The sequence below is a fragment of the Emydura macquarii genome, unplaced genomic scaffold (assembly GCF_026122565.2).
Source record: "Emydura macquarii macquarii isolate MOO-44397 ecotype Brisbane River unplaced genomic scaffold, CSIRO-AGI_Emac_v2 contig_1119, whole genome shotgun sequence".
Lineage (NCBI taxonomy): Eukaryota > Metazoa > Chordata > Testudines > Chelidae > Emydura > Emydura macquarii.
Window position 1 is genome coordinate 19,753,718 of NW_027131256.1, and position 246,283 is coordinate 20,000,000.

The 246,283-nt window shown below is 40.8% G+C and overlaps 4 protein-coding genes across 12 annotated transcripts in view; 1 reads left to right on the plus strand and 3 right to left on the minus strand.

The window, feature by feature from the left end:
• Positions 1–271: 271 nt before the first annotated feature.
• On the plus strand, positions 272–122,503 carry CRYBG3 (crystallin beta-gamma domain containing 3). 5 transcript variants are annotated; one of them, XM_067546259.1, is made up of 22 exons: positions 272–1,066; positions 23,711–23,789; positions 35,848–36,281; positions 44,759–49,985; positions 51,379–51,426; positions 51,776–51,891; positions 52,981–53,128; positions 61,918–62,054; positions 63,413–63,527; positions 65,131–65,166; positions 66,801–66,934; positions 69,356–69,482; positions 78,643–78,785; positions 81,363–81,489; positions 82,532–82,564; positions 92,844–92,953; positions 93,473–93,599; positions 104,911–105,050; positions 109,424–109,547; positions 113,446–113,604; positions 116,544–116,703; positions 119,973–122,503. In XM_067546259.1, the coding sequence occupies exons 1-22, from the start codon at positions 924–926 to the stop codon at positions 120,059–120,061; spliced, it is 7,956 nt and encodes a 2,651-aa protein (XP_067402360.1). In that variant the 5' UTR covers positions 272–923; the 3' UTR covers positions 120,062–122,503. The 5 variants fall into 5 exon arrangements, with proteins under 5 accessions (XP_067402360.1, XP_067402359.1, XP_067402361.1 ...); XM_067546258.1 differs by lacking the exon at positions 119,973–122,503 and having other exon boundaries at positions 116,544–117,789; XM_067546260.1 differs by lacking the exons at positions 92,844–92,953; positions 93,473–93,599; positions 104,911–105,050; ... (2 more) ...; positions 116,544–116,703; positions 119,973–122,503 and adding exons at positions 83,112–83,147; positions 83,616–84,676.
• Positions 122,504–123,266: 763 nt separating this feature from the next.
• On the minus strand, positions 123,267–156,570 carry RIOX2 (ribosomal oxygenase 2). 2 transcript variants are annotated; one of them, XM_067546263.1, is made up of 10 exons: positions 156,139–156,561; positions 145,994–146,429; positions 144,171–144,290; positions 142,901–143,029; positions 138,900–139,003; positions 135,050–135,152; positions 134,274–134,439; positions 133,261–133,349; positions 131,738–131,848; positions 123,267–124,673 (listed from the first exon to the last, which is right to left on the minus strand). In XM_067546263.1, exons 2-10 carry the CDS (start codon positions 146,423–146,425, stop codon positions 124,515–124,517), a joined length of 1,413 nt encoding a protein of 470 aa, XP_067402364.1. In that variant the 5' UTR covers positions 146,426–146,429; positions 156,139–156,561; the 3' UTR covers positions 123,267–124,514. The 2 variants fall into 2 exon arrangements, with proteins under 2 accessions (XP_067402364.1, XP_067402365.1); XM_067546264.1 differs by lacking the exon at positions 123,267–124,673 and adding an exon at positions 124,917–125,804 and having other exon boundaries at positions 156,139–156,570.
• Positions 156,571–163,064: 6,494 nt separating this feature from the next.
• GABRR3 (gamma-aminobutyric acid type A receptor subunit rho3) lies at positions 163,065–197,868 on the minus strand. The gene is made up of 9 exons (XM_067546413.1): positions 197,729–197,868; positions 192,613–192,725; positions 180,635–180,702; positions 178,168–178,391; positions 175,189–175,271; positions 171,927–172,067; positions 165,872–166,024; positions 164,397–164,593; positions 163,065–163,383 (listed from the first exon to the last, which is right to left on the minus strand). Exons 1-9 carry the CDS (start codon positions 197,866–197,868, stop codon positions 163,081–163,083), a joined length of 1,422 nt encoding a protein of 473 aa, XP_067402514.1. The 3' UTR covers positions 163,065–163,080.
• Positions 197,869–234,601: 36,733 nt separating this feature from the next.
• DCAF6 (DDB1 and CUL4 associated factor 6) overlaps positions 234,602–246,283 on the minus strand; it is a 162,523-nt gene continuing 150,841 nt past the window's right edge. For all 4 annotated transcript variants that reach the window (XM_067546273.1, XM_067546272.1, XM_067546271.1 and 1 more), the window contains 4 exons: positions 240,727–240,883; positions 238,931–239,019; positions 235,889–235,994; positions 234,602–235,041 (listed from right to left, as the gene is read on the minus strand). In XM_067546273.1, coding sequence (XP_067402374.1) covers positions 234,977–235,041; positions 235,889–235,994; positions 238,931–239,019; positions 240,727–240,883 — 417 coding nt within the window. In that variant the 3' untranslated portion in view covers positions 234,602–234,976. The remainder of the gene's footprint in view (positions 235,042–235,888; positions 235,995–238,930; positions 239,020–240,726; positions 240,884–246,283) is intronic.

The window sequence follows — 246,283 nt, forward strand, 5'->3', positions numbered from 1 at the left end:
AAATACTTATTTCTTTTTACCAGTCTGTATTTTTAATAGCCTGTGTCCTTCCTGTGCTTCACAGCTGAACCTTTTATTTCTCATCTTTTACTTTAGATCTAATTTAGAGTGTTGTCTCCTAGAGGCAAGGATTCATATTTGCCTCTGCTATGGATTGTCAAGATTTACCAATGCCTGGAGCATGTGCAATACACACAATTAAAAACAGAGTCTGCCCCAAAGCGTCGGCCTATCTCATAGGACTGTGCCAGTAGCAGACCCCACGGAAGGATTTTAAAACACGGCTTTTAGTCTGACTTCTATGATTTAAGCAGGGCATGTTTAAACTGGGGCCCGACTAGCTCCGGCGGAGCAGTGAGGCAAGTTGCTCCACTTTTATGTGCTGCTGACAAACGCTGCGTTTAGTGGAGCTTATTAATACGGTCGTCGGGGGAAGGTAAGAGTCGCAACCTGAAGAAGTTCCTGGCTAAGGAGGAGCCGGCAGCAGGGGCAGGATTCAGAGGAAGCGGCCCAGCCAGCCGTGCCCGAGGAGGAGGAATGGGTGGAGCTGCAGCGTCCCGGGCTGCTGATGGGCTGGGGGGAGAGGGCGGGCCCGGGCAGCCAGGCTGTCGCGGCTCGCTTTGCAGTCGGGGCCTGGCGAGGGACGGGGAGCCGTGCAGCCGCTCCTATGCTGCGAGCCTGTGACTCGGGAGGGGACGGGGCGGCTCCGCGTGGTGTCGGTGTGGGGCCGCCTGGGCTCTTCCCTGCCGCAGCTCCCCGCGTCTCCTCCCCGGCCCCGCTGAGCTGAGGGACTTGGGAGAGGACGGGCGCAGGGGCTTTGCCTGCTGCCGCCGGGAGGCGGAGGCGGCGAAGCGATCCCGTCCAGCCGCTGCCCCGAGCCAGCCGAGTGATCGACGCCGCTTTCCCTTCTCACTCTGCCGGAGATGTCCGGCGGGGGCAGCCGGAGGAGAACCGGCTCCTCCTGGCACAGCAGCTTCTCCCGGCTCTTCTTCAGGAGCCCTCCCCGGGCCGAGCAGGAGGAAGGGGACAAGGCGCACCTCCAGGAGCCGGCCACGGCCACGCACAGGTAGGCGAGCACGCAGTCGCATCAGAGAGATGTCGGGGGTTTGCCTGCCTGGCTTTCTTCATTGCATTTTGCTTCCTCTTTCTGTAATCTGGAGGAATAAGATGAAGGTCTCTACACCCCCCCCCCCCCCCAACTCGCCCCACCTTCTGAGACTCAGGTCCCCACTGAATCCACTTTCTTCCGGTCTCCCTCCAGCCCTGCACAGTGTAATGGGAAACAGTTGCTAACCAAACTCTTGGAACAGGTTGAGAAGCAGAAGTCGGTGGCTACGTGCCAATTGCCAAGGGCAGCTGGGGCGCTTCCAGATATTACAACACGGCGAAGGAGAGGAGACTGTTGTTGTTTGTTACTTTGTGTGAGGGGGTTTGAAATTTAAATCCAGCGGGAGTCATAAGAGAGAAGTTCTTGGGACCCCTCCCTCGGTTGATCCTCACCCCAGCAGCCTCGCAAAGAGCAGCTAGTGTCAGGGCGTGGCACTGTGAGCCTCACTTTACCAAACGCTCCATAAAACTGTAGGATGCTTTAAAAATGGCCTTGAAGTCCATGTCAAATGAGTAAATTTCAGTTCACCTAAGCTTGGCCACTCTGACAAAGAGAATTGAGGATGGTAGTAGGATGGGCTGATGGAAACTATGTTAAACACTGGGACAAATTAGTGCATGAAGAAACAAAGCCACTTCTAAATGTCTCACTGGGGAATAAAGCAATGTAGAGTTGCAGATTCATTCATTGTCAGCCAGAATGCTATCCTTAAAGTGAAGTCACAAATGTATCTGCCTAGTCAGTCTCAAGTGTTTCTCCCCTCTCCAAAGTTATTTTCAGGAATGAATTGGGGAAGGAAAACACACTTGACAGGAAGACTCTCGCTGAGCAACAGCTTGGCTTTTTTAAACAAGTGATGATTTTTTAAATTTGGTGGTGGACTAGCTGAGATATTATGTGCATTTTTATTATTTCTGAGATGAGCCTGCGCCACAAGCTTTAGACCTGGATAAGAACTTCGCTGGTGTTCAGGTGGTGGCTGGATCCAGAGTTTTGCTTTTGGCTCTCTCTGTTTCTGTACAAATGAAGCTGTGTCCTATCAAAATTGTTTCTGACAATCAGTGTCTCTGTTTTTTGGTAATTTTGTTCCATGTGGTTACAACCCCTTTCCTGGAAACTGAGAAGATGGCATATAAGGATAGGGCTGGTTTTTGTTTTTTTTAAAATGTTTTACAACTATAGCTTTCTCTTTCTGTGTTATAAATCAAATGCTGCTGCAATACAAATATTGATTGTGTGTTCAGATGTTAATATGAAATATGTAACCTACAGTAACAGTTCTAAGCAGTATCAAATATACAGAAGTCCAGGTACCTAAGTTCAGTGGTGCAGCATAATGGACCAACTTACAAGGAGAATAGGAAAGGCATGGACTAAATGGAGAGAAGTGAGTGGAGTGATCTGCCTTAGGAGAGTGCCTATCAAACTGAAAAGTAAGATCTAAAAGACAGTAATTAGGCCTGCACTTTTGTATGGCCCTGAATGCTAGGCACTAAGGAAAAGATAGGAGGAGATCTTGAATACAGGGAAAATGACAATGTTAAGATGAATGCTTTGAGTTACGAGGATGGACCATGTTCAGAATTAATGAATTAGGGGAAGTATGAAGGCTGTACCAATTATAGAAAAGCAGAAGGAGTCCAGGCTTAATTGGGTTTGGGCGCGTGAAAAGAAGATTGGAAGAATATATAAAACACAGGGTGTTAAACTTAGAAGTGGGGAGTAAGAGAAGGGTTAGAAAACCCAAAACTAGATGGATAGATGTCATAGAAAAGGATTTGATTAGCTGTGGAGTTTCTGAGTAACTGCTTTAAAACAGACTGGAATGGAGAAGAAGGACTTGAAGAGCCAACCACATATGAATGGGACTAAGGCTATAAGAAGTAGTAGTATTAGCAGAAGTAAGCAGATTATTAATGTGTGACATTGATTGTGAGGAGAGCTTACAAAATGAAGTAAGATCCAAGACTTCGATTTAGTTTCCGATTTCTGGCTACTGATCTCAGGAGGGAGAAAAGAAAACTGTAGTTTTCTTATGTCAAGATATGTGGAGTATCATGATTGACACTGCTCAATTGGGGTCTCTTGTGGTGGAAACTTGTCAGATGATCAGCTTTTTTTCTATATGTATCAGACTTTTTTTAATATGTTGGTTTTAAACTTGGCGTTTCAGGAATAATATTGATATTCATTTAAATAGAAAGAGAAAATGCTGATCAATCCAATGGTCTGGTGGATATCTAAGTAATTATTCCTGTGAAAGATGTGGGTTTTGATACCTCAGAACTCTTGTTTCTCCAGATTTTTGGGAGTGTAATGGATGAGATGATATTCCAATGAAAAGTGCAATCTGCATTACTGTCTTGCATTAGGTCATCTTAAAGTTCCTCTAGATGCATAGTGATTAAAGAGGTTCTTAAATGTCACTACAAAATGTGTAGTATTTGATGCCTCACTATATTGAATATTTTGACTAGGCATGGCCCCATTGGCCTTTCATTAATTTGGCCTGGTCTTGAATTCCTGGCAAAAATGAAGAACAATACTAGACTCAAAAGCATCTTTCTGGTTGCACGGGAATGCAGTTATATCTGCCAGGAGAGATTAAATATAGAGGGAAGAGGAACAGAGTTGGAATGTGAAAAGGCAACCAAAAGAGGTCTAGTCAACCTCCTTTTTGTCAGTGCTTTGGAGTAGTGATCACATTCCTAAGAACATACTCCTTGTTATGGTGAACAGGGAACAGAAGTATCCTCATTTGGATTCCTTCAGGCTGTGCCACCATAAACAGAAATATGCCTATGATGGTGGGGAGAGGTCAGTTTCAATGATTTGGGAGTTTTAAAAAAGAGATGTGTAGACTTAATTGGATGGTAGACCTCCTCTAACTGATTGCAGGGTTGGGAGTCTGGGAACTTTATTTATTGAACTGTGATTTCAGTTCATGTATTCAAGAGCTTTTTGTTGATTAGGCAGTCCATATTGATGTATTTTTTTGTATGAGGCTTTTTGGCCTTGCTATCCAATTCTTTGTGTAGTAACTTGAGAGTCAACTCTTGACTTCTGTTGAAAGTGGAAGTGAAAAGTGTTGGTTAAGTTATGAAGAGTCCCATTTGGTTTGCTTTTTGTCTTGCTTGATTGCAGAGTATGTTCTTGGAATGCTGAAGTTCTTGTATTGGATTCCACTTATGGCTTTCTTAATAAATTAACATGATTGTGTACATTAAAAACAGTTGAGCTGGGAAGAGTGCCAAAGGTTTCTCTGCCATTTTTATGTAGTGTACTTCATAGTGTACAAAAGTATATAATTCAGTAACATATGGGAAAAAAAACCTAAGACTGCTTTATATGCCTGTTTTTTCATGGACTACATAAAGTAAATTGCGGAATGCTTCTTTCATGAAGTATTAGGAAAATTTATAAAGCCAAATACTGTACTAAAGCCAAGCTAGTTAATTTTGTACCAAAAGCATCATTTCAAAATAAAATGGAACCAAATTTAAAATGGAACCAAATTTAAAACATATAGAAAGAAATCTTGATATTGAGAGAATTTAACTAGCACTGGATTTAAGAAAGGGGAAGTGGTCCAACTAAGAACAGGAATAAATAAAACAGTATGACATGCCAAATTCATCCCTGGTGTAACTCCATTGACTGCTTATGTGTTACTTTAGGAAGGAATCTGGCCAGTTGCATTACTGTGATTTCCTTAACTTTGAAAGCATACAGAAAAAGAACTTGAGTGTATCCAAAAGCAAAGATCTGATTGTTCGCAAAGCTCAGGCGACAGCACTTCTATAACTGAGCTGCTGATTTTCCTTCCCCTCGCTCTCCACACCATGCACAAATGATGCTGAGGTTTCCTTAGGCTGCCAAGTGTCTTAAAGTGAGTGAGTTTTGGATTTTCCTTTTAAAGATTGGGTGGGTATTTTATCCACTTACAGCCTGTGGGTTTTTCTGCTTAACTCCACAGCTCCTTTATCTCTGAGCTTTTTTTTTTTTTTTCCTTGGACCATGCCCTCCCCCACACCCAGTGTGGTGATGCAAACCCTGTCCCCTACTGTCTTGGAAGCCTTTTTTTAGATCAAGTATTCTTTAAAATTTTCCCACTGTTGCCATGATTTTTTTAAAGTGGTAATCACCATCTTGTAATGTCATGAGAACTTCATTTGATTAATAGTTTTTGTTAATAACTTATGCTTGACAGAAATTTTTAGATGTGATAAACATGAGACATGCTTGAGGCTTGCTATAACACATGCAGACTAGCAATTTTCTAAAAGTTATGTGATGGAAAAAAGGTGGAGCCATATTTTTTATGGAGCTACTATACTTTTAAATCAAATTCTAACAAATGGGAAATATCTTTCATCTAATTTGTACCTGTGTAAATGTTTCTCAGAACTATTGCCTTTGGCACATTGGTCAGGCTTCAAATACGGTGAACATTTTCTTTGCATTTCAGCATCAGTTTCCATCGAACTTGGTCATTATGCTCTGCTAATTGTTACCACTCTAATTATTGTCCAATTTGCTATATTCCAGGTAGAATCTGGTTTAAATTCAACACATTTCTCTAGCCCTTCTAGTTGCAGATACAGTTCTGATAATGTAAATCAGTGCACAGCTGATTCAGTAAGAAATATCTGGCTTCTCCAAAAAATAAATGAATAAATAAATCTGGCCCAAAAGAAGCTTCCCAGGAGGTGTGAAACTTGTCCCACCTAGTCATTCATCTTAACAGGGAGATATAACTAAAGCCTTCTTCAAAATACTTGCATGCTATTAGTTATCTTTTGTATCATTCAGCAAGTTATACACAGGAAGTTTTCTTTTTCAGTGCATCATCATCATTCATTTGAATAGCTACCAGAAGAAGTGAACTATTTGGGGCTGTTTTGGGTTTTGATTTTGAGGGTTTTTGTACAAAGTTCTCATTGAACTGGAGTAAAAATAACCCAGTCAATTATAACCTTTATTTGGGTTTCAGGGATCTTTTTCCTTAAGTTATTGTGCAGTTCTAACAAAGAACTTTTACAAATGATAGAATTTTACTTATTCTACCTAAGAAGAGACCAGAGATTTTTTTTTTCTTTTCTTTGGACTGCCAGTTGTGTTGATACATTGTATAGTCAATTGCTTGACCACACTTTTGATTCATTATTTTGTTATGAAATATACTCCAGTTGACCAAATAATCAGGTTTATTAATATGGTACAGGAAAAAGGTTTTATATGATACTAGTCTCTGAAGAGCAGACTCAGTGATGTTATGTTCACCTAACAGATAAATGTACTCCCCAAAGTTACACCTATAAAGCCATCCTTTTATACCCTACTTTTTTACCAGAAAAAGGTACAGTATACATCTTTTGAAACTGGATTTAATTAATCCACTTTCTACCTTGTTTATTTCTGGTACTATGGTTTACCCCTTTATCTTTTGTTCTGAAACCATATATGTCAGGTCATGATGCACCTGCATGTCAGGTACTAAGGGGCATGAAAGCACTTCCTAGGTTTGTGTGGGTAACTCCTCCTGTTGCCATTAAAAATAATCATCTCTCCTGAGACTGACAGTTTCCTATCTACTCAAGGCAAGGCTTACTTCAGATAACGCAAGATGTTATGGGATACTTAGTATAACTGTAGAGGATTATATCAAAGGTGCAAGCCAATCTGGGCTATATAACTACTATACTAATGCTTAATAATATGCATACTTACATCCTTAAAATATATATTGCAGGTAGTATTATCAGCATAATAAATATGTATGCTAGCCATCGTATATTAGTCAACAATTGTCACGGTTTATAAAGCACATTTATTTGAGTAGTTGTTAGAACTCTCTATATCTGAACTGCCAGGAATTGGAATGAGGTGCGGTACATTTAATTAGAAATTATTTCCTTTAAGTTGCTACCTTCTGGCTATCTTTGGCCCATATGCCAATTCAGACCCCTTTTAGAAAGTTTTTGAACACATTCACCATCAGCCAGAGAAGTCTTTCTCTTCTCTAATAAAGAGATTCCCCTCCCACCCCCAAAAGACTGAATATGATTTTTGAAATTGTCTTATTTGTATTCAACAAAGGAGATGATGAGCATGTGGAATCAGTAATGAGGAAGCACCAGTCATTTGGAATGTTTAAAATTAGACTTAACAAAGCAAAATGTATTGTAGGGAACGTCTATTAATTTATTTTTATCTTTTTTCTGCTAAATTGGTTCCTAGATTCTCCATCTTGTGACTCTTTCTGGATTATAAGGGGGAAAGTACAATTTATATCTGGCAGTAGTAATAGTAGTCCTGATTCAACAAGATGCTAGAAAGTGCAACAAGAATAGACATTGATTCACTGCTTTCAAACTTTAACAGCCAGTAATGTAAGACATTTCCTAGGGAAAATGTTATTGGCGCACTGTTCACAAGGGTGGTATTTTTATATGAAATAAAACAATTTACTCTTTTACTGTTGTGAAAATTAGCATAATTATTATTTTCCCTGTGATAGAATTAAATGCCAGAATCAATATAAAATAGTTTCTAAAACATGCATGTAATCAGGGCTTCCAGGCTTTAAGTAACAGTCTTAGCATGATAAAAACTAAACAAATTCTTTTTATCCAATGAAAGAAATGAGGTGTAGATTAAAAATCAAGATTTTTTTTGAAGTCCTTAACAGCGTTGCTAATAATATTTAAGATTCTTAAAGCTGTAAAATGTCTGAAAATCTAACACTCTCTTCTTTATACTCTGTATACTTCTTGCACTTCAACAGCTTGGACATTAACATTAGTGTACACTGTTGTACTTTCAGGTTTTCATACAATAGTAATATGCTGCAGTGGTTAGATTACAGACACTGAAGGAGAATGTTTAAACTCTGTTTTCACTGACATTTCCTTTATAATATATTTTAATTTGTTAGGTTTTGTAAAATTGTTTTTATAGAATCGAAAGTGTGGGCCTAGCTTCACTTGTATTATGGAAACTTTAAAATTAGAACCACTCAGGATCAAGGTTATTCAGGGTCCTGTTATAAGCACCTGCTTAGGTGCTTTGCTGATGGGGGGTCCTAAATGTATTTAGTGCTAAACTTTATGTATATGCAGTACAGTGATGAAGTCTGTTCAACTTGAAAGAAACAGAACTTAGTGACAGGAAGGTGTTTATAGGACAGTTACTTGGTGTATCTCTTTTATGATTGTTGAGGAATTAGAGAATACACTAAAAGTTGTCTTGTATTGAACTCGCAGCCCTGTGTGCTTTTACCACTGGGGTGGGGGGAACCACCTAAATGAGATATTCATTACTTTTACTTCTAGTTTATTGTACTGCTCAAATAGCTGGGACCAATATTTTTCTTCTGTTCCATTATTATTTTTAGAAAGGCATAGTCTGTTTAACAGTGTTATGTTTCTTCTAAAATAATAATAATAATTTGGTTACTATCTTCCATATTGTTTCTATTTTACCAGGTTCCCTGTATAAATTCTTTTTGTGAGTATTTTACAGTTTGCAAATACCGCTATTGAGCCACAGTCGTACAAACTGTATTTAGCCCCATGTAAGTTAAGCATACATGTAAATGTTTACAGGATCAGGACCTTAGTTTCTCATTTTTAAAATACTTGTATAATGAGTTCTGACTGCCGGTTTCATTCTGTTGTTAAATTATTTATAATCTTGCCTAATTTAAATAACCCAAACTCTGCTACGGATCTTACATCATGAGTATGTACCAACAAATAAAAGCATTCTTATTTGAGTAACACGGCAGACTTCACCTAGTTTATTAGATGAGAATGGATGGAGAGAATTCTATATTAATGTTTGTTGCCATGCTTGACAGATGCCAGAAGAAAAACCTTGATGTAATCTGCTATAATCCCAGTGCACAATATTGAGCTAGTCTCTGCACCAAAATGATTTTTTTCTCTGTTCTCCAGCCTTTGTACTGATGTTTAGTTCCCTTGCATGTAATGCAGATTAAGCTATTCAGTGAGCTGATCTTGGGCCATCATATTTATTTCACTTAGTGCTAGAATTGAAATTTAAGGGTTATTGTTGGTCCTGTTCTGAAGTGTTTTTTGTTTTTTAAAAGAAGTTCCATAAAACGGGATGTAGCAATGATTGTCTTGTGTGTTTAAAAAAAAAATCAACCTGCTGTGAAAGCGTGGCTTGCTCTCAGTGTGTGGATTTAAAATACTTCTGTGTATCTTGCATTGTGCATGAAAAACAGTGATGCATATACAGAAAATGAAATTGACCTGTTTGATTTCCTTATCCTGACAGAATGAAAAGCAAAACCTAAACAAGCAGAATCAACTGATCAAGAAGAAATTAGACTTTGTTAAAACTGAAAGCATTTTAAATCTAAATTGCTTAACAGTCTGGTAAGGAAAACAAGTTCTAAATGGAATTGTTAATTTGAGTGCAGCTAAGGTGTACAACACACTGACAAAAAAGATTGAGGAGGACGAGGGCGTTGAAGTTGTTACCCTGCTCTCTTTATCTTAATCTAGGAATTCTTGATTGCCCATTTGCTACACTTTTCTCCCTGAAGGTTCATGACTATTTGTTCCTTTGACTTGATTTTCTCTTATATTTTCTCCTTATCTCTTTATCTGCGCTCTGTCCCTTTCCCTCTTTACCTTCCAATCTTCCTCCTCCTTCCTATTTGCTTCAAATATTGTAGCTGTCTGGTTTCCTTTGTCTTTCAAAATACAAAACTCGCCTTATTTTTATATTCTCCACATATCTTCTTTATTTCTTGCTGTTCCTTTTTGGCACTTCTTCAGAGGTAAAGTGACCTGAACACACAATTAGGAGCCAGGACTTTCCATGTTCAAATCCCAGTGTGAATACTGGCTCTGGCCTGGTCTACACCACAGAGTTAGTTCGATGTAAGGCAGCTCACGTCAACCTAACCCTGTAAGCATCTACACTACAATGTTGCTCTTGCCAATGTAAGTACACCAACTAACACCATCTCTGCGAGAGCTGTAGTGCTTAGGTCGATGTAGTTAGGTTGACACAATATCAGTGTAGACACTGCATTGCTTATGTCAGACTGTTTAGGCTGTCAGCCTGGCCCTGCAGGGCTCCAGCTGTCAGTGCCCCACACTGAGAGTTAAATCAGTGCAAGCACTCCTGGTGAAGGATGCGCACTGCCATCAGGAGGAGCTAGTGTGGACATACAAAACCAATTCAATTACTGGAGTGGCTGTATGTTCATGTTTAAATCGACTTAATTTTGTAGTATAGACTTGCCCCTCTCTCATTACCAAGAGCAAAGCATTTAGGCCTTGCCTGTAATATGGAAATTTGAAAAAGTTGCCACCATTGTTAGCATTGTTTTCTTTGTAACAATGTTAGTCACACTGAACTTGCCATTATTTCTCCATCTGTATTTAACGTGATAACTTTTGAATGCTGTTTCCAGTCTAATTCCAAAATTTCAGTTCATCGGTGGTCAGAACGCTATTGATTTTGGGCAAAATCAGAAAAACAAGGGACATATGGGCCCCTTTTCTCTGTTTAGCAGAACCACAGCTTCAAGATCCTCTGTAGTTGTCTACGGATCAAAGAACCAGTTGATAGTACCCATTAATGCCTTCCAGTATAACAGTACTCCTATCTCATTTCTGCTTATTCTCCCAATAAAGTTCAGTACATTGAACACTCTGAATGAATTATCTCCCACACTGAAAAAAGGGAGTAATAATGGTAGGGGGAAATGGGGTGCACTCGAAACCCCTGGCAGTGGGAAGGATGGAGTGGTGGGGGGCACCCAGAGCCTTTAGCATTCTGGCACGGGGGGAGAGGCATGAGGGGAGGCAGTGCGGGGAGTTGCAGGGAGTCCCTGTAATAGAGGCGGCTGACACAGAGGGAGCTTGTGGGAGGACTGGAGGAATGCCAAGAGCTGCTGGTGCGTGCAGTGAGCTCAGCGTTCACAAGCTTCGAAGTGTACAAATATGGCCTTTTTTCAAAACTGAAGAATTTTCACAAAAAACTTGTTTTATTTTTTGAAATATTCCTGTCTTGGTGGTTTGGGGTTTTTTAATAAAAAATTGCAAACATTCAATATTTTAACATTTTGGCCTTTTGTTTTTTCATCTTTTTTTTTCCCTTTTTCTTTTTCTGCCATTTGCATGTAACAGAATTGTAACAGGATGGCTTGCCTGTGGGGGGAGACAGAGGAAGGAAGTCTGAGCCAAAAGGCTACGCTGCCACTGAGCAAAATAAGGTCTCTGTGAATGACGGGGGCATTGGAGATGGGTATGAACTATGGGCTACTATAATGGACCGTGCATTTGGGACACTGAAGATTATTTTGAATTACTTTGGACTGCTGACCCAGTTTCAGAAGAGGGCTGGTGATAGCTCTGAGAGAGACTATATGCTGCTCCCAAGGGCCCTGCGGAAACATCTCTGGTGAACGGTGATCCCAGGAATGCATGACGTCCCGGGTGTTTGTGTATTTTGTTTTTTTCTTTTGTCTTTTTTTTTTTTTTCACGTTTGGAGAAGTTGGAGAATGGCAAAAGTAAAAATGAAACTCAAACTTTTCCTAAATGTAGGTTGTTTAGAAAAGTTAGTGACAGAGTTAATTTTTGTTTTCCTTTTGCCACTCTTCAAAGTTTGAAGAAGTTTTTAAAAGTTAAAGTGGCAGAATAAAAAAATTAAAAAGTGTCTGTGGTATGTGTGAAAGAAAAACCCTTTTATTATATCTGTTTTATTGTACTTAGTGGGAGAAGGGGGGTATTTTAAAATTCATTTTTGGGGGAAAATATTTAATACACAAAATTAGAAAAATGAATTTGTTCAGTTTTGAATCCTGCCAAATGGAAACAACTTGGAAATTTCAATATTTTTCATTATTTCCCCTTTACAGACTAGTTGTAGCCACTGGCTTCTGACACACTTTACAGTACTGTGCAGTCTGGAGCCTTGATCCAACCTGCAAACACTTACGCACATGCTTTAACTTTAGTACTATGAGTTTGGGGCCTAATTATCCTCAGAATAGGTCTAAACAACCACTAACAAATGGCAGTCTTTGAGTCCTAATGTTTGTTTTTGCACAATAGAGGAAGAAAAGGTCATTCTATTTCAGGTGGCAGAAAACTAGTTCAGAAGTTTATAAATGGTGCCATACGGCTTTTTTATTTTATTTTTTAAAACCTATGTCAGCTACTTTCTCAGTGTCCTGAGAGAGTGCTTTCAATCACCTTCCTTTCAGTGCTGGGCAAGGGGTTGAATAATCATGATACGTAGGGCAATTTTTAATAGAGCAGCAAGACATAGTTGTCCTGCAGTCCATTGCCAGATTTTGTAATCCTCAATACATGGTAAGGAATTTGTTTAAAATGCATGGAGAAAAATAGAGGAAAATTGATCAGCTACTATTGGACATTGCTTGATGTACACTTCAAAAACTGCCTCTCCTTCCCTTTCAATGTGAGAATGAACACTGATTGAACAGGAAGTTTTCTGCAACAAATTACAGATAAAGTAGAACCTCTTCTAATCTAGCCATGTAGGATTCTCAATCCTGTCTAGTTGTCTCTCTGAGCCACCATTCATAATCTTGATGTTTTGTTTTCATTTATGGTTTTGTGACTCATTTCAAAGAAACTGGGTCTTACAATATTGCTTTTCATTTGAGTTGCTTAATTTTCCTAGCAAGTTAAAATATTAGTCTTGAAATCTTTCCCCTTGACTAGACAGGTCTCTTCATAAAGCACAATAAGACAGTTCCCTGCTTTCAAGTGTGTGTTATGGCATTTTTAGTCATTCATTTAGAACACCTATTAAAACTCTTACACTTTTAACTAAGTACCCTACACTAATGTCTCTGGTAACTGACAGGGGCGGGGGGCAGAAGGGGGAGTGTGTGAGAGAGAGTGCACTGATGTTGTGCCAGTATTTAAAAAGGATAAATGGAATGAACTGGGTAACTAGTTAATTTGATGTTGATCCCGGGCAAAAACATGGAAAGGTTGATACAGGAAGACATCGGTAAAGAATTAAAGGATGTCAGCAAAATTAATGCCAATCAACATGTTTTTGTGGAAGACAGGAATTATCTAACATACTTAGATTGCTGTAGATTAGAAGGTATTTCATGTAGAATCACGATTAAAAAATTAGAACTATATAATATCAGTGCAGTACATGCTAAATAGATTATAAATTAACTGATCAATCTCAAAGTGTTTGTAAATGGTGAATCATCATCCAACTGCAGTGTTCAAAGTGGAGTCTCTGACTTGGAGTCCCATTGGCAGTTCACTGCTCTGTCTCAGCAAATCTTGTCAGGCCTAACATACTCATTACACCTAACACACTATTGTTTTAATCTGTATCTAGAAGGTGTCATGTAATATGTCATTGGAAAACTGATATTTCACTGATCATTAATATTCTGGTGTAATGTATCTACAGTCAACCCACACAGGATGAACTGTGATAGAATTATAATTAAAATGTGTTTAAGCCAGGCATGACAGAGGGAAATGATAAACAGGTTTTCTCCAGACAAAGGAAAGAGGCCAACACCTCAAACCAAGTGGGCTGTTCATTTGTATCAGAGGTTCCAGGAAGAGATCATTTGCATTGTAAAAATCACCAGTGGGGAGAAGATAGCATAGACACCCAACTGAGAAAAGGAACTTTATGTGGGAGATACGTTTCAGAAGAAAACATTTTTCAAAGGTTTACTGGACTATAAAGAAAGAGGGAGTGAACCCTGAAGTTATCCTTCACCTTCAGAGACAAGGCAAACCAGTGCCTTGGACTCTGTGTGGACCCTGGCTAAGAACTAATCAGCCTATGCTGGAAAAGGAAGATTAGTGAGGAAATCACCTTGAACAAAGATTGTAACTTGTTAGGTTAGGTTTTAGTCATAAAGCACTATATTTTTACTTTGGCTTGTTTGTAATGCTTTCTGTCTTTATCCTTTATACTTGAATTCACTTAAAACGTTCTCTTTTTAATTAAGTAAACTTTTTACTTTTAATAGAAATGAGCTCAGTGCTGTGATTGAAATAAGAGAGTTTGTCAAACCCCGATTAAATTAGTGAGCTGCAGTGTATTGACTTTTTAAAGAAACAGTGAACTTCTGTGAATGTTCTAGGAGAGGGCTGGACATCACAGGTCAGACAGTTTTGGGGAAATTTGGGACTGGGCCGGTGTTAGGATCACTATGCAAAAAGTAAGTGGTCAGTGAAAGCCAGGGTGTGACATGCATGCTTGTAGGCTGGCTGTTGGTTTCAGGACTGTGAGCAACAGCAGCATAATGTGTCAGGCACCCAGAATTGCAGGGCAGGCAGTGACACAACCCCTTACTGGTCTGGTTTGAATCCCAAAATGTCAGTCACCCAGGAATCTCTTCGTGCTTCAGTACTATTCAATATCTTTATCAATGATCTGGAAGGAAGCAAAATAGTTGCAGGTAAAATTTGCAGATGAAATGAAAAATTGGTGGCATGGTAAATGATGAGGGCAGATCAGTTCTACAGAGTGATTAAGATCACATGATAAGCAGGGCTTATTTGAACATTACTTAATATAATTAAATGCAAGATCATACATCTAGGAACCAAGAATGTAGATGTCACTTACAGTGGGGACAAACAGTGGCTCAGAAAAGGACTTAGATGACGGTGGAAAACCAATAAGTTCCCAGTGCAAACGGGTGGCTAAAACAGCAAACATAATCCTAATATCTAGTTCTGATGTCCACACTTTAAAAAGAATGCTGATAAATTGGAAAGGGTTCCGAGAAGAAAGAGTTTCAAGAATGATTTGAGGTCTGGTAATCTTGCCTTGTGATGCAAGACTTTAAGAAGTTCAGTCTTATTCAGTTTATCCAAGAGAAGGCTAAGAGGTGACTTGATCATGGTCTATCAGTACCTAAATGAGGAAAAGCTTTGTGATAGAGGACTGTTGAATCTAAACAACAAAGGCATAACAAAATCAGGGGAAAGAAGCTGCAACTAGACAAATTCAGAAATAAGACACGGCTCTTTAAGAGTGCATGTAATTGTCAGAGCAACTTACCTAGGAATGTGGTGGACCATCTCTTGATGTGTTTAAATCAAGACTGGATATCTTTCTAAAAGATCTGCTGTGTTTCAACCAAATGTTGCAGGGTTGCTGTAGAAATCACCTGATGAAATTCTCTGGTCTGTGTTATACAGAAGGCCAGATTAGATGATCATAATGGTCTGTGTAGCAATTATAACAGCTTCTTATATGAAAAAATAATATTAGCAGTCTGTATTTTAGCTGTTTTTTAAAACACAGTTTGGCTGCTGAAACAAAGGAGAAACGGTATCATATGACTTACCAGCAGCGTATGACCATCCAGTTCTTTGCAGACCAGTAGCAAAATTTTCATAAACCACGGTTGGACCTCAGAGCATAGTTTCAGAATCCCTGTCATGTACTGTAGAGTTAGGAGACTTCATGGCCTTGTGCATCTATATTTGGTAGAATTGTTAAGTTCCTCTCATTCATGTCCTCTAGGGAGGCACCCCTACCTATGATGATCGTACCTTTGGTAGTTAACCTTCGTCCCTCTGGGTTTGGAATATTCTTCCAAAGGCTGCTGTCTTGGCACTGCACAAAAACGGAAAACCATAATAAAAGTAAAGTGAGACTTAATGTCCCAGAGAGGAGCAATCACTTTGCACCCCCAAAGCAAAAGAACTAGTGAAAAATGGAGGACAAAAATAGCGTTACACCAAATCTTGAATATGCTAAAGGAAGATTCTCTTGGAGGGGGAGTTCTGTGAAGTGAGATCTCTGAACCAAGAATACCTTTAGCAAAGTGGAGATGAAAACATGGGATGAAGAACAAGAAAATTGCCACTGATCTCAACAGCACTATAGGGATGTATCAGAAGTGTCAGGAATCAGGGCCTGCAGCAGAGCCAGTCTCTGGGCAATCTAACAAGTGTGGCTGGCCTGTAGAAGGTTGCCTGATTGGCTGCACTACCTGAGGCTATATCTTCATTACATCATAATGCTTCTGGTGAAGACACTCCATGCTGATGGGAGAACTCTCTCCTGTCGGCTTAATAACCCCTACCTCTGCAAGAGGCGCTAGCTGTGTTGGCAGGAGAAACTCTCCCACCGACATAGCGCTGTCTACATTGGTGTTATTCACTCGATTATTCACTCTCCTGAGTGACGTAAGTTACACCGTAGTAATCTGTAGTGTAAATATAGCCTCAGTGATTGGAAGAGTCAGTCCACCAGCACTTAAGTCCAGCAGAAGCAGCAGCCCAGTGGCTGCTTAAAGTTTTTGCCCACGGCTGTGATAGCTGCCGTTCCTGCCTTGGACCCAGTCCTGTACCTGCCTCGCCTCACTCCAGGAAACCCATTTCTGACCCTTCGCTCCAATTCCTGACCTCTGACTCCAGCTCTGACCCTTGGCTCTGGCCTCTGACTCCAGTTCTGACCTTGGGCTCCAATTTCCAGCTACTGACTCGTTCTCTGACCACCAGGCACAACCGCCCACATCCCAGTCTCTGACAGGTAGGGATGGTTACACAAATGCCTTAGTTTAATGGCAGATGTGTATACCATCAGCAAGGTCAAAAATAGAATCTGTGGGCTAACTGGCAACTAGTGAGCTCACCCAGGTCAGGCATTACTGAAATCCTCACCCTTACAATCACAGTCCAGATTGCAGGGAAGCCCAGTTAGAATGCCATCACAGTAGTCTAGTCTGCTATTGATGTTTGACTCACTATGGAGACTTCTGCCTTAAAAAGAGAGAGGTGGAAAGCCCTGAGATGATGATAGCCCTCCTGGTCTCAGGCAATATGAACTTCTCTATTGTGAGGACAACTCATAGTTAAATTCTGAACTTCTCATTAGCAGTGGCCTTGCCCCTGAACTGCTCTGGTAAATCACTCCTCCTCCCTTCCCCCACATTCTTCAAAACATTTCCTTATGTTCAGGTGTACTACTGTAATTATATTTGAGTTGAGTTTAAGCCAACAACTGTCATTCAAATCAGGTGGTCAGACCTGGGAGAGAATCCACAACATGGTGATCATATAAGAGTTAAGTATCCTGTTGGTCAATTTCAGGTTTGGTATCTTCTCCCCCCCTCCCCCCAAATATCTGTTGGCAAAACCCTCATGTTCCTGTTCTCATTGCTCATATTGTTAGATAAAAAGCAATACATTCCGAGCAGTCACAAGTAACAACACATTAACCAGCATGTGTGTACATAAAATGGGTGGGGAAGATTAGTAAGGGAAGAGAGGGGATGGGTCTTTAATTTTCAAGTGCCAAGAGATTGTTATAAAGAACAAAGATGGGGGAAACAGATACATAACACTATACAAAAAATGCTTTCAGTGGCCTTTGAAGGTTTAATTGTTTATAATCGGGTCTGTTCTTTTTTTACAGAGAAAGTTGGAAAATATCTCGCAAATTATGCAATCCAACTTGCTCATTTATGTGGGATAATGATTGAGGAAAAACCTACATGGTTTTTACTCAAATCCAGACTAGATAAGTACATTTTATCTAGTTCTAGTTGTATAGGGTTTTTATCTCTGTACGAATAATGCTATATAGGATAAACTCTCTCCAGTAATATTATTATCTATCCGTCTTTGTACAAGTACGTTGATTGAAAAATGCTGCATCTGATTCAGACACCACATGTGTCCCTGTATTCCAGATAGATCAAAACTGATCTTTCAACAATAGAGGAATGGAAAATATGAGAAAATTACATAAACAAAGACTTACAGCAGACTCCCTTGTGCATCTTCTGCTGTAATGGAAGTTTACTGTTGTTTATTTAAATAGCAAGGTTGGTGGTGATCAGGATACATATATACTGGCAAAAAAAGTAGAAAAGAACAGGGTAAAGTGTGGAGACAGCAAACTCTGCCTCGTTTTAGCTGATGTTTAGTCTCTCTATTTCAGGAGCACCATATATACCAAAAAACTAAAGGCGTGTAAGAAAAAAGGTGATGTATTGAAAATAATAATACAGAGACAGCGGTGTAGTTATTTATGTACATGACTCATGAACCCTGGCTCAGGAACCTAAGACACAGCTTGGGGATACAAAGGTGGCTCCCTTAATCTTGGGACTGCATTTTGCTGGGCCATTCACCAAGTGCAAACAAGAGTAGACTCAAAGCTGTTCTAATTTGCTTTGGTTGCCTGTGACCTTATATGGCTGTATGGCAGCTGGGTGTCACCTACCTATAGTGTTGCATCAGACATGTCATGGCCCCTGGGACGAAGTGGGAATTTTCTGTAATATTTGTATGAATCCTTGGCATGCCTCAGTTTCCTTCAGTACGTGGCATTGCTAACCAGTGGGTGCACAAGGGTTAACACTGCTCCTGGAATAGCGCAGGAGGAGTGGATCACTTTGCTGTCTGAGGGGAACCGCTAGGATCATTGGAGAACTGGCTGAAACTGCCCAAATTAACAGAGGGTCCAGCAAGACAAAGAAATGCTCAACCACTGAATAATTAACACCTAACAGCAGCAAACCCCAGCAGATGGGACTTGTGAACTGAGCTAGAGAACAAGGTGCCAGGTGATTGGCAGGAGGGTTTTTTTTTTTTTTATAAGGACTCAGGAGTTGGCCCAGGGTGGTGTGGTAGAGAGCTAGAGATGGAGTGCAGCATTGCTTGGCTGGCCCATCAGGGCGCTGGTTTGACCAGGGTGAACTATGGCTCAACATCTTCCTCTCTGTGCTAACGTAAGGACTGTGAGGTTCTGTATGCCAGGTGACTAATATAAATCATTACCTTGTTTTGCAAAGGCTATCTGTGTCATTATGAATACTCACTGAAAACACTGCGCCCTGAAGAGACACAGTACACACCTCCCACAGGAGTCAGGCTTGGCTGGATTTGCTGCAGGGAGCCCCAGAGAGAGACAGGGAACACTGGTACTGACAGCCCAGTCTTGGAGGCCACAGGCCTGCCCCTGTGGAACTGTGTGGATCCTTGGGGTCTGGCACACTAAAGTAGTCACTCCCAGGAGATTAGTGACAGGCTGGTGCCTAGACCAGACCCTGTGACTCCATGACACCCCTTATGCTAGTCATAGGCATGGGTGGTGACTTAGTAACTGTAATGGCGATTCTGTGTCTCCGAATGATCTCTCTTTATTGGAGTGATCCTTTTCTGATCAGCCAAACCAACTTCAGGGCAAGTTTGCACTTGTGGAGTGGCACAAAGCTAGTTTTAATGCACTAGATCTGCTTATAGCTACATTGTATGGATGCACCAATCGGCACCATTTACACCTCCTGATACCTTTTAGATATCCTGATCCAGGGTACTATAGCCACTTGAGAACTGTGGCTTGGCAATAGGCAGATTGTTTGAATCAGTTATTTCTCTTTTGTCTGTTAAGTGGAAGTGTTGAAACCAGTCTGAGTGCTCACTGTGCAATGTGCATTGCGAAGCACTTTAAACATGTGAGTAGTCCCGTTTTGCCTTCAATGGGAATACTCCTGTGCTTAAAGATATGCACATGTTTAAGTGTTTTGACGGACTGGGGCCAGAGGGGTCATTGTCTTGCAGAATTGATTGTTATGTGAACAAAATATCTCAGGAAGAACTAAGTATGGGCATGGGTGCAACAGCATCTGTACTGAGAGAAACTTTCAGTGTGCGTGACCTAGTCAGACTGAAAGAAAGACCTGAAGAAGAGCTCTGTGTAACCTCAAAAGCTCATCTCTCTCAGCAACAGATGTCGGTCCAATAAAAGGTATTATCTTACCCACTTTGTCTCTGATATCCCGGGACCAATATGGCTACAACAGCACTGCATATGTGAAAAAAAATGTAAAACATTGTGAATTTACACTTCACTGATGCCCTTGATGAACCCCCACACACCCATCAGTCATCTGTTCTCATTTTGTAGCAAGGATAGGATAGTTGAGTGATCTGTTTGAGTGAGATAGTATCATACTACTGAGGTTTCATTGTTTTTTTTCAAAATATCTTACAGAATATTCACTGCTATTAAGTATTATAAATAAGACTGAGAGTCTGTCGTGGAAGTTGCGGGAGTCATGGATTCTGTGACTCCATGACTTCCGCAGCAGTAGTGGCTGATGCAGCTGATCTTAGGGCTGCCTGAGCAGCTGGCCACTGCTGGAAAGGCCCCGAGGCCAGCTGCTGTGGGGGACAGCCGGGGCATCAGTGGTCCCAGGGGCAGCCAGAGCAGCAGCCTCAGAGGCCTTTGGAGAGTGGTCCTTCAGGTCCTCAGAGCAGCAAGTGGCCAGAGAAAGTCAGCCCCCACCACCGGAGCAGGGACCAGCCATTGGGTTCGGGCCCCCCCAGAACAGCAGCATCCCGGACGCAGCTAAGATTTAGTCAGGAGTATTTATAGTAAAAATCTTGGACAGATCATGGCCAAAAAACAAAAATTCATGGCCCGTAATCTGTCCATGACTTTTACTATAGATACCTCTGACTAAATCTTAGCCTTAATTATAAACAATGAAACCTAGAATATATTTGGTCAGAATTATATTTATCCACGTAGTGAAAAGTCATTATAGTGTTGCTTGAAAAACGGAATTTGTTAACTTGCTGAGATTTGACAGTTAGAATTGAAGTAGATTGATATAATTTTGGGGCATCTTCATTCAAAACATATATACAAATTTCCTGAGAATGTTGTTATAAACTTCATAGTTTTACTTACATTCAAGGGATATGAAGAATAAAGTATGCCTATTGTTGTATGTAAGCAGGTAGTATGTTTTTTCAGCTGTGGAGGGGGTTGTTCTATTGCAACAGATGGGAATGGCACAGTTACATTAGCTCACGTGTTTTGAACTCAGTAGAGAAGAGCTTTGTGTAATTTTCCTCCAAAAATACAACTAATGCTAAATACCTATTTTTCTGCTTGGAAAGTAATGTAGCGTGTTCCACTATTTACAGATGCTTCAATTGCATAACATTAAATGTGATAAAAACACTGAATTCAAGCTCTCTGTTTTAGTAATATAAGAATGCTAGTATAGGTCATCAAGAGCCTCCTCAGTAATAACTGGACTATTCTCCAGTCCTAAATATAATATTTGGCACCAGCTGACACACACTTATTGTTCTGTTCTGGAAGGTAGTCTCAACTTTTAGGGGAAAACAAAACAATGTAGTTTTATTCTAAACAATCCAAGAGCCATGTTTTCTGCAGAGAGAACTTTTATGCTTAAATTTTTTATGCATTTATTTACACTGTGACTCATCTAGTGTGTACCAAGGGCTCTGTAAAAACCATGTTGTTTACTGACTAAAGCAGAAGGTTTAGAATATTGAAACACATGGAAGATTTAAAAAAGACTAATTTAATACGGTAATGTTCAGGTTCAGTTTTGGGGGTGGAGGGATTGTTTTTGTTTTGTTTTTAATGTGACATTTGTCTCAAAACTAAATACAAGTTTAACTCTTTGTTCACTGCACATATTGCAGGATTCTACAGTAACATGATGTGTCCAAGCAAGGCTGGTGCTAGGACAAAATAAATCTGGTGTATGTCAATATTATAGTTCAAAGATGTTGTCTTTTGTCTGTAAAAAAAACCAAAAATGATAAAACGTTTTAGAAAACATGGCTTATGAAGGAACGGGTAAAGATTAGAGGGAAAATGGTGATAGGGTAGCATTCTAATGGTCTATAAATACATGTGATAATTAAGACAGGTTGAGATATATTAATAGACCAGTCTTATAAGAAGTAATGCCCTAAAAGCTAAGGGGAAAATCCTCCTCTTGTGGTGGATATCAACCCCATTATTCAACTTTTCCTACATGCAGAAAGCTCCTATTGACATCAAGTATCTCCTCATCAAGATAAGCCATGAAGATCTCAGAGTAGGATTTTGCCCTAAGAGAGAGAAAACTAGGTTAAACACAGTAAAGTACTTTTATTATGGTGCGATGACCTGCCTAAAGGAGGTTATGAAATCTTCATGGAACACGTTCAAAGCAGGACAAGGAATTAATAGGGATATAGTATTAATCCATAAAAACTGTCTCACAGAGATACAGCAGGGTGGACTAGATCTTTAATTTTATTCTTTTCCCATTTATATATCTGCTTAAAAAGTGCCTATTGAATGCTCTAAGCATTTCTGGACAAGTGTTTAAAAATACTGTCCATGGTGATCCTAGTTGTTTTTTGAGTTTAAACATGACCTGTAAAAGAGAGAGAAGAAATGGCTCTTTCTGTCTCTGCAATAAAAGGCTTAATGGCTTAATACTGCTCTTAATGTTAGAAATAGCTTCTTTATTTTCTTTCTAAGGGGGAGGACTTTTGAAATCTGAGCAATTGAGAAAGGAAGGGATTTTTAGTCAGCCAGTTGACAATTTCTTTGTGTATATTAACACATTTAACTCAAAGTCCTAACAAACACGTGGGAGTAAAACTCTCTTTTTGAAAGAGTCAGACACACCCGTGGCCATGGTTAACACCAGTTAATGAGAGCTTTTTTAATTCTCCAGTGAAACCAGAGAAGACACTTTGCTGTTCCTGTTGGTTATAAAAGAAGAATGTGTAGAGTTTTTCCTTATTTTCAAAAAGCCAACAACTTTCAAATCCTCTTTTACATACCATAAAGAAACATACAATAGTATGGATCTAAGTAAACTGAGAAGGTTTTATTGAATAAGAGAGAGACTGGGTGATGTTGCTCTTATTATGGCAGAGTGTTTCATAAATACAGGGTACCTTGGTATAACACTGTCTTCACAAATTGTTGAGAAGCCACCAAATGAACTTTTTTCTTCACTATTTTTGCGTGCAGAGGGGTGAAGATAAGAGTGAGGTTGGTTTGGATGTGTTGGCATATTAAAGGCAGCAACGACTATAATTAAGGTTGTCTGACACTTCCCATTATGGGACCCTGTTTTCAGTTACTTATAAGTTATAACTTAAACTGTTTGACTGAAATTTTTCATGCCAATTACCTGCCTAAAGTCTGTTGGGAAAGTTTCAGCAAAACGGTCTGCCATTGCCAAGAAAGAGAATGGGCAGGGGGGGAAGTACATTGGTTTTGCTCCTTTTAAAAAAAACTGGTTGTAAGAATTTTTTGAGAAGCTCTAGCATATCCCTACCTTGGAGCAGGAACTTAAAATTTAGCAGAGTGGTCATCTTGGTGTCAGTGTTGTGCCTTTTGCTGTCCCCATGAAAATTCACTCACATTTGGCCACGTTATAAGCTTTTGTTTAGAAAAAATCTTGGTTTGGACAAGAGGTTTGTTAGCTTGGCAGCTGAAGTCAATGTAGATGAAATCTTCAAAGAGCATGCTCCTTCTCCTCACAGCTCCATTGCGCCAGTCAGACTGTGCATGCAGCATCCCCATAAAGCAATTGAGCATGCTCCATCCAAGAACTGCAGGCAGGTTTTTGTATATATTTTTAAAGAGTAAATATGTGCAACATGCTCTCTTTTTAACCAAAAAAAAAAAAAAAAAAAATCGCTTCAGCTTTGCTTTTAAATTGCATGATATAATATCTCTTGTAGCTCTGCCTAGTACAGGTCTTTAAAATAGTTAAATGTATTTTTGTTTTTCAGCTTTACAAGTAAGGAAAATGAACCTATCAATGTGAAAAGTGATCAAAAGGAAATAACACTTCTCCCTGAGCTGTTAAAGGTATGATTTTATTTATTTATTTTTCACTGAGCCAGTGTTTATTGCCTTTCACCTACCCCCTTTTTAAGTATTATTATTAGTATTATTGTTTAATATTTTTACTGTGGTGGTGCCTAGAGGCCACAGTCAGAAATTGAGTCTCCATTGTGATGCGCGCACACACACACACACACACACACACACACACACACACACACACACACACACACACACACACACACACACACACACACACACACACACACACACACACACACACACACAAAACAAAAAGACAGTGCCTGCTCTAAACCCCTGAAAGAAAGTTTACTTGGTCCTGCCTCAGTGCCAGGAGGCTGGACTTGACAACCTCTCGAGATCCCGTCCATTCCAATGTTTCTGTGATTCTGACGTCCCTACCCTTGCTTACAATTGAAACAAATGCTCATTTAGTGCTAATGAAACACGCAGGATTGACAATCCTGGAGAAGAGTCATAATTTTATCCAAGGAACAGGTATTTTGTCAAATGTCTCTCTAATGCTTCGTCCACGTGAACTATAAGCCCCAGTCTTCCCTATGCAGCGATGGCATCATTTTAAAACAAACTTGAGGGACCTCCAATCACACAAGTTACCAACCAAAACAACTGTATAATTTTTCTGCTGTAACCCTTGTCCTCCTTTTCTCCCTTATTCACCAGAGTTAAACATAAGAATGACCATACTGGGTCAGAACAGTGGTCCCTATAACCCAATATCCTGTCTTCTGACAGTGCCCAACATCATATACTTCAGAGGGAATGAACAGAACAGGGCAATTATTGAGTGGTTCATCCCGTATTATCCAGTCTCAGTATCTCAGAGGCATAGGATCATCCAGAGCAGTGGCTTTCAACCTTTCCACATTACTGTACCCTTTCAGGAGTCTGAATTGTCTTGTGTACCCCAAGTTTCACATCACTTTAAAACTACTTGCTTACAAAATCAGACATAAAAATACAAAAGTGTCACAGCACGCTGTTACTGAAACATTGCTTATTTTCTAATTTTTATCATATTATAAAATATATCAATTGGAATATAAGTATTGTTCTTAAATTTAACTGTATAGTATATAGAGCAGTATAAACAAGTCATTGTCTGTATGGAATTTTAGTTTGTACTGACTTTGCTAGTGCTTTTTATGTAGCCTGTTGTGAACCTAGGCAAATATCTGGAAGTGTTGATGTGTCCTCTGAAAGACCTCTGCATACCCCAGTGATACATGTACTCCTGGATGAGAACCACTGCTCCGGAGCATGGGGTTATGTCCCTGACCATCTTGGCTAATAGAAATTGATGCTCCTATCCTCTCTGACCTTAACTGATTCTTTTTTTTTTTTTAACCCTTTTATAGTTTTGGCCTTCACAACCTCCCCTGACAATGAGTTCCACAGGTTGACTGTGTGTTGTGTGAAGAAATACTTCCTTTTGTTTGTTTTATACCTGCTGCCTATTAATTTCATTGGGTGACCCCTTGTTCTGGTGTTATGTGAATGGGTAAATAACGCTTCCTTATTTACTTTCTCCACACCATGCATGATTTTATAGTCCTCTATCATATCTTCCCATACTCTCTCTCTTCCAAGCAGTCCCAGTCTTTTTAATCTCTCCATGTATGGAAGCAGTTCTATACCCTTAATCATTTTTCTTGCCCTTTTCTGTAATTTTTCTGATTCTAATATATCTTTCTTGATATGAGGCAACCCTTCATCTCACTGTGTCTTAATTTATGCTCCAATCCTACAAAATGACCTTTAGTCTTCTGTGATCAGGGCCTTCTATTGTAAGAGGTTCGGGGCAGGAACACTGTTTTGCCTGCAGAGTGCCATTCCTGTTTATTTCACAATATATATAATTACATACAGCGCAGCTACTGTCTGTGCAACTTTCCTCAAGATTATCTCCTCCTCTTTGTGCCTCAACCCTGACCAGGTGGGATGACAGGGGTGAGAAGGTAGTTCATTCTCTAGACATTCAATCATTGGTGTCTCTGCTCAGGCCGCGTGAGAGTACAAGTTAGTGCAAACTGTGGTGTGGTTATCTGTCATTTCAGATAGGCCACTGCACAGATGATGACTTTCAGATGCTATTGATCTGGGCTGAGTTTATTTTTGAGTGCTGAAAATATACAGGGAAAAAAATGATCCTTCCCCAAAAGATTTACCATCTGTATATGATTGTAGAGGCACAAAACATGCTAGTGAACTAGGTGAGATACAATCTCAAAACAGTGGGTCTTTTTCTCCCTTTTTAAAAACAAGCGCGCGCACATGCTGTCTTTCTACAGTGGGTCACTGGTGAAAAGCTTTACAGGAGAAGTTGGTTTTGAGGAAGGATTATGAAAAGAGAGGTCATTTGGTGTGTCTGAATATAGAATATACTGTTGGACGTATAAGGGGTATATAGGATGAGATGGTTTCTAAGGGAAAATATAAGGAGGATGTAGGATGAGAAGGGAAAGAATGAGCAGGTTGTGTGGGTGGAGCAAAGGGACCATCAGCAGTTTGAACCAGCGACCTAGTGGTTTCTTTTTTTTTTTTTTTAACTGATCATTATGTTATCATGGTTTAAAACAAAACCCCACCAAACCTCATTTATTTTTTACTTTGCAAAGAATAATACTAATTCAGCAATTACCATTTTGGTTATAAGTCTGTTATAATTACAGCAAATAATGAAATTCTCTATGCAGAGTCCGCTTCAGCCATCTTTTCTGCAATGTTATACTAAAGATAGGTGTGAAAGGAAATTCTGCAAGAGGGTTTTGGCTGCAGGGAATCTAAACTTAAATACTCTCCGTCTCGTTGGTAGAATTCTTTGTTTAATAATATTGCCTGTGATTTGTGTTTTGTCTTCTTGTGGTTTTATAATATGCATTACATTATTTCTTGTGGTAATTAATTCATTGTGCCTGTCTCTGAGAGTTGGCTTTGTAAAGAAGGTGCAATGTTCATATTATTAAAACACTGGCCATTTGTTGAGTATCTCAAGGATGCCTGTGAAGTTAAAGTTAAACTGCTCTTCCTCTTCCTTAGTGCCTTTACGTCACTTACCTGGTGGATTCCTAGAATATCCTTCCATGTTTCTTTCTATAATGTGGCTGAAAATAATTTTTAATGTATTTTAGAAGTGTGTAAATAGACTATTTTCTATATATGCAGTTTAGTAAAATTACAGATGGTTGGTCAATGTGAGATGGCGGGAAAAAGATTTCGCCTAAGGTTTAAAGTTAATTGTAATAGGGCCTCATTGTACCATATTTGATGTCAGCCAAGTTGATCTTGTGTAAAGATCCTTAATAGATGAAGTATTGCTACACAGTTCAAATAAATTGTTGAAAGACTCTGTGGTTCAGCAGTTTGAGTAATGGATAAAGTTTGGTGTTGGAAGATAGACATTGCACTTTTATTGGATTAAATCATTAGATTTTTTAAAAATTCTTCAGAATAGTCCTTTTACAGTTGCCCTTTCACAATACATTAATGTGGACATCTTCTGAAATTCTAAAATTGTTCTTTTAGCTATTTACTTGGGGGAATATGTTAGTCAGCCTTTGTTTGATCAATATCCAGGAAATGTTTTTGAAATATTATTTGTTATATGCATTGACCTCACCCTTTAATTCACTACCAGAAAGTACATTGTGAATTGACATTTGCAGATTGTGTTTCACTTCCGTTTCTGTGAGCCAGGGCTGTAAACATGGTTCTTTCTGAATAAATGTTCCATTTAGAAAGTCAGCTTTTCAATGCCATAATTATTAATAAACATATAGCTACATAGGGTATACAATGCTTGAGTATTTTTAGTCTCTGTGTTGCAGGAATACAAAATCAGTGTCCCAAAGCTATTAATTTTATTATTGTTTATTATTACTTAAAATGGGCCACTTCTTCCTTTCCTGGAACAGATAGTAACATTTTTTTGTTTCATCTTAAAATGTGTGTGGGATTTTTTTTATTTTATTTTTTTTTACAGTTTTTCTATAAACCTCTTAAAACAGTGATTTATAGTTGAAATGCAGAACTACTTAACTTGAACTCTGCTATCAGCTGCTGCACAAATACTTGTAGTGCGATGAGCTCTAGGCCTGAAAATGACTTGCTGGTACAGTTTTGATGGAGAAATTGCAATGAACACTTTTAGAAAGGTTTGTATCCCTACTTTTCAGTATTAAATATTATATCATTTAAAGGTAACACAAATATGGCCCTATTTATGCCCTTCCATAATGCTAGGACTCGATGTCAAAGAGCAAGACCGTACAACTTTTAAATTCTGGCTTAATTAATATATGTTATGAAGACATCTGTGCGTTTTTGTTAACTTCACAGCTTATCTACACCTAGTGGGCCTGTATCTCGTCTCATTTTCACCTGTATAAATGCCACCCTTGTAAAACTTGTTACATCAGGATTGGAACCAATATCTTTCCAAGCTTACTAAATGCTTTTCTAAAGTAAAGTCTATTTTATGTTGGCTTTGAATATGTTAACACAAAGTACAATTTCTCAGCTGGAGTGTGGACTCTTGCTGGATACTTGTTACAGGACTTAATTAGCAAAGTCCCAGAGAGGAACTGCTTCACTTTTGGGAGATCAGGGCATTAAAGCAGTATTGTCAAATGTGAGTGCTCAAAAATCATGAGACTGCCTTAAAAATCTTTGGATTTAAAAAAAAATCTGGCAGGCTTTTATTTGCCCCCCACCTTTTTTTTTTTTTTTTTTTTGAGCTTTTTAGGGTTCATGTTTTCAATGTTTTCAGGCCTGAGGTCTAGAAACTTTTCCTTAATGCGGAGATTTTCACATAATCACGTGACTACAGAAGCTAGGGCTTTAAGGTAAATATCAAATATTATGAGATTTTCAATAAAATCATGAGAGTTGGCAGGATCTTTCCTAAAATCTATAATTCTGTAATGGTGACATTCACCCAGATGCAGAGGGCATGTGTGATGAACCCCTTCAGGAGGGGGAAACTTGGGCAGCCAGCTCTCTCAGCAGGGGTGGTATGAGAAAGATTGGGCAGAACTTTGAACAGGCTGGTACCAGAAGACCTAATTGAATGCGGATTATAATTGGAAACACAATATCTGCGCTTACGTAGTCTGCTGGTAGGATGTGCATGTGGGTGAACATCAGCCCTTCCTACCCCACGTATTTCCCCATATGCAGTCTGTGATTGCTCAGTCTTTTTGCAAGGAAAAGGTGAATTTCATCTTTACTGAAAATTATTTTTAAAAAGTCAAAGGAAGAATCAATTATATGGTAATGGGCTACCCAAAAATTCACCTCTAAACACATTCATTTAAAAAAAAGAAACAGAACAGTGATATTAACAGGATTTAGAGATGAGAGAGAATAAACAAGCGAGACAATTAATTCATGTCTTTACAGTAGATCCATCTGTAAAAGTGAGACTTTTTCACGTATTGAGAAATGAGTACCAACTCTTGATATTTAATCAGAGAACTTTACTGGGGAAAAATCAGGAGTGAGAAACTTGAAATAACCATCCAAATGTTAGTGGAACTTTATTTTAAAAGTTCAGTTTATCTTTCTAGAAGCTTGCCTTGCTTTCAGGTTTTCTCTTAAAGAACTTTTGTTTTGAACGGGGTCTTTTTCGCTGTTTTTTTATTTAAAAAACAAAAAACACACACTTTTTTCCCTGCTTATTTTCTAACCTCAGTAGCATCAAGTCTGGTCTTCCTTAATTTTGATAGGATACCTTCTGAGTGTGTCAGAACCTGCTTATTGTGAACTCATAGCACCTTAATCAAAAAGGCATGGGTGTTTGAATCTTTAACAAAGACCATCTTGTGTCCAAAATGTTGACTAGCCATTAAAATTAACTATTGTTAAAAGCAAATGGAAAAATTAATTTCTAACTAAAAATCCCTTCGCGTTGCTGAACTTTCATTTTAACTAAAGAATTAGTTTTCCAGTCATCATAGTCTTCCTTGGCAGATAAGACCAGAATTGTTAATATAATAAAGAACAGAAAAATGTTTTTGTTTTTTGGATATTTTTAAACATCAAGCCTTATCAAGTCTTTATGCAGCATAAAAAGGCCTGGGCCTAAAAGGTGTATAAGCCAGTTATTGTCTTTCACAAAATATCTTTAAAAGATTAATTTCTTTCTGAAAATACTGGATTCTCCTTCTTTGTTTGGCTTTTAATGCATTTTTTCTGTAGTGTTTAGATTATCTTGTGTGTTTGATTATTTTAAAAGTAATTTTTCAATTATGGAAAAATAGATTTTAGAGACTGGTATTACCTCCTCCAGCCTCCTTCTAACTACCACCCCCAAACACTACAAGAGCTTCTCTATCTGATTCCTAAGTGTTAAATCCAGCTTTGTCTAGAATATAATTAGTGAGTTGCAGCACTTCCTTAGATAACACTTATTTATTGTCTAATAACTTTTACTGTTAGGAAAAGTTAAAACAGAATAACTAAAAAAAAAAGTATTTCTAATCTTATGCCTTTCCTCCTCTTGTTGTTCCAGCTCCTCCTGGTTTGTCCGGGGAAATATAGGGACTGCAATAGTTAATTATATCAGTTGCTCAAGGATACCTAATTTTTTCTTTCACACTGTATGGTAAACAGAAGCCTGCTTCTTGTGTGAGATCCATGTGTTGCAGCACAAAGCAAGTGGAAGACCGTATCAAAAGGGGCAAGACTCTTTTCCTTTGCAGATGAGAGAAAATATACTGGCTGTAGTTTTGCAGTAGCTACTCTCTGTGGGAATATACAGGTCTGCCAACTACTCTGACTGTTTCTTGGTGGATTTTGTTTCATGTACAATGTTTGAACAACTGTAGCCCATAAAATTAACTAAGCTAAAATTGGATACTCATTAAAAGCTAGTCAAATCAAGTGAAATTAGTTAAAGCCTTAACTCTGATCTGTCTGTCTTGGCATGGCATCTCACAAGGTCACACTAGTTGGGGCAATAGTCCATAATGGTACTACTTTGTAGATTCGTGGTGCCTTTCATACAAGAATCTCAAAGCACTTTACATATACTAATGAATAAAGTTTTAGAGGTTGGTAAGAATGCTGTGCATTTTGCATAGGTAAACTGAGGCATTGCAAAGTTAAGTGACTTGTCAAAAATCATGAGATGAGTCAATGAGAACCTAAAAGTCTTGACGCCAAGTCCTCTTCTCTTAACACTAAATCACACTATATAGTAGAAACTCAGAGTTACGAAGACCTCGGGAGTGGAGGTTGGTTGTAATTCTGAACTGTTTGTAACTCTGAACAAAACGTTATGATTGTTCTTTCAGAAGTTTAGAATTGAACATTAACTTAATACAACTTTGCAACCCTACTCTGCAGAAGAAAAATGCTGCTTTTGCTTTATTTTTTTAGTAGTATAAGTTTAACACAGTACTGTACTGTATTTGCTTCTCTCTCTCTCTCTCTCTCTCTCTCTCTCTCTCTCTGTGGCTGCTTGATTGCGTACTTCCGGTTCCAAATGAGGTGTGCAGTTGACTGGTCAGTTCGTAACTCTGGTGTTCATAACTCTATGAGGTTCTACTGTATCTCAGCAACAAGATAGCATATTTAAAGTGGTCGTTTGCTGAGGTATAATGGTAATAAAATTAAAATGTATGAATATGCTTACAAAGTGTGCTCCCTCCACAAAGTCCAGTACAGTAAAACAAATAGTTAGCGAGGGACTGTCATGGTGCTGTCTAGAATTTCTGCTTCATAATTGGTATTCATTTACAGGGGAGTTAGAGTCTAGTCTGAAATGTCTCACTTTTATGGCTGGAAGCTATGTCTTTTGTTCATGGAAATCTGTGTTCTAATGCTATTAGTATTTTCATTTCATTCATTTGTTGGGATAGTAGAAGCGATTGTACTCTTGGCAGATTGACACAGATCTGTCCCTGCTAAATTAGCGCCTCTAGCAACTTGAATTGCTGCCGACTCGGTTACTGAGAGAAATCAACCATCAGCGATCACAAATAGCTGTTCTTTATATTTAATAAGTAAACCTTATGGCCAAACAGCCTGTCTTTAGGTTATTATTGTATCCTTGGGAGTTTATCCAGCACTTCAGTGGCACTGTTTATGGTAGCAGTGAACACTGTATCCAGTTGTGTGTTTTGGATCATTCATCCCCATGGCCATTAATGTTATGTTCTTAATCTTGGGGGGAGTCAAGTTATTTATCTTAGATTATATTATTGGATTACCTTTCCCCACTAGCTTGGTTGCAGACAAAATGAGTTTAGAGGCAGGAGGAATGGAGAGTGAAAGTCTTTTGGGGTGTGGTACTGCCTGTATTCTGCTCTCTGGGAGATGGGCAGTTGTGCATGAGAGTTTCAGGGGCAATAAAGTCTTACTAGATGTGAAGACAGTGCAGTCTCGCCTCATTAATTTGCTTCCCCCAGTGCCACGTTATATAACTATACAAGACAGAACAGGAGTAGTGTTGCTTGTACAATGCCTAGCACAGTGAGGTCATGATGCAGATTGAAGGCGCTAGGGGCTACCATGTTACAAAAGATAAAGAAAATAATTAACAAAAAATCATCTTAGTGCACTAACAAAAGTGAGGCAAAGGGGAGAATATATGAAATATGGTGAGGAGGTTTGATATATACTGTATGTGTGTGTTGAGAAACGATAGCTTTGCATAGCTTCTGTAGTCAGACTTCAAATGTGCATTAAAACAACATACATTGACTTGATGCAAATGTTTCTCAGGAGTTTTGCTGTACCCGCATAGGCATGCTTGCCTGCCTGCAGCACTCCTTATTGTCAAATACTTGGAAGCGCCCTTTTACATGGAACGCTCACTCGCCCTCCCCCCAATTATCCTGAATTGTGTAAGTGATTTAGCAGTGTTCATGCAAGCAGAGACTACCAAACAGCTTTTCAATTCATGAGACATGAATCATGATTAAAACTAAGGAGCACAATCTTAAGGCTTTTGGTGCTCAGAGCTGCCATAGGAGGAGCTTCATGTGCGGAGAGTATGCAGGACTGAGCTCCTAGTCCCCAGGAGCAAGCTGAATTCACTTACTTAACCCACTGTGGTGCCTGTCTCCTGAGAACAAATCTTCCCCTTAAAGTAAATGTTTTTATAAAAATTGAAAATAGAGGAAAGAATATGATGTTGTATTACTCTCTTTTTAGTATTTAATGCATTTCACTGTCATGGGCACAGAAATTCTATAAATTAATGCAAAATGTTTAAAGTTTCAAAGTTACGATACAGAGAAACAATGAAATCCCTATACACTTTCTTTTGAGGAATTTTTATTAAATATTTTTTAATCCTATACATAAGGAGTTTATTTTTCTTATGTTCCCTGGTTTATACTTCTAATATCTCCCTCTTTACCTCTTCCTCCCCCCCCCACACACAATTTAATCAGATACTGAACACTGATGCAGCACAATATGCAGTGAAGTAGAAGTGAACTATGGCACAACTTCCCTAATTTGACTAGTGACCAAGAAGTCTGTTTTGAATTAATAAATTTTGTCGATTAGGAAGTAAACCAAACAAAAAAAGTCTCTCACAAAATACAGTGCTTAGTTTCTCCTAGATGGGACTTTTGTAATGTGCTCTCCCTTGGGCTTCATCCGCATGCTACTTGAACACTTCGACTAGTGCTGAATATAGCAGCCTGCTTGCTTGGAAGTGCCATGTGCAGAGAGAACTTCACTACCACTTTCAGAGGGCAACACTGCTTTCTAGTTCACTTCCAGGGACACTACTAGTGTGTGGTGTTGACTTGTACAGCAAAAAATGGTATGCTGACTAAAAGAGACACCATCACATTCCCTTGTGATACCTCAGCAGTTGATCAGAAAAAGGTCTGGGAAGCAGGTGGGAATCAGGAAGGAATCTTCAACTGTGCTGCTTTCTATTTTCCCTTCTTGATCTGAGAGAGCCAGAAATGACACACTGCAAGGCCTTTCTTTTACCAGGCTTTTGCAAAAGGATTGATCTCAGTGAGTTGAAAGTAGGTGCAGGGAGGGGTGACCGTGGAAGGGGATTGATGTATTTCTGGATGGGAGGGTAGCTGATGAGACTATGGTGATGGGTGTGGCATAAAAACCTTGAATACAACAGAAAAATTCTGTTTATAGATGGTTCTCATTGGTTAACTGAGTAAGGATTATAGTTTCATTTTTTATGATTTATAATTGTTGTTCTGCATGTGCCTAGATCAGTGGTTTGGCACGCTAATAAAAGTCTAAATAATTGATAAGTGTAATTTTAATTAAGATGCCAGAACCTGGCACACTGATAAATATTTTGAGAAAACATTTTGTAAAAAACAAAATATCTTCCTTTTTAGCACTGACTGTGCCGTTAATCTCTGCAGAAGACTGAGGAGAAAAGGCCTTTTTTGTATGCATGGCATGGGCATTATTGAAGTGTAAATTAGTAAGGTTCTACTTTTATGTTCATATGCAGTGTTCCTCTTTTTTCAACACCATACCTTGAGAAGGGGAAACACACCACAAAACGAAACATGTTAATAATTGGTCTTATGAAATAGCAGAGCAAACATACTCCATTCTTTGAAGGGAAAAAAACGGTAAAATATTTAGTTGGAGGTTAAAGATCAATGTATTCAATTGCCTCTCATTAAGGAATTTATCACTGGTCCCCAAGTCTAAAAGAAGGTACTTTATTAAAATGTTTCCTTTCAACACCCAGACTTGTCAACCATTGGGTAGTCCTTCTACTGAGCAAAACTCTTATTCTATCTACTTCAAATAACTATCATAGCATTCAGTATGCCCATCTCAATTATCTAAAAGGGATGTGTCCTCAAATAAAAACAGCGCAAGGAAGTTAATGAAAATACTGACCTACTGCATGGGTAGGATAAGTGAGTGTTAGCTGATACACGATAGAGATGCTTACTTTTATCCGAAGGTATTGCTGATATAAAGATGCTACATATATTTGTTTATTCAGATTCTCCCTTCCCTGTCCTACTGATCACAATAAGTTCTTATGAATTATAGCTAAGCAAGGTTTAGATCTTTTCATATCTTAACAAGTTAGTTTGAGAGAGAGAGAGCCTACATTTTCCCATAGAAATAAATGTGAAAAAGCATTCTTACTTGGAAGTAGTCATGGACACTTGTTCTCTGAGGTACTTTTTTTGGCAGAAATAGATCTCTGGTTTTGAGCTGATGAAGGACAAGAGTCTAATTCTGTGTCTCTCAGTTGGCGGAATTCCCTCTCCTTGCCCAAAACAGTGTGTGGTCAGAGATCCACCTTTATAAAAATGAGAGAGAGCTATTTCTGAAATAAGTGACTAATAGAAAGAGTCAGTAGCCTCAGGTAAAGGCTGTGAATCGATCTGCCCATTTAAAAGGCAAATATGTATGCTTTCCTTATGTAATGTTTGTTCCATAAGTAATTCATTGTTTTTTAATAAAGTCCATCTTTAAGGCCTGATCCTGCAACCTTTCCCTCATGTGAATAGTCCCACTGATTGCACTAGGATTACTTGCACGTGAGTAAATTCATATCACGTACACGAAAGAGTGAAAAGACTGGGCCCTGTGTCCCAAACAGCTTCACAGCCTCAACTAATAAGTCTTTTCTTCTTGCTTGCAATATCATTCTATGAAAAACTGCTCCATGCTTATTCTTCTCCTTTTTGCCAGTTCAGATTATTTATGTTTTGCTTCCACCATACAGTGCTTTACCTCCACAGACATTGTTCTGCGAGCCTCAAAGCCCAGGGCTGTTTTTCAAAGAAGTATCCTGTCAAAATATTTGTTAAAAACAAAAATACTTTTTATAATTGTAAGTCCTCAATAAAGGGGCCAATTTCTGTCTCAGAAAGAAGTAGCGATATCTTAAATAAGAGAACAGAGTAAAGTAGATTGGACAAAGTTCTTAAAAATGTTCTCGTAAACAGCAGAGCAGCCAAAAGTAATGCAATGCTTGGAGGCAGTTTTAAGCTTTTTGGAATAGAGTCTGGAAAATCTATGTATTGTTTCTGTTTCAACATTATTATTCATGATTTTTTTTTTAAAGATTTCTCAAAATGATGATAAGAACCACTCCATGGAAGACCTAACCAGCTGCACAACCACAGAGGAATTAAAAAAGGCAAATAGTCTTCCTAGTTTGGCTCCTGGCATCAAAAGAGCACGTAACAGACAAGCCAGAGAAGGTTTTTTTCAGTTCCTTGGAAGCTTATTTAATATTGGATCAAAATCTTCTTTGGGAGAAGCTAAACAGCCTACCATCCAAGATGGACACAACAGATCTGGAAAGGATTTGCAGAACCCAACTGCCCTTCAGCAAGATGGCATCTCAAAGCATCAGAAAACTGAAGTATTTGTCATTTCTGTTGCTGAAACAAAAGAGATAGCAGTGAATAAAGAAGAGCCTACCTTGGCTAATATCGGGGAGGTTGGTTCACAGGATTTACAAAGAGGACAGGAACAATCTGCTGATGCAGTAACGTAAGTTCTGAAATTTTAATATTTAATGTTAACATTAAGAAACGTCTAATGGCTGCAGTGACCAGTTCTGCCATATGATTAGTAGATTCTCCGTATCTGCAGATCTTTTGTGACATTCTGGGGTGCAATCCGAACCAATGAGGGGCTGTGTCACCGCCTCCCATCTGGGCTGCTCACAAACAGCATGCAGGTCACAGCCTGATTGTCTGTGTATAGCTGCAGCCTCCCAGCTGCATCACACTGGCTTCCAGCAGCCTTTGTTATTACTATCGGGGTGACCCCAACACACTCCCAGTCCCAGATTTTCCCACAAAAACATGTGTTCTGTACTGTCCAGCCCTCTTCTGGGCAGTCCAGATACATTAGGTAAGTTGCTCCTCTAAGGGGATCAAAATACAACAGTCTGCTACCTTAAATGGAGTTACCCAAACAATTCACAACACTGGATTAGTTGTAATTAAAGAATAAAACAAGTTTATTTAATTACAAAGAGAGATTTTAAGTGAGTATAAGTATAAGGCATAAAAATCAGAAATAGTTACAAGAGACATAAAGATAAAACACATTCTAAACGTAACAAATTGGATTTGGTCAAGGTGAAGTTCTTACCACAGGTTCCCAGTAACACTCAGGCCAGGATCTGCTCCCAAAGTCCAAAGGTTGTTTCTTTTGTTTTCTTAGGTGAAAAAAGAGAGAGAGATGGCTAGCGAGAAAGAACTTGAGGTGTTTTGTCCCTCACTTTTATAGTTGTTACTCTTTGAAATGCATTTTCCTGAAGGTTATCACTTAGATAAAGTTCATTCCTGCGGTGATGAGAGACAAGGAGTCTGGTGAAGAAAAAGGTTGCACGCTGTTGAATATGTTCACCTCATGGTATATGATTAGCCCTTGAACAAATGTATCAAATACTCTATATTCCCTACATTCCGTTTAACAGGCCTACTTACTACATCACTCTCTTGCTGCAGCTGCTATTTTTTATTTTCTAATTATTTACCACTTGTATTGTGGTAGTCCCTTAAGGCCGCAAGCAAGTTGTACCCCATAGTGCCAGGTGCTGTACAAATATAATGAATTCCAATCCCTGCCCCAAAGCGCTTAGTCAAAAAAGATAATGGGAATAGCAGGTCCGCTCCCTGCTTGACTCCATTTGACTTTTTCTCTTCTATAATAGATTTTGTGTATCTTTTCCTGCATTTTCTTCAGTGTTTCCTATTTTTTGTTCTATTCCCCTCAGCCACTCTACCATTGCCTCTTTTGATTTCCCAACAGTGTGTCCTCAGCCTCCTCACCTTTCCCTCCCTCCCCCATTTATTCTTCCAAAAGCCTCTATGCATATTCTGCTCTACTTCTGTTTTGTAATTTACCTCACTCCCTCCTGCCCACTAACCCCTGCCCTCTCACATGTGAATCTTGGAAATGTAACCAGACACTTAATACCAGTGGAAAAAAAGTACAGGCCACAGACAATGATACATTTCCACTCCTCTACACCACTTCCAGCTTCCTGGGTACTGACAGGCTTAGCTTCTGATTTGCTAGGTCTTGCTGCACTAGTGAATAACTGTAGTGCCCACCCCAGCTGCTGCTTTTAGCTTTCCAAGCAGCAGAGTGAATTGTACTTGATTTTGTCTGACTCTCTGATGCCCACATGGTTATAAAAAAACAAAGGTGAAAAATGACCAAACACTGGTTACTTTTCACTCTGCAGCAGTTTGTGCAAACTCTGAGCAGCAGTAGTTGAGGAGCTGGAGCAATCTCTCCGCAGACTTAAGAAGACAGCACTGCATCAGCCTACACTTTAGGGTATGTCTACACTGAAGCTGGAAGGAGAAAATTCCAGCTCGAGAAGACATACCTATGCTAGCTCTGAGAGAGCATGCTAAAAATAGAAATGTAGCCACAGTGGCATGGGCTGGGAGCCCTGAATGTGTACCTATGATCTTGGACAGAACCTTACTTGGGACAGCTAGCCACTGCTCCGCTTTCATTTTTGTGTGCTAGTGCTAATGTAGACACATGCCTCGTTCATATTTGGAGGGTTTTCTTCACAACTAATGAAGGCTTTCAATGGAAGCTTAGATACTGCAGAAGTTGATGGCACTTACTTATGGAAGCTTCCTGCTCCCCATAGTTGAGTGGGTTCTTAAGCCCTGTAGGTGATGGTGAAATCAAATTTGCAGGGAGTATTAGACACAATCTTACTAAAGTGCAATCTAACTAAAACCAAATCAAAATGCATTTTATTCTAGATAACTTAATAGATTTTTATTTTACTTTATTTTACTTGGCTGTGACCAGGCTAGCAAGGAGAGTGTGTTTTTTAATCTTAAATTTTAAATATTTGATTCTGGAGATAGCAGCAGCTATATCTCTGTAAAATATGGGTTTTTATTGGAAACTTAATTTTTTTTTTTTTTTTTTTTTGAATGGAAGACTTTTTTTGTGTTTGGCTGTAGTAAATTTGAGTAAACATTAAAACACTGATTTTTATTTTATTTTTAGCCTACTTCTTTAAAATACAATACCTTTGTCCTAACCCACACGATCTTGCTGAGTATCAGAGGACTGCAGTGCAATTCTGTTTTGTATACATTTTTCTGGATGAGATCATATTTTGAAAACTAGTTTGCTGTCTGGTGTGTGATGTATGATTTACACACCATGTTGATTTTAATTTAGGCCTTGTCTGCATTTAAAAGTTGCAATGTTTTTACTAAAGATGTGATTTTTTTTTTAAATTAGCTTAATTAAAGTTCTGCAAAGTTAATTAGGAATCAGTATAAGCTAAACCAAATAAGTGGCACAGAGATTTGCACGGATTTAACTAAATCACTATCAAAACAGATTTAAGTTAAACTAGTTCAACTTTCTCTTGTAGCCAATGCCTTATTTAGGAATAGCATAGCTACTTCCTGCTCTATTGTATAATTAAGGAAGATTACTACAAGTTTAAAATAATTTCTCCCACTCACCACAATACTAGCTTCCTCCCTAAGTATTAACCAATGGAACTGACTCTCGCTAAATGTCATTAGATCATAAAAGTGCTTCTGATTGCAGGTTTCCTGTCAAAATGGTTTTGTAGACTGTAGTGAGTGGAGTAATTAGAAGGCATTTGGGAGCTAAAAACACAACATGAAAGGGGAAAAGAAATGGAAAAGGACAGTGAAGAGAAAAATGACTGGAAAAACAAAGAGGTTTGGGGGAAGGGATGGTGGGAACATGCCTGTTTGCTTTCCTGCTGCCAGGTGGGATTTGAGCAAATAGGGGTTTGACACCATTGGTATTTACATCCAAGTGTATTTGAGGTAGGTCCACTCATAATACTGTTTTAAGTTGTGACTATAACTTCGAACCAAGACATGACAGAAATCATAGAACAAGTCAAGAGTTTAATGGAAACCGGCCAATGTAAATGTGCATTACTGTGCTTCCTTTCCCATGAGAAACACTTGGCATGAATTTCTAAACTACTGCTAAAGATTAATTTTGGATTATCTGTCATTGTAAAGGAGAATGTGATGATAAGCAATGGCAAGAGAATTACTAGAGTTCATAATCCTCCTCAGAATACTTGCTCAGTTTTTATTTTCACGACTGGATACCCCCAGAATGGTCCTTGGTCCATCTACCCATCTTTTAAAGGTGCAGTTTTATTAACCATCTCTTTCTTGAAGCAATGTTTTGCAAAACACTAGGAAAGCAAAGCACGCTGCCCTATAGTCTCAGGTTAATTTTGCACTCAGTGGGAGACCTGACTTTTGAAAAAGACTTAAGTTTCCAGGCCTTGAGCCAAAGAAAGTGGAATTCATGAGCTTAGTAGTGCGTATATGATGTAGACCATGTTATTCTTCCAGCACTGCAGCGGGCTGATTCACAGAAGTAATTATAGTTGATAGTGGATTTCTGGTCCTCTTGTCCAGATAGGAGTGAGTAGGAAAGGGGAAGGCAAGAGGAAAAAATAGTGATATGGGGCAAGGTAATGAGGCAGTATTAAAACAAGGTTTTATAGTTGAGAAAACTGTACAAGAGCTACAGCATGGAAGGTAAGTGAGGATGGTGAGCTGGCAACAGTCTCAGGTTAAGGTACCATTTGATTTTTTCCATGTGTTTGAAATTGTTGAAGATTTCATTGCCATTAAGAGCAAAAAGTCTAGTTTGAAGATTGCGCTGTCAAATGCAGATTTGAGCGTGGAAAAGGTAGTGTTATGGGCAAAATACTACTACTAGTAGCACTACATTTAACTGCAAAAGAAAGAATGTAAAATAGGTTAATGGTTGTTAAGCTTAACAAAAATCTCATATTATAAAAAAGGATGGCTGTTTGGTTTGGTATAATCTCTGTTGGTTTGGGACTGATATAAAGGTGAGAAACTCAGATTTAGGTTTAACTTTGCATTTCTCCTCAGTTATGTTAAAACATAGTTGTTATGCTGCGAACCTACTGTGTTCCTAGATCAACAGAGTAGGAGCAAAAAAATCTGAAAAAGTAGCTTTTCTTTTATCCTGTGTGTATGTTCTTGTCACAATCTTGCCTTTTAAGTTACTGCAAAGGAAACGGGGTGGGAGAGTTCATAAAATAGGGCCTCAAATATTAAACACATACACTATTACTACATAAAATGCTCCTCTTCCATTACATGGAATTCTTTCACTGACTTTCCAGTGTATATCACATTTTACAGACACATTATGGTTTGGTCTTAATTTCATACATTTAAGGCAGGTCTGCTCTTAAAACGCTGCAACCGTGGTGCCGTACCGCTGTAATGCTTCAGTGAAGACGCTATTATAAAGACGGGAAAAGCTCTCCCATCGACATAGCGCTGTCTATGCCAGGGGGTAGGTAGTATGATCGCATCACTCAGGGAGTGTGGATTTTTCACACCCCTGAGCAACGTAGTTATATCAATATAAGTTTATAGTGTAGTCCTGGCCTTAAGGTCCTGATCTTTCAAAACACTCTTGGGTGTGATTCCTACTATCAAGAGTACCCCAGCTGAATTTTCAACAACACTTTTCAAGATCGTAAGCATTGTCCTCTGTAGTGTCTCTACTATTCATTTTGCTCTTTGTCCTTTTCTGAAAGATGTTGTTTTGCACTGTATTTTTCCACATTCAGGAATTATGCATTTTGTTTGTTAGGTGTTAAATGTATATGTATTTTGTTAGACTGAACAATATTATTTTTGAACAGAACTAATGACCCAGAGGTTTATTATTGTCTGCTTGACCTATATCTACCTTCTAGTAAGCTTTTGTATTGTTCAGTAACAATAAGTGAGTGTAGTGTATAATAAAATGTTCAACAATAGTATTTTCAAAAGTGCACGATTTACTTTTGGATTTCGGTGAAAAGCCTTGTTACACGGATTGCTTATTGACAAGATGAAAGCCAAAGTTTCATGCCAATTTAAATACATTTTGAAAACACTAATAGTTTCGGTTATGAAAAATCTGAAGAGTTGGTAAAATACACTGTCATCTTGGTTATTTGGATTGTCCATGGACACTGGATGTTGTTATTGTTTGTAATTTTTCTTAATACCAAAAGATTTTGTATAGTTTGGATTGAACATGTGTCTCTTCCTTAGGGTATTTGAATTTATTATAATTTAATAGCTCGATTTAATATAACAATTCCATTGTTAATAAATAGGAAGGTGATGATTTGTATTGCAACACAATTTGTGTGTTGCAAAACAAACCTAGGTTATATTTAGAAACACCTCACATTTTATAGGCTGCTGATTATATAACATGCTCATCACATAATACCACATATGAACATTTAAAAATTCAGTGCATATTTAGGCCCTGATCCTATGAACATTCATGCATATGAGTAACTTCATCCTGATGAGTAGCTCCCATGGAGTTCAGTGAGACTACTCGCATGCCCAAATGTTTGCACAATTGGGGGCTTAATACCATATAAACAATGTGGAAATGGGAGTTTATGCTGCTAAAGCCCATAAAGAATGGAACTCTGACTTTTAAAATGACAAATTTGTACCTTTTTCATTGTATTGTTTGGGATATATACAGTCGTTGTGTACACTCATTGATCCTCAAGAAATAAAATCCTTTATCTTTCTAGCCAATTTCATTAGTTATGGTTCCTTTCTCTAAAAACAAAAGAAATACACTGCTTCTCACTTGGATTATTTGTAGAGCTGTCAAATGATTTAAAAAAAAAATTGCAATTAATCACGAGAGAAAAAAAATAGCTGTGATTAATTGCAGTTTTAATCACATTGTTAAACAATAATAGAATGCCATTTATTTCAATATTTTGGATTTTTGCCGGAGCCCACGGCCATCCCGCAGCCCTCTGGCCAAACACAGATGCCATTTCAGATCTTGGTTTGACAGGTGTGTTTGTGTTTTGGGGGAGCGCTGTCTCTTTAAGCAGAGCACTCAGGAGTCTGAATGCTTTTTCAATCAGCAGCAGCTGCTGTCAGCAGCTAACTCCTGAGGTGGCAACAGCAGACTGACACCCCTTGCTCCCCGACCCCAGCTCAGCAGCGACCAGGTACACGGGCAGGGGAAGGGGACACCCCAACATCAACCCTCCCTCCTGCCCCTCTCTGCACAGCAGACAGGCTCCCGGTCTGGAGCATCTTGACCTTGGTGACTTCATGGGGAGGGCAGGTGGGACAGGGTGGTGGGAAGAAGGGCACCCCTCTCCAGAGGTATGCAGTGATGCTCCCCTGACTATAGCATCCTGGAGGCCCACTTTGCCCACCCCTAAGGCAGGCCCTGTCCAGCAGGAGAGGATGGTACCGCAGCCGGTGCCCATCACCCTTCCTGCACAGCCACCGCTGAGTCTCACTCCCTTCTCCAGAGGTGTGCGATTAATTCTCATTTTAAAGTTAATCGCATGTGATAACTGCGATTAATTAGCAGCCCTAATTATTGGCATCAAAATCCCATAACTATAGTAAAATCCTCCCAGTGAGGGTGGATTAAATGTGAACTACAAGAGCATGCTGTAGCTAGGAGCGTACTGCCCAGCCAGAGTAGACTGATGTGTTAGCTGTGCTCAAGCTAACATGCTAAAAATAGCAGTATGGATGTTGTGGTGAGGGAATCTGCACAGACTAGCTGCCTTGACTAAAAATCCACCCAATCTCCGGGGTCCAAGCTCGGGTGGTTACCCCAAGCCACCACCTGTGTCACAACATCCACACAGCTATCTTTAGCGCACTAGCTTGAGCAGAGCTAGCATGTCTATCTACAAGGGCCGGGAGGTACGCTTTCGCTCTTGTGTAAAGACTGCCTTGGGTTTTTTGTCTGTATTTTTACATACTAGTTAGTCTTACGTTAGAAATCACCTGTTTTTGTTGGAGGTTTCTCCGGAGCATTGGAGAACAACAGCGGGAGAGGGACATCACACTTATCTGCAAATGTGAGCTGCAAGTTTCCCAGCCTTCAGCCAAGATGGGAGAAGAAACTGAATCAACAGTTTTAAAAGTTGTAGGAGGGAGAGTTGTTTTTTGTTTAGATAGCGTTAAAACAAAAGAGCTTTTTAAACAGTCTGACTCAACAGCCCTTTTCCCCTCAGTTGCAGGCTGAAAAGCTGCAGGTCAGATTCAGCTGTGCGTGATCTCATTCGCTCATCCTAGTTCTCCAGGGCCCCAAGAGTCCACCAGTAAAAACAGGGAAGGCAAATTTGCGATTCCCATTATTTTCTTATGTAAAAAATAGAATTGTTTGGAAGGTTTGGGTGATGAGGAAAAGTTTTGAGGTCCCCCTTATTACATCATGAAAGAGTAGTAAAAGATAAGTAACATTTTTTTCTTTGAAGTTAAATATAAGACTAATTAGTGCTTGGATCCACCAAAAATATTTTCCATGTTTCAGAGCCCTTTAGTTAGATATTTCCTCCAGCACCCAACAGACTTTCTTCATTCCTGTTCTTCTTAATTCAGTGCCTTTCTCTCAGTCCCTACTCCGACGCCCTCCCTTTCCTGTACCTTTGGTCCAGAAAGCATCAAATAACTTTACTTTCCCCACAAACTTTTTTTTTGTCTCTTACTGTTCTGTTGCTCTGTCTTTTTACCTTCTTGTTCAGGGATGCGTTACCAAGTCCAAATTCAAAAGCAAACCAATTTCTGTAGCCATTTTCAGTTTTAGTGATCCTAGATTTTACTGTTAACATTAGCAGGGTAAAACATTTTCAGACAAGTGTGATTTATTTTTTTAAGTTGAAGATATATCCTTAGTAGGTCTCTTTGATGGCATTACTTTCTGATAAAACTTTTCTGTTTGCAAGGGTACCCATATGCAGTGACTCTATTATCCTAGTATAGAGAAAACTCTTGATGTGTTTATAGCAGCAATAGAAGTTGTTTTTTTCTGCAATTAAAATTGTATGATTTGTTCTCCAAATCAGCAAGCTAACTGTAGGTCAATGATAATGAAGACTGTTTCAATATTCTACTGCATTAAAATGATGTTTCTTGTTATAGGCAAATAGAATGTAAGCCAGAGGCACCAGCAGTTACTTATGCAACATATCGGGGTTCTTTACGGATTCAGCAGCTACTAAAGAAACAAGCAGAGGTGGCACTAAGAGAAGAAAATACTGAAGGCAAACATATTTTCACTGTGCCTGAAAGTGGAGAAGTCCAAAGTGGCATCCTTCCAAACTCAACATCTAATGTAAGAAAAGAAATTACAGGACACTTGTTAAAAGAGAATCAAAAGGATGATACTAAAGACAGCAAGGAAGATGATAAAGCAAACCTCTCAGTGGTTAAAATGGAATTGAAAAAAACTGTTGTTGCTAAGGATATCTTGGATAGCCATGAACATGGAACACTTGCAAACACTTCTGCCTCATCCACTGAAACAGACTCCAACAGAAATCACATTGGAGAATTAGACTTGTTCGTTTCCTTAAATCATGCACCAGTTTCAGATACACCAGAAATTAATAGAACTCACTTTCTAGACTCAGTATTGTCAGCTAGAGACAACAATGAGATCCCAGCTAGTTCCAATTACCAGTTTATGGATTCTGTTAAAACAAATTCTGGAAACAATAGATTGGCTGAAAAGGGGGAAAGAACATTAGAAGGAACAGAAGCTCAGTCTCAATCAGACAATAATGCCACTTTTAGCTTTGATAAAAGAATAAATTCTTGTGTTCAAGTATCTAATGAAGATTCTAAGGAGACAGTGCAAAATGAATGTGTGTGTTCATCCAAAACAAAGAGAGAGGCAGTTGATAAAGAACTACTATTGATAGATGGTGAATATGCCAGTAATAATCAGACTGGTAGTCAGTTGGAGGTAAAATTGAATGCCCAGATGTCTCATTCTAGTAGCACTGCATTTCAACATCAGGCAGGTAAGTGTACAGAAAATGCAAATAAAGATAGTGGTCCAAGGATGGATGATTCACAAAAAAATATGGTGGCTGAAGAAAGGGAACAAGAAACACAAACCTTTCTAGCTAGTGTTCATTTGCCTTTAAATCAAGAAAGAGCTACTGAAAAGTTATCGCAGGCTGTGCATGACATACAATGTTATGCAGTCAATAAATTGATGGTAACAGACAGTCTACCTACTTCAGTGCTCTCTGCCAAAACTCTTCAAGATACTGGCATGGACACAGTAAACAGCCCCAGTATTAAAGAGTTCAGTGAGTCAGGGAAACTAATGCATGTCCAAAATGATCCCTCAGTAACTCTTGAGGGTGAGTCTAAGGATATTATCACAGAGCAAACTGCTGTACCTTCCCTTGAATCTGAAGATGCTGAAACAACTAAGGTTTCATCTGAGTCTGCAGAAGTAAATATTGCCAACACATGTCCATCAGCCCTTGACTGTGGAAGTGTGAAGTCCCATATGCTGCCTCCTATCTTCGAATCTGAAAATGCCACCCCTGGCAAAGCTATAGTACCTGTCCGTATTACCAAGATTTCTCCTCCAGTCCTTGAAGCTGAAGATGACAGCTTGGCTAATATTCATCCTCTGACCCACGGATCTGAAGATGAAACCATGACTAAAACAGCAACCATTGTACAAGATGTTAAAAAACCCAACATTTCTCTCCCTGACTGTGAGTATGAAAATAGCAAGCCCCTTAAATCTGAGATGAGCCTCCCCAACTACATAGTCCCTGCCAAGGTGGCCAACCTTACTACTCCTTCCCTTAAAACTGGTGAAGTTTTTATAGCCAAAACATCAATTTTATCCATAGAAGGTAACATGACAACAGTTGCTCCTCAGACCCATGAAACCAGAGATAATAGGGTAGATGAGATTGTTCCTGCTACTCCTAAAACTGTGAATGCCAATGTGACCAATATTTCTCCTCCTCCCTCTCAATCTAAAGAAATCTGCTTCTCTAAGTTTTCCTCCCCTGCTCTTAAATTGGAAGTGAATAGCTTTTTTGAGGTTCCTCATTCTGCCCTGGGGTCTGGAAAGAGTGCCTTGACAATCCATTCTTCTTCTGCCTTTGAAAAAGGTGTTGGTTTGGAGATTATTTCAGCAGCTAGACCTAATTCTGAAGATAGTAGTCTGGTGAAGGAAAACGGTAATAAATCTAAGACTGCACCTGCCATGCTTAATTCTACAGATGTCAGCCAGTGCAAAATACCTTCTCCTGCTTCTAAATCTGAAAATGTCCAAATTGCCAAATTATCGGTTACATCGGAGGAGGTCAGTGAACCCAAGTGTGCTTTTCTTGCCACTAAACCTGGAGATGATACACCGAAGATGATGGCTTCTTTCTTGGAAAATGGAGATGTTAGTGCACCTACAGTTGTTTCTCATGTTCTTGAAAATGCAGCAGTCAGTATAACTCAGATTTCACCTTGCTTTGAAGATATCAATGCTCAGTGTACATCTTTTCCCCTAGAATCTGATGCCATTTTAGCTGAAAGTGACTGTCCTACTCCTAACTTAGAAGATGTTTGCATTCCCAAGCTTGCTTCTCCTACTCTGAGGTCTAAAGAAATCTCCAAGATTTCTCCTTCTGCCCTTGAAACAGCAGAAGTCTTGGACAAGATTAATTTCTCTATTGTTAAGTATGAAGATGTTAAAAAAGGCAAAATTTCCTCCAAACTTAGAGATAGTGATGAGGCTGATGTACCTCCTGCTCAAAAGTTTGAAGATGCCTGTTTAGCCAACTCCATAATATCAACTCCCTGTCCTTTGGAACTTGTGGAATTGATTTCTAGTGTAAACTATAGTAATAATGTGCACAACATTCCTACTGAGCAAGTAAACCTTTGCAACCATATTTCTGCAGGGAACAAAAAAAAGAAAGATCAAACTGCTTCATTTACAAAATCAAGCAACTTCTGTTCTCAGAAAACATGGAAAGATATGGAAACAGGAAAGCAAGTGCATGTGGAATCCCAAGACACTGTTGTTCTGTTTAAAAAAGCTGAAGAAATCGTTGATTCAGTTTTACACTTGGCCATAGAAGAAATAAGATCAAAACAAGCAGCTGGTGTCCACCAGCCTTATGGCAACAAGGACAATTTAATAAAGTTGGACATCCTAAATGAACAGAAAACTGGAAAGGTACAGTTGAAAGCAGAGATAGTACAGTTGGCTAAGCAGTCACTAAAACATTTTAATGAGAGCTGTGCAGAGAGCTCCTCTGAAGTTAAAGGAAAGGAAACAGTTGCTACAAATACTCAAGATGAAAACATACCATTTAACATCACTCATAAAACTGACCTACATAGCTCAGTAGCACTAAAAGCAAAAGAAATAATTGATGAAGTTTTTAACTCAGCCAAACAAAAACTGATGTTTAATCAGCTTGAAAACAATGAGAGTAGGGACCTTTCTAAAAATGTTATGCTTAAACGTAAGACTGGATTCGCAAAGGCTGTAAACACCGATGTTACATTAGCCGCCAAAACACAAGAAATAATCAAAGAACACTTGGGTTTAAACCAAATAGGTCAGGGATTGACCCAAAATGTAGCTAGGGACTGCGAAAAAGCAGGCTGTTCAGTTCCTTTACTTCTAAATAGTGTAGAAGGTGGCACAGATTCAACCATAGGAGGAGAAACAATACCAAATAATGTATTTTCACATCAAAGAAATGGACTTCTACATTCTGATGATTTAGCAAGTCTGGAATCTGACGTTGCCTTGATAGCAAAGGACAAACACCCTAAAAATGTCTATGATAGTACAGAAATGGGTGATAAAACTAGTATTTGGACAGCTAGCAATAAATCTGAGGAGACTTTACATGTATTAAATGGAGATACCTTTATGATTGAAGAGAGAATGCCAGCATTACAGTTAAAAGATGTATGCAATAATGCAAATGTGCCAGAACATATATCAGTGCCAACTTTGATTATTAATTCATCCTCTTTCCTGCATGGTGAAGAATATAGCTGCATACCTAGCAAATCTAAAAATGAAAGTAGTCCTTCAGGTTTAGACGAAAGTAGTGCAGGTAAATGTCTGCCAGAACATTGTGGCAAGAAAGAGGAGACTTCTGTGTTGGTACAGGAAAAAGCAAACCCAAAAGATTCAAAAGCTGACAGTGAAGAAGGCAGTGAAAAAATAGAGGAAGTAAGTGAGATACCACAGGATAAAGACCAATTAAACACACACTGCACTGTGTCTGAATCATCTGTAATTGTTAAGGACATTGAAGGGAAAATTTGTATCAACTCAGATTTTGCCCATAAAGAAGAGAGACTGAAATCAGCGTTGATGATGGATCAAGATCTACAGAGAGATAATGCACTTGGAGAAAAGAATCTGGACTATAATAATGACACAGTGGAACTGACAAATCTCTTAGCCTATTCTCCACAAGATGAACAGTGGAAAAACAATTCTTTCATTACCATATTGGATGAAGGTTCTCCTCAAGATGAGAACCAGTGCATTTCAACTGACAAAAAACAAGCTCACTCTGTCTCTCCTCCTGACCTTTCTCTGGATAACATTCAACATCTTTTGATGTGTGAAACAGCAAAGAGCAAATCTGAGCCTGTTGATGCTTATGAGAAGGACAACAAATTAAATGAAACTTTAGATAACTGCAGCTCAGAGTCATTTATGACAGTGGAGGCTAAGCGGTATAAAATTTACCCATTCTCTTTGTCTCCTATATACGAAGATGACAGCCCACAAGAAGACCAGCTGTCTAGTGATGTCTCACCAGGAGGCCATTCTAGTGAAAAATCAAAAGACAATGCCAACTGCTCCTCATCCGTGTTGTCACTTCTTCAGTCAGTTTCTGAACGTTTGAAATTCAGTAACCAGTTCAATGAGGAGGAGGAGGAGGAGGAGGAATCCTATGAAGAGAACATGGTGGATGGTCAGAAAGAAGACTATATTACCAGCCAGTGGGCAGATAGCTCAAACATGGTGCTTCTAGAAAATGACCAAGAAAGGGCTCCACTTCCCAAACAGTCGCTCATTCTTTCAGAAGAACTGCTTAGCTCTCAACAGCAATCAGAACCATTTCCAGAAGAAGCATCTCTTTTTCCTAATCCAACACATTATACTCAGTTTCAACAGAAAGCTGATGCGGCCATGAAGCCGCTCTCTAGGAGTGTGTATTACCAATATTTTCAGACGGCCAGGAATTATTCATGTGAGAAGGGAATCAGATTTGGAAGCATCCTTGAGGAAGGATTATTGCCAAGGGGTCATAAACCTCAAGACCACAATTCGCCAAAATCCGGAGCTTTTCCAGTGGTAAGTCGTCATGTTGTTATAAGTAATAGCTGAAATGATGATGAACCCAGTTGCAATTTACCATCTTTTTTTTTCTTTTTCTTTTTTTTTTTCCCCAAACATCTTAACTGTCTTATCTAAATGCATTCTATTGTAGGGTACAGGGTAAGCCTCTAATTGCAGACAAATAGATTTTCTATTTTATAAATAAAATGCACCCAGTTATTGGGGCCAGATCATAAACAGTAGAGAAGATCCTACAGCTTCTGAAAGTAAAACAGCAAGTAAAAAGCAAATACTCTCAATAAAGCAACATAAAGCCCTGTCCTTTAAATGGCTTTTTAAATATGAAGATGACTGAGATAAGGCACAGAGGGAGTTTGAGGAGGGGAAGAGAATTGTCTTTATACGAAAAACTGCTCTTTTCCATTTACTCCACTTTTGATATTATTGATCCTTTGTTCCCTAAGAATATGGTTCAGTGTTTGGTGTATCCTTCAGTTCTTCTGTAGGCTCCAACTCATGCTATGGCTACACTTACAGTGGCATGTGGAATATGCGCCCTACCCCTAACATGGGTATAAAATAGCAGTGTAGATGGGAGGCACTGCTTAGGTGAGTAGAGTACAGACACACCAGAATCTTAGATAGCCAAGCAGTGCCTGCCAGGTCTACCCTGCTATTTTTAGAAGTGTAGTGTTCTGTGGCCTCCTGCCTGCTGGAGCCTTTCCCCACCACAGTGAAAGACTCCAACAGCAGGGAAATGCTGTGGCAGCTGGGGAGCAGGGAAAGGCTTCAGCATCTCCCCACTCAGCCTTTCTTCGCTGCCTCCCCACTGTCCGAGCCTTTCACTGCTGCATGTAGCTACGTACGACAGTGTGCATGCAGCCTGCTTTTCACTGTGGTATGTAGCTACATGTACCATACTCTGCCCCGAGTGTGGACAAGGCCTCAGCTGCAGCCAAATAATTTAGCTCTTTCTACAGATTAGCTCTCCTGTTTCAGTTTATTTAAAGCGAGCTCATGTGAGAGGAGGGAAGTAGTATTTGTGATGATTTGGGGAAATGGAAGAGAATGCTTAGAAGTAACAGTGTCATAGCTTGAAGAAGCAAGCTCTTGTGTAGTACAGCATCTTTCTTTTCTAGTTTGTGGGGGTGGTGGATGAGAGGAAGTAATTCTACATGGTTCTGACTTCCATTAAAACATTCCTCATCTAACATTTGTGTTTTTTAAGGATTGGTTATTTGACCCACTGCATTAAACTGCCTAGGCCAATCTGCATAACAATGAGCGAGGCTCAGTTGTTGTCATTAATTATAGTAATATGTATTAAAGGAATGCTGGGCTTAAACAATTTTGTGTGCACTGTGTCCTACTATTTTAACAGTTATTTTCCACATCATTTTAATTTCAGACTCTTATTGACAGGAAAAGCCTCAAATGCAACCCAAGACCAGGAAAAGTAAGTGTGATCTTGTCACTGTGTAGGTTAATAAGGACTAAATCACCATTAATGTTTCAAGCAGTAGCAAAATTTTGAATGAAAATATGTTATGTCATATTTAAGTGCTTGTAATTCTGCGCAGGCTAATAATGAGATTAATTGCAAAAAAAAAAAAAAAAATCGGCCTGTGGGATACCTACTTAATTTGTCTGGTTATTTAGCTCAGTAATCTACAATTGAAGAAAATATGCACAGTGCTGGTAGAGCATTTAGAAAATCAGAATCTGTTTGTTTAATAAAAAGCAAAAATTGGAAACCTAATCCAGGTGTTGAAGTGCCCTTTGTTCACATATGTCTGTTGTTTCAGATGATTATTTATGACATTCATGAGGACAAAAGTAAACGAGAAATATACCATGATCTGCCAGATGCCACATCCTGGACCTTTCCAATAGGAGCATTGCTTAGAGTTATTAGAGGATGGTAAGAAATCCATGCCTTATTTAAATGGCATCTTTTCAGAAGATAAATGTGTGTATATTTCTTGTCCCTCTGCCTTTGTTATTTATGGCACAAACCTGATATGTAGGAGCATCTTTTCCTGATTTATAATTGCAGTGACATTTTACAAGAAAAACAGTATGGTAAGTATTCCCTAGCTTAAAGCAGAAGGAAGTTTGTTTTGAAGCTAAATTTTCACAGTTTAATTTCATTAACCAAGGGATGTTGCAAAATGAGCTGTAAGACATATGTGCTCACCTGCTGTTTGAAACATGGCATTAAAAAGGAGTATAGAAGTAGTGGGATACAGAAGAATATCTAGGATAGACTATATGAATCTTTCTAAATCCACTTGCAAAGCTTTAATGCACAATGAGGTAATAGATGCTTTGGAAAGTTAAGACTGGGAATGCATCAGTCATACATGTGTGCCTACAGTTATGTTATGGAGCATCGACTTTAATAGAGCATAGACTTCTTGAAGGAAGTCCATCATACCACTCATCTTCCCCACACCATAATAAAGTTTCATGGTAACATTAATATAATATGAGACTCGTGCAATTATTTCTTGTGGTGTTTTATGCTTGTTTAGAAATCACCGGGTGCCATAGTTGTAGTTGCATGTTTTGCTATTATCTTGGATCCAGGACCTGGCTTGGTTAATTTGTCGAACTAGGAAAGTAGGATGTCTAACTTGATGAGTTTTTTCAGTTACTGGTTAGATTTCAGTAAATAAGGCTTTTAATCATGGTGGTTAGTTATAACCTTGTGCTCTCTAGTGGGTGCAACTGAAAATATATGTTTGGGACACAGCTATAGAGTCTAGGACAGAAATGCCTATTTATATTTATTTATTTATTTTATTTATTTATTTTTTGGTACAGAAATGAAGCAAAACTCACGTTTAACAAGAGGAATATGAATAGAGAGGGACAATGCATGAAGGGACTGTGATAACTAGCTTAGTGAGAAGAGCTCTTTACTGAACTTCCTTAGTGTGAGTGTTGTATAGCCATGGTTCTAGTCTGCATAATAGTTAGAATTCTTTTAATGATTTCATTATTACAGCTGGATTTTGTATGAGAAACCAAAATTCCAAGGTGAGAAATATGTGCTAGAAGAAGGAGAAATGGTCCTGGATCATCTTTGGGATCTTCAGGACATGAAAAGCCATCCAAGAAACCTTGCAGTTGGTTCTATCAAACATGTAACAAAGGTATGGACTTTGCTGATAATTGTAGGACATAAAATGCAAATGTTAACATCAATAGTAGCCGGGTCCTTGTAAGAACGGACAATGTGTGTCTGCTGTATGTTTCATATCTCGTTGTCTTCAGACTAGTGGCCAGTGGACCTTCCGACCAATCACACAAGTCCCAGAGTTTTGGCTGCTTCGCTGAACCTTTTGAAGCGTTTTGATCCCTACCTCACTGTCCAATCGTTCAACTTTCTTCTTCCCAACCCAAGACTTTAATCTTCACTTTCTACTTAAGTGCTTGAGTCTACTCATCTTCCTCTGAATGTAATAAATAGATAGTCTGTATGCCCTTGCCCCTCAACAACCCTCAGCCTGACCCATTGGTGCCCCTTCTTTATCACAGACATTTGATTACCCAGTTAATTTAATTAATAGGAATTAATTCTGAGTCTTTGTTAAAAACATTTCTCTCTTAGGCTGTTGCAGACAGTCCAATGTTTATCTGCTTCTCTTTTTGGGGACTATTGGTTGCTAATTATTATCTGTACGAAATATCTCCTAAAAATTATGCCCCACCATTTTCCCATATAGCTTTTTTCATAGTTACTGCAATATTCTTGCAGATAATGTAGTGATAGGAGTATTAGACTTAAGGTGAGTAGATAAGACACAGTTCAGAAACATGATTGACTGTGGTGTTCAGTTAAGTGAGTCCGTTTTGAGTAGGTATAAGCAAGATTTCATATGTGGAAGTCAAATATGGGACTTGAAAAACACCACGTAATTCAAACAATAAAAACAAAACATGAACCTCAGCCTACCCTTTCACCCCAGACTTGGCTGTTCCTAGGGTCTCTCTCTAAAACCTGCTCTATTCCAGCCCTAGTTCCCTCTGCCACAAAGAAATGCTTCAGAGAAATGTCTTATATCTTAATTAGATTTAAAATCCACCTGCCAATGTGAGTCAGCAGCCATTACTCTTAATCTTTTTACAGACCTGATTTTAGGATGGCTTCCCAGAAGAGCATTATATAACGCATCATTTTGGGAACTGTCCTTGTTACAGTGTCCTTTGTCAGTAAAACGGGGAAGTAATAGGTCTAAACACCATGATGTTCACTGGCTATTCTAGTAGTTATCAAGTTTTTTGTTGCATGTGGTTTGTCAGGTGTATACTAACTTGCTGTCATGATACTTCAGTTTCTAATATGCATAATTCCAAGTCTGTAGTTAGAATTCACTATCAAATCCAGTATGCCTAAAGGGAAGAGATCTGCTTTTCTTAGTATATAATTTGGGCTGAAATCTTATTACATATAATATATGTGCATGTATCCATGTGACATATATACCCAGCATCACAATACTAGTCAAAGATTCAGTTGGGATTCATAAGGGTTAATGGAACACCTGCAAAATCTGATTGTATTTGCATCCAGAAATTAAAAAGCTACTTTGTTTAAAAAATAAAAATCAAGAGCATAAAACTAAACATAATACATCTGTTATTGTTCATTGAAAGAGCAATATATTTACCAGACCTTGTGATTAAAAAGATTTGACCTCATTTTGTTTAGCACAGCATTCTAAAAGCTCATATGGTGAGAGCCCTTTATTGTGAATGAATTCTTACTTGTATTAAAATGTGAAAGTGTCTTATTAAAATTGGTATTTCTGCATTTTTGCTGGTCTACTAATCATTTAAAAATGTATAGTATTTGTGTTACCAGTAAGACATGGGCATAATGTCAAGCCCCTGATTGTAAACAAATTTCATTTCCCTTAAAAATTTAAGGGGGGGTAGGGGGTGGGGGCAGAGAGAGAAATTCAAAGTAGGTCAATTGAGGACATAACTTACGAGAACAGGGAACTTAATTTGTCTAGTGCAAAAAAGCTGATGCTAAGAGGAAACATTACAGGACAGACTATGAATTATGAATATTGAAAGAGAAGCAAAGAATTAATGAAATTCAACACCAGAAGTAAAATAAGGAACTATGAGCTAAGGTTAAAGAAGGATGAACGTATCTTGGATGTTAGCGAAAACCTTTGGATGGTAAGGACACTAATAGTAATCGTTTCACAATCACTAGACATTTTAAAAGAAGAGTTAAAAAGATTTTGATCAACCAGGAAGTCCCTTTTCCAATCTCCCACAGTATGGTTCATTTTTGTGGACCACAGCTAGTAGTGTTGTGCATTGCAATACAAGGTTGAGCATTTTATGACAAGTCCCCAAATATTTGCACAGTCACCTTTTGTCTAGCAGCTGTGATAGGCTGAGACTGCTCTGCTGTCAGTCTCTAGGTTCATGCAGAACTGTGCTGTGTGCAGTAATTCCTTAGCTGAAGATCTTTCCGGGAATCAGGGCCTAAGGGAAATATGCTTTTTCAGGAAGTGCTTTCCTAAACGAGTGCCTTACGGAACCCCTTTTTAGGGGGAGGTTTACCATGAGCTATATATTTTAATTGATTAATCCTTGACCTCTTGAGGCCACATCTCTTGGAGCTGATATGTGTATGTGGTATGGGAAGGTTTGCAGTGTTTGTTGTTGTAGCTATGTTGGAAGGTTTGACTATCATCCTTTTTCTTGATGGGGAGGTTTGCCTGATGACTATTGGGTTTACTTTTCTGCCTGATCAATTTGATGATACTTACTGTGTGTCTGGGCTGGTTGGTTTTTCTTTTCATTTTTTACATGTTTTTTTTATGGTGATTTTTGTATATCCATTGGATGCCCTCAAATAGCATATTTATAAGTTGGTTAAATAATTGGAGATAGGGTAGTGGACTGGCAGGAGGAAGACAAACATTTATGGAGGAAGCTGTGGTAGTGCATTTAATATTTTATTTGTACAGGGAAAATGTTCGTGTATTGAGAAACAACCCTGCGGTAGCTCGGTGTTCTGATTTGGGTGGAAGCCTCCACATGAAGCAGAGATTCTGTTAACTTTCTGGTAGGCTGTTGCTCAGCTCGTTGTGGATTCAAATTGGATGTACTGTGTGTTTTAATTTGCAAGAACTAAAACAGAATCCCAAAGAAATGGATTGTGCAAATAGAGAAACTCAAACCCACTTGAAAAAAGGGTGAGATTTGGTTCTATCCAGATACATGAACATCAGCCCAAGCCAGCAAAATCTCAGAGGACAGGTTGATTGGCTGAGTGGGCTGAGCTAGGGGAACATCAGTCATCTCAAACCCACAGATCCCATTTTCTTGTAGATCTCCTCAGAGGTTCAGAGTTGTATATTTCTTGTCCTGGGCTCAGGTGGCTCTTTTCACAGGTCTCTGGAAATTGAAAGGAGTTGCAGAGCTCACCCCACAGACCCTCAGTTGCCTACAGAAAGGGGCCATTACCTTATCCATCCTGAAGAGGTTTTTGGTGTAAGTGGCCTATGTATGCCCTCATGCTGGTTAGCCAAGAAACAGTCCTTCTGTCAAGAACCTTGTAACTGAGCAGCAGCGGGTAGCAGCTCAGTGCCTTTACATTGGAGAGGTATAGCATAATCATGAGCTCCCTGGCCTAGGAGAGACACTTCAGAATCCCTAGAGCAAAGCTGATAGGGAACCCTCTGCTATTTAATGTAGGAATGCCTGTAACGTTTTATGAAGATTATATGTTCCACCTCTTTTTTGTATTGTCATTGTGTGGTTTACTGGATGAGAATAAACGTTTAATTCAAGCAGCATATACTTGCATGTATCCAGGAGAGGGGAAGAATAGCTTTAGATAGCTGCACTTACCAGTATCTAATGGACAATGCTCATGTCATTCGTTTTTGAAATTTCCCCTCCAACCATGCTCAGCTCTGCAGTCTGGTTTGTAACTATAGGAGGGATGGGGATCCAAAATGGAAAAATAAATACAAAGAACCTGGGATGGATAAAAAGACTACTAGTCACAACTCCCGGAAGGGAAGACTTGTAGATACCCGAACCCAGCTGGACCTGCTGAGTAATCATAGTTGTCACACAGGGCCTGATCCAGGAGTTGGGAGAATGATGCCAGGGCCAGGATGTGATCCAGGAATGGGGGAATGGAGGGATTCCACGCTGAGAGAGGTGAAGGAACAGGCCTGGCACCTGTGCAGTGCACTCCAAGAGACTAGCAGGATCAAAGGTGTAGCCAGCCCTGAACTGTGACATTTAACGCTAAGGATTTGGACACACTAGTTACCCCTTTAGCCCCTGCTTTGTAAGAAAACTGCTATTAGTGGGAATAGGACTGTTTTTGGAAGTCTCTGCTCCTGAGGGTTGGTTTGTGTATTCCCTGCTCCCAAAATCACTTTCTAGACTCAAGAAAGGAGTTGACTTTTCTGGTGGTCCCTAAAGGAGGGAAGCAGCAGTGTGTTGCTCCTGTGGGTCCATGGAAGAAGCAATCTAGCCCCAGAATGATGATGATGGGGAGGAGAAGAGAAGAGAAACAGTCTTGGCACCCTTAAAATGTTTAATGTTAAAGGCAGAGGGGGATATTGGCTGGTGCTTACTGAAGGTTTGTGCTCTAAATAGGCACTTAGACGGCACTTTCTATATAAGATTAACTCTTTATTTTTTTTCTGTGCCGTAGTACCATGAACCCACCTGTGTCTTTATATTTGGAAATAATTGAATTTGCAAATCTCAATTTATTAGGTAGCAAACTAACATTTTCTAGAAATAAACATGATTTTTACAGTAACAAAGTGGAATATCCTTGGAGATTTTTTTGGACCTATCAGATTTATATTAAAAGAAATTAGAGACGAGTCAAAGAGGTGTGGTGGCCAGACCTAGATTTGATTTAGACTGGTTCAGCTTCAAACTTGTCATAATAGTTAGATTTTTTTGGTGTAATATGGTTGAAATATTAAAAGGTTTTTGAGATAGCCCCTAATGATAAAAATTTCAGAAGATGAGCTGTTCACGTAAGGTTTCTACTATTCTGACCTAACATCTCAGTAAAATGCTGATTCTCACATGATTTTGGTTCCATATGACCATAAATTGTGAAACAAACTTTTTTTTTTGTTTTCTATCTGGCCTGAAACCAAGTGAGGTGATGGATTTGTATCCAGGTATCTGAAATGTGAAGGCATTCAGATAGGAGGTACTGGTTCTTACCTTCTAAATTACCACACTTGTGGGATTTTTGTTTTTTAAAGACTATGGTTTCAATAAAAGTCTTAATGAAGTTTCAGTAAGTAATGCTGCTCGCTAAATAAGTTTGTTCAGGCAGATCTGCTCATCCCAGGACAAATATTTACCAATCTAAGGTCCACATATTTAAAATATATAAATTTATGATACAGGATGGGTGTGTATTTGCAAAGATGTATCTTGTACAATAACCCCTCAAGCTAAATGTTACCTTCCTCTGAGGTCAGTGGGCTAGCTTCATCCCCCAGATAAGCCGATGAAGCTTGGTTTGGCTTCTATAGGACCAGCTTACTGCAGAGCAGAATTTGATCCAGTGAGGATAAATCGGAGCATAATTTGTAACCTAGGACCAGATTTTTAAAGGTTATTTAGGCATTGCTGAGCTCAGCGTTGCAAAGCCTAACTGATTAGGAGCCTAAATCTCATTTTCCTAGTGATTTGGCTCTTATGGGCCTAAATCCCCTTGACTGTTAGTGGGATATAGGCTGCTAAGTGCCTACATCCCTTTTGAAAGTGATGTAGGCTCCTAAATCAGTTAGGCATTGCAACGCTGAGCTCAGCAACGCCTAAATACCTTTAAAAATCTGGTCCCTTTCTTTTTTAAAAATATGTATAGTTTTGTAATGTTTGCCCAAACATTTTATTACCTTTAAACGGATGCTTTAATTGTTTTTGGCTATGACCATGACCACAAGTTACTATGAAACACTGTGTGAAAGGAGTTGGTAGATTCAGTCCAGTTCACAAAAACACCATCACATTTAAGTAGACAGGTCAAGTTTATAGGCCTCCAAGTGAGGCTGGAGGCACACTAAGGCAAAATTAAGGAGCTGGCCTGCCCTTGCTTGTGCTTCATCTACTTTGTGAAGAATTATATTATTCCAGTCTTTAGTTCTGTCAATTGGGCCCTTTTCCTGAGTACTAAAACTAACTTAAAATAAAAACAAATCTGGCAGCATTTCTAAAGGAACAATAAGAGGCATAGAGATTTATTCCAAGCATCAAATTTAGAATTATGCTCCTTAGGTAAACTGAAACAAAATGAATACTGATTCGTGAGATACAGTTAAAAATACAGTCTGCAGTTAAAAATACATTATTTCGTCACCTTTCTAGCCATGTAGTCACTGCATTATGTTTGCCTAAAATGATTATTGGCATAATTCTCTTTAGAAATCTTATGGTAGAAGGTTCTAATTTTCCTAACAAAAATTGAATGGCTGGATTCCAGTATTTGGGTTCATGTTGTGAAGGCTAAAGTCATAAATGTATAAAATAGTATGTGACATATATGTGAGGAGGAAAGAGAGGCAAAGAGAGAGATGTTTTCTTGTATCTTAAGCAGTTATTGCCTAATTTATTAGGAAAACTGCAAACAAACAAGCTTTGGAAGTACTGGATTAGATTGGTTTACAAATTATACAGATTATAGCAGAAAACACGAGCCTCAGAAAATATCTCTTCATTGTGGATGGAGCATTTGCACATACTTACGTGAACTACAAATTGGACTTTTTTACCTGCTCAGCAGTGTTTTTTGAGACAGAGGCGTGAGTGGCATTCCTTTATAATTTGCTATGATGTAGTATTGTACTGGCAATTTTCTACCATATCTTTCTGGCTTTGATCTTCTGATACAAAAGCACTGGTGTTGCAATTTTTTGTTGCTTAAAACAAATACTGTGCATTGTTTGCTAGGAACAATACAAAGGAAATGTGATTGTGTGCAGGAGCATTGCTAATGTAGTATGTTACTGTATTGTGAGTCTCTTGGGGAAGGTGACATAACATTTCTCTGAAGTAATTTTGCCAGAATTGCTACTTTATTGCTGATAGTTGAATAAATATCAAAATAACTTTGTGCATCAGTAAGAGAGACTTGTGTTTATTTTTGGAGAATTTGTTACTGCCTCAGTGGAACCTGTTCAAAGCCTTCCAATTCTGGAGGAGGTTCTGTGCTGTACAGCTGAGATACATTCTGATCCTGGGCCTCTGCAGAGGCTGACACAGTCTCTAACATAATTTAGACAACCCTGGGGGGCTATCCAGGTTACATCAGCCTCTCCTTGCCCTAAGGGTCGCAAAGATGCCTGGAATCTGTCTAGTGTTGTTTCCACCCCTCTTGCCTCCAATGCTTGTGAGATAATCCTCAGAACAGCATTACTTTTGTTGCCACTGTGCCAGGGGAATTCTCCCAGCTCTGATCCAGGGTTTTTAGGGCCTTTTATGCCACTTCAGCCCTTTTACTTGGATTAAAGGGCCAGAGCAGGGGAGAGGATTTCATCCTTGATGTTCTAGGCTGAGCAAAGCATTTAAGCACACACCAAACTTTAAAGCACATAGTTAACTCCCTTTCATTTCAGTGGGATCTAAGCATGTGCTTAAGTGTTTTGCTGAATCAGGGCCTTAAAAGAAACCTTACATTGAGTTGTAGTGTGTCAAAAGCTGTTTTTAAAAAAAATAAATACACCACTGGTGCTACATTTTACATGTGTGTTAAAATTACCATAGTTAAAGACATTCTTTGCACATTTCTTGGGAAGAACTGAAAGGCTTGGTAAGATCCTATCCAGAAATGATAGGTTAGTGGATAGGAGCTCTGGTGATAAAATCCTAGAGCCCACACCTTAAAAAAAAAGGCACTAAGTAGCTACCTGGCACTGGAAACATTTGTTTTGGCTTTCACTTTATTTGCCTTTCTCTGGAATGCTGCCCTTGTATTTAAAGTGACATAAAATTGAATTTACACAGTTGGAGGTCATAAGTCATATGCATTGCAAAATTTAATTATTGTCAGTACCAAATATATTTCTGAAGTACTTATAATTGGGGCTTCATTCCATCCTTATTCAGGAAGGGTAAGCACATCCTTTAATTCCAGTGAAATCCAAGAGTTACTCATGGCTGAAGTTTCACGTGCCCCTCCTGAAATAAAGATGGACTTAAGTGTGTGCTTAAATTCTTTCCTGAATTGGGATCTAGGTTTTTAATATAAAGTCTGGAATCTTTTTTCCTTTATTGATTTAAATTATTATACAGTAAGCATTAAATTGCTCATCAATGAGTGTGCCCAATTGTAAGCTGTGTTGTTAACGTTGTAATTTTTTGGTCATATTTAATGTAACTCTTGTTGTGTGCATGCACACAGTCAAGATTGCCTGATTGATTATGATATTGAAAAGGAGCCGTGTATGTGTGTGTGTACTCTATTCTTAAAAGAATACTTACTATACAAAATTAGAAAGCACCACTGATTCCAAATGTAATAAGAAGATAATAGTGTAATATCACAACCAGTTGACCTCAATGTTTTCATCATAAAGTTGTTAAAGAACCAAGAAGTCAGAAACACAATATAAATAATAGCTTCTTCTGTTGGTAAATACAATTTAAAGTTTTTATTAAAAGCTTATTTATGCTGAAATTTTCAAAGGAGCCCGTGAGAGTTAGGTGCTAAACTCCCATGAAAAGTCAATGAAAGTTGGAGGCCTAAACCCTTAAGATTCGAAAACTCCAGTCCTGATTTTTAAAAAGTTGTACTGTACTGCAGAACCCAAAGCAGCTGCTGTTAAGAAAAAAATTGAAGTAAATATAGCTTTAAAAGGTTTCTAGGAATATTGGCAAACTTTCCAAATGAAGATAACTTTTACAGTCTGATTTGTTTTTGCAGGATTGCAGCATTCCAGAGATAGAGTTTTGCCCGCAAGTTGTCTCAGAGGGGTTTCCTATCTGCATACAGAGTGCAGTTGCCAATTTAGAAGAACTGGATGTTAAAAGTACCTTTTACGTAACTGTCAAGTCAGGAGTGTGAGTATTGGAGTTCCTTACTTATGGAATGATATAGCAGGAAAAAACGCCTGCAGCTAACAAGGGTTTTTGCTGAAGGGATAACATTTATAACATGGGTGTGGAGCCTGACTCTCTCAAAGGCATTCTTCATCTGTTTCCCAATCAACCAGTCTTGTAGGCTTGTCCTTGAGCACCTGTATAAGTTGAGGAGGGAGCTCAGCTAGAGTTAACTAACTGCTCACTGAAGACCTGTCGTGTCCTTTTACCCAACCAAACTGCTAAAACTATGTAATGGTGTGGTAGAATCCCAGTAAACGAATATTGTCTTACCTAAGCTGCAACTGTACCCTGACTTTCTGTGCAACTAATCAGAAGGGCGATGCAGTATGATCCAGATCCCCTCACCAGTCCAGAACTTTGGGTGTTCAGCAGAGGGATAGGTCAGATAGGTGCACAGAACTTCCAGGTCCTGTCGTTGAAGAATGATATGTTTTCCTCTTTTCCAGAATCATGGAGTGGTTAGGGTTGAAACTAGCTTCCCATTATAAATCCAGCTTCTCTGAAACTTCACATTCCATTTATGATCCTCAGGTCAAAATTTTTTGTGAGGTTTGGGGGGAAAAAATAGAAAATGAGTTTTAAAGCTGTGAGAAAAGGAAAGAAAAAGTGTATTACCTACAATAATTTTTAATTGCTTACAATTTTCTAGATACCAAGTTTTAAGTACTTGATATTCCATGTGCATATAAGCCCCCCACCTCCATTCTTCATCACTGTCCACTAGTCTCATATCTCACCCACCGTAACCTGCCACATCTTTCCCCACCTCACCCTACACACATACTTCCTTTTGACATGACAGTCTGAAGGAGGGAGCCACGCTTCAAAGAACTTAATATCAAAATAAGAGCGCCTACTTTTTAGTGAATGAACATAATCTAATAAACCTGATACAAAGCCCAGAGGAGTCAGTGGAAAGATTCCTATCTTACTTTGAATCATCAATTCATGATAAATTTCAAGGCAGATGTGGGTCTCCAGATATTTTTAGTCATCAGTAGTAATCTTTATATTTTGCTTATTCACAGTGTAACAAGGTGACCTTTTATGATAAGTGACAAATGTTTTCTAGGCTTGTTTCTTCTATGTTAGACATTGAAGAAATCTTAAATGAATTTTCTAGGGTTGTAGTAATGCATTCAAAATTCTAATGTTTAAGTATATTTTGTATTTAAGATACTTGTATATGTATCTGGTGCGTATTGTCCAGCCCTGATCGATACAAACAAGAAAAGAATTTCATATAAATAACAGCGTACACCCTTAACATATTTAATTGGATTAACAGGTCATTTTTTTTCTCCTCATTGTTCTAGATGGCTTGCCTATGCAGACCTTAACTACAAGGGAGAGATGATAGTTTTGGAAGAAGGCGACTCACCATTTGAAATTTCTGCAGCAGATATGAAATCTCTGCGTCCCTTAAAAATGGTGAGGAAGTTGTGATTTTCTGAATGATGCACCTTTCCCCTTTTTAATGATTTGGCCTAAAGATAATTTTGAGTTGAATATACTCTTTAGAGTTTTTTTGAGATTTTTGCATGTGTAACTTACATGTTATGCAGTAATGTATTACATGGTTGCCATTACTCCTAAAAGTTGCCAAGCTCCCACATCTGCATGTTTAGAGCTCCCAAATAAGTCTGGGAAGGATGTATTATTTTGCAATGGGATAAGAGATAGATGCATATTTGCAGCTCATACCTCTCTCAAGTGGGCCAAATCAGAACAGTCCAAGATTTGGGAAGTTAAAATAGGGATTTCAAATGCCCCATGTTTAGGAATTTTTGGATGTAAACTGTAGGTGTGGCCCATTATAGAAACAAAATTTGGATCCAGTTCTGGGTTTTTGGTCTATCTGCAGCCTGGACATGGTGATGAAGGGCATCATGAAGGGTGATGACATTGCAACACAGTGACTTGACAGTGCAGATTCTTAACAGTTTTGTGACAGCAAATTTCTGTAGAGGTATAATATTCTTTCTAGTTCTCTTTTCAATGCAAGCCTCCTGAGTTTTGGAAATATTCAGTCAGAGAGGAGCACGTGATTAATGCAGTAGGACATCTTAGTAAGAGATCTGCTTAAGTCAAGAGGATGTGAATTAAGAGCCTCTTTAGATAAAACCAAAAGTTGTGCCTTTAAAGTTGTGACATTTTTGTTGCAACCAATAATAACCGGTTATAAAAGGTTCTTCAGAAAACCTTTGCATACTAATACAGCTAGAATCTGCTGCGGGTGCCAGGTGAGAAGAAGAAATAACTGATGCAAACTGCCTTTCTAGTCTTCCTGACGGTGCACTGCATAGCAATCTTGATACAGAGGCAGCCTAATACTCCTTTGATGGACTGCTTGTGGATATAAATATGGAAAGTGATGGATATGGATACAATGCTTTAATGTGTACACAAAGGTTCCAGAGGGAGATTTTCAAAGCTACAAGAGGCAGTTAGGTGCCCAGCTCCCATTGAAAGACAACGTGAGTTGTGCGCCTGCCTTCCATTTGTGCCTTTGAAAATCTCTCCCATCCTCCAAACATGTTGAAGGATTACAACATTGCTTGACTACTGTTTCCAGTGTTGGAACATTTGTTATTCATATGTCATGTTGTTCCTCCCTCCACAGAGAGCTTACTGTGTTCTCACTCCTAGAGATTTACCCATCAGCCTATGTTCTGTTGAAATAAGTTTTGATGTTTAATTTTTTTAAAAAACTGGTCAGTGGTATAAGTGGATGACAAAAAGCAGTAAATACTTTGGGCCATAGTGCAAGTAAAACAAATGTATAAAGTGTTATTGTATTGGGCTCTTTTAACCCAGAGGTTCGTAAAAGCGTTCTGTGTTCGCAGATTATTTTTATAGGTGTTCCTTGGTTTTGTAAATTATCAGTATATTTAAATCACAATTAGATTTAATACAGATTGGAATCATCTAGTAGAGCTGCAAGAACTGCATACTGCTCTGGGATTGTAAAATGTACACATATGGAAATATAATTTCAAATTTTATGTATTTATTTATTTACTTTATATCTTAGGGTGGACTAAAGGTGCAAATGCCTATGAATGTTAAGGTAAGTACCAAGCATGCTGACAGTGAAAGATTATATCACAGAGAGACCTTGATTTAAGACTACTTCCTTTTCTTTGTGAGGGTAATACCTCTTCTCTATTGTCTATGGAATATTAGATTAGGTATTCTGCATCTGCCCACTGCCAAAGAGCAAGTTCTGTGACACTGCACAGCCCAGGACACATATCTGCTTTGCGAGACCTAAAAGCAGAGGCAGGATTTTTTCCAAGATAACTGAGTGTCAGTCATCTGGAGAAAATGTTAAAGAAACTACAGTCTGAAGTGGGTTTCTCCTAGCTGACCCGTTCACAGGCATCAGTGAACAAAGGACCCTGTAGGTCAAATGTCTACTTCACCACATACAAAAAACAAGAGGAAGGAAGTACGCTTCCTCCAGCCCACTGCAAGAGTCAAATCATGATTGGGAAGGCCCATCTTCTGGAGCACATTGGGGGGCATGATTGGGAAGGCCCTTTAGAGGGTCGGGAGGGAGGGCAGAAATGTTTTTCTTTGCTTTCCCTCCCCTCCAACCCTCCCCCTCTTCCCAGTTCCCCACAGAAACATATATGGGCCCAGGTTACTTGTTCGTTTGTTTGTTTTTTAAAAAAAATCTGTAGCCTGGCCAATTGCATACCAGAACCATACCCACAGAAGGGAGTTACACCAGCATACAGTGCATGTGACACTGGTGAAGGGTGAACAGGTGAATCCAGAATGAGGAACTATGCCATGCAAGAGATAAGGAACCCACAGAATTGTCCTGCATCCAGGCAGCTCTTCAAATCCCAGCAAATTTTGATGGGTTTTGTACTATACTTCCAATGCAAACTGTCCTTTTCCTCTATTCATGCCTGCCTAGTGTGGATCCATCAGCCACAGGTTGCTTGGCTGAGAAGGCCTTGGATATTTTCTGCTGGATCAGGCTTATGGCATCTTATTACCACTCATCTCAAATGAAGCTGTATGAATAGAGCATCTTTTATGGATTTTAAACATATGGGGTGAGATTCTTACCCCTGCTTGTTTCTTTACACTGAATGAAAAGGGCTGGAGCAGCATAAAAGAGCTCTAAGAGCCCCAGATCCAGCTTTGGGAGAATTCCCCCGGCACATGATTTGAGGAACACAGTCAAAGATTGCTCTCTGAGAACACTCTTGCAAGCCTTAGTATAGGCAGCATGTGAGGGGTGGGAGGGGCATGCTGGGGCTGGCAACAGGGCATAGCACTGCCTTTACTTAGGGCTTTTCTACACAGGGAAAATTTTATCAGTATAACTGTACTGCTTTAGTTATACTGGTATAACTCCCTGTGTGGCCACTCTCTTGTTCAGGTATAGGTGTCCACACAGACAGTTCTAGTGGTATAATTATATTGGTATAATTATGCTGGTAAATTTTCATGTGTAGACAAGCCCTTAGATTGCCTGCTAAAGCTGTCAAAATCATACCAGGGCTGCTCCAGACCCTGGAGCAACCCACAGTCAGGAGGGCTCCGGAGGCACAGCATAGAATTTCCACCCTAATGGCTGCTGAGAAAAAAAATTGCATTCCTGGACAATGTGGCGCTACATGTGTCCGATTTAAGATTACTGAAAGTTAAAGTACTAAATACATTGTTTAAAATTACATTCTCCAGATAGTAATATATGAGAGAAAAAACTTTGGAGGATGGGCCAAAGAGCTTTCTGAAAACATTGAAGCTGTCCCAGCACTCTTTAGAAATGATGAGGATTTCCAGGGAATTGGATCGATACGTGTCATTGGTGGAATGTGAGTATATTTCATTTTAGTATTTAGTGTTCTCTGTAAATAAATAAATAGCAAAATACACTGTTTAAGTAATTTAGTTACAAGCAAGGTTTCCAAAAATAGTCCTAGGATAAACCCACAACCTCAAACATTTGTGTCTTGGAACAAAAGTTTGTGGAGTAGACAGTAAATTTTGTGGGGAGGGAATGGAATGGATTGCCCTCTTTTAATTTTATTTTAAATCTTAGGCTTTGTCTTCACTAAGAAAAAAGGTGTGTTCTTAACTTGTGGTAGGTAATACGTCTTAACTGACACAAAGTAAAATCCTAGTGCAGACCAAGTCAGTTTGTGGTTTTCATGTGAGGTAACAGGTCGAAGTAAATCCTAGACTCCATTATTTTCCATTTGATCTACTAACACGTGTAAAAGCTGTAAGTTGCCTCGTCTTCACTAGGATTTTACCTTGTGTCAGTTACCATGCATCTGCTAAAATGAGTTAAAAACACCTTTTTTCCTAGTGAAGATGCACCTGGGATTGATTCTGCATTGCTCTGTCTATTGTACAGTTATTTACAGTTGTACAAAGTGGGTGTAAAAAACTACTATTCTGATTTGGCAGCATTTTAGCCTCACTTTCCATGGATATAAATTATTATATAACACCTAGAGACTGAAGGTATGTCTACACTAGAAACGCTACTGTGGCACACAGCTGCAGTGTTGGAGTGCAGACATTTAGTATGGTGACAGAAGGGGCTGTCCTGTCATTATAGTAAATCCATCTCTTCAAAACGTGGTAGCTAATTCGACAGAATTCTTCTGTCAGCCTAGTAGTTTCTGCACCGGGGCTTAGGTTGGCTTAATTACATAGCACAAGGGCATGACATTTTTAACAGTCCTGAGCGATGTAGTTATGCCAACCTAACTCTGTAGTGTAGACCAGCCCTGAGAGAACCAGGCCCTTGGTGCATGTCCCAGCAACTCTTTGTAACAGCTAACCAATCCACTGTTCCTTCAACCCCACCCAAGATCTGCCACTTTATCTAACAATGCATGGAAAGCCTATAAAGTGAAGGTTTCTGCTATACAGATTAGTAGTGAAATAGCTAGCAATGACATTAAAATGGGCCTCAAGCTTTCCGAGTTAACTCCACAGTAAAATGACTGGGATAGTATGTTCCTTATACAGCTATTGTTTCATGTTGTTTGTAGGATTTCACAAGCACTAAATTTATAGGACACTTAAATGTCAATACCTAAAGACATTACTCAAAGATATTATGGGCCCACTCTCTAGAAAACTTCATATTTTAAAAGTTATCCTTCTTTCTAATGTGTGGGGGGTTTTGTTTTTTAAGGGTTTTTTTTACAGTAAGTTTAACAGTTGAACTATAATCTAAACCACATGTCATCAAAACTAAATCCATTCTTTTCTGCCAAACTTCAGCCCTGGCAAAATTTGTACAGTAGTTGTAAATCCTCACAGGAAAGTTTTAATGAAAGAAATACTCAGACCCTTTGCCAATGTGGAATGAGTTGGTGTTTCAGTAATGTGCCTCTTGCAAATTTGGTCTTGAAATAGCAAAGCTTGACTTGATTGTACATTCTTATTTTTAAAATATCCTGGAAGTTTGATTAGTCTATTTTGAATCAGAACTTCTAACTCCACATCACTTTATATCACAACTTTTGGAAGCCTTACAAAGCTTCTTGTGCCATTGTGCACTTTTTCAAAGTAAAATCCATTGAGGACACTCAAAATTGATGCAGAACATTTTTTTAATCAGCACTTATCTGTCAAAATATTTTAAAATGGCGCAATTCCCCGCTTTGCAATGCATTTACATATATATATATATATATATATATATATATATATATATATATATATATATATATATCACACACACACACACACATATATATTTTTATATATGTTCTATTTGATTGAATTTAGTATCTCTCTTAGTTAGAGTGGGGGACACTAACCCCATGGAAGTCAATGGGAGTTTTGGCATTGACTTCAACAGGGCCAGGATTCCACCCTGAGTGGCAACATTCCCAGTACTGGATGCCGGTTTTGCCACTGATAACTCTCTGCATGACCCTTAAGGTTCTGGCCATTACATTTACAAAAATGTGTTGAAATGCAGTATCAGGCTATGATAGAAACATTTATCAAGAGTGTTGGTGCATCTGTAACCATTACACAAGAGAAACTATTGTTGGCGAAACCATCACATGATTAAATGGAATATTGATCCACAAAGAATGCTTCATAGGTCTTTGTTGTAATCTCAAATAACAAGCTTTGCTTTGTTCCTTAACCAAGGTTGTGATATTTATCTTAGGCATTTATGATGTTCTTCTCCCCTTTCATTGTTGATAAGATGCTGTTGTACTTTTTCTTATCATTGTTTTCCTTCCTTGTGGTTACTGTAGATGGGTTGCCTATGAAAAGGAACGGTATAAAGGCCGTCAGTACCTGCTGGAGGAGGGAGATTATGAAGATGTTCACTCATGTGGGGGAATTAGTGGTGCTCTGTTGTCTTTTCGGTTTCTACAGGCTGTAAGTACCATTCCTGATTTTCTAATCTATTTATTGCTTCACTCATTTTTCCATTTTATTCAAGTTGAACATGGATTCACAGCTAAAAAGAGAGATTCTTTTTTCATGCATTTTTGTGATGTCACCTCATGTTTGGTTATTTTCCTCTCCTCCTTTCCCCCTACCCAACCACATGCTTGCAGAAAAATGTCTTTTTTCCTTTTTGTCTGCACTCCCATCTGCACAGTGAAAATTACAGTGTTTTGTGGACAATGATACAAGTTCTAGGAGGTCCTTCTCTCAAGAAAACAATGTATAATACTGCAAAATTCCTTGCCCTGCTGCAGAATTTTTCAAACCCCTCTATGTAGGAAATGTCACTTCTTAAGAGTGAGACAATGTATCTTTGTCCTTGTTTGCCCCATCATGGTGGTATCTGAACGTCTTTTGTATGCTGCCTTAGCCACTTTGTTTTTAGAAAGTATAGTGCTTCTGAACATGTGCTGTGTTGCACTATCTTGCTTTTATTTATAGTTGCTGACTTTCCAGGCAATGGTGTAAAACTACGTAGAGCACAAGTTGCTGTTTCAGCTCTTTTGACTCTAAAATAAATACAAAAGTGTAACTTACCTATGTGCATGTGTAATAAGCCTTTATTAACATAAAATAGCTCCTCGATTATAACAAGTGTTTGCAAGCCTTACCATGGTATTACAACTCTTTGTGATTTTGTGCCACAGGATTTTGGTCAGAAAAATTATCATAGTAAGAAAATCCCTGTAACTAAGATGCTGATGAGATCTGATGTTGGATGCAATCTTGGTCTCTTCATTGATTAGAGGGACATGGGATTAGATAGTGGTTCCCAGCCTTTTTGAGTGAAACCCCACTAGTTAACACTAGGTAAAACACACGTCCCCCTCACCCTACCCGCCCGGCCCCCTCACCAGCCATAAACACATACAACCCCTATAAACACGTTTAATGATAATAACAACACTAAATTACATAATAATAATAATAAATTACTCTTACTTGAGTAAGAAGCTAAGCCTTCCCTGGCTTAGCCGCCACCGCACACCATGTGTAGCTCAGCCTCGTCCCATCCCTCATGGGCTGAGGGTAATGAAGGCAGGCTCTGGCAGGTTGGCCGGGGCTGCTCCAGGCCCCACCAGCACAGGGCTGCTCCTCTCTAGCCAGGCATGGAGCCAGTGCGGGGCTGTGGGGGGATAGCTCCTCCACTCCAGCCGGTGCGGAGCTTGAGGCTGCTGCGCCCAACACGGGAGCTCGGAGGGCTAAATGACCTCAATATTATTGAAGCCTCATAGGCCCCCTGGAATCTTTGGCACCCCCCCGCCCCAAGTAGGGTCTCGTCCTCCCCCTCCCTCCTCCCTCTCCTCCCCCCCCTCTCCCCCCGGCATGATTGGGAACTGTTGGATTAGAACATCTTTATCACTTCCTTTGTTCAAGAATCCTTCTGCTTAATTTAAAAAGAAACTTTGTAAGCTTTAAAAGCAGCTGTAAAGACTGTCTCCTTCTGAGAATTGAAAAGGGTAGCCACTGAGAGTCTACACAGTCCTGTTTGCACTGCAGTATCCATGAGCCAGCAACATTTGTTAAAATGATGGCACAACTCAACATGTCTGTCATATAGAAAGTGTAGTGATTACTGTACAGGTAATGAAAAATATGACCCTTTTTTTAGCGCAATGACATCCCCTACAAAGAAGCGTCTGCTAGTTTTGCTGGGATTGATAGAACCTGCATTATAGTATATTTTCTGCAGCTTTCTGAAAAGAAATCCCCAAAAACACCAGAGGAAAAATATATTTTTGATAGTCGCCACTGAAGTTCTAGGAATTTTATATTTTAGACATAGGCATGAAGCATTGTTGTCTGTGCCCACTTCAGGCCCTACCCATGGACACCTAGCACGTATTTGGACACTTAAAAAGGTAAGACATTTATAAGAAAAAAGTGCAACTGTTACCATAGTCTAAGATACAATATTATTGATTTAAACATAATTATGTGCCAAACCTTTGCTGTGTGAAAAACTTCAAGCATCCATGAATCATTTACTATTTGAAAATATATCCTTCTGCCAGGGTACTTGCTGTTTTAACTCCTCTTTATCATTACTCTTGTGTGCGTTTTGTTCCTTCTTGTGAAATGGAGATTTACCTAGCAATTCTCTCATTGCACATATAAAGATTTAAAATATACATGGAATGTTGTAAGTATATTACACACTTGGACAGATCCTTAGATTGTTGATGTTACTGTATGTACAGTAAGAGCTGAAGTTGCTGTAAAGAGTATTTGATTTTTCCTAGGCCTTTGTGACAGGGGAAGCCTCTCCACACTCCTGACATGCAGGAAGGAGAAACTTCTGCAGGGTTGAATTTAAGAAATTCTCAGGAAGGAACAAAGAGAACATATCTCAGGGGCTCAGTTTGAAGTAGAGAATTGGGACTTTGTTGAGGCTGTGTCTTCGTTTAAAGGTCTCTGAAGGTGGAGTTTCCATGAGTAGGTTGGCCCCACTTCCTTTTCTTACTGTAGCATGAAGTATTTGGGCAGGACCTTTTTTTTTTTTTTTTTTTTTTTTTAAAAGACATTTTTGAATGCTGCATCTGAGAGGAATCTATCTACAGGAGAGGGGTGTGCAGATACAAAGACTGCTGAGACAGACAGCACTCTGGAAGGTTAGGTGAGGATGGTTGCAGATGGTGGACATGTGGAGGCAGAGTCACCTGTTTTCCACACAGACTCTGGAGCAGTGGTTTTGCCTCTTGAATCCCACTGCATGTGTGCAAAACCCCTTTGATTCTCAGGGTTTATTTGTGGACTTCTTAGTGGTTTATTAGAATATTTTTGTTTTTTAAATATTTTTGCAATATCCTGGATTTAGGCTATATTTATCAAAAAGAAAGACTCTGATAATCTCCCAGCCTACATTTATTACATTCTCTTTTTAAAAAAATTAATCCAATCTTAGGCAAGAAATGTCAATCCTAAAGATACTTTTTCTGGAAAGTTACGGTTTATTGGATATAGGGTCTTAGAGTGAACTTGCTGCTGTAATCATAATTATAACAAAAATTAAAATGTACTCAGGTAAGAATAAACAAAAATTGCAAAGCCTATAGAGGGAATTTAGAAAAAGAACCTAGAAGAGTGAATAGCTGAAAGATTATTCCTTATAATTTGTGATGAATTAATTTGATCAAAACAACAAAAAATGGGGTCTCCTACACCTTTATGTGATGGGGTTTCTTATTGAACTAGAAAAAAATACCTTTCTCATGATCATTAATGATTTATGTTGAGGCTTGTAAGAAACAACGTGGTGGATAGAATAGGTGCATTTTCTTAAGGTTTTAATTCAGCAAAGCACTTAAGCACACACTTAAGTCCCATTGTTCATTCTTAAAGTGAAGCATATATTTAAGTGCTTGGCTGAATAGGAATGGACTTACGCATACGCTCATGTATTTTGTTTGAATGAAGCCTAAAACATCCAGCATGTGCAGGTCAGTAAAACTGATCTCTTGAGTGCATCTAGTTACTGTATCATGGAGCTCTAAATTAATAATGTATTTTACATATATTTTTCCCAAAATGTTTTGCGGCTAAGGAAAGGAAGCCAGTGCTATCTGTAAAAATTATATGATCAGAATAAAATGATTAATGCCACTGATGCCTTGCAATTTGATTTAACCAAAGTTTGGGTCACCAGCCTGGGATTTGAGAGACCCAGGTTCAATTCTTTGCCCTGCCACAGACTTCCTTTATGACCTTGGACCAGTCACCCTGTCTCTCTGGGCCTCCTTTCCCCATCTGATCAATGGGAAAAATAGCACTGCCCTGCTTCACAGGAGTGTTGTGAAGATAATTATGGTAAAGATTATGAGCCATTCGGACACTACAGTAATTGGGGGACCATATAGGTACCATAGAAAAATTTTGCCAAGGAAAAATAAAGATGTTCTGTCTGAGAACAGTTTCTTGAGTTCATTTGACTCCAGCAATTGCTATAGGAGATGCAGTCTGCTTCTAATAAAGATATTTAATCTCTTCATTAATAATTCTTGGAAGATCTGGTTTTAAACTATTGTCTATTAAAAAGCAATCAACAATGTTAGCCCTATAATTAAAGGATTTATTATTTGTTTTGTTTAAAATATGGGCAACATCTGTTATACAGACTAACTGGACTCCTTCTGGATTGTGTTATTTTTAATACTATTATACTATTTTTGCCTTCAAATTCATGGAAAAATAAATACTGACATGCTTTTCAATCACAATACCCTCTAAAACTCAGGAAGGAATTTCATGTAGAGAGGTCTAGAATCTGCGCAGTCTGGGAGGAGTCTGGAGAGAGTACATAAAACGTGCCATTCAGAGAGGTTTTTTTGGTACTAGCAGGTATCTTAAATGTTTCTAATCCTAAAAGAGAGAGAGTGTCATTGGGGAGTATTTAAATAGTGTAATTTATTGGTCAGAATTTAACAGGACTCTAAGTAACAAAATATGGATATCTTTATTTTTATTAGTAGCTAAAAATATTTTCTCGGATAAAAGGCTGATAAGTCATTAACACTAATCGGTTGGGGCAACAATTTGCTTCCACTCCATCATATGAAAGGGATTAATGTCACATACCAGGGTGCAATCCAGACCAGTGAGGCGTTATGTCACCACCTGCCCTGCAACCTGGGATGCCTCACAACGTTTTGCTGCTATAGCTCCCAACCTGGGCCCCTCACAAACAGCATGCAGGTCACACTCTGAGTATCTGTGTATAGCTGCAGTCCTGGTCCAGCAACTCTGCAGCCTGTCAGTAATACACCAGTCATACTCTGGCTTCCAGCAGCCTTAGTTACTACTTGCAGGGTGACCCCAACACACTCCCAGTCCTAGATTTTCCTCAAAAACATGTGTTCTGTACTGTCCAGTCCTCTCCTCGTGCAGTTTGCTACTTTAATTGGAGTTACCAAACAGTTCAGTTTAAACAAGACACTGGATTAGTTTTGATTAAAGACTAAAACAAGTTTATTTAACTACAAAGATACAGGTTTTAAGTGAGTAGAAGTATAAGTCATTAAAGTAAAAAATGGTTACAAAAGAAAGAAAAACACTTTCTAGTAACTAAACTTAAAAAACTAGACTTGGTTCAAGGTGAAATAACTTACCACAGGTTCCCCACAACATTGCTGACTAAATTATCAAGTCAGGGTCTGTCCTCAAAGTCCAAAGAGCTGATTCCTTTGTCATCTTTAGTGAAAGAGCGAGAGAGAGAGAAAGAAAGACTACCTGTGGCATTTTTGCCCCTCACTTTCATAGTCCAGTCAGCCTTCAAAATGCATTTTTCTGAAAGTTACCCTAGAAAAAGTTCATTCCCACTGTGAGTCTGGAAACATAGTCTCATGGTGAAAAAAGTTCCATGTTGTTGTTTGCTAAAATGTAAATCAATCTGTTCCTGCCTCCCTTCCTTGCCAAAGAACGGCCATTTGACAGGTGATTGCTAATTAACTTTGATGACACCTGTCTAGATGCATCAGCTTGTCCTTATTTTTGAGGAACAGGTTTACTCACTCCCCTGAATTGTCTGGTAAACATATTTCAGTTATAATTTCAATTTTTGTTCATAACTTTACATATAATGTTGCTACACACATTTCACCATGATATTATTGACCAGCAAGTTATTAGTTTTCAAATGATACTTTACAAGGTATATTTTGTACAAAGATTATTACAGTAGTGCCTAGGGTGTGAATACAAGGGTGCATTCGGTCACAATTATGTATAAACTATAAAGCCAAATCCTTCGCACAAAACATAAGTAAAAAGCAACTGGTCTTCACACAGGAGACCTAGACAGAGGTTGAAGTGACTGACTCCTTCCCTAGTCAGGAGCCAGGGCACAAGAACACCACACAGGTTACTTCTGAAGCCTCTGGTTTTGGCCACTGAATGTGTGTAATTTGCAGACAAACTGACCATGCCTTCTTTAAAGACTGGCAAACCCATCCTCTGTATTTGTGTGGCGAGGACCACTGTGAGTAGTGTCCTGTGGCATGCAAAAGATGTTCAAGTCTCCCCCCTTGCTCTCTAACAAAAACAGACTGCAACTCTTCAGGGTCCTTTTTTTTATATATATAACCTTGATTAGCATTACTCTGAAAGCCTGTTTTGTTTTCTTTTTAGCTAAAGAAAAAGTGTCCTGTTGCTCCTTTCCAGCTTGTTATATGTCCTTGCCTCACTGCTAATCTGCACCTTGTAAAATCCTTGTGAAATAATCATTTTGTGCTAGACTCTTTTTTTGTTTTGTTTTGGTAATTCATCTAATATATGTATCTTAAATTCTCTGTTTAGTAAAAATAGTCCATCTGCATTAGAAACTCTGAAAACTAATTGTTAATTAAAAGTGAAAAAAATCCAAAGAGCATTTGCAAGATGTGCTAAGAAAACCCGTAAAGAGTTACTGTACCATTCCCATTGAGTATATTTTGGTTGAGGTTTGAATATATTCACTCAGATCAGAAAGTTCCTTCAGCACCTACTGAGGATACTGTTGAAGTACCCCTGCTGACAAAGATCAAAGATGTTAATGGACATGAACATACACTATAAGAGTAGTTCAGCTTTTATGTCTGTTAGAAATATCTATTACTACATAACATGAACTGTCACCAGATCTTAGGTGGAATGTATGAGTGTTGTGACAGACACAGAAAGGTCTTGTTGTAGAATTACATTTTCAAACATACTGGCAGCTGCATTATTAGCGTCCACATTTGATACGCTAGCATCAAACACCGGACATCATCTTGAGGGAAAACGGTGATTTGTGCCATGTGGTGCTTTTGGGAACAAATGGGGCTTGCTGATTTTTCATGTACAGTATGAAAAGAGATTTAGTTAAACTGGTGTTTGTGAGGGACTGTGATAGGGATGGAATGAACAACGATACAGAAACAATTTATTAAAAGAGAGAAGAACATTGTGATTTCATGGTTCCTTCAATAACATTTTCTTCATGTGTAGAATATTTAGCTTTTTCTCTGCCTTGTAATATTTTTTTTAACTACTTCTCAATTTCATATTGCCTCTTATTTGGTCTTGCAGCCATCATAGCAGATTTTTAGGTGGAAGTTACATGTAAAATGCAATTGCTAGTGTATTACCAATATTTTGGGAACTGGACAGTCTTTAAAAAAAAAAAAAAAAAAAAAAAAAAAGAAAGGAAAGAAAATCTTTAATGAAAGCTTCAGAAAAAAATACTTCATGCAACTCCAACAGAAATACATAGTTTTGATTATATTAAAAGGATACTTCAATATATTAAAAAGGAATTAAAAGACAGTAGTTCAGGTGCAAAATTTGACCAACTTTAACTGATTACAGTTCAATGGGGAATATTTGATGCAGTCTAAATAACTGCTTTTTTTTCAGAAGCTTGGCTAAAATATTTCTGTTCCAGGACAGTTAATCCAGTTGCTTTTCACAAGCACTAAATTCACTGAACGAAACATTTAATTTTTTTTATAAGTAATCTTAAAACAAAACACGGTTGGATTTACAGGGTCAAACTTTCAAAAATACATATGCAAATTTAATAAGTAATTTACACCTTCAATAGCTGCAACTGTTACAAAAAATTAAGACTGTTAAACTAGTGGGAAAAACAGTCATACTCCAGTATTTACTTTGTCACTTGGAAGTTTGCTATAATCAGTGTAGCCATGTTTAGCTACGTTATGCCCTGATCCTGCAATAGGTCCATGTCATGAATGACACGTACTGGAGGCAGTGAGGCTCCTGAGCTGTGCAAGGGTCTGTCCACCCAAACCTGACAGCACCTCCAGCAACTGATCCTGATCCATGGCCTCTGAGTGCTACCATAATATAAATATTTAATAATAAGCATTTCAGTGGTAGTGTACCCCTGCATCTGAGATCTCCACCACCACTCAAGTTGCTTGATCTCCTTATAACTGGAACGAGGTCTCTTCACTATAACACAAGCGAATATTAAAGAAACACTGTAAAGTAAGTTAGGTCCAGAATTTCATTTGTGTTTAAAAATGAGGAGGGGAAATTTTTTTTAAACAAAGTCTAATCTTAACAGATGTGATTTAAATTTATTTTTAAAAGACTGTACATTAGTTTTTTGTTAGAATGTAAACAAACATTAAAAAGTGAAATTAGCTGGTAATTTTTCACTGTCCACCTGAAGAGTGGATTACAAAATAGTGAACTGACTAACTGGTTAAAAATAAAGACATTTAAAACTGAGTTGCATTAAATAATCTAAAACTGTGTTGTTAACATGGCAAAGGAAATATATTAATTTTAAAAATGTAGGGCTGTATCTTTCAGCCCTATAAAAAAATGAAATTGGGTGAGCAATGGAAGAGGAGTCGTTAACAAGATTCCCGTAGCCAAATCTTTTCCCCAGATTATTGTTACATCAGAGTGGATCACTTGTGTTGCTGTTGGAAGGACAGTGTTGCATCCCAGTCCCTCCTCTGTCCCACGCATGCAGCTTAGAACCAAAGAGTCCTCCACTTAAAGGAAGGGCAGTGCTATGGAGGTATCTGACTCTTCCTTTCTGTGTGAGCAGGGAGAAGATCTTTGAGTTCCTAAGCACCTAAATCCCTTTTGAAAAGGGGCTTCACTTTGAATTCCTAAGGCCTGGTCTACAGCTAAAACTTAGGTTGATCTAGCTACATTGTTCAGGACTGTGAAAAATCTACATCCCTGAGAGACTTAGGCAGATGTAGGCCCCACATCCATTGACCTATCTACCGCCTCTTGAGTGGGCGGATTTACTATCATGACAGAAAAACCCCTTCTATCAGTGTAGCAAGTGTCAACACTATGGCGCTACAGTGGCACAGCTTGGTTGAATGTCTTGTCATCACATAAAATGTTATTCCTAGTCTACAGTTCTTCCCCCTAATGTGGTTATAGAATCACCTTCCCATATCCATACTAGCATTACAAAGCATGGTTAAACATGAAAGCCTTTATCTGTGGCAGGCCTCTGCTTGCGCATAGTTATACTTGCATTATGAATAGTCCCAGGGTCTCCTTTGCTAAGTTGAATGTAACAAACTGCCACTAAACTGCTAAGGTATTAATCCTAACTTTCAGTGTTGCATTTTAGGATTTCATTGAGTCGTCAGTCTTGCTTTTTGAGTCAGAGGTAGAAGATGGGAAGGTGCTGGACATTGTTAATCAAGAAATTCCTGATTTGGAGCAGGCTGAGTTTGGCGTGGCAACAAGATCAATTCACGTGAAAAGTGGAGTGTAAGTCTACTGCAAACCTGTATGAGATGCTTTTAGAATGCGAGGATTAAATTATTTGCCTGCGCACAGTGTTTTCGAATAGCTCATTTGTCATGATATACGTCAAATGATTGAAGAAGATAAACAATTTCCGGGGGGTGGCAATCTTTGTGTTTGCTTAGATGATAGAAAATGTCTAAATGTTTCCTTTGTATCTTGTTCTTCTGCTTTGTATTGTTTGTTTAGAGTTGTTATTTTTGGCTTGTGGATCCTATTCATCAGGGATCTCTTGGAACCTCACCACTTTGGAGGCTCCATATTACTAACTCAGTACTACCATAAGAATCTGGACAAGTCTGATAGTTCACATGGGTTCAATTTCTGCTCCTGGTCCTTTTGTTCCCAGGCCAGCTAGAGCCACAGTCCTGCAGTTGGATCCACGTAGGCATACCCCTGCATCTGCATGGAGCCCTATTGACTTTAGTGGCGGTTAGCATAGTTACAGGGATCTGTCTGCATGGATCTCATTGTAGAATTGGGACCTAGAGCAGGATGATCTGCAGAGATAATGTATTTAGAAAAGAAGCATGCTTCACACCACTCAACAGCCACTCACCCAAGTGGACTGTTAGTCTGTATTGTTGGATTCCAAATGTTGTTAAAGTACTCTCGGTCCTCCTCAGCATTGCAGTTGATAGTGTTAGTAACACTATCACATGACAGCATCTCACGGAGGTAGGGCCTGATTCTGCAACCCTTACTGGTGTTACTTCATTGCGACTAACTTGTATCACTGAGAATTGCAGAATTGCTAAGAACCACCACAAATCTCACCAAGTAAGGGTGGCAGGTTGCTAAAACACATTGAAAGCCTTGCCACCTTCCACACCAAATTAGGGATGTAAATATTGGTTACAAAAGGTAACCGTTTAAACTATTAAAATTATATTGGTTAACCATTTAATATAATTTTGTGTCCCTGTCCCACACCCCGCCCCTTCTCCATAGATGCTGGGTAGGGCCCCCAACCCGGCTCTGCGGGGGACCCCTGTCTCAGACCCATGGTCCTTGGTGTTCCGCAGGAGGGCGTTCCGTAGCATCTGTGCTAGGGCCTTGGCCTCCCTGGGCAGCAGCAACAGCATGTCCACCAGGGCCTGACGCCATCGTCATGGAGACCAAGAGCCTGCGCTGCTGGTTAGCCTGTGCCACCAGTTAACTCCCATGCTGTCGGTTAACCAGTAAGTATTGGTCTTAATGGTAAGACTAATACTTACTGGTTAACAGTTTAACCATTTAGTATTTTACATCCCTACTCCAAATGCAACTTGCATTTCTTTGACCTTGCTTTTGGTAAGATGAATTCATAGAATGGTGTATATTATATTATAATATATTATGTATATTATATTCAATTGAATTTGAAAAACCACCACTCAGTTTCTCCCTGGGCAGAAGGAATAAAGGACAAAGAACCATGTGTCACAGATGTTAGCTGAGCTGCTTAATGCACTGCTGTGGAAGACACTTGGATGCTATGGTGATCGGGTCTATATAAAAATCTGACTAGAACAGAGTAGATTGAGCCCACAGTTTGTATCCTGTTTGTTTACAGATTCTTTGGAAATGATTTTCTTGATCTGTTATTCATAAGTTATATTTTGTTGATCACTGTGCCTCCCTGCCTATCATAGGTTAAGGCTTCTCCCATTTTCCCCTTTATTTCTTCTCTTTTTTTGAGTCCCATGTTGTAATTACTCTTTCTTCAGCAGATGAGGCTTCCTCTGAGGTTCATCAGTCATTTGTATGGCTCCAGCCATTTCATGGCAGCTTGAAACTCATTTAGTTCTGTTTGAAGTGTTTTATCTTGTTCATTTTCAGCTTACTCATTTGCTGCATTGTGCCAGTAGCTTTCAGCTTTTTAAATAGGATTTTTATAAAAAACTGAAGTGTCATGAAAAAAACCACACATAATGTGAAGAATTACATAGACTCTGTAAAAGTGGACATGGTCAAATATGTGTTTGTGTTCTCTGTTTGTGTTCACTATAAAGATGTTCTGTTTGCCTTGGACTTTGCAATCAAATGCCAGGGGAATAAATAAAAATGAATTACCAAGAGCTCTTTATCTCTTCCTGTCAAGGCTTCCTCACTTTCTTCCCTTCTTTCCTTAGAATAATCCAACAGGAAGAGTTGAGGGAAGCCCTGTCTGGGAGCTAGGTGAGCCCATAAAGGTTGAGGGAGCAGAGAAGGACTCAAGTATTTGACAGTTGACTATCTATCATCTTGGTCTCCAAGCAGTCTGATTTCATGCTTAGAAATTATCTGAGGGGCAGGGGGAAAAAGATCCAGTGCTGCAAGGATTTGTCAAGAATATTTGTGTTGACAAATAAAAAACAGAAAATCAGGAGTGTGCCAGGTTTGTGTCTCATGTGCCTGTTACCACAAGATGTATTTTACATGTCATGTGATCAGGTAAAGCATTTAAAAATCTTCTGGAAAGTTTTCTATTTAACGTTAACTTATTGATAACTTTTTGTAGTGCTATATTGAAAAATAGGATTGTATATCACAGTTTGTTTCTTGTGTGTCACTCCATAGATGGGTTGCATATCAGCAGAAATATTTCTGTGGAGAACAGTATGTACTGGAAAAAGGAAAATATAAATGCTTTTTTGACTGGGGAGGATCCAGTGAAACCATCATGTCAATTCGTCCCATTAAGTTGGTGAGTTACGGTAATTCATTTAAAAAAAAAAATGTCAGAAGGAAACAAGACGTTCAAAACTCTGGTGATGCAGTGATTTTATTGTGCAGGCTAGGTGCTGAAACTAACTTGTCGATTCAATTGATGAAAGGTTAGAAGAAAAGATCCACACAGAATTCAAGGAAATTGCTAATTCTAGGGACTGAATCTCCTGTTTGTTCTGCATTGCAAATTCTGCATCTCCCCAGCCCCCAACAAGAAAATGTTAGGGAAACTCCACGGGGAGAACTTCAGTTTCCAGTCCCCTTAGCAGATTATGTCCATAAAGGGAAGGTTCTGGCCCTAAAAATCTAATTTACCACAAGACATGGCTATTTCCTTATTGATAACTTGCCATGTATTTTAATCCTCTGTCTTTCCTGTATTACTGTCTATTATGACTAAACTATAGCTTATTGTTTTCTTCTTTTCTTTCCTATTTCAATCCAGAAAAATAAAAAGGCTACTTGCCCAAATAGATTAATTCCAGGACAGCTAAAGCTCTACTGTAAAACAAACACCAACCCAACCACCAATAGAGTAGATGACACTGCAGCCATAACTCAGAAAACTAGAAAAGAAACTGAACTTGTTATTGAATGGAAATGGCAGATGCATTGCAGGGTAGTGCAGTGTGTGAGAGAGAGAAGGCCCTGCCTTCCATTCTCTCAAATTCCCTCTTGGGAAGGAGTTGGTGTAAACCAAACAATTTTAAAACAATTTGAGTGTCCACACAAAGAGGTTGCACTTACTCTGTAAATAGGTTTCTAAACCAAGTTAGTTACATTGGTGCAAGTTTAATATGTGGACAAAGCCTATGCTGACAGAGAGGCAATCATGAGCCAATATGCCCCCAACTTTGTAGCGATTTGGGAGGGAAATGTGCTGTGAGTACAATACACATTAATGAATTTCAACCCCCGAGTTCCTAATTTTTTTTAAAAAAACAAGATTCTTTAAGGGACTTGATCGACTGTTAAGAAATAATTGTAATGTTTATTATTTGTATTTTTTTAATTTGCAGGAACCACTTGGAAAGAACGAGCCTCCACATTTGGTATGTTCACATCCTATAATGCCATTTCTAGCAGTTAATTGCACATTATTAAGCATACATACTTTATGTTGAATTTCCCCCCAGCTGTCTCAGATAAAATCTTCAATACCATTGTCTATTGTACAGTGACAAAGCCACCTCTTACTTGAGGAAACCAGTAGACAAATAGAGGCTAAGTTGGCCAAGAATCTCATTCATTGTGTTCACGTTCACACCCATTTTTCTTCTGTCCCCATAATGCCATCAGCTCAATACACTTGTGATCACTTTGGATCTTTACCACCTTTCTTTTTATGGACTTTCTTTCTGTCCCTCTCTGCCTCTTTGGAAATTCACTATCACTCATTTACCTTTCTTTGTAGGATATTGTCTTTGCATTGTAATTAATCTGTCCCACTTTGTTACTGTAGCTTCTTAATATCTGAAGTGCAGAATTATGAAACTTGTACTACAGAAAACTGTATTCATACACACCCAATTAGTTACCTGCCATTTGTTTTCCTGCAGTGCTGTTTTAAAAATACCTTTTATTTTGGCAATTCTGCAGTTTGTATCTACACTTCCTGTGCGATGGTGTAATGAGGTTAGTTTCACTCCTTGCAAAAGTACATGACCTTTGCTGTAGCTGCAGTTCCCAGCTTGCTATGAGCTTTTCTCCCCCGCATCCTAGCACACTAAGCCTGACTGAGCGTACACTAGTGATTTAATAATATACAGGGGAGCGAGCCTTTTATAGAAAATCCTAATATAAAGTTAAATACAATTTTTAGTGAAATTATATGACAATATTGCTTCATTGTAAGAGGATTTCATTGTAGCATGTTTTTATTTTCAGAATGGCTTAGTTTGGGTTTCCCTGTTTTTATCATAATTTTTATAAGGTTATGTTAAATCCATAATAACATACTTGTATGTAATCTTTCTAAATTTAGAAACCTCTTTGCATGTACATGTTCAGCCAGAATCCTGAATTCTGAAACGTTCTCTTCTAACAGTATACATCTCAATTTATTTATATTTAGTTTGACTTCTCTCCTTCTTCTTTCATTAGGCCTTCTCTGTTAACGCTGTACCTTGGGGAAGAAGGGTCCAGTGCAATATGAACAATAGAGTTTGTGTTTTCTCTCTCTCTCTCTCTCTCTCTGTTACTTTTAATAAAGAGAAATTTAGAAAACCCCATGTAAAGATACATGTTTTAATAAACAGCCCTAAAAACTGGAAAATCTAGTTTGATATCTTAAGTATTTTGTCATCTAGATAGGATTTTCAGTATCCTTATTGCTTATACTTGTGTATTATACGCACATTACATTATATTACACAGGACAGCCTGACTGCATCCTTTCTTCACTCCAAGTATGTTCAGGTTCTAAAAATTTTATGATTTACTCAGGCCTGCAGGAAATGTTTCCTGTCTAAAGACCTAATTGGTGTTTTACTTTAGTTTTAAACACTGATTTCCTGCCAGACCTATTCATGTGGCTGTTTGCAGTCAAGTACAAAGAATCCCAAACACTTTCACACAGAAGGCTTGGTAAACCATTGCAGATAAAATAACTGACTGAAAAATTAAATTTGCACCAACCCAAACTCGTTTCAGAGGTTTCAGATAGTTTTAATAATTTTTTCTCTCCTTCCTCAACTCCATTCTTCTTCAGAATATGTCAAATGCTGTTCCTGTGAGTGTCTTAGGTCAGTTTTGCAGACCCATGAGATTCAAACAGTTAACTTAAGCATCCAAACATGTGGGACTTTCTCCAAACCTTTGAAGCTTCTCACCAATCATCAGCACTGAGACTATTTGCAACTGATCAACCTTACAATTCCACTTCTTCCTAACTTACATCCACTGGTACGTCAGAACATTATTTAAAAAAAAATAACTTCTTCGAGTAGTGTCCCTGTGGGTGCTCCACTTTAGGTATCGGTGTGTCCTCACGTCGTCGATCGGAGATTTGACCGTAGTGGTCTCACGACGCCGTTGGCGTGCATGACCCAGCCCCCCTCAGTTCCTTCTCAACTGTCCGTGGTCAAAGACGGAGCTTCTAGCAGGTCCTCACAACTTGTCCAAAATATTTTTATATTTGTTGTTTTGTAGCCATTTAATCAGTTTTTCCCTCAGTTTTAACCTAGTTTACCCTAGTTACCTTTAAAAAAAAAAAAAAAAAAAAAAAAGTTATACTTACCTTTAGGTTAGTTAGTTTTTCCCTCACCAATTCAGGCACCATGCCAGGGTCTCCCGGTTTCAAACGCTGCTCTTCAGGGACGCAATGCCAGCATCTGATGGACATGCTGAATGCATCAGATGCCTGGGAGAGGGACAGATATCACAGAAGTGTTCCCACTGTAAAAATTTAAAGTCTACAGCCAGGCGCGACAGAAACCTCCAATTGAAACTAATTCTAATGGAGAGATCTCTTAGACCTGCCTCTGACCCTGGACAGGAAAAACTGGTCTGACAACACAAGACCACCAGGAAAAAGAATTTAACCCCACTTGGTACTGAGCAGAAGAAAAGAAAATCACCGCCAGCGGCTAAGCGACCGAGTACCAAAGAGGCTACTGGTTCTTTGGGTACATTACGAGCACAGTGCCTAAAGAGCTCTCTCATTCCAGCACGGAACAAAAGGATAAATCATGGCACCTCCACCCGGACACAGCACTGCTGTAGCCAACAGTCCACAAAACCTCGAAAACGGGACCGACATTGGCACCATGAGAAATCCCGGTGCTAACCAGAGGCTCAGCACCAGCAACTGCTGAATTGCACATCCCAGCACCGCCGGCACCTGCTGAACTGACCGCCGCCGTGGAGATGACACCAGCACTGGCACTGAGGAAGCATACAGAAAAGCGCAGACACCAGGAGCAGGAGGAGGAATTTCTAACATCCTCCCCTATATCTCCACTGTATGACACAGATCCATCTCCTGCGCATTTTTTCTCAGGATGAACCCATCTCCCCCATATCTTTTTTACAAGTGATCAGAATTATGACAGGGAACAGCAACATTCTCCCCCACCTGTCCTCTCCTTAGAGGCAGGTTGTCAAATGACACCCACACTCCAAAGTGCCACCACCCCATGGTTTGGACCCCCATGGTTTGCTCCACCTGCACCATACCAAATGCAGTGGCCGAGATGGGACACGTGGTCCTCTTATTCTGCTTTCTGCAGCAGATTATTCACCTCTCATAGGCATAGATCCAGATCACCACCCAAGTCTGCCCTAACAGCAACTGAGCCTGAGCCATCATAGGTTATGCAGGGGAGCATACAGGAGGAAACAACATCACCCCCCTCACAATTCATCCTCTTCCCCAGATGAGGCCATAATCCCTCCACCACCACTGATGACTTTCAACAATTTCAGCGCTTATTCAAAGAGTGTCTGACAACTTAGAGAATCCACTCCAAGAAGTAGTGGTGTCACAACATAAGCTCCTAAAAAGTTTTCAAACTTCAGCCTCTTCGAAAATCACCCCCCTCCCCCCTCCATGGAGGATGCCCTGATGGAGCCTGCCAATAACATCTGGCAAATGCCAGCTACCATCACTCCCACCTGTAAAAGAGCCGACAAAAAATATTATGTCCCCGCCAAGGACACAAAATATCTGTTCACTCACTCACCACCGAAATCCCTGGTTGTATAAGCTGCCAACCAGAGGAATAAGCAGCAATACCACAAGTCCACACCTCAAGACAAAGAGGACAAGAGACTTGACCTACTTGGGAGAAAGATATATACTTCTGCAAACCTGCAATTGAGAGTTGCAAATTATGTGGCGCTGCTAGTGAATTACAACCACAACTATGGGAAATTATGGGAATTTATTGAACATATCCCGGAGAACAAGAGGGAACAATTTCAGTCTATGATAAAGGAGGGACAGTTAGTTGTAAGGATGGCTCTACAAGCCTCCCTCAATGTGGCTGATACAGCTGCTAGGACAGTGGCAACAGTGGTGGTCATGTGTAGAGCCTCGTGGCTACATTCAGTGGCTCTGCCCAGGCAACTTCAGACCACCATCGAGGACTTTCCTTTCGATAAGAAAAATTTGTTTACGGAGAAGACCGATGACGATGCACACCATGAAGGACTCTCGTGCCAGCTCCATACCTTGGGCATCTACACACCTGCCATAAGAAGAAAGGCTTTTAGATATCAGCCATACAATTCCAGGTGCCAATACCATCCACAACAAAGAAGATACAACGCGTCACGTGACAGACAATGAACCCAACAATGTAGACAATCGAATCAGCAGCCATCAACACCCCAGGCTGCCTTCTCCAAACCTCAGTTTTGAGGTTTTGTTCAAGAGTCTGCCTGACCTCCCCCAGCTGCTAAAACCACAGACAAAAACCATCAACTATGCTCTTTCTATCTATCTTGGGTGAACATCACAACAGACAAATGGGTCTTGGAGATTGTCCAATCTGGATACACTATCCCTTTCATCTCCACACGTTCTACCCACCTCCCTTTCCCGTCCCTCTTCAGGGACCCATCTTACGAGCACCTATTGAGACAAGAAGTCGAACATCTGGTACAAATAGGTGCTATAGAATACGTACGTTCCCTCCCAACACAGGTGCAGAGATTTCTGCTCCTGGTATTTCCTGACCCAGAAGAAGACTGGAGGTTGGAGACCAATCTTAGATCTCAGAAAGCTGAACAAATGCATAAAGGTACAAAGATTCAGGATGGTCACTTTATCTCCCATAATCCCGGTGCTGGAACAGGGGGACTGGTTCACAGCCCTTGACCTCCAAGATGTTGCTAATCATCCCACTCACAAAAGATTCCTCAGGTTCATTGTAGGAACCAATCATTATCAATACACGGTGCTACCCATTGGCCTTTCCACTGCCCCAAGGGTTTTTTCCAAGATACTTGCGGTCATTGCTGCACATCTATGCAGGAAAGGTGTCATCACATTCCCCTACCTGGGATTGCCTGATTAAAGGCACGAAGCCATCTTAAGGCCAGGCAGGCGATACAAATTACAATCTCATTTTTTCAAAAGCTTGGGTTGATGATAAACATCAAGAAATCCACCCTAAAACCTGTTCAACAAACAGAATTTATAGGAGCACTCCTGGACTCCCTTACAGCCAGAGCATCCCTACCAAGACACAGATTCGATGCTAAAGCGAGCCTGGAAGCTGCAATACAGAATAGCCCGACCATAATGGTTCACGCCTGCCTTCAAATGTTAGGATATATGGCAGCAACCACCTTTGTAGTACAACACGCACGGCTTCATATGCAGGCCCTACAACTATGGCTCTCAACAGTGTACAAACCTTACAGACATTCACTACACATGACAGTAGCAAGGCCGGACAAAATCAAACAATCGCTGACTTGGTGGACACAACCCAACTTGGAGGACTACAGTCTAACATCAGGCGTTCCATTCACACAGGAATCACCCTTGATTATGATAACCATGGATGTATCCGTAATAGGTTGGGAAGCACACTTACAGGAACACACAGTTTAGGGGAAATGGTACACACATGAAATTACACTACATATAAATCTATTGGAGTTATGTGCAGTTCGCAATGCTTCCTTCCATTTCCTACCCATGATATGGAACAAATCCATAAAAATAATGAGACAACATTTCATGCATGTTTTACATCAATTAATAGGGAGGAGCGAGATCCAACTTCCTTTGCATGGAAGTAATAAAATTATAAAATTGGTATATACACCATAATATCAATATTTCAGCGACTTACTTACCTGGAATCCACAACACCACCACAGGTCTCCTTAGCAGGAGATTCCCCACCGATCACAAGTGGGAGCTGCACAGCAAAATCGTGGAAGACATTTTTCAACCACGGGGTCATGCCACAATAGATCTGTTCACCACAACTCACAACCGCAAATGCTCCCACTTCTGCTTGAGAGCAGTGCTAAGAAAAGGGTCGAGAGAGGACTCATTCCTCCGCAGTTGGAGCAGGGCGTTCCTTTATGCATTTCCATCCATCCCTCTAATACACAAGACCCTATGCAAAATAAGACCGGACAAAGCAAGGGTAATAATGATAGCCCCAGCGTGGCCCAGACAATTATGGTTCACTTACCTGACGCAGATGTCAGCCCACACTCCAATCTCTCTCTCTTTCCTCAAGGACCTTCTATTCCAGGACAAGGGACACATCCTTTACCCAGATCTGAGGAAGTTGTATCTAACAGCCTGGTTCCTAACTGGTTCCATCAAAAGGAACTAGAATGTTCAGAACCCGTTCAATACGTATTACTAAACAGTAGAAAACCCTCTACCAGAAAGACCTACCTCCAAAAATGGTGCAGGTTTGCATCCTGGTATCAACAGAGGCACATCCTGGCCCTATCTACTTGAAGAAGAAAAGAGGGTTACTCACCTTGTGCAGTAACTGAGGTTCTTCGAGATGTGTCCATGTGTGTGCGCCACTACCCACCTTCCTCCCCTCTACTTTGGAGTCAAACATTTAGGCTTCACGGTAGAGAAGGAACAGAGGGGTGCTGGGTCGTGCGTGCCGAAAAGGGTGCCAACGGCATCTCATGACCACTGCGGCGCATGCGCAACCCGGACGAGCACTGCTAGCAAAAATCTCTGATCGATGACGTGAGGACGTGCCGACACCTAAAGTGGAGCACCCACTGGACACACATCTTGAAGAACCTCAGTTACTACACAAGGTGAGTAACCCTTCCTTGCTGTGTGCAAATATGCATGCAATGCCATGCTACCCTGATGCCATTTTTGCCACAGGAAAAAGTGCTGAAAGGGTTAAAATGTGATCACAATCTTGAGTTGTTACAGGACCTCTGTGGTGAAGCTAAGGAAAGAGGAGAGCATGTCGCTGCTGTGTTCATGTTGTCATAGTTATCTTAGAGGAAAAACATGCTTTATTATGACTAAGGTGTGTTTGGAACTTCTTAAGATCACTTATTGAGTCAGAGTAAATAAAAGACAGTGTATGAGAAAATAAATGCATCCTTTCCCCTTCTAGTTTTAAGATATTATAATTTTCATGTTTGCAATAGTTACTAAATTCGGATATTCAGGGAGTGGCTCACCAAAGCAGAGAATCTTTAACACAGCTGGATGCTAAACCTTACAAGTCTGAATCCCCATTTCTGGGCAGTGTGGCAATGTAGTTCTCCACATATTTTCCTATCTATAATAGGCATAGATACTAAAATGAGGAAATCCTAGTCTCTTCTTTTAATAGAAAAACCTTTTCACTTGCTGTTGCTTTCAGCTGGTCCTAAATGTTATATTTTGAAATTTTGCAATAATTGGTTTTGGTCTTTCATCATTACCAGGCTCCTTCATAAACTAAATGCATGTTCCAAGTAAGACTAGAGTCTCCAGGTTTAAAATACAATACCTGTATTCATTAAAAATAAAACAATATTTTTTACTTCACTCTTCCAAGGAAAACATAAGCTCCTTTCATTAGGCTACTTATAACAGTTGGCTAGCTCAAATACTTCAGCAGATCCCTATAATTACTTATGGTAACTTTGCACTGTATATCTTTCCACTTACTGCCTGTTGAGTTTTTAGGAAATGGAGTTTCATGGAGTTAAAGGGTTCTTTAAATCTGTCACATCAGATTTAATATATTTTAAGTTATAACTAGCTGCCCTGGTGGTCAAACTGTACAAATGCAGTGATATGTCTAATGGATCAGTTTCTTCTCTAATTATTCTGAAGTAAGGACCATCAAATCTCTCTACTCAACTACTTTCTCTTTATAATTTTGAGAAAAGAACATTTTTCTCAGTTTATTATTTAAAATATACAGTGTATAACCTTCACTGTCATAGTCTTTCTAAAGCTATCTCATAGCCTGGGGCATGTACCGTAGGGAGGAAGTGTCGGGCACCAAACTAGGAGTCTGGACACCTGAGTTCTGCTCCTCCTGACTCTCTCACTGAGCTGCTGTTTTACCATGGGCAAATTGCTTCAGTTTTCTGCTGTGGTAAAAATGGAGAAATATACCTTCTTCTGTAGAGTGTTTTGAGATCTATGGATGAAAATCACAATGTAAGTGTAGCCTAAATATCAATGTTCTGGCTCAGTAATGCGATTCCAAGTGCAGGAGAATCAGCAGCAGTGTATTCATCCCATGTAGCTGGCTCGTCTTTTTCAATTCACAGTTGTGTATCACAGAAGGGCAAGATTAAGCCCTTCTTGTTCTTTGTAACAGGAAATATTAGTTTCTTTTTTAAAAAAAGACTCTGCTTTTCCATAAAACCATTTTCTAATATGTGGTTTTCGCTTTTTCTCAGTCTCTGTAGATTGGATTTCTTTTCTTTGGCAGGGAGAGGAGCTACTTTGTGGCATGAGGGAGGGAGGAGCACTGGCAAAACATTTTTCTTCTCTGTTTCAGAGCCCTGACTCAGGTTTTAGTGTGAAATTCATCTCGGTACAGAGAGGCCATGCAGGGACTTCTGCCCCGCATAGCCCTTGGAGGGTGAAGTGGTATAGAGGCCCAGACCCTGTGCACTGAAGTGAAATTCTCCTTTATAGCGGAAACTAAACAAGCGGTTTTGTGACACCGGAAGTCAGTTATAAAATAAGAAATCAATGGAAGCAGCTTCCATCAGTCTTCAAAATACCATGCAACTTTCATAACACCTGATAAAAATTGGTAATGTCACCTGATAGTGTGTACCATGCATTGCACCCAGTCTTAACTAAAGCACTCTAAAGGCAATCTACAAAACAACTTGGTTATATCTGAAGACTTCTGGAGTATGTGATTCAAATGTATTATGAAATGGCACTAGCACTCTAGAAACAAGTGATATTTTTAGATTAGCAATCAGATTTCACACGTGTATGATGGGCTGCATTAAAATCAGTGGTCAGTGTTTATCATAAGATTCCCTAATCTTAAAATGGGAAATACTATGGTAAATTCAACTAATTCAGATGGTAAATGTCCAATTTTGAATGGCACTGAACAACAAATAATCCACCATTTGCTATATTTGTATGTATTCAATCCATTCAATAGCAGTAAGGCACTCCATGCAGTACTTTTCTAATGGATTATTGGGTCCCTAACAAATTCTCTCTTTGGTCCCATATTTTAGAACCTACAGTAGTGGCTGGAAAAGTATACTACCTGGATCCTACTAGCTGCCCTCAGGTCCCACTGATTGCAGTGGTACTTGAGAATGTTTGGAACCTTACAAGTGGTGTTCAGCACATCGTGCAGTTCCGGTTATAATTGCAGATGTTATTGTGTTGTGCATTTACAAGGAGATTAGGCATAGCATTAAAAAATCCATTATAGGGCGCAATCCTGCAGTGGTTAAGGGAATAAAGTATGTGGCTAAATGACATTTGTACCCTCTTGTCAAAAATCACTGGTAGAAATGCAAACCAGACTTCTTCCTTTTTCCTTCATTTTTCATTGTATTGCTCTTGCTCAATAGATTTCAGCACAACAATGGCCACCTAAGATGACCCATTATCTTAACAAATAATTCCTGAGTGGTGCAGAATTCTTAGCCTCTTCCCCACACTGTAGACCTTGGGCTGTAGATTGTTTTTAATATCTTTTAATACAGCACTCCCTCTTGATGGAGAGCTCCACACACTGCTCATGGGCAGGATGTAGTTCCAAATATCTGTAAAACTCTTTGCTAAGGATATCAGTGTGAGCAAACTTGTTGGGCTGGACTTCTTGGCACGCATGACACAGCAAGTCCTATCAGAAATTCTTGTGCAAGCTTCTTAAATAAGATGATATCTCTACTCAGTTTGGGCACAGAAGATTCCAGGGCACTTTTTCTTAATGTTCTGCCTTGGTATCTTTTCACAAGTATTTCCTTTCCCCTTCTTCTGCTCCAATTGGTTGTTGACCTCTATCCAAGATCAGGCTGCATCTCTGGTGTGCTGTATGTATAAGGCCAGATTTTTCAGTCCCATCATTATGCTTTCTCTGGCAATGCTCCTGTTGCCTTAAAATGAATATATACTTGCTACCACTGCCATTGATATCAGTTGGAGATCTCCCTCAATTAAGGACTGCAGACTCTGGCCCATAGTTCATAAAACACTTTGGGATCTTTCAAGAGGAAAGGTGCTATAGAAATTTAAGACATTTCTTCTCTTGAAAGTCCATTAGATTTGCATCAGTACTTCTATAAATTGCATTGATATTTCCCTGTGACTGCAGCTTGCTCTGCTTATAGTGATGATAAGTACATTTCTTTCTAGTCATCGTATTTTTATTGTTGTTGTTCTTGTAGCTCAAAGCTTTCAGTAACACACATTTCCAAGGAGCATGTGTAGATTTCACAGCAGAAGTTTCTGATTTTACATCATTCATACCATGTTCTTTTAAGGTTCTTCGGGGATGGTAAGTGTGTTGTTTTACCCACCACCATTTTAAGTAGCTAGAGAGCATTTTTAACCTACATTAAATTTCAAATAGTCAAATGTATCAAGTGCATTATCATCATGCTCCATCTTGTCACATGCCTACTGTCTTGCAACCTGCTTTGATAACTCTCTTCTTTTTGATGGAAGGGGACTTAATGCTTTTTGTGGTCCTATGGAAAAATCATGCAATTACTGTGATTTGAATTGCCTTTATGACTTCTTCCAAATTTCAGGGATTCAACAGAGTAAATCTAGCTGCATTCCATTAATGCCCTTTAACATCAGGGTTGAGAATTGTATATCATATGGTAAAGCAGCAGAAGTAGAAAATCAAATCAGTCTTTGGTTACACTGTTTTTTTTATAGTACCACTTCAAAAAAAAAAATCCAAACCCTTGTTTAATTTCTAATTCCCCTAGAAAATATTTGATCTTGAGAAAACTTGTTAATAACTGGCTGCATCAGTTAAACCTTTTTGTTACATTTATTCTTTCAGTTGGCTCCTGTTTTACCAAGGGGAAACTGCTGATAATCATTGTGTGCTGGAAGAAGGCCTCTACACTGACCTCACTTCCTGTGGTTGCCCAACAGCTACACTCAAATCCCTCAAGCCTGTGGAATATGTAAGAGCTTTACAGAAAGAATTATGTTCTAGAACTCTTTCTCTGTCCGGTCATATACAGCAGTGATGGTATTAAAGAACAGAGCCAGATGCTCAGGGAAAATATTAAAGTTGGGTTTTAGGATTGTGGATTTGCAGTATTAGATCAACCCAGGCCACACACACACAACATATATTCTGGGCAGAATTTAACTCTGTTTTTGTATGAGCTGAATTCATGTTTGCTTTTTCAGTAGGCCTTATAGAGCAGCCCAGGGGGATAATAAAGAGCAGGTTAGTACAAGTGGAATATCATACTTTATACTTCTGTCTCATTATGGGGTTTCCTTTACAGTCCCTTCCCCAGCACAAGTTCAGACCTTAACAAAAATACTAAGAACATAAGAACCTGAAAGCTACATTAAAATGTATTTAGCTGCTAGGATGTTGTTTAATTTGCTAGCCATAATCTTAGGGGAATATTTTGCAGAAGTGTAAGACTTGCCTTTTCTAAATGGGCATCAAATTATGTGTCATTTGTTAATAAAACTATGTTATACCGTCCAGAATAAAGGTTTATAATTCTGCTGCAGATGCAGTACACAGTTTTAAAACATCTTGAAAGATAAAACCTTTGAAAACCACATTTTAAAGATTACCGAGTTAGTGATATTTATTAAAAATGTCAATATCCTTTTTCTAGCCATGAACAAATCAAGAAAATTTGATGGGGGTGGGGGTTAAGGGAGTGGGAAGCATTTTTGAATGAGTGAAGACTTGATCCAGATCCTTAGCTGGTGTAAATGAGCATGGCTGCAATGACTTAAATGGAGCGATGCTAGTTTCCACCAGCTTCGTCCCTAATCCTTTTAGGATTCTTTGATGAGAGGATGGGCAAACTAAGTGAGAGCAGGGGTATAAAAAAGCCCACTCCTAAGCAACCAGAGGAGCTGGCAGAACAGGAGTTTTGTGGGGGAGTGTGAGAGCCATTCCTTAACATTCTCTAAACTTAGGCCAATAACGGTCCCCCAGAGAAAACACACATGTACGCGCGTGCACACACACAACAAACAAAACCCTGCAAGAGTAAATGATGTAGGCAGCAGTCCAGCAGCAGAGTGGGGGTTATCCAGTTTATTGCACTGAACAAAGCATATACTGTGAGCACATGGTGTACGTGTGTAGTCGGTGCAAATAACTCAGGGCCCTCAGAGACCAGGTACCTGCTCTTGAGACCGAAGTGGCTGAACTGGAGGAGCTCAGGGAGACAGAGAGATACATAGATGAGATTTTTCCAGGACAAAGTAGAGCAGACCCACCCCCAGTCTGACAGCCTCTGTGCTGTTGAAGAGCATGAAGGCCTTTAGGGAAAGAGAATATTAAGTTGGAGCAGAGGAAAACAATCCCGTAGTTGGGTCCCTCTTTCCAGATGATGTCATGATGTTCTCTTGCACTGAGGATACCTCTCTGGGGGAGGGGACCCTGGTTATTAGAAAGAGACAGGTAATAATAATGGGAGATTTGATTGTTAGAAATATATATTGTTGAGTTTGTGATGACTGTGAGAGCCAAGGGTGCGAAGGTTGCAGACCTCTTAAGACATCTGTATAGACTTATGTGCAGTGCTGGGTCATTTACAGCTGCATAATTGCTAGCTTGCGCATCTGACATTCAGAGTTCTGTATCTCTCACTTCATTCCTGGTATACTTCCATCTTGTTCTAGTGCACAACTCCAAGTGAAGAAGTAGCTAGAGTGAGTTGGAAATGAGCATCTTGCTAAGCGCATATTCGGATTTAACAATCCCCACCTATAATTTGTGACAGAGTTGTGTTGCTACTTGTCACAAAATTTCCAGGATTATCCTGACCTTTTGGTGGTAAGCCTGAAACATGCAGGAGGTCCCAAAATATGATATAGGCGTGCAATTTTGAGATGTGGCAATAATCACGCTGTCATGATATGAGTTAATCTCAAGGAGCAGCTTGGAAATGCATCATCTGTAAGACTGACTTGGTTGAGTACAATGTGGTGGGAGTCTGACAGAAGGAATGATTTGTTGATATCAATAGGCTACTGAACTGGGAGAGAAGAACAGGCTTTGATTCAGGAATGCTGTGAATTCCTTTACAGTACTTTACATCTATTGACTTTTGTTCTAACTTGTGAGCTGTTCAGGGGTTCTGCCAGGTATATTTGGGTGTGTATTAGAAGCTTGAAAATAATTTCTCTGCCTCATTTTCCTGATTTAAGTCTAGCAAATCTATTTTTCTGTGTTTCTGATGGAATTTAAGTGAACTTGGCTCCTCTTCATTTGGTTCCTGTTTCTGTTCTAGCATCTGTGAGCTAATCTTTCAGAACAAAGTTCGCTATTATGGTGATGATAATTGATGATGATTGGCTGGGAAAATTTATTGTAAGTTCTCACACACAGACACAGTTGGGTGGGGGGAGGGGAATATTTGCTTTTTCCAAGCAATGGGTGTACTGGCCCAAGCACTTTGCCTCCATGATGAGTTTTGTGTGCAAAAAGGAGTCCTGACATGATTCCCAAACCTTGATATCATTTGTGGTAGTGTCACCAACTCAAACTGCAAGCAAGTGCCCTACTAATTTTTTGTAATGTCCTGTTTTGAGGTGGAGAAGGATATCAGTGTAAATATGTCATTCCATCAAAATAAAGTATTTCTTAGAAATCCAGCACCCTAGTATCCTAGAAGCTGTGACTGTCCCACCACAGCTGCTATTAAAAAGCTCTGCCTCTGGGAGGTTGCAATTGGAGCGTTCGGAGACTCATGCAAGGATCAAAAAGAAATTTACAAATGTTTATTAATTAAATATGTTCTGGTAGGCATTTAGACCCATAATCCAGATAGGTAAAACCAAGACACAGAGAGGATAAGTTTCTGAGTCAGGAATAGACCCCAACAGCCCTAACTCTGTCACTGGCTCTAACCAATAGACAGTCTACAGCAATAGCTCACTTTGTACAGTGCCACGAACTAATAAAAATGATAGAAAGTACAAGTTGAGTTTCCATGTGAGTGAGTGAGTAGGTAAAAGGGCATGTTCTCTAGAATCAGTGTGACTGGCCGGTGTTTGTGGATGGAACACAGGTATGATCACTAACCTTAGGGGATGATGATGTTTACAGGATGTTTGTTATATGTCCAGGCCTGTTGTTTTGTGGAATTATAAATAATAATTGGTGTATTTATTATACAGATAATAAGACTATCCAGGAGTTTATCATAACAAATTACATATTTTGGAAAGGATATAAAATGTCATGCTTCAGGCTTTAAGCCAATCTCTTACTGTTAGCAATCACGATCAGACCTAACGTGGGGGACAGATCCATACCTGCCTACTGTGTGATTCTTGCACCTTTCTCTAAAGCATCTGTTACTGGTACTGTCAAAGACACTGTACTGAATTAGATTGACCTCAGGTGTTATCCAGTATAATTTTGTGTTCTTATATTACTTTATATCTTCAAAGTTGAGTACAAAACATTAACTAATCCTCACAACATTCCTGAGAGGGAGGTAATCAGACACAAAAGTTACTTGATTTGCCTGAGGCCATACAATGAGCCATTTGGCAGAACTAGGATTGTAGCTAGGGAGTTTGTCTGCCAGTCCCATGCTCAATTCAGTAAACCATGGTACCATCCCACACTTAAGGGAGTAGCCCTTAAATCAGCTGATTGAGAGCAACTTCAGTAAGTGACTTTATAATGGCCAAGGGTGAGCTGCAGAGCTTTTCCATGCATGCGGTACTATAAACATTTAACATCCACTTAATCCTGATGTATGGCATTTATACAGCAGATAATTCAGTACAAACAAGAAGTAGGGAAAAACCTACCACAAGTTTTTGTAACTGGGAAGGCAATTATGCCAAGTCCAAAGTCCATTGAACTTGATGGAAATCCTTCTGTTGAAGGATTGGGATTTGGATTGGACTCTTTATTCTGAAAATCTATGTAACTTTCATTTTGGAGGTTTCAGAGAAGTGAGAGAAGAAAACATTTTTGGTGACACCTTCTCAGATCAATTTTATTAATAACATTTTCATAAAATTTGCCATGAAAGATTATCTGTAGTTCCAAAGCGACCGTGTATTTATGTTTTTTTAGAACAATGTGTTTGTGTGTATGGTGGCTTGCAGCTATTTTATGTAGCAACTTTACTTAACTTCTGTGGGTCGTCTCTTTATGTTGAGGTGGGATGGTTTTGGTTTTTTCATGGAATGGGCACTTAAAAGTGAAAATGGAAACAAAAGCAGTTTGAAGGAAGCTGATCTTGTTTAGTCTTTTTTTTTTTTTTTTTTTTTTTTTTTAGTATGAGAGATTTTTGCATTGATTTGTTTGTGGTTTCTGCATTGGTAAAATATAAAATTCCATTCTGAATTCTGGAACATTTGATAGAGTGATTTTAGACCTGTTAAATCAGTGTTTCTTAACCTGGAGTTTTAGAGGGGTCGCAAGTGCAGAGCTGGTATTGGGGGTGGCAAGAAAGGTAATTGCCTGGAGCCACAGGGGCGCCATGAAACTAAGTTACATGCCTCAGCCCCGTGGGGGTGGGACTCAGGCTTCAGGGGTACAGTAGTTTGGAAAGGTTAAGAACCACTGTGTTAAATGAAGGTGAGATAGTTTGTGAAAAGGGCTCAATGAGCTGAGAGAAACTGTGTGAGAAGTTAACTATGTGGAAGTTGAAGGTAATACATGTGTGGCTTAATCCAGCAATTGAAATGCTACTGTGGAGAGAGAAACAAGTTTGGCAGCATCCCCGCATCATGTGATTTATTAATACCAGAGTATCTGCACCTGTTAACCTAAAGTGCTAAATGCAAAGATATTCTGTACTTATGGACATTCCTTCCTGAAATACTATGTAGAAGTACCCTCCTCCCTTTGTCCCCGGATGTTGCTATAGATCATATAACACTCCCCATGTTCTTTCCAATTCCTTGCATCATAAATGAGTATTATGTATTAATTTTGTTTGAGCAAGGTGGTTTCCTTAACATACAAAGGTCACTTTAAAAGAATTCTTCAGTACTTCATCATGCTTATAACAGGCAAGTTTTTTTTTACAAAGGATACAAGTATGCATAGATACCAACGTTTCAAAATATTTTCCTGAGAGAACTTTGAGAGCTGCCGTGAGCTGGGCTGGGGAAGTTATTTGCATGTCCTGGAGAATTGTAGGTGACTTTAATTTGGATATCTCGACTTAAAATTCTCAAGGGATTCGGGATTCAGCTAAGCATCCATAACCGCTGGAGACCCTGTCCAAAAACAGTCACCCTCCTCTCCTTCAGCTCTCCCCCTTTCTCCCACATACACATTCTTGAGAGGAGCCAGTGAGGGTCCAGTATTTTCTCCAGCAAGTTATGGAGGCTGAGGTTTTCCTCTGTGTGTTCCCCCTTCCCACATTGTCCCTCCTCTCACTCCCCAAACTCACCATTTATTTGGTGTAAGAACTGGCCTGTTACAGGAAGGAATCCTGAGCAGCCAGTGTGCCTGCCCTGCAACCAAATTTCCTCTTGGCCTCAGCACTCCACCATCGCTATTCTTCATCAGTGGCCTCTGTGAAATGAGTCGCCAGTATCAGTCCATTTGAAAAAAAAATCACCATCATAATCAGCACCCTTGTTGGCCGTCTCACCAGAGGCCAAGGCTCAACGGAGACTGCATCATTCTGATGCCTCTGGCTCAGGGGTGAGGCACATGGGCAAGGGTCTGTGAAGAAGCTTGCCCTGATGCTGCTCATGCTATTCCTTTTCAGTGGATAAAGAAAGGACTTCCCTTTCCTGGACTGTCAACCTAGCAACATAAAAATGTACCGGGAGTGAAATCCTGGCCCCGTTGAAGTCAGTGGCCACAGACTTCAACAGGACCAGGATTTCTCTCCTTATTTTTAGAATTATAAATAAGCATTTATGTCCAATTGGGAGGCCCATCTGCACACACCAGTTCTAAAGGAATGTGAAACAGCTATCTAGGTACCCCTCTTAAAGCTAGCATGAGAAGCAGTAAGAGGCATAGTTTCATGTGTATTAGCCTATTCCAGGAACTTTTCATTCAGGGCCCAGTTCTGTTATCCTGTTGCATGTTGGAAAGTACCTCACTGTAGAAGCAGAATCATAGAATTGCGGGACTGGAAGGGACCTCAAAAGGTCATCTAGTCCAGTCCCCTGCACTTATGGAAGGACTGTTTTATCTCTAGGACTCCCCCCCACCCCCCAAAGGTGTTTGTCTAACCTGCTCTTAAAAATCTCCAATGATGGAGATTCCACAATCTCCCTAGGCAGTTTATTCCAGTACTTAACTACACTGACAGTTAGAAGTTTTTCCTAGTGTTCAACCTAAACCGCCCTTGCTACAGTTTAAGCCCATTGCTTCTTGTCTTATCCTCAGAGGTTAGGAACTATTTTTCTCCCTTCTCCTTGTAATAGCCTTTTATTTACTTGAAAACTATTACCTTGTCCCCTCTCAGTCTTCTCTTCTCCAGACTAAAGAATCCCATTTTTTAATCTTCCCTCATAGGTCATGTTTTCTAGACCTTTAATCATTTTTGTTGCTCTTCTTTGGACTTTCTCCAATTTGTCCACATCTTTCCTGAAATGTGGTGCCCAGAACTGGACACAATACTCCAATTGAGTTCTAATCAGCATGGAGTAGAGCAGAAGAATTACTTCTCGTGTCTTGCTTACAACACTCGTGCAAGTAGTAGTGTCATTGAACTCACACAGGGGATAGTGTGGTTCAGTGGACTGTGAGTTAGGAAACCTGGGGTCTCTCTTCCCTGCTATGCTGCCGATCTTGTTTTACAATGAATGAGTCACTTTGCTTCTTGGTTTCCCAATTTGTAAACCCAGGGTAATGATATTTAACTTCCTTTGTAAAGCACTTTGAGATCTACAGATGAAGACACAATAAAAAAAGTTGGGTATTACTGAGTAAATAAGGTATTACTCAGCATGAGTGAAGCTGACAGGAGTAGGGCCTTAGCTATGTAAATGCATCTCAGCATTTCACAAAGGTGGGCGGTACACTGGATTTTTTTTTCGTTATTATGGTAGCTTAACCTCAAGACCTAGCTACTTCTGTTAGTAGTTTCCATGGGAGCTGTGAAAACAAAATCTGAGAAAAAAGCCAGGCTAGATTGCTGCTGCCAGCTCTTGGTATGAAATTGTATAATGCATGTAATCAACTTATTGTTCTTTATATGGTTGTAGAATATTAAGCCACATTGTTTAAGACAGCAACTTTTTCCTCTTTGCTCTTTATTTTTGTAACCAAATCAATTGATTCTATGTTAGAGTTTCACTAGAAAGGTATTGATTCTTGCTTTCTCCTACGGCTCTCCATCTAATAAATGCTAATAAATACATTAAATGACTGCACTGGGTAAACTTGCAGATTGGGACTGTGAAATATCCAGCAAGCTTTCTTAGGGCAGCCACATTTGAATAACTTTTTTGAGATGCCTGAGGATTGGAGACCTTTTGGCTCCTAACAACTGTCAAACAGTTTCCTGCCCTGACTTTTAACATAGAAATGGCCATGCTGAATCAGACCAGTGGTCCATCTAGTCCAGTGTCCTGGCTCTGATTGACTGGTACCAGATACTTAGAGGAAAGTGCAAGGAAAACCCTGATCTGGGGAGTTGTGGAATAACTTGCCCACAGGACAAGTTTCTTCCCAGTCCCCATTAGTTAGAGGTTGACTTATGCCCTGAAGCATGAGTTCATATCCCTCCTATAAATTTAGTAGTTTTTCTTAATATTGTAACTTTGAATATCCTTGTTATCCATATAAATGTACAGCCGCATTTAAATCTTGCTAAACTTTTGGCCTCAGTATTGTCTTGTGGCAATGAGCTCCACAGGCTAGTTGTGCATTCTGTGAACCTCTGAACTGTAATTACACAGTGATGTAGGTTTGGAAGCACTCCATAGGCCTCTGACACAATAAAATATTTTTTCAAATTTGAGGCACAGCCAGGAATATAGCAAAAATATTTTAAAAATTGTATTAGCTGGTCATGTTGTAGGCCAAACCACCATGAGCTAACATGATTTTAAGTGTTAAACTGTGTCTACACTTGGTGCTAAGTGGTGTTTAAGAATATGTTAACTCCTTTTTAAAAAGCACCTTTTTTCTTATCAGTTCCTCATCTAGACAGACTCACAGTTCAACATGATTGTGAGTCTCAACTCTCTCTTCAGATAAAGCAGGGGTGTCAAACATACGGGCTGCATGTGGCCCGCAAACCGTTTTTTTGTGGCCCGCAGCCCCTGGAAACACCGCCGAAGAGGGGAGGACGCGACGAGTTTTGACGGCGGCAGCTCCGATTCCATGACCTGCCGCCGCAAAGAGTCGCCACCTCCTCCCCTTTTCTGCGACAGGAAAGGGGAGGAGGTGGGGAGTTTTTTCGGTGGCGTGGATAGCACCGGGAGTTGCCGCTGAAAAGGGGCTGCTGCCACGCCGCCGAAAAAGGGAAGATGCCCCGAAATATTTGGCGGAGGGTATTGCTCCTAGGTATGGCCCAGCTCAGGTACAATTTATTGAAATGTGGCCCGCCATCATCAGCGATTTTGACACCCCTGAGATAAAGACTTAAATTGAGAGAGTAGAATTGTTGCAGACTTTGTGGCTAGATGTGCGCTGTCTATTGCTGAGTCTCACCTTCACTAACCCTAAAATTAACTATTGAAATAAAGAACATTCTCCACCCCATCCACCCCCACGTTTTCCTGCCTCTTATCAGAGGAGTGGTAGGTGGCATAGGAAGATGAATGACATTTCATAATAAGGACATTACATCTTTAAATCTCATTTGGGATTTGGAAACTTCAAGCTGAAAAACCTTTCAAAGCTCTCTCAGGATTGGTAACGTAGATTCTCCTCATTTTGAGATGCTTGGCAAACTTTTCTCTCATCACGTGCAATACCTCTAAAAGTGCTACACAGTACTAGTTAGCAGACGGAAGCAGTTCCCTGAGGTGCAGGTTGAACAGTCAAATACCAAGTGTGGTGAGTCAGTGCCCATGAATTCATAAGGCCTGAATCACAATTGAGGTCTTGCGAAATATATGTCACTAGCAGTTCTTAATAAATGTACCTCCTTGGTTCATGATGTTTATATCCTCTTAATAACAGGATGGACGTAAATGTTAATGTTAGATGTTTGTGTCTGGTTTGTGCATCTTCCAACTCTTAGGCCATGTCTTCACTGCGGGGAAAAAAGGGTGTGTTTTTTGCATCAAGAAAACAATCTCTATGTATATCCTGGTGAAGACAAGACACAGATGATTTTTACCTGGATGTAGCTAATTGAGATCAATTCTATACCCTGCCCTAGAGTTTCCTTGACTAAATACATCGAAGTAAAAACTCTAACATCCTTGGTCTCCACTAGGCTTTTGCATTGAGCTATCTAATATGATGCAAAAACATGTCGTTGTTGCAGTGAAAATACAGCTTTCTTATTTGTGAAGTAGTACTATTTATGTTCTTCAGATTTCATCCCTATACCTCATTTCAAATAACTGTTTTGATCTGATCTGGAGTCAGTAGTGCCAAGAGCTTACGAAAAGAAATTAAAAATGTTAGCTGAAAGGTTTTGAATTGAAGTGATTCCTGATTACTTGAATTTTTCTGGACCTTTTGAAGGAAAAAATTCAAATTCTTGATTAAAAAAAAATCCACAGTTCTGCAGCATATTTCTTTGTTCAGCATTTAGGACCAGATTTTCAACAGTATTTAGGGACAGAAGAACAAGTAGATATCTAGAGGAATTTTCAGCACCTATCATGCTTAGGCACCTTACTTTCTATTTGAAATCAATGGAGGTTACATGCTTAACCTGCTTAAGTGCTTTTGAAATTCCCACTAGGTGCCTATCTGCATTTTTAGGAGCCAAAATACCTTAAAAAATTCGGGTATTAGCATCCAGACCAACAGCTGCTGATGTCAATGGCAAAGTTAATAGATCCCAGATGTTCTCCGTGACAGGGTCTGCAGGGGGCAACCTGGACTGTGGGATCACTGAGCCCTCTCAAACACACTAACCCGGGTTGCCTCTCACATGTGATGCTGATATCAAGCTACAAACCTTTGGCAGGTATTGTACTTACACAGACATCCACAGGCAGCGACACATCCAACTGAGTTACATGAATGACCTCCCAGCCACTCATGACCAACAATAGAAAGGCTTCAGCCAATTCCCCCAGCTCCCCAGCCATTGTACCGTCTTGCACTGGTTAGAAGCCGTTAAGTAGTTCATCACTCCCTCAGGATGAAGGTGGACACACACGAACCTTTGTAAACTGAGCTGAGATTTCCCAAGCACTTCAACCAAAAAAACACTGTTTTAGGTAAAATATTAAACAGATTTATTAACTACAGAAAAACTGATTTTAAGTGATTATAAGTAGCAGGCACAGAGATCAAAGTTGATTACTTAAGAAACAAAAGTAAATTCGCAGTCTAAGTTTTGCAAACTAAGTGGGATTTGAATCAAGTGGTGTCTCATGCTGACAGATGGTACAAACTGGTTTCTGTTCCTCAATATACAGACTTTTCCAGCCTTGGACCATCTTTCCCCAATTCAAAGTCTGTTTCTTCCAGACCTTCTTCCAGGTGTCGAGATAGGATTGGGTGAGAGAGGCCAAATGATGATGTCACTTCCCCTCTTTTATAATTTCTTCCAGCATGTTGGAAAGATCTTTGCTGAGATGTGGGGGTCAGGCAGCCCCCATTGGACAGGTAGTTTCCACTGCCTATGTGCTCTCTCTCCGAAGTCTCCAGGGGATAGTGGATTGGATGTTGATGAACCATTAATCGCCTATCTGGCTATTGATGACTTCGTTATAACTGAAAGGATGGTTATGGGTGTTCCCCACCTCACAATGTATTTCAGTAACACATATGGCAATATTTCATAACTTCACATACAATGATAGTACGTACAATCCAACAGATATTAATGTTCAGTAGAACACAACTTTTAAAATGATACCTCAAAAGGCATGCTTTGTACAAAACACACCATAATCCTATCACAGTGGTGCATATGGGAGTTGAGGGTGCTACTTTGAGGTACAGAGTGTCACGTGCTTCTTTGACAAATATAAACTCCTTGGAAAGTTTATGATCCAAATAAAAAAGCTAAATTGCTGATAAATGTTCACACTAAAATAAGACCAGAACCACAGAGAGGTTAAAAGCTAAAATAAATAAATGAGGATCCAGAGTAGCAAGCCAACAAGGTGCAATTAGGCTGTCTTAAGTAACTATAACTACCTCTTTCCTAGGTTTTTGCTGAACCTTCCATCAGTCTGTTTGCCCTGGAATGTTGCGAGGGTAGAGAGTTGTACTTCCAAGAAGCTGTCAATTCTGTTCTGAACAAGGACCTTCACTTTTACACCCAGTCTGTATGGGTGAGAAGCGGATTGTGAGTATGGTAGAAATATTACAGAAGCAGCATTTGTATTGTCCTTCCAATTGCCTTCCTATGTAATGAGTTTGCTATGTTTTCTTTTGGTTGTGTGTGACAAAATCTGGACTATCCTAAAAATTTGGGGGAAATGAATACTGGAACTCATTTGTTCCTGGATCTGAACGGGATACAAATGGGATCTGGTCAGTAAGGTGCTACAAGAACCTGCCTTTTTATCTGCTTAAAAAATCAAACAGTAAACAATAAGGTGTTGAGCAGGACCAACCCAGGAGCAAAAAGTAAACCATTTTTAGACTCCCACGAGAAGCATCTTACTTCCATGAAGTGACCCTTTCTCCAGTGTCCCCAGCTTCTCCTTGCCATCAGAAAACTCCAAATACCCTCTATCCTGGCTATGCTTTGGGGCTTGGATTCAAAAACCTCCACCAGTCCCCTTTTTTGCACAGCATCCCGCGTAGCTACTGAGCTGTGCTGGAGATTGGTGGCTAAGAATCGTATCCAGCGTTGGGCATGCAACAGATATCTTCCTTTTTTATTTTTTAAGTTAATCTTCAGCTCATCTTCCTGCATTCTCTTCATATTCATATGAGCAGGTTGTCCTCTGAGCTGCCTTTGTACAGTTTGACGTCACTGTTAGAGACCCCTAAAGCTAATTCCAAAGAATGAATTTAGACCTCCATTTTTCTTTCATTACCATGTGTAATGTACACGTATGTGTTTTAATGCAGTATTTTAAAAATAACACTGTTCTGATCCCATAAGTTCAATCACCAGAGAGAATTGTCACTTTTAGGGAGTAACGGTATAGGTGGGACCCCTACCAGTGCTGAGCATCTCTCAACTTTTTATTCTGTATCTGTACACCTAAGACTATGGGATTCTAATCCACCACTAGACTGCATGGTTATACGATGAATAAATAGTTATGACAGAAATCGATGGTGTTGTAAGGCTGCTCCTGCCCTTCTGTTGGCTCTGCTGTGTGGGGTAGGCTTAGAGCTTAGTCAGTGCTAAGTTGGCCATTGGTATAAAGTTGTTCCCCACTTCAAACAAAATGACATTAATGTGCTTTTTACAGGAAAATTAAGGTAAAGTGTCTCTGATTTGATGAGTAAAATCCTCACTCTCTGTAATCCCTCCTGTGATCCAGCCATTACCCCGTCCTTAACCCTCAAAGAGAATTCAGAGGATCATCTTCATATGGCCTGAAGCTCTTACAGTACTATGAAAGGACTGGGAGTGGCATTGGATTGCCCTCATTGAAATGCACAGCCTTATTTTTCACATAACCAGTTTTTGCAAAGTTGGTTAATGATTGAACTTGCTTTCTGAGAGATTTAAGTGGGTGTTACCAGTGGCTGTAGATCTGTGGTGAGTATAAACTGCCTCAAACAGCTTTGCCATTGGGTTTACTTCTGGTCTTCAACATCACTGCCATTCCAGTCCTCAGCCCTTAGAAAATAGGGATCATTTGCTGCTGTTGTGAGGTAGTTTAGATGCCAGGGACAAACAGCAGCAAGGTTTGAGATTGAGAATAACAAATGAATTTTACTTGTGACCTAAGCCAGTTTTAGCCTGAGGCCATTGGAGAAGAAAGCCTAGTATTGCGTGCATTTGCCACCTAGCTGCTAACATTTCATTTTAAATGTGAACGTACACATATTCCTACATCTCTGAAGTTATCATGATTTGCCATGGACCAGCATAAAGGAGTGTCCTTTCCCTTACGGATCTGCTCACAGGGGATAGTTTGTGGGCTTCCTCTGCCTCACGTTTGGGAGGGGGAGGGGGAATATTAAATCTTCCACCTCGTGAGGATTGGCTGGGATGGGAGGCCAAGGCCCATACAAGGGAGCAACAGGGTGGGTAAGGAGCACTAACCTTCCCTCTCACTCCTTACTGTTGCGGCGGTATTAGCAGACTCTCTACATCTGGGAAGAGTCAGGGCAGATAGCCCTGGGTGAGTCTCCCCAGGGCTAGGTCAGGGTTGGAAAGGAATTCCTTCTCCTCCCCACCCCCAGCAGTTTTGACTGAGCTGCTGGAGGTTTTTCACCTTTTTCTGAACATCTTGCAGTATCTCTGGGTCAAGGGGCATAATCACCCCCAGGAAATGGAGCAGTCACTAAGAATTGAGGGGATAGGCATTGGACAATTTATAGGGCTTTCATTAGGATTCCTTCTGGCTTGTTTGTCTCAAGAGTCTATGCAGCAAGTGTTAGGCTTTTCTTATCCTGTTGTCCCAAAGTGGTTTAAAAACTCAGTAAAACTGCAGCAGAGGCCTTTGAACCATAAAAGTGACGAGAGATTTATTTTATTGGCAACACCCACAGTTGACGCTGACATTGTCATCACATTCAGTTTTGATCAGCTGTTAGAACTCTTTCAGGTGTGCCAGGTCACAGAAGGTCATCCTAGCTCTTTGTGCTAACAAAATGCTCAGGGCAGGTCTACGCTACAAATTTGCATCGACACCACTGTGCTGCTGAAACACTTCTGGTGAAGACGCTCTAAGCCGACAGGAGAAAGCTCTCCTGTCATCTTAATAAATCCATCTCCGCAAGAGGCAGTAGCTATGTCAATGGCGGAAGAAGCTCTCCCACCAACATAGCGCTGTCTAACCCAGCACTTAGATGGATATAACTACATCACTCAGTGACGTGCATTATTCACACCCTAAGCGATGTAGTTATACAAAAGTAATTATATAGTGTAGACTAGCGATGCAATCTAAGCGACAGTTTATGTCCAAGAGCAAGACACAGATACGTCTCTGCAGCTGTGTGAGGCAAATATGTATGTCCATTGCACGAGAATGGATTGAAAAAGAAGCTTAAGTCTGTGTTCTCTTAATCCTACTTGAATGTGCACCTTTGTTTGTGAATTCCTTTGGCTGAGGTCTGCGTCATCTGAGCGTCAGGATTAATCGCTTTGCACTGATTTCCTCATGAGCACAGAACTGTAGCCTCATGTGCTCTATTGAATACCAAAGGTAAGCGCTGTGGCTTACAATTCACATTCTCTTGTTTATTGCACACAGGAGCAGGTCCCCTTTAGTCATGTTGTTATTACAAAAAAAATCTTCTTTCCCTCGCTCCTGGCTTTTATGCACTAAAACGATGTTTTGATAATAGACACTGCATTTAAATTGAGACTGTTATGGACTGCTAAGAGTGTGCAGTGATTCTGCCTGAATGCATTGCAAAAAAAAAAAAAATTGTCAGCGATATGTAAAAATGAAAAGGAACAACTATTGTAACTGTTGTCAGTCTTATTTGAATAGCTGTTAGTTGGGTCTTATGGGGGCTTTGAGCCCTTTGAGGCTTATACACAAACGTGTATACTTTCTCCAAAGTATGTACAGTAAGAAAGGCAAATTATGGACACTAGAACTCTGTGCAGACTTGCTGTCTCCTATTCGTAACAGAGCAAAATAAAAAATTTTCATCACACTTCAAGCAGCTGACCTGTAAAATAGAAAATGTGGTAAAAATAGTGCATGCTTTATGTTCAGATTAGCTCCCTAGAAGAACTTGGAGGACTCACATTAAAGGTTCATAGGCCACAAAAGAACATCCCTTATAGATCCCAGATGTGAATAAATGTGATACTTGAAGATACAGATTGCATGCAACACTGTAATGTGTGTAGATTGGATGGTGTAGAGTGGTGGAGCAACTTGTGTGTTGCTCTTGGTATATTTTGAAGATGGTATTCCAGTACAGGTATAAATGGTAGCAGTGATGTGCTATGCTTCTATACTTAGTAATACTATGGTTGAAAATATGTTTTCACTGTATCAGATCCTATTGCAGCAGTTTGTAACTTTCTGAAAGTTAGTTAGGATTAAATTTCTCATGCTGTTCTTATTCCAGTGGTGCAGTTTAGTATAACCTTGTTTGGCTCTTTGTAGTTTGTTTCACATCTTGACATAGTTGGTGTAAAATCCTGTTTTGCCCTCTGATAACTAAATTTGTGGCTGTGAGATGTGGTGCAAAGCTGTTCTCAATGCTCCCGGGGGGTAACTTGTGTAATGCAGCCGTCCCATGCACATGCCCGTTAAACCTGAATACACCATCCATGTCTACAGATGGATTTTTTTAATCTTTATGTGACCAGGTCAAAAGTTTAAAATAGTTTCCAGGTTTCATATTAATATTAGGGAATACAAAAGAGAGCTTGATACAGAAGACAGCTCTTAACCCACTTTAGGAACTCTGTGTATTTGGCACAGTAATATAAATACAGTGTAATACTATTAGGGAAAGCTTTTGGGTTTTAAAATATAGTATTAGGTATCATTTATGTAGCTTTGTTTTGCCATATTTAGTGTCTAGCATGTAAGGGTTTTGTTTTCTATCTTTATTCAGGTGGATTGCATATGAAGGAGGAAATTTCTCAGGTAAACAAATTCTGCTAGAACCCAGCAAGATTTCAAACTGGACTGAATTCAGTGGCTGGAAAGTAATTGGCTCCCTTCGTCCTATGAAGCAGGTACTGTAGGAAAAAGTGTTTTGGGAATAAGCCCTTTTTCACTCCTTTTAAAAAAAAAATTAATACATAAGTATCAACTGAGAAATCTGACCAAAGCCTGATCCTGTTGAAGCTAATGAGAGTTCTGCCACTGATTTCAATGGGATCAGCATTTGACCCTTGAAATTGGGTCATGGTGTGGACTAATAGGCCCTATCAAAAATCATTCAAGACAAAGGGAACCATTCCATTGACTGCAGTAAACTCTGGATTGGACCTATAGAGAGGAGTAGACTTAGACTCATTTAAAGACTTCAAGTTACAGAGAATCCACCATTTGCACTAGTTTAAACCAGCAAGTAACCCATGCTCTTTTCTACTGAGAGAAATTTTTAGTTGACTTAATAAAAACTGAAGGTTTGTTAAAGCTTCTAACTTAATGTCTCCTTTAGGTTCTGTACTGTTTCCAGTTTTCATTGTATAGTTTGATTGATTGGCATCCTTTTGTCTGTGAGAGAGGGTGGAAATTGCAGCCTATGATGTAGATCGTTTGCAATGTCTCATGTGACTTAAATAGTCCAATCCGAGATTTGCATAATCTTTCACAGTTATATGTGTGTCGTGGTTGGCAGCTGCTTACTTCCTACAAGCTCTTTTCTCTTCAAGCTGTAAGAGCCACATTCTATCATGGACTTTGATGCCCTGATGGAGATGATGGCGCCACTTTTTACGATAACTTGCCAGGGTTTCTCATCGATCAGAATCAATTCCAAATTCCTTTATATCTCGCTTGCATATGTCTTTATAGTGAAGCTTGGGATGTCCTGTTGTTCTTTTTCCCTCTGATAGCTCCCCATATAGTATGTCCTTAGGCAGGCATCCATTCTCCAACCTGCAGATGGCCCAGCCAGCAGTCGTCTTTGCTTAAGCAGGGCTGTTACACATGGTACATTTGCCCTTTGAAGAACCTCTGTATTGGTAAGTTTATCTTGCCATTTGATGTTGAGGATACAGCATAAAGAATGTATATGGAAGCTGTTTAACCTTTTCTCCTGATGAGCGTAAGTTGTCAGTGTTTCCCCACCATACATGAGAGTGCTGAGGACGCAAACTTGGTATAGTAGCATTTTGCTCTTGATGGTAAGCTGTGAGTTGTTCTATGCTTTCTTAGTTAGTCTACCAAATGTGGTGGTAGGCTTTCCAATGCGAACATTTAATTCTTCATTCAGTGAGAGGTTGGTCACTGCAGAACCTAAATAGCTGAACTTTTGAACTGCTTCTAGCTGGTTTGCATTTAAGGTGATTAAAGGATCTTGTGGAACCCCCTGTCCTAATACAACCATTTTCTTAATGCTGATGGTGAGAGCAAATGTCTTACAAGCATTTGAAAGATAGTCCATGAGTTCTTGTAGTAGATCTTCATCACGGGCTATAAGGGTGGCAGCAGCAGCAAATAGAAGTTCCCTGATTAGCACCTTTTTTACTTTAGTCTTTGCCTTAAGTCATGAGAGATTGAAGAGTTTCCTGTCTGATCTTTCACTCCATCTTTCACATCCTTAAATGCACAGTTCAAAGGTACCAAGAAAAAGATTCCAAAAAGTGTAGAGGCAAGAACACATCCTTGCTTCGCTCTGCTTTTCATCACAAAGCTGTCTGAAGTAGACCCATCAAACTGGACATTTGCTCTCATGTTGTCATGAGATGAACATAAAGACTTAACAAGGTTGATGGACATCCTATCTTTTCTAGTATTGCTAGTAGACCTGCTCTGCTGACTATGTCAAATGTTTTGGTTAGGTCCACAAAGGCAATGTACAATGGTCAGTTGTGCTCTCTGCACTTTTCTTGAAGTAGACACAGAGAAAATATCATATCTATAGTTGGTCTTCCAGCCCTGAATCCGCACTGTGATTCAGGATAGACACGATTCATGAGCTGTTGTAGGCACACTAAGATGACTATTGTGAAAGCTTTTTCTGCTACACTTAGTAGCAATATACCCCTGTAGTTGTTACAGTCGCCCTTTTCGCCTTTGTTTTTATAGTGATGATGTTTGCATCAAGCATCTCTTGTGGCACCTCACCCTCATTTAGGTAGCAACTGATTGAGATATGGTGATAGTAGGCTTTCTTTCCTGCTCTTAAAAATTTCCATTGGGATGCTATCTTTTCCAGGAGCCTTGCCACTTGATAGCAAATCAGTGGCCTTGCTTAGTTCTTCTAGAGTGGGCTCCACATCTAGCTCTGGTATGATCTGTAGAGTTGGTATATGATCCAGTGATTCTCTGGTGATCGATCGATCTATCTTGTGCATGTAGTTCTGAATAATGTCAACCCAGCAAGACAGCCGCTTACTTTTATCTGTAATATTTTCACCACTTTGCGATTTAAGAGGGGCAAACTAATTGACAGTGGGGCCTAGAGCTTTCTTCAGGCCATCATATATGACTTTGAGATTTCCTGTATCTGAAGCGCTGTGAAGACACCACAGTACGTTAATGTAAGTACGTCGACAGGAGATACGTAAGCTACAAGCTATACAACGTAGCTTGCGTATCTCCCGTCAACCACTGTTGCCAGTGTAGACCAGCCCTGTCTCTTCTTGGGCGGGAGGATAGGTCTTTTGAGAATACCTCCATTTTCTACCCCACAATCTTTAGAGTGCTAACACCCATCTCTAGCCAAGGAGAGCTGAACACTGTATAGGCTGTTGGTGTTTATCAAGAGCACTGGTCAAAAGGGTTTGTTTGAGAGCGGTGTGAGCCACTCCCTTCCCCTAGGCACCGGGCTTGCTTGCCCCATAGACCTGCTGTTGGATAGTTGATCCGGACTCATACTGTTTGTTAAACTTACAGCCTTTCACTTGAGAAATATCATATTCTACTTTCATATCACTTGCATTTCAGCATTTGCAGAGCTGCCAAGTCAATTCTGTTGCCATCACAGCGGCTCCAAGCAATGTCACAAGATGCTATTTTTTTTAATGCTGTCTTTTTATGTATGCATGTGAATCTGCATGGGTAGCTAAAGGGTGTGCATATTTGTCTAGCTGCCTGTGTCTTTGGTCTAGGATATGATCTGGTCCCAAAAGAGAGTGGGACAATATTGCAAAAAAAAAAACCTGTGGCTTGTTTGCTTATATTTTTCTGCCTTTTCATTGATTTGAAACAGAGCAAAATCACTCCAAGTTTTCAACTTAATAATTAGTAAAAAGATAGTGAAACGTGTCTGAAGTGACTATTACTTAATGGATGGACAAAAATTATTTGCTTACAGGCTTTATAATGAAGATTCTCTCTAATGGTGGGGCATAATTGTGTACGTATTTGCAGATACTTTAGGGTGGACTCTTTAAGGCAGGAATTTAATGTGTGATGTCTTGTTTAGATTTCAGTTTTTATAAAAATCCCAGGAGGAATTTTTTGAGCAGCTTTGAATTTCCTTATAATCCACAATGCACTGTACTGGCTCTGTTTCATTGGCCCTGAGGTAGGCCATGGAGGAACTGTTTCTTAAGCTAAAATCTTTCAATAATGGCTCTGCAGACTTCCCCTATAATTTTTTTTAATGAGCTAAGCGGTGATACCAGTTCAGTGCCCTATTTATTTTGTGTATGTGTGTGTTCATGAGCAAAAAAGGATGTGAACACACAAATTAGATGTCCGCATCATTGTTGCTTGTGGCTATCCATCTCCCATACCTCGTCTCGTTCAACTCTTTTTATAGCATGTTCTTTTGTACCCCACACCAACTTCCCAATCTGTCTGAAACTGAATATGTACAAGACATTTTGAAATGGAAAATAAGTTGAAGGGAAACTGCTGTAAGAATGCTAGTTATGGGGGAGCTGGTGGGAAGATTTGCTCACACCTGGTTATACAACATGTACAGTATAATGGTGCATTTCTAACTCTTGTCAGCCGGCAGTTTACTTCAGAATAAAGAACCAAGCCCAGGATAAATACTTGACAGTCACTGGAAACCTACTAGATGCAAGAACTACTTCAGTGTGTGTTTCTCCATACAATGGCAAGAATACCCAAATTTGGCACTACTGGCATGGACTCTTCAAATCCAAGGTGAGTTATTGAATGTTGGAAGTGCCGTGTATAAACCCACCTTCTTTGTCTTGACTTTGAGCCATTTTTCATGGTCCCCTTCCACATCCCTAGAATAGCCTTCCTCTCCTCTTGCACATTTCTTCCATCAGAAAGTCGCTTAAAACCCACTTCCTTCTATCACTGATTCCGTTCACTCTGTCTGCTCCCACGCCTGAACCTTACACTTTACTTCTTTGTATTGTCTGTGTCTAAATTAGACAGAAATTCCTCAGAGCAGGAAGCAAGTCATCTTTATAAAGCACAGTGCAAGCGCCTTGGTTGCTACATAAATTTTAAAAAGTTGTTTTAAAAAAATCCCCCCAAAGACTTTTAACCCTGTGCAGTTTTTTAAACAAACTTCTTTACCTGAAAACATGCTGGAAAGTTAAAGGTGCACTTGCTCTGAGTATGTGATATAGTCACTTCTTGTGTAAATGTCTGTGCATTGAGATGAAAATGTACCCCTAGAAATGTTAGAAAGCAAAACACAATGGGGAAACAGACGGTGTTGTATCGGTTAGGTGTGTTTTATGTCCCCCATTATCTGAGCGCCTCATAATCTTTAATGTGTTTATCCTCAGAACACCTCCCTTAGGTAGGGAAATGCTGTTATCCCCATTTCATAGATGGGGATCTGAAGCACAACAAAACAAAGTAACTTGCCCAGAGTCAGACAGGAAGTCTATGGTGGAGGAGTGGGTCTTGGACCTGGGTTTCCAGAGCCTTAACCAATGGGCACCTCCTTCCTCATTTTGCTTTGCTTGTGTAATAGTCACATGATGACAGTATTATCTCAATAAAAACTGTATAAATTGTATTAATCCATACAATGAAAATTATATAAATTGAATGGAAGGAGGAAAAACTACAGTCTTGGTGCTTAGGTGTGCTGTTTAGACACAACTCTGAGTGGGGCCCGATGCAGAGTTGCAGGTCCCCAGAAAGTGCTTCTAATGAATTCTGGCTTGGGGAGACCAGATCCCTTGCACATGGGTTGCTCCAAGAGGAGAGTGCTGCTCCTGTGCTGAATAAAAATAAATTATTTTTAAAAATTTAAATAGGATTTTTGGTTTAAATTAAATACTGGTCTGTTTTTTAAAACTATCCACCTATTTAAGCTCTGAACTTATTGTGATCTCTTAAAATAATTTAAATAAAATATGCAGTGATATTAAGCAATAGATATTTGCTGACTAGTTTACATAAGTCAAATACTAAACTGGTGGAAGTCACTGACTCAGCATTTGGAACCAGAGTTTACTGAAGTGCTAAACCAGCTTTTGACAGCAGTAGCCTCTTATGCAGGTGCAGAGAGAATATTTTCTTCTTAGTGGTTTATTCAGATAGTTCAGGTCAGTGACTGGTTCATTCAAAGTTAAACCAATTGGAAATTCAAAAAACAGGAACGCTTGTGTTCCTCTTCCAATCTATGAATAAAAACTAGGTGTGAGAGGATGAGCTCTACTAGTTCTAAAATCTTGAAGGACATGGTGACTCAAAACAATCTGTTTAGTTCACTCGCTACAGATAATACGTCCTTTGTTTAATAAATCAGTTTGTTTTAAATTCAAAACATGTTTTGATAATCTTTCTTTTTCCATATGTATCCAACACATTTAAGATAGTTTTATTTTGTTTTTAAAAATGCTGTCTTTTATACACTTCTGATTTTAATTTAAATTTGCATTCTAATAGCTCTTGACACAAATCACTACTAAAAAAAAAAAAGCAATAATATAATAACTATAAATATATCAAACAATAAAAAACACAAAAATTAAGAATCTGAGTTACATGCAAGTTAACATATATAATTGTTTAATAGATGTGTAAAGGAATAGTGCATCCTCCTGGTTAGCAAAAAGAATCACCAAAGTTAGCATAAAGGCTCTATTTAACTTCAAATCAACATGTTTTAATTGTTATCAACCCAATGAGAATGAATTTTTGTTTAGGAAAATAAATAAAGTATAAATCAAAACAAGATTAAAATAGATAATGTAAAACAAGGTTTCCTGTTCGCTAGTTTAAATCATGATTAAAATTGATGATTTAAATCAATCCACCCTGGCAGCGTCCTTTTGGGAAATGCAGTGTGTTGGGCTCACTACGTGAGCCATTCTAGGTTGGTGATGGACCCACCTCTCCTTTGCATTCTTAGGTGATGCACACTTCTGAGAGGAACGCTTGCACTCCTTTGAAGATAGGAACTGATTATGATAGGCACTTGTGCAGCATGCACATTGTGAAGGCCTTCTTGCACTCTCTCCAGTCCACGTAAGAGCCAGTCAATGGGTATATCTACACAGGCCGCAGCAGTGAGCCTCCCAGCCTGGACTGACAGACTGGGATAGCAGGGCTCATACTAGAGCTCTAAAAATAACTGTGTAGACAGTGCTTTGAAGTTGTGGGTTGGACTGTGAAGCCCACTCCTTCCCCAGACCTCAGAGCCCCAGCTCCAGCCCAAAGCACTAGGTCTACACAGCTGTTTTTAGAGGGCTAGCACAAGCCCCACTAGCCCAAGTCTTTCAGCCTGGGTTGAGAAGCTTGCGTTTTGCTGACTGTATACGTGTACCGAAAAAGGCCCTCAGATATTTAAAAGTGACCGGCAAAGGAAGGATTAAAGAATTGCTTGAGGTTTTCTTTTTCTTGCATAAAGTTCTACTTAATTAAAATAAGACTGTGTTTATTTACCTTTAGAAATGTCAGGAATAATGTATGCTAATCTACCCAGTGAACAAGCTATAGTCATGAGTGTGGTGAATGTAATCTGCTCATAGCATAGTGGAGAGGTCTGTTACTCATTACAGCACTTTTATTCTGAGGAGTCAGTGTGTGAGATGTCATTTTTCTTTTGAGGTGGCGTGGTCATAATTACCAGATTTTCTTTTTTTTTTTTTATTCTCAAAATCTCTTAGGCTAACGATGCGTGTCTTGATGTCGCCAGTGGCAGAGACGTGCCTGGAGCTAAAGTAGCGCTGTGGACAGAACATGGAAAGGCTAGGCAGAAGTGGAGGCTCAATAAGGATGGAACTATCAGTTCGTATCTCAGTGATCAACTGATTCTCGATGTCAAAGGTAATAAAGAGCTCACATGCTTTTGCTGTATTCAGCTGTGGCTGGCTGGGATGTTCCAGTTGTCTGTACCCTCAACCAGCTCTCACAATATTAAATACAATGGCCTGTTTATTCTGTTGGGTGAGGTGAGAGTTATTCCAATCCACAACTATATATTTTTGCCGATCACTTTGAAACTGTTATGTGTATGAGACAGAAAAGCACAGTCATGCTATTCCATAACTCCCTAAATCTTGGTAACGTTCACTGGTTTCCACTTCACGACTAACATTTACTAAGGGGAACATTTTGAAGACTACATTGCAGATTAATTTAGAAAAAAACATTACTGTAGAAAAACACACATTTTTTCCCACACTGCTCCTTGTAGCTGATCCCAGCTGTTTGACCAGCCACTTACCAGTTTTACTTCAGGTAGTGCAGAAAGATGGAGGGTGAGAAATACCATGTTTGGAAGCAGCATTGGTATAAGATGAATAGCAATTTTATGTCCTAAAAAAATAGCAGAACTCCCATCCCACTTTACCACAACCCTGTTTTGGTACAGTGAAAAACACCTAATAACATAAAATACCCACCTACCTACCAAGTTGCCCTGTGTAAAACCAGCTTTGTATCTAGTGGCTTCTGTATGCTGAATCTTTCTAGTATGTGTGGTAGAGTCTCACTTTCAACTATGATCAGCATAAAGAGCCAGATCTTATTCCCATGTACTTTAAAACAGTGCGTGTAGACCCTAAATCTGCTACACAGTCCCTCAGGAGGGCAGATTATTTGCTCTTAAATTTTTCAGGATTGTGTTTGGCACATAGAACTGAGTCAAGCAACCTGGATTCTACATCTAATTCTTGGTGGGCTGGGAAGAACTGTGTTGGAGGAAGTGCAACTAAAAGGGAGCATTTCTGTTTAGAAAGCAGAATTTCTCAAGCCCTGCATATTGTGTAGTAACCCTGGATAATGATAGAGTGATTCTCTAACCATGGTCAATGGAGAGCAAGCTGATAAAATAGTGCTGGCTCCTTTTCGTTTCAATTATATATGCTGAGATGCATTAAAAGAGCTAAAATTACATTACTCTGCTAATCCTTCTCCATGTAAGCAATTGCTGTAGCTACCAGAGGGGTGTTCTGCATTCACAAATGCAGGAAGTGGTTTGCACAATTGTAAATGGGAGAGAAAATGTCCAAGACCATCTTTGTTTTTAAAATAGAGTTCACTTCATTTAAAAGTTTACTGACCCCCACTGTTAGAGATTAAACCTTCTTGATTCTTGCAACTAACCTTACTAACACAATGAAAAATGTATCAGCACCAGTAAAAGATTACCACCCTGTAGAGGTTAAATTAAGAGTAATTCTGGCTCCTAAGAATTTTGTTGTGAGTAGCTTGATCCTAAATACAAAATTGTCTCCTTTAGCAATAGAGTGACAAAGTACAAAATCAGCCACTTTAAAAAGCAGTGTCTGTTCCCCAGGATCAATGCTGAAATTGTTTAAACCTGTGCAGCTTTATTTAATACAGGATCTAATATTGAAGTGACCAGGATGATACAGGAAAAATATAATGGCTGAATACTATATTCTTTGGTGTCTTAAAATAAATGTAATATGTAGCTACAAATAGCAGGTCCTAGGAGTATTTAACTCTTCTATATTTGAAGTTTGTGACCTATTAATGCAAAATGCACGATAGCTCCAACACAGGAATCAGCTATGCTGCCTGAAATCAAATAGGAAACAGAAATCGGTATTTAGGGACTCAGAAGCTTGCAGGTAAGGTGATTGCATCTGGTGGGAGAGGATAACCCTGGGCTCAGGACTGTGGCATTATACACATTTAAAGTGTGCTGGTATTTGTAGCAGTAGCTCTGGATCTGCCAGTTGCAAGAAGTTGAAATGCATTTAAGGGAATGGCTGAGAGCCCCTTTTCAGTTCTACAGTCCCTTCATGCACCCTGGCAAAAAAGCTTTTCCTGAGCACAGAGATGCACTTGAGGCTAGGAATCCAGTTCAGGGTATAGTCCTTATTTTAAGGGAAATAATAAAACAGAGAGCGCTTTCTCTCTGGCAATTGTGTAGCTCTTATTTGGGGGTAATATGCATGGAATTGGCAGCTGAAAATCTTAACATTCATTTCCGAGTGCTAGAATGCAAGAAATTTACTACCACAAGGGGAGACAGAGTTCAGAGAAGACAATACAGGAAAACAGCATTAGGAAGTGGAATAAAGGGAGTGAAATTTAGACCAAATACGAGGGGAAATGATTAGGCTCTAGTGATTTCCAAAGGGAAGTGGTGGCAGCACCTTTGCTTGAGACTGTTTATCTGGCTAGTTTTAAGTACTTGAAAATGTACTGTTGGAAGTACATGGCTGTGCGTGTATAGGATGTGCCTGCTGCAGTTGTCTATTCCACCTCTTAGTATTTTAGTGATTTATGCTGTCCAGGAAAGGTTATAAGATACAATCAGCAAGGTGAGGAGGAGTCAGGAGTGCAAAGGCAGCAGAGACATGGAGGAGAATGAGTATGGAGAAGAGAACCTTAGTCACGAAGAGGTTGTATGTAACCTTTGAACTCTGCCTTCTCCACTCCACTGGAGCAGTTCTCAGTGAGGGGACTGAGGTGAAAAAATCAGGCACTCAAAGAGCTTGACTCTGGAGGCGGGAGATGGAATGACACTGGAAAGAAGTGTGGGGTGAGGGGGCAAATGAAGATTGAGGGTACCAGCTTAAAGCGATGGGGAAGAAATGATGACAGAGAGAGTAGACGAGATGGGGTGGAGTTGTCAAGTAGAGGCATTTGAAGTAGACAGAAGCTTAGAGACTTCAGAGCAGATAAATCCAAGAGAGGGAGATGGAAAGCGTCTGCTCTTTAAGAACATTTCATTAAGACACAGCACCTCTATGCCATAGGCCACATGCTACGTACTGTAGCCATTCCACAGATGAATAAGTGACTTGCCCAGTGAAGCCGTGCTGCACTTCCAGTGACAGTAAACCTCTCCTCCTCTAAAACCCCTACCAGCCTCCAAACTCTCCTACAGCTTTTGATTGCTTTAGGAAAAAGTCTATTTTTCAAGATGTCACTCACTTTAAAACTTCAAAAGTCTGAATGAGTTTCCTGTATTTATAGAGATGTGGTGGTTCCACTTGAATTTCTACTGTCAGTTTTCAATGTACAATATATACTCCCCGTTGAACAAAGTCTATTGGTTTTGTTTATAAATATGCTACATTAATAATTAACCTTGCCTTAATGAATTTCTATTTTAGGAGGAAATTATTATGACAAGAACCACATAATTGTAAATCAGCCCCTGGAGCATGAACTCTCACAGAAATGGGACATTGAAATACTATGAGCAAAACCACTGGGAATATGGACCTAAGTGGGTTATGAACACTTTGAGAAGGAACTACTGAAGTCACATGCCACTGGAATGTCACTCAGCAAGTCCACTCTACTTCTTCCTGTTAGACACTGACTCCAAAACAACTGAATTTTGCACATGAGAGAGGTCAGGTTAATGCAATGTTTTTTCTAAAATTCACGCATGACTCCACATTGAGGTCTTCCTCTTCATAAGGCACTATTTAAGCCTATGCTCCTATACCATTCGCTAGTCCTGTTTAATTTTTATCCTTAAAATTAAATGAAGGCAAAGATGATGCAGTAGCAAAAACTTTGCAGTTTATTTTTAAATAGCTTCTCCTGTGTCAACTGTTAGGGCTTTCCTTTCTCCTCAAAAGTTGAAGGAGATGCTCAATGCATTAGTTTTTCAGCTCTGGTGTTTTTAGGATCAAATTTTATCACAAAAAGTCTCTCTTGAGAGCAGACTAAATTGTACTGTAGCAAGAGAAACCAAGGACTGGAATTCCAGACTAGTCCTATGAGATACAACGATAAAGTGAGGAAAGCAACATTATTGTCCACCTGAAGCTATGATTAGGCCCTTGTCTTAAGAAGTATTGCATTAAATCATAACAACTCTTTGGATTCGGGGGACTTTTTCTATCTCCAACCAGCAGTTGCCAACTCATGAGTTTGGGTAGAAAGTGGGCTTTCATATAGAGGTAGAGTGTGATATGTGCCACTTACCTGAGAATGCAAATATATATATTAGATAAGGCTAGATAGCCAGAAGGACGTGCTGAGTTTAGAGGTTAAATGAATGCAATACATTTTGGGTTTAGACTCACAGTGTATTCAAAAGTATACATACAAGGTGAATTTGTTTGGTAACGGTGCAAACTAATACCACCTCTACCTTTGCTTTGGCGAGGTTACGTTACAAGAGCAACCTGAGGCATGCTAACGCTCTTGAGGCTGATCAGCATTGTGTACCTCAGCTGAAGCAATTGCTCATTCTTTAGGAAAAGCCCTGAAAATGCTGGGGACTTCCAGAAGCACAATTTTCAGTGAAATCACAATGCTATGCAACCTTTTATTATAGTTAATAAACATACTTGCATTTCATTTCTGAGGGAAAAGTGTATTCAGGGGGGTTAAAGAATAAACCAATCCATGGAGCCCCCTTAGAGTTGTCAACCTGAAATGGAGAAAAGTGTTTAAAATTTACAGTATGAAGTTTCCCCAGAAGTAGTGTCTTCCCATCTTCCAAAACGCAGTTCTGTGGAAGGTGTGTTCTCGGGCTCCTGTGTTTTTGTCTTGATTATTAAATATGAAAGAAAGATTAGCTAAAACCAAAAACTGAAAAAGTGTAGTTTCCTATAGCTGTTTTGTGTTACATTCAGTCTTAAATTTCTTATCCTAAAGCCAAAAAAAGTCAAATTTTTGCCACAGCAGAGTGAAAAGGTGGAAGTCTATTTTTGTATGAGAGAGAATTCTAGAATTATATATTTTGAATACCTGTACCTACTTGCACTTATTTGCTGTTTTACAGTGTGTGAGTAGGTCTCTTATTTTTTCCAACTAAAGCACTTATATTTGTGTAGATTTTTCTTTGTAAGTCTGTCAATATACATTTTAAATATGACTTGTGATTTCTGGTTGTAATGTAAAAAGCCTGTGTAAAATCTCTCTTCCCTCAAACCATGGAGTAGATCACAGCTGGTGTATCAGTATTATATAATCTGGTGAATGTAAAGCATGAATATGTTAATTGTATAAAACTTCTGGGGGATCCTTTAGCACTGTGTAAATGCAATAATTTTGTTTTTAACTAAGACAAAAAATCACTAAAGTGACTTTCTTCCCAAAAGCAGACACAACCAGTTATAAGAAAGGGCATATGTACACACACTTCTATCCCCGTGGATTAAAAATCTTCATATTTAAATGAAATAAAATGCAAGCATTGTTTCATTCTTACTGCACAGGAATGACTATTACAACAGGATGTGCACATGTTTACCTTTGACTCTCATTTTTGTGACACCCTTTCAGAGTACTGTACCTGCATGTAGGAGATATGCCAGGAATAGTCAAGTGCTGCATAAAATGGTACTGGATATTCAATGTTAGAGGGATAGCACGCTAAAATTAATGGCATTTCTCGCATGAATAGATATGTCTAGCTAAATTCCATCAGAGATGCTACCTTTAAAATTTTACAGCACTGTTTTAAGTGCTTCATCCATCCCTGAAATGTAGTCACTTCTTTGGTGGAAGGTGTTTTTGTTTTAGCTTTAGCTTGTGGTGATGGGTCTTAGATAACTCATATTTCCTAAAAAGTCACAGTTGCTTAGCATGTTATCTTTTTTAAAAAGGGGTGAATAGCTGGTTGCATCAACCCTACCTCCCATCACCCAAGAGGGTGGAGAAGAAGAAGAAAACAAAATTAGTTCTGTTTTTCATGGACTGACAGTGTTCTTGTCTCAGGAGCGGGACACCAATCAGAATGAATGTTTTTGTACTTACCTCTTTGCAGGCAGGTTCACTGCCCCCAGAGTGGTGAAAACAGGTTAGCCTGCCTGCTTTACCACAAATTACTTGCCTAAAATAGTCCTGTCGCCTTTTCCCACAAACAGAGCCCCTCTTCAAATAGTGAGTTACAAGACAAATTACATGCTGACAGGAAAGACAACTATTGGCTTGAAATGGGGTTAGTGATGTTACATGATCATTTGCCTGTGGGGTGCTCAGCTTATAACAATCTGGTATATTTTTGTTTGGATAGTCACCCTTCTAGATAACTAACAGCGGTACTTCACATTTGTCTACCGCCACTATGCTGCACAAGACAGGGAGATCTATCTTCGTGCTTAGGCATATTGTAAAAACGTCAGGCTAGAATGTTTGCTCCCTCCAATGCTGTAAGCAGTGTAGTTGACTATCACTGGATGTAAAAATTAGCAAAACACCTCGAATCGCTGCGATTTTAGCCAACAACTAGCTTTCAACCTGGTACTATACCCATGACCTCTTTACACATTAATAAGGGTGAGACCAAACCTGATCAGCCAAAAAAAAAAAACATGATTGTATCAAGGACAGTTAGCGCAAACCTCAGTATGTTGGGTAAGCGGGGGGCAGTCATGGTGTGTACTGCTCTTGGACATGAACGGGGCGGGGGGTGTGCAAAACTAAGATGGGTATGTGAGAAGCTCACTGTGAGCTACCAAGGAAGGAAGCATCCACAGAGGCCCCAGCCCCACCCAAAACTCAGTGGTCTTAATTTTCAGCTTCTACTGCCTAGTGAAATATTTACTCCACTTTGAACACAAAGATTAGACAAAGTGAGTCACACACCTTGTTTACTAAGCAAAACTGACATTAAAATTGGTTTGTATATATAAAAAGTAACTGGGCTGAGATTGTCACCCCAATTTGTTGAATATGGCAAATAGCGGAGGAGTGCAACACAACAATTTTATTAGACTCTCTTTGCAGTGGCCCTGTTTCTTATTGAATGAGTCCCATTCAGTCACATAGGCACCTAAATCCCTTAGTGGATCGAGCCCTCACCCTGGGGGGGGCGCGTCTGCATTTCCACCTGCATGTGTCTGTAAAGCAACTTTAATCCCATCACACAAAGAGGGGCAACTTCCATGGGCGAGACTGAAGGAGAGTCAGAGTCACACCTGAATACACTAGAGAGACAAGTTTGGGGAGTGCTCCAGCTACTGAGCAAGTCAAGTCAGAGGACAGCACCACCACCTAATTCACTTTGAGGGGTGGAGATCAAGCCACACCTCTTTCCCCTGCCTTTGTTTGGTGGCTTGTGTAAATCCTACTCTTCGGTGCCTAAAACTGTGTACTGCAACACCAAACCTACATTGCCTTTGCCTGAGTCCTTAAGGCAATAGTAGGTGAAGGCACAATTCCCCCGAGGCATTAGTTGGGTGACACCTAATCAATAAAACCTGACATTTAATATCCCCGTGTAATTCTTGTGTGGTGGGCTAAGAAGTTCATATTAAAATAGTCCTATTGGTTTTAGCAGGAGTGAGACAGGCCCACTCCTTCCAGGACGACACATATTTAAGCATGAAGGGCTTTTACAAGAATTTTAACTTTATATAGTGAAGTTTGATTAAATGTAGGCTTCATTGCTCCTCCTGCAGTTGCTGTGATGTTTGACTGAGTCTGCTCCTTCCGGCTACACCTACTGTATCCCTCTGCATAACTTAAGTCTTCACACCCTTAAAAGCCCCCTTGAGTTAGATTTCCCTACACATGCAGAAGAGGGTGATTGTGAAACCTTTTTAAAAAAATACAGCACTAAATATTACAATATACACTTTTTTCCTTAGCTGTCAATGCAAGAAGGCAGCTCCATGGGAATCAGATGGTCCTTTGTCAGGATGAAGTGTTAGTCTCCAGGATCATGGCTGATTTTTTTTTTGGAAGATTCAGATTACTTCAATGAGACATTCAGCCCAGAGTGATAACACAAGGTTTTCTTTCTCTGCATCTGACATAAGGTTCAGTTCCCTAACAACAACAGTATCGCTTCTCCAGATTTGCTTCAGTGCATCCATGTGAGATAAAGGAAAACGTAATCCATAAGTCTAAAAAGGAAATTAAAAAAAAAAATCAGGCTAGGGTAGGGTCTCATTGAAACAACATGCAGATATTTTGCAAAGGGTCTCACACATCTGTGTATTTTAATACATAGCTCACCCCTGCTGTACCTGCACTAGAGAAGTGTATCATCATGGCCTGTGATGATGTGAGTGAAAATGGCAACAGTGTTTCATCCACACTAGGGATCCTGTTCTGGGAACATGCAGCATGCCCTAACAGTTTTGGGATTGTTGCCCATATGCCTCAGTACATAGCGCCCTGCTAGAAGCAGCATAGGGAGTCTCTGGTGTCATGTACATTTACCTCATTCATATTTTTGGGATGCATCACTGCCTGCTTTAAAGAGCTTGTGTGTTCTGCACAAGCAGCTGTGTGTACGTTGTGATGGCCACAGCCTGTGCCGTATAGATGTCACAGGCCTGACAGTTATTCCATTGTCCACATCCTGCCTTCGGATGAGTGCACGGAGAGGGACAGAACAGCACTTTCATTCGTCGTCATTTCCCCCCCCCCATTTCTCTGAGTAATCCAGCAGTTGCCCCATTCAGTAGAGCTCCCAAGGGATGTATCAGTCATCAGAAGGCATGGGATGGGGACAGGTCTTGCTGTGACCCTGTTCTATTCTGAGTCCTCACTGTAGCATAGGCAGGTGCATTATGGGATTTGCACCAGGCATTGCCCTAGAACTACACCCTCGTTAGACTTGTTAAACCCAAAACCAGTGTAGGAGAGAAGAAATTGTGTGCATGGACACATAGGTAGGGGGGCAAGTAAGCAGACCTAATTTCTCTACTATAAAATTAAATTAAAACGCTAGTTAAAGCGAGACTATCTGCGGTGGCACAGCACAGTTCAAGTCATACAGCCCACAGCCAAGAGTGCCGAGGGCATACGTAAAGCACGGTTCCAATTACCAAAGCAAAAACTACAGGTGCTAGACAAACAGCCTGCACTATGTTCTGCCTCGAAATATTTTGTACAGAGTAGCTGTTTTTGGGGAATCCTCCGTTCTCAGGTCAAAGCTTTAGACGAGTTAGATTTATGCTAATTCCGACATTCCGCTGCATCCCGGAATATGCATGATCCCTAGTGAAGCGCAGGCTAGTCACACTGTCCTAAGCAAGAAAGGGAGTGATAAAAGCACCAGTCACAAGCTATCTAAAGGAAGATGTCTTCATGCAGCTTAGATTTAAAAAAAAAAAAAAAACCCACACACTCTTTCAGCACAAAAAACTTAATTATTGCATGAGTTTTAGAAATCACATGGTTCCAGGGTCAGACTGAGCCAACACACGGTCTCATCTCTACAAAACATGAAAGGTCATTTAAAAACAAAACAAACAAACAAACATGGACTAGCTGTAATGCTGCCCAGAGTAAACCCTTTTGAACAGGAACTAATGTAGCACAGCCAGAATTTGCAAACCGACCAAGGAAAAAAATGGTTACTGACCTTCCATAACTGTTGTTCTTTGAGCTATCGTGCACGTGTCCATTCCATGTTAGGTGTGCGCGCCCCTGTGCACAGCTACCCTAGGCTTTTTGCCTTAGTGGTATCAGTAGGGCCCTCTGGAATCCCCGCATTTATGCTGCAGTATATAAGGCGCCACTGGCCCTGCGTCCCCCCTCAGTACCTTCTTGCTGTCAACTCCAACAGCGGGAATGGAAAGCAGGTCATGGAATGGACATGAGCAACGCTTTTCAAAGAACAATCATTACGGAAGGTCAGTAAACGTTTTTTCTTCTTCGAGTGTCCATTCCATATGAGGTGACTCACAAGCAGTATCTCTGAAAGTGGGCTTGGAGTTCATGAATATGCCATTTGCAGCACTGCTCTGCCAAAGCTGGTGTCGTCCCGGGCCTGCTGGGTTGTAGCGTAGTGGGATGCGAAGGTATGGACTGAAAAAAAGGTGTCCTGGATCAGTACCTACACCAGGAAGGCTGCCCTGGTACAGTGAGCTGTTTGATGGAGGCACCTTTGGTTGCTCATAACAGAACTTGATGCAGGCAGTTATCCATGAGGGGATCCTCTGGGAGGAGACTGACAGACCTTTCATCCTATCCGCTACCACAACGAAGAGCTGAGTTGATTTTTAGTTCTCTCACTGTAGAAGACTAAGGCTCGTCTAACATCCAGGGTATGTAACCTTCGCTCTTCTCTGAACCCATGCGGCTTTGGAAAGAAAACTGGAAGGAATATGTCCTGGTTATTATGGAACTGTGACATCATCCTTGGCAAGAAGGCGTGTTGGGGTCGTAGTTGGATCTTATCCTTATAAAACACTGAGTATGGAGGTTCCGAGGTGAGTGCCCTAATCTTGGAAAACCTTCCTGGTGGCGATCCCTTAGCATGAAGGAGAACTTCCTAGAGAGGAGCAGCAGGGACCAAACAGACAAAGATCTGAATGGGGATCCTGTGAGCCCTGATAAGACTAGGTTCAGGTTCCTACAGAGGGATAGGGTCCCTAACTTGAGGTTAAAGCCTCTTTAAGAACCCGATCGTCATGCCATGAGAAAAGACTGATTTACCTTGGATCAGTGGATGGAAGGCTGAAATAGCTACCAGATGAACTCTCAGTGATGACGGGGCTAGGCTCTGGTGCTTGAGATGCTGAATCGAGGCTTGGTAAGGGAAGAGATTTTGGCTCAAAGCCAAATAGGAAAACCTCTTCCACTTGGCCAGGTATGTTGCTCTGGTGGAAGGTTTTCTGCTGCCCATCAGAACCTGCTGGACTTGTGCTGAGCAAGCCTGCTCCTCTGTGTTCAGCCATGCAGCAGCCATGCTGGCAGGTGCAGGGATGCTAGGTCCAGATGCAGCAAACAGCCTTGGTCTCAAGACAGGTGGTCTGGCCAGGGTGGCAATTCCAGGGGGGTTGCTACTGAGATCTCCAGCAGGGTGCCGAATCAGAGATGTTGCAGCCATGCCGAGGCTATCAGTTTTACATTTGCCCTGTCCCATTTGATCTTCAACAGGACCCTGTGAACCAATGGTATCAGAGGGAAGGTGTACAGCAGCGTCCCCGCCCATGAGAGCAGAAAGGCAGGGAGACTCTGACAAGCCTGTGGATGGAGCAGAACTGGTGGCACTTCCTGTTCTGTCTGGACGCAAACAGGTCCATTGGGAGTCCCTTTGGAAAATCCTGCTAACAACCTCTCACTGGAATGACCACTCGTGATGAGATGAAAAGGACCTACTGAGGAGTTCCGTTAAGGTGTTCCTGGCACCCAGGAAACGTGAGGCCACGATCTGAATATCATTCTGCATACAAAAGTCTCATAAGCAAACTTCTTGGCAGAAGGCTGATGAACAGGCTCCGCCTTGCTTGTTGATGTAAAACATCGCGACGGTGTTGTCCATTAGAACTTGGACCGTTCTGCCTATCCGGTAGGGAAGGAACATCTGACAAGCCAAATGCATTGCCTTGAGTTCCCTGACATTTATATGGAGGAAGCATTTCCCCTGTGTCCAGAGCCCTTGTGTACCGATATCGTTGAGGTGGGCTCCTTACCCCAAATCTGATATGTGGGAGACTAGCATCACCAAGGGGGATGGTCCTTCGAAGGGTATTCCTCTCAATACCAACCAAGGGTCTGTTCACCAAGTCAGGGATGACACGATGAGTGGTGGGATTGACACCACACGATACAAGCTGTGTCTGCCAGGGGCATAGACCGATCCTAGTCATGACTGCAGTGGTCTGAGACAGACGCGCATGCAGGACAACATAAAAGCAGGCTGCCAGGTGGCCCAGTAGTTTGAGGCATGTCCTGGCAGTCATGAGAGGGTGGGTCCGAACATGTGAGATGAGGTCTGTTGTGGCTCAAAACCTGGGCTCCAGGAGGAAGGCCCTGGCCTAGGTGGAGTCAAGGACCGCACCTATAAACACTATCCACTGGACCGGGGACAGAGTTGACTTCTGGTTGTTCACTAGCAGGCCCAGATGCTGGCAGGTGGCCAGTAACAGACTGAGGCTACACTAAACCTGAGCTTGTGACCAGCCTCTGATGAACCAGTTGTCGAGATAAGGGTAGAGCTGCACCCCCCCAATATCTCAGGTAAGTGGCCACCACGGCCATGCACAATGTGAAGACCCGTGAGGTGTATGAAAAGCCGAAAGGTAGCGCCATGAACTGATCATGGTGCTGGTCCACCATGAACCGGAGCAATCTGTGACTGGGGAAGATTGAGAGCTGGAAGTAAGCATCTCAAGTCAAGAGTGGCTTACCAGTCCCCTGGATCCAATGAAGGGATGATGGAGGCTAGGGAGACCATGCAAAACTTCAGCCTCTTGAGATATCTGTTGAGGCGATGCAAGTCCAGGATAGGTCTGAGACCTCCCTTGGCTTTTGGGATAAGAAAGTTAGGGGAATAAAACCCTTTTCCCATCATACCTTGAGGGACTTCCTCCACAGCCCTGACCCGCAGGAAAGTTTCCAGCTCCTGAATGAGAAGTTGCTCATGAAAAGGGTCCCTGAAGAGAGTAAGGAGGGGAGAACTGCAGGGTGTAACCATCTGATATGGTGTTGAGGACCCAACTGTCTGATGTAACCTGGGCCCATGCAGGAAGGAACGAAGACAGCAGCTGAGAAACAAATGGGGACATGGATCCTGAAGGGAAACCAGGATGCCGTCCTTGGGCACACCCTCAAAATGACTGACGCAGCCCACTTGGATGGTGCATAGAGGACTGAGACAAGGAGGAGGCTGTGGCAGGGCAGCGACATTTAAAGCGTTTTTCTCTCTCTTTTCTCTTATGGGAGCCATATTGTGGTGAGTCCAAGAATCTGGGCTGTCGTGTTGGAGGGCAGAAGTGCTTCTGGGAGGTCTGCGGAGCGTACAGACCTAAGGAGCATAGAGGGGCCCTAGAGTCTTTCAGACCGTGGAGCCTAGCGTCAATCTGATTTGAAAAAAAGGCACTACCCTGTGACATGCTGTACCCCATGTATACCCTTACAGTATGATTTGTATATCATTCATGTTCACCCTTACAGTGTAATTGTGTGTTGTCTAATGCAAAGTATGTCATGTAAGGAGTTTTTGGAATGTTCATGACTTACTAAACATTATTGTTATGGTAGCATGTTTCCTGCAATGTCATGCATATGTACAGATATGAATCTCTGCTATGTCCGACCCCCAAATGCGTGTCTCATATCTTGAATAGATGCAGACAAACACAAAGCTGAGGGTCCACACCTCACAGAGGCATGCATACAGGAAAAATGGACTGGCCTGAGCACCTTTGACCCTAGTGAAGCAAATGGCACTTCCACCTGTTGGCCACAATGCAGCACCGGGAAATGGTGCCAAGAGGAAGGTGATCGACGTTGGGCTTCCTGACAGCAATGTCATGTGGGGGAGGAATGGCAAGAGGTGCAGCATCGAGGAACGAGGTGTTGGAGATCAGTGCCGGGGGCCTGGTGATCGGCGCCACTCCATCGGCAACTCGTGTCTGGATGACGAAGACTGGTACTGGCATGACTGAGATCGGCGATACATGGCTGGAGACTCACGCCGAGGACCAGGTGCATAGGGCCAGAGACTGGTGCAGAGACCTTCACCAAGGCGTGGGAGACCAGGACCAAGGGGTAATGGACCGGTGCCAGGATTCAGAGAAGCAGTGTCAGTCTGTTGACCACTGTGGTGGGTCCCATAGCAGGTTTTCCCCTGGAGGCAGGTGCCTTCACTGACTCCACTGCCAAAGGAAGGTCCCGCAGAGTGAAGAACACCAGTAGGCCATGAGGTTCCTGGTTGTTTGAAAAGCCTCTAACGTTGAAGACACCACTACATGGAGGGACCCCTTCTGCTCCCGGGAGCTAGAGGCTTGAAGCAGCAGGCTTGAAGCCCTTGGTGGGGAAGCTAGCTCCTGCCACCCCAACGCAGGCAATTGGCCTAAGAAGGGTCCTTTGCTCGGCCCCACCTTTTTGGGTGCAGGAAAACTACCTCTGTCTGTGCGCTGTTTCTTCTGATGTTTCTTCGGTACTGGCAAAGGTAAACGGCACTGAGAAGGGCCCGATGCCAGCAGTGCCCTCTGCACTGACACTGAAGTACTCGGCCCTGAGTCAGAGAGAGATGGTTCTGAGGCCGATCTAAGTGCTGCCTCCATCAGCTAGGCTTTCAGGCAAATGTCCTTTTAGTCCATGGTCTGAAGCCCTTACAGATCTTGGACTTGTCCCTTCTATGCGTCTCCCTTAAACACTTCAAACTAACGTGGGGGTCATTAAGCAAGAAGGGCTTATGGCAGACAGAACATGGCCTGAAGCCTGTGGAACAGGGCCTGCCCTGTGACCACTAAAAACTAACTGTCTATCAACTATATACAAGAAAACTAAATTACAACAAACTACTACAAAGCATTTGCAAGTGCAAGAAAGAGGATTCTTCCAGTAACCGTCATGGCAGAAAGAAGGAACTGAAGGGTCGCAAGGCTGGCGGCACCTCATATACCACTACATAAGTGCATGGCTCCAAAGGGCACCAGAGCTGGCCCAACGGATACCACTTAGACAAAAAAAGTTTCCAGTAGTTTCCAGTGGGCGCACACACACACCTAAAATGGAATCGACATATGCAAGCAGTTGAAGAAAAATGAAGACCTATGGTGAAATGCTGCTATTTAACTCAGTAAGGTGCTGACTATGGCAATGGTGCACATTTGAAAAGTTAGTGTTAAAAAACAAACAAACAAACCAGCAATGAAATAGCTGGTAGAAACATCTAGCAATTCAGATTATTTTTAAAATTGGGTGCAGCATGCCCCCACTTGCTCCTTCCCGTCACATCCAACTAGTCTTGACAGAGAGGGCAGCAGAGCACACAGAAGAGGGAGTGAGAAAAGCAACTAGTCTCTCTGCTAATCCTCCAGCACATCTTGACTAGAGAGAAAGTGAATTAAGCCTTGAAGAAGTGCATAAACAGTTTAAACAGGAGACGCTGGAGAGATTCCTTCTCCTTCATTGCAGGGACACAGTCAGCTTCGTTATACATTTAAAGCTGGTGATGGGACACTCCACGGACACATCTTACTAAACAGAATAAAGAACGAACCTCAGATATCCCTTCTTCACTAGCGTCATCATCCTCATTCCCCATCATGTGTCTCTCTCTCCTGTTCTTTAAAGAGTGATAGATATAAACCATCTCTTTGCGAATTTCATCCTAAAAGAGCAGGAAGAAAACCATTACCACAAAAGACAGTGTAAGTTAATTTCTTTGAACACATCTAATTATCTCCTTACTTAAGAAGCTAATTTTAAGGCTAACCCCACACTGGTCCAGCTGCCATCTGCTTTAGTTGAGATGAGGCTGCCAAATGCTTGTCTTGAAAAAGTGACTTTCATAGACTTATTTTTCAGCCTACAATGCTGACCGGATGTGCGGGGAGCAGACATCTAATCTCCCCTTGACCAAGTGAGGTTAAAAGGACCATGGGTAGATACACCCTCCATAACTAAAGCCATCAATAGGACCCTCCATTACTAAAGCTATCAATAGGTTGAGATTACAGAACAGAACTTAAGTTATTTAGAACATGGACTTTTCTTCAGGTTGCATATCCTGCAGGGCCTTCACAAAGGACTGGATGGCTCAGAAAATTTTTGTCAGGCTATGTATCTTGTCTACATCACAGGCCCAAAAGCGGACCTAGGCCAGAAGTGATCTGAATTAGTTACTATCTCACAAATTTCAGGCCTCCGTTCAGACTCTGCCAACTGCAAATAGACAGCTGCCCTATGACTCCAAAAGCTAAACCCTGGAATCCAAGCATGGTTCGCCAAGGCAAGGAAGCTTGTACTACCTGTTGCACCTGTGCAGTAGATAGGATCTAAATTGATGGTCTTAGAAACTAGTCTTCTTTCTCCACTAACCCCCATCCCCTCCAAAAAAGACACTGCCAACAGGCCTTGGTTTACACTGTGTCAAGATTACTCATCACAGACCACAATGTTAGCATCTCCTCCATGGAACAGCTCAATACCCACAGCCACCATAGCAGGGCCAAGGATAACTGAGAAACAGAGAGTTATATTCAATATAATGCCATCCCCACTGAAGTCAATAGAGCTACACGCTCTTGCACAAGGTCTTCAATCAATCATATGACCTAGCTGTCATATAGTGCTTTTCATAAGTAGATCTCAAAGCTCTTTATTTCCATTTTAGAGATGGGGAAACTGAAGCACTAAGAGGTGAAGAGACTTTAAATCTTATCTAAAGTCCTATCTTGAAAAAAATGTGTTTCAAGAGCAAATCTCCTTTACCAAAGAGCAGCAAGAGGTATGGTACCAGGTTTTTTCTGGCATCTAAAGCCATTAAGCCAATCTCTGGTGAAAATCCTGTGTGTGGTACACAAGATCCCTGAGTAATTCTACTTTGTAGAGCTCCAAAGTGACAACACTCTGCATTATAAAACAGAATCACACTGCATCACTGAAGTCTCATGACAAATCCTAATGAGATGCTGGGACTAAACAAAACCACTTACAAATAGTCCAGGACAGCACAACAAAGCAGCAAGCATCACAGCAACAATCCTCTGGAGTCTATGCAGGCAGTTTCATTATACTTACTGAATTTTCTTGCTCAGGTTCCACTGTAATTATGGCATGATCTTTAAACTGCAATCTGATTTTGCTGTCTAATTTTGGTAGTTTTCCACCTAAAAGAAAAATATACTCTCCTTCAAAAAGGAAGGAAACCAACCCATCCTTTGCTGAGAATTTTGCTAAGCTTTTTCCTTCCTATAGCTTAACAAAATCTAGGCATGAATAGCTCTACTTTCGACTTCTGCTCATTCCCAAATGAGGAGGAAAAGGGCATTCATTTCAGATACATTTACACTCAGATTCATCAGATACAATAGCAAGCTGGCGTATTAGCAACAATCTCCACCAGTTAATGCAATATGCACTCAGGATAAATATGTAATTCTAACAATCAAACACAACATTAAACATTTGCTTCATTCGTTTTAAATAGAAAAGTAATCAGTTCAAAATTCAATCAAATATAATGAATCTACGATTAACACTTTTCTCCTATTCAGCATCTTTAACCAAGGGATCTCAAAGCAGTTCAACAACAGACATTAGTTAAATCTCACAGCATCCTTCCTTCCAGGAAGGTTAGAGATCAGCCCCATTTTACAGAAGGTGAAACTGAAATGGAAGCAGTTACAATGACCTGCCAGGATTCACACACTGAGTCAGTGGCAGAGCAAGGTGTAGGAAGGACTGTAGGAACCATGGCAACTCCTGTGATCTAATCACTCCACAGCACTTGCAGCAAAGCTTCTGAAATTTCCTCCAGTGCCAAGTCAGGTGCTGTGGCTAGGCAGCTGATATGCTGCACCACAGCTCGTAACACTAACTATAGCCATCTCACTACTACCTTGTGCTCTCATTGGTCTCCTGCAGCCACCTGTTGTCTCTCGTCTTATATGCAAGGACTGTATTAGGTGTGCAGGCAAAATGCCTACCTCAAGGGGGAGCTGATCCAACACTGAGGCCTCTAATGATACCACAATACAGATAGCAAATCATAATCCCCCATCAAGGGAATCAATAGTAAACTTAAATGCCACCTGGAGCCAAGGGATCCGGGCCGTTCCCCAAGAAAGGTGGTAATCGGTTCATAATGAAATCCTTCTTCATGTCAGAGGATCTCAGTTCTTTGGTGTTTTCCAGCCGGTCTGCCAGACTTCTCAGGAAGCTGCTTAATCTCCTTGCTGAGTCAGCTATATCCACCTGCTAAACACAGAGACCCTCACAATCAGAGACAATCCTAATTCACTAGAGAGGGGTGGGTCAAAATCCTCAAAACATTACAGATGCTGGGAACCATACTACTGTGGAGTCTGTGACATTGTATGAGGAGCAGGCTCGGGGAGGAGTCACATTTGGGGCTGTCAGTATCTCTCGGCACTGGTTTTTCTCCACAGAAATTCTCTTCTCTGATAATGAATGAGTTTCAATGTCAATGTCATCACAAGAAGGGCAAAGAGGAGATCACGGAGCCACTAACAGCTCAGCCAGCCTTAGGATCACTAAGAACTCCATCAGAGGGAGGGTAGCATCTGAGAGGGAGCCCCAAAAGCAACATCACTACTGAGAGGAAAGTGTCAGAGCTTGGGGGTATGCTGGATATGTAGAGAGGGCAGTTCAACAACCTAGACAGGGCTTCCAGGCAGCCTATTCCTTGGGGTTGAAAATGGAGGTAAACTGCAAACCTAAAAAGGAGGTGATTTTGGTTCTAGGTGATAGGGCCAACACATCAATAGGGCTACGAGCTACATTCTCCTGAACATTTCTACATACAGAAGTTCACGCTAGATTTCCGCTCACAATCTCATCTCTTTACCATAAGTAGTTGCCTTGGTATACTTGTCCGTAGATCCAGATCTTCCTTCGCTGTATCAAACACAAGCCCAGGGATTGCATCTAACAAGAAATCTCCCCAAGAACTGCAGGATGAAGGGAAACAAAAACGACTGAAATAAGGCTCAGAGAGACTATCTAAGACAGGGGTGTCAAACTCGCTGATGGTGACGGGCCAAATTCTCATAAACTGCACCTCACAGTGCTCTTCTTTGCCTCCTGAAAGCATAGTGGCCACCATCTTCCCTGAGGGCAGCTTGGCTTCGCTCCCAAACAATCTTAACTGTCCTGTAGTGACACCATGATGAAAAAAGTTAACATCTCTAAAAACTCAGCTTAATCCAATCTGAGACCACAAACACTAAAATGCCTTAATCATATGATTATTGCATGGTGTCACTAAAGGGCAGAGTTAAAGGTGTCTGGATCCCTTAACTGTGTAGTTCAATACTTTAACATGTTTGTAATCCTTCAAAGTTTAACTCTGAATTTGCTGGGTTTATAACACCTGTAATGTATCACTGATCTATACTCTGAACCATGTCCATCTTGACATGGATTTTGTCTGGGAATAACAGAGTCCTGAATCGTTTCAATTGGAAGATTCAAGGAAGATTCCATACTATTTTGGATTTACCTTTATGGTCATAGGTATAAATACATGCTTAACATTTAACAAAGGACGTTTGGATTAAAGCTGAGCTCGAATTGATAGACGTTCCTAACCCATGTAATTCTCTCCAAGACAGTGCACACACCCAAAGCCTACACAGCTTGACACCTCATCACCCTGAGCCCACACAGTATTAAAAGATTAATACACCTTAAAGGAAAAAATATCTGTTGTCTATGTAAGATGCTTTAGAGAAGTTTTAACATAGGAGGAAAGATGTATAAGGGCTGGCACTGGACAGGGCCTCAAGAGGCTTGCTCCCAGCTCTGCCAGAATCCTTCTGTTACCATGGGGCAAGTCTCTTGGACAGAATTTTCAAAGTTATTTAGGCGCCTAAAGAGGCAGATAACCCCTAGTGGGATTTTCAAAACCCCATTAGTGCCTAGCTGCATCCTTAGGTAACTATATACCTTTGAAAAATCTGGCCCTTACTCCCTCTGCCTCAGTTCCCCAACTGCAGAAGGGAGATGATAATTTCTCTCTCATCCTGTTTTGTCTATTTAGATTTGAACATTTCAGGGCAGGGACGGTCTCTTGCTATGTAAAGGATTGAAGCGTGGCCCTTGAATCTTTTACCATGTGGAGGGAAGCATCAATCTTTTCAGCAAACAAATTCATCCCCTCAAAGGGGAGCTCTCCCACCGTCGTTTGGACCTACTTGGGGAAGCCGGAGAGATGAGGCCACAATACCCGACTCATCACAATGGCCGTCGAAATAGAACGTGCCGCTGTGTCAGCTGCATCAAGTGCTGGCTGGAAAGACTTTTTGCCACCAGCTGGCCCTCATTAACCAGGGCCTGGTCTACACTGACAATGTAGGTCGATGTATTATGGCTTATGTCAACCACATAAAGTACGTGTCTCCACTGGCATGTCAGTTCTGCCAACCTAGATCGCAGTAAAATTAAATTTAAAATTAGATTTAACTTAAATCGACTTCACTCCTCAGTGTCGACATACTCCAAGGCTTTAAATTGATCTTTGTGAGAATCAGGGAGGTGTCCAATAAAAGAACTAATCTTCACATAGTTCTGATAGTCACAGTTAGCCCACAAGTCTTGGTAGTTGAATTGGAGGGTAGCTGAGGAGTAGGCCTTCTGCCAAACAGGTGTAGGTGCTGCCCATCCCAGTCATAAAGAGTGGACTTAAAATTATGTTGGTGGCCTTTAGAGTTGATTGCATCCACAATGATCAAACTGGGAGGTGGCTGTGAGAATTGGAATTCTGTGTCCTTTGTTGGCACATAATATTTCTTGTCTGCCCTCTTACAAGTTGGTGGAACCAATGCAGGGGACTGTCACATCCCCTTGGCAGGGTCCAGTACAGCCTCATTAATAGGGAGGGTCACTCTGGAAGAGGTGGCATGAAGAATGTCCACTAGCTTGTGGTGTGACTCGGACACCTCTTGCCAAGGTATTGGGAGTGCCTCTTCCACCCTCAGTGCCAAGTCCTGCATCAACCCAAAGTCATGCACCATAGATGGCAGAGGGGGCATCGTCTGGCGACGATGACAAGAAGTGGACTGGAGAAATAACTCCTTAACTTCGGCCTCAGGTTGCCCCATTGTCTGCTCAAGGGGCACAGATGCCCTTGAGGGAGCAGCTGAAGGAAGATACTTCCTTGGTTGTTGATAAGCCTCCATCATGTCTACTGTGGCCTGTGGTCTTTGGGCCTGCCAGAGTTTCCAATATGGACATTTTGGTGGGAAGGGGCCCGGTGGTTGGTATCACGGTTGCCCAAACCAGAGAGGCTGTGGGTCTGAGGTTGGTATGCCCGGTGACCATACTGAAACTGGGCTCCGTATGGCAGGTCAGAACAGCATTGGGAAGCTAGATGGTCTTGCTCACTTCCTGATTCCGATGACAAAAATGGTGGTGTGTGGCAGGAGGTTGTCGAGGAGCCAAGGGCTCTGGGTGAACTTGGTACCAAGGCCCTGGTACTGAGCAGAGGAGAGTCTGGTGTGTCAGACACCGAAAGATCCGTCTCACACCGGAAATCTGTCGGTATGGAGGGCGCCAGTACCAGTACCAGTCAGTACAGTGACACCCCGCTTCTCCTCCCAGACAGTGGGAAGGAAGAAGTAGAGTGATTCAAATACAGAGGGGACAAGAGGTGGGCTAGGAATTGAGAAAAGGAGGAAGAAAACTGATTGGGAGTTTGTGGGGGGTGGAAGGGCAGGGACTTACGGCAAGTTAAGGTTATACAGAAATCTCAATTCTGGCACTTCCTTTTGAAAGTTTCACTTTGCAACTTTAATAAGTGTTGTTGTAACATAGGCCTGGTCTACACTGCCACGCTGGGTCGACGGGAGACATGCAAGCTACGTACTGTAGAATGTGTATCTCCCGTCGACTTACTTACGCTCCCTTACCGCAGCCTCTTCACTGCACTGCGTTGACCGGAAATGCCCTCCACTTGACGCAGCATTATTCTTTTCCCGGGAGGGGGAAGGGAGGGAGAGAAAGAAGGGAAGAAGAGCGGCGGTGTGGAGTTATTGCATCTAACAGACAGCACTTCTGGGATCGATTGAGCGGGTCTCCACTGCCTGCTCAATTGATCCTGCTGCGTCAATTGGTGAAGCCCGACGCAGCGGAATCAGTGTAGACATACCCATATTTTGTGTGCGTAATATATGTTTAGAGTGCACCACCACACAGTTGCCTGTATATTTGGAATTCTGTATATCCACTTCTTGGGTATGCATATTACTTGATGAATGCAGACACTCAGCCATATTAAACGGCCTACATATTCAAATCCCCATCCTGCCATTTCTCTGTACAGTCAGTGGAATGCAAGCTATAACTGCAAATCAATATCACGTTCATTTCACTGCCCTCAGTCACTCAGCCAAGGAAAACAAGGATCAGAGGAGACGCTAATTTCACAAAACCCCTGTAAGGGAGGCAGTTAAAGTATTATCCCTGGATATTACTGGTGGGAAACTGAGGCACAAAGGCTAAGCTATTTGCTCCTGGTCACACAGAAAATTCAGTGGCTGAACCACGAACACAACTCAAAAGCCTCAACTACAAGGCCTTTGCTCTAGTCGACAGACAGCACCACTTCTCTGAAATACACGTATTTTAGGTCAAACTTTAGCATTTATCCAAACTGTGTCTAAGGAAGCCACACTATGAAAATGGTAAAGAGTAATTACTTGTTTTGGTAGGTGCTGATGGTCACATGAGTAGAATACGATCCCCCAAGAGGGGTATCAGCTTGGTGGATAGTTCCTCTTGGAAAGTATAACAAATCTCCTGGCTAAAAGAAAATAGAAGGAAGAAGCAATTAAGTATTTGGGTCTCTTGGTAACTACCTTACTGCAATGTTAGCAAAATAAAGAAAATACTCCCTAGATAGCAATGCTGATAGCTGAATATAAAATCATGCAATACAATAGGCCCTTCCTCCTTCACATGCCACATAGCTGAACTATGAAAGAGGCCCTCTTAAGGCTGGAGAGCCTGAGATCTGAACTAACTTCATTATTTGTAAAGTCAAAGCAAATTAAAATTTACTACATACACGTTAAACTAGTTATACACAAAATGAAGAAGTGACTGAGATCAGCCCACTGACAAAGTAAGCTGGTGAAAGAGCAATAAGCAAAATGCAGTGCTCGCTGAATCCAACCTAACACCCTCAAAAGGGAAAATCCACAGTTGACTAGGAAAGCTAATACGTTTTTTAAAGGTGATAGAACCCATCTATGCTAGGTGCTCACATATTTTTTAAACAAAGTTTAAACAGTCCTGGTAACATGTCTTAAAAAACAAACAAACCACCACCACCACCCCCTACCCCGCCCTTTAACAATGCTTGTGAGAAAGTGGATAAAGGGCTCTTTAAAAGTGATGCAATTTAGCGGAATGGAGATAATAGGAAATAACGAGGGAACAGAGGACAGACAGACAGACAGACAAAGGAACACCATCATGAAGAAAAAATTTGCACCATTTAAAGACTCCATCACAAAAAAATATTTCAGGCCCAGCACAGCTCTGCAAGAAGATGCCACCATCAAACGACGAACTTTAGTGCCCAAGATCAAATGTTATACAAGCACAGCCAAAGGTTCGGTTAACTTTATTCCTGAAATTGATTTTAACTGGATATTTGAATGCTCTTGTAACATAAGGCTAAATTTACAATCTCTCCCATTAAATTCTTAGTAACTGGATAGTGTATTCCAGTAGAGAGGTCATAAAATAACTATGGAAAAACAAAAAATAAATGTTAATCTTAAATTTCATTCATTTGCCAATCTCAAACCACTCTTTAGGCAGACTGATAGGCTTACAAATAAAGTGACAGATTTTAAACCAACACTCTTCAAATGGCTTCTTCAAGTAGCTGAATTAAAGGTCTCCTCCAATTACCAAATTTTACAGGATTTAGCAAGATCACTTACATTTGTTCATTTATAAAGGGTTGTGGTTTGTCATAGGTAAACCACATGTGATTCACTTACCTTTTAACAAGTTTCCCTCTGCTGTTAATAAACTGCCTTGATTATCTACCACAACTACAAAGGACCTACTTGTTGACTCGTGGAGTAATTAACTAATGTTCCAGCTCACCTAGAGAGGAGCGCCTCCTACAAGGAGTGTGTCTAACGGTCCGGAAAGTGTTATCCCCATCGGTAGCTCCCCACAATAGAGATACAACAGAAGAGATTGTAATTAAATGCTTTTTACATTGGTTTATTAATAATGAATTATTCTGTAAAGAGGTAATAACTTTGAACTATCTTGCTTTTTCTAAATCATGGGTTTCTTGATACATGGTAAACTTTATGTGACAAATGGTGGGGGGTCATATCCCTGACCTTACACTACGAGGAACAATGGTTAATAATTTGTCCTACCTGGTCTACATTTCTTCAGACTATCGTTTTGGTGATTTGAGAATAAAGTTATTAGATATCAATAATATAAAAAAAGGTAACAGTTCTGTTGTGCAGGATGAAGTCAGTTTACAGTCTCACTTGTCAGAGCTGAACTAAACTTTAAGGGCCAAATCCTGCTGGTCTTACTCATATGTTAGACCCACTAACGTCAATAGACTACTCATATGAGTAATGCAAAACAGGATTTGGGCCCAAGCCTTCAAGAGAAACCTGGCTCATACTAAGTGCATCATCAACATCAAGTTGCTATAAATCAAGGACCGTGAAATCATTAGGAGGACCATGGGTTCTCAACCTAGGGCATCAATGTAAGGGGTTATGGACACAGTTGCCTTTCCCTTCTTGCTAAAGGGAGGAGGATCCCAGCTAGATAAATGGGGGAGGGATTCCCAGTATGAAAAGGCAGATAATTTAATTGTATTAGCTACTGGTTAACTCCCATGGAGCTGAGCTGTGTGTTGGACACAAGTAGCAAACCAGACTTACAGTTCCCTGATGAAGACAACCAAGTTCCACAGATACAGATAATTGGGAATTTAAACATAAACTGGCACTAAAAAGTCACCAGCTGCCCACTATTGTTCCTGGAAACAATGACTAGAGACACTGGCATGGTGTAAGCTCTCACTAGTCCACACTCTGGACTATTTGTAAAGGACAGGTAGGAATGCAAAGGAAGAGTCTTATTTATTAAGAGTTTTAATCTTTGGGAGAGAGTGACAGTGTATCCCTGTTAGAGACATTTCACAAAGTAACAGAAACATGACTGAGACCATCCAGAAAGAGAAAGTACACAGGTACCAAACACCCAATCAGACAACTATACTAGAAGACAAACACCAAGTGTGCGAATATGAAGTGTTGTTTAACACATTCATAGGGCCAAATTCTGATGCCCTGACTCATACATTGAGTAGCACATGAGCTCTGGGAGTAATCACATTGAAGTCAATGGGACTACTTGTGGAGTAAGAGACTAAATAATGAGATTAAGGGTCCAAAGACTGACCCACAATGTGCAACAAATGAAATGAAAAAGGAACTATATTCATTAAATTCTGGATCAAATCTTACAACCCATCAGCCTTCTATTGAAGTCAGCAGAATTTCTCATTTATAATACTGACAGCCTATTTACATCCAAGCCAGGTTTTGACTTGAATCTGCAATACCATACATTTGGGAAAGAGCACATTAACATGAGTTTTTTATGCAGACATCTTGCAGGATCAGGCCTTCTGATTGATTAACTTCTCTAGCTTGTGTGTCATAGAATCATGTGAATGTAATGGTGCAAGGGACCTTGGGAGGACACCTAGTCCAGCCCCCTGCATTGAGGCAGGACCAAGTAAACCTAGGCCATCCCTGACAGGTGTTTGTCCAGCCTGTTCTTAAAAACCTGATGAGGATTCCACAACCTCCCTTGGAAGCCTATTTCAGTGTTCAAGTATCCTTAGAGTAGAAAGTTTCTCCAAATATCTAACCTAAAATCTCTCTTACGCTGCAGATTAAGCCCATTACTTCTTGTTCTGCCTTCAGTAGACATGGAGAACAATTGTTTGCAGTGTTGTTGTAGCCGTGTTGGTTCCAGGATAGTAAAGAGACAAGGTGGGTGAGGTAATATCTTTTATTGGACGAAGTTGTGTTGGTGAAAGAGACAAACTTTCAAGCTTGCACAGAGCTCTTCTTCAGGTTGAGAGCTTGTGTCTTTCACCAACAGAACTCAGTCGAATAAAACAATACTACCTCACCTACCTTGTCTCTCTATGGAAAATAATTGATCACCGTCCTCTTTATAACAGCTTTGAATGTATTTGAAGACTGTTACCAGGACCCCCTTTAATCTTCTTTTTCTCAGAGCTAAACATACACAGGTTTTTAACCTTATCAGAACCATATCAGCTTCTTTTGCAACTGCATCACATTGCTACATACTCAATTTGTGATACACTGTAACCTCCAAATCCTTTTCTAGAGTACAACCATTTCACAGGCTTTTCCCCAATTTGTAGTTGTGCATTTGATTTTTCCTTCCAAAGTGTAGTACTTTGCACTTGTCTTTACTGAATTTCATCTTGTTGATTTCAGACCAATTCTCCAATATGCCAGACTGTTTCCAGTGCTCTGAATGTTATTTATATAAACACATTCAGGACATTCTTCTTAAACAATATATCAGAAAAGAAAGTCATTACATTATATATTTCACAACTAAAGCCAAGAAAGCAATATGCAGCAAATACCAGTACCTTTAATATGAATTCATGTGTTGGATTCCCAATCTGATCCTCTAATTCAACATTGTATTCTCGAGCTAAATGCACAGTAGGTTTGTAGAGACGCCAGTGTTTCTCTCCTTCCAGCTGAAGGATAAACACCTGCAAAGGGTCACAAGACAAAACATGCAACAAAAAGCCATGCTGCTCCTCAAACCTCCAGCTACTCAGATTTTGAGCTCTGAAAAACCCAGGGAACCCAGTGAGAGAGTTAGGTAGCAAAGACAAAAAAAAAGTCAAAGTGCTGGCTTTACTGGTGACACCCAGCACTTCATAAAATTCAAAAAACTCCCTGCCAAGCATGTAAGAACATTCTTTTAACTGCAAAACTGCAAAATGCATTTAACTGAAGTTATATTAAAAATAAAATAAAAACTTCTGATTCACAATGAGACATTTATGGCTTTTATTTGTAATATTTCTAAAACTAACTAGAAAATATTTGTTTCATTTTTAAAACATAACCGCTAAAAGAGGAGAAAGTCAGGCAACATATGCCCCCACTTCAAGTTTTGGTGTTTTAATAAGCTTTATACAATGTAATAGATGCTTTTATTATTTTTAAAAGTTAAATGAAGATACCTTTGGATTTAAGGCTTTCCTTAAAGCCTTTACAAACTAGTCATTGTAGTATTGTACTACTGAATGAGTACCAGACTGTGACCAGTCTACTTCTATTGTACAAGCTGAAAAAACTGCAAAGAAAACAAGATATCTACATTTGTACTGTTTTAGTAATTGGAGGGTCTGACCTCAAGAAGTGCTAGGGACTGCAGCCCCCCACTGAAGTCAGCAAATTCTCTCAGGATCAGGCCCGTAACGTGTTATTGGTAACAAAGATAAGTTTGGGAGTTTTTAATTGATATTTTTCATCTGACATTGTCACTTTTTAAAATCAGCACCACCACCTACACTGAAAGAAAAAGGCTGCTAGGAAACTTCTATAGCTAAGAAAGTGGACTCTGTCAGTATCAACTGAAAATCCCACAGGACAGATCTTGAAAGCACATTTAACAGGCTATCACCATCAAACTACTCAATACTTATTCTTTAAAATGAAAGAATCATTGGTGTGTTACTTCGATTAAATCTATACCTAGAGAGAGAATAAACTTGTCTACATGTAAACGCAGACAAAGTTATCCAATTAGTGGATCCACTCAATGATTTCCATACAGTGAACGAACTTCCACTCTTGAAAACACTGCTTGTAGATTTACTGATAGCAAGTTTGTTCTCTCACCTCAACGTCATCGTAGTGGGGAGGCAGACCCTGGGACCCTGGAGGAGTAATGTACACATTGGATCCAACCAAAGAGCCAAAGTAGCATTCCAGCTTTTCCTGGATCTTCCATAATTCATCCTTTAGAGAAAAGCAAGTGAAATTACCACAAGTAAACGTCATTGCTAAAAGCCACGTTTCTTCCAGGGCAGTAAAATAGTTTCAAAATAGCAACAAAAACACATTTTTCATTCAAAAAAATCCTTCCCCCACCCCAACCCAGCTCTTCTTGCAGTCAGGGAATTTTTAACCCATGATTACAATCAATGGGACTTGGGCCCCTAAGTGCCTTGGGTGTTTCTGAAAATTTTACCCCAAGCCTTTTAGTTCAATTAGTAAAGTGTAATGCTTTTAGCACTGCCGGTCTAATTTTAAAACCCTAATGATAGTGTAACTGACCCTGGTGGGGAGCTAACAAACACTATACCTCCACCAAAACAACCCTTCTGTTGGGGGGCAGGAGGGGAGACAAACATTGCACACACAAATTTGCTCTAACTCACTCTGTAAAGCCAAATCTTAATGCCAACCCCACAAAATACCAATAAACAGTCCACACATGGAATGTCTCAACATTGCTGAATTTAGCATCATGGTTTGGCATTACAGTTACCCAAACTGTGTTGTTTTTTTTTATTGCCTTCTATGTTCTCAAAGCAGGTTGCTCCCGTAACTGCTCTAGTTCCTTTTAAATCCTTTTTATAAATTGCATGACCAAACTCTAAAATATGCTGCCCTCACCCACATCTGACCGATGTGACCCACATCTGACTGATGTGTAAGGAATTACACCCATATCTGGTTCCAGAATCAATAGCTAGCCTGAAACTGAAAATGCCTGCCTGCTTATACAAGGAGGCAAAGGAGTGCTATCAATTTATGTGCATTCAACTAACGCTCGACTGCAGTATCCACTCCATCTTCAAATGCCAAGACACATAAGACACTGAGCCCCAAGACTACAGTGAAATAAAATATGGCCTAAGATTCTACATTTGGGGCACAATTTTAACGGGTACACCTCCCAAGAGACTAATGCAAAATGAAATTCCACGTTGGCACAATTGTGCCTAATACCCAGCCTAAGGTACTGACATGTCATCCCTTTGTAGAACTGCACGTGGACACCATCCTCTCATTCCCAGGATCACTGATTAAATCAGTGAATACTAAAAAGTAAGAGAAAGGCAATCAAAAGAGAGAGGAGAGAGCAGTTGTTAAAATGGACAGTGTGCTACTAACTATGCTGCAATTCAATACTAGTGTGTTTTGTTTGTAAGAAGGTGGAGTGTTTTGGAAATATTTCCTTCTATTCTACACCTTGCCTTTCCTCAGAAGAACCAGTATTAAAACCTGCACTTGCACACTGAAACAAAAACAAGAATGGGTGGGTGGTGAACTTTAAGAAGAAAATAAAGGTGGGTAATAATTAACTGCGTGTGTTTATCTTTCCCTAAATTATAATGATGATAAAGCAAGATTTTAAGGAGGAGTTCTAAACTTTTTATGCCATGGATCAGCCTTTAGATACCTCTCTTGCTACTACATGGAAAGATGGTGCATAAAGCAATAGTTCATTTATAAAGTAGCTGTGTTGACAGTCTACTGGCCAGCAGCTTAAACCAATTTTTCCCCCTGATTTCATTAAGATACAAGTAACTGTGCATCCAGCCTGACTGAGGCAAATACCACAGCAACTAGGTAATAGGCAGTCTTTATATTTTACAAAAACTATTAATAAAGCAGGACATGAGACACAATGTGTGAGCAACAGCTGATCTAACCTTAAATCTCTGAGGCTGGTGAAACTGTATTGTTGCTTTTTTCTGATCAAAGTCTCTCTTCAGCTGCATATAGTTCACTTTGCCATCTTTATTTAAAACCTTCTTTTTTCCATTCACGCATCTGCAGATATTAACGTCTCTTCCATAGTATAAGCCATGGCTGGATAGCTCCTTCAAATCCATTAGCTGGAAGAGAGACTGGTAGTAAGCAGCTACTGAAGGGTCATCTCTCTGAATAAGCAAAGGCTTTTGTTCCCAGTACTCCTTGAAGAACTGCTCTTGTTTGATAGGAAAGATCAAACTTTCAAAGACACTGTCTGGGCTGACATAGTTCATAGGTGAAGGAGGGCAAGATGCTTCCACCTTTGCTCGTTTGCATGGTACATGTATTTTCTTTCCTGTTTCGGCTTGTTTCCCTCCTTTCTTGGGCATGTTCCTGTTTAAGGTGATAAAGAAAGAAAAACAAGGTTACCTGCCAGTAACTGCTGTTCTTCGAGATGTGTTGCTCATGTACATTCCACTATAGGTGTGTGCACGCCTCCGTGCACAGCTACCGGAACTTTTTTCCCCTTAGCAAATCCCATAGGGCCGGCTCCCGCGCCCCCTGGAGCCCCACACACATGCCATGGTATATGAGGCACTGCTGGACCGACGCCCCCTCTTTTCGCCAACTCCAGCAGCGGGGACAGGGGGTGGGTTGGGGAATGGACATGAGCAACACATCTCAAAGAACATCAGTTACTGGTCAGTAACCTTGTTTTCTTCTTTGAGTGCTTGCTCATGTCCATTCCACTATAGGTGACTAACAAGCAGTACCTTGGAGATGGGCCGGAGTTAGCAGTGAGCTGCCTGCCGTAGAGCTCTGCTGAAGCCTGCATTTTCCCGTGCCTGTTGGACAGAGGTGTGATGGGACACGAAGGCATGTATCGCCAGCCTGGCAGCTGCTCTGCAGATGCCCTGCACTGGCACTTTCGCTAGGTAAGCTGTAGATGGAACCTGAGCTCTATTAAGTGAGCTGTGGTGGCACCCAGAAGTGGCACCTTCATCTACTCGTAGCTGAACTCGATGCAGGAAGTTATTCACAAGGAAAATGCGCCGGGCGGAGACCGGTGAACCTCTCATCCGTCAGCCGCTGCGATGAAGAGCTGCAACGCTCTCCGAAACAGCCTCGTACACCTGATGTAGAAGCCAGGGCCCGTCTTACATCTAGCGAGTGCCACCTTCTCTTCTCCTCCGAACCATAGAGAATATGTGTTGGTCACAATGCAACTGGGAAACCACCTTAGGCCGGAAGGCCAGGTGCGGCCTCAACTGAACCTTATCTTTACAGAATACAGTACGGGGGGGAGCTCCGAGGTCAGCACCCTGATCCTGGAGACCCTCACTGCTGAGGCAATAACCACCGAAGGACCTCCCGGAAGACAGGAGTAGAGGACATGACGCTGCGGGTTCAAAAGGGGGCCCCGTGGGCTGTGAAAGGACCAGGTTGATATCCCAGGGAGGCACCAGGTCGCAGACCTACGAATAGAGCCTCCCCACCCCTTTCAGGAACCTAACCGACATCGGATGGGAGAACAACAATCCCGCCTCCAACGACTGATGGAAGGCCAATATGGCTGCTAGGTGAGCCTTCAGGAAGGCCGCAGCCAGTCCCCATAGCCTCCCGGTCCAGAAGTTACCTGCTCGGACTGTACACCAAGGCTAGCCGTGATTGAAGTGGCCTACGCGTCAGGCTAGCTAGCTTCACCACATAGGTGCAGGCCACCCTGTGACCTACCAGCTGTCGGCAACACTTGGCTGTTGTCATAGGGCATTTGTGCAGGTGGGCCATCCTGAGGGACGCTGTCTCACAGCGCAGCTGGGGCAAGAATGTCTGGCCTGGGAAGCAACCAGGTCACAGCGATGAATTCCATAGGCTGCACCTGAGTTAACATGAACTTTGTTTGTTTACCAGCAGGACCCACCAGCCGCAAGAGGCGCATGACGGCTCACACTGCTCTGGACTTGAGACCTGGACCTCCCTCTGATTATCCAATCATCCAGGTATGGGAAAATGTTGCACCCCCTTTTGCCTCAGGTGCGCAGTTACCACTGCCAGGCATTCGGTAAACACCCTCGGGGCCGAGAACAGGCCAAAGGGTAAAGCCATAAAGCGTTAGTGGGAGTCAACCACTATGAAGTGAAGGGAGCGTTGAAGATATGCATCCCTGACATCCAGGGCAGCATAACAGGCTCGTGTATCCAGGTGGGAATACAGGAGCTAGGGATACCATGCAAGACTTGAGTCCCTTGCGGTATTTGTGGACACGACATAGGTCTGACACAGTCCTTAAATCCCCTTTTTTTAGGGGACAAGGAAGTACCTTGAGTAGGACCTCTTCCGCCATGTCCTGAGGGACCTTTTCCACTGCTCCGGGCTGAAGCAGCCTCAACATCTTGGATGTGGAATTGCCATTGAGAGGGAGGAAGGAGGAGGTGTCGTTGGGGAGGAGAGGAGATGACTGGGGGGCATAGCCCACCGAAATATACAAAGAACCCAGTTTTGGCCCACATGAACAAGAAGGGAAGTAGAGGCTAGGGCGCCGCCCTCAGGTGCACCATCAAAAAGGGCCTTTTCTGATTGCCCTATTGCCAACATGACCCTTACTGAGGGCCTAAAGAGCAACTCAGGGCGGATGGTGTCTCCTAGACCCCCTGTTTCTGTCCCATTGCCCATAGGTCATGAGACGACTGTAGCTGATACCTCTGCTGCTGTTGTCCCTAGGAACCTGCCTGACACCTAAAGGTCTATGGCGTGTAACAGCCCAGGGAACAGAGCATGGTCTTGGAGACCTTCAGACCATGCAGCTTCACATCCATCTGAACCGAAGACAAGGCTGACTCATCCAAGGGAGGGCCCCGGACGGACTGCTGGACCTTTTGGGATAGCCCGAGACTGCAGCCACTAACATCTAAGCATGTCGACAGCAGGGGGTATGGGTCTGCCCACCAAATCAGCAGCAACTGAAGATGTCTGGAGCGCTGCTCTAGCTCCTGCGGTACCCTCTTGCGCAATGGTATAAAAGTTCAGCGCCTGCTGCCGGGCAGAGCCTCAGCAAAGCTGCTCACCGAGTCCCCCAAGGCTCACCTTATACTTGCTGGTAGGCCAACCTAACTATAGACTTGCTATTGAATAAAAAAAATGTTCTCCAAACAAGACTGGCTTATAATCGCCCCCTTGTTCTCTGGAGTAGAGCCTGGCTGCCCTGCCTATCCCTGTGGTTGGTGGCAACTACCACCAGGGACCTGGGGCAAGGTGGTGAACAAGTATTCAAACCCCTTGGCTGGGGCGTAATACTTTCCTTGGCTCACTGCGATACCAGGCTATGGAGGAGGGAGTTTGCCACAAGGCCCTCACTATCCTGAGTACCCCTTCGTAGACTGGGATGGCTACCCACACTGTGGAGGCCCACCGCTAGTACATTAAAGAGGCTGTCTGATGCCCCTTTAGCTCCTTCGCCTCCAGCCCCAAGGTGGAGGTCACTGCTTGAGCAGCTCCTAGTGTGCCCTAGAATCAACCAGGGCTTGGGAGCGTGCTTCACTTGGCAAGGGCGGGGGGGGGGGGGAGGGGGATTGGAGGGCTCTGCAGGACACAGAATCTCTTTCCGACGACAGGCAGTCCCCACAGGAGTCCCTGCCCGTGGGTCTGAGTCGTCGTCCGAGGGCGAATGGTAGCCCTTTCCCTGTACCCGAGGCATTGACTGCACTCCCGAGGAGTTGATGGACCGTGGTTCCGTCCCACCCTGGGAAACTCCATAGGCCTCCATACAACCATTGGGGTGATCACTGCCTCTGAGGCCATCCGGGGCTACCTGCGCCTAAGACTCTGGCACCTTTCGTTGGTGGTGACTCACCCAGCGACTACCTCCCCAAGTGGACACCAAGGCACCGTCAAAAGACCACGGTGGGGCTGCGCCAAAAGTTCTCACTGTGCAGTACCGAGTCCGGGGGGGAAGTGGTGCCCCAATCCACAGGTGCTCCGTCCCTCTGGAGAGCGTCCCCTCAACGTCAATGACGTCGACTACCAGGTTCAACATGGGTGCCTTGACCGGAGCAGGTGCGCGGACAATGCTCCGGCGAGCAGGGCTGACCAGAGCATCATCCCAGTACCGAGGACTTTGCGCTCTGCATGCATCTCGGCACCGAGTCAAACTCCGGCAACCGGGTTCTGCGCTGCCTCGGTGCAGGGCAATGCCTCGGTGCCGAGGCTGTCTCCGGCATCTGGGTTCGGCACTGCCCAGGCGAACTCCTCGGTACCAAGTCTGTCTCAGATGACCGGGACCAGTGCTGCGTCATTGCAGGTGAACTCTTCGCTGCCAGAGAGCGGGAACGGCGAGTTCCATCTGGGGAACAGCGCGCATCAGGCGACTGCGGTCAGTGCCGCCTCCTAGGGTGGACCTCATCCAGTGCCAGGGGGTCAAGACCGATGTCGGACGGGCAACTTCGCTCCCCGCTTCGATGCAGGTCAGTCCGGCGACCGCAACCTGGGATAACTTCTAGGGGAGCAGTTCTGCTCTACCCTTGGAAACCGGTCTATAGGAGATCTTCCTCCCCATACCGGGGTTCTCCTGAGCCATTCAGGGGGTCCCAACATGGGCTTCCCCCGTAATGCCAGCCCCTTCTTTCTCATGGAGATATGGGTGGCAACAGCATATGCAAGGCCAACAAGGCTCTTGCCGCCCGACGTCCTCCCCAACTCCCAAGAGTCGGGGGAGACTCCCTGGCTGGAGACACTGGCTCAGGCAGTGGGTCTCCATGATCTGACCTCAGTATGAATCAGTGCTCAACCCCACCTGCTTAGACAGTGCGGGGGAGCATCCATGCTCCAAGCGCTGATTCCGTCTCTTCGTGGTGCAGAGTCGGGTCAGTGCCGATGATGCCCTCTGCACCAACGGCACGCTGGGTACCGCAGCAGAGTGGGTTGGCTCGGAGCCAGTCGGAGTCTCCATGAGCAAAGCTTTCAGGCGGATTTTCTGGAGGTCTGAAAGCCTTGCAGATCCGTTCTTCTTCTTATGAAGAGCTTCCCCCCAGCGCTTCAGGCAGTGGGGGTCACTTAGCGAGAAAGCCTTCCCGCTGGAAGCACTCAGCTTGAAGCCATGAGACCAGAGCATACCCGCTCCTGGTAAAGTCTCAGCCAGACTATCTCTAAGTCTCTAACTACCACCACCAACAGTTATTAAGCTAACTAACAAACACAAAAAAATCATGCTTAAAGTTCAAAACACGGGGAATTAAGCACTTGCAATGCAAGCACAGGCAGTTCCAGCAACCGTCATGGACGTACAGAAGGAACTGAGGGGGCGTAGGGCCAGCAGCGCCTCATATACCGCGGAATGTGCACGGGGCTCCAGGGGGCGCCAGAGCCGGCCGTATGAGATCTGCTAAGGGGAAAAAATTTCCAGTAGCCATGCACAGAGGCGTGTACACACCTATAGTTGAATGGACATGAGCAAGCACTCGAAGAACAACAACACAGTAAATCAGTATCACATTCTAAAGGGATTACAGGCCCAGATCAGCCCCTTGAGAAGGTTCACGTGCACCATGTGCCTCAGTTCCTCTCACAAGCCCTTAGTGATTCCCAAAGACCTCTGCTGGTTGGTAGCTGTCGCTCATGTAGGCCCCAATCCTAGAACCCCAACCTCTATGACAGGGCTCTGCCTGGGTACAGGGTTCCATACACATGGAACCACTTGCACAATTATGGCCTTTCATTTCATTGGTGATGGCTGAAGATCACCAAAATTTGGATAAAACAAAAACAAAAACCACATTGGCTTGCACTCTATTTTGCCTCTTCATAACATATTAAGGCCTGAAAAGAGTTCTTTTCAAGAGATCTTTGTTTGTTTTTTTCCCATATTTCAGTTTTACATTAGGAATTCCAGTCTTGCCTCTCTGGAAGAATCTCTGGCTACCCAACAGCTAGTGGAACTTACATCACAAGAGACTACAAAGCTGACCAAGTGAGAAAGGAAGTTTTTTTTTGTCAAATTACTGAAAATTCTTTAATTCATATTTAAACTTCAATACCTGTCCTTTATCTCAAGTGTTATCTTTGCCAAGTGTCAGGGGTATTCAATCTCTAATAAAATAATGAGTGTTTAGACTTTCATGTCAGCAAAACCAAGCGGAGGGGGAAAACACAGATTTGACTGATATTTCAGGTACAAACACCAAATGGAATTACAAATAAAAAAGCCCCACATCTTTTAGGCTACTTTACACACTATAAAAGTTGCAGAAACAAACAATAAACCCATGGTTTTACTTTGTAGGTCCTTTAAATATTGCAAAGAATCAAACACTGCAAAGAATCTAACTGGTGTCAGACTTACCAAAGCATTACGACTATAAAATCATTGAGGACTTTCTGTTGACACTACAGAATTACACACTGTAACTGTATATATTATAAGGATGCACTTTGATCTTGCGCAAAATAGTCAAGTTTTTGATTTATACTGTCACCACAAACCTTTCATTAGGGACTAGTAATTGTACAGCTGAAAGTAATTTATTTTGCTCTTCTAGGTAGACAATATGCTTGCATGTCATTATGTAAAAACAAAGTTAAGTTATTACGTTGCTTCAACAGGTGGAAGTTTGCAGCAACACTTCTAAAAGGCTGAAAGATAGCAAATAGTGTACCAGGGAGAACTAAAAACACGGAAAATGACTTTTTCTAAACAACACAAATGTAAACAAGTTTAAATATCTCTACTTATAAGACCTATACCAATCACACCAGACTCTTGGCACATTTACCTGTTTTTAAATAGAAACTTCAAAAGTAAATAATTTGTAGAAAGGGATTTCATTTAACAGAAGATTGGAGAACAACGGTATATATAACTTTACTGTTAAAGTGAGCAAGAAATGCAAACCCAAACAGCTATATTCAATTGTTTTAAATGTGCCCGCTTAGAATTAACACATTGAAGCCAAACAAAGATCTAAGGCCAAAATTTTCAAACCGGGTACAAAAACTTGGGTTACTAAACAAACATTTGGGCAACTAGAAGTGACCTGAATATGAGAGGTGCTGAGTAACTCCAGTTCTCTCTGCAATCATGGGGGCAACAGGGAAAAGGAGAACAATAAACAGCGGCTTATGTACAGCAACTCTGAAGTCCTACCACCTCCAGCTGCTACCTCTCACAATATCCCTGAGAAGTAAGTAGGTATATTAATATTTTGCAGAATGGGAAACTAAGAGAAACTGAGGAACTCATTCAAGAAGACAAGCCAGTGGCACAGCTGCAAACAGAATTCAAGAGTTCCTTGCTCACAGTCTGCTTCCAAGCCACTAACTGCACGGTCTCTCAAAATGTTTGTGGAGAGCATACTTCTCACCATCCAGCAAGTAGCATTAACGATTAGATGTACACTCACAATATGTGGATTTTGCAATTCTCAGAGGCCTCAGCTCTGATTCACAGCTTATTAAATTCTATTTTTGGGATTTATAAGTCATTGCATTACATCTCCTTTAAAGAGGCTGTGGATTACTCAGAACGCCCTTTATTTGGCTTTGCAATATTTAATTTGGTTTTCACATTGCCTTAATATTCTAAGTCCAGAAGGGACCATTGTGATCATTAAGTCTGACCTGTATAACATAGGCCATAGAACTTTCCCAAATGAATTCCTCGAGTGTATCTTTTAGAAAAACATTCAGTCCTGATTTAAAAAATGTCAGTGATGGAGACTCCGCTATGACCCTTAGTAAATTGTTCCAATGGTTAATTACTCTCACCATTAAAAATTTGCACCTTATTTCCAATCTGAATTTGTCTAGCTTCAACTTCCAGCCATTGGATTGTGTCATACCTTTCCGTCCTAGACTGATGAGACCTTTATTAAATATTTGTTCCCCATGTAGCTACTTATAGACTCTAATCAAGTCACCCCTTAACCTTCTCTTTGTTAAACTAAATAGATTGTTCTCCTTGGGTCTATCACTATAAGGCATGTTTTCTAATCCTTTATTCATTCTCATGGCTCTTTTCTGAATCCTCTCCAATTCACTAACATCTTTCTTGAATTATGGGCACCAGAACTGGACACAGTATTCTAGCAGCAGTCATACCAGTGCCAAATATAGAGGTAAAATAATCTCTCTACTCCTATGTGAGATTCCCCTTTTTCTGCATCCCAGGATTGCATTGGCTTTTTTGGCCACATCATTGCACTGGGAGCTTATGTTCAGCTGATTATTCACCATGACCCCCAAATCTTTTTCAGAGACACTGCTTCCCATGATAGAGACCCCTATCCTATAAGTTTGGCCTACATTCTTTGTTCCTTGATGTATGCAGTCAGACATATCAAATCACATATAGTGTGTTTGTGCCTGCTCAAACGATCCAGATCGCTCAGTATCAGTGAGTGATTGTCCTCTCTGCCATTTATGACTCCCCCAACTTTGTGTCATCTGCAAACTTTATCAGTGATGATTTTATATTTTCTACCAGGTCATTGAAAAAAAAGTTAAATCGCATAGGGTCAAAAACTGATACTTGTGGGACCCCACTAGAAACACACCCTTTCAGTGATGATTTACAATTTACATTTTAAATGTATCTATCAGTTAGCCAGTTTTTAATCTACTTAATGTGTGATATGAAATTAATATGGTATTCTAGTTTTGTAATCAAAATATAATTTAGAACCCACCCTCAGTATTTGAAACACCCAGGCTTTTTGAAAATACTGGATCAAATCTCAGCAGGGCCATCTCAGACCTTCAGCTCTGTCAGGCAGACAAACAGAGTTCCATGCACAAATATGTGAATTGGGGGTGTCAGATGAAATTTAACAAAACAGATGTTCTGAAATGTCCCCACACTGTTGTACTGCACACCAGCTGGCTACCGCCTTCTGCCAAAGAGGGACTTTAGTGCCGTATGTATGAAGTACATAAGTATTCTGTGACCCTTTAGGGATGAAAGGTGCTAGCAATGTAAGATATTACGCAGTCTACATAGTTTTGTTGTTTAACAGTGCATGAAGCCTCTTCCCCAGCCCAAGCACTTTAATAGAGAGGATTCTTCATCAGTATTACTCCCCTCTTCTCTATCCACTGAACATTAAACTGAACATTTTAATAGTTGCTACTTTATGCCTAAGCTCAGAAAGATCAGGTTTTTATCCATAAATGCAGCTAAACATCGATCCCCCCCTACACACACACACACACACCCCAAATTTCCACAGATTATAATAAAAATTTACAGATAGGCAGAGTAAGAAAAACGCTGCTGCAGAACATCTCAGGGTTTGATTTAAGGGCATTTACTTCATGTATTTCCACATTGACTGTGTGCGTCAGTGGTTATAAAGTTTTAACTTTTTGAATCCCAACATTTACAGCCATTAAATAATTACTGTCTCGCATATTCCCCCCACTCCCAAATTCCCCACAACTGTGAACATTTAAGGGGATACAAATGATTTAAAAACTGCACACAGCCCATAACTTTGCACACCTGTGACGTTAAATGGGGGGAGGGGGGAAATGCTTTAAAATAAACCTCGATATTCTCCACCAAAATTAAAAATCGCCTCCTGCCAAGCCCACCTGCGCCCCAGGTGTCCCTCCTTATCTCCCCAGGGCCCAGGTGGGTAAGAGCTGCTCCTCCACCCATCCACTACACGGTGCCACAGGGCGAGGGGGGACGACAAAGAAGGGCATTACAAGGGCTTTTGACACCCACTCGCCGTTGCAACCGGAGCTGCCCGGCCCCGCGTGGCATGACACAGCAGGGGAAAAATGGGGGGCAGCTCTAGCATCTCCCTGCAGAGTGGATGGGCGGAGAGGGGGGAAGACAACAGCTTATCCAAGGGCTGCAACCCGGGTGGGTTTGCAGGAGGGCGGCGGTGTTGGGGGAGGAGAGCCTACCTCCCCCCGGTTGCAGAGGGGCCACAGGGCTGGGGGACGGCGCCGAGGGGCGGGCAGCTAGCACTAGAGGCGGGCGGTTCTCTCCCGCCCAGGCGGGCACCCGGCCCCCGCCGGCAGCTGCGGCCCTTGCCCGCCGCGGGGACTGGGTGTTCGCCACGTGGCCGCCCGAGCCGCGGCTGGAGCGGCGCCCTGGCGCACTTACCCGGCCGGCTGCCCGCCCAGCAGCGCGTGGGACGGACTGAGGGCTGGCGTCCCCGTGGGCTGGGCACGGGACACGTGGGCGGGCGGCTGCGCTTCTCCTCCTCCCCGATCCCCTCTCCGGGGCTGGGGCGGGCTGGGCCTCCCTCCGCCTTGTGGCCGTCACATGGGCTCCCTCCGGCTCCTCCCCTCCAGCTGCTGGTGCTGCGGGGTGGATCCGATTTTCCTTCCGATTCCCCCCCTCCAAGACAGGGAAGGGGGGATCTCTGCAGGGCCCGCTCGCTGTGAGTTATCCTAGCTCGCCCTCCGTGGCTGGATTTCAACACAACAGCGCGGAGCGGCGCGCGGTGCAGTTTGTTTCCCAAGCGCGCTCTCTGCTGGAGGCTGGGGTGGGTTGATCCGACAGAAAGGTTTTGTGGGCAGGAGTTTACCGTCGCGCACAGTGCGTCAGCTCCGCCTGTTCGACAGTCGGGAGGCAGGTTCCCCCCACGATCACCCGACTTTTAAAAACAATAACGGGGGGAGGGGGCTCTTTAGGGGCCTTCTTGGGGGGAGAGGAGGATTTAGGCTTTTGACAGGTCACATGACAATCTTTTCTCTGCACCCGTGAGGTCTATAAACTTCCTCTTTTTTTTTTTAAATAAGTTTTTTTTCACATGGTCACATTCGAGTTTTGAGGACAACACACATCACAAGCATCTCAGATCAAGTGACAGTCAAGATCAGTGACAAATCGCAAGTAAAGAAGACGCCAGTAGTGCAGAAGTTCCCAACCTACGGCTGGCCCACAGGCCAAAAGTGGCCTCTGGGGTCTTTCAGAGTGGCCCGCGGCTCCCCTCCCACTGGCTGCAGAAGGGATCCACAGCCTAAGCACCCGGGCAGAGCACATTGCTTGTGCAGGCTCCTTACGGCAGCCAACGGGAGGAGAGATCAGCGCTCCCCTCCTCTTGACTGTAGCAGGGAGCACAGCAAAGTGCATCACCTGGGTCCCTAGGCGCTGGGTCCCTGCTGGAGCCAGAGGAAGGGGATCACTGATCTCCCATCCCCAGCTGCAGAAGGGAGCCACTGCATAGGGACAGAGGTGGAGCTCAGTTTCCCTGCTGCAGCCAGGGGCCCAGGAGATCCTCCTCACTAAACTCCTTCCCTCTGGCTGCAGTGGGGGGAAATGGGGTTGCTGGAGGAGACTGGTGGCCCTTCAGGGTTGTAAAAATTATATTTGTGGCCCTTGAACTGAAAGGGTTGGAAACCACTGAACTAGTAAGTTATGCAATGGGCTGATGATAGAGGTCTCAAGCCTGCAAACACTTGTGTGCTTAACTTCAAAGCATGCAGTTATTCCCATTGTCTGTCATTGGACAACGCTTGTGCTTCAAGTTAGGCATATATTTACAGGATTGGGGCCAAAAACTTTACAGCACAGCTTCATTTATTCTGTATATGTTACAGAAAACTATCCTAGAACTGTTTTAGAGAGTTTTAAAAATATTTCATTGGAACCATGCTTTTGTATCCCTCCTCCTGTTCAGGCATAGGTCCCAATCCTGAAAGCTGTTTTTTACTGGCATGTACTTAAGTGCTTTGCTGAATCTGGAGGGATTTAAGCAGAGGCTTACAATTAAGAATGTGCTTAAATACTTAGCTGAATCGAGGCCTTAATTATTATGAGTCAGTCCATTTGAACAAGGTGTGAGAGGGAGATAAAACATTTTCTGAATGTTTACAAATAACAGAAAACAGCTTTTCTATACAGAATAATGTCAGGATTTTACAGACCAATCTCTCACGCCATTCCTTGGCTAGAAGGGAAGGCTGGGTGGGACTTGAAAGGGGAGGAATTTTCCCATTCTGAATGTAACAAAACTCCCATTCCTTGGCCCTGCAGGCTCAGGAGTTATCACACTGTAAAACCATGGCATTCTAAAATGTATCCCATGGTTCTGCATTTTATCACTTGGAGAGCACCTCCACATATATTTACCACATAGTATACTGGAGGCGATGTTCATGGGGTAAATACATTTTACCACACAACTTAGATCACCTCCGTCCACTAAAACCTTGCCTAGATTGGTAAAAGAGCTAACATGGTATCAACCAAGACCTAACAGATGTTAGCTAATAAAATGACAACCACAACTTTGCCCCTATTGTAGACACAGGTTAACATACCTTTTACACATGTTCGCTGGTTGTGGTCTAGCCTCATGGCAGAATAACACAATTTCAGCCATGGTTTGTTTTCCCTATCTAGAGTAGGCCTAACACATCTCACCATGACTTATTCCAACCCCCTGAGACATTTCTAACAGTCACCATCTTAAAAATAAATCTAACTCTCGGTGAAATTGTTCCTCTTTCTCTGCCCAAACCAATCTGGAAACTATATTGTAACAATTCACAATAGATAATAAGCCACTAGTTATAAGGAACTGGTTAATAATTGGATTCATACATTAAATAAGACAGAAAACCCAGTTTTGATCTGTTTTGGGGTTTTCTGTACAGAAATCAATATAAATTATAAGCCACATTTCTCTGTTTCCAAAGCTGAGACTTGAACCATTCTAATAATTATCCACTATCTTGGACAAACATTCAGAATCATTGTTAAATATATTAATTACCCTAGAAATAATTTTATTTACATTTAGTAACATATCTAGTAACATAGTTTTATTTACATTAAATGGAAGGCATGCCAGAAAATATTAAATGGATCTTGCTAAAGTTTCTTGCGGCCCATTTATAGCTTATACAGTAGTAATTAAATACCTATAGCATACAGAATAGTATAATCAGGAATAAACTGAGCTAAGGGACTTCAGCTGCCCTGTGCTCTATCATTAATGTGGGTGGAAAGTAATATTGGGCATAAGATAGACACACGTAAGAAAGACCATAACAAAGATGAATAAGATGACTAGGTGGTTTGGGGGATTGGTAATGGGAATAATAGAGCCTTTCACCTCTAAATTACCAGTTTAAATCCAACTACTATGAGTAGTCTCAGTCCTTTTTCAAATCTATAGGTGTCCATATCACAAAAATTTATAACTCCATAAACTAGCACTAATTTTGGCCCTTTTGAAAGAATATAATTGGATTATATTAGCAAACTCCTTGATGCTGAATAAATAAAATAGTAAACTATAATACATTAAATAATAATAATAATAGGGGTGAAAGGACTAATTTGGGTTTTTTTGTGTGCCATTCAGTCCTGTTATGCCAGTTTGTTGTAAGGTGACCAATTAAAAAAATCAAAGCCACTTGTGAAATCTACAGATGATCATGAGCTGTTGATTAGTGTAGAGCACATCCAGACTGGTTAGGTAGGAAAAAAGCTTTTCAACTGACAAATATAAACAGATAAGAAATATATTTCATAAGGATTAAAGAGCAAAACTTAAATCTGTCCTTTAAGCCTCTTTCCCCCTTTCATTTGGCTATGAATTTAAAAAAAAAAAAAAAAAAAAAGAGAGATTCTCAAATTCCTTAATCTGACTTGCTATTAGTTCATATGTTAATATAAAACCTGACTTCACCCAACATTAAGCATAGTTAGCAATATTTATTTAAATTTATGAATAATTCCATGTGATCACTCCAAAGATACCTGGTATCTGCAATGGTATTTATTTTGAGCTTTTTAAAAAATGCGTTACTGTGATGAGCTATCTTATGCTTCTCCATGCATATTATGTGCATATATAAATATACTAGTGTCCCTTGTAAGTCTTTAAAGATCAGAGTGACTCTCCAGACTTTGAGGTTTGTGGTTTTGAAGCTTACATCAACAATTAAAGGATGTCTGATTTCTTCATACTGATTGATGTAGCAACAGATGCTAAAAATATGGATTGCAGTGTGATTGGTCATTGTGATCTAAGTCATCACACAGTGTTATTTCTGCTTCTTGACTGGTTAATTCCCAAACTCACAAAGTTTTCAGAATCACTATGTGAATACTTCTGGAGTACACACTCAAACAGATACATATTTTCACAAGTATTAGTGACATTTTTACTTTCATTGAATGTTCTTGTGGATAAAACCTCGTTTACCTGGATGTTCGCAAACAACCATAAGACTTCCTGCAAATGGTGCGTCTACACTAAAGAAACTGACTGTACTAAGAAATGTCTGTCACTTTCCCCATTTGGAAGATACTCACTTCAAAAGGGTTCTGTGAAGATTAGTCAGCTGATGTTTGGAGAGCTCTGTGAAGATGAAATATGTCATTGTCATTATTTATTTATTTAAATAATAATTTATTTAAATAATATTATTTATTAATCATACATGTAATCGGTTTGTGAACAAAGTCTCTCTGTGGCCCTTTGAAAATTTACAATATGTTCAGCATCATCAAAAACGGATAAGCTTCCGAGCCAATGCATGCAGACTGTCTATATGAGTAAACGGCATTTCTTTGTTTCCCCATTGTAACTTAACATTTACATTGTGTTTTTCCTGTGGAAAGCACTTTACCAATGGCTATTTTTGTATTTGCTTTCTGTATGGATGTAAATACCCATTTCTTCTACCAAAGAACACAATTGTTTTGCAATTGGCATGGGCAGTTTTCAGAACAAATTGAACTAGCCTAGTGCATCAGAAGACTAAAGAAATTGTGCCATGAAAGGAAATACAAAGATGACTTCTTTCCACTCCATTTCTAAACATCTCCACCTGCTTTCCCATTTTTCGGGTTGTTTTAGTTGGAGTTGTGCATTCAGTAAGCACTTTAGGATAGGAATTGCCTAGTTACAACCAAGAAGTTCCAGTGGTATTATTTATACTGGCAGTATTATACTGAATTACACTTCAGCTACTGAGAAAATATTTGTTCCAATACAGCAGGCAGCAATTTGTATTGTAAGTGATGTTTTTACAGTAGTTCATAGGATTAAAAATTTGGGAGAGGACAACTGGAGTAATTAGATGGAACCTTCTCAAACGGACTGTAATATATGTGGATGGTGATGATGATACAATAACGATGTTGTATTAACTTTTTTATATAACATAAATCTGCTCAGCATGAGGCCTAGTGAGCTACTACCAAGGCTTTGTTGTAGGCTCTATGTGTCCTTTGGCTTTACTTTCCCAACTCTGTCATTCCCAGATGCACAGTTCTGCTTTCTGTGACAGGATTCCCTGGACCAGCATCAAACAATATTAGCGCTGATAATTTGTTTGGCAGTAAAGTGGTTGCCAAAAAAACCCCACTGACTCCATGGATTTCAGTCACTGATTCACCGTTTTTTCCAAATCCATATTTGGGAACTTGACAAATGCTTTTTACAGAGTAGAAGACATCATTATTCTATGAACAAATAATATCATAGCAATAAAATCATACATGCCAGAAAGTGATTTATGCTTTCGACTTTATTTCCATATTCTTTATTTTAACTCAGCAGTGGCAGGCATTTAGCTTTTGATATTTTCTGCCAACACACATCTACATGTTAAATTCATTTTATCAGTTTAATTAAGACGAGAAGAAGAAATTCCTATGGAGAATGCTACTAATTTCGACAAGTCATGCAAGTAATTCCATAATTACTTGATTCTTTTGGGGGGGTTGCTGAGCTTTGTTTTGTGTCTACCCAGCTCCTTGGTGCCCTAGGTTTGACTCTCTCTTGCCTGAACAAAAGGAAAATCCATACAGGATTTCTTCTGGAGACTGACAGAATGAGAGAACGTGGCTCTGCTTCTGCATAACTTTTTCCTTTAATTTCCTATGTGTTGTAGTTTTCACTCTCAGCGATCTGCAGTTCCTTGATATATAATCAGAATCATGGGCTCTAGCAGCCATTCACAGCTTCTCCTCACCATAACTTTCAACCTCCAAGACCAAGATGTGGGGTAAAAACCCAAACTGATGTGTACAATAAGAAATAGAGCCAGAATCTTGTAACAAGGGGGGATTTTTTTTCCCTTTTATAAAGTTTTCTAAAATCCTAGCTTTAAGTGTTCAATTTTCTGATCTGAATAATTTAAGGAAGCAGGAAGATAACAGCAGGTTTGTGTGAGGCTGAATTAGATGGGGTCTATAATGAGTGACATACCTTGTAATGAAGTATAGTTGATAGGTCTGCTCCTTGTACCAGCCCATTCATCCTGCTAGGAGACTGCCCCTAGGCTTACTACAATACTATCCCAGTGAGTGTACTGTTACATATTGTGTCTTCATCATTCCAAGGAACAATTGGTCACTCCAAAACATGGGTGGCTGCATGGAAGTCAGAGATAGTCCTAGGTTTTATGAGGTCTTAATGATGTACCAAGCGCAGAACTCCATCCAGCTCACTTCCTGCCTGGGCATGGTTTCCACTTCACTGCTCACCCATCATCCCCTTCATCCAAGCCACCATCCAAGCACAAAGGCTACTGAGGTATATAGCAAATTGGCCAGCACAACAGGAATGCAACAAGCTAAGACAGAGAGGAGCCATTTGAAGAAGACTTCTGGTACTGACTGCATCATGCTTATCTGAGTCACAGATGGGGAAGGAACAGAGAGGCTGAGTAGGGAGGAATGGTTACAGCATACTATACTGGATAATATGCTGGAGTCCCTTTTACTGGAACTGCCAACTATTTAGCAATGTGGTGCAGAGTCCCATGATATGCAAATTCTGATGCAACTGCGGAAGTCGCCTGGGTATAAGGCCACCACAGGGGAACACTGTGTGAGCCAGTTGAAAACCTTCTTAAACATTCAGAAGTAAAATGTACAGAGCATGAAGAAGCCAGAATTATTTGTGTTTTTAATTCATAATTTTTCTGTCACTAAACCAGCATCCCCTTATCTGATGTCTGAATCCATTTCAGAAACTTTTAAATATTTCCTCTGTTGCTGTTGTTTTTTTTTTAAAAAACATAGATTCTGCTATCTTTACATGCAAAATCATGCAGAGATTATAGTGTTTTCCTTTCATACATACAAACCCCAGTAAAAAAAGTTGAATACAATATACACAGTGGGAAATATAATCCTGGAATACGTGTCAATGACATGATTGTTCTGCAAAATAATCCTGCCCACATTTCCTTTCAAGGATCTCTTCCTCTTTACGCGGGTTGCATCCAAGTTGGGGATGCTGGCCGCCCGTCCCCGGGCTGAGCTCTCTTCAGAGTGGACCGCAAAGGTGGTCATGTCAATGTCAGCCTCACTGTCATGATAACAGCCGTCAAAGGCCATTGCTTGTACAGCATCAATGTTATACATTCCTGAAACCTGGCAACAAAGAATAATTATTGTGTGGGTAAGCAGCAGCCACGTGAGTGCTACATAATGAAGTTCTCTCCCCTGAATAATCTTCCACAGGGAGGTTCTGCCTACTAATAGATCTGCTGTATGGAAAAAAAATGGCTACCTCATAAGATGGGCAAGTGAACACCTACCTGTGGGAATTGCCTATCAGCAGGGCCATCTTAACTAGAGCTAGGAGAACACCTCAAAACATTTTCTATGAATATTCTCTTGAATAAAACAGTGAGTTCACTTGGAGTTATGAGCCCCCTTTGTGTGTTCTCCTCCCTCAGATTCTCTACTGAATGAGTTTACAGGTGGGAATGTTTGTGGAAAGAAGGAATTTTGACTGAATATTAGAGAAGATTAATAGAAAGCACATTTTTTAACTTGTAAACATTATTTATTCGCATCAGAAATCTGATTCTAAGACTGACACTGTCATTCATCCAATCAGGAAAGAGAAACATGCCATATGACCTCTCTCTCCAATCAAAAATAACTAAAAGAAATTGGGAGAAAGGAGAAATGGCCCCTCCTCTTCAGGAAGCATGAGTGGGGGAGACCCTGTTAGTCACCAGGATGTGGGGAGGTTCCATCCCACTCAGGATCCCAAAAAGAAGAAAAATAAGGGCCCTCAACTACTAGGAATGGGGAGAAAGGGTGGATGGAGACCTTTTCTCTCAGCAACCAGAAGGGGGGAGAAAGTATGGGCAGACTCTCACTCCCACCACCCCAGGAGAGAAATAAAGGTTTGAAGTCCCTTATTTTCTCCCACCAGAAAAACAGGATAGTAGACCTACTGAGAATTCAGAAGAGGGGAGATACCTTCCCTCCCATCAGCCAAGAGGAGGAAAGAATGGATAGTCAATTAGTCTTAGAACGGAGACATAGTCACAGCACACGCAGCCCACAGTGCAATGGCAGGATGCTGTATTGGGATTAATTTATGGCTTCTGTTAGGCTGTCTGAAGACAACAAAACACACACATTTGTACCTTCCCTCTTTTTTTGAGTTGTTTTCTCTCTTCTACTGTGGTGAGATAATTCACAGCTGCATATTCGATGACAGACAGGAAGACAAAAAGAAAACTGATCCATAAGTATACATCCACAGCTTTTATGTAAGACACCTGAGGCATTGAGGCACTTACTCCTGTGATTATGGTTGACATTGTCAGCACAGTAGTTATACCTGCCAAAGAAAGAAGTGATTAACACAAAACCAGATCCAGCTGTGTTTATTTAACTGGTCACTAGCTGCTTGATCAGCACAGCTCTGTGGGTGCAACCAGTCAATTCTCCTTTCATCTCTTTGTACAGGCTATGAAATGTGTAATGTACCAGGAAGGGCCATTTTTACAGGACCTATAAAATACAACACCAGACTCATTAGGTCACCTTTGTGTTCATTCCTGTGGGAAATCTGATGATCACGTAAAGAGCTACAGTGTGCCTAGTTCTAGCTCAGCACAGGTGTGAACAGAGAGGATGCTCCTTGTGATTCCATGATGTGAGGACCAGAGAAGCGAAGTACCAACTGCAGCACTAGAAAATGAGCAAGAACTGGCGTGAAGACAGGACTGTGGCCAGCACTGTGCACAGGGTATCCTGTTAAAGCATGCAGAAGATGCCACTGCAGTGTGTGCTGGGCCTAATATGCTTCTCATTTACACCAGTGAACATCACGACTAACTCAACTGATATCAGTGGAACTACGTCAGTGTAAAACTCAAGTAAGCGAGGGGAATATCAGGCCTATTGTGTCTCCCTCAGGCATTATGCCTCTGGGAGCGTCTGGTGGAGCAATATGCTTTCCTGTTCTCTTTCCCACTCCCTCCCCAAGCACAGCCAGTGCCTTAAAAATCACAATCAAGCCCAAATAATTTCCCCAAGAATTGACTCTAGAAATTAGGAAGGTATTTTTTAAATTGCTTTGGTAGCTCCTTTACAAGAAGGTGGGAGGAGAGAACCAAGAAGTTTAGCGTGTTGTACGACAATGATATTATGTCATGTAACATCTGTATATCGTGAAGTGTCCTGATGGCACATCACTATCACACATAGACTCAAAGGAAAAATAACACAAGACCTTGTGACCTGAGATACATTTCTGCAACCCTAGGTGATGTAATGATTCTCCAACTATTAAATACCAAGTGCCACCTCTCTTTAGTTGGGGTATTGCAATGGACACAATGGAACCCCACAGAATGCCCTTCCCTCTAGTGCCCCCTCGGGTGTTTTATAGGACAGTAAAACGGAGTGATGGAGTGCAAAATTCCCCATCTCCAAGGGCGGAGGATATATAAAGGGAATGGATATGTCAGGATGACAGTGATGGTGTCACTCAGGCACTTATCTGATCCATTGCCACATATCCACTGCAAATCAGAACCCAGTTACACCACCTAAAGCTTTCTTCACTTTCCCTTCTATCCCTCTCCAAAACTAGATTGCAAAAAAGGTTTACCTAGTGATACCCTGGCTGGAACAGCTCTTCTATCAATCCAAAATGAAACCCATGACAACATCACCATCAGCATAGCTGGGAAATAGGATTGTAGCACAAAAAAGAAAATGTGCCTTCTCAGGGCGAAGTTTATAAAAAGGCGGTTGTACCAACCTGTTGAAAGAAAGAGCAGAGAAAAAAACAGATCAGTGTTTTCATAAATATAAGCACTCCTCTGACCAACCTCTCTCTTCCACGAGGTTTGCCCTTACGTTATATTAGATTTCTAAGAAATAAATAAAATAAATAAATAATGCCTTCTTTTTATATAATGACTTTCATCCCGAGGTGCTTTACAAACTGTTATCCACCCACTACTAAAATGGAGCGATGTCTGGAGTAAAACATCACTGTGGGTTAAAGATACAGAAAAATACTACATTACAGTTGAGGACAAATGAAAAAAGAAACTGAATTTGAAACTTCTGGGAGAATATAGGCAGGGAGAATATAATTACCCAAACTGGAATTTGGACATGACAGTGAGACTAACACAGAATCATAGAATCATCAGATTGGAAGGGAGCTCAAGAAGTCTTTTAGTCCAGTCCCCTGCATTCAAGGCAAGACCAAGCATTATCTAGACCAGGCATGGCCAAACCGTGGCTCGCGAGCCACATGCGGCTCTTTTACAGTTGAAGTGTGGCTCATAAAGCTCCCCATGCTCTCCCCCACTCTCCACCTACCAGACTGGGGTGGAGGAAGCTCAGGGCTTCTGCCCTGCAGAGAGAAGGGTCTTGGGGCTTTAACTCTGCAGGAGGGGCATGGGGGTGTGCCAGCGCCCCTCTCCCCCCACGGGGCTGGTACCCCAAGCCCCTGCATGCCCTCGCAATGGGGCTAAAGTCCCAAGACCCTCCTCCCTGCAGGGCAGAAGCTCCTAGCCCCACCACCTCACTGCAGAAACCCTGAGCTCCCCCGAGGCAGAAAATGTGGGTGTGGAGAGGCTCCAGGAAATACTTCAATGTTGTGGATGTCTTGCGGCTCTCAAAAGTCTGAAGATTATTGTATGCAGCTCGGAAGGTCAGTAAGTTTGGCCACCCCTGATCTAGACCATCCCTGACAAGTATTTGTCCAGCCCGCTCTTAAAAATTTCCAATGACGGAGAATCCACCACCTCCCTAGGCAATGTATGTCAGTGCATAACTACCCTGACAGTTAGGAAGTTTTTCCTAATGTCCAACCTAAACTGTCTTTCCTGCAATTTAAGTCTATTTCTTCTTGTCCTATCTTCAGAGGTTAATTTTTCTCCTTTCTCCTTCTAACAACCTTTTATGTACTTAAAAACTGTTAACATGTCCCTCCTCAGTCTTCTCTTCTCCAGACTAAAGTAACCCAATTTTTTCAATCTTCCCTCATAGGTCATATTTTCTAGACCTTTAATAATTTTTGTTGCTCTCGTCTGGCCTTTCTCCAATTTGTCCACATCTTTCCTGAAATGCAGCACCCAGAACTGGAAACAATGCTCCAGTTGAGGTCTTATCAGTGTGGAGTAGAGCAGAAGAATTAGTCCTCGTGTCTTGCTTACAACACTCCTGCTAATACATCCCAGAATGATGTTTGCTTTCTTTGTAACAGTGTTACACTGTTGACTCATTTAGCTTGGGATCCACTATGACTCCCAGATCCCTTTCCACAGTACTCCTTCCTAGGCAGTCATTTTCCATTTTGTACATGTGCAATTGATTGTTCCTTCCTAAGTGGAGTACTTTGCATTTGTCCTTATTGAATTTCATCCTATTTACTTCAGACCATTTCTCCACTTTGTCCAGATCATTTTGAATTCTAATCCTATTCTCCAAAGCACTTACAACCCCTCCCAGCTTGGTATCGTCCACAAACTTTATATGTGTACTTCCTATGCCATTATCTAAATCACTGATGAAGATATTGAATGGAACTGGACCTAGAACTGATCCCTGCAGGACCCCACTCGATATGTCCTTCTAGCTTGACTGTGGACCACTAATAACAACTCTTGTGGAATGATTTTCCAACCAGTTATGCATCCATTTTACATTAACTATATATTATATTAGGTTGTATTTCTCTAATTTGTTTATGAGAAGGTCATGTGAGACAGGATCAAAAGCCTTACTAATGTCAAAATATACCACATCTGCTGCTTTCCCCCGCTGTCTATAAGGCTTGTTATCCTGTCAAAGAAAGCCACTAGGTTGGTCTGACATGATTTGTTCTTGACAAATCCATGCTAACTGTTACTTATCACCTTATTATCGTCTAGGTGTTTGCAAAGTGATTGCTTAAATTATTTGCTCTTTTATCTTTCTGGGTACTGAAGTTAAGCTGACTATAATTTCCCGGGTTGTCCTTATTCCCCTTTTTATAGATCAGCACTATATTTGCCCTCTTCCAGTCCTCTGGAATTTCTCCTGTCTTCCATGACTTTTCAAAGATAATTGCTAATGGCTCAGACATCTCCTCAGTCAGCTCCTTGAGTATTCTAGGATGCATTTAATCAGACTCTGGTGACTTGAAGACATCTAACTTGTTAAGTAATTTTTAATATCCCTGCTGTCATGAAAAGTGGCATGCAGTCTTTCATGGCTGCAAATGCCCAGACCAGTTTTATTTAACAATAGTATGATTCCTTTTCTAGCACCAGGCTTGGACGCCAGTTCAGAACTCATTTCAGAGGGAAGAGTGCCATCTACTGAGTCATCAAGGTGACTTTATGCAGCACTGGACTGTTGTGAATTTAAAGACACATGGTGGGTGAGGTAATATCTTTTATTGGACCATCTTCAGTTGGTGAAAGAGACAAGCATTTGAGCTTACACAGAGCTCTTCTTCAGTTGTGGGACAGACATTTGGAGCTTCACAGCTAAATACAAGGTGGAACAGATTGTTTAGCATAAGAAATTAATGTGTTGTAAGAGACCATTCAAGGTGACGCCTTTGTCTATGACTGCAGAGGTGTTAACTGCCCACTTCACTTTGAATTAATTCCTTATGCTAAACAATCTGTTCCACCTTGTATTTAGCTGTGACGCTCCGAGTGCCTGTCCCAGAACTGAAGAAGAGCTCTGTGTAAGCTCAAATGCTTGTCTTTCTCACCAACAGAAGTCAGTCCAGTAAAAATATTACTTCACCCATCTTATCTCTCTAATATCCTGGGACCAATATGGCTACAACAACACTGCAAACAACAATGAATTTAGAGTACAGAGTGAGGTTAAAAGAAGACAGAAATGGCTGGAAAGGCAGAACCTGCCTTTGCAGTGAGAATTACAGTAATGAATTAGATTGTAGAAGAATACTTGTACCAGTTTAAAGAGCGTTTTTTAGGAATTTATCACTTGGTAATAACAATCCAATCTAAAATTAAATATAGGCTACATTGTTTCAGCCTGGGATAGGATTTTTACTTAAAAACAAAACAAAACATTTCTTCAGAACTATGCTCCAGATGGGTTCCTCCTTTGGGAAACCCCTGCGGAGCAAGCAGAGAGGTAGGAGAATTCTGAGAGCTTTATGTCATGGAATTCCTTGCAAAATGTTCCTAAAATGGGAAGAATTAGGAGGATGGTGAAGTGGGAAGGGATGAGGACTTCCAAGCCTGTGGATAATGGGGATCTACAGGGAAGGATAACCCAATTCTGTGTAGGTAGGAGCTGTCTAGGGGTATATGTACACTGTAGCTGGGAGTGAGCATCCTAGCTCGGGTAGACAGACTCACACTAGCAGGGCTCAAGCTAATGCACTAAAAATAGCAGTGTGGATGCTGGACCTTAGGTTCTCAATCCCACCTGACCCTCTAGGCTTTAGAGCCCAAGCCGCAACTCCCACACAGCTATTTTTAGCGCTATAGCTTGAGCCCTGCTAGCGCATGTCAGTCTACCCAGGCCATGTAGATGTAACCTATAAGGACAGCTTTTGTTTTTGGTCTGCTGTCCCCTGACCGCTCTTGCCCGGAGGGCTTCTGTCACAGTCACACCACCAATGGTGTCCCCTGCCACTTGCTTAGTAATGTTACTAGCTTAAGAAGAACTATTCTGCATTTAATAACCATCTACCATTGTTCCATGACAATGAATGGAAAGAAAGAAAGAGAGAAAGAAAGAAAGAATATAGCATCCTTTAATAAATCCCAACAAATTCCAGACAAATCAAAGCTAAAGTGCAGTTATAGTCAGGGGAGTGACTACATGAAAACAACACCATTTTACTCAACAGATTTGCTCTCAGTGTTTATTCAGTCATATCTCAGTGATTTCAATGATAAAAATACATCTTTGCTGCGTTTAATTACTTTACCCTGGAGAGCCAACACATCATAAACACAAGTGCTTATTAAGTTCCAATGAGTTACACTTTTACAAACTCATTGCAGACCAGGGGTTGCACAGGTATCACTGATGGCCTGGTCTGAAGGCAATGAAGTTGCACAAGTGCCACTGAGGGCCTAATTTGTCCTGCAAGCTTTTATTAAATGATGAAGATGAATAAGGTGAAATGAACCCAGCTTGACTTTCGGAGCCCAGCCTCACTGTCTGGTAACAACAATTAGGGAAGAAATAATCAATCTTTCTCCTAGTAAAATGAGCACATTTGATAGGGATATCAGTGAGGCACAACAAACTAGGATCTGCACAATGACATTCGCATGGACACTTTTCAGATTAGAGATGCTCTTTAAGTCTGGAATTCTACCTTTAGCTTATACTGTTTTAGGTCACTTTTTCACAAGAGCCAGAGCTAAGGATGACATGTCAGTGCAAACTGTGAATTTTTCCAGTTTAGCTGCATCGCATCACAACATTTATACTAGTTACAAACATTGCTGAATTTAATAGCAGATATTAAAGTGCAAACATTGCAATTTTAGTACATTTTATCTAAAAGTTGAAAAGAAGCTCTCCAGTAAATAAAACACTGTAAATAAATCTATTTTAAGCTTTCCTGCATGTCTTAAAGCCTTTTTTTTTTTAAAAGCATTATGGACCTCACTGTACTACGTGAAATCACTTCTAATCCATTAATCAGCTTTGATCACTGAAATGAATTGATTCACAGTAGATACTATAGCACACACAGCATTCATGCTATTTTAACCACTTTTAAAAGTACTGTTTGACTGTATTTAGATACAGAAGTGTTTCAGTATCTAGGATGACATGCACACTATAGGGAAGATGAAAAACAGTCCTGAATGAATTCATTACCATAATAATCTCAAAAGGCCCTGAGCTCTTTTCAGGTTACGAATAGTGCCGGTGCCACAAGAGGGAATTAAGACCCATATATTTAGGGCAGATATTTATATTGAAACAATGATGCACTGGGACCTCCATACATATTTTTATGCTATAGAAGGATTTTCCTCTGAAACTTTTTGTATAAATATGGAAAATTTAGTGAGCAATTAATGCGGAGTCAGAATAGTTATTAGTGCTCTGAACACCTGTTCCTTGGGTTCATCTGCACTATGGAGGCCTCATGAAGACTGAATTGTTTTCATGACATTTCTTAGCTAGCATTCAAAATTCATGAGTCAAGATGTTAGAAAAATAATAGATTTGGGGTTCTTTTTATTTGCCCTCTAGGGTTTGAGGTTCATATTTTCCCACTTTTTCTTTGCAACTAAGAGGGCTAGAAACTTAATTTTAAAAAAGGGAAAGCTGAGTTCCTCCTGTGATCACCTGACTCCAAGAGTCTTAAGAAAAGTACCAATTATTGCAAAAGCTGGCAACATTACATATTCTACTGCTCTACATTCCCCTTTTCTATAGTCTCTTCTTTAGAGGCCAGTATTTTAGATACTATATGGTCCCACAGTGTTATACAGACAGAGTGTTACATATGTAATGTAATTTGAAAGGACTGTGAGATAGATCCATTGTGAGCAAATAGATCAGTCTTTTTATAACTCTAGGTTTTCTTAGTGGAAATGATAATCCTGATCATCCTTATTTATTAATAGTAAAATGAAATGTAAAGCATACGCTTTATGGTTGAGCTACATGTTTGTCTTCTAATGCCAACAAGCATACTATACCAGTACTGCTGTAGAAAGCTAGTCCACTAGAAGCACTAAACTCTTCAATGAAGAACTGGGAAAGGGCAATGTGCTCATCTGTGCTCAGTGACTCATTTCCGCGTTTCCAGTACAGCATCAAATCATCTTCATTATAAGCATCTATGAGAAAATAAAAGCTAAATCACCAACTCTGCTAGGCTGAGGCTGTCATTTATTTAACTGGGGACAGCAGCTTACTCATGCTGGTCAGAAAAATTTCAACGAAATGTTCATTTGTCAGAATTTGCCGATTCGTCGATATCTGAATGTTTCACGGGGATTATAAAATTTTGACAAAGTTCTGATGGAACCCAGCCAGGGTCATGAGGGAATCCTGCCAGCTCCTCAGTAGCATACTTGACCGGGTGATGGAGAAGCGAAAGCTTGGAAACCCTGGGACGGCTCATGGCTCCATGGTAGCCCTGACTGACAGGGTTTGTGGCAACCCACCAGGTGGACTCCCTTAGAGAAAGGTGTGTCTACACTGCAATTAGACACCTGTGGCTGGCCCATGCCAGCTAACTCGGACTTGCAGGGCTGTTTAGCTGCCCCAGAACTGGGACTGCATTCCCTTTCACATAGAATTTTGAAATTTTTGGTTTTCAGTCCAAATCGGAATGAAACCATATTTGAAATTCTCTGCAGAATGGAATTACCTTTCTCTGCCCAGTCTACAGCTTTCTGTGGACTCTGTGGGCCTTGGTTAGGGATGGGCAAACCAGTCCAGGTGAGATAAAAATTGCCCATGTAAAATATAAACTATTTGACAAAGGCAAAACATAAATAATTTTTTAAGGCTTGAAAAAGTTACTTGATTCCTACATTCCCCATTTTTCTGCATCTTTGCTCTCTCTTTTTTCAGCGTAGCCCATAAAGCAGAAGTCTCACAATGTCACAAGATGCTTTTCCATGAGGGCAAATTCTGAAGTCATTACGCAAATTTAACTTGATCCTTACTCAGACAAAACTCCCATTGTCGTCAACAGGATCTTTGAGTGAGCAAGGACTTCAGGATTTGGCCCAGGGTATTTCCAACCTAGCTGAAACCAGGCACATGCAAAAATCTCACAATAGTGGCTTTCTTGTTATATCTCCCGAACAAAGGAGTTCAGATACATTTTGGTAATTATTTGAACTTCTGGGGCTTATTTGTAGTAAAACCTTTGCAGCAATTCTCCCAACACTGGTTTGGATTTGAGTCTTGGCTATGGAAATGTACAAGATGCACACAAAAAACCCACACTTGGGATAGGGGAAACCTTTGCTAATTGCTGCTTAAGGGATTGATCCTTTAATCACTCCATGTGCAGGACTCTCATTGAAGTTATGATAGTTCCATATGTGGAGCAGCTGCTGGATTGGACTCTGGGCCTGCATTTCAGTGGGAGGGTTTGCCATTGATTTCAGCATGAGTAGGTGTAATGCTAGCAGATCAGGTGCCAGCTCCAGCCAAGAGCTGGGCCTCACTGAACACTGACAAATGAATAGCATGAAAGCAGTTAGTATTGTTAAAATAGATAGCAGAGTTATAAGAATGCGTTTAGACTTTATGAAATGCTTGTAGGATGCTGCATTTATTAATCTTACTTATAATATCTGTATTCCATGTTATAGGGTAATATTTATGAGTTTGCTCTGTAACTATAAAATGTTTGCTAAGGTCAGGTCTACATTTAAAACATGGCATTGGCGCAGCACTTTAATGAAGACATTCCACACCGATGGGAGAGAGTTCTCCCGTCAGCATAGTTAATCCACCTCCCTGAAAGGAGGTAGCTATGTTGACAGGAGACGCTCTCCTGCCGACATAGCACTATCTGCACTGGGGGTGAGGTTGGTATAACTACGTTGCTCAGGGGGTGTGGATTTTTCACATCCCTGAGCGACGTAGTTATACCAGGATAGGTCTGTAGTGTAGACCAGACCCTAAGACTGTAAATCCCCACAGTCAGAAGGGAAGTATTACCAAGTGTGAAATATTAGTTTACCACAAGAGGTGTCATCTCCTCCCCAACAAAAGAAGGGCTGAAGACATGAGATACACTGTTGTGGAACATCACTGGGCAAAAAAACTTTGTTGATTGCTTTCCCACACCCATGAAGAGGGTACGTGAACAAGCCCTTGTTCCATCACACCTTGAACACTGGGGGAAGGGAATAAAAATTCCCTTAAGAAGAAATTATCATCACTATGCTGCTTAGAATTCAGAGAAGGCATAAGCAAAGGATCCCCAAAAGGCTTAGTTTGGATTAGCCCTAAAGGATATACTGAGCTTGCATATATAGCAGCTACTATTAGCTTTTGGAACCTAAGACTGTATCTCATTTGTGTGTGTATGTTTACCTGCTTTAACCTTGTAAATAACTCTCTTATTTCTTTTTCCTAGTTATTAAATGTTTAGTTAGTTTATTACAGGATTGGCTACAAGCTTGTCTTTGGTGAGAGATCTAAGATACAACTGACCTGCAGCAAGGGACAGGTCGTTTGGGCCTGGGAGTAACCTGAATATTGTGATTTTTGGTGTTAGGGACCATCTATCACAAAGGCAAGCTTGCCTGGGTGGCTAGATAGATGGGAGAACCCAAGGGGAATGTCTGCAACTCCATGTGAAAGCTGTTATGGTGCTTGTGGAGTTCACACCTGAGATTTGGTTGGTGAAATCTAATTATAGAACATGCGGCCAATTTTGGGGTTTGTGCCCTTTTTTGTAATAGTCTGCCCTCATGTTGGCACTCACATTCGTGAGCCACTTCAAGCAGCCTGGTATTAGATTCAGTCCTAAATCAGCTGTAATGTCTGGCTACCATTATCAGGCATAACGTTCAGTTCTTGTACATGGAGACTGCAGTTTGTATGGTTTTTACTAATGAACAGAAGATCTAGAAGCCGTTGTATTCTGTTGTTATTCAGAAATACTTGCAGATCACCTTTAAAAATGAATTATGCCAAAGGACAAATGACGCCATCTTTCAACGTAATAGTCTCCATGCCTAAGAATCGGAAGGAACATCTTTCCCTTTCTGTTTTCCAAAAATATTCGGTGTTCTAGGGGGTTATTCCCAAAAGTCTCCAGAAGGGCCAGTGTTCTGTATGTGTAGACTGAAAGGCTGAGGTCACATGTCTTCCAAAGTAAGTGTAGAAAGGAATCTCTCAAGGGGGAACTACTATGGAAAAAATGACGTGTTGGTATGGACACACATATAAAGCATATATATGATACCATGACTGAGTCAAACTTACAACTTTCCAGTTCTAGAGAGCAGTTCTGAGTGTCCAGAGGAAACCTGCTGAAATCCATGAAACACATGGCAGAAACTGTAATCCTACAATAAGGACCAGAAAACAAATGTTGAAGGTAATTTTCACTACTCCTAAAAGGAATTTGTGACTTTGTAGACATCTTACTGTGTATTCTGGGGTTATGGAGGGTTTCAAAAGTTTCTGATCTTTGCCATTTTCAATTAGTCTAAAATCACTTTTTTGATTAAAGATAAATCCAAACTAGTGGGAGACTTTTTTTTAATAGACAATATTTTCTTATTCCATTGTCACTTCCAATTTTTAATCTTTCCATTGGCTGGCTCCCCATTTTCCACCATGCAAAGTTCATGTTGCTTTCTCTCACTTTTAAATGCTTCATAACTGATTCTTCTTCAAAATTTACACCTTAACAAGATCAACAGGGGAAGTTCAGAATTCTTGGCACTATTGTTTCCAGTCTTCCTGACTACAAATCCAAGGAGACACCAAGGAGATATTCTGGAGGATATTTTCACAACTAGAAAAGCTATAAAACATAAAAAAATAAACCCTGATTTTCAAGCCCAACCCATACACACTGGGAACTGCACATATAAAAGTGCTGTTGTGCTTAACACTTTTCATGCATGCATGTTTAAAAATCATTCTAAAGCATGTAGGAAAATCCAAGCAAAGATGTTAATTCTGTCATTCCATCTGCTTTTCCATGAATGTGTGGTGGATCAGTGTCCCTGACATTATAGCCAATAAACCTAAATAAAAGGTTAGAGGCAGCAGTTCAAATGTAAATATGGTAAATAGTTCCAGTTATTGCTAAATTTCCCTGTGCAGTCACAGCCTGCATTGGATTTGACATTTTGCTTTAATCTTCCAGAGGCAAACCCAAATCAAATTCTACTGTGTTTATAATTGAATTTCAATGACTCAAGTCTGGTGACTGTATTATGGATGGATGTTTACAAGTGTAAGAATTTATGTGGTTGAAATAAGGCTTTGAAGTTGACACTTCTTTAAAATGAGGCATAGAATTTGTACCTCTGTGGGTGCAGTTGTTTCAGTCTATGTAGCTGCAGAAGATTCAATAAATCAGCAGCTGTATATCGATTAATAGAATGAAGATAAGATTATCAATAATTTTTTTAAAATACATGAAATCCTAGACTCTGCACATTGTAGATAAATCTGTGGAATATGCACATTTTCCATAAATAAGGATTTGGATTACATCCTAACCTTTGGATGATATCAAAACATGGTTTTCATGGACATCTGATTCTTTAAGAAGACAGGCATTAACATAGTTCACGCTATAGAAACACTGTATTACCTTAATCATCCTAAACGAAAGAATGTTTCCTTTAATCAATTTCACACAAGGAAGTATATTGCACTAACAAAGTAGATATAGTCTCCTATTGTGATTGGCAGACATAAAACTCTTGCAACCTGTTTAAACACTGTGTGCGCACCTATGGGCACATATGCATATATGTAACTACTACTCTCCAGACAAATAACTGAAATGCTTGGGGAGATCTCAGAACTATCAGAATCAGGTGGCAGGGAAGTAAAAATTGCTATGCCTCTAAATTTATTCTGTGGTCTGTGTTATATAGGAGGTCAGACTAGACGGTCACAATAATCTCTTTTGCTGTAGGAATCTATGAAATTTCATCTCTGTCCAGTGGGCCAACACAAGGCCTATGCATTATTTAAGTCCAGGTTAAATGGGATTTATGTAGCTCACAGGCCTCTGCACTGAGGAAAATTTCTGCCATTAAGATCATCTCTGCCACATCATCCAATGTACATAAGATTCCTCAGTAAAAAATAAATGATACATTGCAGACAATAAGGGGAAGTTTAATGATGTAGCTATTGTCTAGAACAATTTCTTCTAAGCACACGTAGGGCTTCTTCAATAATTCTACATGCTGCACAGTTGGTATCAGCTCCAAAAATCTGCTATGACTGTATATGTGGAATTCTCCTTGACACTGTGGCAACGCTGTGCATGTACCATAGGGGAAAAATAGCAGAGCCGACATCTTTAACGCAGAGCCAAGAGGAAAGTTTTGTTCTCTGTTAGCAGTTTGTGACTATACTGCAGTTACTGGACAGAAATGCACAATAAGTATGGCAATATTAATACAACCATTGACATTAATAGTAGTATGCAGTGTTTTTCCCAGGATATGAGACACACAAGGTGGGTGAGATAATATCTTTTATTGGACCAACTTCTGTTGGTGAAAGAGACAAGCTTTTGAGCTACACAGAGCTCTTCTTCAGACCTTCGAAAGCTTGTCTCTTTCACCAACAGAAGTTGTTTCAAGAAAAGACATTACCTCACCTACCTTGTCTCTCTCATTAACAGTAGTAATTTTTTAATATTTGCATTCTCTTATATTTGATGTCTGTTTCATGTAAAATTAAAAAAAAAAAAAATCAACAAGATGAAAATGTTCCCACCATCCCACAACACAAACCATAGAAAATGTTTGATGTGAGTAATTTGAAAGTTTATTAGCTGTAGCGTCAATTCTGAATTTATTTTCATAGTGGTAAATTAGGAATTTTAAATACTTGGAAAATCACGGTAGCTGACACAGGGCTAGTCTTAGGTACTAACATATAGGTGACCACCAATTCCCAGGGACTCCTCAGTGAAAACAGGGATTAATGCTGGTCCACATCTCAGAATCTTGAGGTGGAGTTCACGGTCCCTTATTTATAAAGGACCAATGTGATTTTGGGTCAGCCCTGAGCTGCCACCTTATACACAACAGAACCTGTGACAACCCCAACATAGTGAACAAATAAAAAAAATAAATGACTATGAAAACTTCATATTTAGTCACAAAGATCTCAAATAATTTCTCAGCCCAACAGCTTCTGAGCTTGTTCTGCTCAGGCAGGCAGCAGTAGTCCTGTACTTATGGGGGATACGATCCTTACCGTAGGCTGAAGAGTACATTGCCATCAGGGTACACTCGGAGCATCACATTCTCCATAGTTGTATCATGGATGAAAGATCTTTTGGAGTGGACAAAAAATACATCAGGTACCCAGATCTTTTTGATGAGTCTTCCATCAAAGGTCATGCTTCTGTTTTTGGTACTAGGAAATGAAAGTCTCTCATCCTTCCAGTAATGTCTGAGGTATAAGGTCATCGTGAAGTCCTTTGCATAAAGAAAATTAAGAGGAAGAGATACGTGTGTGTAATTTTCCTAGTTCTGAATACAGCAATAGTAACCAATACAATTAATCAAACCTGGTGACTCTTCTGCTTGGGGCTTCAGGAGCAGTACCCATAAATCAGGGAGAGGTCTCCAAAGCCACACAGTGAGAGAACAAAATAGATGGGGATACTTTTGCCTTATGTCTACTGTTTGCCCTGGTTAGGTGGTACTTATAGTTCAGCCAACAAAGGGCCTGATTTTGAAGTCCATACTTCTTCCTTACACAAACAAAACTCCCTCTGATTTAAATGGGCTATTGGATTGGACCCAAAGTATAAAACAGTCCCCTTAAACAAAATAGCATTTTTAGAAAGTAGGATAAAAGCAGCTGAAATTACTCCACAGCTCTTCCACTGAACTTTTTGCTGTTTTCTCTTAGTGTCACGTTAACCCTTCATTTTTATTATTTGCAGCCAATAAATAAGTTTTTATTATCTTAAATATATAAGACCAAATTTTGATTTCAGTTACACTCATGTAAACCTACTGGGTTTACACCAGTGTAACTAAAAATCAGAATTTGACCCAAAACTGTAAAATGTAACATATTGGCACCTGGACCCTGAATAACATATTAGAACTCACAATGAATGAATGGGTTTGTGTGTGCAAACTATTATAGGTGGGGCTGGCAACACCACCTATTATTAATGTTGCCTGACACTTCCGATTATAAGAACCTGTTTAAGAACCTGGCAAATTGGGCACTAACAAGGGAGTAATTTGAGTCCTTTAGGAACACTGAGTCAATCTGTAAAGTTTGTTAATTAATACATTTTACAAAAATCTCCTATGCATTTAGTTTTTAGATCAGTGCATTTTATAAAGTAAATGCATTTTATAAAGTAAATAAATATAATACGCATATCATGAATTTCATATGAGTAAACAAGTGTGACAAAAATGTGTACCAAAGATTGTAAAATACATATTTTACTGTTCTATTCTTTGAGAAATAGTATGTGATCATGAATGCAGAGTATATTGTAATGCAGTGTACTGTAATGCATATGCAGAAAGAGACAGAGTTAAAACTGCAAATACAGTTGTAGCTTTTCCATAATCTATCTGCTTTGTGCTTTACTGTGCAACCCTAGCCTTGCTGCAAAAACATAGTTTATTTTTACAAAATAATTACAGTGAAAAAGGAACTGAAAAGATATTTAGGCTCTGATCCTGTAATGTGATTTACTAGTATGAACCTCTGAGCTCTTGTGGCACCCCACTGACTGCAGTGTGACTCCACATGAGAGTAGTGGATCCCATAGCCTATGGCCTAAACTACATTTGAAGTGAGAAATGAATATTGTAAATGTGGTCTTTATCCAGAGTTAACCTGTGTGGACATTCTAGGATTGAACAGCACAGCAATAATATAAGTGCTTCACTTCTCAGTGAAGCTGTGAATATGGAAGTTCTGAACGCATCCTGTTCATACATGTTCTTATCTAGCAGTAAGAGGTATGCCCTCACCAGGACTATGTGTACAATAAGGTTTTTGGCAGATTCTTCCACCTCTGCTGTGTCACTACTGCAGCTTCATCGGGGCTAGCAATAATGGGACTGCTAGTGTATACCAGATACTGGCATCTGCCTACCTGCTAACAGCCAGGTCTATATTGCATAGTGATAAAAATGTGGGTGACCGGTATACACTACCACTTATACCACTGCTAGTGATGCTATACCAGTGCACTGCAATGGGGGGACAAAAAGCTCAGCCTTTAAGAGATAAATCCTCTTGGTGCATGTCAAGGGCATAAAGCTGTGATGCAGAAAAGGCTCATGAATGAAAGCTGCCTCTGTGCACAGGATCTGCGCAAGCTAAGGGCTTGAAGGGTGATTTTCAAAAATATGGGGCACCCAGGAACTCCCCCTAAACTTAAACAGGAATTACTACATGCTCAATACTTTTTTAAAAATCAGGCCATTAAGTGCTCTGTCCCTCTTCACACAGGAGAAATTTAACACATATTCACATGTAACATCTATTCATTTAAATGAGAATTACTTTCACATATCAAGATGAGAATATAACCTTTTAGGATTCCACTTCTTTAATTATATTGCTTTACATTAGCACCATGGAGGGTTATTTCTGAGGCCTATGTGATCCCAGAGTTTTGGTTATAAATTCTGTCTTCCATCAGTTTTGATGACAGAATTTAAGTGATAAAACTTACCATGTCAACTTCTGAAATGCTGTCAATACTTTCTACCTGCACATCAATGCCGACTGGTATTGGGGACCCTTCAAATTATAAAACAAAAATGTAATCAGGAGTGAAAATAAATGTTTTAAATATAAACCCCAACAACCTGTACTGCTCACTGCCTCCCCACACACATACTGCCTTGAATTAATTTTAAAACTGTGATGTGTATCGAATCCTCCTTAGTATCCAAAAGAGAAAGTCCATGACAATGAAAGAAAACCTGATGTTAAAAATCTGATTAAATAAGCACATGTTCTTCAGAAATCTCTTTGCAACCTAACAGGGAATGACTAGAATTTACAGCATGACCCTGAAGTTTGGGAAGTAGAACAAAGTTTCCTTATGATTCGGAAACTAATGAAGCTTACACAACTATTTAGAATAGCCCTGTGGAAAAATTACATAAAGACCTGTACTAAATATACCAATGTTGCAAAGACTACTTCATAGTGAAAACTTCTCCTCTTCCTCATCAAGAGAATGATTTATTATGCTTCTGAAGTATCTTTACTAGGTAACTAATACAAGTTTGTCCTATAATAACTTGAAATGGATATAGCTCCAATAAATGGATAACCTGTACATTGGCCCATAAGTAAAACTATTCTAACCTGTTTTTCAGTACTGGCGCAGCTACATTAGTACTAACCATGCAAGCCCTAGGGTAGACATAGCTCCCAAGTTTTTACCACCATGTCATGAAAAGCTGCTCACAGCAACATTCACTATTATATGACCACAGAATGGCAGTAAGGGCACTGGCTGTGACGAGTAAGGAGATTATGCAAAAAGATAAAGAGATACTAATTTAACTGCTGTCAATATTTTATAAATAATAAAGTACCATATTAGATTCCTGATCAAGTATTTTGCAAGTCAAAGCTCCCATTCTGCCCACCATTCTGAATTTCAGAGCTCTGGAGAGCACATATAGGTTAAGAATGAATCTACAAAAAAAACCCAGCCATAACAGCTAGGTGACTGCCACTGAGAAGTACAGGTTTTTTGTATTAAAACGTGCAACATTAAGTTTAAAATTAAAACAAGGTCAGGAAATGCAAACGTTAAGGTTCCCAGACCAATGCTAACAGTCATGTTTTACAAATGCATGATTTATCCGGTATATATTTTACAGTGAAGACCCCAAGCCTTTAAACATATGCTCTACTTCAAGCATTTGAGTAGTGACAGTGATGTTAATGGGATTGCAGAAGTCTAACTGACAGCAGGATTTGGGAGCACTCTAACTGCAACCTAAATCTAAAATAAAATAATGTTATGTTTGCAGGATTGATGCTTTGAAGTCAATGGAACTACTCACATGCATAGTGTTAAACCAATGCCAAAGCATTTGCAGAATCATCTCCCCCAATCAGTAACATGGACCCAGAAAAACAGGAACAATAGTGTATACACCTGCAATACGGCTGAGGTATTGCTGCTGTCAGAACATTTGGACTGGAGGGGAAAGAACGAGCTGAGGTTGTGGGAGAAGGGTCAAAGAGAGCACAACATGAGAGGCAAGAAACTTGCATGAACAATTATTGACCACAGATGATGTTATTTTCACATCTCTGATGCTTAAATTCTTTTAAAAATTTAAATGAAGGCACCTCAACAGAGTATGCATTATTTTCATTGCTTTGAACTAGTTTATTTATACAAATAGAGAGCGAGATATTTTTCTTACATGAAGAAATTTTACAAAAAAATAAATAATACTTTGTATCTGAATCCTTCAACTCTTTCTCTGAGTCTCCTGCTTGTTGTTTGGCAGCTCTCAAGGCTGTAGTACTGGTTCTTCTCTGTTCAGGATTTGCTGCAGTGCTTAATTTGTAATGAAAGAGGTGCCAGGACTCAAGCAATTAGGCGCTGGGGCTAAACCAAATTTTTTACATACACAACTGATGCAGCAAACTCAGGGGGGTTTTTAAGGTGTGGCTTGACAAAGCCCTGGCGGGGATGATTTAGCTGGGGTTGGTCCTGCTTTGAGCAGGGGGTTGGACTAGATGACCTCCTGAGGTCCCTTCCAACCCTAATATTCTATGATTTGGCCCTATGAGTCAGAGCCAACTCCCACTGAAGTCCATCGTAATTAACCACTGGAACAGATTACCAAGGGGGACGGTAAATTCTCCGTCCCTTGGACTTCTTACATTGAGATTGGATGTTTTTCTAAAACATCTAGCTGAACCACAAGGTGTTGAGCCACTGGGTGAAACTGTATGGCCTGAGTTATACAGAAGGTCAGATTAAATGAACATAAGAATGCCCTCTGACTCTATTAATCAATGAAGGAATGGAGAGAGACCCTCTATTGGCACTGGACTGAGTCCTAAAAGAGCAAGAAGAATAAACTACTCTCCCTCCCACCCACCCCCGCCCCAGAGGTGGAGTTGATCAGAGTCGAGGTCCAGAAATGGGACAGTGTAGGGAAAGCTTGCACTGCTGCTGCCTATGCCACAATTCTGTTAATAAATTGAGAACGTCTGTGTTCGAGGCTGACAATCAGGCACCAGCACTACATTCACTTAAAGATATAGTATCAATAGAAAATTTGGGTTTTTATTTTCTCAGTTTGATAAAACTGGGGATGGGCAAGAAGATTTTTTTATTAAACTGAGCAGCTCCAGTTGCTGCTAGAGTCTTTCCAAAAGTCATTATTTTAGAGGGATTAGTGATTTTCACAATGGAAGTGCTGATGATTTTCAAGATAATCACTCCTCAGCAGAAAAACCAAATTATTTTCAGATGGATTTACATTCATGCAAACAATTTCTGCCTTGTGGAATCAGTTTTCCTTCATTTTATTTATTTGAAGAGGTTTAAACCAAGCAAATGGTTCTCTCATGAGTGTGGAGCTTATTTTCATCAGTACCCCAAGTGAACGGGAACAGCTGCATATGCAAGTTACATAATTTTTTTTTTTAATGTAGGTTCTCACAGATTCTGCAGCATCTTAGAGTCAATTTCTACGGTGGGAATGACAAAATCCTATGACAGATTTTAGGGAATTCGAAGATATTTTGTGACAGTTATACCTTTTAACATGTAGTTGCCATACCATACTTGCATTTTTAGGATACATGTAGAATTTAGGGAAATCAGCTAGTGAATTCCGGAAGCTTTGATCTTTCCACAGTGCTGTGATAATCAGATTATTCATTACACGTGAAATAATATAACCCTTTTTTTTTGTTCCAGTTTGGAAAAATTACAATATTCCAACAATAAGAAAGAGGGTCAATTACTAATGAATGCATATGCTTCAGCCAAATGTATCCTATTTTTTCAAACTCCCATTATTAGCTGGAATATCAGACCGCTTCCAGGCTGTAACAGGCCTTTTTAAGGAGGCTACAGATCCAATATAGCCCACCCTCAGTAACACACCCCCACAGAGTTCTGAGGCCAGATTGACAACAATGCAAACTGGGAAAGGGGCAGGGATATAAAAAAGCTCCTGTTCCCTCTGACAAGGAAGGGAACAAGGAACAGGTAGGACCTAATGATGCCTAAAAAGAACCTGAGAGGCTGCCTGGGTGGGAGGTCAGGTGGACAGAAGGGTCAGAGAAGCACAGGGAGAAGGAAGTACTGTGGAATTTGTTACAGTTCCCTAGGATGGATAGAGCTGGATGGTGGGCAGTAATAAAGGGTATTTTATCTTTGTCTTTCTATTCATTTGAAGTTGATGAGATGGGATGATGCCAGAAGTAGCGAAGGCCTAGGATGGAAGTTAGAGGACTATCAGAACAAAGGAAGAGGCCGTGGGCAGGAGGAGCAGACAGTGCTTGAAATGTTAATCGAGCGCTAGTTTCCTGTCAAGGCTGTAGCTTCCAAAAGAGGGTGGGAGGAAGCCCCCTTCACTGCCTGCATCAACAGAGGAAAATTCTTGAGACTTTCAATGGAGGGCTGCGATACAGAAAGGAAAAGACCTAGGTGCTGAATGGCTTGTTGGAGTCCTTTTTTGCAGTGGACTTCCATTCAACACTTGCTTATCTTGGAAAAGGCAGAGTTGTTCTAATTTAGCTGGCGGGGTAAAGTAAACTACCTAAGCAGAAAGATGACCTGTGAGGAAACAGAGGCCACACTTGATAACAGAAAGAGGAAAGATAAGCCACCTGTGTACAGAAGCTTTCACCTTCTACTGGCTAAATATTACCACACATTACAGTTCAGGTATTCCTTAAGTGTGTGCATGTTATCATGCTCTCTACGGGCTGGCCTCACAAAGACATGGTAAGCCTTAATACTACTACAACTACACACTCAGGCCTTGATCTTGCAGGTCCATGTGTGGTGTGCAATGGAAACATAAAGTTGTTCCACTCCAGTGTAAATGTGAACAGAGCCTATACACATACTTAAGTCACAGTAACTATGCTTGTTTAGCTCTTTTCATCTGCATATCTCAAAATGCTTCACTAAGGTGGATAAGTAAAATTCTATTCTACAAGTAGGGAAACAGAGGCACAGAGAAATTAAATAATAATACAGTCATTACAAATTTTAAAAAAACTAAAAGGCAAGACAAATTAAGTTGAGTCTAGATTTGAAATGAACCGGAGAGTCATTGAAGACAGAAGACCCAAGACGGCTCATCTAAGTAGTGGATGTTTCAGAGGAGATGGCTCTTGCACAAAGAAAAAGAAGAGAGGTGGATGCTAGATGAGTGAAAGGAGGGAGAAGGAGGGGGTAGTAGACTCTCGCAAGTCCTCCAGGGGGGATGGTAGAACAAAATAGTGACTTTTTAAAAAGCCTTTCAAATAATGTAGTTAAGAAACACTATACAGGAAGATTATTTAACATGGATTCAAAAAGTAATTTTCTCCAACCACCTCTCTCAAATGGGATAGTTCTGCCTGCCAAGGCAGGCTGAATGGTGACATAGCAGATCATGGCTAGCTAAGGAACCTCATTTTGCTGCCTGAAAGTGATCATTTGCCCTGAGTTTAAAGTAAAGGTGTGAAAGTTCTGTGTGGTGTTATTTTCTCTCTCCTCCTGCAGTCTAAATTGGATTATTTTCTAGGTGTTCCACAATACCTAATGGACAGATAAGAAACTTGAGGCCATGATATTTTTAAAAAGGTATTATACGATATTAAAAGATTTGCATGTTGGACCCACTGGCTTTCCTTTTCTTTCCGTGGGTACCATGACACTGTACTTTTAAGCAATTACCATTTCTGAGGACAAGGTTTATACTAATGTACAGCTGTTAAATACATAATCACTTTCTGCTTTCCCACTGGCAGAAGACCACACCATGTTTACTCACATTGGTTTGGCTTTCAAACGGACAATGAAAGAAGGAACAGAGTCTCCAGCTGTTCAACCTATTTACTTTCATCAGGACTGATTAGTATAACTGTAGTAACATTAGAACAGGAGCAGTATAGATACAGGTTATGCTAACAGGAGCTAATGGTATCTGGAATCATAATTTAGGCCCTCTGCACACTACAGATTAAATTGTTTTCGCATGGGTGGGGCAATCTAAGCTGATTAATGGATAGGGAAATGTGTGTAGATCATGGCACCTGGAAAGTGAACAACACTTGAGCAGTGGGGGATATTTGTGCGGACAGACGCATCTGTTCTATGATGATGACGACAGATTGGACAGTTTCTGTTGATGCTAGCCCTTACTTGGGAAGCAAATGGTTTTAGGGCTTGTCTAAACACAAGAGTTTACTTTGCACTAACTTTTGTTAGTGCACATTGATATGGCCTGTGTACACACAACACAAACCCTTAACAAATAGTAACAGTAATAACTCCACAGTCTATACTACACTCACAAAGCATAATACATTCACTGTGTATTGAGTTAGTGCAGACTAATGTTCCTGGGTACACATCACTCTTACATTGTACCATTCTGGGATTCCTGAAGGACAATCCAGCATGTTCAGTGTTGTTTCAGGGATTTGGGGTAATTCCCAAATATGAAACAAGATACTGCACTGTGGGATGGTGTTGGGAAGACTGGCTAAACAAGTGCAGCTGCCATGCTTTTGCTTTTTGTGACCACACTAAATGGCTCTAGTCCAGCCACACCAAAGATAAAGTCTGCTCGCAGCTGCTGCATCTAGCCATTACAATTAATGCTTGTGAAATGTCCTGGGCAGCTGTTGTTTTGACTCAAGATGTTGAACAAAGATTGCAAACTCAAGGTGTCCCCAAGCAATGGCTTCCTTCAATGTTTGTGGCAGCCTACCTGTGACTCTCAAACTATAAGAGAAGTGAAAGAGAAGTAAAGAGAAAATCAAGCACATGAAACAATGTGACAGCCAAGTTTTGGGAATAACTGCATTATAACACTGAGTCTCTCTTTCTTTTTTTTTTTAATGTTTGGGTAGAGCCAGGGCGATGTTCTGAATTATGGGTTTGGTTCACTCAACCCCATTTTCTAATGAGTTGCAGGCAAAGAAGCATTTCCATGGCAAGAAGTAGAAAAAGCATGTTAGTAGTCTGCTGTTTTTGAATCATCTTGAGGTATCTTGTTCATGGGGTTTACATATGCAAAAACATATGTTTTTAATATGCAAATTAATATATTAATAAATGAGTAATGTCAGAACTGAATCAGTGATGCAGGATTTGGCCCAGTCAGCCTAAAATAGGTTCTCTCACCTTCACAGGGCCACAGACATAGGCAGTGCAAAGTGAACTTAAACTGGACAGAGATTTGAACTGAAGATTTCCCCCTGTAAAGAGGGAATTTTTGTGAGCTTTAGGCTGATGGAGGGGGCGTAGCCAGGGGGTAGTAAGGGGAAAATTATTTGCTGTGGGAGGAGACACAGTGGGCTGAGTTACACAAAATTTTTGGGTCCATTCCATGATGTTACACCTGGGAAACCCAATGGGGTGTAACTGAGGGCAGAATTTGATCTATTTTTTAAAAATTCTTTTGTTTTTAAAATACACGCTCCTTACCCAACTGTTTTGACCTAATTTTTTTCCCCCTTCAGTATGGTTAGCTGATGCATCTAACTGAGCTGAATAAATCATGCTACGGGACACAAGTGCATGTGACAGATACAAGTCCGCGAGGAATCACAGTGATGAGATGCTCTATCTATTAAGCTTGAAAAAAGCATCAGCTTCTGCATGCATAAAGCCAAAGTGCTGTAAATCTCTCCCCTGTCATAAAGCCAGATTATGGCTGAGGCTGTGCAGGTGCAGTAGGGGGGAAAAAGCACAGCAGGCCTTCTTCCCCACTCCAGGGTAGCTCTGCAGGTGGCAGCTGTACTTAGACAAGCAGTGCAGGCTGTGCTGCCAGTAGCGCTAGCTGGCCCCAGAGACAGGTGTTTACAATGGCCATGGCCCTATGCTCTCCCTGCACTCCAGCAGAGTTTCAGTGGAGGAAGTCAGAGCTGTAACTTTTTCAAGTGGTAGCACGTTACACTAACCAACATGCCCCTGGGAGACTTTGGAGGCACTGGGCCCAATTCTCCATGGTCCTACACCTTGTGTAGTCATTGCATAGCTGCTAAAACATGCTACCACATCAGAATGGTGCCATTTGCCCCCATTTTGCACGGGGGTAAATGATGCACAAGGAAAATAGTGAATTGAACCCAGAATGCCTCCAATGCTACTTTAGCCTCCTCTTTTTCACCAGCATATCTCGGGCTCTTAAGAGCCAAAATTAAACCCCTACTGTTTGGAAGAAACTGCATCCAGAACAGACCGTTTCCCCACTAATTAGTATTTCATGGCTTCCCCCACTTCAACCCCACACCACCAATTCCTCTCAGTCACCTGTATGGTCAGAGTGAGAAACCATGGCCAGAAAACTCTTGGTCACTCAAAAGAAAAAGGTCTTTAAAATAAAACAGGCCAAACCATCCAGCTAGTAAGCCAATAATCTACAGGACAGATTCAAAGGGTAATGTTAATGGTATCAAACCACTGTGATGCTTAAAGGAGGGTTTTTTCTTTGTTTTTCATGTATGTTCAGAGCTGCAGAGACCTACAGTGATGACATCCAGGTTAAAGAGAGCAAAATCTATTATCTGTCTCCAGATTTATTCAGTAATACTAGTCAAATTCTCCATTTCCCAGAATTATTATAGTACTGCACATGGTTCACTTCCTCCAAGTAACAACTAATCTATATTTTAAACTAGGTTGTGTTGTTCGTATTGACTCTTTCCCTTCAGCATCTGTAACAACAGCATGTACCCCATCACCAATTGCATCTCATCCGGTATTTACGCTCCCCTTTGCTATTCACTTCAGCATTAGATGAAAGTGAATCTCCTTCAGGGAAATGCATATCCTGTATCTCTCCTGTCATAGGATGAATTGGGGATACACTATCCAAAGTCATGTTCTGATTGGTTAGTTGAGGGTTGGCCCTTTTGGTGATATCACAGCTGTGTATTAACTATCAACACAAGCCCTATTCACCACTGCATTACTCCAATTTTTGCTGGCATAACCCCACGGAAGTCTGATGGAACCCAAACAGGCTTCCAAATCTGCCTCGTTTCCTGCCAGCTCACCCAGCTACCTCCAGAGCAGCCTGGGCTTCCAGGGTCCATGGCTGTCCGCATTGATTTCAATAGGGTTACACCAGCATATAGCAAAGAGTAATTCAGTAATGAATCAGGACCAGAGATAATTTTACTGAGACTTTCATCTGTGACTCTTAGATATTCCCAAAGCCTCTCTGTGTTACTCTTATTTACCTTTATAGAATTCGCAGGTATTACTATTTTAGATATTAACAGCCTTCCTTTTAAGATTTGGGAAACCTCTGAACAGAAGGATTTAGTGGTTTTGTTGCTACCCACACCATTTCTTGCGGATATTAGTGGGGAAGGGAGGTACAACTAACCTCTTGTTCTGCCAAATGCTACTTCTAAAAGACAGAGGTATAGCTAGGAATCTGAAATTTACAAATCCATTGGCCGATAAGTTACCATGTTCCTGACCTGGAGCATACATTTATTTACCCAGGACAATATGATCACCAATACCCACTGAAGTTGATATAAAGACTCCAGCTGACGTCAGTGGGCAGTGGATCAGCCCCTATTACTAGCCATGTGATAACGAGAGGACAAGACAGACAAAAGCTAAGACGAACCTGCCAGGCACCAAAAGAAACACTCCCCGTGAAAAATTAAACTTTGCATATCACGGTGAACATTTTGAAAGCAGTTTATACTCACATCAGAAATTCTGGCTTGCAGCATGACCCTGTGATACAGTACTAGAGCTGGCTGGAAAAACTCTGACAAAACATTGTTTCATAAGAGTTTGCTGATTTGGCTACACTGAAATGTTTGTGGACTGCTGGGGAATCCAGGACTTTCAGGATCTGCAAGCAGACAGGTGGATTGTCCCAGAGCTGGGGCTCCATCCCCTTTCACAGAGCATTTAGGTATTTTTGGTTTTCATTCCTAATTGTAACAAAATCAGATTTTTAAATATCAAAATCCTCTGTGAAACAAAATTACCTTTCTCCAGCCAACTCTATAGAGTACTTCCTAGAGAGCTGTCTGCTGTTATGAAAATGCTTTTTCCTTCCACAGATGGCATTTCCATAAATTACAATTCCTCAAGTGGAAAAGCAGGAGGGAGGGACACCAAGGTAACTTGCAAACCCACTGGCTGATACAGTTCAGATTACTAGCTTCACCTCTGTCTTTCAGTGAACATTGTGGTGTGGTTTTATTGTGAGAAGGAGATTTGCCTGTTGGAAAATGGACCCAGACCACTAGCCAACCATCAGATGGTAATGATATTCAAGTTACTAATGTCTGGATTTAAGTCGGCAACCTTTAACAACTCCCTGAGCTACTCAGTCTACGACAACCAAGAGATTTTCATTGCCCCATGTCCAGTTTGCATGTCATGGGCCAAATCCTGCAGTCCCATTTCAGGCAAAACTCATATTGATTTGGCCCTATGTTTGGTGACTTATTAACACAGGACTGAGATACGCTTGCTTAGCCTTACCTGTCAGGATATGGTTGTGCCTCAGGTTCCCTGTTGGCTGGCAGTCTCCCTCTCCACATTAGAGATAGGTTTTAGCCCCCCAGCCAAAATAAAATACTCCTCCTTTCCCAAGGCAAACAAGAGTCCAGTGGAAAATATCCAAACAAAAAGCCTTCACTCGGTTTGCTCTCTGAGCTCCAACCCTCCCTCCAGAGTCCATGGGAACTTTTCCCCTTCTGGGATAACCAATTGATTGTTGGGGTATCAGCACACTGCTTCTTGGAGGCACTGCTGAGACATAGGTGAGCCCCTGTTCTCCTTCTGCCAAAGGCTTCAGCCCTGAGCTGGGGCATCATTTGCTATGAGGCAAGGCAGGACAGATCCAATTGTCCCCCCCACCCCCGCCACCTTGGTTTGGCCTCCCACAGACTTGTCATAGGTCTATATGCTCCACTCCCCCCCACCGACTTTGCAGGATATTATATGATCACATATAATGTTCTACATGCTGAGACAACTGGGCCCCCCCATAGAATTTTTCTGAAATGATGCCCAGGGCCCTGAAGCCCTAAACAATAAAATAACCATCTGTTCCAGCCTCAGATATTCCCACTTCACTCTTCCTTCATCCCACAGCCCCTTAGTAACTTCCTTGGCTTGCTTGCTTGTCTCTCTGCCTCTTAGGCCTCTTCTTTGGCTCTTTTTCAGGCTTCCTCATTACAGCCCATCCCACGCTCCTTCCCTGTTGGTAGCCCCACTCTAGGCCTTGCCCAGACCCAGTCACTGAAGAGTAACAGTGGTGGCTGCTGCTCTCTCTCTAGGTCTCTCTTTGTGGAGTGAAGGGAGCATATTTATAGCCCTTCCCCCTTTCCCAGCATTTCTTACTCCATCTAGGAATTACAACCCCCCAGAGTGCTTCAATCCTGGGCAAAGTCAGGAATAGGAATGCTGGGCCTGAGAGCTGTCTTTAAAGGGCCAGCCTGCGCTTTTACATAGATAAACTTAAACAACTCTGCATACCGTGCAGCAGTTCTTTCCAGAAACTACTCCCATTATAGCCAGCTGTACACACTGCAAGTATGTAGTTCTGGTCTGAATAGCTAATGGCAGTTTCCATGGTTTGCATACCATGAGCCACATCATCAGCTAGTGTAAATAGGCCTACAGCCATTGACTTCTCTGAAGTCTATGCCTATTTATAGCAGCTGACAATCTGTCCTGGTGTATTTTATTTTGCATTCATAATATGGAGCAGGTCAGTCTATTTCCATGAATCATGAGCACAGAACAGCTGACCCCGATTCAGAAAAGCATTTTTGTGAGGCAGCTTTCTCAGTTTTAGTGTCATAACTTAGGGCCAAAATCCGTAATTCATATGTATGTCATGCCTCACCTTCAAAGGGACATGTCAATGTGTATCCAATGGCAGAACCTGGCCCTATAATGGGATATCTAAATTATGAGCATCCCATATGATACCTTTTTTATTCATTGTAATTAAAGAGGGAAAGAACAATCACACAGACTAATAACACACTTAGTCTCCTAAGTGCCAATAAACCAAAAATATAAGGGTTTCTTTTTAATTCAGTGCGTCATGCCAATTTAGTATACTCAGGAATTGAAAACTTGTTTAAATACTTTAAAACAAATTTAATGAGTTTCAGCAATTTGCTAATTGCTAATAGACTGCACAATTAGGGGGATATATTAATACAGTGTTTTGGTAATAGAATTTTATCTGTAATAGTAAAGATAAAAATTACTTAGCTGTGACTAGATAATTTGGCAACTCCTGTTACTGTTGTGCAAAGTACAAAAATTGTCTTTTGTCTTAAACTATTTCTTGGTGTAAGCCCATGGGGGAGAAAAATCTCAGTTAAACCTGACATTCCATTTTTAAATGACCTTGTTGAGCATGGGTTTAACAGCTTATAGTGCATGAAGAAACTGTTAACTAGTACAGAAATGTTAATACAGCTGCTGCTTACCTCCAAATCCAGGTCTCATTGCAAAGTCATGGTCCTCTATGCGGAGAAGCTGCTCGGACTTTAGCGGGCGTACTTTGGTGCTGTCTAATTTCCTCATTTTAATTTCCCGTTTGCTGTGTTTAAAAAAAACCAACCCAGTCAAGTCAGGAACTTCACAGCACTGACTAACATTCATAATGATGATTAAATTAGAAGTAACTAGGTTATTGGACTGTAGGCAGTGACATAACCACATGGAAAAAGTTAGTGAAAGGGGGTGGGGTGGACCAGGAGTGAAAATGCCCAGGACAACTGTATTGAGGGAGATCATCAACAAGGTATAAAAAGTTGGGGATGGGACACCCATGTCCTCTTCTATCCCCTCAGAGGTTGCATTTATGGATGTGAGAGAGAGACTGTATCCAAGATAGATAAACACTCGTTGAAGAAACTGATACATTAGTTTTCACCTAGCTACCTTCTAATCCTGCTTGGAAATAACACCATGTTAGTAGCTTTAATGGATGCCATTAATATCATATGTATTACTCAGGGAGTGGCAGTGACATCATATAGTGGTTGCTCAACACTTTCCATTATAAAATTTCTATTGTTTTTTAAAGAGCTCTAATGTCTCAGTGGTTTGCAGCAGGACTCTAAAATTTGGCAGTCAGGGAGGTGCCTTTTCGTGCCCCATTAAATAAATCATTCAGATTTGGCTAAGATTATAAACTGAAAAGAAATCACCATTTCCAATGTGTATTTTGCTTACTACAGCTCATTCCTGATTTACTGCCAAAACCAGCCACTAGCGCTGCAGATGGCACCATTTCAGCATGCCATACACCGCTGAACCTTCAAAAAACACACCGGGGACAAAGATGATCCTTTTCCTGTTGTTGCTGGAACCAGGGAATCATAAGTTCTAGACTCACATTTAGAAACTGGTTTTAAATTGTGTTCCCTTCACAACACTTTATATTCAGCAAAGGCTCAGATCTCACCAAGAAGTTACACAAGCTGGGAACAGCACCTAGGTCTTTAATGTGGCAGACTCATGTCTCACCTACACTGTCTTGCAGAAGGAATCTATTGAATCTTTGCTTGGCTATGCTGTGTGTAAAGTGTGATTCTCCTGCATATATTGCCACTGTTTCAGTGTGTTATATGTCCTCCACCAGTGGCTGGCTTACAGAGAATAACAGACTTGATCTGCTGCCAGCTATTGTAATTACTCTTTTAGTTGGTGTGGTAGAGATCTATGCTGAAAGTCCAGGGTTCAAACCTCTTTTTATGATGGGAAGACAGGGAAATAATGTTAGTTGTACATAAGAGAATTTGTTTGTTTGTTTGTTTGTTTTTTCTTTTTCCTGTCTAAAGAAAACGCAGGAAATTACAGGATAAAAATATCAGTGTTAAAAGAATGTTAATCAGGTTGTTCAGTCATGGACCAGGATACCTTTTTGCTGGGCACAGTCCAAAGACAGAACAAAAAGACAGTCCATGCGCCAACAAGCTTACAATCTAAGGCCTGGTCTACACTGGCGCATTGTTAATTCGAATTAAGGAGCCTTTATAATCGAATGAATAAAACCACCTCTGCAAGTGGATTAGCGCCTGAAGCGCATCAGTTAATTCACATTAGTGTGAGTGTGGACGCAATGGGACTTAATTCAAATTAATTGGCCTCCAGACTATATCCCATGATGCCCCATTTCAGTATCCTCCCCCAAAGCATCCCCGGGAAGATTTAAATCTTCATTTCCTGCGGTGAATGGGTTTAAAATCCAAGCTGCGAACACCCGCCTCCCACACACACACACAACAAGCCCTTTGCAGTTTGTCTCTTTAAGGATTTGAAAGATTTCATGACCCCCCTCCCCGCGTGGTGAATTCGTTTTAAATGCCCAGCAAGCCCTTTGCAGTTGTCCCTTTAAGATTTGTCCCTTTGAAAGTTTAGCCCTTTAAAGTTTGTCCCTTTGAAAGATTTCACCACCCACCCCGCTCCCCATGTGGTGAATGCATTTTAAATGCCAGCAGTGAGAGGAAATTCTTTGCTACATTGTTTTAGTGGCCAATCATGGAAATTGATACTTTCTTAAGAGTTTATTCACAGTGCTACATGTGGATACATTATATCATGCTTTCCATCAGTGAAATGGAAACATTTGTATCACTGTATTAATACATTAACTGACTCCCTTGTTATTTATCTTACATTCTACAGACACCTGTAGAATCAAAATCAAAGGCAAGCAATATACAGGAAGTGGTGGGGGGAGCATAAAAGGCAAACAGCATACAGTTCTAAAGTAATCCAGGATAAGCTGTGATGTATTTGTCACGGTCAAAATGAGAGCATAGTTCAGCTGGCTCCATGTGTCTGCAGCAATGGCGATGGGGGTAGAAAAAAAACAGCATGAAAATCCTTTTCCTGTTTGTTTGGGGGGGGGGGAAGCAGCGCTGCATCCTGGGATGATGACACTCGTCACAACAGCCTCTATGGTTAGTTGCACTGTGGGATAGCTTCCCACATTGCACTGCTTTCTAATTCGAATTAAGGCTGGCCAGTGTGGAGGAAAGAAACCAGCACAAACACTGTAGTGTGGACAGTCTGCAGCGCTTTCTATAAATCGCTTCTGTAATTCGAATTAAGCTCATTCAAATTAGTGCTGCAGTGTAGACATAGCCTATGTGTAAGTCAAGAGACAACAGATGGATAGACAGACAGACAGACAGGTGAGGGAGTATGAGGAAATAATGAGATGATACTGGATAGCATCATTGTGAATCATGTGCTGCAAATGTACATTGCTGCCACTCATAAAGTGGATTTTTCAATGTGTATAATAAAATCTACATTCACTAATGTAAAAATGCATAACATTTTGACAGTCAAAATATTCTGTTCTTTTTTGTAGGAAATGACCATGAGAATAATCTCTTTCTTATGTACTTTTGGTTAATGCTTTAAAATCTTCTTTACAATAGAATGCAGACAAATAGCTTTGGAGGAGGAATTGGGTTACTCTATTAAACCAGTGAAAGTTGTAGGTTAAGTAACATTTTCACATGGGATTCTTTCTGAAGGCCACCCATTTAACCAAGGCCATCTGTCGGCAGTGTCCCTAATAATCCTAATGCTGGCTGAAAAGGTTTTTCCCCAGTAGGAAAAAGACGTTGCTGGAAAGTTAGGCCCTGTGGAAATGGACTGGAGATAATGCCCCCTTTAGAAATGATGCCAAAGAAAATCAAACAAAGAGAAATTAAATGTATTTGGCTCCTTTCTGTAGAAATGCTGCTCTGCAGCTGCTAACCTCTGGGATCCTTTGTGGCTTGGAACCTGCAGCCTCGTTCCAGTTAAAAATTGAATGTGGCAAGTGGTCTACAGAATACAAGCATTTGAGGCCAGATCCTCAGTTGATGTATATCTGCCTAACTCCACTGACTTCAAGGGAGCTACACCAGTTTGCACTAGCTGAGGATCTAGTCCTGGAATTCCTCTCCAATTCCCTTCTTGTTGTATGGAAGTCAATGTTTATCTTGCCTACCTCGCAGGAGTGTCATGTAGATTAATTAGTTATTGTTTGTAAAGCTCTTTGAAACCAAATAGGTTATATTAGCACTAAATATTGTTGCTATCAAACAGCAATAGGTCTGTCTGTATAGAATGTCAAGCAGGAGTCTATTGTCGATGCTCATTCCCACCGCCAGACCCCTCTTCCATTTCGTGAATTTTTATGCCAGTGATGGAGATTGGATCAATAACCAGAAACTAAAGTTTGCTATTCACAGAACAGGACAAGGAGTGGGAACAGTAGCATATGCATGTCTCTTATCTCCCTACCGATATTCCTCAACTCAGATGAGCAGGGACCACCTGTTCACCTATTTGCAAGACTAGCAAAATGCCAGTTAGTTCCCATTTTGATGGTGGGATTTGTTTTTATGGAAAATTGTCCACTGGTAACCACTCCAAAATATTCAGTTCATTTCAGACTGACTGCTAAACAACCATAATTTTCAATGCTTGGCTTGGACTGGATTTCAACCAATGATGTAACAATGATTCATTACAGTTTTTCCTAGCACCTCATTTATTAAGTTAGGATTGCTTCCATTATCATGTATTTCTTATACACAAATGCAGCAGGAAATTCAGTGATTCAGAGGTGGTACAGAGATGGCTTGGGTTATCATCGTCAGTAGTTTGAGGCCTGGCATTTATATTTATGTATTATTATGGAAATATGGAAATATATTCAAAGGCCTCACATATAGGATATGAAATTGATTTATACAAACTGTTGCTGGGAAAAAAAAGCCATTTCACCTAGAAACTTAAATGCAAAAGGCTTTACGTCACTTTTTTTTTTCTTTTAAAGCAATCACCCTGATAAAGAAAGGCAAAGGAGAAAATCCCACCTTTTTTCAAGCATGTCTTTCACTATAATAGTTGGATGCAATAATCCCAACTAAAGTCTAAATAAAATATATTAAACAGCTTAAACTCTGGGATTTGCAGTTAGAGGTGGCATAATTCCATAAATAAAGTGCCATGGATAACTATATTCCAGAAGAGTAATATACAGTAACATGATTAAAATGAAAACCTACTTAAAAACTAGCCTTATTCTGTTTTTGAAAAAGCATCTGGATACAGTAATTACTACACTGATATTTAGTTCAATAAAGATAATGTAATAATGATAGCATAGCCCCAACTTTAGATATACATTTCTGCTTCCAATGGTGGAAAAAATGGAATTGTATGTTGACAGTTATACAGTATTCACAATATTTAACTCTTATACAGAGCTTTAGATTTTCAATGAGCTATATAAACATCATCTGACTGATCACATATATACACACACCCACATTATATATGTATTTATAATCATGATACAAAATGATCCGCGATGGAAACAATACTGTAAATTATTATTGCGATTTGTATCATGGGAGCATCCAAAGGCCCAGTCAAAGCTGGGATCCCATTGTGTTATGAGCTGTACAAACACAAAAGACCAGTCAAGTTGGACTCTGAACAAAGAGAATGCATTCCTAGGTTTGGTGACAGACACACAACATTTATTAGCACAAGGGCACCAGTGAGCCAGGGTATATAGCTTACCTGTTATGCTTCTTCATGGATGAGCATTTCTGTTGATGATAATGATGAAAACGATGATGATCACTTTGAGAACTGACACCAGTTAGCACAGCTGTTGGCCAGAGGCAGGTGAGAAGAAGCAGTTTTATTACCAGGACCATGTCTACCAAAATAGAAATGCAATAGATTCAACCAATCCACCTTAATGACTTTTCACTTTTAGTGTTCCTGTTATTTAGAGACAGCATACCATAAAGAGGATGCAAGTATAACGAGGCATCACTGGAAACAGAAGACAAAGGCATCCCAGTTTTGATTTCCTCTCTGAGCTCTCCTTTTATTCTATCAAATTGCAAAAATTCCTTAAAATACACATACTAGGATATCTGCTGTCAAGCAGCTGCAGTTTGCCTTTAGAAATTTAATGAATATAACCATATATTTTGTTGATTCTCAGTTTGCTCCATTGCTTCCACTCTTTCAGGGTACATTCTGAGTCGAATGTGAGTTTACTGAGTGGGTGATAAAGCAAATGTAGCCCTGTGCAGACAAAAGGGTGATGTCAAACATTTAATCCCCCTTAATCCGCACAACACCATATAACAATCTTTCATTACCCTATAAAAATCTGTGCTTAATGAGACAAGGTCACTAAATTAATCTTATTTACTGTATACATCATTAAAATAATTTTCTACACAGATGAAAATATTTCATTAATTGAGTAGGCAGTGTTTGTTCCACAGATTACTGACATCATTTGCTTTTGTGATTTGAGGTAGCAAGCATCTTGACTGGAAAAAATATATTTAATTCTGGGCAGCGTAAACTGTTGAGAAAAGCTCAATCCACAGCAACACTTGTGTCAATGTTTTTGGCATTGAATCCAAAATTTGGAAATTCCTTTTTTTTATTTTAAGCAGCTATCCCCCCTTCACTTTATAATAAGTATATAGGATACAACCATGGGTAAAATCTAAGAAATTTCTGCTACTCATAATTTGATGGTAGATATATCACCATATAGTCATCCATAAAAATACTGGAAAAATTCTACCTTCTTTTAGTGTAGCAGGATTTTGTATATAAATTTTAAGTATTTTTTAACCAAAGTGTAACTTTTAAAAATATTTAACTTTCATTTCTTTCAAGCTGTCCTGGCTGAGGAGCAGCAGATTGCATACACTGCATCATAGTACATTTTGTTATGCAATAACATGGGCTTGTCCCTGCTCCCATTGAAGCTGATGAGTCTTCCCAGTGGCTTAACAGAGGACAATACTGCATCCCACCCATGTAACTGATACAAATTAACTTCATCCCTCCAAAGCCATCAGCAAACCCAATGTCATCAGAATCAAAATAATGTGTATTATGTGATGGAGTCCCACAGGAACGGTGCTCTGGAACCACCCGGGGTGAAGCTAGACAGGACTCCAGTGGAGTGGGTCTCCTCTCTGGGCCCCTCAGACCAGGGCAGCTGCCACCCGAATCTCGCCTTGGAGCGTTCAGCACTCCTGTTCCACTGTGAGCTCCCCTCAGCGAGTCCCACCTAGATGGGATGACTGGTGAGCTCTTAAACACCCCCAAAAGGGCCATGCACCCTACCTTGCAGTCAGAGGCGATTCACAGCCAGCATGGAAATCAGCAGGGTTTATTAGTTCTCAGGAACACAGCGTAGAATAGATTTTGTTAGCAGACAAATCAGAAAATGACAGCAATGACCATCTGGGGAAATTCCAAAGCCCCATTCATGGGCTCTGCTTCTGGAGATCACCCACAGGGAACTGGCTCTTCCCCCCGCCAGCCTTCTTGCACCTCCCGTCTTTTGTCTCTTTCCCAGGCAAGGTGGTCACTTCTTGTTTCTGCCTGCCGCATCCTGGGAAGAGGGGTCCTAGCCATTGTCTATGTACGAGCAGCTACAGGAAGGCCCACCTGCCCTCTAGTGGTCTCTGCAATGATCACACACCTTGGTTCCATCACCGAAATACATGAATAACACATAGGAGAAACTGAGGCACCCACGCAGTATTCAGAGAAAACATTAAGAATATCTCCACTTTGTCACAATTTAATTTATTTTTCCTTATATAAAAATTGAAATGTTCATAAAAAGTGCTAGAGTGAAGGCGAGGGAAACGGAAATCCTTTATTTACAGAACAGGACAGCAGAGCCAGGGCTGGATTAACCTTTTGTGGGCCCAGCATCAAACATATTTGTATGTCCCCATGGGGTGGGGGGCAGTCAGTCCCTGGAGAGAGGCAGGGGCCGGGGGCAAGAGCACAGTGTAGTGGAGGGTTCGGTCCCCAGAGTGAGGTAGGGGCCAAGGGCAAGCACAGGAGGGTGGGGAGTGTGCACAGGATCCCCCCAGGGAGACGCAGAGCCGTACCTACCTCTCTCCACCAGAGCAGAGTCTTGGGAGCCAGTTCTCTCTCTCCAGCTGAGCTGCAACTCCTCCAGACAGCAGCAGCTGCTCTTCCAGCCCTCCTGGCAGGGAGGCTGATTGTGGTAACTCCTGTAACCGGACTTTTAGTGTCCAGTCAGCAGTGCTGACCGGACACTGCCAGGTCCACTTTTCTACCAGACTTTCCGGTCTAAAATGGAACACCTGGCAACAGAGTTACCGGAACAGATGGAAAACCTTGAATTTGATCTAATATTGGGTCGGAAGACTGTGTTGCTAACAGAGAACTGGGGTGATGCATATGTGCGTTGGCCAGAGGTGGTTTAAAAATACATTATTGCTTTTTGTCTTTTGTTTTTGTTCCCCTGGCAGACTTGCTAAGAAAGAATGTGCTCAGAATTCTTTGCCCCTGGAACATGGTGAAGAGATACAAGTTGATTTTGCAGAAATGACTGGCCTGCAATGAAGAGTCTGAACGCTGAGTTCGCCTCTTCCAAAATGCAGTTCATCCAGCCTCCTGCTAGAGGATATAGTCTGGACTGCCCCAGCTAGGAAGCGGTAACAAGATGCCATTTGGCTTTGCAGACCAACTCCTGGCTTTACTGCTCCAGAGTGCAGTGAATACCCACCCACTGCTCTGTGGTTCTGAACAGAGCCCCATGGGGAATGTTCATAAGTGCTCAGTGCTGGCCCATCGCTGTACTCATTGAAATCAGTGGGAGTTCTGCTGTTGGCTCCAAGGGGAGCAGAGTTTGGCTGAGGTAAGCATTTTTTAAAATCCCTCCCACCATGTCTCAACTGTGGTATTTCCAAGAATTAATCATGACCGGTATGCAGCTTCAACCATCACTTAAATGCAGTCTTCAGAAGGGATTCCAGCAATGTGAAGTTGTCAACAGAGGAACTCCCACTTTCAACCCCATGTAGCATCAACAAGGGAATCAGACATCACCATCAGCAAAAGGATTTCTTCAGACAAGAGCTATTCTCATTTTCTCTGTGTAGGCCAATATTATACAGAGCAGATTATAATATCAGTATACATTACCATTAAGAACACAGGTTAATCTCCTGTGTATTTGGCATTAATGAATCCTAAGAGGAGTTTTCTTTGCAGAGAAATAAATGCAAGATAATGGACTGTGCTTGTAATGGGCTAGCCATTAGTGTGTCTTTGTGTTTATACACAAACAATTAAATTAAAACATCTGGCTCTCTGCTACCATTAAAACATTTTCTTAACTTTATCCCTTCCCTTTTTCCCATGCCAAGCTTCTGATGCTTAGCTTTCAAGGACAAGACAATGTAAAATAGCAACTCTAGAACAAAAGACTAGACTGAAATAAAGCTCCTCCAAAAAGAAACAAAGATAACTAAACCAACTAATATCAAAGAATGAAGTGCCCTCCAGTGATAAACAAACACTGAAAGTATTGCAGATGGTTACAGACTGGGGGCTATAGGTTCCCATCAACAGAAAATCAAGAGGAGTAGGTTGCTGACAGTGATTATAGAAACAAGATGAAAAACATTCCAGTGTTGGACATGACTGACATAGGCCTGCATTTTCAGATGTGCTGAGTACTTTAGCCCCTACAGAAGTCAGTTGAACTTGTGGGTGGTCTGCACCTCTGTAAATCAGGCACATACTGCCCAAACCATGTAAACCCTGAAAGGGAGCTGTGCATAACACCTGCAAATTATCCATACAAAACTGGAGGAGGTGCCATGAGGGGAAAGGAGGGAGGAGTTATCTGTAATGACACTCTCTCTGTCTGATGTCTCTAAATCATACTGTAACATACATGGGTAAAACATTGCAAATTAAGCCTTCTAAGCAATGTTAATATACAATACGCAGCCTAAAGAACAAATTAGATAGGGGCAAAAAATGATTATCAACCTATGATAGTGCCAGCACAGAAAGAGAATTAATCAAGGTGACAATTCCAAGAGTTATAGTGTGATGGAGAGATATAGGGGATAGGTAGCATTGGCCTTTCTATGGTAACAGATCTAGCACATAGTATTTATCATTTATCTTATCATTACATCCAAAGGCCTCAGTCAGGACTGGGGTCACTTTGAGCTAGTTACACAAACACAGATGAAGAGCCAGTCCCTACATGGGACAGCTCACCAAAGAGTCATTCATCTGCATTCCCTAGCAGGCTCAAGTATGCTTTGAATGAAGAGGGGAAGGTCATGTATATGACTCCAGTTTACAGTAGGAATCCCATAGTATACGAAGTACTTCTTCAAACTCTGTCACCCTTGAGAACCATGACCTTAGTTGATATCCCTGTTGTAATCACTGGTAAATATATAATCATTATACAATGACCCTTGCAGTCCCTTCCAACCCTGTGGTTGTGTGATTCTATGATTATGTACAATACACTCTCAGTAAGAGAATGGTGCCACGTGACAGCCTCCCCCATAATACACTCTATGGAATAGGAGTGTCCACTGTGAACACTGGTTCTATAGTGCTTATCACTGGCTTAATTTTCAATCTCTACACACAAAAGACTCCATCAGTCACTGTACTTTATGGGCCTGCTTTGCCTGATTGTTATGGCTTATGCCTTGTTTAGTCCTTTACACCTGTGCAACATGGGTGTATGTGACTAAACCAGGGACAAGGCAGTGGTGAATCAGGCCCTATGTCTTACAGTGTTTGAGGTAATGAATCAAATAATGTAGTGATGGATATAGTATACAAACCTAAATGGAACAGAACAGAATGATAAAGCTAGAGAAAAAAGTACCTCCATTTGATTATGAAAATTGTGAGCTCTCTGGAGCAGGGTTTGTGTTTGTACAGTTCGTAGTATAATGGGGGTCTTCATTTCTGTTTAGGGTCCATAGGCACTGCTGCTATAGAAATAATAACAATAATACTAAAACAAACCCTGAGTAGTTTCTGATAGGTAATCAACCTCATGTCATAATTGAAATCATAACTGTTTTTCCCTTAAGAGGCGACATCAAGTATTTGGCAGGCTCATAGGTAGTCTGGTTAAAAATCCTCTGAATAATATCTTGTTATTGCAGATTGGGTTTTGTTAACAGTTTACTGCTCCTCATGTGCAACATCCAATTTCCACATCATAAGTATGTTGCATTGTCCATTGAAAGCAAAATCTAGCCCAAAGCTAAACATCTGGTAAGCTACTCGAGCCATCAGAAGTAGCTGATGTTAGGGCTGTGTGACTTCCTTGTGCACGGAAACCACATGAGGTAGCAAGTTATGCAGAAACAAAGGACACAGCAAACAAAAAAAGACCAAAAAACCTGCAGAAAAACAAACTTTGTACTGCAGCATACAATTTGGATCCAAAGCTGAGATGTAGGGATTTGGTCTGGATCTGAACTTCCCCGAAGTTTGGATTATCTAGTTCACAGGAATAGGGTTATTACATAACATATATAAACTGGTCCAGCACTTTGAACATACTCTGTTGGGCATGTTTTCACAATGACTTCTCTGTTCTGATCACACATCTAGTGTTGGGCTTGAACCAAAATCCACTAACCCAAATCCCTCAAACTTTTCCATTAGCACTAGGGGATTAGATTCCAAAATTGTTTGACCATTGCAAATCAGGACATACCCCTTACACAGAGGATGATTTTTCTAGAATACAAGCACCATCTGTTCCTCCAATTGACTACAGTGGGATCTATGGGTGTTCAGCACCTCTGAAAAATCAAGCCTATAATGTCTTTGAACCCTTCAGCTAAATGAGTTACAAATTCAGGGCACTGACCAATACCCTAGAAAACTCAACTTCAAATACTCTTCTTTTCCTTCACGGTGGTGAACATTCAGTTTCTAGCTCTAGTAAAATAGATTACAGTTGAAAGTCTGTCCGATTTCTGATCTTCTTTGTCCAAGGCACTTTTTAGTATATGCTGTGAACTCATCTGAAAATGCATTTTAAATCTTTAACTGAGGATCCTGAACATGACCTTGGATACTCTCCATCACTCCTATTTTGCCCACTCAAGGAGGCCTATTTACGTCCAGCTGGTGATTCAGCACATGGCCTCTCTTCTATTTTCCCCTGGAACATATCCGGATTCCTGCTTTCTCCAAAGCTATAACAGCTGCACATTTTCATATAATCAGATATTAAAAAAGCTCTCATCCCCTGCATTTTGCAACAGTATGTTCACAGCTTCTAAATCAGAGACTCTTTCCACTTCATCATTTTGCCTTAGCAAGCCCAATCACTGAATTTATTAGATCCCTAAATCCCCTCATCAAGTCTGTACACCAGCAATTCTAGAATCAGTTTTGCCATCCACAGTTAAAGAACAATCCATTCAGGTGGGATCTCTGGAGAAACACTGGGCCAAATTGTTCCTTGATTTACACTTCTAACAATCCCATTGACTTCAGTTATGTAAATCAAGGCAGAATATGACCCATTAATTTGATTATCCTCTTCCCCTTTTTGATAACGTTTCTGCACCCTCCTCCATGCTTGTCCAACTTCTCTTTGAGAGAGTTTCCAGAGTTTGCTTTTTGTCTCTAGGGCACATTTCTTGAGTTTCTCAATGACTTTGGAGAGGGCAAGTTTAGGGAGGAGAAAACACCAACAAAGACAAACTTTGAAAGGAGATGGCTTAGTTCTGATGATGGACCTATGGAGAAAAACCCTCTCAGCCCTCTGGCCCTGTGCATTTCCCTGGCAGAGAGATTATTCTGGGATAAAATGAGTGGACCAAGTAGAAGATAAAGAAGTAAGTGCAATGGATGGAAATTGCAAGCCCTTTCTGTGGCAGTGTCTTGATTGACAGTTTAGTCCCCTCTTTTTATTTCCAATATATGAGGCCCACCTAACTAGTTTTAACGGAAGAACTTTAGAAACAAGGTGCATTGTGGGAGTACATTCTAAAGAGGAGAGAGATGCTTCAGATGGTCAAGGGAGCACAAAGATAACCCTAATTCTATGCTAATATTACATCGTCTGGACAGGCTTTTTAGTGTCATTTGTAACACAGTGTATTTTTAAACATTCTCCCAATAATCCCCTATTTTCAGATTTATTTCGTTACACCTGACAAATTAAATTTAAAGCAAATTAAATGCTCAGGAAACAAGGTACAGTTTCTAACCTTGGCTCCCCACCGTTGACTGTGCCATTTAGGGTACATCTACACAGCGAGTGGCAGCGAGTCCCAGAACCTGGGTCTACAGACTCGGGCTTGCTAGGCTCACTGTAGGGCACTAAAAATAGCTGTGTTGTAGACATCTGGGCTCAGGCTCTGAAGCCTAGGGAGGGGAAGGTGGGCTTCACAGTCTGATTTCCACCTGAGCGACAATGTCTATACACCTGTTGTGTTGACATATCCAACGCAGCCCACAGTAAAGAGCACCATGGAGTCCCATCACCCAAGTGGCAGCACTTGGAGGAAGCATTTTGTCTCAGCAAGTCAGAAATGCCTTTTGGAGTCCCTGGCTGCAGGGAGGCTGTGCTCCTACACTGCAATGAGCGTAGAACTGGATGTATAGAATAAATATAAAGTGGACACTTACTTGTTACGATAGGGTAGAGCTGGACTGGCTCGGAAAGCATTAGGAAAATGTGGTTGTCTGAAACTGATACAAATCCTCACCTGGTAAATCCTCCCTGATGTTTTCCAAATGAGGGAAGATTACTGTTCCACTTTGGCCACCCAAATTATCTGAATAGGCATCCAGGTGGTGTGAGAAGCCATGCAAGTCTTCATAGTAAAGGATGTAGAACATGACTTGTAAGATCAACAAGAGTAAGAAAAATCCTGGCCCCACTGAAGTCAATGGAAAAGGTCCTATTGACTTAACTGGGGCCACAATTTCATGCTAAGTGTAGTTTTGGATAGTTTATCGTGTGTATAAGCAGGATTGTCCCCCGCCTCCCTTTGCTGTATGTTTTTCCCCCCTTTTTCCAATCCAGTTTTATCATCCACTGTTATTCATTCTTAGGCTGTAATGTTAAAGTTCCAGAAATAAGAATATATTTATCTTTTAACCCCTGGACTTTGTGGCCATTTAATTTTTATCAGGAATGTAAATTATCGGGAGAATGAGTCTGACATGACTGCCCACAGATAACACACTACTGAAGCTTTTTTATAGAGGGGTCAAGGAGACAACCCACAATGCTGAGTAAGTTACACAAAAAGGGGTTGATAGTAACAAAATATATAGCAAAATATTCCCTAGTGTTAAGTCAGTTTGGAAAGTGGGAGGCTTGGCCATAATCTTTCAATATGAGAAGCAATGCACACTGCACCAAAATTTGTCCTTTTTAAATACATTATCTACTAACCAGGCAAAAAGACAAAAGCAAAAACTTGTTTTCACTACTTTCTAGTCTGACAACAGGTATATCAGCAGTTCTCTCAGTTTATTCTCTTCCACTGATTTAAGTGAAGTAATTACGCAATTGTATTCACCCCCTTGTTGCTTTTCCTCTATTCTGCCTATTGCAGTATCAAGTTTATTAAGCATTTCCTGCCAATAATACATAAAGTACGACTGGAACCTCGACCAGGAGATTGCAGTTTCAACAGCTAGGAATTCATGCATAAAAGTGCAGTGTATTCTTACCAAACTCTTTTCTGCTACCTACAAACACGAGCAGAACAAGGATGTTTAATGTACTAAAATACATATATCTTTTAGCTTTGGAATTTGCAGCCTTTTTGTCCTATTCCAGTCAAAATTAAGAGAAGTTTATTGATTAAAGCCCGGTCTCTAGTGGTCATGAGGCAGCATTACAAGTCACCATACATAACTCACTGTGGCCTTTGCTAATCTTTTCCCTCCCATTGATTACTTCCGGAGAAATGTAAACTAGCATAACAAAGCTGGGACCAAGTTTCAAACGTGGCAGCCGAACTTAGCTGCCCAACTCCTATGCTGAAAGAGTTACCTCAAATGGGTAGTTGGGTGTGCTGATCTCGGTACCTCATTTTAGGTACCCATGTTTGAAAATGTTGCTCCCCATCTGTGACTCACTGGGTTTTTTAAAGCTCAGCTACTTCCATTTTACCAGTGTCTAAGAGAAGGAAGGGTCTCTAGAGACAAAAAACTTGTGGGCAACACACATTTCTGGTCAGATAATGAAAAAATGTAGTTCTGCTATACATATTTAACCCTTGGAACTCATTGCCACCACATATTATTAAGGTCAAGAGCTTAGGAGCTTTTTAAAAACAGCTTAATCATTTATATGGATAACAGCAGGCACTGTTTCACTAGATAGGTCAACAATTTACATTGCATACAAATCTTTCATGTCTCAGGACACGTAAACCACTGTCTAGGGTTAGGAAGAAACTTACTCTGAGGACTGTGAAAGTTGTTTAATCATCCCCTATGGAGGTTTTACACTCGCCTCTGCAGTATCTAGTTCTTAGCACCGATCACTGGGTCTAATCAGGTAAATATTCTACCTTTTTATTGGTATTTTATATTCTGAAAATAAAATAAAATACCTTAACTACAAAGATATGTGATAAAGTAAAAAGGTTTTGTAGATCACAGGCAGTCTGATAAGGCCAATGTACAAAAGGATTTACTGATCCTCATTGTATACTCATGTGCATGCTCACTCTCTCTCGTTTTTAATTTTTTTTAATTGTTAAGGAAGTACCATACTTCATGAGGTGGAAATGCATATGAGAAGAAAAAGCTATATCTGTTCTGTGTGAACAGCTTGCACTACAGACCATGAAGCAACAGTGCAAAGTCAGAATAAATTATCAGAATAAGGGAAGATGTGATTCTCTTGTGTACACTATGTTACCACAGCTGTTCTAAAGCAGGTTAAAAATCTCTCAATTCTAACATTATTGAACATCCTAAATAATCTGCTGATCTCAGACACTAAGAAACTCGGAAGCAGTCCATGTTTGTAATGATATTGCAGTAGGAAGCAAAATTTTTTTAAGTTTATCTATGCCAGTGGTTCTTAGTCAGGGGTATGTATACAGGCTACATGAAAAGCACTAGCGAAGTCAGTACAAATTAAAATTTCATACAGGCAATGACTTGTTTATACTGCTCTATATGCTATATCAGTGTATCAGTGTTTCTCAAACTCGGGGGCCACGATTTATTTTATAATTATATGGTAAAAATTAGAAAGTAAGCAATTTTTCATTAATAGTGTGCTGTGATACTTTTGTAATTTTATGTCTGATTTTGTAAGCAACTAGTTTTTAAGTGAGGTGAAATTTGGAGTATGCAAGCCAAATAAGCCTCCTGAAAGGGGTACAGTAGTCTGGAAAGGTTGAGAACCACTGATCTATGCAAACCACCCAGTGGTGTAACTACATTTATTTCAGTAGAGTAACAGCATAAATGAAGTTGGCACCTTGTAAATAGCTGAACTAAAATTATCATTATAAGGGCACTGTCTGCAGCCAAGGTGGATTGACTAAAATCAAAGCAAGGTAAATCACTGATTTAAATCAGCAAGCAGGAACCCTTGATTTAATATAATCTATTTTAATTGTGTTTTGCATTTGTACTTTTTAATTATTTTTCCTAAAGAAAGGTTGAATAATTGGTTGGTAACCATTAAAACATGTTGATTTGAAACTATCTATAGCCTTCACACTAAATTTTGTGCTTCTTTTTGCTAACAGGAAGGTACAACATATGGATATACATTTTAAAGCAATTACGTATCAACATACATTTATTAATATTTTCAACTTTTACATATTTTTATTATTTTAGAAAATATTGAATGATGCATTTCTTATTTACTAGATGATGATTAATCTTTTACTAGTGATTTGCATCAAGCTCTATTTGTATGGAAATTCAAATTGAATTAAAGGTGCACAGATTTTTTTTTATTATTATTGTTAAATAAAACTACCTTAAATGGGCTGGAAATGTAAGAAAAGCATTTCATCAAAAAGTTTTATCAAAACATGTTTTGCATGTAAAACTATATGATTTATTAAACAAGGGAAGTATTATCTGTAGTTAATTAAATGAACTGATTATTTCTGGTCACTATAACTTTCAGAATTTTAGAACTAGTAGATTGCATCCTCTCACACCTAGTTTTTTTCATAGATTGGAAGAGGAAAACAAGTATTCCTGCTTTTCAACTCCCAACTCCACCAGACGAAGGCTGAGGTCCAGAGACACATCCATCACATGATGCAAAGCAAGATGAAGACGAAAATACCAGCTCTAAACTTTCCATTCCTGGACTTTGGTGAAGAGATGGCACTTAGCTTTGCAGATCAGCAGTTTCACTGCCCTTCAGTCCAGCGAACAACTTATGATTGCTGCAAATAGATTCAATATTGGTAACATTTCTCCTGATTTTTTAAACAAAAAATGTGACTGGCTTCTGCACAAAAGAAGAATAAATCAACAAGCACATACCAGTCAGTAAAGAGAGTATCTCCACTGAAGAACTTGGATATTTTCCTCCCCTACCTAGTGCGACATTGTGGCTTCACTTGTGATATCATAAGAGTCTAATGTGAGATACCAACTGAGGCTTTTCTTTTTGTCTGCATCTCTTATTCCTTTCAGAGTCCAGCCATTCTCTCCACTCACAGAGACCACAAAGAATGAGCTGCAGCTACATGCCATGTGGAAACAGTCTCTGATTATCCCAGGAATCATCCTACAATGGCAGAAATGTCTAAGATGCATGAGGGAACTGCTAGAATAATCACAGCTGAAAACTAAGAGCCAGGAGGTGCCTCTTTCTTTTTCTCTTTGTTTCCCCATCATTTCCTTCTTTCTTTAATCTATAGTTTCTTTCAGAGCACATTCATTTTCCTGAAGGAGAAGCCAGGGAGACCCCTAGATAATAACCATTGCCTTTGGGTTCAATCCCTGCACTGAGAGTCCCTTAGGCAGCCCCAGCAGTGAGGGAAGGAAGTAATGTAGCATCTAGAAAGCTCCAGTTCCTCTTTTATTGAGCATGTATTGGAGGCAGCACAAGTAGCTGCTTGTAGTTAAGGTTGCCTGACACTTTTCATAAGACCATTTGTTCAGTTGCCTAGAACTTCAACAAACTTTAACCATTCACACTTAAATTCTACACAGCAAATGCCTGTGATGATAGGGTGGGGGGTGCAGTGAGGTGCCTGGGCCTGGGATGAGGACAGGTTAGAAGGGCCAGGGGCACAAGGGGTCAGGGCCTGGGGAGAACCTGGAAAAGAACCCAGGATTTCTGAGTCTCTACATTCTTTTATTAACAGCAAAGAGCTGTGAAACCCGTTGGCAAAAAATGCGCCTCATCTCCTTTTAGCGGTTGGCCCATATAGAGCATGACAACCTACTGTTGCTATCAGTTGCTGCTAGCTCAAATGACAGAGCTCTGTGTGGTTTTAATCCTGCTGATGCTGATGACCCATATGGGTGTCACTATAGTTCTACTTCATGACATTTCTTTTGTCAGTTTGCTTTTAAAAAAAGCAAAGATATTACATGCAAAAAAACCTATACTTAAAAAAACGTTAAAGTTGCAAAATCAAGCATGCAAATGTGTTAGGAAATGCCAGAATTAAGGTTGCCTGTGCATTCAGGGAAGGATTTAGGCTTGTGTACTGAATGAGGCTGTTTTCTGTAAGGTGCCTTCCTCATTTGTTGTAGGAGATGGAAGGTATGTAGTGAATGAGACAGGGCATTATAGGAAGAGAGTGGTCTCGTGGTTAAGGCAGCTGGAACCACCCTGAAGAACTGGTTTCTATCCCTGCCTCTGCTACATAATTCCTAAGTGGTGCTGGGCAAGTCATTTAAGCCAGTGGTTCTCAACCAGGGATAAGTGTACTCCTGGGGATATGCACATGTCTTCCAGGGGGTGCATCAACTATTCATCTAGATATTTACCTAGTTTTACAACAGGCTACATAAAAAGCACTAGCGAAGTCACTACAAACTAAAATTTCATACCGACAATGACTTGTTTATACTGCTCTACATCTGATACACTGAAATGTAAGCACAATATTAATATTCCAATTGATTTATTTTATAATTATATGGTACAAATGAGTAAGTGAGCAATGTTTCAGTAACAGCTTGCTGTGACACTTCTGTATTTTTATGTCTGATTTTGTAAGCAAGTAGTTTTCAAGCGAGGTGAAACTTGGGAGTACACAAGACAAATCAGCCTCCTGAAAGGGGTACAGTGGTCTGGAAAGGTTGAGAGCCCCTGATGTAAGCCACACTTTTCACTGTGTATTCCTCATTTTCTGGGTGACCTATCTGAGATGGTGGGGTCTGATCTGCAGAAGTACTCAGCATTTACAGCTGCAATGGAAGTTAATGGGTGCCGTGATGTGCTCTAAACAAAAGCAGTGTTATAAATGCTAAGTTATCTGAAAAATCAGACCATGTGTGCCCAAAATCAGCATACACTTTTGACATTCATCTCAGCTCCTTGGTTCCCAATCTGTAAAATGGGGATAACACCTCCTCATTTCACAGAGGTGTTGGGAAAATAAATTCAGGAATGTGTGTGAAGTGCTCAGATACTAGAGAGTGAACACCATAGAAGGCCCAAGGGGAAAACAACAAGTCTGTTTTCAAATCAGTGTTTTAATGGTAAGCAGTAAATAAGGCCTAAGGTCATACACTGAAGGGTAAGGATAAAAAGCTCTTTTTGCCTCTGTCTTCACAGACAAGGTCAGCTCCCAGACTACTGCACTGCGCAGCACAGTATGGGGAGGAGATGAGCAGCCCTCAGTGGTGAAAGAACAAGTTCAGAACTTTTTAGAAAAGCTGGACATGCACAAGTCCATGGGACCGGATGCAATGCATCCAAGGGTACTGAAGGAGTTCGCTGATGTGATTTCACAGACATTGGCTATTATCTTTGAAAACTCATGGTGATTGGGGAAGGTCCCGAACAATTGGAAAAAGGCAAATATAGTGCCTATCTTCAAAAAAGGGAAAAAGGGGGATCCAGGGAACTACAGACCAGTAAGTCTAATCTCAGTCCCCAGAAAAATCATGGAGCAGGTCCTCAAGGAATCTATTTTGAGGCACTTGGAAGAGAGGAAGGTGATCAAGAATAGTCATCATGGATTCACCAAAGTCAAGTCATGCCTGACCAATCTGATTGCCTTCTATGATGAGATGACTGGCTCTGTGGATGTGGGGAAAGTGGTGGACATGATATACCTTGACTTTAGCAAAGCTTTTGATACAATCTCCCACAATATTCTTATCAGCAAGTTAAAGACGTAAGGGGTGGATGAATGGACTATAAGGGGGATAGAAGGCTGGCTAGATCATCGGGCCCAACGGGTAGAGATTAATGGCTCGATGTCTAGTTGGCAGCCTGTAACAAGTGGAGTGCCCAAGCGTCAGTCTTGAGGGCTGTTCTGTTCAACATCTTCATTAAGGATCTGGAGAATGGAGTGGATTGCACCCTCAGCAAGTTTGCAGATGACACTAAGCTGGGGGGAGTGGTAGATATGCTGGAGAATAGGCATAGGATAATAGTGACCTAGATAAATTAGAGGATTGGGCCAAAAGAAATCTGATGAGGTTCAACAAGGACAAGTGCAGAGTCCTGCACTTAGGATGGAAGAATCCCACGCATTACTACAGACTCGGGACTGACGGGCTAGGCAGCAGTTCTGCAGAAAAGGACCGGGGGGTTACAATGGACAAGAAGCTGAATACGAGTCAACAATGTGCCCTTATTGCCAAGAAGGCTACCAGCATATTGGGCTGCATAAGTAGGAGTATTGCCAGCAGATCGAGGGAAGTGATTATTCCCCTCTATTTGGCACTGGTAAGGCCACAGTTGGAATATTGTGTCCAGTTTTGGGCCCTCCACTACAGAAAGGATGTGGACAAATTGGAGAGAGTCCAGCAGAGGGCAACGAAAATGATTAGGGGGCTGGAGCACATGACTTATGAGGAGAGGCTGAAGGAACTAGGCTTGTTTAGTCTGCAGAAGAGAAGAGTGAGGGGGGATTTGATAGCGGCCTTCAACTACCTGAAGGTGGTTCCAGGGATGATGGAGCTGGGCTGTCTCAGTGGTGGCAGATGACAGAACAAGGAGCAATGGTCTCAAGTTACAGTGGGAGAGGTCTAGGTTGGATATTAGGAAAAACATTTTCACTAGGAGGTGAAGCACTGGAATGGGTTATCTACGTAGGTGGTGGAATCTCCATCCTCAGATTTATAAGGCCCAACTTGCAAAGCCCTGGCTGGGATGATTTAGTTGTGGTTGGTCCTGCTTTGAGCAGGGGGTTTGACTAGATGACTTCTTGGGATTCCTTCCAACTCTAATCTTCTATGATTTTATGATTCTATGAAAATGAATTATTGAATAGCTACTAATCAGTAAACATCATCCACCCTGTGAAAAATTATTTCTGTTGATAATTTAAATTTACAGATAGGCAAAGAAAGAAAAATGTTACTTGAGGATTTAAAATTTGATTTAAGGCTAATCACTTTGTATATTTTTACATATGATGTTGACAATTTGTGTCGTTACTGATTATAAACCTTTAATTTTTTTCATCTCAACATCTACTGTCATTAAATAATTGTTGTTTGATCTTTCTCCTCCCCCATAATTTCCTGCAACTGTAAAAATTTAAATAGATAAAAATAGGAAAAATGCTTAAAAATAAACATAATATCCATTGAAATTATAACAAAATAAAATTCTGCCAAGCCTACACATTGAGAAACCTCTGTAGCAACAAAAGAGCCCCTTTCCTCTACTAAAAGCTGTCTATGCATTGCTCCGCCAGACAAAGAATTCCGATCATGATGAGAAATGGAGTTGCTGTGGAACCCAAGATGGATGAATCCCACCCTCTCCCTATTTCTTTCTCCACTGCATAAATACCTCTGCAAAAGTCCTGAGCTCGTTTAAAAACTTTCTTAGTCATTGCTCTCTTTTCCTAGGAAAACAAGTTAAATGTTCAAAGAACAATGAATCCCTGTTGTCCAAAGAACAGAAAGAGAGTGTAAATAATAAACTAAAAAAGAGAACTGATGATGCAGATGAATGAGATTTAACTACATGTGACCACATGATGGCAGTACAATACACAAAATGGGCCATTAAATGGATTTCTATTGTCAATAATAGAGGTTGTATATAACCACAGCCTATGCCTATAAAGGTTTGGGGGAGAAAGGGAAGGAGGCCTCTGATTCAGCCAAAGCTTCCCTCTCCTCATAGCCAGTGGGAAGGTTGATAATAACACCCTTAACCTAGCCTGCTGAGACCAGTACTGAGCTTAGCTATACAACTTATTTTTATACTGAGTGCATAGTACCATGTTTCAAAAATGCATGTGTGTGTGTGTGAGAGAGAGAGAGAGAGAAAGGGAACAGAGAAAAAAGATCTTACAGAGGGGAACTGTGTGTAGGAGAGATGAAGAGAAAGCTTTATAGAGAGCAAACGAGAGAGCTGACTAAGCAGACTAATCTACAACAGGGAGGAAGGACAGAACCTCATTCCAGAAGGGCAGTAAAATGAAAGGAGAACCACAAAAGAACTACAAAAGCTAGTAAGAATTCCTGCTAACTAGTGTCAGTGAGGGGGACTGGAAAGATAAGCTTATAAAGGAGAAGGGAAGGGCACAGTAGTGGGAGAGCAGGTAAACTAAGGGCAGCCCATGCTTTCAATGACAAGCCCCAGCCATACCACATCAGCTTATGCTCTCATCAGTCATCACAAGCATAAGAATAGGCATAAGTAAGCTCCTCTGAGTGTCCTCTACATATTCCCACTCATGGAATGTGCTGGCCCGGTGCAGCTTAGATGGTGAAACTTTAATGAGCAATGCCTGCTGGAGCACTCACACGCACTTCCTGCCTCTCCCCTCGACATCGGTGAGCATTCTGAGGGTGAGGCTATCAGAGGGTCTCTAATTGTATGGCATATCTCCTGTGTAGTGCCTGCAAGATCCACCTGTCTGAGGCATTGCTTTCCAATTGTTGCAGCAATGGCACAGGCAGTCTCCAAAAAGGTCTTCAGGTCTGTAAAAGGGGGCATGGCACTCCGGCCACTTCCGTTCCCTCCTACCATATCCAGCTGAGGGTTCAGGAACTGATCTGAGCTTCAGCCCGATTCCTTCTCTTCAGTGCCGTCTAAGGATATGTCTACACTTAACAGCAGTGCATAGAGTACATACATTGTGTGCCCCCTAGGATGTGCATAAATCACAGTTCAGATTTTGAGGCACTGCTTAAATGAGTAAAGTTACAGGTATATACCCTCCATATACTCATCTTTCTATTTTCTGAAAAAGTGTACACAGCAGCAGTATCGAAAACCCTTCCACAACAATCTCAGCAGCACAGGAGAAAATCTTTTAAATATCATTCTTAAAGAAAACAAGCCCTAGCATCATCTGCCTCTGGAATATACGTGCAGCTTCCATTTTGACATGAAGACTGGGAGTTGTATTCCTGTTCCAACCCATTCCTCTTTGGAGATGGCTTGTGCCATTTCCACAATTAACAGGAAATAAACTCAGACAGATGGATCTTGGAAATACCATTCAGCTACAGACCCTCCCTCCTACTAATCCCCCCTCCTCCCTTTTCAGAAACCCTTTCATGAGAGCCTGTTAAGATCAAAAGTTTTCTCCCTTTCATAAACAGGAGCTATACAAGAAGTGCTAAGCAGTGATAGGGGGAAAGGGTTTTATTCAAGGTACTTTCTAATCCCCCCAAAGATGGAGGTCTTCAATCCATATTGGACTTCAGGAAACTGAATTGCTCTTTCATGATTCCATAATTCCTTTTCTTACCCAACAGGACTGGTTTGCAGCTTTCCATTTAAACAGCGCTTATTTCCCTATCTTCATAAGGATCTCTCTCCCCAAACACCTATATGTTATAGTAGGGAAAGATCAATTCCAGTACAGGTCCTTCCCTTTGGCCCTCTTACTGCTCCAAGAGGTTTTACAAAATGCCTAATGGTCATTGCTGCATATCTAAGGAGACAGGGAATTTTCGTCCTGATGTAGAAGATGAAACTCCATCAAGGGAGAAATTATCCAGAGCGATATCCCGGATTTTCTCTTTCAAGCAATGGAGGTCTCCAAATAAACTGGGAAAAATCACAACTAATATTCACACAATGGATTCCATTCTTCAGGTCCATTTTGGATTCAATTTTAGGCAGAGCATTTCTCCTTTCTAAAAATAAGATCAGCCTTCTGCATCAATCTCCAGAGCAAATGATCTTTTTTTCTCAGACTGATACGGCTCATGGCTTCAATCACATATTTAACACCTTATGCCTATGTAAAAATGAGACCTTTACAACATTGGCTAATAAAGTATTACACCCCAACAGACAATTTTAAAAAAAATTATTTTATTCAGAAGAATAAAATATCCCACATGTGGTGAGCCAGTGTTACAAAGAGTGTATCCTTCCAGTCTTCCATGCCTTCAGTGATAATCACATCAGATGTATCCAGTCTAATTTTAAGGCACATCTAAACAACATTTTCACCATTCACAGTCAACACAGACATCTGTATCCAAACAGAATGTGAAATACCACATGGTTTGTTCGAGGGCAGTTAGAAACAGACAGACAATCTCAGATGCATTCATGATAAACGAAGGTCAAGGTCTTTTTTATGCTTTTCCCCTCGTCCCACTCATTCAAGAAGGCACTACAGGAAGAACGACAAGATGAGGTCTAACTCAGCTTAAACTGAGAAGAGAGAAAATGATATCCAGGCAAACACTGAACCTAGAAGATAAAAAATACAATTTCAATTCCTTCTTCTGGTTCTGTGTTTGACCCTGGGGTCTAAGACACTTCTAAGATTAGGTCCAAAAATCAGATAACCCAACAAATATAACTGATTTCACCCAAAAGGTGATGAAATGCTGGGGTGTGCTTCAGAAACAGGGGAGAGAGGATCATTGAGATTTGGAGAGAATTATAAATCAATACTGTTTTTGGATTTACAGCCCATGTTTTCCAGAGCAAGCAAGAGAAGGTGATTTTCTTCCAAAGAGCATGTGAATACCTGCATTGTCTGCCTTTCTGAGAGGATGATGCTGAGCAAGAAGCTCACAGCTACTAAATCCTTTCAGGCTTTCCAGCAGAATTTAGGTGAACACATGGAAATTACTGATTTTTTTCATATTATTTATTCAAATACTTTCATTTAAAATATTGACTTTCTGAGGGTCTTGTTTCAATAAATATTTTATCAAATTGATATTAAAGAAGGCAAATAAATTCACAAATTAAACCAACGTAACAAGAAGTAATATTCACTCAGCCAGAAAATGGTTTCCTTCAGTCTCTCCTTGTCAGAGACATAGAGGTTAAACCCCACTAGCAATGCTTATGGAAAACAAATGTTAGGTTATGTGCACAAATACTTTAACACTGAAATATAAATTAATTTATGCTAGAAACTTGGTATATTTTTCTCTCAGACATCTTAATTTAATCTGTATGCCAGTCTCCATACCAGAATTTAGCCTAAAAGATTAAAAAAAACCTACATCCTAGTGAGTTACCATGACAACTCCTTCCTATATGTGACCTTCAGAATGTCAAATGCAGGCCCTAATTACATCTCAACTTAGTTGCATCACAAAGAGAAATTGTTAAAATCAAATTATAAAATATGTTTATATCTGAAAGGGAGAGAAAATTTCAGATAAAAGGTTATTTCAGCCATTGAAGTCAATAGTTTATGGGATTCATTATTAAAGAATGGTTACTTACCTTTGAAATGTTGTTCTTCAAGACGTATTGCTCATGTCCAGTCCCAATTAGGTGTATGTGCGCCAAATGAACCAGTGTTGGAAATTTTTCCTCTAGTGGTATCTGCAGGGTCAGCTCTAGCACCCTCTGCCACAGCGCACATATGCACCTGTATATAGGGTGCTGCTGGCCCCCCTCCCTCTCAGTTCCTTCTTGCTGGAATTCCGACTGAGGGAAAGGAGGGTGGATTGTGGAATGGACATGAGCAACACATCTTAAAGAACAACAGTTACAAAGGTAAATTAACTGTTCTTTCTTCTTCTATTGTTTCCTCATGTCCATTTCCAATTAGGTGATTTACCAACAGCATCCCTGGAGGCAGACAAGAGTTCATAGACATGCTGATTGCAACACTGCTCTGCCAAAGCCAGTGTCATCCCTGGCCTGCTGCATAATGGCTTAGCGGGATGCAAAAGTATGCATGGAAGACCAGGTTGCGGCTAAATAGATGTCCTGAATTGGGACCTAAGCCAGGAAGGCTGCTGATGATGCCTGAGCGCTTGTCAAGTGGGCCGGCAATGATGCCGGGGCACGACTCTCATCTGCTCATAGCAAACTTAGATGCAGAATGTGATCTAGGATGAAATTCTCTGGGATGACACCAGCAGTCCTTTCATCTGTTCAGCAACTGCAACAAAGAGTTGCAAGGATCGACGGAAGGGTTAAGTCCTATGGATGTAGAAAGTCAGATCTCTCCTGACATCGAAGGTGTGGAGGCACCTCTACTCAGAATTGTGAGGCTTCAGAAAGGAGACCGATAGGAAAATAGCCTAGTTGATATGGAACTGAGATATAGGAAGGCCAGGTGCGGTTGCAGTTGGATTTTGTCCTTGTAAAAAACTGTGTAAAGGGGTTCAGAGGTCAGAGCCCTGATCTCTAAGACTCACCTCACCGATATAATCATCACCAAAAATGCGACCTTCCAGGCCAACTGCATAAGATAGCAGGATGCTAAGGGCTCAAAAGGTGGTCCTGTGAGCCTGGATAAGACCTAGTTAAGGTCCCATTGAAGGATTGGGTCTCGCACTGGCGGAAAGAGCCTTTCCAGGCCTCTGAGGAATCTGGCTGTCATTTCATGCAAGAAGACTGTTCTGTCCTATATAGGTGGATGAAAAGCTGATATAGCCACCAGATGTACTTTCATTGACTATAAGACCAAACCTTCTTGATTTAGGTGGAGCAGGTAGTCCAAGATTAATTGAATAGACTATTTAGATGGGAAGATATTGTGATGAGCTGCCCAGCAACTGAAGCCCTTCCACTTGGCCAGGTATGATGCTCTGGTGGAAGACTTCCTGCTTCCCACCAGGACCTGCTGGACCCATGCCGAGCAGGACCGCTCTTCCAGGTTTAGCCATGGAGCATCCATGCCACTGAGTGCACGGAGGCCACGTCCAGATGAAGCAGTTGGCCAAGGTCCTGAGATAGAAGATCCGGTTGTGTTGGGAATGTCCAAGGGCAATCTACGGACAGATCAAGCAACATCCCAAACCATGTGGTGTGGCCATGCTGGGGCTATGAGGATGACTCATGCCTTCTCCCTCTTGATCTTTATGAGGACCTTGAGGATCAGTGGTATTGGTCAGAAGGTGTACATGGAGGTCATCCGACCATCTCAGAAGAAAGGTGTCAGATAATGACCTGTTGTCGAGCCCCTGCAGGGACCAGAACAAATTGCACTTCCAGTTCCACCTAGTGGTGAACAGGTCCTCTTGGGGAGTGCCCCACCTCTGGAAGATAAGCTTGGCCACTTCTGGTGCAAGGACCACTTGTGGCAAGAGAAAAAGGACCTGCTGAGACAATCTGCTAATGTATTCTTGACCCCTGGGAAGTGCAAGACTTCCAGTTGAATGTTGTGCTCCACAGATGTATGGCCTCTTGAGAAAGGGCCAGGCTCCCCCTTGTCTGTTGATATAGTACATTGAGGCTGTATTGTCTGTCAATATTTGAACCACTTTGCTGGACAGCTGAGGCAGGAACACTTCACAGTCCAATTGGATCGCAAGGAGCTCCCTGATATTTATTTGCAACACCAGCTCCTCCCTGGCCCAGATGCCCTGGGTCTGGAGAGTGCCAAGGTGGGGCCACCCAACCTAAATCTGAAGCATCCAAAACCAGCAACATCAGCCACAGGGCCATGAAAAGTGCCGCCCTCAGCACATGGTGTGGCTTTGTCCACTATGATAAGGAGGTAAGTATTGGCGGAGGGACCGAGAAGACCATGTCCAGATGGTGCCTGGATGGGAAATACACCGTCATCAGCCACATTTGCAGAGGGCTGAGGTGCAGCCTGGAGTTATGGACCATGTAAGTGCAGGCTGCCACATGACCCGTTAGGCTGAGGCATACCCTTCCTGTGATGAGAGGGTGGGCTGACACTTGAGCTATGAGCACCAACAAGACCAGGAACCTGGCTTCCGGTAAGAGTGCTCTGGCTCAGGGGGAATCTAGGACCACGCCAATAAACTCTATACTCTGAACTGGTGTAAGCGTCAGTTTTTGTTTGTTTATTAACAGACCCAGCACTTGGCAGGTGGCCTGAATGGCTTTGATGATGCACTGGACTTGCATCCTTGAGTGACCTTTGAGCCAGTCATCCAAGTAAGGAAAGATCTGTATGCACTGCCATCTAAGATAGGCTGCAAACACCGCTATGCAATTGGTGAATAAGTGTGACACAGTTGATAGGCCAAAGGGAAGTACCACAAACTGGTAGTGTTGCCTGCCGACCACAAAGTGTAAGAACCTCCTGTAGCTTGGGAAGATAGAGATACGGAAGTAGGCATCTTTTAAATCAAGGGCAGTGTACCAGTTGCCTGAATCCAGAGAAGGGATGATGGAGGCTAGAGAGACCTTACGGAACTTCAACTTGAGATATCTATCAAGGCCTCACAGGTCCAGGATGAGCCTCAAACCCCCTTTTGCTTTTGGGATCAGAAAGTAGCTTCTTCCCCTCCGTTCTGAGGAACTTCCTCCATGGTGCCTACTCGCAGGAGTGCTTATACTTCCTGGGTGAGAAGATGTTCATGAGAAGGGTCCCAAAAGAGGGACGGGGAAAGTGGGTGGGAGGGGGGAGCAAGGTAAACTGAAGAGTGTACTTGGTAGCTATTGGGTTTAGCACCCAACAGTCCAATGATATAATAGCCCAGGCCGGGGGGGGGAGGGAGCAAGGTGATATGAGAACAACAAGGAGTCTGGATTCCGGGTAATGATTCGTAGGTCACTCCATGGTCCACCTTCAAAAGGTATGTTTGCCCCCAGGGTGGTAACAGGTCAACTCTGACTGGGGGGCAGCAGCCGGGGATTGGCCCTGGCTTCTTTTATAACCCCTGCTCTTTTTTCTGTAGAGGTCTCCTCAAAGTTGGCCCCCAAACTTCTGAGGCTGCTGGGGCCTGAAATGTCTTCTGGCAGATGACGGGGTGTAGAGACCCAGGGAGTGCAGAGTAGCCCTGGAGTCTTTCAGCCCATGCAGCCTGGAATCTGTCCGGTCCACAAACAGGGCTTCTCCCTCAAAAGGGAGGTCCTGGATGGACTGTTGGACCTCTGATGAAAGGCCACGCGATTGGAGCCATGACACCCTTCTCATTGACACTGCCGATGCCATAGTCCTGGCCGCTAAATCGAGCACGTCTGAGGCTGCTTGAAGGGAGGCCCTGGCTACTGCCTTCCTTTCCTCCAACATCGCTTTAAATTCCTGTCTGGAGGTCTGCAGCAGGGAGTCAGAGAATGTATCCAATGACTCCCAGATGTTAAAATCATATCTTCTCAACAAGGCTTGTTGGTTGGATATGCGTAACTATAGGCTAGTCGAATGAACCTTTCTCCAAACAGGTTTAGCTTCTTGGCCTCTTTGTTTTTTGGGGTGGAACTCATTTGGCCTCCACCTTGAGGCCCACATTTGCTGCCAATCGCTTGAGCAGGTCTTCAAGTGGAACAGCAAGATGCGATCATTCTCCTTGTCCAGAGTAGTCTCTTCCAGACTCATAGTGGGGGTTTCCTCCTGGTTGAATTCCACATCCAAGTCTGGTGCCATGCGAGGGGCTACTGATGACAGTGGTACCAAGGCTTCGGAGAGCAACCGACCTTGTGAAACTGCGGCCTGGGGGAATCCCATGGGTTCCAAAACTGCTATGACCCAGGCCCCTGTCTGTGAGACCATATCCCCATTCGGGACATCATGGGGAAGCCCACATCTGTGGTTGACGACTGTCCTCTTGGCAGGACCACCAACTCCGCTTCCAAATCCAAGGAACTGCTCCTTGGGGATCATGGTGGTGCTGAAACCGCTTGCCCCTCTCCGCCATACTGAGTGTGCTGGTGTCCCGGTGCTGGGCAGCGGTGCTGGGAGTCTGGGTGCCAGGTATCCCATGTCCGGCTTTTGTCCTTGGGCTTCTTATATGAACTTGGTGAGAGGGGTTGGGATTCCGGATATCTGCGTTGGGAATCCAAGGACTGGTGCCGGGGCAGTGGGAACCAGCGATGTTCCGGGGATCAGTGTCGTAACTCTCACAACTGGCACTGAGGATCCGGAGACTGGCATCAAGAGCCCGACTTCCCACAGAGTGGCTCAGGAGACTGTGCCACGGGTCTGGCATGGGTGATAGTCCCCCTAGGATTTGCAGGAACAGGCGGCATGACACAGGTCTCACCTGGTGCCCCATTCCCTTATCTCTCTTCAGCACCCGTGAGCACTCCCATCTGGTGTGCATCTTCTTTGGTCTTTTCTTCGACACAGGAGATGGTGATCAGGAAGACGCCGCTGCCGGAGGAGCACTTCGCGCCAAAGCCGATGTACTTGGCACCAAGTCCGACTGGCCTGGTTCTGATGCTGGCCTGAATGCCAATTGCATCAAAAGGGCCCTTTATCTAATGTCCCGATTCTTCTTGGTATGAGGTTGGAAACTTTTACAGATTTTGCACCTCTCTCACACAAAAGTCTCTCCTAAACACTTCAAGCAGGTCTGATGCAGGTCGTTCACAGGCATAGGCTTCTTATATGAAGCGTAGGGTTTAAAACCTGGAGACCAGGGCATGCCCCGTCCATGGGTCGGATGTGAACCTAAAACTACCTCTATACACTAACACTTAACAACGAATAAACTAACTATATACACTTGAGATTAAATGAGAAAAAAACCACTAGGTTGGAAGCAAACTTGCAGAAGCAAGGGAACATTCCAGCACCATCATAGGCAGTAAGAAGGAACTGAGAAGGAGTTGGGCCAGCGCCGCATATAATGGCGCATACACATGCTACAGCGGAAGAAGCTAGAACTGGCCCTACGTCTACCACTAGGGGAAAAATTTCCAGCACCGGTGTATGTGGCGCACATACATGTAATTGGGAATGGACATGAGCAAGCACTCAAAGAAGAATCATCAGATACAAAAAGCTCAAAATTATTGTATGAGTTAAACAGTTCTATTCAGAGCTGTTATTCACATCATGAAGCTGTGATTAAATGTGTATTAATCTTTTTACACATTTACATTAGAGAGGAGATGAACACTGAAAACTGCCCCTTTAATAGCAATTCATTTACAACCAGATCACTGCACCTGCAGGAGGTGTCAATGGAGCAATGCCATCCAGTTATGCAGTGATTTATAGTAGATAGGTGTCCCCTATCTATCCATCCATTAACCCAAGATTCGTAGCCATTGCTTGTTACAGCAATTTAAATTTGATTTAAAAGATTTTTACTTGCCTCATATCTACTCATTTCATCAGATAAATTGCGGAGCATTGAAAGAAGGATGACAAAGTTTGTTCTTTTAGGATTTACAGATAATCCCAAACTGCAGATTGCCATTTGTAGTGTTTTTAATGATATCTCTCATAATCCCGGTAGGGAATCTTGGCATGATGGTGTTAATGCAGATGCCACTCCCGGATGTACTTTTTCCTCCGTAACTCATCCCTTGTGGACACCTGTTGTTCTTCAACTATTACTCCAAGATGTTGGTGAACTTCTTAGTGGAGAGAAAAAAGCCATTTCCTTCTCTGGCTATATTATACAGTATGTTTTCCTGTGTAGCTGTGCAACTTCAGAGTGTTTTCTTTTTGTAGCAATGTTGTACAATTGTTATGCAGCGCTAAATAACCCACTGCTTTATATAATGATTATGTCCAGCAGATTGCATCAAGCTGGTAATCATGTCATATATCACGGATGCCTCCATGCCATGCTGCATATGAGTGGTATTTTTTAGTTTATTTTTCTGTGGCTCCACACACTCAATGGTCTCTTCTGGACCAATTGGTACTTCCATCAACAAACTAATTATTTGGTTCAATAATTGGTGGCCCAATTCAGGTTTTTGCTATTTCTACCATCCTTGTCTCTTACATTTACATCCTCCCCAACATGCTGGGAATGAAATCAGCAGAGGGAGATGGAAAGCTTTCTCCACTCATGCATCAGACCTGCTCGCTGTTCTAAGTTTCGCTCTTTGTTGTACGAATGACCGAATTCCAGTTACTCATTGGATTGTGACCTTGTGGACTTTTATACTGTCCTAATCCTGGTTTTGGATTCTTTAATTTACAGCCTGAGAAACAGAGCTGAAAGAGGCCATGAGAAAATGATAGAGAATATTTTTCCAGTGAAATAAGACAGGATTTTAAAGAAGTTATTAATTCAATTCTTCACAAATTTATCTGTAAAGTAATTAAATAGTTAAACAAATACAGTGGTTTCTAGTTAAAATATTCAGCACTTATTTATCAAAGATTCACAAGAGGACTCAGGCTTTCAAAACATTCCTGATGTTGGAAACATTTAATCTGTCCATCGGAAACGCTGTTTTAAAGGAATATAATGAGTGATTCTTTGGAAAAGATGCTTTCATTGATTGCACTTGTGTGAAAATACTGCTAAAACCCCTAAACAGGTAAAAAAGTCTAGTTTCCCTTCACAATATCAATGTTAAAAAGAACTTGAATTATTTTAGGCAACACCATTTTCTTTTTCCTGATGCTCAGAAAAGGAGAGAGAGTGACAATCCTGGAGACTGAAAGCCCTCTTTTATGCACAGAAGTGTTCCAGGGCAGATAGTGACTATGCAGACATCCATGTGTGTGAATCATCTTCAGGGGGACCAATTTGCATGGATTTGTTTTAGTAGGAGGGGAATGCGGTCTTCACGTTGATTCAGTCGTTGACATGTGCTCACAGAACAAATTAACGATAGTAACAATGCAGGCATGTCCACTGGGAACTGGGCTGAAAACACCAAACCATGTTACATATATTGTTGAAAAGGCATCTGACTTTGATGACTATAAGCCTGGGCTGGTGATTTAGAGGTGAGAAGCTCAATTTCTCATTACAAATCTAAGATAAATCATCTTTGGAAGCAATTGTTAACATAATTATTGAATTAAAAAGTCAATCCAATTTTTAGCAGTGTCTTCTAGATAAGCATGAGGAATTTGTAGGAAAATGTAGACTAAATGGGAGAGAGGATTGGCTGAAATAGTATACAAAAAAATCGATGGGGAATAACCACCTGAATTGATATATGAGCAAATAAGAACACTCTGCAGAACAAAAGGCCCACTTTAAAAAATGTTAATGGAAAGTACTATACGTGGCACATGAGCAGCTGCATTAAACTAGAAATTGTTGTGTATTTTGTGCTTGCCTAATTGCCTAGGTTGCCGTAGCAACAGAGCTTAGCTTGTTGCCATAGCAATAGAGATAGACTATTAGGGGATAAGGTCAGCCAGTCCTGGTTGGTTTTAATGTTAGTTCAATAAAGACGCTCTCTGTGTTGCATCTCTCTGTGTTCCTGTGCTGATTTCTCTCTCTGAATATAAGCAATTAAAAGGATTCAACATAACAGAAATAAAAGCAAAAGATTTATAAAATGTGGGGATGCAATAGTTACTTTCTGGTACATGATGTGGCCATAGTGAGCACTCCCAGAACTTCCTCGATCAAGTGACAGAATTTTTGGAACCCATGCTGTATTTGCATTTGTCACAAGTGCACCAGATTGATTCAGCAGATATGTAGCTGGACAAAGGTCAAGGTGTTGCCCTGATTAGATAGTGACTATAAAGGGTACTTGATGCCACACAAGGCAAGAGCATGATACTATGAGCAAGAGACTAGCTGAAATAACTTGATGCATTCATGTCCATCCCCCAGCAAGTACAAAATCAGAGACTATCCAAAATTATTATTAAATATTTACATTATAGTGGTGCCCTGAGGTCATAATCAGGATTGTGTCTCTATATGCTAAGCACTGTAAAAAAACATCAGAAGATACCGTCTCTGAATCAGTATTTACTTGTCCATTGGGGATACCATATGATCAGGCTCCTGTTAGAGTTTTTGTTTTTTCAAGTGGTTTGTAACAAAAACTTTTTTATGATAACCCATATGGGTTCCAGCGTGGGGTAGTAGGTGACAACTAAGGGGTGAGGCAGGGTGGTTCTGTATTGAAGCAAGGGTTTTTTATTCATTAGACTGAGCTCAGAAGATTATCCTTCTGGAATATTGTGAAAGTGGCACATTGTGGGTGCTACTGGAAAATAAATTGTTCAAGGGACTGACATTAATTCTTTACATAATGCAGAAGGTCTAATAAAGGTGAAGTAAAATTGTACTCGGTGGGCCTGATCATCCTGGCTAGCACTTGGGTGGGTAAAACTCCTAGAGAAGAAAATAGGAGCTGCGCAGCCAACTGACAGTGTGGTGCGATTCCACGTTTGCTCTGTTAAAGATTGCCTGCTAGGAGGTGGTAGCAACTCTATAGGATTGAATCATTGTTCAGTGAGTGATGTTAACAAGGGATATGGGAAACATTCTGAAAAGGAGAAGTCACTTTTGACCTTCTTTGTAACTATCCAAAATATCTTTCATGAAGGTGAGCTCACTGAAATCCGAACCTTTGCTCTTCATCATTGCTCCCTGTTTTACACCGCTGCCTCCCATGTTTAGCTACCTGATAACACACCTCCAACACACCTTTTCTCTCACCATAGGCAGCAGCAATGAAGTCTTACACTTTTCTGACTTTGCAGCCATTACATTTGTTTTTAAGTTGTACAAGTAAAGCAATGTTGTTGACATTAAAGCGAGAACTTGCAGAATTGCCAACCCCAAGCAATCAAAAATCATTAGTCAGACTCCAAAACATCATGAGACTGGTTGGCTTAAAAACTAGATTTAGAAAAACAAACTGGTAGGATAAAATGGTTACTAATCTTTTGTAACTGCTGTTCTTTGAGACGTGTTTCTCATGTCCATTCCATACTAGGTGTGTGTGCACCACATGTACAGTTGCCGGAGATATTTCCCTCAGTGGTATCCGTAGGACTGGCTTTAGCACCTTCTGATACTGCTACAAAGAATTGCGTGGACTTGCAGAACAGTTTGAGGCAGACCTAAGCAGTTGGTAGCGGGTTGGTCAGCTGTGACCCTGGAAATCAGGTCCAACATTGCCTAGAAATGGGCTTCTGATAGGGAAGCTTTGGCCTGGGTCAAATAGAGCCCTGCCCCAATTAACTCTATTCTCTGAACTGGGACCAGGGTTGACATCTGCTTTTTTATTAACAGACCCAGTGCCTGAAAGGTGACTCGTACTATGCTGATGCTGTGCTGCACCTGAGTCTGTGACCAACCTTTGATCAGCCAGTCGTCTAGGTACAGGTAGACTTGCATGCCTCGACGCCTGAGGAAGGCTGCTGCTACCGCCATACGTTTTGTGAAGACCCATGGGGCTGTCGATAGGCTGAAGGGAAGAGCGGTGGACTGATAGTGGCGATGACCCACCACAAACCTGAGGAATCTTCTGAGGTGGGGAGATGATGATCCAGGACTTCTCTTTGACGTGGGACTCCCCCAGACACTTTAGACAGCTAGTGTGTAGGTCACGAACTGGCATCGGCTTGCTGCAAGAGGCACACAGCTTGAAGCCTGTGGACCAGGGCATGCCCAGTCCCTGGGGTGAAAAGTCCCTTGACGACAGGGACAACTATTAACACTACCATCCACACTTACTCTAACTAATTACTATATACACTATGATAATTATGCAGAATACGAACAGAGAAAGTCCAACCACTGGGAAAGGAACCTTGCCACAGCAAAAAGGATAATTCCAGCAACCATCACGGGCGGTAAGAAGGAACTGAGAGGGCATGGGGCCCCTTACACCAGGGCATGTGCGCAGCTCTAGAGAGAGCTAGAGCCGATCCCTATGGATACCACTGAGGGAAAAATCTCCAGCAAATGTGCACACAGCATGCACACACCTACCATGGAATGGACATGTGCAAGCACTGGGCAAAGAAAAAAAAATCCTCTTCTTCTTCTTCTGGTGTTCAAGCCTTTAAAGAATTTAAAGAAGTTATGTTTTCATGTTTCTCTACAACCATGAGGTTAAAAATTTACCTTCTCTTAAAAAATGAAAGCTGAGATTTTTCATATAATCATGTGCCTCCAGGAGCTGCAGCTTTAGGAAAAATAGTAACATTGCAAGACTCATGATAAAATGACAAATTCTGGCAACACTGCACTTGTAACCAAAGCAACATACACGGCTTTATCCTGCCTATAACAGAAAGGAGACTTCAAAAAGCTTGAATAATCTTCATATAAGCATCTAAACTCTTGGCTACTTATTCAAACCAACTTCCCTTTCTTGAAGTTCACCCATCTCCACATTTAAATTTAACAAAAACAACGAGAGTTCTGTGGCACTTTAAAGACTAACAAATTTAATATTTGCAGGCATAAGCCTTCAAGAGACTTCAGCTCCCTTCTTCAGATGCAGTAATACAGAAAATAGGTAACACAGAGGCATCTTATAGATATCCAGGTGCTTTGAGAACAATGGGGGAGGTGGAGTCCGGTACTTAAGACCTAATGACAACCATTGAGTAGGAGGTGAGAATGGGTGACCAAAGTAATTTACCTTCGGTAGTGAGACAGCCACTCCAAGTCTCTGTTTAAACCCAGTTTGAATGTGTCAAGTTTGCAGATCATCTTAAGAGAAACTGCTGAGTTAGAAATGATCTGCAAACTTGGAGTGGCTGTCTCACTACCGAAGGTAAATTACTTTGCTCACCCATTCTCACCTCCTACTCAATGGTCGTCATTAGGTCTTAAGTACCGGACTCCACCTCCCCCATTGTTCTCAATGCACCTGGATATCTATAAGATGCCTCTGTGTTACCTATTTTCTGTATTACTGCATCTGAAGAAGAGAGTTGAAGTCTCTCGAAAGCTTATGCCTGCAAATATTAAATTTGTCTCTTTAAAGTGCCACAGAACTCTCGTTGCTTATGCAGTATACAGACTAACACGGCTACCCCTCTGGATTTAAATTTAACAATAATCTAAATCCTTGGATGTCAAACTGAATATTTTACCTTCAGATATGTAAGAAGCCCTTTAGAAAATAACTGCTGTTTAATAGGAAGTTCTGAAAAATGACATTTAGAAACATTGCTGCATTTATCTTTCACAGTATAGTCTTTTCTAGGGATTGTTAGGACTAAGTGAAGCCACAGTGGCAGGAGCAAATTAAAAACACCTCTTTTCTATTTTTCCTAAGAATTAAGAGACCTACAGTGGTGACTTATAAAGTTCCCCCATTGAGGAAAAGGTGTATTAATCTATATATATTCAAGTTAAGAGGAGGAAACAATAGCATTATACTGGAATATATGTTTCAAAGAGTTCTATTTGTACATTTTGTACCCAATTAATTGGTTATACTACCTATGCTAATGTTTTAAATGTAACTTCCATGAGATGGTGGACCAGGAAGGGCCAGAAAGTTTCACTAATATGCCACTTGAAGAAAAATCCTGAATTAAAAAAAAAAAAAGGATTTATAATTGGATGTGGGGATATAAGGGAGTGCAAAGAGAAAATCTGTCTTAAAACATTTTTAAAAACTCAAAAATATGTATATCTAATTTTAGTTTATAATTTGAAATGACAAAACTTATTCATCTCCGGAAACAGGGCTTATAATAGAAACACCATTTGCTCTAGCTATCCCTTGGTGTGAGCAGTCCAACACATCACATCAGTGCTCTAAAATCTTTACTTCCATCATCAGGGGTTCATGTATAAATACGTTAACAATGGCACCAAAATAATAGAAGAGAAGGCTGTACTGCAGAACTTATTTTACATATGTTGTACAGTTCTTTAGTTCAAAACTAATTAAATACTTTGTGCTGTTAAATCCTTTATTTCAAAAGTATGATACACTAATCTAAAATAACATCAAACACAACAGCATTTCTATTCTAAACTGTTGGATTTAGGAAAAATGTTCTAGAATACCTTATTTTATATTTTTAAATTAGACAAAATATGGATTCAGTTCTCCAGTCTTTATCTGAGCAAAATTGCCATGGGATTCAAGAGCCTTTTCCATGGTCCTTGTCACCACAATATCTCAGCACTTCAGTAAACCTAATGAATTTATTCCCTGCAAAGTAGACAAGTACTGTTCTGATTTCACAGCTGGGGAACCAATAAACACAAATGAACAGGGAAAGCGACAAAGACGTTGCTCTTTGCCAGCTCTTCAGGGCTTTGGGCATTCAAAAAGGGACGGGTATCTGCAAAATAGATCGTGGGCTGCCCGTGTTCTAGGAAAATATGCTCTCATTTCTGGCTGCCCAAGGAGTCTGGGTGACCAGGCAGAGCTGAGTGCCCCACAGTGGAATACTTTTACCTAAAAAGTTGGGCAATAGGGGAAAACACATTTCCTTATCTCCCCACCCTCAGGCACTTGCTCTTTCCTGCCACCAGATAAAAGGTTCCAACATCACAGGTTTCTTTCTTCTCCCTCCCTTAAAAAAAGACATCCCTTACTTTGGCTTCCTCTCATTTCTCCGCATATAATGTCATCTTAGATCAGCTCCCATACATCATGTGCTGCAGCAGTTTTCAGAAAGCATGCCAGGTTTCCAGCCTCCCCCTGTTTCCCCTCCAGACTTCTTTGGGACTCTCCCTGTATTATTCTGCCTTCCACAAAATCCTAGTGTAGTATCTCCTCCAAGGCCTTTCCCTCAAGACTCTCCTCCCCCCCCCAAATTCCAATCTGTTCTCTACCAAACCCCCTCTCACCGTCTCCTTCCCCAAACTCACCTCGTACTCTATTGGCCCTGAATCCCCCATTCTGTCTTTAAAGATCCCCCACCTCACCCCATGGCCATCTTTTCCGCCCCTCTACCTCCTCTTTTCCCTTTCCACAAATTCCCCAGTCTCTCTTCCCTCTCCCCCAAGACACCTCCCTCTCTCCATGTTTACCTCTATTTGCTTCACTTTCTTCTACTGCACTCATCACCACGTACTGCTCCTTCCTCCCAAATCCCTCCACTCTTCTCCTCCCCAAACCCATCTCATTCCTCTTCTCCCACTCTCAATTTCTTCTACTTCTCACAATAACCCCGCTCCCCAAATCCTCTAGTCCAGTGGTTCTTAACCTTTCCAAACTACTGTACCCCTGAAGCCTGAGTCCCACCCCCACGGGGCTGAGGCATGTAACTTAGTTTCATGGCGCCCCTGTGGCTCCAGGCAATTGCCTTTCTTGCCACCCCCAATACCAGCTCTGCACTTGGGACCCCTCTAAAACTGTCACAACCCCCAGGTTGAGAAACAGTGCTCTAGTCTCTGCTCCCTCATCCCAAGTCTCCCTCCAGCCCCTGCCCCCACACTCTCCATCTTCCCTCCTGCCCTGGAACCTAATACTCCTCGATTCACTCCCTCCGGAATCCTCATTCTCCTGTCCCTTATTCCTCATGTCCCTCTTGTCCTTCTTCCTTGTCCCCATCTCCTCCAGTGTTACCCCTTCCCTCTGTCCTGTCTCCTTCAAAGTCAGCGATCTGCCCAGCCTGCAAGTATGCTGGGCATCGGCTCTAACTCCGTCACCCTGCCTGTAGGTCTGTTCACGTATCCCACCCCCCGCCTTGTTCTCTCCCCCTCCTCTATCATCCTAACTCCCTTGGAATCCCCCCATCACTCTTTCCTAGAACCCCTATTTCTCTCCCACCCTCCTCGAGTCCCCCTGGCATCCACAATTCTTCCCTTGGGCCCACCTGCATCTCCCTTTCAATTGGCATCCAACTCCCCTCCACACACACCCCCGCCCACCACTCCTCACTCTGTAGATGTCATTTGCCATGACATGTCAGCCCCTGATGTCTGTCCCTAAGGAGCAAACGGGGGGAGGGAGTCACTGCTCCTCCATGTGTCAGCTAGGACTTCACCCTCTGGCTTTCTGCAGAGCAGGAAGGGGAGGGGCCTGAGAAAGGAATGCCAGCCCAGCAGAGGACAGAATAGCTCCTACTGGCCGGGGAGCTAGCTGCAGCTATATCCAATCTATTGAGCCTAACAAACAGCAGAGTGATGGTGGCAAGAAAGGGGCAGAGCAAGTGCTGAGAGCGGTTGCAGTCTTAGATTCTCCTTTTTATTTCAGCTCTGCTTTCCCTCTTTCCTCCCCTCCACAGCCAGCCAAAAACTGGGGAATGGAAGAAGGCAATGTCATATGCCCCCTCCACCCACCTGAAAGTCAGGGGAGTTGCCCCGTATGACACCACCCCAGGAGCTCAGTCTCGGAATTTTCAAAGCCATTTGCCCAGTCAGCCGACATTGGTCTCCCTGATTGCAAGCTTTCCTGTTTCCACATCTAAAGGGACGTCAAGTACTTCAATCGTCCCTGCATACAATGGATACGTGTTGCCTACTAGCAGAGCAGAAATATCTTACCAGCACCAAAGCCTCTGAAGTACATGGAGAACAGCAGCAAAAGGGGCAGTTGCTCACCCACCCTGACTTTTCATAGGTCAATGTGTTCCATTATGCCTTCCACTTTATGCCCCCCCAGACTTTGCAGGATATAATATAATTACATGGAGTGTTCTGTATGCTGACTCCACTTTGCCCTCCGGGCCCCACTCCCCTGAATTTTTCTGAAATGACACCTGTGGAAGTGTCCTTACATGACCAATGGGTACAGAGTGGGGTGTGCCCATGTGGGACTCTGGTTTGTCTGTTCAGCTATGGGGGCTGGACAGTGCAGAGGCTCAATACCACAGAGTTCAAGTCTTGCTATCTTCTAAAATAACATGACTTTTATAGTATCCAAAGGTGAACAGGTTACGATGACAAACCACAAAGCATACATACCTTGACACAGAGCAAGGAAAGGATTTTGCTCTCTTGCTAGGGGCCTAACTGCAAAGGACCAAAACTAGGAAAAATAAATGGCAGTGATTTTAAAATAATCAGTGTTTTCACAATAAGCATCTAATAACTGCTCTGTGACTCACCTCTTGGTTTTTAGCAGTTGCTAATCACAGTGCTGGCCAATGAATGCTCTGAGTATAGGAATAAGCAAAAGTTGGGGAGAGGATGGGATGGAAGGATCTGAGCACCACGCAGTGGGCAGGATTTTTTAAAATGTTAATTCAAATTTCCTGGTTGTTCAGGACTGGACAGAAACACCCACTACAGCCATACTAGCACATGTAAACAGACTATTTACATATGCTAATGAGGCACAGACATCCTAGTGGCAAAGAGTGTAAAAACAGGCTATTTTCAGACACGATTGGAGAGTTTCCAAATATGCAAGACAGTGGTTAGCAGCAGCTTCAGGTGCAGGCACAACTGATAAGGGAAATGGCAGAGAAAATAAGGGGATTCAAGGAAACCTAGAAACTGACATCTTATTACAGAAATAACCCCACTCAAGACTGAGCTGCTAAGTAGGCTCTCAAGAACCCTCTCTGCCAAAAGAAAAAAAAAAAAAGCTGTGGGCTCAAGATGTAAACTGCATAAATGTTGGGAGACAGAATGAGGAACAATGGCAGGACATAGGAATTGTGGCATAATTGTGAGGGCATCTAGCCACCATAGTCATGAAAACCTAACCATCTCTGCATAATATACAGTTAATTCCTGGGATGGGAATGTTCCCTATTTCTTCAGGCTGTATATGTCCCCTTGGGGTAGGTGTGTGCTATCAACAGTGCCCAATACAACTGGAAGTCTGCTCTGGCATAGAATTCCTGCATAATTTGGTTGTTCCCAAGTTATCAGAGTGTGTAGTAGCTTGAGCACACCAAGGGGGAGAGATGCAGAGGTGTAGAAGACGGACACCCAAACAACAGCAGTTTCAGAAACCGTTCCAGATACTGAAAAGTTAATCCTTTTTGCCCAAATCCCACTAAACCATAGATGAGCAGTAAAATAGCTATTGTGCCTGGCCAAACTTTTCAAAATACGTTGGCCTAAATGACTTACCCAAGATCACACAACAAGTCTGTAGCAAAGTCAACTTCTAGATCCCAGATCTTCCAAATCCTGTCCAATGCTATAGCCACAAGGTCACTTATATCTAACTCTACGGGAGTTTTATCTTCATAAATACTGCAGGATTCATCTATTCTAAAATGAAAATATATGCCTATTACTAAAATCTATGGGCACGTATAAAAAATTGAACATAATATAGGATTTCTGTAACTAATTGGGCCGCCTTAATCTTAACTGGCTTTTAAGAGCAGAAGGCACAATTCTTCTAGAATGCTAAGAACCTTCAATTCCCATAGACTTCAATAGGAATTGATAGTTTCTAGGGACATGGTCAGAGAGAAAGGACAATTGAGTTTAGAATGTAGACAATACTGTAGCACGACAAATCAATTACTGTCCAAAAAGAACATGAGACAATTTAAACAACCAAATCTTTTAATTAGAAAGCAACAAACATGCAAATAGCAGGTATAGAAATTTATTTGAACCAACGTTTTTGCTCTAAAGAAAGTTATTTTTAAACATTGATCCAAGCTCCCACGTTTGCAGGTTAAGGAAATATTGCACTTTGCATCTTCTAGCACCCCTCAGACACGACAAAACGTTTTAAAAACATTTTTGCTTATTTTACTTCCACACTCTCCCAAAGTCATGCACACAGTCATTCAGAAACAAAATGTTAGGTTATTCAAAAACAAAACCTTAAAATTGCACTAAAGCTCTGTAAGGAAAAATATAATTAATGTCTTATACAAATTCCATAACGTCTAGGTATTCGCATAGAAGAGCCTGTTACTCTTCGTCTTCATTTTCATTCTCCTGACCAGATCCTTCTGACCTGTCACCCTCCAACCGGTCTGCAAGACACAAGAATGATTTAATAAGAACACAACTTTAAAAGTAACTTTTCAGCTAACATTTATGATATAGTGCATCAACCAGCTACTACCCAATGCACAGTGCCTAGGTATTATGCTGATGGACCCATCTGAAATGCATAAGACAGACTGATAGCACATACTAAATGGAAAAATTGCAGCAGCAACACGAGAGATCAGGGACAATAAAAGCAAAGGACAAGAAATTGTGAGCACTAAAGTCATGAACTAGGTAGCAGTTCAATCATGGTCAGCACAGAAGAGATGTGTTTGAGCAGAGTTTTAAAAAACAGATGAGGAGTCAATGAAGTGAACCGCCTGTTTTAGAGAGTTGGAACTGAGGGGTATTTTAAAAAACAGTTGTAACCAGAAATGTGCATTGGTCAGAAAAAACTGGGGAAACTGCTGTCAGTCACTGTAGGCATCAGAAAAGACATCTGTTGAGTAGCAGTCTAGAGAAAGAGGAAAATTAAATGTAGACGCATGAGGGAGGGAGCATGACTGGCTTAGTATATGCCACTCATACAGTGTGCCTAGTTAATCACTTCTACAGTAAAATAGTATTAGTGCCAGAAATATAATTACTGACATGTGGAACAGTTCTTTCCTTGGAATAGAATACACCAAGGAAAAAATAAAAAATTGATAAAGAAATATTTAGCATCTAAAACACACATATAAAGACTCTTAAAAAGGAGAGAAGCAAACTGTGTTTTAGGGTGGCATGTAAATCTCACTATAAACACTCAATTTACATGGCAATGTTAGAAAAGACTTATGAATGGCACAAGTAGTCTGCACAGAAGCTGCTCTGAAATTCTCCTACCTGCTCTTATATGATTCAACGATGCCAGCATTCGTAACATGAAAGAAGCTGGAACAGTAATTGTGTTTCTGGTCTCTTCCAGCATTAATTCATTACGAGTTATAACCTGCAGGAACGAAAAGAAATCACTAATCAAAGCATCATTAACTATAAACTAATTCTGATGCAATACAGTTTGTATTTTATATCATGTCTTTAATACACTGTGTCCAAAAATGCTTTACCAAGTTAAAAATTACAAAAGAGTAGACCCTAGCATATATAAATTGTGCTTTAGATGTACTGTATCGTAAAAAGAGTCAGTCATAAGAGCAATTTTTTATCTAGATAGTATGGTAGTATTTAAAATCACCACTGTGGTGTCTGACAGATTAAGTAATATGGCAAATGAAGAAAAATAGTTTTCAAGATAAGATGTGAAGACAAAGAACTGATGAGATGAAGTGATCGATATGATGCTGCAGACGTTCATAACTGCAGAGAACAAAGCTCTCACACCAACAATAGCTAAGAAAGTGGGAAAGAACAGAAATTATGTTTCCCCTCCTACTCCTATGCTACTGAAAACCTTTGGAGAAAACTTAATGGACATGTGGAGTTACTGCACTACAAGTTCATTCACTGTAAATAGCTCTCTCTCTCCTCTCCAACTGACTCCTGTGTGTATAAAACCCAGATGCCTCCTTCTCTGCCCATAATCATTCTAGCTAATTCCTCCAAGGGAAAAAAAAATGCTATCTAGCAAGTATGTTCAGCTCCTCTTTCACTCTCCCTCTCCACAACCATTTTTTGCCCACCTTCTCACCTTACTATTCATTTTCAACACATTAATCTCAATTTAACCTGATTCTCTCCAAGCTGCTACCATTCTACTTATTATCTCTCCACCCACATCTGGCTCCTATCTTTCAGCTTTTAAAAGGTACTCTTCTATGGTATTGATAAACCTAACAAAAGTTAGTCCTTAACCCCATTCGTCTCTCCAGCTACTGCCTAATCTTTCTTACCCCTTTTGGCTCCTTAAATACAGTATTTCCTCTGGCCTCTCTCTCTCTCTCTAAGACTTCCTGGCACCCTGTTTTCTCTTCTCTCCTCTGCATTGAAATTGGTTTTACTAAAGACACCAATGACCTACTCCTAGCCAAGTCTAAGGAGCCCTTCTCTGTTCTCATTTTCTATTCACCAACCACTTTGACAATCAATCCCTCCCATCTTCTCCTCAACTCATTCATTCTTGGGCTTTCATAACTCTGTCCTGGTTCTTCTCCTCTCTCTCCAACAGAACCTTCATCCCTTCTTCTCCCTCTCATACCGTCTCTCAGGAGTCTGCCCCCTCATCTTTTCCTGCTGGGGTGATCTCATCTGCTTTCACAGTTTCAGCTACTGTATCCATATTGAAGTTTTCCAAGTGTCCTCCCTGACCTTTCCCCTACTATCCAATCTTGGATTTCAGACATCTCATCTTGGATGTCCTTGACCAACTAACTTCACATGGTGAAAACTGAACTCTTCAATTTTCTTCCTAAGCCACCACCTCTCCCACACAGACATTAATTCAAAAATTGATGTATTTGGCACAAAAAACTTGTAAAATTCTACAATTGGCAGAAAATCTCTTTTCTGGTTGGCTCAATATGTGTAAAATTATTTCTCCTTCACAAACAGACTTAACCCTAACCAAAAAAACTGCAATTTTGGGGTTTAGCATGTTTCTTGAACATTCTTAAGTGATTATTAGGTCAGAAACAGAATAATTTTTACACATAATTTACATTTAATAATGCTTATTATCCTGAAGGATGCCAAAGCACCTCACAAATTTAACCCAATACACAAAATATAGACCCTGATCCCTTCACCCACCACTGAAAATGCAGCCACCTTTAGGGTAGAACATGACAACTGCTTATCCATAGCAATAATACACAACAGATTAGCACAGAAAGTGAAGAATCCAATAGCCAATTGAAACTGCAAGGCACAAAATATAATTATGCTATATGCAATCTGTTTTAGGATACCAAAACTGGTAAAGACTAGCACATGCCAAACAAAGATTTAATAAACTGGTAGGATTAAGATAATGTTTCTTTGTTCCCTCATCTTCTAGTCTAAAGGGTACTTGGAACCAAATACTGCACTCTCACACCCTCAGTTCCTATTGCAATCAATGAGTGCTAATTACAGTATACACTTTGGCCTTTGGTGAGGTGTGCAGGGATGGCTCAGAGCTCAATAGTGGTAGTAATTATTTTTGCGACAAGACATTATAGGGGGAAAAAAAAATCAAGTGACTACTTGACCTCTGCACAAGAAGCAGTTATTTTAAGAGAGCATTAGACACAAATATTTAACTCTGCCCGGTTTTACTATGCCCTGTACACTATGAGGGAGAAACATTGGGAAAAATATCCCTCATGTCTTTAGAGTCAGTTTCATTAATTTGAAACCATAAGCACTAATATTCATCAGTCATATCTATAGTCATAGCAGGGCATCACTACCAGGCACAGTTAAGATTATTTGGATGTCCTAAATGCAGTTTGCATACCTTAACGTGTTTGGATTTCTCTAACTGGGTTTATAATGCTTGTTTTATATCCTTAAATTGCTGATATATACTCTCAACCTTAACTCTAAATTCACATAGTTTTGTGTCTGGGAATATTTAATGGTGTTTTTAACTTCATTTGCTCCAATACATCTGTGATTTACCGCTTACCTTTTTAAAGTCACAGACTCCTCCATTTGTGATTCCTATTGTCTACCCTTGCAACTTTGATAGCTCACCCTATCTGTCACTTGTCTCACATTCATAATTTCATACCTCTGCTATTTCTATACATTCCATTATTTCCTATTCTCCCAGGTTATGTGGGGGGTGTTTGTGTACTGAAAGAAATGAAAGTTAATTGTTTTTTAAAACAAAATCTATTGCTCATTCGTTTAAAGTTAAAAAAGCATTCAGTTATTCAAGGTATTTGCAGAGAAGATTTTGCTAGAAATGGCAGCTGTGATATAAAAAGAAGGAAAGGCTCTTACTTCATCAGCAAGTTTTCGGTTAAAAATCCTGGACTCTTCTAGTGGTGACCAGATTTTTATATCGTAATCAATACCTGATGAGGCAAGAACTAGAAAATCAAATTTAAAATAGTATTAGAAAAGAGTTCTAAATGAAATGCCTTTTCTTCACCCAGATTCTAAACATTTGAACTGGAGTTTGTTGGAAGTGTTGCTGACATGCTTCATTACATACATGCATACATCCCTCATTTCAATTTTTCTCCATCATAACATATGTAAATGTCCACCCTGCAAACACATACACAGCAGTAGTCTCATTGAGTTCTAATCCCTTATTGCTGGATTTGAGCTACAAACTAAACGTGTGTCATAAAGAAAATAAATGAAAACATATCTTTTAAACAGAATGTGCATAATTTGAACTAGAAAGTAAAAAGCATCTGCTACTATATGCTCTCTTCTGATGAACTGAAAAGATTTAACAGGAAAGGCTTTAGGATTAATAGGTCAGTGTGCAGTGACAGATGTGAATAGGCCACAAACAGTGTATTTTATGTAGAAATTTGAAGAAATCTTTGATGCACCTGTTCCAAAAACACTAGGCACTTTTGCAAATATTTTTAAAACATGCAAAAGAATAAAAGTCCAAAATGCACTGGAATGTTCTGTCATCTGGGAGGGAGAATTAGTGGACTTCACACTGGGGGAGTAGTGAGTGTTTAGGACGCTTTCAGTAGATGTGGATGGAAGCTTGGCTCAGAGTGCTTGTCACTGCTGGGAGGGTTGACCCTTAAATGTTCATTTTTCAAGATGTAGGTGGAAGGAGGTCACACTGAATTAAAAAGCCAGGGAAGTTGTAAGTGTATTTTGGGAGAGCTTCTGATAAGAGTTAGCCCTTACAAGGCACCACTAATCACTTATGTCAAATATGTATAGGACCAGGTATTCAAGTAAACGTTCAAAAGTTCAGATGGTTAATCAAACTAGGAGATGTCCCTTCAGTCTGAAAACTGTACTGCGGATTCATTTCTGGTATTAGTCAGGCTGAAATACTGCAAAAAACAGCCTCTTGCAGTATTATGGTACTTTCACTTCCACAACTGGCTGACACTCAGCAGCCCAGAGGCCATGGAAAACGAAAAGTAATTAAAACTGTTCTGTGACTGTTTCAGAAACTGCAAAATGGTTCAATGAGAATTATCAGCAAAGTTTCAGGTCATGTCTAGTTTTCCCCAGACTAGTCTGTCCATCCCCAACATGAATATTTTCCAAAAATAAATTATACTAATTTAACTCACTCAACAGATCTCCTGTTAATCTAATTCTCTTTCCCCCGGTCTATGGCTCTTCAGACCACCCTCCCACAGCATCTGAGAGTCTGATACATGCTCTGGTCAAAACTCAAGTAGAACAAAGTGAGGCCAGATGCTAATATTGCTTCTCATGTTACTGTATCAGATAGCTCGCATTATCTCACCAACAGCGTGGGAACCACTTTCAAACTCAGTGTGTGTGGTGAAAGGAAAGGGAAAAGTACTTTTTCTTTCTGGACCCTGACTTCCTTTGTATGTTATATATCACCATTTTTGTTCTGAGGAGTTGATGGGTACAGTGGTCTATGTGAGCCAAACCTCACTATTACAGACAAGGACAGCAGCAGCACACTGTATTTTATATAACTGAGATGCAGCCCTCAGACCTCCTGGCAATTTACTAATGTGACCCTTGGCTAGGCAAAGTATTGAAGATTCATCTATAAAGGATCTTGCTACAGGCTATGGGAACATGCATACTGCAGGAGGAGATGGTCTTACTTGGGTCAAATGGATGTGGCTGTAGACAATTCACCACGTGATTATCAGCTTCCAGCAGCATCAGATGCTCAGCAGTATGCCGATCCCAGATGAAGATATGGCCACAATCTGAACCACTCATTACAAAGTTGGAGCCCCAGAAATTGGCTTCCTTTATCTACAATAAAAGTAAAATTACAAATATTTGTTCTGATTTACATGGAAATAACAGAGGGGAAGTGTTAATTTTATAAACCATTTCATAATAGTGCTGGCCCTAATGTAAGGATTCTTCAAACACAAAATCAATTTTTAAATTGACAACTGTATGAAGCCAGTGAATTAAATCCATGCCACCTCTCGTTAGCAGTTCTTATGAAATATTATCAAGATCAGATGCTGTATCCTTTCGTAACTGTTTGACCATAGGCATCACTTCCTCTAATATCACCAGCCTGTTTTCTGCTTGGTTCATTTTTGGATTAAGTTGTAGTTTACATCTTAGTGGGGATCTGTTCACTAATTCACAAAAATGCTCACACCAAAGTTTAAATTGTGTATCAACAGCCTGGAAGTATTCTCCATTTTTGTCGTTAACTGGTGGAAGCTGTGAGTTAAGGACTTGCTCTAGAACAGGGCTTGAAATCAGGCAAGCAGTGGCCCTTGTATCAGGGATATGCCTTTTATCGTCCCCATGAAAATCCCCCCAAATTTGGCCTTTGAAAAACTAAAATTAACACGTTTAGTACAGACTTCTTAGATTTTAGCAGCTAAAAATCTCCAAAGATTCTGTTTTCACTGAGCATGTGCCATTCCCTCTCAGCTGAGTGCTAACTAGAGTGTGCATGCAAACATCCCCACAAAGCAACTAAGGATGATCCAACCCAAGACAATGGAGGCTCAGAAGGATTCTCACTGTAACTGCGGCTCCCAAATCTGGCCCAGGATCAGATACTAGAAATGAGAGCAAGGAGTCTCTCTTGTGCTCTCCAAGAGCCACTCTGCTAGGCTCAGGCAGCATGAAGGAGGATGTCATCTGATCTGAATGCAGATGGCACTAAGTCAAACCAGAGCATAGAAAGGAGTGGGACAAAATCTGGTGGGACTAGAACTGGAGAAGGATTAACTGATTGCAAGTTGGAAGGGAGAGATGGAACTGGTTGATCAAGGATTCCAGGAGCTATAGGGAGGACTGGGAGGTGGTAAAGGAAACTGGAGGGACATGTGGGGGACATTGGGAGCCAGTTGGCTGAGGGAGACAACATTGACACTGGATGAGAAGCAGGGAGGGCAGTGAAATGGGAGACTGGGACTGTCCGGATAAGGAGACAAGGACTCAGACCTAGTGGAGGGGTGGAATGGTCTGAGGAAGGCAAGAACTCTGACAAGAAGGGCAAAATTCGCCCCAAAAGTGTTAAAATGACACATGCAAAATCTAGAAAGTGCTTTTAGAAATTAGAATGATCACCCTCAACCACCTTAAAAATACTTGAGTCAAATGGATGTGGCTGTAGACAATTCACCACGTGATTATCAGCTTCCAGCAGCATCAGATGCTCAGCGGTATGCCGATCCCAGATGTAACTATATACTTCTGTAACTATATACTATAACTATAACTTCCTAAAAATGGCAGATAATACTTAGCACTTTACATCTTGAAAGCACTATAAAAATATTAAGTAAAAGAGGAAAAAGTCTATTCACAAAGAAAAAACATGTGCATTTCAAGCATCACCCTGTTTCTTACGAAGTGCAACAATTATCTCATGACATTTTCAGCCCCCAAAGATACATTTTGGAAAAAGTTATGGAATTAATAAAGAGAGGTTTAGAATGGTGCAGCCACCTAAATCTTAACTACCCAGAGAGAGTTACTACCACTATATGTGATACAAAAAGGTAACACTGACTTATTTCAAAAAGAAGTGACAGATTTAGGTTTTTAATTTCTTCAATACACTTACTACTTCTTTAAAGTATTATTCACTTCTTTGAGTCTTAATTCATGTAGTTGATAAAAATGACAATCTTGGATTTGGAAATGTAGAAGCACATCCTTTGCCACTTTTTACTGATGATAAAAACAATGGTTTTATAAACAACGTAATTTGTGATAAAGACAACAAGTACAATTTCTGGTGAGTATAACTGCTGCCATGGATAGGGATTTTTTTTTGTAAAACATTGTGATATTCTGTAGAATATCTATGTGATCTAGTGGTTAGATCAGGAACTAACTAATTAGTACTTTTATTTCTCTTTTCATCCAAGGATCTCAAAGCACTTTAAAATAATTACTTAAACTTCACATTCCTCTTTGAGGTAAGTACTTATGTCATTTATGTATATGGGCAAAGTCAGACAGATTAAGGGAGTTGCCCCAGGTCACAAAGAAAGTCAGTGGCAGAACCACTCACAGAAGAAATGGTTAGCTACCTTTCCATAACTATTGTTCTTTGAAATGAGTTGCACATGGTTCATGCCACTGTAGGTATGTGCATGACCCGTGCACAGTCAGATATCTTTTTTCTTCAGCAGGTACCTGTTGGGGCGGCTCAAATGCCCTCTGCACTGTGTGCCGGTGCAGGTATAAAAGGGCGGAGCCACCCTCCTCAGTTCCTTCTTACCAGATTCTGATAGATGGGAAGGAGGGCAGATTATGGAATAGACATGTGCAAAATATCTTGAAGACCAATAGTTACAGAAAGGTGTGACCAAATGCATGCTTCTAGTCACACTCTACATACCATTGTAATACTCTCTGTACAAAATGTGCCTTGTAAGGTATCATTTGAAAACTTGCTGGTCAATAATATCCTGGTGAGATGTATATAGCAATATTATACGTAAAGTTATGAACCTAAACTGAAAACAGAACTGAAGTGTGTTTACCAGACAAGTCTCGGGAGCAAGTAAATCTGTCTCAAGACAAAGGACAAGCTGACACCTCTAGCCAGGTATCATCAAAGCTGATGGGCAATCACCTGTCAAGTGGCCATTCTTTGGAAAGGACGTGTGGTAGGAACAAACAAATCTACATCTTAGCAAACAGCATGACACTTCATTCACCATGAGATTCCCTTTAATGGTCCTCACAATGGGAACCAACTTTATCTATGGGTAACTGTCAGGAAAATGCACTTGAAAGGGTGACTGAACTTTAAAAGTAAGGGACAAAAACATTCCAACTTCTCTTTCCCTATTCATCTCTCTCTCCTTCCCCTAAGATGACAAAAGAAACAGCCTTTGGACTTTGGGAGCAGATCCTAGCCTGAGAATTTAGTCAGCAGTGTTACCGGGAACATGTTTCAAGGTGAAGTCCATTAACAAGTCTAGTTTGTAAACTTTTAAGTACTAGGAAGCATTTGATCTTCATTTCTCTCGTAACCATTTCTGACTTTAATGCCTTATACTTGTACTCACTTAAAACCTATTTCCTTTTAGTTAAATAAACTTACTTTATTGTTTAATCAAAACTAATCTAGTGTTGTGAACTGTGTGGGAAACTCCATTTAGGGTAGCAAACTGCTGTATACTGATCCCCTTAGAGTTGCAACGGACCTAATGCATATGGACTATCCAGGAGAGGGCTGAACAGTGCAGAACACACATTTTGGGGGAAAATCCAGGACTGCGAGTGCGTTGGGGTCACCCTGCAAGTGGTAACCAATACTGTTGGAAGCCAGAGTGTAACTGATGTGTGGCTGACAGGCTACAGCTAAACACAGACACTCAGGGTATCACCTGCATGCTGGAAGGCTGTGAGTAGCCAGGTGGGAGTTATAGTAATAAAGCATTGTGAGGCACTCAAGTTGGCAGGGCAGGATTGACACAGCCCTTCACTGGTCTGGATTGCACCCTGGAATGTCATAGTAAATCATCATTTCTTCTTCTTCTTCTTCGAGTGATTCTACATGTCCATTCTACTGTAGGTGACTCAAAAGCAGATTAACTTGTAGGTGGGCTCGGAGTCTATTTGAACAAAGACTGGATAACAACATGATCAAAAGTGGTCCTGGATTGATTAGCTACAGAATAATGAGAAGTAAATATGCACTGACAACTATTTTCCTGCTTTGCAAGTGTCCAGAATAAGTACTTGCATCAGGAAAGCTAATGATGCCACATGCGCCCTAGTCAAATGGACCAACAACTTAGCGAGTGAAGTCACATTAGCCAACTGGTAGCATGAACAAGTGCATGAAGAAATCCAGGATGAAACCGTAAGTGGAAACTGACTGCCCGTTAACTCTATCTGTGACCATGACAAACAATTGCATCTTAGTGTGGTCTAGGCAGAAAGCTAAAGCTCTTCTCTCATCTAACAAATGAACTTTCTCCAGATCTCTCTGATTGTGAGGCTTCAGAAAGAAAGCTGGCAAATAAATTGTCAAGTTAACGGGAAAACTGGAGATCACCTTTATTAGGAACTTAGGGTAAGGGCAGAGAAACTTCATCCTTATGGAAAATTGTAGAGGGAAGCTCTGACACCAGAGCTTTCAACTCACTCACCTCACCAAGGTAATTGCAATTAAAAATGCCACCTTCATAGAGAGGTAAAGCTGGAAGCAAATTTCAAGAGGTTAAAACGGTGGCCCCGTTAATTTTGCCAACACCAAGTGTAGCCTATGTTAAGTAGAAATTAGGCTTTGGCCTACGTTAGCCTAAATGTAAAGGAGTATGGGAAATGGAAGTTATTAGTGTGAGAAAAGTTAGGGATAAATTGAAGACGGTTAGGTGGAAAAATAGAAGCTCGCAAGGACGTGACTCAGGTTTTTATTGCAGCTATATTTTGGTTATAATTGGTTTGAGCAAGATTTTTAATGTGTTTTGATAATTTTGGAATGTTTTATTAAAAAGCTAACTATATTGATAGTATGGGAAGGACATTGGTGCAGATGTTAATTTAAATAATGTGTAATGTGAAGAACTAATAAGGAGGTGGCAGAAATGAATATGGTAATGGGTAGATTAAGTATTAGTGTTATAATAGGGATTATAGAAGTAGCCTTGAAAAATTGCAGGAGAACGCCAATTAACATCAAAAGGGTACTGTTCAGTTTCAGAATTATAAGGCTGTACTTCACTCTGTTGTCAGGGGACTGATAACCCACTGATATACTATTTCACCTGAGAGTGTTAGTATAACTGTAGTACTGTGTAAGTGGTAATTGTATGCCTATTTGCTTAACTAATTACCTTTTTCTTTTAATAAAGTTTGGTTATATCACTCAAAATGTCGCCTACTGGTCATTCACTAAATAAATTTTCTGTAACTGACAAAGTCTTAAACCTGAAAACTAAATTGGGTTTTATTGCATCTTTATATTTATACAACCTAATATTAATTGGAAACATTTCAACATAAAAGTTACAAAAGATTACATGTGATCAGATCCCATGTGGGAACAGAATCAGTCCAGAAAACTGATGGTGAAGGGGCTGGTACTGGTACTGAGGTACTAAACAGTTCTCTTGTGGCTGCATATGCCTCTGGTGTCATCAGTACCAGTATTGATTCCTTTCCTTGGTGTCTTTCTATGGATACTTCAGGGACTGACCTCAACAGACCTGG

Excerpts from the sequence above, each read along its gene's own strand:
- GABRR3 (XM_067546413.1), bottom strand. The coding sequence starts at position 197,868 with ATGGTCCTGGTAATAAAACTGCTTCTTCTCACCTGCCTCTGGCCAACA. Across the intron at positions 178,392-180,634 it reads GCATTTCAGAAGTTGACATG|GACTTCACGATGACCTTATA; the intron begins GTAAGTTTTATC and ends CTTTATGCAAAG. Across the intron at positions 175,272-178,167 it reads AATGTACTCTTCAGCCTACG|GATTACAGTTTCTGCCATGT; the intron begins GTAAGGATCGTA and ends TCCTTATTGTAG.
- CRYBG3 (XM_067546258.1), top strand. The coding sequence starts at position 924 with ATGTCCGGCGGGGGCAGCCGGAGGAGAACCGGCTCCTCCTGGCACAGC. Across the intron at positions 62,055-63,412 it reads GTAACTGTCAAGTCAGGAGT|ATGGCTTGCCTATGCAGACC; the intron begins GTGAGTATTGGA and ends TCATTGTTCTAG. Across the intron at positions 63,528-65,130 it reads CTCTGCGTCCCTTAAAAATG|GGTGGACTAAAGGTGCAAAT; the intron begins GTGAGGAAGTTG and ends TTTATATCTTAG.
- RIOX2 (XM_067546263.1), bottom strand. The coding sequence starts at position 146,425 with ATGCCCAAGAAAGGAGGGAAACAAGCCGAAACAGGAAAGAAAATACAT. Across the intron at positions 139,004-142,900 it reads CACATGAATTCATATTAAAG|CCAGGAGATTTGTTATACTT; the intron begins GTACTGGTATTT and ends ATTTTCTTTTAG. Across the intron at positions 135,153-138,899 it reads ATCAGCACCTACCAAAACAA|TTCTTGGGGAGATTTCTTGT; the intron begins GTAATTACTCTT and ends TTCATCCTGCAG.